Raw genomic sequence first — 288,358 nt, forward strand, 5'->3', positions numbered from 1 at the left:
TCTGCACGTAAATCTAAACATACCACAGCATGTTTAAATTTCCTTTCTTGAGGTTGATGCAAGGTCTGACCCCAGTAATGACAGTGATGTATGTTTTTCTTTAAAGATATTCAGGAAAAAATGACTCTCTTTTTGAGTCTGTTGCCCTCACCACATCCTTTTCCCTCTCTTCTGCCAGAGAAACATTCAATTAAATTGTATACTTTTGAAAAGCTTAATTTGATTGCCTCCTATAAAGTGAATGCTGCAGTCAACAGTAATTTCTAGATTTTCAAAAGACGGTTAATTCTCTCCAGCACTTTTATGCACAACCTCTTTATGTTCAGTCTCATTCCCAGACTGATACATTTTTGTTCTGCCATCTAAAATTATGATTCCTTTCAATATAATTGTATAGGCATATATCTATTTTATCTCTAGGTTGTTGGTTAAGTGTTAGAATGAATGAAAGACAATAATCATGAAAGATTCATCATGCCTGGCTGTGTGGTCAGTTGTACCACTATGAAAAAAAAATAAAAATAATTAAAATGCATGGAGAACACAATTTAAGCTATTTAGATATTAATATATCAGCTACATATCAATACAATTTAGTGAAAAAAGATTTGAGCCAGTTCCAATAATCAACTAATAACACTAAGAGTTTTGTCTCTTTTAGCCTCAGATGTGTGTTAGCAAAATTTAGCATGCACATGCAATATAGCTATACTCCAAAAATTCACCAGAGTTGCATGTGTTGATTATGCATTTTTATACACTATCTTTTTATGTTCCACTCTCATTTCCAAATCCCCATTCCAGAAAGAGCCAAAAAGCGAGAATGCCAAAACTCATTTTAATAAAATAACCAGATTAGTATTCCTGAGGGTTAGTGTAAGCTTTGCCCTGAAGCGATCATAACTCATAAAGCCATTTTCAGGAGGCCACTTAGTCCGCAGATCCTCCTTTGACTCTGTGCTTCTGAAAGAGACCCTCTGCTGTGCTCTATATATCATTAAAGCCATACAGGTCTGTGAAATCAAGTCTAAATGTTCTGAAAGCATGCTTGCACTGAAACTAAATGATAGACGGAAACAAACTAATTAACATAACCCGGCTTATAATGATGCAACTCCACAAATCATGCAACAAAAATAATCAAATAAGCAAATCACAGAAAGTGGTTAAAGTATTTCTAATTCACATTCTCTTGTATACTTGTAATTTTCATTTGTAAATCTCTTAAAGTGACAAATTGCCCAATGAAAATGCTGTAATCATTTACTCATTCTCATATCACTTCAAATGCCTGTCTTCTTTCCTTGAAATAAATTTTTTAAAAATCTCTCCATAAAGTGAACGCCAGTGTGTTGTTTTGGACCCCATTGCCTTTCATAAACTGGACAAAAACAGTTCTTCAAAACATCTTCTTTTGTATTCTACAGAAGAAAGTCAACACATAAGGGTGAGTAAATAATGAAAGAACTTTCATTTGTGGGTTAACTATTCTTTTGTTTCTTATATCATCATAGCAATGTATGAACTTGGTTTTCAGTAAAATTTTTGGTTCCTAACAGGATTTAAATATTTACTAGAATATTAATATAAGACATACTGTGGTTATTTATCTCTGAAATGCAGTACTCACACTTGAGTTGCACATGTAGATGATAAACAATGTATAGAGACACTTTTACAAGACCTATGTACTACACCTAAAAAATTTTCAATTTAAAAAAAAAAAACACTAAATATTTGAAGTTCCTACATCAGCTTTCACTTTGTTACAACACACGTTATTCATCTCTGGGCCATGTTTCCCTTCTCCTTTCTCTGACAGAGTGAGAGAGATTTTGGGGAAACTCAAGCAGTAAGAGCCTTATCTCAAGGCGCCATGCATAAAAACGAACCATCTCTCACCAAGCAAGAGCACTACATCATGAAAAAAGCTGCTCGGTAGTTCGCACACGACCACAGCCTGGGGTTCGAGCCAGCTGGCTACAACAGGCGGCATTAGCAATGCTCGGTTTAGTTATTCAGTGCCTAGCGCTGATGATTAAAGAGACCCAGGCAATGGGCAAGACCTACTCTGTGTGCGAGCATTAAAGAGAGCAAGTAAGAAAGGAGGCTGAGGGAAAAAATAAAAAAGCAAGTTAGAATATAAGAGAAAATAAAGCGCTCACTAGAAACTTCCTCCTTTAGGATTGTCTGGTACAAGCTGTATCGCTGTAGAAATGCTTTTGAAGTTTCTTATTTTCTCCTCTCTGAGATCGCGGAGCCAGAGCTGTGCTAGTGCCGCTGCGAGCAAGGCTTTCTTAGACCAACTAAAGCAGCTGCACGTCTGCCGTCTCGCTGATACATATTCATACCCTCATGAGAGAATGGGCTTTTGAACCCGTGTCTCACTGATCTGCTCTCAAGTTTCAGACAACCTGAAACTATGACGCTACAAAACTTCCAGGGAAAAAAGAGAAAGTCTAGAAAAATGGCTGACTATCTTCATATCTCAGTAGAAATGAAGATGCTGCGAGGAAGGGGAAGATCAGTAATCTCACTGGCAGATGATCATAGTGGGTCGAAAGCTGTGGGGAGATGTTTTCACTAATCAAATTGAATGAGCGGTTCTGACGGTGAAGCTCTGACAGCCTCTCTCTCAAAAACACCATTCGTCTCTTCCTGCGATGGAAAGACTGAGGAATAAGATTCAGGGCCGTCTGTGATGGGAGGGAAATAAGGAACATTGAAAATTAATTAAAGTTTGAAAATTACCCATAGTTAATTGGGTGTCAGTCTTGCCCAGGCATGACTTTATTATTAGTAATACCAAGTTAATATTAAAATGTAAAGGTGTGTAAATTTGTGCTGTCAAGTTCTGCAGGGATGATTTGTTGGCCAAAACAGAAACCAATCAGCATTTTAGCACTTCAGGGGCCTCATTTATAAAATGTTGTGCAGAAACCATCCTAAATTTGAGCTTACAATCATCTCTCAAATATGCGTACGTATGATTCGTAAAATGAACGTACGCACAGAAAACGCACGTATCAGATATGAAATCTATAAATTGCAAATGATTTTGAATTTGCACACAACTGAATGGTGTGTAAACGACTCCTAATTAATGTCATTAACATGTAAAAGATCACCGGTCATCGTCCAAATCCTTTAATTTAAAACAGCGAGCTGCAAGAACATTTTCTTACATTTTCAAAAACCTGTAGTTCTCCAACAAGAAAAAGTACGTACTTCTGCTCAGACCCCGATGTGACGCTAAGCACTTTTCCACGTCAAAGGCAGTTTTTACAAAACTGAGCGTTGGCGTGGATTTAAGAGTACTCACACCATAAGATTAAATCTGAGCGTACGCACGCTTTATACGTAAATGAGGCCCCTGGATCCATCGTTCTTTGGTCAAAATTTTCACACTTTATTCTATGACATAAAATGCATGAAATGCAATTAAAGCGTTTATTTGTCTTGAAAAAGGCAGTAAATGGGACTTCAAAGATTGGTGAGGATGTTAAATGTCATCACAGAACAGGTTAACTGTCACTAGTCCACCTTCACAGCCTTGTTGTTTTTAGAATTGTGCTCTTGCAAACTATTCAAACTTTCAGGGAAATGTATTTTGAATAAAGACTAAATATGTGTACGGAAGCTTACTAAAGACATGCGCCCATGGTGTAATTGTTTACAGCCTATGTTTAGCTTTTTACTTGAAATTTGGGGTATTATCCTGCTTAATCCAGTGTAAACTTTGGTTTTACACTCTTAAAAATATTCTTTATTGGCATTGGTGGTTCTTTGGAAAATCTTTAACATCCATGGAAACTTTCCATTGCCAAAAAAAGGTTCTTTGTAGTGGAAAAAATGTTCCTCAAATTAAAAAAATGTATAAGAATTGTTATTTTTAGAATTGTTCACTAAACTTTTTTTAAAGAGTGTAGCTAAAATGGAATCCCAGCTGTGTCAAGCTAATTTTCAGTGCCCAAAACCCCTCTAAAACCAGACAGCACACCTGTCTGACCAGATTTAGAGACCAGCAAAATACATGTAAAAAAAAAAAACAGATGCTTCTGCTAGGGCTAATTTTTGAATGAACGAATATCTTTATTGTCATTGTACAAGTACAACGAAATTGAATGCAATCCTTTGGGTGCATAGTGTAACGAAAAAATAAATAAATAAATGAATCAATAATCTAATAAATAGTACAGGATATGTGACACACCATTACACAGAGAAGACGTCTCACATTCAACAGAGTTGCACGACTCATTCAATATTGCACATAATGATCAGATTAAGTTAATGCAGCATTTAAAACAAATATGGCTTGGCATGTAAACTATTAATCTTACAAAGATGAACACAAATTATGTTTAGTTTTCTAGCATATAGACAACACCAAAACTAAAAAACATCGCCTAAAATTTCAATTAAGTTTACAGGCATTAAAACAAAACAAAAATGACACACTCCACCTTTAAAACTTGAAAGGAAAAACATTTCACGGTCACCCAACATTGTTACTTAACACACACTCTTCCTTTCCCACAGTACTTAATCTTAACTGACCTCTGAATGCTGCTGTCAGATGAAAATTTTGATTGGTTTGAACCACCAATCAAAGGTAGGCGATTCACTGGGTTATGTATGAGAAAAGGGCTGTAAGCGAGTGTTGGTCTCTGTGTGTGTGAATGTGTGTGTGTATGTGCACGCGCGCATCCACCTCTGATTAGAGTCTGATGGAGACCCCGGGGAGCTAATCAAAATGAAAGAGAAACTGAATGAGGGAGAGTGCGAGAGAGAGAGAGAGAATGCTGTAATCAGAGTTTTTATTTGGGTTGATGGTGTGTGTAAATCATGCCCTGGCCTGGCTCTCGGAGCATCAGTGGAAGTCCTGGTGATCAGAGCAGTGAATGAATGCCTTTAGTGGGTGTTTTCGCCGAGGGGGAGTCCTGCGTCGCGCCGGTTATGGAACATTAGGCACAGCGCCTGAACAAACAACGCCCGCGGTCTCCTGAGGTTTGTGCTCCCCTGCATTCATGGGCACCTGCTTCAGAACAAACACAGCCCAAAGTCCTGGCTCTTAAAGATTCTTACACAACAAAACAAAAGGCTTGCTTTCTGCTTTCCCAAGAATATAAAAGTTAGTGGTCTTAGCTTTTTTATTATAGTTTTGTGGGCCTGTTATCAGAAAATAACATGCTAGCATATTGAACTTGACCCACATATCATGGGTGGATAGTGTTTTTAGAACTGTTTTGTGAACAGTATTTTTCGAGCAGCTTATTGTGGGGAAAATATGTGTACACTGGAAGATGTAACATACAGTGCCTTGCGAATGTATTCATACCCCTTCATTTTTTCACATTTTGTTATGTTTCTGCCTTATGTTAAACTGCTTTAAATTACTTTTTTCCCCCACATCAATCTACACTCCATACACCATATTGACAAAGCAAAAACAGAATTGTCATAATTTCGTAAATTTATAAAAAAATTCAAATAAGTACATTGCATAAGTATTCAAGTATAACTAAATATTTAGCTGAAGTACCTTTACAGCCTCAAGTGTTTTTTGTTTAATGCAACAATCTGCTCATCAACATTTGGCAATTATCTGCCATTTGTCTCTTCACCTCTTCACCTCTCAAGCTCTTTCAGGTTGGATGGGGGCAGACGCACATTTTCAGGTTTCTCCAGAAATATTTGATTGGGTTCAAGTCCAGGCTGTGGCACTCAAAGACATTCACAAACTTGACCCCAATTAGTTAGTTACAGACCGATCTCGAATCTCGCATTTCTGTCAAAGATACTAGAAAAGGTAGTATCCTCACAATTATATTCCTTCTTAGAGAAAAGTGATATCTGTGAGGATTTCCAGTCAGGATTTAGACCATCTCATAGTACTGAGACTGCTCTCATTACAGTTACAAATGACCTGCTCTTATCATCTGATCGTGGTTGTATCTCTCGATTAGTGCTACTGGATCTTAGTGCTGCGTTCGACACTATCGATCACAACATTCTTTTGAATAGACTAGAAAACTTTGTTGGCATTAGTGGAAGTGTATTCGCATGGTTCAAATCTTATTTATCTGACCGCCATCAATTTGTAGCAGTGAATGAAGAGGTATCATATCAATCACAAGTGCAGTATGGAGTACCTCAAGGCTCAGTACTAGGGCCGTTACTTTTCACGGTTTACATGTTACCCTTGGGAAATATCATCACGAAACACAGGGTTAGCTTTCACTGTTATGGTGATGATACTCGGCTCTATATTTCTTTGCGGCCTGGTGAAACGCACCAAATTGAGAAACTTATGGAATGCATAGTCGATATAAAAAACTAGATGACGAGTAATTTCTTACTGCTAAATTCTGAAAAAGCAGAGGTGTTAATTATCAGACCTAAAACCCCCACAAGTAATAACCTAGAACACTATCTAACAATAGACGGCTGCTCTGTCGATTCTTCGTCATCAGTCAGGAACCAAGGTGTGCTATTTGATAGCAATCTCTCCTTTGACAGCCACGTTTCTAGCATTTGTAAAACTGCATTTTTTCATCTTAAAAATATATCTAAACTGAGACCTGTGCTCTCAATGCCAAATGCAGAAATGTTAATTCAGGCGTTTATGACCTCAAGGTTAAATTATTGTAATGCTTTATTTAGGGTGGTTGTTCTGCACGCAAAATAAAATAACTACAAATGGTAAAAGCGGAAGTTTAAAATCAGCTCGTAAGTGCATTTACTTGTCTCAGTGTTTAGCACATTTGCCGTTGCTAGGAAACGCTTATTTTTGTTTACGGTGTTGAGCGGTGCTGAAATCGCGTTTGGTCTCGTACTGTATCGAGTATCTTGTCAGTGTGTGCACTTGCTTGGCCATTTTTAGTTGATAAACAGGAAAGTGGGTCCAGCTGAATTGAAATGGTGATTTGTTGGATTGGTACAAAAAAGGTTATTATACCGCGGCAGCGGTCGCGGCAGTCATCGTATGAAGCCCTCTTAGTGTGAAGACCGAAGAGTGTAAAGACCATCAACTCTACCGTGTGACTCCACCGGGCAGGGACATCGGCAAGGGATAGAAGTATCGCTTTTTATTTTAGTTTTTTAATTTATATGTTTATTATTGAAATGTTGTTTATTGCATGTGTCAATTTTATTTTATTTATTTTCTTAAATATGTGGCTATATAGTATTTATAGAGTTGTAACTTTTAGTTTTAGTTACTTTTTCTTATTTGTAAGTCGCTTTGGACAAAAGCGTCTGCTAAATGACAAAAGTAAAGTAAAAGTAAAGTAAAAGTAAAAAATGCAGCAGCTAGAGTTCTTACTAGAACCAGGAAGTATGACCACATTAGCCCGGTTCTGTCAACACTGCACTGGCTCCCTATTAAACATCGTATACAATTTAAAATCTTGTTAACTACTTATAAAGCCCTGAATGGTTTAACTCCTCAGTACTTGAGCAAGCTCTTATCGCATTATAGTCCTCCACATCTGCTGCGTTCTCAAAACTCTGGCCATTTGATAATACCTAGAATATCAAAATCAACTGTGGGCAGCAGATCCTTTTTCTATTTAGCACCCAAACTCTAGAACAATCTACCTAATACTGTTTGTGAGGCAGACACACTCTGTCAGTTTAAATCTATATTAAAGACACATCTCTTTAACCTGGCTTACACATAATACACTAATACGCTTCTAATATTCAAATCCGTTAAAGGATTGTTAGGCTGCATTAATTAGGTCAACCGGAACCGGGAACACTTCCCATAATACACAATGTACTTGTTACATCGAAAGACGATTGACATCTACACTAATATTAGTCTGTTTCTTTCTTATTCCGAGGTCACCGTAGCCACCCGATCCAGTCCGTATCCAGCCCAGATGGTCACTGCAGTCACCAGATCCAGTCCGTATCCAGATCAGATGGTGGATCAGCACCTACAGACCACCTCTACAGCCCTGAACGTCAGCGGAGACAAGGACACCTAGATGAGCCCCAGAGACGGATCCCCAGTGAGCACCCCGTCACCTAGACAGCCATCGGTTAAAGACCACTGGAACTAATTGAGCCCTTACAATCTGGCTTTGCTGCAGTTGGAACAAACTGCTAGCTCATCTGGCCAGAGGAGAACTGGCCCCTCGACTGAGCCTGGTTTCTCCCAAGGTTTTCTTTCTCCATTCTGTCACCGATGGAGTTTTGGTTCCTTGCGGCTGTCGCCTCTGGCTTGCTTAGTTGAGGACACTTCATTTCCAGGATATTGTCGACCTGATTGCACAGATACTATTTAACCCTTTCAGTGGTGAGTTTAAAATATTCTAGTGGTCCCCCCAGAGTAAGTTTTTTTTAAGGCGACCGTTATTTTATAAGTTTGCCCTGACTGTTTCCATGGCGACGCATCATGATTGTCACATGACACACCGCGGCCACAATAACACTGTATGACAGATGGATCACTTTTATTTTGTTTTTCCTTTTTTATTTACTATATTCACAAACTTGCTTGCCATGTCATGGACAATCTGATATTCCGATTCACAAATATGTGTAAATGAGTATGTTTTGTTGTTTAAACGCCTTTATAAATTGAGCGTCAGCGTCAGTTCTGGCAGGCCAGGTAGTCAAGACGCTGCTAATTCTATTGCTTCAACACTGTCCCTCCAGCTGATCTGCTTCAGCTGAGCTGCATTAGCTGGGTAACTCCCCTCGCTGCTCAATGGCCAAGCTCAAACAAGGCGCCCTATTTAAAGTGTTATACATGCTTGCTCATACATGCTTGCTGCTCGCTACTGCTGCCCGCCACCTCCCCAGCTCCTCCTTATGCATAACGTGACATTTTGCTTTGTCATGTTGCCTGCTCTGTTCACAGGGGGGATATTTTAGCTCTCACAGTCCTAAACTGATTGAACGTTCCCTAATGCTGCTGCTGTCCTCTGACTCTCTGCTATTTCATTGTGCTCATGAAAGGTCAGAGGACTCCCTGAACAGAGCCATACCGCCAAATTTCAATTCAGGAACATCAACCTGTTTGCAATCTATTCAATAAAAATTCTTTATTTTTATTGTCTGTGTGTTCTTGACTTAATGGACCTGACAGAAATGATCTTGATCGTGAGATGGGCGCCGCCATGTTTGTTCGTCCTGTCAGTCGGATTTACAGCACCTGAATTCATCAATTTCTCCCGAAAAACATGCAAGTAAGTGGCCCGTGAACTGGGTGAAGAATAGAGTAAACTTTATAGTTGCTTACACTATGTGTATCTGATATGAATAAAACTGTAGCTGTCGTCAGAGGCAACTCTTATATATTTCAGTTCATAATGCACTTTACAGTTAAGGTCAATAAATAGCTCAAATGTTCAGAGTAATCATTAGAATAAATAAGTAATTACTTTTTTTTTTTTTGTAAATACATGTCAATTCATTTCATATTAATCAACTAAAACCATAGGAAAAATGGGGGAACCTATTTCTCTTTTGTTTAGCTTGGGAATTATTTAATTGTTGCTTTCCGGATCACTACAAGTAGTATAGCGGCCCTCACGAGGCGCTGTACTAGTAACATGTTGTAAGAGTTACACCTGTAACAAGTGCTAAGAAGTTATATTGGTTTTTTTGTTTAAGAAGAAGAAACTGTAACCCTCCAAGTTTATTCCTCTTGAGTTAGAGAGGCCAATGAGGTATGTGTTTTATCGTGTTAATTGCTTTGCCTTATGTGAAAGTGACCGTGTGTTAATGTATAATTAGCCAATTAAGTGTATTTTCTTATGTTTTGAATGTGCACTTCATTTATTTGTTTTGCATGTATTTTTCGTTTGTTATTATGTGTAAACACCACTTTTAGAGGGTTAATTTAAGTTTTATGTATTTCCTTTCGTAGTTCTGACGGCATTGTTGGGACATACAAGGGATGCAAGAGTAGAATGTACAAGACATACTCCAGACTCGTGTCCGAATAAATGTCTGTTAAAACCAAGAACGACCTGAGACTTTGATTCAACTCGCGGGGAGTAACAAAAACACATCTGAAAATTAAATGTGAATGGATTGTTATTGTTGCTTCCATAGACATCTGTGTGTATTTTACAAGCTCTAAATATATTTGTTTACTAGTACGTATGTGTATTTAAATGTCTGAAGTAAAATATGTATTATGCGGTTAAGAGCACGGCATATTTGTGATAATATGACAATCTCAGTGCACCTCTCTCTCTGGCTCAGCGCCAGCGAATGCGCAAAACCACAGTTTGAATTTGGCAGTTATGCACGTCACCGAACGTTCTAAATCCCATTTGTGGGACCGTAGCTACTTTCGCAAGGCACTGTTTAACTCTTTTAGGTTGCGTCCTCCAATGTACACCTATTTTTTCCCACAATAAGCTGATATTTATTCTCAATAAGAGCCAGCACGGAAATAAAAATCCCATATGTGGAACCGTACCGCTCAAAAGGTTAAACTGAACTGAGCTGGACGATGCCATCACTGAATTCAATAATGAAATGCCTTTAACTGAAAATTGAGTGTTTAATCTTGTCATTTTACATTATTGACACACTATTTTCCTATTTTGATATTGTGCAGTTGCTTTGACACAATTTGTATTGTTAAAAGCGCTATATAAAGGTGACAGCGTTGTGTATATGCCACTCTTGCTGTGTGCTTAGGGTCACTGTCCTGTTGGAAGGTAAACCTTCTGCCCAGTCTGAGGTTCTGAATGCTCTGGACTGGGTTTTCATTAAGGCTATCTCAATATTTTAGTGCATTGAGCTTTTCTTCTATTCTGATGAGTCCCTCAGTCCCTACTGCTGAAAAACAGCCCCATAGCAGGAGGCTGCTACTTTTGGGATGGTACTCTACAGGTGATGAGATGAGCTGGTTCACTTCAAACATGATGATTAGAATTGAGGTTCATCAGACCAGAGAATCTAGTTTCTCAGAGTCTGAGGGTCCTTTAGGTGCTTTTTTGTAAATTCCAAGTGTGTTTTCTTTTGTCTTCACTGAGGAGAGGATTGAGTTTGGCCACACCGCCATAAAGCCCAGATCGGTGGAGTGTTGCAGTGATGTTTGTCCTTCTGTAGATTTCTCCTATCTCCACATATGATCATGGAGCTCAACGAGAGTGACCATCTGGTTCTTCGACACCACTTTAATCAAAGCCCTTCTCCATCAATTGTTCAGTTTGGCCAGGAGTCCAGCTCTAAGAACAATCCTGGTTGTTTCAAACTTCTTCCATTAAGGGTAAACGGAGACTACATACTTCTGTGACCCTTCAATGAAGCAAAACATTTTTCTGAACTCTTCCCCAGATGTGTGGCTTTACACAAACCTGTTTCTGAGCTCTACAGACTGTTCTTTTGAGCCCAGGGCTTGGTTTTTGCTCTGATAGGCATTATCAGCTGTTGGACCTTTTATAAGACGTGTGTGCCTTTCCAAATCATACCCATTCAATTGAATTTGCCACAGGTTACCTTCACTCAAAGTCTAATAACACCTACAAGCAATATGAATGCTCCTGAGCTAAATTCCAACTGTCCCAGATAAGGTTATGAGTACTTATGCAATGGAATCATGTAAGTTTTTATTTTTAATAAATTTCCAAAGATTTTTTTGGCTTTACAATTATAGTGCATGGAGTGTAGATTGATGTGGAAAAAAAGTCATTTAAAGCAGTTAAACATAAGGCAGCAAAATAAAAAAACATGAAAAGAAATTAAGGGGTATGAATACTTTCGCAAGGCACTGTAACTCTTTTAGGTTGCGTCCTCCAATGTACACATATTTTTTCCCACAATAAGCTGCTATTTATTCTCAATAAGAGCCGGCAGGCAGATCAGTGGGTAAAAGCTCTGTAAAGCTTTGGAAATCTACATTTGTACTGACAAACAAAACAGGGAATCAATTCTGAGAATAACGTGTTTGACAGTACTTAGTTAAAAGCGAAAGAAAAGTTATCAAAGTTTTCCTCCTCAAGCGTTTTTGAGAAATGAAAGTCTAATCAATATCCATACCGCTCTGCTGTGTGTCAAGGACTATAGTGCTAGCTTTGTACCTCTGAGAGCTGCAGGACTGCATTTGTGAGGTCCTTTGTGTGCTGCTGTGATAGAGGTAATGGCTCAGCTTTACTTTATTGCTTGACAGGAATGTGCTGCTATATCCACAGAATTCTATTAGGAATTCCACAATCACTACATTGGCCTTTTCACCCTCTCTCTCCTTTTCTCATTAGATCCCATGTTTCTTGTTGTCTGTCTCTCTTCTAACACTCTCATTTGCTTCTTAATTCGCTAACACGCGCACACACACTAATGTTACTATACACTTTGCACCCGTCCCTCCTGCTGATATCCCTCCCTTGTCAGATTAGCTCCTTTTGTTTATGTGTCATTTCCTCTGTAAAGTCGTTGGGTTCAGATCCATTTGTGGCATCGCGAATTGTTTTCTTAATGCAATTTAGATCTGACAAACAAAATCATGCAAATTCAACCATTTTTCAGCGCGGGTGATAAGAAATAGAGAAAAAAAGAGAGAAATCTCTTCAGTCTAAACCTTTCTCGCACGTACCCAACTTTCAGTTCTGCATCATTAAACCTCAGAACCAATTTACTGCTGAAAGTGCCTAATCACAAGGATAGGTCTTTCACTGCTACATAAATCACATGTCAGGATGTCCTTTTCATTTTTTATCATTGCGACTTTCTTTTTCTCCTTCTCTTGCTCATTTGCTCAAACCCTCCCTCCCAACATCCCTGCCCTTGTATTTTTCCTCTTCACACAAAATACATGGCTTGTAATTTATTTTTAGTCCTGTGAGTTCAATTATACGGAGTAGTGAGAAAAACCCAACTACATCTTATCATAGTTAATTTTTCACATTTTCCTCACCAAAATGTGTCAATTAAGCAACAGTAAACCTAAACATTTGTTTCAGCTACAATGTACTTGCATATTTATTAGAGACAAGTTAGATAAAAGTTGAACTGATAATGCTTTTATATCACACATAAGCACTGTATGAGAAAAAATAACTTGCTCCTTAGGAGGACTGCTAATAGAGTGATAGTGACATAAAACATCACAATTTAACACTAAATAGGTAACACTAACTAGAATGGTTAACACAACTGTAAACCTTAACTACCACCAACCGCTGTATATTTTCCATAAACCTTCATTTTATACTAAATTTAATTTAACACCTATATAATTAAATATTCAGGACCAAGAGTCCATCAAACAGTGATGTATATATAAAAATAAATTGTAATTGTAATAAAAATGAATTTTTAAAACATAACATTAATTTTACCTTACTTTTCATTGTCTCTCCCTCCTGTCTCCCACTTGTCCCTTTCACCCACGTCTTGTCTGCCTAATCTTCTTCATTCTCTCCCCTCTCTTCTCCTGCCTGCTCTGATCTTTTTAAAGTCTTTCTTCCTGCTCTTCTCTCTGCTTTTACATCTACCTGTATTCTTTCATTACAAGGATTTTTATTTTCTAAACATTCAGTCTCCAGAGTTTTTGTTTGTCTCCTTTTCCTTATATTAAGTTTTTATCTTCTGCAACTCTCAAACAGTTTATGCTTTGAACACAATGAAGCAAGTTTGTCACACAACAATGATCCACCTGTGACTGTGGCTAAACGAAACGTGGATGAAACACTAAACCAGATTTTATCTCGAAAAACATCTCAACATAATTTTCCTTCCTGTTTGAGGGTAAACAAAGAGAGATGTCTCTCCACTGTAAACAGTCTCACTTTTTTAATCTTTCACTTATGTGCACAAGCTTTTATTATTATTTAAAAATATATATTTTCCCAAGTTAATTCCTTTATCATTTTTTTCTTACATTAATATGTTATTGACATCAAAAGTTTTACATCCAATCAATCCAATCAATAATATTTTAGTTCAAATTCAACTGTAACTTAGTAGAAGCAGCAAAATTAGGGAGATATGGTTTTGTGCAGTGAAATTGTCATTTCAATTAATGAATTAATAAATAGTCAATTTATTTTTCTTGTCATTACAATATCTTGTTGACTAAATGACAAACTGTCATCTGGAATAATGCTTAAACACCTAAAATGGGGCACAATCCATTTCAGTTGTAATACTTTTAAACGTTTTAATAGGTAAAAAACTATTCTGAAACACTTTATTTTAGCTTCCTCTAGATAAAAAGCATTTTAAATGAGTTAGGTTTGTAAAATTTAAAAAGCTATTAGTACTTTTCCAAGGCAATTTTCAGCTTTCCCTTTGCTCAGTCGTCTTCTCACATCTCCTTCACTTCACTCACTCTTGTGTTTTTATTCCCACTAAAGAAACGAGCTGATAGGTAGAGGTGAGGATAGGAGACGCAGAACAAGGGGTGTGCAAACGAGGGCGAGAAGGGGCAAAGTGATGGAGGAGAAAGGGGGACAGGCGAAGGAGTGAAGAAAGAAAGGAAGGAGAGATAAATCACATTGTCACAGAGTTTCCTGCTGTCTGCAGATGACTGATTAAGTCATTCTCAGAACCACAGCATTGGGGCCCTCAGCATGAGCACCATCTTTCCCCTGCATTCTTATTATCCTCTCCATAATTTACTGCTTATGCGCATGTGTGTTTTCTGCACCACACCAATTGATTGCTTCGCCCTTGCCAAGCAGAGGGAAATAAAATATTATTTCTGAAATCATATTTGCACAGTTTACCTGGTCGCTGATCAGCTTCTATGCTGGAGGAGAATTTTGAAGGCTGTAGTCCTGGGAGAATGCCTAAAAAAATTATTTCCACATGCAAAGGTGAAGCTTTGAGGTTGAGCCTTGGCATACTGCCCTTTCTGCACTGGCCTGGTTTTAAACTGAATTGGCAATATAATTCAACCAGCACTAAAAGCTCCACTCTCCTTAACACCTTTCAGTGGAGTCATTGGTCAGAGCAGACAGCACTAGTCCTTTGGCCAGCAAAGACATGTTTATAACAGCCCGACTAAATGCATCGTTACAAAGAAACAAAGCCTTTCCTGGTGAGAGATGATACTTCAAATACAGAACTGGAGAATTAGATTACTGTAGTGTCAATGTGAATAAAAACTGTGCAACTAATATTACTTTCACTTTAATAAATGTATTCATGAGCTTTGAGTCAGTTCTGTCAGTTAGACATTTACAGTCATTTCTAACAAGAAAGAAAAACAACTTTTTAAAAACAGTCACTGTTATGATAAATGTGTTAGAATGCACAAATAGTAAAAGTCAAATTAAATGTAGCATAAAAGCAAAGAAACAAACCACAACAAATGAACTTAAATAAATGTCTAAATAGCTCTTTCACATTGCAAATTATTCCAAAGCAACTGTACAAACAATAGTGCATTACAATCAACAGTAGCAAGCCAAAAGCAATAGTGGAGGGAAAAAACTCCTTAAGATGTATATAGGAAGAGGTCTCAGATGGGACTCATTCTGACACTTTTAGACAAATTTAGACAAAAATACAGTAATTTATAGAAAACACGTTTGTTGTCACAATGGGAGCCTGCTTTTACACTGCATATCTTAAGCTATTTTATGGCTAAATTTATACTTAATTTAAACAGCATGTATTTAACATGAGGATATGTCATTTTAATTTTAATGATAGCATTTATAAACAATAATTAGACAGTTTTGAACTAGATGTTTGAAACCAATATCAAAACTACTGGCATAAGCCAAATGTTGTTTCAAATGAACCATCATTTTGGTGATGTATGTGTCTACAATCTTTCATCTGGGAACATGAACACTGACACACACAGACAGACACACAATGCCTTTCAAACTTCAGCCGCTGTGTGTGGCCTGATTGTCTGCCATTCGACTCGCTACTATATGCTTCTTTTCAAAGCCAAATCATTTTCATCTCTCCCATTCACTCATTCTCCATTTCTCTCTTTCTTTCTCATCCATTTCTTTTTCCTTCTATTCAAAAGACTCAAAGATATAATTTCACAGAGATTTGGCTGACCCTGGCAGCCTTTAGGGAGGCGAGAGCCAATGTTCTATGGCGGATATTGAATTTAGACGTGTGGAGCTCCACAGACTGTGAGGGGGAAAATAGCTCCCCACATCTCATTAGGCACCGCGATCCAGATCCCAACATGAGCTGATAGAGCCAGTGAACGCATCAGCACCCTATCACCATGCAACGAAAGGTTTCCTTGATACCCATACGCTTTTTACATTCAGGTATCAGGATCATCTCACAGGCAAAATGTGAGAACAGAAAAACACTTACATTTTCAAAAATACCAGAACCGAATGACGTTCTTCACTGCACTAAAATATTCTGACAGAATATACACTATACACGGAAATTGTGAGTAAATTAAGCACAGAGTTCAAATTTGAAACGTCACACAACAGGACACAGCAATATAGATACTATCCACCTTCACGAAAAAAGTATTTCAAGCTTCTTTAACTCATTACAGAAATGTTTAATATACTGTACTATAATAATTTACGAGCTAAATGATAAAATAATATAATGTTAATTTAATTTTGGGACAAATTCTCACTATTAACTAGTTGCTAATTAGCATGCATATTACTTGCATATTGGCTGTTTATTAGTACTTATAGAGCACAGATTAATACCTAAACTTAATAACTACATTACTAACTGTTAATAAGCAGTAAATTATGAGTTGGTTTAGGGAAAACTCATTTCTTAGTGAACATGTTTTCTCTTGTGTCACCAATATAATTAGTTGTGATCAATATCAACATGACAAAGAGTTTACTACTACCAAGGTTTAATTTCCTGAAACACTTATTAAACCGTGTCGCAACACCACTGTAAAATCTACCACGAAATATAAGTGAAATCTGGTTACAGAGCAAGTGATTCTTATGAGCTGTTTGATTTGTTTGATTAATGTTGTTTAAAATATTACTGAGGCCAGTTTTGGATTGCATATAAAAGACTCAAAACAATGTCTATACAGACAAATTGTTTTAAATCTATCTATTATTGAAATCATCTCATCATTTGGTAATGTAATTGCACTTTTTCTCCAAATAGTCCCATTTATTCCTTAAAAGCACAACAATGTTAATGGCACTAAAATTGGAATTCAGTTCCCATCTGTAGTTCTGACTACAGAACTCTGTTTATCCTCACAAGCCTGGGACACTGCACACATAAGCAGTTCGAATTATTACAAACTTGACTGTTGTGAAATCTAATTCATTGTCACATTTACATTTCAAATTGTAATTAATCTAGATTATACAACTAAAACCCAAAGTGTATGTTTAAATCGTCTTGATTCAGACAGATTGCTTTGTGTTTGTGCGCCTGTCACTAAAGATTGAAGTTGCATCAAGTCAGACTTCTTTTTTTTTTTTTCAAACAGTACATGAGTATTTCATGCTATTATGTTGTTTTCATAAAAGCCTATATTGCAAACGATTGCGTTGATAAATAGATTTATTGTAAATTTTCAGCATGTTTTCTGCTGAGTTTAGCACACTATCCGGCACAAATAGGCTCTTGGGCAGACAGTATGAACACTGTAACCTGTAATATGTGTTGCTTTTGAGTGTGATGTGAAACAGTGTAGGACAGTTCAGTCCACTTACACACACGGCTGTGACTTCAAATGACATGGTTTAATACATTAGCCTCTTTGAAGCTGCTAATGTGTCATTTTGACATGATAATAGCTGGCAGATATGACATAGCATGAGCAGCTATGTTTCATTGTGCCGCAGGTATTTGTGTCTAATAACTGTAGTTTATTTGTGGCGCACTGTTTGAATGCGTTTTTTGTCCTAACCTATCCATGCAATCATCTCCCTGTCAGCCGTTCCTATGCACACTTGTGATTTAAATACCATTTCCCTGCCAGTCGAATTGAATTGAATGGAAAATCACATTAAGCTTGGTGTCTAGCGTCACACATACACAATCTTTTGAATGTCAGTTTCTTTTCTGGTCAATACTCACACTGCCACCATCACATCTCACTTACTCCATACTACAATACATCATGGCAGTTGTCAGGTTAAAAAAAAAAAATGCTTCTCTTTTTCCACTCTGCTAGCCAGCGACATTTACAAAACAACCAGGCCGAATGGCCCATTCAATAGCATTATTTATTGAAATCAATCAAGCTCATTTAAGCTTCACTCAGAGCCACAAAACTCATTTAACTTTCCTTTGGTTCCCTGAATGTCAAAGTGAACAACAACCCTGCCCCCCTCTCTGCCACTTTGCTCATGGTCTAAAAGACTTAGAAAAGTGTTTAAGGGATTAGACGTCTTGGCATTCAGACAGTGCCGATGAAGAACATCAAACACGCTTTGAAAAAAATCACAGATCATATTTATATTCTTCAATCTCTTGATGAAACGCCCCCATAAATGCGCATCGACAGACCCATATTTGTTTTCAGTGGTAATGAATTTTGTCGGTAATTTACGAAGAGAGGAATCGTAAATTTTTGCATCTGCCATTGTTTATTGTTCTAATTAAGTAATGATTCAGGCTCGTTTTATCCATTTGACTTTTCTGATTTGACTTGCTAGCAAACTTCTTCAAAGCCTGTCACTTATTTTTCTTTGAAAGTAACAGTGCGCTAAAGTGCTTTCTTCTAAGACTGCAAAACAAAGGCAGCTGAAGCATTTTAGTCCGGTAGAATTAATTAATTTGCAAATGGTATTTTCCCCTAATTAAATACTTTATCTCCTCTTTCTGCCCCTGACACACACATGTCCTTCTTCTAGAATTCCAGATGGAAGAAGAAAGGCAAGATGTTGACAGCCTTGAGGAGGGAATAGCTTTCATTTTTTAAGATACGCTCAGAACGCTCATTCTGAAAGTATTCAGCTTGCCCATTAACTGATGAAGAGATACAAAAAGGCTATGGCAGCTTTTGAATATTTAATATTAGCGTCAACACAAAGGCTGCATCCATATATGCATAACTCCCTGTATATACATACGTAAAATATATTTATTTACTCTGCAAATGTCACTTTGACAAATGTGACCAGCAATAACACTTTTGGCATTGAAAAAAAGTAATTTTACTGTGGTTTGTTTGCTTGTTTTAGTAATAATATATTAAATATATATATATATATATATATATATATATATATATATATATGTGTGTATATATATATATATATATATATATATATATATATATATATATGTGTGTGTGTATATATATGTATTTGTATGTATATATATATATATATATATATATATATAGCAATTTCATTTTTGTTTATTTATAAAGCAAACATTTAAAAACAACCCAAGGTTGACCAAAGTGCTGTACAGATCAGTAAGCTCAAATAAAAAACAGGATCTATAACAATCTATAAGGCAGCATACATGAAATTAGAATAATACATTAAAAACCCACAATCAGAAGATGTTTTAAGTTTAGATTTAAAAGAGGAGAGTGATGACGCCATTCGGATTGATACCGGGAGACTATTCCAGAGTTTAGGGCCCGCTATCCCAAAAGCACGGTCTCCACGATGTTTTAACCTCGATCGACGAACAGAAAGCACTCCAAGGTTGCCGGATCTAAGTGCCCTGGACGGATTATGACAACGTAAAAGATCTGATAAATAAATTGGAGCAAGGCCGCGTAATGCTTTAAAAACAAAAACTAAAATTTAATTCTATTCTCTGTTTGACTGGTAGCCAGTGCAGAGAAGTTAAAATGGGAGAAATACGATCGAATTTGCGACTACCAGTCAGCAGCCTGGCTGCAGCATTTTGAACCATTTGAAGGAGTCCAATCGAAGATTGGTTAGCTCCATAATAGAGTGAATTGCAGTAGTTAAGGTGTGAAGTAAAAAATGCATGGATATTTCAAAATTCTTCAGAGAAAGAAAAGGTTTAACTTTTGAGACGTCATAAATGATAAAACATAACAACAGAATTAATCTGTTTATCAAACTTGAGACCTGAATCAAACAACACACCTAGCTTTTTCACACATGGGGAGACATAAGAACTTAAAGTCGTCAAGGTCACCTAAATCATAGAAATCACTTGGACCAAACTTGGTTTTATTCTCAGTTAAGGCCAAAACTTTTTGTGTAAGCCATAATTTCACTTCCTGTAAACAAGCCAGCAGGACCTCTATGGAGCTTGAATCATTATGTTTAAAGGGCAGGTACAAATGGGTGTTATCAGCGTGTAAGTGAAAAGATACGCCATATTTTAAAAAGATGGAGCTCAATGGCAGCAGGTATAAAGAGAACAATGTTAGAGCAAGAATAGATCCCTGCGGAACACCACAGGAGAGATGTGCTGCTGAGGAAGTGTTTTCTCCAATGCTTACAGAAAACTTCCTGTTATTGAAACCATTTTAAAACTGTGTCCTGCATGCCTACAAGATTTTCCAGTCGGGAAATAAGAATTGTATGATCAACCATATCGAAAGATGAGCTGAGATCTAAAAGGACCAGAGCAACAGCACTCCCATTATCTGTAGCCAGCATAATGTCATTAGTAACTTTCATTAGAGCAGATTCAGTACTGCGAAGTTTTCTGAATCCTGACTGAAAAGTCTCATATAGTGAATTAGATTCCAGAAAATAATATAGTTGAGTAAATACAACCTTTTCCAAAATTTTTGAAATGAAAGGCAGATTCGAAATTGGTCTGAAATTTCCTAAATCAGACACATCCAGATTTTGTTTCTTCAAAAGAGGAGTGACTGAAGCATGTTTTAGGCAGTCAGGGACCGTACCAGTACTCAAACACGTTAATAAAAAACAGGAGATCAGGCCCTATGGTATCAACAATTTGCTTAAAAAGTGTGATGGAATACTATCATAAGGACAAAAAGTTGGTTTCAGAAGATCAATAATATCTTTGCAGGTCTGAAGGCAAATTAAATTAAACAAGCTCCAAATAGAAGATCACCTTATTGTTTCAGGAAGAGCAGGAGAAGTCACAAGTGATTGTGGTCTTAACCTTGTCGTCTTCTCAACAAAAAACGACAGAAAGTTTTCACATAGGAGATCAGACACATCAGGGAAAACATCAACAGCAGGATTTAAAACATCGACAATTTCAGAAAGAAATTTAAATTTAGCAGACTTTGCTTTCTGGAAAACAGAGAGAGACTCCCTTAAAATGTCATAGGACACATGCAACCTGTCCTTATGCCATTTGCGTTCTGCTTGTCTACAATCCCGTCGAAGTGAACGAAGAGATTCATTATACCAAGGAGCTGATTTTTTAGTAGAACGCTTCATCTTCAAAGGGGCAATGTTGTTAACGATGCTTAGGCAGGTGTTACTAAAAAAACTTAAAAAATGCATCAGCGTCAAAGCTTTCGAAAACCGGTTTTCGACTGACAATTCATCAGTTGCCTTGTAGGCAGTAGCAAAGTCCTCGCAGGCTGTAGGAGAAAAGTAGCGAACCCAGCGGGCCTGAGCAGATGTAGTGACGTTACTTGATCGACGAGGAAAAGCAGTAGTAAAAGTCACAGAATTGTGATCAGAGAAACCAGTGTTTCAAATCTCCATGTCCATAATGGGAAAACCAGGTCCAAAATATGACCATGAATGTGCGTAGAACTATGCACCCATTGAGAAAAACTAAAGAAATCCATAAGATTACAAAAATCCTTAGATAGTGGCTTACCAGGAAAACAGATGTGGATATTAAAATCACTAAGCAATAAAATTTGATCATATATAGTTACTACATTCCCCATAAAGTCTGTAAATTCACTCACAAAAGCATTATTAAACTGTGGGGGTCGGTAAACAACAGCACACAAAACTGGATTAACCATATCAGTTAGAGACGGTTGAACCTCAAAACTCTTATAAGCATCAGTCGAAATAATGCGGCCACAGAAAGAGTTTTTAAAAACAACGGCCAGACCTCCACCACGACCAGAGGATCGCGAAGAGTTAAAAAATAAGCAGTTTTCAGGAACTAGTTCGGAAAAAGGACTCAAGTCCCCATCTTTAGTCCATGTTTCCATCATGAACAGAAAATCCAGTTTCCGCGAAATAAAAGTCATGTAAAATGAAAGTCTTATTTACCAAAGACCGTACGTTAAGTAATGCCATCCGGAGCGGCGGTGGATCGCTCTCTGTTGGAGGTCACCTGTTTAGCGAGCGAAGAAACTGAGGGTGCACTCCACCCCGGCGATTCCGTGGAAGCAGACACACCGTAGGGACATCAAGGGAGCCAGGTACAACAGGCCGAATCCCAACGGCGGCAAAAAGGTACATCCGCTGCACGTCGAGCAGAGCAGCAAACAAAGATATCCATTCCAGCTTTCAGTCTGATAGCAGTACCCCCACGTTTGCCACGTCTTCTGCGGCGTTTCTTGCGAATAGTGGCAATAGGCCGCCGACACAGGTGCTCCGGGTTATTCATCCAGAATGAAGAGTAGTGCGAATGAGAACCACTCCTTATAGCATAGCCGATGTTAGTAACTGAAGTCCCAATATCTAGCAACGTTTGTCGATCATAGACGAAGGTTGTCGGCCACATCTCATTCAAGAGGCAGAAAATACTGAAAAGAATCCATAATAGAGAGAGTGACAGACGGCTGGCCAAAAACAACGGCGCCATCTAGATCTCATCAAAAATTGTGGATTTAAATTTAAACTTACACTGAATGTGATTTTATATAGCACAATTATGATATCTATTTTTTAAACTAAACCATTATTTATTTCATATTGTAGCCTATGCTTTAGACCAACTTTTCCCAATTTAGTCTAGCAAGAAGTCATATACTCATTTAGTTGCCATGAAAGCTCACTCTGTTTAGCTGTATATTGTTAGATTGATGCGCTGCCTCAGAAGCCTGTCTGAAATCACTTTTGAGAGGTACTGTCAACTGGCTAAGCTTTCGGATGCACCTAACATATGCTGGTGTCTGGCAGGCTTTGTTTCACCAGTTAATGTACATCATTTTGCACATTTTTGTGTTCAAAATACCTTGGAGGCTCCTCTTTGAGGAATCAATTCAGCTGCAATCAGGCACAGGCACAATCTTTTCAGCGCCAAAGGTGAGAGACAGCCCCTGAACATTGCTGCAGACAGGTGCAAAAGAGGATGACAAATATGTCCTTGTTCATGCCCTCATAGAGTCCAGAATGCCAAATCCCCACACTAATTACGTGTCAAACCGTAAGACTGACAACTCTATTAGCCAGTTTCTGTATAGCCAGAGTGTATGCGGTTGTATTGTACAGATGAATAGGCTGATTATAAATGCTTGTCACATATATATATATATGCATGATTCAAGCCTTATGCTTACTTCGAAATGCAGGGACACACGAGAAAGAAAAAATGCATTTTTAAAAATCATCTTTCCATGTATTTTCACAGTGACCATGGGAATCAATGATGGTTACTCATAGCATGTCCTTATGGTTTTTTTTTGTTAGTTTTTTTTGCAGAGTTAACAGCTGGGACAAATAAGTTACAGGGTGCATATTGCATTACTGTATGTAACATTTTACTTATGTTTTCAGAGGCATTGCCAATACCTTAGAGCAAAGAGCCAGACGGTTACTACACAGAGCACAATCAACAGTTTAAACAGGGTTTTAATTAGGCTTCTCTTTATTCAACCTCTTCATTCCAATAATAGTCCTTGAGGGATACCATTAAATTGACTTTTAATGTGTGTGTTTAAAAGAGCAACGCTAAGTAAGTCTTTTATGAAAAGCTCTGCACTGGTCTGCCTGAGAATGAGATAGTGACAGATATTGAGTAAAACAGATATTTTAAACGTTCAGCTGTGAAACAGATTCATTACCCTATTTCACATCACATATTATAATCATAGTTATTAGTATTACTTAGAGGCTTTTATAACTGCTGGCTTCATCTAATGTGTAGAAATAGTGGCATCTGAAATAAGAACGAATCCTAAGAGCTTTCATTTGGCCTGAGGACACCGAGGACATTGAAATCTATCAGCCTCTCAAGAAACCAATCAGCGTCCATGAAGACAGTTCAAACCATAGTGATAACCAAGCACATTAAAATTTAACAAAGTAATTGAAAGAGGAAAAGCAACAACATAACCGCAGAATCGGATGTTTGACGCTGCAATACAATCTAATACAGACTCAAAGGCATTGACATTAAAAACTAAGACTTTTCATTGTCCTTATTAGTCAAAATATTCTCTATTGTTTGAAGGTGACTAAATAATATACACTTGACTTCACAGAAAATAATTACTTTTGCAGTTCAGACCCTTTTGTTTAGAAGGAATTTAACAAAATAATTAATGAAACACTTCCACTTATGTAAAAAAACAACAACAAAAAAACATCATGCCTTTGTTAATGAAAAATGCCCCATAAAATATTTTCCAAAATATTTCTGGCAATGTTACTTAAGAAGGGTCTGTAGTAATTATAAAACATATTTTCATTTACCATCGGAGAACAATTTTGCTTCAAGAAAATGGTCATTGACATAAAAAATGATAAATGAGGGTACAACATACCACAAAAATGGTATAGCAATAATACAAGGTTTAGGCAAGGACATTGTACAAAAAATGACTGACACTGTCACTCCTGCAGGACCAACTCATTTCCTTGTTTTTCAGCCCTGCTGGCAGTAATTGATATTTACTGTGAGGTGATGAGTGACCATTAGTGTTACATTGATTAGAGGCAGAAAGGGGATACACATGTGAAGATCTGATAATGAGACAGCCAGACAGAAAAAAAATACTGTTTATGACAGAATAACACTGGAAATATGTAAGCATTCAGACACACAGTAGACTGTAAGTCACATAATCCTGCATATTAACGTTTCAAGTTAATAATTAAACAAAAAAGGAAGAGTTTTCACTTCACTTTTCATTTAGCAGGTATTGGATTTTAATTTTAAGGAAGATTTACGATTAGGTTTTCTAATCCTTTTGGGAGCTGAAATGATTAGCTTGGTAATTAACTCTTTGATGCAGTTTCTGCCTTGAGATAGCACTACTGCCTGTCTAATGCACTTTGTCGATTTAGTTATCCAGTTGTTGTGATGACACACGCGTCGTAATCCTTTAATCCTTAAAATATTAATTCTACTCCCAGTTCTAATTAAACACTAATATTTGGATTAATAGGAGGTTGTGTGGGTCTCTGCGGAGATAAAAAAAAAAAAAAATGGAGCTGTGTGGGGCCTGAAGCTTAATATGTGTGGACGGATATTTCAGCGGCAACAAAAATGATTAAATTGCAGGTTCTACGAACTGTGATGTGCTCGCTGGTGACTCTATTCCCAGAAGGATCGGTCATTGTCCTGTAACGCACTCATGGTTATTGGTTGAATGGTAAATAACACATTACATAAAGAATATGGAGTTTACTGGAGAGAAAATATTAGAGTGAAGTCTTTTCATATTCTGTCAAAGAGATACAGACATACAATTTCATGCTGTCACAAAATGTGAAAGGTGAGAGATGTTTATTGTATCTGTCAATTTCAACTTGCCATTGGATTCCGATTTCCGTCAAATATGCATTGGCTTGGAATGAGAGCATAAAACAAATATGACACATTCTACATTCATGAGAAGAGCCACTGTCATTGTCTGACAGAGCAGAATATACAATTTACAGTAAAACATTCATCTGTGTATATTCCTCATATTTTCATTGAAGCGTGTGTGTTAAGTGTGAACACCTTGTCTAGGCTGAATATACCACTTGTTCCTGATGTCATTTAAAAGGCTGTTACATCCAAACAAATGGAAAATACACTGAGGATTGTGGTGTTTGTCTTGTAAAGAGAGAGACAGATGGCCACAATGTTCCCTGTCTGTAAACACAAATCTCCAACAAGCAGAAAACATTACAGTTGTAACAATGCCACGCTCTGTCTTTGGATTGAAATGGTGCTGGGTTGTGCATGTGTCTGCATTTTAAACTATGATAAGTTGCATTGTAATTTGACATCCAACACATAGCGAGAGATGGGCCCATTTTGTCTATATCGAGCTTGGCTTGTGATGGATGGCTGGTTGATATAATTGGTTTCAAAACTCCACTGACCATTCACACGCATGAAAGAGTCAGTGGGGGTATTTTTCTGTTTTTGTCGAGGTGTATCTGTGACAGAGATTCTCTAGGGGGCTGGAGTCAAACCAAAGACTTGTCAGTAAAGTTCTTGGAGCAACAGCTCTCCTGCACTCCTCACCTGCTGCTGCTGGTTACTTAGAAGAGCTTTCCTGCGGAGAGGAGAGACGGAACAAATCCTCCTGTCAGAGCTTCGATGTTTGACACAGTTTCGTTTCAGAGAGCAACACAGAGCACAAACAATCTTGTACATTGGGAGAAGGGGAAACTTTTGAGGTTTTGCTCATTTACCCAAAAATTGAAATTTGGCCTCAACCCTCTTGCACATGTCAGTAGATGATACTTACAGTATGTCTGTTAAAAGTATCCTATAATTAAAGTCAGATACAATTAAACTATAAGTACAGAACATAATTCACTTGACATACTGTATATAAGATTATGAAGGATGCACATTAATAGATAAAACTATATACCAAGCATAAATTGATATGGAAAATAGCTTAGCTTTAAAATAGTTTTAACTTTAAACTGCTCAAATTTGATTGGAAAGCAGGTGGCGACAAGTCACTGGCTACATCCCAAGATGCATACTTCCCTACTATACAGGCAGAACGCTTGTTTTGTTTACTGTGTGGAGACGTGCTGAAATCGCGTTTGGTCTCGTACTGTATCGCGTACCTTGTCAGTGTCATGCGCTTGCTTGGCCAGTTGTTGTGATAAAAAGGAAAGCGTGTCCAGCTGAATTCAATTAGTACTGTATTTTGTTTTAAAAAAAGCTTAGTTTACCGCGGCAGCTATCGTGTGAAGACCTCCTCGTGTGAAGACCGAAGAGTGTAAAGACCATCGACTGTACCGAGCGACTCCACTGGGCAGGGACAAAGGATAAAGGGCAAAGGATATAAGTATGGCTTTTTATTTCTCCTCTTTCCTACTACTGGTTTCAGTTTTTATCATCATTTCTTACTATGTGTAAGTAAATTGAGCCAAACACACATTAAAAAAACAGGATTTTTCAGGATTACTGATAAACTAATGTAGTTTGATTTTTATTTATCCATTTTAATTTTAGTTAAAGTTGGAGTAATGTTTGTCATTTTATTAGTTTTTTTTATTATGTCTGTATAGGTTTTTTTTTATCAAGTTTTAGTTTTTATTTAATTTGAGTTATTTTAGTCTTCAACAATCTACATGGAAATGAAAGAATATTGAATTTATAAGTGTGTGTGGTTGTACACACACATATGTAGTTGTTTTTTGGTGTTTGACTTAGTGTTGTTAGAGTTATTATTTTACTCTTATACCTTTTGTTCTTTAATATTTTGAATTGTTTTTAGCTTCATTTTTTGTTTTCATTTAAATGTTAAGTTTTGATATTTTGTTGTGTCATTTTTATTTAATTTCTTTATTTGTATTTTTTTAAATTTGTATAAATAGTATTTATAACGTTTTAGCTTTTAGTTTTGGATCTGTTTTAATACTACAATTGATTGCTTCTGTTGTCCTCATTTGTAAGTCGCTTTGGATAAAAGCATCTGCCACATGACTAAATAAAAAAAATAAAAAAATAAATCGGTATGTGAAAAAAGTAGTATGACTGAATTCATAATGTCTGTCAAATTCAGTATATCAGTATTCATTAAACATTAAGCAAAAATAAGTGACTTAACACCTGAGATGAGATTCTGAAGTTAGCATCCAACAGACATTTTACTATCCCATGAGGCCATGGGAGAGGATTTGTGAATGGCAATGAAGACACAACTGACAATAGTAGGTCACATGACAATGACTTGACAAATGTATGTTTGACCTACATTAATACCACCCATATTCATACTATTTTAATGGACAAAGTAATTGTTCAAAGAACTCGCTCAGGCAATATGCAATTTCGGACGTAGTGTCTGTATCATTCACTCAACCGATTTGTTTAAACACTGATTCATTCAGGAACAAAACAAGTCTTTCTGAGTGAGTCATTTAATCATTTACTCAACCAATTTGTTTAAAATGCTGACTCATTCAGAATTAACACATTTTGATTTGTTTTTGGTTGTAAATGTTACCATGCTTGCAGTTTTTAAATAGTACTGATTGTAACTGAAAATGTGTAAAGTTGATAATGAGTTACATTTGAATTAGAATATATGATGAGTTACATTAGTTATTTCCTCCCTTTCCCATAGTTACCATGTAGAACAGATATACACTTGTCCTCATATGCCAATGTACAACTAAACATTTTTTTCCCTCTGTGTCACTAGTTTCTTTTATTCATTTAGCTTTCTGTGCTGCCATTTTCAAGGAGAGACAAGAAAACTCTTGGTTCAAACCCCACTAAACGTCCTTAATACCAGCATCATGACTAATGCTAAAAATCTCTTATTTCTTTGTGTTTCTCAGCTCTCCTCCCATTTCCTTCCGCCAGGTGCCTCCGTTTAAGAGCAACTTTGAGGGGAAGTCTTTACAGGATTAGTGTTCTCTGTTCGAGCAGCCTGACACTTGCTGGGCAATTTCCTGAATCTTTGTGTTGAAAATGTTCTAGAAAGTTCACAGTGCTGACTACAGGATTACGCAGAGACTTTTTCCAGCCAGGAGCCAAGCAACAGGTAAGCCATTCAAGATCAGCACTGCACTGACAGTGGAAATGTCACCGGAAAACAGGTGCAATATTTTTAGCACCATGAATGTTTTAAAACACATACAAAAGATGCAAAACAAAAGGTTTGTCAAGCATTATAGCTGTGCTTTGTATCTGTAGAAATTATTTAATTCTGTTCGCAATGAAAAAAAGACAATGGCAACTTTGATTTCAGCAACACTTCCGAAAACTGAAGTAACTGCCTAATGCACATATTTAGCACAATAATAACTATTATAAATTGCTTTAATGCAAATGAACCTATAGTAAGGGAATAGTACTCCCTCTACTGAGTGAAATGACCCATGTAGCAATTATTTTCATTTTAACGGCAAGGTCAAACCATTGTGAATATTTAAAACTGTCATTACATAACACAAATTACATCACTCAGTTCTCCCCTCATTTTTCAGAAACGTATGGCTCATTTTCAAAAGATGAATGGCAGAACAACCTCTTTTTTTCGTAAGACTGTCATAACATATCCCCCCTAACCATCAATACAAGCAAATGTATATTCAAAAGGGATGAATAGCATATCTGATTTTTTAAAAGAAGGCTACAGTACCTCATTTTAAGAGGCTATTTTTTAAAAAGGCCTTGGTGATTGGAGCACCAGCCATTCTTGTCATTCACACAAGCAATAACTTAGCCACATTTATTATGCTGACAAGTCTCCTTTGCACAATTGCGTCTCCGATACAGAAACACAATGTTCTGAATAAGTACATGAGTATTGCAATGCACATGAGGCAACCCAGACATGTTTTTCTCTGTTGAACATGACTCCAGTGCATCAATTAATGTCTTGTGAAGAGAAAAGCTTTGTGTTTGTAAGAAACAAATCCATCAAGGTGTTTTGACTTTGCTTCCGGTCAAATTACCAGTCCATAATCTATACAAAATTCTTCCTCCAATGAAAAAGTCCATCTCCTGTTGTCCTCTTACATCAAAACCCAGTGACATATTTGTTTAGAACCGTTTAGGCTGTGTTTGAAGTTAAAAATGTCTTCATGATAGATTTGTTTATTACAAACACGCAGCTTTTTCCTTCACTAAATGTTAATCGATGGACTCAAGTCCATTGTTTTATCAGCTCTTTGGACTCTCATGACGGCACCCATTCACTGCAGAGGATCCATTAGTGAGCAAGTGATGTAATGCCAAATTTCTCCAAATCTGAAATAAACCCATCTACACCTTGAATGCCCTGAGGGTGAGTACATTTTCAGCAAATTGTCATTTTTGGGTGAACTATTCCTTTAACGGACTAAAAATCAAGAATTAAGATCTGTTTGTTTTTTTATTTTAAGATGGCACATTTCAACAGATATAGACACAATGTGTTTCATTTACATTCAGAGCAGATGCCCTTGTTATGCTGGAATATGTTAAGCATATTTGCAATTCATTGACATGACACAAAGTGAATATTGAGTAAATAGTTAAGCACAATAATATGAAAAATTATTAGCATGGAATAGGCAGAATATGAATACTGACAATTATAAAAATGCATAAACAGCCAGAGAAGTGTGATCTACCAGCCACACATCAATCCAGCAATGGGCCAAATATTATCCAGTGACAGATGAATATACACTAAAGTACTAGACTGGAAGACCATGCCAAGCTTTTGACAGAAATAATAATAATAATTTTAAAAGATTTCATGACCACTTAGTGCTGATTTACATGATAAACATGCTCTGCCCTCTCACGTCTTTCCCGTCTTAAACAATCCCTCCCTAATTCCAGTCCCCTGTAAAAGAAGCCTCAATTAATTATACAGACTTAGTTGGCCTAAGTAAAGTTGAAAACATGAATTATTCATGTGTAATTTCTTGAAACACTGTCTGTCTGTCTCTCTGTGTGTGTGTGTGTGTGTGTGTGTGTGTGTGTGTGAGAGAGAATGGATACAGTTTGAAGGGCCAACTCAGTGTTGCAAGACCAACTCTTGTCATCTGTCGAGGCTTCATTCAGTCCGATTCTGTAACCTCGCTTTGTTCCCCTTTCACAACTTTCATCCTCTTCTTTGACATTTCTCAGCTTTGCCCTTTTCACTTTCTTCATTTTTTAAACTTTTCCTTGCCATTGTTTGTTACCTCTTTTCATCCTTTAACATGAGACACTATCTATAACCTGTCCTTCTTGCTTTCTTGTCCTTCTTAAAAAATGCTTATTGTTCTTGGTGTGAATTAAAGGGAATGACATTTCTGGCATTATTTATTTACCCTTATTGGCCACAGTACACTGTTTTAAGAGTGAGTGCCATATTATGGCAGCTTATATTGAGCCAAAAAAAAGGCCTATAATACTTTTGTAACATTCTAAAGCCATACTGTCACAGAGAGGCTCTTGGAACTGTGAACATACACCCGTTTTCCTATCTGTTTCGCGCAAACTGAACATCAGTTAACACAGATATGTTAGTCATTGATCATGTGGTATGTAATGTTGTTCATGTCCTCAAGTCATTCCTTTCAAAGTTTGGTATTTAATGAGTCATAAATTTCAGGTTGGTTTATGTATTTTGTGTTGAGTAAAGAAGTAAAGTGAGACCGGTGATCTAGTTAAATGTTTATTATATAAAAATTCAGTAAACCAAAAGTCTCTTTAAACGTTCAAATTGTGAAAACTTTAAATACAAAAGCAAATAAGTGCATTAAAAAAAAACACAGAAACCAACATCTGCTGAATAGCAATCAAATAATAGTGTATTATTCAATTCAATGGCTAAACAACAGTATAAAGTATGTGAAGGTCCAGAAAAGAAGAAAGGATTGGCCCTTTAACAGATAGTCCAATGATGATTGATTGAGTTGTTCGTGGATGAATCGTCACGATCCTTGAGCAAAAAAAAAATACCCCAGTGAAAATAGCCACATTGAAAAGTTCAGATGACAGAAGGCAACAACTCACAGTGACTATGTACATGTGAATATGAGTGAAAGGCAAACATCCTCCAAACGGTGAATGATGAACAGGAGTATCAAAGCCGTTGTCTGAAACCTGCCTCATCTAATGACATTCACTTCATCTACCAGAAACAAGACTCTTACAGTCACTATAGTGTCATTGTTAGCAACAGTAACTTGCATTAGCATTACTTCCTCTTGCTGTTCTTCCCCTTGGATGTTTTTTGTCATTTATTTATTTGTTTGGTTGTTTGTTTTTGTTTATTTTTCCCTGGAAATATTGTGTTGTGGCATCTTATTTGCATATTTCTCCTGAATGTGTGCCACTTTGCCCACAGCTATGTGTTGTGCAAATGTATCAAATTTTAATATTCTTGTCGCTAAAGGGTCTGTGCATTATGAGAGTAAAGATATGGCAGCGAATTTCTAGAGGAATACATTTCCACAGACAGTTACACATTTCTACATTTTAAAAATAGTGCCTAGTGCCCTCTACATACATACATACATACATACATACATACATACATACATACATACATACATACATATATATATATATATATATATATATATATATATATATATATATATAATATTAAATGTTACACAAACACACATATATGTGACCCTGGGTCATAAGGGTCAATATTTCGATTGAGATTTATACATCATCTGACAGCTGTATAAATAAGCTTTCCATTGATGTATGGTTTGTTAGGATCTGACAATATTTGGCCGAGATACAACTATTTGAAAATCTGGAATCTGAGGGTGCAAAAAAATAAAAAATATTGAGAAAATCGCCTTTAAAGTTGTCCAAATTAAGTTCTTAACAATGCATATTACAAATCAAAAATTAAGTTATATATTTACAGTAGGAAATTTACTAAATATCTTTATGGAACATGATTTTTGGCATAAAAGAAAAATCTATAATTTTGACCCATACAATGTATTGTTGGCTATTGCTACAAATATACCCCAGCGACTTAAGACTGGTTTTATGGTCCAGGGTCACATATATATATACACTTTAGTTAATAACAATAATAATTGTATCTTGTTTTAAGGATGTTTAGATATTTCTACTTGAAAACAAAACAAAAGCACTGATTATAAAAATGATTTCCAGAACTTTTCGCCTCATACAGCTGTTGTCCATTTCCATGCTCTCGACTACCAAATGATTTCACCATCATCAAATACATCATCGGGTTCATCTTCCTGTCTTTGTCCCTGCATCTTCAGTCTTGTGTTTGCTCTGTCTTCCTCCACCTTCCTCCCCTCTGTCACCTCCCGCAGCACCCGCACGTCCTTGTCATTGCACACGCTGTTAGCCGCAATCATCTCCTGTATCTTTTCCAGCAGCTCTGTGACCTGATGGCTCTCACCCTTGGCCTTATTATTAAAAACATGAAACCTGTTTCCACATCTGTCAACAAGCCACTGCAGAGCTTCTCCCTCACATTCAATGTGCTGCTCAATGGCTCTGTCTCCGAGCAAGTCCCCAAATGTGAACAGAATTATACTGTCATCCCAAACCGTGGAGCCCAAAAGCCTCAAATGATCCTCCATCGTCTTCCGCTCTTGCTCTTTAAAGGAACAGTCGGCACGAAGGACCAAAATGTAAGCGACCGGTCCAGAAGCAGATAGAGATGCACTCTGTGTGATTTCGTCTTTTAGTTCAGGGGTTTGTTCTGTGGGCTGATGCTTCCACCAGCCGGGGGTGTCTATGATGCTGACCTGCTGTCCTCCCACCTCTCCATGTCTCTGAACGCACCGGGCTGTTCTTCTTGACCCAAACACCTGTCTGCCAAGGATGGTGTTTCCTGCTGAACTCTTCCCAGATTCTCCATAACCCAGCAGCACAAGACAAAATTCAGAGAAATGCTTTCCAACATCTAAAAACATGAAAAAAATTATAAAAGCCAGCACCAATAGAACAGGACTGACAAGCATTACTTCTGTCAAGTTGATATGTGTTCGAACTTGATCTGCAATGTTTATCAATCACGTTCCTCCTTGTGCTCTCCAATAATTTCACTTCACGTCTCTCCAATACAAGAGTCAAACGTAAATAAAGGGATTGTTAGGAAAAAGCTATGAAAGCTAATGGAAACCTGTTTTTGCCTCAGAAAAAAAGAGGTTTTTGAGTTACAATTCTAACTTTTCCTCGCAATTTGAATGAATTTATCTCTCACAATTAGATTTTTTTTTCTTGCAATTCTGAGTTCAAATTTAGAATCGCAAGATATACACTTTTTCTTTGCAATTGTGAGTTACAAACTCACCATTGTGAGTTAACATCTGTTATAATAATAAATATTTTGAAAGTCCTCGATTTGTGGAAGCCTGTTTCTGTCATGAACAAACAAATAAATAAATAAAAAGGGTAACTGCGATATATTATCTCACAATTCATTTTTTTTCACTATTCTGATCCATAATTTATTTTATGGATCCATAATTTATTTGCACAGTTTTTTCTCAGTGAACACGCTTCCATAGAAATCATAATTCAAGAAATGTATTTAATTTAATTTTGATAACAAATGTTGAATTGAGGAATATATGTATGTGAAATATTTAGTAAAATGAGCTTTTACCCAACAGGTTTTGACCAATATAAACAAAACTATACATTACTTAAAGCTCATTATCAAATATCACATTCCCAAAACCTCAGACTGAACTCATAATAAATAATGCAGCTTGAATGACACAGCGTTTCTGTGATGCACACTGAAGTCTTAGCAGACACGGTGACGCCAAAACTTTCTCATCAAAATGGTTTTTCAAAGACAAACTGAGACTATAAAAAGCCACAAAAGAATAAACTCAATTTGCAATTTGAACTCTGTATCCCTCCATCTCCACAATATTGTATGTATTGAAATACTTTCAACAAGAGTAGCTCTTATCTTCCTCGGCATCACTCCTTTGTCTTTTTTTTTTACTGACGTGTTCTTTGACTGACTTTGTACAGTTACACAGTCAGGCATGTGCTGGATGCACTAAAAGGTGTATGTAGATTTGAAGTGAAAACATAATTTCAACTTGTTTATGCAGTAAACGTGTATAGCTGTAAATGTGTTTTTTAACCTACATTTTACTTTTCTCTTTTATTTTTAAATAAATGTGCTACTGTGTATAATAAACTTTGACTAGATGCATTCAGTAAAATCAATTCATCAAAATAAAAATTAAAAGAACGTCCCCCTTTGTTAACAAGTAGATAATGCGGAATGCTGAATAATAAATACAGTATAAAATAGAATTTTAAAAATCAGAAGTAAATTCTTACTGCACATTCTTGAAGTTATTGTGAGTGATTAATCTCTGCATTCTCATTGGATATCATGTTTTACTCAGAAACGTCACATTATGGAATTAAATTGTTTCAAACTTGTGTAAAACCAGTATCTTACCCTTCATTGTGCTGTCCGTCTTCCTCATCTGTCTTTGTTTCTTAGCTCTTGCCTTTGCTTTCCTCTCCACTGCTTTCCTTTTCTGCTTCACCTCCTTCAGTGTCTTAAGGTCAATTTCATAATAATGCCCCCTATTTTGTGCCACCATCTTCTCTATTTTCTCCAGCAGGTTTGTGACCTGACTGCCATCATTCCAGTTCTCATTGTCGAGGACATGATATCTGTTCCCACATTTCTCAACTAGCCACTGTAGAGCCTCCCCTTCACTCTCAATGAACTCTTCGACAGTCACATCCCCCAGACAGTCTCCATGGGTGAACAGCACTATGGTATGAGCCCACACTCTCTCACCAAGAAGCTCCATGTGCTCCTCCACTGATGTCTTCTCTGCTGCTGTGAATGACATGTCTACACGCAGGGTCAGCAGAAGCACATGTGGTCCTGGTGGACAGAGAGACATGCTGAGTAAAATCTCTTCTTTATCCAGTTCAGGAGTGTCAGCCACTGGGAGAGACTTCCACCAGCCTGGAGTGTCCACTATAGTCACATGTCTCCCATCCACCTCGCCTTGTCTTCTCACACACGTGGAGGTTCTCTTCGAGATGAATGTCGCCATACTCAAAATGGTGTTTCCAGATGAACTCTTCCCAGACCTTCGAAAACCTAATATTATCATCCTCATCTTAGGAATGTGGACATGTTTGAGACCTGGTAAAAACAAGATGAATTTAAATCAAATATTTTTTGTCTAAACTGGGATTAAAAGGACAGTTCACACCCAAAATAACAATTATGTCATTCATTCACCCTCAAGTCAATCCAAACTGTTTCATTCTTTCGTGGAGCAAAAAAATTATGAAGATGTCAATAATATTTTGTCACTAAGAGAAGTGAGAACAAAAGGTAATGGGTATCTACATTTCTTTTTTTGTAGTCCATTATATTTCAATCGAAAGTTACAGCAGAGAGAACAACTGATTGGTTTATTATAAGTTTGGCTAATTTGAATCATTTGACTTCATAAGGTGTACAAATCAGGATTATTTTAAATGTTTTTTTTGTCATTTTGGAGTTCAGTAGCACACCTGATCTCATTCACTTTCATTAAATTGGAAAAAGTAGCCATAATACTCTTCAGAATGTCTCCTTTTGTGTTGCATGGGGACAGCATGAGGGAAATAATAATGAGAGAAAATTACGAGAGAATTACAGTTTTTGAGTGAACTATCCCTTTAAAAATGGTTATCTGGGGCCAAATTCACAAAACATTAAGAAAAAATTATTCTTGATATTTACTTTCTTCTTGACAATGAAGTTAAGAATATTTTGCATTCCCAAAAACATTTTTAAATTCCTGAAAAGAATGTTCTTAAAAATCTTTGTGAATAATTTCTTAAAGTTTGGATAACCTCCAACTTACATTTCTCTCATTAGGAAATAAAAAAAGTATTTTTCAGAAATTGCCCTTAGAAACATTCGTAGTTCCATCCTACATTCTCATAAATAAAGGTACAAAAGCTGTCACTGGGCGGTACCTTTTCAAAAGGTACATATTAGTACTTAAAGGCCCAGTTTCACAGACAGGGCTTAGACTAAGCCAGGATTAGGCCATAGTTCAATTACGACTTTAAGTAATTTTTATAAACATGCTTAGAAAAAAAACATTGCTGGTGTGCATCTTGAGACAAAACAAAGGCACTGATATATTTTAAGATCAGTCAGTGCAAGTTTCTTTCAACTGAAACAGCTAAGACTTACATTTTAGTCTAGGACTAGGTTTAAGCCTTGTCTGTGAAACCGGGAGTATGTGTACATATTTGAACCTAATAGGTACAAAAGTGTACCTTTTGAAAAGGTACCACCCCAGTGACAGCTTTTGTGCCTTTATTTCTGAGAGTGTAGGTGTAAATGACTTTCTTCTATTATACAAATACAATTGGAGTTATATTAAAAAAATGTCCCGTCTCTTCCTAGCTTTACAATGCAGCAAAATAAAGTGCATAAATCCATCATAAAAAGTACTCCACATGGTTAATAAAGGCCTTCTGAAGCGAATCAATGTTTTTAAGAAAAATATCCATATTTAGAACTTTATAACTTTATAAACCATAATCTCTAGCTTCCGCCAACTGTCCTACACGCGTTCACTAGAGCGCCATTCCAGCAGATAACGTAGAACGTAGGCTGAATATTTTTTAATATAGCTCTGATTGTTTTCATCTGAAAGAATAAAATCATAAACACCCAGGATGGCTTGAGGGGGAGTAAATCATGGGGTAATTTTCATTTTTGGGTGAACAATCCACTTAAGAACTTTTCAGAATTTAACCTTCTTGAAGATCTTCATGAATCTGGCCCCTGGTTCTTACCTTGTCGTACAAGTGGAGTCTCCCATTGTTCTTGTACCATCTTCCTCCTCTGGTTTGCTCTCATGTATCTCTTTGTCATCATTCCTTCCACCGTATGGATCCATTTTCTGTCCATTTCAAAATGACAGCCACCGTTTCCCATGACCATTGCGTCTATTTTCTCCATTAACCCCGTCAGCTGCGTACCGGTGGCTCTCTCAGTATTAAGAACATGGTATCTGTGTCCACATTTCTCCACTAGCCAGAGCAGAAGAGACTCTCCTTCACTTCCAATGTACTTTCCTAAAGTTTGCTCCTGTAGCTGGTCTCTATATGTGAACACGACTATAGTGTGATTCCAGACTCTCTCGCTCAGAAGTTCCAGGTGTTCCTGCACTGACCTCCTGTGTTTTTCTTTGAATAAAGCATCGACACGTATGATCTGCAGAACCGCATGGGGCCCAGGAGGACAATGAGCTACGCTAAGCACAATCTCTTGTTTTTGAAATTCAGGGGTTTCTTTGACAAGGTAGTTCTTCCACCAGCCCGGCGTATCAACTACAGTGACCTGCCTTCCGGCAAAATCTCCATGCATCTTCACACACTGGGCCGTTCTCCTTAGATGAGGCTCTGCATGACCTGTTATTAGGTTTGCCAAAAAGGTTTTCCCTGCTGCTCTGTTTCCCAATAACACAATCCTCAAATCAAAGAGAAATTGGATTCCTGCAAATAAGAGACAATGCATATCAAAAACATGATTTCTTGTTCTCTGCTGTATATACATCAGATGTATTGTGCTTAGATTTAAGCTTTTCTTAAACAAAATCAGAAATGGTAGACACAAAGAATTTAAATGTCTTAATCTGGGAACTTACCAAATTCACTTGCTTCACGTGTAGCCATCGCTGCACTCTCTTATTCATAACCCTGCTTAAAATATTTAGAAATGATGTCACTTTTGGTCTGAATTAGTTACCGCACCATTTAAATGATAGGAGAAGGTTAATAAAATGACTGCCATCTTCAAATTTGTATTAATGTGTTTTTGTGGCACCAAGATCAAGCTAATGGATGATGCTTTTAAAAATGATAAGATTACCACCCCTTACATTTACAGCGCTTTTCAACAAGCTTTTAGAAGCCATTAGCTATCTGTGAAAGAATGAATAAGTGAGGTGAAAAAGGAAAAAATGTTTTACCTTTGTTCTCATCACAGCAGAAGCGCTGACAGTGAAATGAAGAATATTATTCTTGTGTGCACAACAAATATGAGCAAAACTGGTTAGTCAGGCTGAACAAGCGACTCAAGACTTTTATGGAGTCTTATAAGAAGGGGCTCTGTTTCCATTACATTGACCAATTTAAATGGATACATCCATTAAGAGCCCCTTGTACATATCCATCCTGTACATATCCATGGATATTGCAATGAATTAGTGATTATAATGACCATAATAGCTGTATGTATGAGTGAACTATTTTGATTATTTGATTAGTGATCTGGAAATAGTCACTAATTTGAGTGTGACTTAGATTACAAGAAAATCAAAATGCGTTGAAAAAAAATGCATAGTTAAAAAAAAAAAACTAGTTACTTTAAAGAAACTTTAGTAATATATGTCACATCATTTACATCATTTATTAAAAGCCCATAAATGTAGCTTACATTTTACATTATAAAGTTTGTTTTCAACATGCTGTAATGTTAAATTTCTCCAAAAATTCTCTCTCTATATATATTCTATCTTTAAATATGGTGATGTTCATATTGCAGGGAATGTTTGCACAGCTACAAATGTCGCCGGCGCTCAAACAAATGTCTTCAAATGAAAAAGGAGTTTGACACTTTCCCTTGACATAGATCACAAAAGATGAATATATATGTTAGACAGAAAAGAGAATAGGAGAAATGGACAGAGAGGTTGTGCGAGCGATGACTCATGGACAGTGTCAGCGAGTGCTTGTCTTGTTTTTATGTACAACACACAGACGCTTGAGATCGGTCAGGGACTGATATGGCCATATCAGATTTCACAGAACTAGAGGGGGAATGCAGAAATTGCTTATAACCTTGAAGAGACAGACCTTGAATGAAAGAAAAAAGAGGGAGAGAGAGAGAATTATGTGGAAAGGAATCGCAGAGTGAATCCTTTGACGGCACTCTGGATAAAAAATGGCTTTAAAAAGCTTTGTGTTGATTCACAACAGTATCATTGCAGACTTCGCTAGTGGTTTTTCTGTTTTGGAATTTTTTTTATGTAAATATGATGCTTGTGTGAGTCTTATCACATTTTCTATCAAATTATAGATGATTCATTTGGTCTCAGAGGTCCCCTTCCGTCTATAAACCTAATTAGCGCTTCTGCACCCTCAGCCACACAGGACCGACGTTTAGTTTGAAACAGAAGATCTGAGCCTTTGTTTTTCAGTCAGTACAAACCATTAAAGTTGCATTTAGCTCGTACATCATTATCACTGTTATCGGCATCTCTCAGTGGAGGATTACTGCTAGTAAAACATGAAAAGTGAAGGTTAAGAACACAATAACAGAGATTAGAATCTGTCTTTATCTCTAAGGAACTTGCCGGCTTAAACAGAGCTAACTCTCTGTTTATATGCCCGTGTATCAGGTAATTGGAAAGTTCTGCTCGGCTGGAACCTGCGCCGCCTCCAGTGATGTTGGTCACACTTGTTCCTCTCTCATTCTGTAAGGAAATAAAGCCTCCATGGGTGCGCAGCCTGAGCCCCGATAAGGAGAATGTGAGGAGGGCTCATGACGATACTCAGATTATACTTCCATAATCCCTCTATCTAGATTTATCTGAGGACAAACTGCCTTGAAAACCTTTCCAAAACGTGGCTTCTCTTCTATTCGTGTGTTTAGGATTGCAATATGCCAGAGGCCAATCTGTGCCAGGATCTTTCTGCTCCGAGATTATTTTCCCACACGGATTAATGTGAATTCTTCAAAGAGATGAGGCAGATTATTCAGGACGCAGACTGGTTGACATGCACTTGAAATTCAGCTGTGTTTAATCTGTATCCACTTACTTAGTTGCTTTAGTTTGAAGAGGTTGTGGCAAGCCGTGAACCCCAAAATCACTTATTTGACTTCTTAGAGAAGTCTTCGGCTTGGTAAATTGAATTGAAGAAGAACTGATCTAAATTTACCCTCAATATTTTGACTTCTAGCTAAAAACAAAAGCCTGTTCTCTTGAAAACAAAAGCAGTTTTAAATTAAAAACTTGAGGCAATGAATAAACAACAGCAGCATAATTTGATTGTGGATTCTGAAGAGAGATTATCTGTTTGTAACAAAACAAAGAATCTTTCTGAACAATTTCTGCTTAATAAGAGTACTTTCATTTGACTGAATTAGATTTTTGCTTTCTCTTTTCAATCCCATTCTCATGCCTTCCAGGAGTTTAGCTGAAGCTATTGCTGTTTTTGATAGAGCACGTCTGCAATTAAAACTGATGGCAACATCGGCTGCTTTAACTTAACATAGAAGACATCACTAAGAATAAAATATTTAAGGTCCATACAGAAGCTCTGTTCCTCTTAGCAAAAACATTAATTACAGGTACAGTATATAATTGAGTTTTAGAGGAGCTTTATAAAGTACTTTTGTACTTTAATGCAGTTCTGCTTTTAACAAATGAGCTGCATGTTCATTTAGTTCCAGGGAAAAAAACGATAATTAGCGTATTAAGCTGTGCAGCCAGTAAACCCTGTACAGTATGCCATAGAGGAGTTTCTGACACAAAACCAAAAATATCTCCTATTCCATCCGAGCTCTCATTAGTCATTGGAGTTGTTATTAATGTGCTTCAGCCTTTCTACACCCGCGGCTGTACAGTGATGGTGAAGAGTTACAGGGAAAACCACAAATGGCACTTTTCACGAATATGATACAAAATAGGGCCTGATTTTTATTTAATTTTTTTCAACATATGGTGCTAAAAGGGATAGTTCAGCCAAAAATGTTTTTTTTTTTCATCCTGAAATTGTTCCAAAACTCTACGAGACCTTCTTTCTTCTGTGGAACATAAGATAATTTTCTTTAAAAGTCTGTTTTTTTTGGTCAACAAAAATGGTTTGGTTACCAACATTCTTTAAAATATATGTTATGTTATTTTATTTAGTTTATTTGTTTATTAATTGATTGATTGTCATATAGGTTTAAAACAAAAGGATGATTTTTTTTATTTTTTTTATTAGTTGAACCATCCCTTCGTAAACCTTAAGAAAATCATGACTGTCAACCTAAATTATATAAAACAAAATATATTTTTTATTCCTTCATGCTAAATGCAGATTTATACAATCTCGTTACCAAAATTTGGGATTTGTGAACCCTAATATGTGAAAACTAGACTAGAATGGGTATTAACACAGTTGCAAATTAAGCCTAAATAAAGCCTAAACCAGGGGTCGGCAACCTACTGCACGTGTGCCAACAGTGGGAGCAATAGGGAAAAATGCATACTCAGGGGCGTAAATTTCATCTAACAGTAGGGGGGGACAATAGAGCTTGGCAAACTACGTCACGCCGCGTCAGATTCCGCCATGTTTTATGTAACGCTCAGGAGCACACCGTGTAAACGCATGCAAATCACCACAGAAAAAAGCCGACTGTTTACTATTAATATTTTTTGAAAACCATCTTACATACTCTTAGAATAAAACTGACTAATAAGTAAATCTCTTAAAATAAAAAAATGGCTCTGTGGTTTGTCTGAGAGGCTGCATATATTCATTATTCAGTCTCCTTCACTGCAGTGGTACTGATATAGACTAACTGCTAAAACACTTTGGTTAGAGCAGCAAAACCATGCCTATTCTTTAAAGGGGATAATACATAGCTAGATCTTAAACAGTGGATCATTTAGCATTGTTATATATCACAATATTGCCCAGTAAGTCTGCTCAGTGTAAAGAATTAAGCCATTATAGAGGTAACAGAACTTACTATAAGCTGCTTTGAATCGATGTGTATTGTGGATGCTGTGCAAATAAATAATGAACCAAGTTGAAGATTCATTATTATTAGAGATGCCGAACAATGATAAACGATCAAATAAATGAATGAATGAAACTTAATCCTTACAAACAAGTGGCCTGGGATCAAAGAGCTGCCATAGATAATATTTCCATATATGTTTTTCTTTTATTTGTAGTGTGAGGGCGAACAGTTTAATGCAAATCACTGTATGTTAAATCTACAGAGATCATAAGCCATATCTTATTTGAGGTGTTACCGAGTTTCAGTTTAACTTTCATCCGAGTTCAGTAGTGAATGTAGACATTATATAGGCTATTATTTTATGCTTATGTGATTCAACTTAAGATCGCGTTGAATGATTAACGCTTACTGTATCAACAGCGTTAATCAAAAGCAGAGGTATTTCATGCAGACACTGATAAGAGCTAACTTATGGCATCTATTAATGTCTGCAGGAAATACCTCTGCTTTTTCAGCTTTCTAAGGCCGAAAAAAGCACGTTTTTCACACCGGCTGTGCAAAGGGCTATGGCAAATGATGTAAAGTGAGCCTTAACCACTCCAACGCGATCTTAAGTAGAATAATAGAAACATTAAATAATATCAACGTCTATATTCACTACATTATCCAGTCTCCGCGGTAGCTTCCGTTACCTAAATTCCCAGAATGCATTGCCGCTGTGACGACACATTCCGCATCTCTGTAGTGGATAAACATAAGATATAATTTGTTTTGGGTAAATATAACAGGTAATCTTTGGTCTATCGTACAGCTCTGGGTATCCACTAGGGATGTAACGATTACCGGTTTGACGATAAATCATGATAAAATTCCCCGCGGTTAGTATTACCGTTTCATATTTTAATTATCATTAAAACCGTATTCGATTACCGTGATTTAAACAACTCGCGATAAATAAATACTGTCCGGCATCAAGCAGAGTTTTCAGTAACAGTCTCATGAGCGCACAGCAGCACAATAGTTTCGTTCTGAGTGAAAATAGGGCGGAAAAGCTGGGAGGTTTTAAAAGAGTGCTAAGGGAATTATACAAATTAATATATCAATGAATTAATCATATGAATGTACCTCTGAAGGATCTGACTGTCTTCAGAAACAATTCGATGGCATTTTGTTCTCATCTTCGCTCCATGTAATACCTAAAGGAAGTGTTCGCGGAGTTCACAGGAATCAGCTGTAATTCAGCTTTTCCATCTAAAGCGCCACCTGCTGCCAGAGAGTGGATTTACAGACACTTATTTACTTTCAGTCTGTGTGCAGTTTCTGTCTGGCCAAAAAATTGACCAAATTTGCATGACCTGCTGTAAATTTTAACCGGTTGATGAAAAACAAACTTATGTACATTTAAACAATTCAGATATGCTATATAGGATTATTTATGGAGCCGATAAAATACATATAATCATTTATTAATTATCATTTTAATTAAACCCTTTTCTTTAAAGGCTGAAATGTGTGGTCTACCTTTTATGTTAAACTTTTTCAAAGCTTTATTTGAACATTTACATTATTTATTTGAACATGCTATTAAACTGGTGTCAGTCAAATTGTAATTTAAAATCCAGACCTCATTGGTAATGTTATTGTTTTAGTGATTATGCAAACAAAAAGTCATTTTATTTGCTTTTTGTTGATTTTTAAGTATGAAACTTGGTGAAGTGATTTATGTTTCGGTACTTTTTGAACATCTCCAGCACATTTTAACAATACCGTGATAATACTGATAACCGTGATAATTTTGGTCACTATAATCGTGATTAGAAATTTTCATACCGTTACATCCCTAGTATCCACATACAGCGACGATGATTTTGTCCTCTATTATTGTTTCAGATTTCTGCCTCCGCTCGTAATCATATAACGTTACAGTGATGCAACCTACTTGATTTTGTTTCCCTCAAATATGGCCATTTTGAGAGTGAGATGTGAGAATTGTCTGCATCTGTGTGTCTCTACAAACAATGAACAACCGTAAAGGCACAGTGGTTTACTGGAAAAATAAAAAATGGCACGTCTTGCCGAAAAGGTTGCCGACCCCTGGCCTAAACCATTCAGTTGTAGCAAAATTTTGGTTTATAACTAGTGATGTTATATTGGTTTAAATTGTTTGAGATAGTCAAGTCAAATTCTATGATACAGAAGAGGCCAAAACTTCTTTTTTTTTATGGTGTCTAAAACTAGCTACTTTTCATGCTAAGCAAATTTTACGTTAGATAACACATTATATCTATATAACAGATCAAAGAATAAAAGCATGGTGTTTGTGTTTCTACTGCTTTTATAAAAGTCATAGGCCACCAAAGTATAGCGCATCTGTGGAAGAAGCCACATTACAGTACACTGTCCTCAGAATGAGCCTAACAGATATTAAACCTGAGCATAGATGAAAGATTTTAATAGTAGTCTTGCCCTTGACACTTTTACTCTACAGCTCTATTTCATAATGCATTTTAACATGTTCTCAATGTTCTTCCTCACGCTGCTCTCCCCGGTGGAAAGCGTGTTGCCATCTTAAGTGCCTTTCCATTATTCTAAAAGCCCAAGTGTAAAATCGACCCTTCGATGGATGAGGGGACGAGTCAACAAAACAAGTGAACTCAGGTGAACATATTACCCATAAGGCATAGCATGCCATCACATTTCTCTCCAAAAAACATAAAATTGACAGGAAAGCTGCTGGAAAGTGAAAATGAATGTGTTTAGTGATGACAACCAAATATTAAGGTGTAAACGGCAGCTGGTTTTGTCTGATTCAAGTATGTTAGATTTCTCATGATCAAAAAGTGAGAAGTCTTTTGACATTTAAGCTTTGTATTGCCATATCTCGAGGGTAAATGGATGGCAAGCCTTTATATTTGAAATCAGACCAGTACAAGGCGTAATCTTGACTCTCAGGAGGAATGTATCGAGACTGACCTGACAGGTGCATACACTGTGACTTCTGCTGTGAGTTAGACCTGCTATTCAGGTGACCAATTTATCATCGATCTTCCCGTTTGGCTGTTGTTTTCTGGTGATTTTCTGTAAGGGAGCTTCCCATAAAGGCCTTCACTGTGTAAGAAAAAAACAAAGGAGGTTTCATCTATTTTGCAGCCAACACACTCATTCGTCTTTCAGGAATTATTAAACATCACTAAATTATCAGTACACATATGATATCTTAACCTTGACATGCTTTAGCATAAATGTTTCTCATTCATACAGTTGTGCTCTGCTTTCTGTCATTTCCCTGCTTGTCGCTGTTTCAAGTGAATTAATAAAACATGCTCTGTCTGTCTAAAATGTCCATCAAAGTCCTTGTGTTAAAACTAATTAAGGTGTTCACAATCCCAATGGCCCTGCAAGACTGTAAAGCAACCGCACAAAGTGCAATATACAGAACATACTGTTTTAATGTCTCTAGACATATTGTAATCACACAATTTTCATTTTTGTAATAAACTACTATATACTGTTTTTTATACTGTTTGGAGTCCATTTTTAAATACTTTTATTCAATAAGAATGTCTTAAAATAATTATAACAAAATAAAATGCATTTCAATAAAATCTGTAACTGTTTTCAACTTTGATAGTAATAATAATAAATGTTTCATGAGCAGCAAATTAGTATATTATAATGATTTCTGAAGGATCATGTGACACTGAAGACTGGAGTAATGGTTGCTGAAAATTCAGCTTTGATCACAGGAATAAAGTACATTTTAAAATAGATTCAAATAGATTTTTTTTTTAACTGTAATATTATTTCACAATATTACTGTTTTTACTGTTCTCTTGATTATCTTTCAAAAAAAAAAAAAAAATCCATACTGACCCAAAACGTTTGAATCGTAGTAAAATGGGTTATAAAATGGGTTATATTTGTTTTATGGGCACATGAAACTTTGTTGCAAAAAAAGAAGAAAAAAAGATGGTTTAGTCAAAATATGACTATATTTCATCCAGACTCTCCATCTCTGAGAAGCTAAAAGTCCATAAGCTTAATTAAAAAGAGAATCTTTATTAGGGCTGGGAACCGGCAGGCCTCCAGTGATCGGATTATGAGATTTGCTAAGGATTCACAAAATGAAACCGAATGTCTCGTTTGAACTCAGGAGGCTTGTTCTAGTGTCTCTGAAATATTTGATGGGAAAAACTGAAGCAGTTCATAAAAATGGTTCTCTGTGAAAACTGGAAGACAGACAGAGACCATCGGAAAATACAAAACAAACAAACATCAAGGCTCATTATAATAATGTATTGTAATAGTGGCATTATAACGCCACATGTCTGGGGTCTGCATCAAGATAAACAAAACTATTTTTGCACATCCATAATCAAAATGGTCCTTAAGTTCACCATTAAGGGAATGACATTAGCAAACACTCAAGTATGTTAAGAGATAAAATGGCTTCCAGCTAGAGGGCTCATTGTGTAGATTCTGGATTATGACATTATAGTCACACGAGCTAAAGTCAGAATGAGAAAATTCTTTCAAACCATCATCATCATCATCATCATCATTTCAAGGAAACAAACGTGTATTGCCATTTAGCTGTTTATTTTTAAAATACTTCAGTTCCTCAATGCATTTCTCGTTCCATATAACATACGTTAAAACAAAGCAAAAATATCTATATATAAAAAAGAAAAAAAAAATGCTATTTGGATATATACTGTATTGTAATGGAATTAGAAATGCCTTTATTTTGAATTGTTTTATTAAGATACTGTTAGCGCTTTGTAACATTTATAAAACAGTAAAAATGTTATTATGAAACACTATCTTGATCAGTGTCCAGATCAGTGTGACAGATGTCCTGATGGTTCATAGTCTCAGCATGCAAAAAACAAGGCAAACAGAAAATACATCCCAGCTTTAGTCAGACATATCAAACGGGAATAGAAGGGGAGAGAAAAGTAACTGGTAGAGAGACAGAAGATGGAGGAAACTATGAAGATGCAGCCATCTGCTTTCAGTTTAATATTCTGATTGGATGAGTCCATGGATGACAATTAGAATAAAACATGTGAAAAACGTTGAGTCAGTGATCCATGGCATCATCATCTTCATCACTGCTTTGAATAAAATCATCCTCAATGTTGTCTACAGATGGTCCAGCTTCATCATCATCATCAGCCCCGTGCTCTTCACCACCCAGCTCTGCTAACAGCTGCTCCGTATGCTCAAACATGGGTGCGTCCTCACAGCGCAGCTTCACATAGAGCTACAGATTAGAGAAAGAGAGTGAGAAAAAAAGAGATTTTATGATTATTATCAGAGGAATAGTGGCAGTGTTTGTTCGCAGAGTAAAGCGAAATCTCAGCTTTGACTCCAGGCTTGGCATGTTTTGCAGTGTGAACAAGTTGCCACTAAATCACAACTCTCTTCTCCTATATATTTCTCTTTTATCTAACTCCTCTTTTCTCCATCTTTCAAGGACTATCTCTCTTTCTCTCCCTCCGTCTTTCTTCGAGAAGGTCCAGTGCCAGCGAAGTCAGCTGGCAAATTCCACAAATTAGTGACTCTTTTCCAAGCACAAACGAAGCGAGTTCTGCATCAGTGGGAAATTGTTCAGCAAGTGACGGAGTGCTTGCCAGGAAGAGAATTCAATCCCCCCGCTGTCTCAACTCTTATCACTGTAAAATATACCCTGAAAGAACATGATAAAAAAAAGCAATTCTCGATGTGACTGCAAAACAATATATCGCCCCACACTTTCTCCCTTTGCTTAATATAAGAACGCTGGCTGGGGATTTCATCCTGTTTCAGCAGGGAAATCAGTACAATTAATGTCAGGATGTTTTAAAGTTTCAGTGCAACTGTCAAATGTGAATAAAGGGATGTACATGATTAATTAATGATCAATGAATTGTCATTTTAATCAATTAAGCTTAAAAAGTCAGTTAATTTCAACACAAATACATTCGGATGCAAGCTGATGTAAAAATGAAGCAGGCTCAATATAACTAGAGCAGGGGAAAATGTTCTACAAATAACGACTGCACTACCTGCAAACAAAGTGATAATGTATTAAATAATAACATGTCAACAAGAAACATTAAATTAGACCATAATTAATGTAGCACTATGTTATGCGCATCGTGTGTTATTTAACTTAAGTGTTTTAGTGCAAATCACGACCAGTACAAGGTACAGAGAGATAAAGATAAATAATAATAAATAAACAAACAAAAAGTTCTAAAATTAAAAACTTATCTATGCACACAAATCATCCACATGCATTTATAGATAGTAACAATTATCAACTGATATTTAATTTGAATAAAAAACATGAAAATTCCTAAAATTACTAATAAATATGATAAAGATTTAACAGTATGCACATTTTGTATTATTATTAGACAAACTCAGTTTTCACCTTCCTTAAAAACAGTATATTAATAAAAAAAACTATTTTCTATAGAATGCATGTGATTACATTGATACTAGTACAGAAAAAAATAAAGTTATCAAATAAAAAAAAACTAAAGTAATTTAAAAGTAATCTGCATGTCACTGTATTAATAGTAACAATTGTCAGTTGAGAGATAATTGTAATGAAAAACAATTATGAAAATCCCTACTTGAGTACTGATTGAACTGTATGCACGTTGTGTATTATTATTTGACAAACTCAAAATTAAAAGAATTTTCAAATTTCACCTTCCACAAAAACAGCATATTAATGAAAAAAAACTATATTTTCTATAGAATGCATGTGATTGCTAGTAGTACAGAAAGATAAATAATCATAATAAATATAAAGTTATACAATTTAAAAAGTAATCTGCATGTTACTATCAATAGTAGCAATTTAACCAATTAAAAGGTAATTTTAATGAAAAACAGTTATGTTCATGTGATTTAAATGCTGTTAATGATGGGAAAGCTAAAAAGAGCACAGACGTCAGACAGACTTGCACCCCGTCAAAAAGCCACGCTGAGAGTATACAAACTTCCTCAACTTTCAGAAAGCGTCATGTGAGAATGACTAATGCACACTTTTTTCTTCTAAAGGTCACTCCTTATGAGGCATTAGCAGTGTGTTTGGGGTACAGCCCTCTCTTCAGTGAACTGTAATCATACAGACGCTACTCTAACAGCCAGACTTTAAGAAAGCAGTCAAAGCACATTCCTTATTAATACTTGAAAGAGCAGTCATTTAAAAAGCTGGAGAAAGTGACCCCACAACTTATCAACCTCTCCTTCGCTGTTCTTTCCTTGCTTTCCTTCTTTTTATTTAATGAATTTTAGCACCACATAACCTTATTTAACTCCCTCAGGAGCGAAACCACAGAGTCCTTCACACTCACAGACTAACCAGGTCATCTCACACACACATACTGTCAGTGGGCAGCCCGTTGCTCCCTTATATCACCCTCAGAGCCGTGGGAACAGTCGCTAAGCAACAGCGAGTGGCGACAGGGCTCTCTGGGCCTCGTGGGATCTCATTTACGGACCGATCATAAGACCTCAGGAGAGTCTGAAACTCCTACCTGCTCTACAGACCTGACCTTCACTCACACTCACACACACACACACACACACACACACACACACACACGAACATTAAAACCACTGGCCACACAGGTTTAGTTAGACCCATGAGGGCATTTTAACACAATGTTGATGTGTGTGTCCATGTACTGTAAGGCCTTTTCGCTGCAGGATATCAAGGTTAATTGTGATGATAAAGCAATGCTAAAACATTAAACTCACAGGCTCACAGGACTGGAACATTTTAATGTCTTTTGAATGATTTGTTATATACTGGTTAATGCAGAACTGGATTGGATAGCTACATCGGATGGTCATTGCGAACATTACTGTACATTTAATTCCAGGTTCAGCATTCAAATTAATAGACCAATTAGCACCAAAAGGACCAAGATTTCTAGGTAAATGTAACATGCCTGGTTTGGAGAATAAAAACACACTGTACAGATCATCTCTTGTATAAAGTATTTTAATAAAGAAGAACATTTTAAATGGTTTTTTGTTAAGAGTATTCATTAGCTCACTTGCATTAGTGACCTAAAAAGTAACTAAAAGGTGTGAGTGCTTCAATGATGGGGTTTAGAGGAGAAAGAGAAAGAAAGAGACAGAAATCAGAACTAATTATTTATAAAAAAAATAACTGCAGTGCATTTAATTGTTGTATATAATCCTAAATGCAATGCAAATACACACAGTATTTATATGTGTATGTATATAAAATATATAAATTTGTGATGGATGAAAGAATAGATAGACAGACAGACAGGCAGATAGATAGATGGATGTAAAGTGGTGAAGAATTTCAAGCACATTCAGTCACTGGACGGAATGATAGCTAGAATGACACGATGGATGGATGGATGGATGGAGCAATAGATTGATAGCTAGTAAAATAGAACAATGATGGTTGAATGGATGGAACGATAGACAGACAGATGTTGTGGAAAATGCAACAAAGAATTTAATAAACAGCCCTCAATCAAGATATTTGGACAGAATTTCATTAAGTAAGGTGACATACAGCATCTGCAAACATGGGAAAACCTGTCTCCTCTGATAGGAAAATTATTAAAATGACTTAAAATTCAATTATTTGCCATATTTTGTGGAAATATATCTCTAAACTTAACACATAATCCTCCAGGAGCAATAAACCGAGATGATTTTCCGCAGGGATAGAAAAAGCACTGCATAAAGAGAATGACCCTGTACCACTCCACCCACCCCTTCTACAAATAAATGAATTGAGAAACACTTGTGCCACAGCTCCTGTGATTTGGATTCACAGATCTGAGTTGTGTTTATTTAATCAGTCTAGAGGAGGACGGCGCTCCAGCTAATGTGTTACCTCAGCAACAGCCACCATCTGGAGTTCCACCGTGTAATTACTGAGACCTGATCTCCAGTCCCGATAAGAGTTACACTCCATCAGCCACTGATGCACACACAGTGTCAAAAACACCTTACACAAACCCACAGTTCACCCATCACCCACTCAATCTCATCATCTTTACATCCTCTAATAAGCTCTCAAACATGTACACAGCGGAAATGTTCCTCCTGGAGGAAGCTACTGCTGAATACTATCTTCCACATTTTGCAAGCAATCCCTCCCTTATCCAAGACATCTACCTTCTCCACTGATGTATTTGTATGTTTTGAAATTGCAGATTTGCAGAGGAGCTCTGTCTGGGGGAAGAAGGTCTTTTCTGAAGAAAATTGGCTGGAGGTGGTGACGTGTGTGTGTGTGTGTGTGTGTGTGTGTGTGTGTGTGTAAAAGAGCAGAAAAGAGTCTGCGATCTTCTGCTATGGCCATCTTACTCACTTGGGAACAAGAAAAAAAAAAGAATTTCGCACACGCTTGTGCGACTGAAGACAAACCACATACACATACACAAACACATCTGTTTCTCTCTCATGTTGTGGATATTAAACTAAGCTAATGATTTTTCGAGACCCTAATCCTAAACCAAACCTGCACACAAACATTTTTGCATTTTTAGATTTAAATAGATGCTTAGTGCGTTTATTAAGGATGTTATTTTCACAATTCAGAAAAAAACTGAAACACATTTAATTAATCTACATAAGGTTCAGTTTTATAAATAAATCTATAAATCATTTCATATACAGTATATATACACACACACATGAATGTGTACACGCATTGACAGGTCCTCAGAATTCAGACTAAAAAGGGCATTATTATTATCATATATATTTCTATATACTGTATGTTATTAAAATAGAAATATTAGCATCTTTCACTTGGATTTAGAATTAACAACAAGTATGTGTGCATATATACACAATATTTTTTTGTATACATCCATCTATTTTAAACTTGGGTAAGACTGCAGAGATGTTTATTTACAATATTTAAATTTGTATTTTATAAAAATTAGGATATTTTTTTCTTTATTTAGATAAAAAAATTATCCCAGGATAACACAAACTCATACAATCAGACTTAAGTATCTAAGTGTGACTTCTCTACTTCCAAATACAAAGCAGAAGTTTCCTGGTCCCAGAGTGTGTGTCAGGAATAGGCATTTGTGTTGAAAGCAATGAATGTGATTGTGTTCGTGCCTGTCCTTCCCTCTTTCTCTGCCTTCTTTCATCATTCAGATTACCATGAAGGACTCCTCCTACTGTCCTTAAATCACTCTCTTCAGGCCGTATCTCTCACTCTTGTTCTGTGCCTCTCTTTTCTGATGAACTGCTGGGCTAGACCGACTTCTGGTCGACAACTGACCTTACTGTCCAGCTGACAGATAGTCATTTATATCTGCACAAGTTACACACACACACACACACACGTACACATTCTTTCCTTTCCTCTTTCCTTCCTGCATTGCTAAAATACAGTGTGATGGCAAAATAAATTTTACCTGAGTTGTAACTTTGCAGAATTTTATTTTGTTTTGTATTCACATTAATCATCTGACCAAACCAATTCACTAGAATGAGTCATTTCAAACAGCATTCGAGTATGGGCTGTGAAGGACTTTCATTTCTTGGTTCTACCTCTAACAAGACATCTTCTTGATGAATGAACATTGAACTGAATCATGAGTAAATGATTCAACGATTCATTCCTTAAACACAAAGAGACACACATACATACCTAATGTCAAAAAAGGTCAGCTTTCAAACACTTCTGTGCATCAAAGCAAGAAAACGCGAGTGCCATAAGAGGTATCATGGCAGAGTGATACCAAAGGACATAGTTTTAGTGTGATTCTACAGACGAATAAGTGACTCCAATCCAGTGTGCTCGTGTCTACCAGAAGTGATTTCTCTAAGAGCACAGTGATAGCACCTTCCTATATCTCAAGAGATGAGAATGGCTCTTAATACATCAAACTACAGACCTGAGCTAAAAGAACAGCCAAACATAATGCACTCAACAAAAGATGCTCTGCAGCTCTCACTCAACTGGGAGCGCACAGATACAGGCAAACAGACCGGAAGGGTTCTCTAGAGTACATTTATAAAGCATCAGTCTACTCAAAGTCTCTGTGAATTCAAATATTGCACACCATATAAGAAAGATTTTTGAAACTACATGAGATAAAAGTAAAAAACAAAACAAACAATGCAATACATCATACTAGATAGATTTATTATTTTTGTGCACTTTTTCCATTTATAATTACACTTAAAACAGGAAGTGATAAGAGAGAATGGGATTTGTAAATGTTGCAAGCCAGATTTGAACCCTGATTAGTACCCTACATGATCACCATAACTCAATACGTCTAAGCACATGGGCTCTGATGATTACACAATGTTTAAACCTGAGGAAAAGAAAACTGGTAACAACAACTGTCTACAATTGCTATGCTAAAAAACACAGTAAATCAATACAGACTATAAATAAAGACGATTTGCACATCTTTTCTCAGCTGTTGTTTGCGGACCCTTTTTTGCTAGCGGTTTAAAATTCCACCTGCTTTCTAAACCTCGACAGATAAGAGACCAAATTGGACTGGAGGGTTTTTGAAAATGATCTTGAACCTAGTGAATGGAAGAGGTCCAGACTGCTGCAGAAAAACACACTGACAATTACAGTGACTAGATTGAGGGACGTTACTGATATTCTTGTTTGATCTACTAAGTTTTTCTACTGCTGGATGTTATATGCATAAATATTATCAGTCAATATCAGAGATTTTTGCAATTATTGGTATCAGACAATGTGATATATTGGTCTTGTTGAATTGTTGTGTTTAGATGACCACTGCCTTTATTTAATATTTATTTAAAATCAATCTTTTGAAACAAGGATTTAATACCACTATTAAATGGAATATTTTGTCATTCTTAAAATTAATATCCATTTTATTAAACCATACATTCCTTACTGAAAATTCATTTAAAACACCTGATTTCAGTTTTTAATTTTTTTAGTTTGGGTATTATATTTTTTATTCAGACAAAATAGTGTGTGTGTGTGTGTGTGTGTGTGTGTGTGTGTATGTGTGTGTGTATGTATATATATATGACTAAATATCAGCAATTTATCGGTTATCACGCAAAAACCCGCTCATCGGTACAGTTAATTTTTAATATAGTCAATTTGCTCACACTTTATTTTAAGGTTGAGTTCTCATTATTAACCAAGCCCTAATTACTGCTCATAGTTAGTAAGGTAGTCACTATGGGTAGGATTAAAGATATAGAATATAGCAGTGGTCGGCATCAGGCCAAAAGTGGCCCGCCAGCAATAATATCTGGCCCGCGCCCATAGCCAGATTATTTTGATAGCGGCTGGTTCTGAAATAGATCTTTCATGACAGCAACAGTTACTCACAATCAGAGTATGTGAGCGGAGTGGAAAGGTGTGATTTTGAATGGAGCGAGGAGCGGATTTTTTAAAAGTCGGAGCGTCGTGGTTTTCACTCACTCCGCTCCATCACCGCTCCATCAAGAGTACAATTCATGCCAACGACCCGTAATATAACTGCATATTTAGCAAGAATTCACGTTAAACATATTTAGCTAGCTAGATAGAAAAGGATCACTCAAATCAGAAAGAATGTGAAGGCCATGACTGCAGTGGACTTGAGCAGGAAGTTATATTTCTCAAGGAATTTATTTGTTCCTTCTGAATATTTTCAGCTGACAGTTGACTTTTTTTTTTCTTAGAATTGCGTGATATAAACTCGCAATTGTGAGAATATACGAGTCTTTTTTCCCCCCCCTTAAAACTGGACTTTAACTCCAGCTTTAAGATTATATCTCACAATTGCGAGTTTATATCACAATTCTGTGAAAAAAAGTCAGAATTGTGAGATAAAAAGTCACAATAACCTTTTTTTTTTTTTTTATTCAGTGGCGGAAAGGGGCTTCCATAGAACTGTGATATTTCAAACATACTGAAATACTTTAGACGCAGAGCGGTGTTTCTGATATCAGTAGCCAGGTTTCCATCCAAAGCTGCGAATTTAACTCATGCGCAAAATTGGAATATCGCATAAAATATTTGCGAACGAGCACAGTTTCCATCCAACGAGTCAAAGAGAACAAAATCGTCACTTCCTGGTAAACTGGCACTAAATAGCCTATAGAAAACTAGGATAAGCTACTGAATATAATAATTTTCATATATGAAAAATTAATTGCGCCTCAGAGAGAGCAGACGAAACACAATAAATGCTTTCATTGCTTTCGGAGGTGAATGTTGCTGTTTGGGAACACAGTCGTGTAAGACAATTATACAGAAATACTTTGATGACAGACTTATAACATTTCGACCATAACATTTCAGATGCTGTGGAACAAGATCAGTCCGCTGCTAATCAAGTTATCCTGTCTCATAGCGCAAAGCCACATGACTTTTTTGATGCGCTTGGAGGAAGTTATTCGCAAAATGCGTTTCCATCTCCCTTTATTCGCATTAACCCTTTTTCGCACAAGTCAAAACCACCTCAAGCGAGCGTAAAAACTGTTTTACGAATTAAGGGATTTGTATTCGAAATCTGGCGTTTCCATCACGCATTTCTCATGCGATACTTCAAAATGCGCATTAAAACAGAGTGATAGAAACTAGTGAGCTCGGAGTGGAGTGGGAGCGAAGGGATTATTAAATGCTCGGAACGCGGAGGGGAAATTGTTGATGCTCCACTCCGCTCACATACTCTGTTCGGACACCGCCACACAAATGTGGCTTTTTGTTAATGACTGTCGCAGAATTTTACACAGAGTAACAGTTTACTACCAGTTACAAAATACACTGTAACAGTCAGTCACAGGCAATTCTGGTTGCATTTTTCATCAATTAATATCTTAAATTATCCTTTGACTATGTTCTGGCCCACTATCTAGTGGTGAAATTATTTTTTTTTTTGGCCCGATGCCAAACTTAGTTGCTGACCCCTGGAATATGGCAATGCTTTACAAGTACTAATAAACAGCCAATATGCTAGTTATATGCATGCTAATAAGTAACTAGTTAATAGTGAGAATTGGTCCCTATACTAAAATTTTACCATCAAATCCTTACTGAAAATGAATGTCTTCAAGTGACAAATGTCTGATTATTCGTCCTGATGTTTTGCCCACTGTGTCACACCACCACACTGACTGTTAAAAACATAGAGAGGGGCACTAATCGTGGCCCTCACTAGAATATTTTTATCCTGACATTTGACCCCTGCAGTGTAAAAGCCGTAAACAATGTGCGACACCTAATAGCTGGTTTTGAGCTAAAACATACAATCAAAAATGTATGATTCACATCGCCTGTTCTCTATCTCAATGGAGTGTGTGAAAGACAGCTGTGGGTTCAGATGTGTTCAAATCTACTGCACTCAATGAAATGACACAAAGCATCTACAGTAACACACAGCTGTCGCACATAAAAATAAAGGGTTGAGTAAAATACATGCGTAGAAATGCATACAAATATACTTAAAACTGTTAAATTACAGAGAAAGTCTGCACCGGGCAAGTCTAAAAACACTCATGCATCTCTTCCAGGAAATATTATATTCACTCAGATAAACTGGTAGAAAACAGTACACCTGAAACATAATTTGTTTAATTGGAATGTGAAAAGAGCGTGAAGACAGTTGCGCAAATTAACAAACAAATTGTTTAACTGCGCATATTACCTCCTGGAGGTCACACAAGGTGTGTGTGTTCAAGTGAATGTGCTTTTTGATTGTTTTGCCTGAGGCAATTTCTAAAGCTGCCATGGTAAGTTACAGACAGAGCAATGAGACACTCAAAACTGGTCATTTTGCACCCATGGCTGAGCGAGACGCTTCACTAACGCTGCAGTAACATTGTGACACACAAGATCTATACTGCCACACAGAACAAAAGCTGATAAAATGTTCTTCAATTTCCCCTCAAGGATCGATAAAGTGTGACAGTCTATTCACGAAGCATGAGGCTGGAGCATATATGCATCATAACATAAGCATGATAAATCATTATATGTAAGATTATTAATGGCTGAAAATATGGTCATGCACTCAAAGCTTAATCAATACTGTCCGGATCAATACAGGACAAGGGATGAAGGTAATGAAGAATAAAAAGAGATGTACTGAGGGATGAAGAGGGGAAGAATGAGCTGATGGAGATAAATAAGAGATAGTGACATTTGAAAAGGAGAAGAAAAATACTGAAGAATACAAAATATTTAAGTACTGTGAAAGAAATACACTGCAAGTGATTAGATCACAAAAAAATATTTTTTATATTTTGTATGTTTTGAATTGGACTTTTACAGTTCCATGATCCTTTTTTTTCAACTCTTCTTCTAAGGTCATGTGACTCTTGATCAATTATCTGTGAGTATAAAGGAGTGTTTGAAATACATTTTGTATAGTTTGACAAAGAACCTGTTAGCACAAAATGTTACCTTGTGTAAAGTCCAGGAATATCTCATTTAGCATTTCTTTGTCGAGCACCTATAAATGCTTTCATTGCTTTCGGAGGTGAATGTTGCTGTTTGGGAACACAGTCGTGTAAGACAATTATACAGAAATACTTTGATGACAGACTTATAACATTTCGACCATAGCATTTCAGATGCTGTGGAACAAGATCAGTCCGCTGCTAATCAAGTTATCCTGTCTCAGCGCAAAGCCACATGACTTTTTTGATGCGCTTGGAGGAAGTTATTCGCAAAATGCGTTTCCATCTCCCTTTATTCGCATTAACCCTTTTTCGCACAAGTCAAAACCACCTCAAGCGAGCAGTTTCCTCAAGAACCACTTTCTTTGTCGAGCACCTAATTTTGAGCATTTTGTGCTGTTGATATACATGCATTGGTTCCGTCTTTGCTAAATCGCATTTGTAGGTAATCAGAAACACATTACGGCCAAATATGCACTAGTTGTAACTGCTAATGTAAATCAAACCATGAAAACTGTAAAATACACACAAGTTTCGGTGGAAATTCTGATAATTCTTTTTAGGATTCTTTGATCAAGAGAAGGTTGAAAAGAACAGCTTTTTTTTTTTACTTGAACAGCACATTTATATTTGAAATATGAACATCTGTAAAAATGTAAATGCATTCTTGCCAATTTGAAGCACCTTTGCTGAATTTATTTTTTAATCTTTTAACTTTTCACAGTAGTGTACATTAATACTTAAATGTTTCATACAAATTGTTGATGCTGACAAATTTGAGAATGTTAAAAAAGAACTAATGAATGAATGAATGAATAAATAAATAAAATTCAGTAATTGTTGCTCACCTCATGTCTGGCCAAACCTACAAGTATATGACTGTTCCTTTTTACATAAAACACTAAAGTTGAATCTTTAGAGCAAAATTCTTGAGTCAGATTATTTAAATGAATTAGATGATCAAGACGACAAAATCAAAATGATTTGTTATCCTGAGATCAAATCATGATTGACTTAATGAACTGAAAAATGGAAACAATATCTAATACATTTTAGTCTGTTCCTCACAAAAAGCTAATTATGAATTCAGATGACTTCGAATATGGACCACAAATCATATGGACCACTTTTTTCATACCTTTATAGTTCTTACTTTTTAAAGCTAGATTCATTCATTGTATTAGCATTGAATTACCATCCAATGTATTATACCATCCAGTGTATTACCATGGAAAGACCACCAAAAATCATGAAGGCCTGGACCAACACGAGGGAGATGGAATTTTAAATTTTGGGTAAACTTGATCCTTTATCACCAGGTATAAGCAGCAATAAATCTCGACTGACCATTTGTGATCGAATCAGTGAGACAGATGTTAATTGCAGGTAAAAATAGGGCCACAGAGACAAAAAAGTACTGAGAAAGAGAGGAAGAAAAAAAAAGAGTTAGCCAGGAATAGAGGGAGTAAAGAGAGGTAGTGAGGAATGGCATGAGAGAAAGAATGAGAAAAGAGAGGTAGTGAGGTATGGAGAGGGAGGAGAGGTGGGTATTGAGGGATGGACGTGTAAAGAGCTGGACATTGACCAGAAGGCAGAAAATCAATGGTGAATAGCAGCTAAAGTAGAATCTGCCTGAAGTCATAGACTGTGACAGAGGAATGAGCGGAGAGTAAGGAAGCAAGAGAATGATGGGATAAAGGTAGAAAAAGGCAATATGAGCGCAGATACGGAAAACAAATCCACAGCCGGCAGAGTAGCTACAAGCTAATTAAAATCAGAGGAGCAGGGGAAATCAATCGATTCAGGACAAAAATCGAGGCTGTAATCAAGAGATTAGCTCAGAAGCCATCAATTTCAAAACAACTTGCTAATGATCACTAAAGGCATGAAATTGAAGATTTAAAAATATATGGAAATACTTTTGAAGATCCAACCCTCAGCAGCTGGGCAACAGCTAACAACGTAATTATATATTTCAAAGTCTCCATTTTAGATATTAGGACTATGTCTGTGTGTATGTATGCATGTATTAAAGCACATTTCTTGACATTTTGACTTTCTCCTATAAAACATAGAAGATAATTTTAAGATCTTTAAATGACTTTTTTCCATTCAATGTAAGTTGAAGTTCAAATCAACATTGAACCAATATTGTATGGACCAAAAATCCAGATCCATTTTTTTAAATACCTTTTTTTGTATTCTACATCAAATGGAAATACATTTCTGTTTTATAGGTTAAAAGGAATAGTTTCCTCAATAATTAAAATGTTTTCACCCTCAGGCCATCCAAGATATACTGCAGATTAGTTTGTTTCTTCTTTAGAACACATTTGGAGAAATTTAGCATTACCTCACCGGCTCACCAATGGATCCTCTGCAGTGAATGGGTGCCATCAGAATAAAAGTTCAAACAGCTGATAAAAACATCACATCATGCTTGTAATTGAACAAATAAATCATTAAGGCTAAATTTAAACCATCACTTCTGGCCAAATTTCCATAATCCATAGTCCATAATTTACAATAACACTTCTCCCAGGAAAAAAGTCCATCCCCCTGACATCATAATCCACTGACATATTGGTTAAGAACTGTTTTTGCTTATAATCTGTACTTGAACTATGCATACTGATTCAGACGCAGCAATTTTTTCACTGGAGTAAGCAATGTTTTAGATAGAGGACTTGTAATGTTATGATGGAAGCAATGGTTTAAAGTTAAAAACATCTTACTGATGGATTTGTTTCATACAAGAACAGAGCTTTTCACTTAACAGGACATTAACTGAAAGACTGGAGTCGTGTGGATTACATGTGGATTATTGTGATGTTTTATCAGCTGTTTGGACTCTCATTCTGACGGCACCCATTCACTGCAGAGGTTGCACTATTGAGCAAATGATGTAATGCTACATTTCACCAAGTTGGTTTCTGATGAAAAAACAAACTTATCTACATCTTGGATAGCCTGAGGGTGAGTAAATTTTCAGTAAATGTTCAACTATTCCCATTTACAGAGAAATGATGCAGAAAATAAGACTACTGAAATATACTCTTCTCAAAGGTAAAACAAAATGTACATGATCATCAGATTTAATAACAGTTTAGGTGATACTATTACTAAAAGTTGAAAGATCATCAGATTTAATAACAGTTTAGGTGATACTCTTACTAAAAGTTGAAAGATCATCAGATTTAATAACAGTTTAGGTGATACTCTTACTAAAAGTTGAAAGATCATCAGATTTAATAACAGTTTAGGTGATACTATTACTAAAAGTTGAAAGATCATCAGATTTAATAACAGTTTAGGTGATACTATTACTAAAAGTTGAAAGATCATCAGATTTAATAACAGTTTAGGTGATACTCTTACTAAAAGTTGAAAGATCATCAGATTTAATAACAGTTTAGGTGATACTCTTACTAAAAGTTGAAAGATCATCAGATTTAATAACAGTTTAGGTGATACTCTTACTAAAAGTTGAAAGATCATCAGATTTAATAACAGTTTAGGTGATACTATTACTAAAAGTTGAAAGGTTATCACTTTCAATACTAAGCAACAAGCTGGCAACTCATTCATAACTGGCAATATATTTCACAGTGCAGAGAGATGACCTTCTAAAAGGCTAATTAATAAATAATTATTGTTTGCTTTATTATGGCCATATTAATGACAGCTAACAAAAGCTTGGCCAAAATGGGGCACTGATTAAAGAGCAGATGAATAATTGAGACGTTAGCAAATGTAATTAAATATTCACAAGTCTGAACCAAAGCCAAAAGCGTGACTTTCAGGTCTTATTTACATATTTTGTGCTCATGAGCTAATTTTTACTCTCAGATTTAATATAAAATTATATATTAAATATTATACATATTAACTCAATCCGAGCAGCTGAGTCCTTAGCCATCTTTAAGGAACAGCTAAAAACAATCTCTTCCATCTTTATTTGACCGTCTAACTCTAGCACTCTCTATTATAATTCTATTTTATCTATCTGTCTTCTTAGTTTCTATTAGTCTTTTAAAGTCTTTTAGTTTTCATTTTATTCAAATTTAAATAACATTTCCGGAATTGGGGTTGTACTAGTTTTCTTAAAAAAACAAAATTCTATTCTAGTCTTAGCACTTGCATATTGTTGCTCTTTTGTTGGTTTTGATTGCTTCTATTGTCCTCAAGTCGCTACTTAAGTCTGCTAAATGACTAGATGTAAAAGAATATATATATATATATATATATATATATATATATATATATATATATATATATATATATATATATATATATATATATTACAATTAAATTATATTTCATCCATTGGGTCAGTAATTTTATTTATACAATTTTTTTTTCAAGTTTTCTTATCCATTTGTATATCCGTAAATGTAACTTTTACTTTTATTAGTGAGGTTAAAACAAAGACAGTTCTGGGTGCTGAGACAGGGTCAGAGTTTGTATTACGTCTCATCTGGCTGTTTTAATTTGAAGGTTTACATGTCTGAGACCTTGAAAAGCCACTAGGATCGATAAGAGTACTGAGATAGATTTCTCCTGCTTTCCTATTGGCTGGCCATAACTGCCCATCAATATTGCATTCTGCAATAACATTAAGCAATGCAAGTCTATGTTTCAGAGTCTCAAGAAGAGACATCCAGTATGGATTTACAGGCATATGTGAGACAACAGGTGTGCATCCAGGGTCTTTCCCCAAATTTAAATGACTAGAAACAAGAAGGAAACGAGAGGCTGCAAAGTGAAGCAGAGGAAATGAAGGATGAATGACAACGAAACCATCAGAGAATGAGAGAGACATAAGGGCTTTTCACACTGCGCTTAACCCCAGGTTATCGTCGTTCTAAACACCGAAACGTTTCACACCTGTAATCTGAAAGCAGTGTTAGCACCTTTTTACCCAGGGTTATGATACCCTGCTCCGGAGCAAGGTTAGCACCGCATTTGCGGTGTTAACCCCGGATTGCGGTGCTACGTTTTTTCAGTGTGAAATGGAGCGGTGTTTGCTTGTTGCTGCTGGACGCTTAGCAACAGACAGCCAATCAGAATGCTCAATGTCACATCAGTAACAGGAAACGCATGTCGTGTAAACAGCAGCCGGTGAGAGAAAAGTAAGAAATGTCAAAAGATGGAAAGCGTGTGAACAGGAGTTATGAGGGGAATGTATTATTCACTTAAAAGAAATATTCACATACTTGTTTTGCCTTTGTTTTCTTGCCTTTGTGTGTCTCATGAGGCTTAAAACGACTAAAGACCAACGCGGTGACTTTTAAAAAGCAGTGTAAACAGGTTACCTGCTGTTTGTTCAATCAGTGACGGTGACACCGCAAATATGCAAATAAGAACATTAACCCAGGGTTTAGGACTGTACAGTGTGAAACGTCTGTTAATGAATACCCAGGATTAACAGTTAACCCCAGGTATAGTATGAGCAGTGTGAAACGTGATTACAGATAACCCAGGATTCCGTTTATCCTGGGTTTAGGATGACCCAGGGTTAACAATTTAAATTGTGAAAAGCCCTATAGAGAGAGAAAAGCGACAGAAGAGGAACAAAAGAAACTACATGCAGTGACCAAAAGTTTCTTCAGAGAGAACCAAAGTCCAGTAACAGTGAAAAGCCTGAGGAAGAGATGGAAATGGGGAGGAGGAAGAGAAAGAAGAAAGGACAGGGGTTGGTTAAAAAAAAAAAAAAAAAAAGAGCTATTGTGATACCTCAACCTGCAAGCTATTCCCGCTCTCGTTTTCTTTCAAAATCGCCTTTCATTTTCCATTTCTATAGCACTCGGACACCAGCAGAGTTTGATCAATTTCACAGTAGAAAAAGAGCTGATGGCATGCTGAGAGAGCCATGACAGATGGAAAAAATGAGAAGGGACCAAGGGAGGAGTGGAGAAATCAGCCAGGTAGAAAATGTGTGTGCACTGTATGTGGGGGAGAATGAAAACTATGCCAAGATGAAATCAGATGGCCTCATCATTTCCAAAAGAACAGTGTGAGTATGTGTGTAAGCTGTACCTTTTTGGCCTTGCTAAGGTACGTCCAAGCTGATTTTCTTAAGTTCACAACGTTGTTTGTCAAGTCTTGTTTGTCCAGCTGCAAATAAATCAGCCATCCCAACAGATACCAGACCTGAAACAGGAAGAGGAGAAAATACATATACATAAATACATAAAATAAAAAACATAGACGCATAAAAATGAATTTTGTATAAATACATATGTACAAATGTGTGTGTGTGTGTGTGTTTCTTTAAACATTGCAAAAAATGCTGATTATTTCGCTAAAAAAAAATTGAATAATTATTGACAATTTCTAATAATTTTTGGTTTTATTAAACCAAATTATTGTGGGGTAAGCTGTGTCTATAGTTTTACTAACTTAACTATTTTTTATAACTATTTTTGCACTGTATACAAATTTTGGATTATTAAAACCTTTTCCTGGCTGGTTTATTAAAATGGGAATAATGTGCAACAAACAGACTTTAGAATGGGTAGTATGACAATTTATATATTTATTTATTTATATTGTCTATTCATATTTTAATTTGAAATGTAAATCATTCCCATATTCCCCACTGATTCCAAATGTGCAGTGTAGGAGTACTCCAGGATCAGGGTTTGGAAACACTGGTCTATAGGATGAATTATGTCAAATCTGGTACAGTTTACCCCGCTCTCCCCTTCAGTACATACATAAAAGAAGGCAGAGACAGTCAGTCAGCCACTTGTAATTAACAAAACAAACCTAAAGCACTTCCTGTGCACTCTGTCAGCGCTATAAATATTTGATTTCAGGCAGGATTAAAATAACCTTATTTTGCAGCAAACAGAGAGGGAGAAACAAACAATCGGGCAGCTTTGTTTGTACCCTGAAAAATGAGAAGTCAGACGCAAACGGGCTGTGGGGAAGGGTGTGTGTGCATATTTTTGTTGTGCTGTGTTGAAGTGCTCTTCACTTTATCACCTACTGTTATACTCTATACCCTCCTCTGATGTCTCAATAACACACCACAGAGAGTTCAAACATCTCTCACTCCCACTCTCTCTGTCTCTTTCTCTTTCACACTCTGATTCTCCTGAGCCGAATGTTCAGAACACTCTGTAAGCGCTCTCAATCTGTCAGATATCTATTAGAAAGAAAGAGAGAGAGAGAGTGTTTGTGTGTTTTTGTGAGGGACTAGACTCATTGCGTACACTAAGGATAGGAATCAAAGGAATTTAATGGTCCAGTTCCGATTCCGAAAATAAAGGACTTTTTAAAATAGCTAGTAGAACTGGTGATAAAAAAATCTAAATAAAATTAAATTAAATTAAATATTTTAAAATCATAAGCTTCATATTCATTTTTTAAATAATGTATTGGCTTCAGTTTTGCTAATTAATTATGCATCAACTCTCAGAATGTTGTTTGTACTGTACAAGTTATGTTTATTTTTATTTAGTCTGAAGAAAAGATCAGAATGCCCTCTAGTTTAATAATGATTTTTGTGCTTTTGATGGTTTTGAAAACCATCATTTTTGTAACATTAGGGTGCTGGAAAAAGATGTGCTATGTGCATGTGTGCTTGAATACATGGTTTATGAGGATGTGTATAATGATATTGGTATTACAATATAAACATGGTTTATGAGGATACCTCCTTCGTCCTCGCAAACCAAATGTCCAACAAAAACAAAAAAAACCTGTGCTTTTTTTAAATTAAAAAAATGCCAGTAGTTTTCTTTGAGGGGTAGGGTTAGGGTAAAGGGGATAGAAAATACAGTTTCTACAATATAAAAACCATTACATATATGGAGAGCCCCTGTAATCCACATAATACAATTGTGTGCGTGTGTGTGTGTGTGTGCTAGTCTGTCAAAATAAGATGTCCCAGTATCTCAGTTTCAGCACTGTGTAATTTCCATAGCTAATAATGTAAAGTGAAGACCAAAGCACTTTCACACAAACTACTGTTTCAGCAGGATATAGCGCTATATATTATTAATCCAGCCATCTGAGACTGTGAGCAATGCATCAAATGCTGGTGTCAAACATCCTACCAAGTAGATCTGGTAAAATAGGCCTGATAATACACAACTACAACAAAGAGAAAAAAACACCTTATATGTTATAATTAAGTCATTTATTGTCCTTCTTAACACTGAATCATCTCAATCTAGTATGATTTATTTAGATCAATCCAACAACTCTTTACAACTGGCTAACTTGTAAAATGAATAAAAGCACTTCTATACTGTGGCTGAGAGAGCTCAACGTTCTGCAACTTCAGAAAACACACGCAAATAGAAAAAGCACCAGCAAATCAAGAAAACATCATCAATTTGACAGCAGGTGCTGCAAATGCTTACAACTCAAACAAATAAAGAAACGCAAAAGAAACGCACTGCAAATGCTCACAACACAACCAAATAAAGAATTTTACTTCTTTATTTGGTTGTGTTGTGAGCATTTGCAAGGGGTGTGTTGTCAAATTGATGAAGTTATTTTCTTAATTTGCAGGTGTTTCTATTTGCAGTGCATTTCTTTATTTGTTTGCGTTGTAAGCATTTGTAGCGCGTGTGTTGTAAAATTGACAAAATTGTTTTCTTAATTTGCAGGTGTTTTTTTTATTTGCAGCACGTTGAGCTCTCTCGGCCACTGTACTTCTACCATTTAAAAAAGATGATAAAAAAAGTTAACACACACCTCCACAACCTCGTCATCCTCCTCCAGAAGATCCTCCAACACCTCTGTGGCCATCTGGAAAAAGAAAACAGTTATTCATTTACTGAAATACGACATGTAACTCGAAAGTTAATTGATTTTTAAGTCCAAATAATTCCACAACTGCTCAAAAGTTATTTTTGCATAAATAGAAACTGCATTGTGACATTATTTAGATGTCATTAAGCACACCATCCTGCATGCATCTAGCATTTTCCATCATTTTTAATGGTGATTTTTATTCAATCAGCATAAATTATACATAATGGTCACATTTTGTTATACTGCCTTAAAATGAAATTTAAATAAATATATATTCTTTTGCATTATGGTAATGAGAATTGTGTCACAGAGCAAAAAATTATAATGGTCTTAAAAATAGGCTTAAAGAATGCAATTGCTTTATTTTGGGGAAATCTCGCAGTAGGTTTTTTTGCGGTTTACCAATAATCTAAATCATAGTCAAGTGTAATAACTGGATCAGTGAAGTCTGTTTATATTTGGCTTATGGTCAACAGCACTCTTTTTGCTGAACTTTAATTAAGTGTTAACTGTGCTCTGCGGTTCTCAAGGGAGAGAAAAGTGCTTATAATTTAATGATTTTTTTATTGCTTTATCACCTCAGTTCTTAAGTTAATTTGTTAAACACCATCTTTATCTCTCCTTTGAGAGCCTGAGATCTTCATTTCCCTGATCGGTGTTATTGATCTATCCGCTGTCAGCCTCTGCCTATCAGCCTAACCCATTCACCCAGAGTGTGTTTTAATTAAGCGTCATCAATACATCAGATCAAGAGCTGATAGATAAGGTCAGTTAAAGTCAAATATTGGCCAATTAAGACACTTCATCTCAAAGTCCTTGAGCTTCAAATCAAATACAGATGAGAACTGTGTTCAACTGCACATCGCTTATGAATCGTGACCATACAATGTGACCCAAGGTAATACTCAACTCTGTACTGTACATTGATTTTCTGATTCACAAGAGCAGATTTCTCCGTCACAAAAACATTCAGATCTGCTACAGAGTGCGATTTTTAGACTTCCCAACTTTTAAAACACACTAAAGCTCCTTGTAAGTTTCTCCTGATCGATATACTGAGACAGGCTCTCTTGTTATTCCCTCAGGAGGGTCACGGCTTTGGCCGGGGGCCATGGTGACCCCTAAAACCTCTTTGAACTGAAATGTCAGCCACTCTCAGCTTCCCGCTTTCCTCTCGTCCTGTCACACTCATGCCATGGAGGCACAGAGTTAAGATCAAGCTCTCGTGTATGTACGCGCTGAAAGGGAGGGGGAGAAAGAGAGAAAGAGAAAGTAAAGCAGGAGAAAAGTGAGGATGGATAGAGCACATCGCTCGATGGATATGTAATTTAAGGGACTGACCAACCAATTTACGATCCTGCAAGGCCATAAAATTCAGCCTGGACTTAATAATAGCACATTTAATGTGACACCTCTGACAATTCCAATCTAGCACAACCACACTCGCCCGCCTATCTGTATCTGCTTTTGTGTGTACGTGCGAGCGACTGTGCATGGCAAAAAGACAGACTGCGTGCAGGAGAATTTATACTCCCAGCCAGGCTGTGTGAACGCAGAATACACACATACTCGCTTTCGCACCCGAATTTTATAGTCGCACCGTTTATCAAAGGCAACATGGCTGCCACTGGGAGCTAAAAACTTCACTTATATTTAGCCTTTTGGAATGATGAGGGGCTGAGATAATTACTTTAGGGATTGATGCTCGTGTTCGCTCTCTCCTTAGCCGCATATCACTCCCCGATGCCGGCTCGAAGCTCTCAGCAACAGATAAAAGGGACGGATAAAGTCAAATGCTCGGCCTGGAGGAAAACTGCGATGGGGTACGTGGGATTCTCCATTTAAGAAGTTCAAATTGAATGCATAAATCTGCTTGAATGCTTCTTAGATACATACACGATTACGGATGGCTGACAGCAGCTGGCGGACCAGGAGTTGGTAATGCGCCCGAGCCCCTGCGGAGGTGTACAGCCGCTGGCAATGTCTACGTCAACTCGGTCTATCTGATGAAGATGCTCAAGAGAATTTTAAAAGAAAATTAATGTCTGAAGCAACTGTGGAAAAATAATACCTTTTGATTACATCTACATAATGTGCAAAGCTTTAAAGGGACTCAAAGAAAGAGATTTGCTTGCATACAGCGAAAATGAATGGAGACTAAGTACTGTCAAGCTTTAAAAGTGGCAACAAGGACTATAAAAGTGGTTCATATGACTATTGAGGTATATTCCAAATCTTCTGAACCCAAACGATAATTTTGATAACTTTTAAAAGTTTTGGGCTAGTTTTGGATTTAACATGATTCAGATCTGATTCTAACTGATTTTGCTACATGTAAGTCAACCACCAACTCTGTAACATATTATAGCTTACTGGAAGTAATGATAACTAAATGGTGATTCACAGGATTTTTCAGACTAATTCAAATGGTAAGTTCTGATTTAGTTTTGTTTGGACTTACTCAAAGGATGGGTTCAAAAGAGTCCTATATTTATAAATCAGACTAAGATGCTTCTAAAATGGAAGGATGCATCCTTGTAAGGCTGCATATCCTCATCATAAAGCTCCAATGGAGGACGTCTCAATTTGAAGTATCCTTAGCAGGCAGTCTTTGTATCCTTCGCATAATGTAAGCCACTGGGAGACCAAAGACAGTTATCTTTACCTGCATTGTATTAATAGAAAGTCAGTTAATATATATAACAAAAAACAATATAAAGTATACTTCAAATTATTGTTTTAATAGTATTTTGTGTGCCGTGACCACAGAAGTGAAAACATTTCTGATGTAGCCATGCTCACTTACTGGACCATCTCATTCTAGCGTTTAATATTGAGAAAGCCTCAGAAGGACTGGACTAGGAAGGACTCATCCTCCTCATCCTAGAATGCAGCCTCCTGTTTGAAAAGCACCCTACATTTGTTACACCACATGTTTTTGATTCATTAAAAAGACCTTGTTTAATAGGAGTGATTTTTTTGTCAATCAGATCTTGGCATTTTACAAATCAGTTTTGACATTTGAGATATACAGCAGTGGGAAAGACTTTCAGTGAATAAAATAACTTGGCCTTATCCACAAACAAAGCTGTTGTTTGGCTTCAAAAGACTTGAAATACAGCACACATTTTGTACGGACTAACACATGATGTACATCTAGTGCTTCTTATATTTGAAGTTCGATAGCCTGTGGTCACCATTCACTTGCATTGTATGAAAAAGAGCACTTTATGTCAAACATATCGGTTTTGATCTAGTGAAGAAAGTACACCATATAGGTTGAGAACGACAGGGGGGGCAGGACTTTTTTTATCCATCCTTTCACAGAGAATTATCCTAAATTCTTATAAATACCTTTTTCTCTGAACTCCCCTTTTGTTGACCTGAATATGAAAAGCTGTGAAAGGGAAATGTTGAATAACCCTATTGTATTTGTGGTGCTGTAATTGTCAGGTCAAATAAAGGCGTTGTCTGAGTGAGCCTGGAATCAGAGGAATGCAGCCATTAATATTAATGTGTTCACACTCAGGAGGCCTGTTCATTGAAAAGTGATTATTTTTTCTTTCAACCCCTGCTTATGCCTCCTCGTAACTCCTATAATTTTTTCCTTTCCTATTAGCCTGTCTCTCTTTGTGTGCTAAATTGCACATCCATTTGTGTTTAGCCACACTAGATGTGCTAATACTTTGGCATATTTATCCATTATATACACACACACTTTGCACACATACTGTATATACTTATACATATACTTATTGTATATGGATGCTCAAGCCATCTATAGTATAAGCTATATTTACTTTAAGTATAAATTGGCTTGCACACACACTGCTATTTTAAGACATACATGAACAACTTCAGGTTTATAGAGTTACTTGTGATGTTATTCAAGCATTACCAAGAGCTTAGTCATAAACCACAAATCTGTTAAATTAAGTTTTGGCAAACTTTCACCCTCATGATTCAGTATGAAGCATCCCAGGATGCACCATGAAGTTTTGCAATTCTAGAGAATATATTTAATAATCCATCACTCTCAAAGGAAAATGGTGTAACAAAATGAAAGTATCCCAGCTGTGTAAAAGATTCAATTGTGGGCATGACAATGTCTCTGAAAGATGCATTTGAAGGCAATTATATTTTGAATAAAATCTTTTGAACCCATTCACAAAAAAAAAAATTGTCCTTCAAATTCATTCAGTGACCTTTCCTGTTTGCCAAAAATGAGTTTTGAGTCTTGTTCAGTGCCGTTTGGTCAGCAAGTCACTCTAAATAAGATCCTGTGCTAACATAATCTTGTTTTGAGTCAGACCAAGTTTAAGCATCCTAAGCATTTTTCGTCCACAAAACAGATATTTGACATTTTCCTCCAATTTTCAGCTGCTGAAATTTTAACAAGCACTAGCGAAATACAACAATTACCTCAATAAATGAATGAATTGTTAGTTCATTTAAGTATTATGAGTTTTTGTGAGTTCAAGTTTTAATTATAACACTATTTTAATCCCATTGTGTCAAAAACACTGCATGTCCAATAGACTACTTTGCGAATAAAAAACAATTGGTTATTTACTCACCATCATTTCACTACCATGGAAAATTAATGTTTTGAGATGCCAAATGAATATATTCTTTCCCACAGCTGTCTGTTATTGTATAATCCATTTCCTGTAAACCTAGCCTTCGGCGCACACACACACACACACACAAACACACTCATTGTTGTAATTTCAAAATACATTATGTTTTAAGCAATTTGGTTTAAGAGGACACAGGAAGTGTCCTCATAAACAATGTTTATGTTGTAGTACCCATGTTATTATGCACATTTGTGTCCTCATAAACCATGTGTACCAGAATACACACACACACACACAAACTGCTTAGTTGCTTCATCCATCAGATTAAACTACAATGAGGACAAGACATTATGCCATATATAAAAAAGTTGGAAAATTTCAGAACTCACTTAAAAGAATTTATGTATTCTAGGCTGTTCTAAATTCCAGAACACTCACAGAACAACAGATCCGAGAAAGCTTTTATTTACACAAAAGTGAAGAGCGTTGGGATTAAACGGTGTGTAATTAAGAGTTTAATGATGTAACAGACTGCTGTTGAAAGTTGGTGGTATTGATTCTGATTTTTGAAGCCTTTACAGTAACTGCGCTATTGATCTGATTGAGGTAAACAGCTCCTGTAGAGACTAGAGACACAATGATTTACACATGGGAATAATGGCTTAATTAGGCCGCAAAATATGAGCATTACAAATTCTCAGTAACTGATGCAAGACAACATGAGTGATACTGTTCTAAGGGACATGCATGAGCTACTAAAAGGTCAAATCGCAAGAAAATACAGTGGCTTCATGTTCGAATGTGCATTCAGTGTAGGAACTAAGAGAATTAATAAAATGACAAAAATTAGAGACGATCATAAAATATAGATCTGCCACAAAAGGAGACTATATTCTAAATTGCTCACTTAAGTTTAATTTGGTCGTCTCTTTAGCGGCACACCAGGCTGACCCTGGCAATGAAAAAGCCTATTGTCTGACTCTGTTAACCGCTGGCCCACACAACCCTTCATTATGACATCATTAGCCAGAGAAGACCACAGCTCTCCTAAATGACCTTTAGAACAATGCCGGCCCATCAGTCTGCTTCAGAGCCGCAGAGGCGGCCTGTCAGGAGAAACAGCGGCAGGCTACGGGCCGCATTGTGCTCATCGTCTCGGAGAGTGTTTTAAACGAGCTCTGGATATGATGACACGCTTCGTAAGAAGGAGCGCTCTGACAGATCGCCTTGTGTGGAAAGCTCACAGAGGGAGGAGCGATGCTTTTTCTTGTCTTCTAACAGAGGTGAAATTGCTTTTTACTACACGTTTAAGAAAGTTGAAGGTGAGATTGGGCATTTTCTCTCCGTCTCGCACATACACGATAGTTCTTGGTGTGTGTCAGTGCAGCGGCAGCCGCTGCAGCAACAGCGCTATTGATTTTCAAGAAGTGATTGCGAGTGGTGAAGGTCAGGGTACAGACGTTAAATCAGACGGGGCAAGAAAAGAACCCGTAGAATTCCTCTACACACACAGGTGTAATCACACATAATCCTTATGGAATCCTATGTCTACATTCTACATATCTGACTGTGCCTTTGGGGACAATACTTAATTAAAGACAGAACGGAGGCTGCAGATATAGATGTTTGTGAAGCAAGCTCCTGCAGATGCCACACAACTGAAATGGTACAAGAGCTCTACATTCTAAAGAAAAAGACTGAAAGTGCTCTATTTTTCAAAATTTTAACAGCACAAACTCCACAACAAGTTTACTCACTCTATGCAGTCCATCTCTCTGAAGTCACACTGTACAAGGTCCCAAACAAATCGATACAAGGATTAGTATGTTAGACTGACCCAGTGCTCTCTCTGTCTGTTGACTTATCAATAAAACAGGAAGGCTTCTCCCGTGATGAAACAGTTCAGGTCTCTGTATCCATTTTTAAGTGTCAGGTTGATTCCTAATAATGTTGTGTTACATTCCTTTAAAAAGCAATACAGAACATCACTTGAAGTTAGAATTCTGAATTGGAGGCTTGCGTTGGAGATCTACAACCTTGATTTATAGAGCATGGAGGAACTGAGGGAAATATACAGTTTATGAATTTAATTTGCGTAAAAGGTTAAAACAAGAAGTGAAACAAGGAGAAAAAAAAAACTTATTGGCATAAAATGTGCAGTAATTTTGGAAAATATGTTTTTGCTCATTTTTTGATAATGAAAATGTAGAGAAAAAAAAAAAAAAGTAAAACATTCACCTTCAAAATTTGTTGCTATTTTTCCAGTATGAAAGCCCATTTCACATGAGAAAATCAAAATTATGCTTTGCTAAGTCGTCATAATTCTGACATAAAAAGTCAAGAGATAAGTAAAAAATTAAATAACAGTCTTAACAAGTGAAGTGAAGTAACATACTGCCAAGTATGGTGACCCATACTCGGAATTCGTGCTCTGCATTTAACCCATCCAACGTGCACACACACAGCAGTGAACACACACCGTGAACACACACCCGGAGCAGCAGGCAGCCATTTATGCTGCGGCACCCGGGGAGCAGTTGGGGGTTCGGTGCCTTGCTCAAGGGCACCTCAGTCGTGGTATCGAGGGTGGAGAGAGCGCTGGACATTCACTCCCCCCACCTACAAAGTCATTCTGACCACTTGTTAACCACATGAACACACACATCAAAATATACGGACAGGTTGTCAGGTAGCAGATGTGGCAGCAGGTTATTGAAGTCAGACATTACTAAACTCTCATTAGTGCTGAGAACACTCATTCATTCTCTCACTCTCACTCTCAAACACACACACTCTCTCTTTTTCCCATTCTATGAGGTCAGCAGGTGTCTCGGGCTCTGTAGGGCCTGTCTGAACGTAATTAAGATCTGCTCGTTAAGATGTTGCTCAGACCGGTAACGCTGTTGGCATAGCGACTACCCGCTGAGAAGCTGTGCTGATCGAAAACCTCTTAGTGATATCATCTCAGCATGATGTCGGTGACTGAAGATAAGTGAGTGATGTCATCACTGTGCCCCCCCGACAGATTTCCCACGGCTGATTAGTTAAATGCCTGTGTGTGTTGCTCCATTCGCAAATCTGAGGTGAGGGGGCTTGAAGGACAAGAGCGCTAAATGATACATGTTTGGCAGCCTGATGAACCTTCACTACAACTTACACTTCTCAATGTGATCTCTGTGATATAGATATATATATATATATATATATATATATATATATATATATTTAGGGGTGTAACGATACACGTATTGAACCATTCGGTACGAGGCTTTCGGTTTGGTACGCATTACAAACCGAATGATTTGTTGGACTAATCCTATTACAGCATATTATCCTATTGATTAGTGCGTGTGCGCATTTAGAGCGCTTCTTTCACTGCATGATTCAGTCTATTAAAATGCATTTAGAATGATCACAGAATTCAAGATATGGGGGCAGAAAATGTATATATTTACATCATTTCATATAGTTAGTCAATATCACAGAAGAGTGACGTTTTTTCTCTCCAAAAATTAGCACGATTACAAATGATTTTTACAACGGTACAATAAGCAAGAATTTAATTAAGAGACTTACGTTTTAGACAGCATATTGCCTGTTTTTGCTCAATTTCGCCAACAAAAATAAATCCAAACACAGCCACAGCACTGTTTTGCGTCTCTGAGCAACATGACTGCGCTTCATTCCTGAATGAATCAACCCTTTAAATGATTCGGTTCAGTCGCAATGACTCAATTATTATCAGTGACTTGCTGCCACCTGCTGGCGGTTTTAATTTCACATTTATAGTATCTTTTAATTTTTTTATTAATTTCAAACATCAGTTGTCAACGTTTTATGTTTAAAATATCAAAACATTATTTATGCATTTTTAACTGCTGGTTAAAGGGGTCATCCGATGCGATTTCAAGTTTTCCTTTCTCTTTGGAGTGTTACAAGCTGTTTGTGCATCGATAAGATCCCTGAAGTTGCAAAGACTAAAGTCTCAAAAGCAAAGAGATATTCTTTATAAAAGTTAAGACCTACAACGGCTCGCTCAAACACGCCCCCACATGTCTACGTCACGATGTGGGGAGATTTTCATAACACCGCCCAAACGTATACGCAATGAAAGAAGGTGGAACTATTATTCTCGCTGTCGTGTTGTTGCGGCGCCATGTCCTGGAGATACTGTTTCATTGTGAAAGCGAAACTACTTTGTTTGGGCTTCCAAAAGAGGACACAACTAGAAATCAGTGGTTAAGTTGTATTTACAACACTGTTCCAGAGCAGTACAACGCAAATATTAGAGTGTGTGCAACACATTTTACGAAGGACTACTTCCTGAACTTGGAAGCTACAATGCTGGCTTGCACAAAAGCTGTTTCTATAAAGTGGGGCAATTCCAACTTTGCAAGGACAGTCTGACGCTTCTGACTCATAGTCTGCAAGTACATTTCTGCCACTGATGATTCAAATGTGAGTTTTGAGCAGTGTAGAGTAGTACTTGTTGTTTGTTGTTTCTTCGATCACAAGTGCAGACATGGTAAAGTTACGCGGCTCGATTCAACGCGACGCGTAAAAAGACAGTATAAGTCATTATAATCAGTAATTATGTCCCCACTGGGTGCAACAAATGCCTCATTTGTAATGGGTTTTATTGTTTTTGTGTGGTCGCGCCGTGAAACACCATCACAATACGGTGAGGGGTGTAACATTTCCGTCACACGCTTAAGGAATTTGGCCAATCACAATGCACTGGATAGCTGGCCAATCAGAGCACACCTCGCGTTTCAGAAAGGCGGGGCTTAGAGGACCAACGATAATGTACAGTATGTGAAAAATAATGTTTTTTTTTTTACATTAAACAACAAACACATTGCATTACACCAAATACACAAAATAATGTTCTTTTTAGCAACATCATATGAGCCCTTTAAAGCATTACATGTCCCTCTGAGCGGCATTAAACAGTGTGTAAATGCATCTAAATGCCATTCAGATGCAATTTCTATGTTTCCTCTGCATTGCAAAGATGAATTGTCATCAATACCGACGTCATTTTCTTGGTAACAGCCAAAATGTCTTATTGACTGATTAAATGTAGAAAATTGGCTCAAAAGGTGATGCACACTTTTAGAAAAAAATGGCTTTATAAAAAGGTAAAAAATGCCCATAAAAAGGAAAAAAATCTATTTAAACTTATTGGAAAATTTGAATCTGCTACATGACAATAGGCTACATCAGCTGGAATACTTCAAACCGGAGCTGTTTTTGCTTTATATGCTGCTAAGAAGATACCCCAGAAGATGGGTCAAGTATAGCTCCATAATTGTTCCGCGTAAAAAAACTATTTAGTTTTAATAAATACTTTTTTTTTTTTTTTAAATCAAGGAAATTTCTCTGGCATATCTACCGAACCATGACACCAATGTATCGTATCGAACCGAACCATGAATTTTGTGAACCCCGTTACAACCGTTATTTTAGGGGTGTAACGGTTCACAAAATTCATGGTTTTATATATATATATATATATATATATATATATGCATGCACTGATACTCAAACGTACGATAAATTTAAATCATTTACATCAGCATTGATAACCTTGTGGGCATGGGCATCCCAAGTTTGAGTCCTGGCTTGTGGACCTTTCCTGATCCCTCCCCCTATATATATATATTCTAATGCTTTAGCTAGTTTTAATTCTTGTTTTTTCTTTTACCTATTTTGCTAAATGAATCACACTTTTAGTCTCTCATAACACAACTAAACAAATCGAACATAAGAATGCATTCAGGTGAAAAATTATGTATTTATTTTAACCTTTAGCCAAGGTGTTTTACAACAACTTTGTTTTGAATCATGAATGTTAATAGATCACTCACACTGCTGTATAACAGCTAAGACTGCAGCAATGATCACATCATGATTTGGGAGAATGGTGTGGAAACTAATTCATAATAAATAGGGAAAGCCCAGCAAATGTAACATTTTACAGATGAGACAGAGAGTGAGCAACAAACAGAATACAATATTCTATGACAAAGTTCTGCATCCCCCAGGATGTGATTAGATTTGCTGAGGCGCCAGACTAAATTTCTGATTTGTAAGCCTGAGCGGGCAGTATTCCTAAGAGCTGTCTGCAGGAGCGGACAGTCTGAAAGTTGTTTTTAATAATGCATATGTGAAACACAGTTCTCGGCTCCTTGTAGTGCTGAGAAGTCTGACGGATTCCTGCAAATCAATCCGTTTGAACTGTTTGTTTCAGTGAACCGCATCAAAAATCTGATTCAGTGATACAAGTCATCTTAGAGTGTTAACATGAGTCTTCTCTCTTTTCGTAAGAGTACCAGCACAGAGGGTCAGCGATGAAAGAAAATAATTAAGCTGAAAGCAGGCAAACACAAACTGAAAATTCAAAAACAAATTGAAACTAAAAAATCAGTCCTGGACGGATCTGTAGTATATGATGTAAACTCTAAAAACGCAGCCAATCATGCACACTTGTGCCGATTTGAGCAGAGATAACGTTGTAATAATCCTTTTGAGAAGAGTGTTGAATGGCACTAATGTTGCTACTTTGATCCTCTATAAACACGCTGACAGACAATTAACCTCCTCTCAATGCTATCATCAGTCAACACTGAGCAAAGACATATTCTTCCCTGTTGGCAATGCGGAGCGCACATCTGCTCGGATGTCAGGTGGCGATGACTCTTTGATAATCTCTTCTTTAGGAAAGATTACGGGTTCTTCCTGAGATTTTCTGCCTCTAATTACAGAATTTTCCAAACTGAATGAGCTGGCTCAGTTTCCCTGGTGATTAAGACTTCATTGGTGGAGTGTGATTTTTACTTCGTATAATTTGAGGCAAGTGCTGAATTCGATCCCAATCGAGAATGTAAACCACTATAAAATGCAATAATCACAAGGGATTGACTGCTATTGTTTTGTCAGTGCTGTGTTCAAGTCCCATCTGCTGCCCTAAAAAAAAAAAAAAAAAAAAAAAAAAAAAAGACTTTCAACATGAAACCCTTCTCTACTCATCTTAAGCCTGCTGAGATGCAGGTCATCAGAAGTGTTTCTGACCACACCATGCTTTTGAATGTAGCTTGGCTTTGGGGCAAAAGAGAGTGAAATCACATTAGTATAAATTAATTTATATTATCTTTTTTTCAATTTTATTCAGCACAAACCATGTTTACACGCACACACATATATAAATATATATGTATTAGAAATATATATATACAAAGAGAGAGAGAGAGATTGTAACAACAATGTAATATTACACAATATTCTGTTTCCAATCAATAATATTACAAAAGATTTTTTCAAATAAATCATTTATTTTGAATTTATGAAATTTCATCCTGAAAAAGTGTATTACCATTTCCACAAAGATATTAAGCAAATATATATATATATATACCTCTGACATATATAGCAATTGTAAGTCGCTTTGGATAAAAGCGTCAGCTAAATGAATAAATATATATATATATATATATATATATATATACACACACACACACACACACACACACACACACACACACATACTTATAAATAACAAATAAAGCATGTCAATTATTCATGTTTCCAGTCGATGTTTCAATCCATGTATCTCAATGTGGTCACTTGTTTATTTTCATTCCCTCTTCTTTCTGCTTGTTTATAAGTCACAGCCATGCTTCATGTAATAAATTGTGGCATAAACAATAATAATGTGTTATCATGCAGCACACATTCTCTGGTAGTTTTAATGCTCATAAGTGTGTGAACATGTTTCCCGGCTGCCAGTAAAAGCAGGCAAGCTTTTAGAGAGGACTGATAAGCTGAAGAGATGAATACCGTTCCTTCATTTTTATGATTTAATACTTTTCTATAAGCCATCCAGCAAACCCTGCAATGGCTTTCGAACCCTCTAGCTATAGCAGCACACATGATTGAAACCTCCACTATAAGCTTACCTTTGCAAGCTTGTGCAGTATCAACCAGGGCTCAACAATAAGCATGCCTCAACAGCCCAGGGCCAGTATGAAAGAGTTTCGGCCCAGGCCAGTTAACCGAATTGTCACTTGCCTTGCTGGGCCAGTTAAACTGCATACTTAACCTCATTGCAAAATTAATTATAACGTTGAGAATTCTGCTAATTTAAATGTCACCAAGAAAACATTAGGGACTAATTGTAAAATTATTTGTGCTTGGGTTAGATGCATTTTGCTTGCAAAAGTCGGTAATTATAAACCAAATATTCTTTTTTCCTGTAACTTTTTTTGTATAGAATAAAATACACAAAATATTGTCTTCTAGAGGGTATTAGGAAGGAAGACTTCTGCTGCGACTCTCCACAGTGACACGCAGAGAACATCTGTTATTTCCTTTAGATGGACATTTGTATACACCACTGGCTGAGACTCTCAAATATACATCTGTATCCTACAACCATGCCACTGATCAAATCAGAAATTCTAACGTTACCTTCAATTTTTCAGTAAACAAACTGACACCTTTTTGAGTGCAAGCTTGAGGACTGTAACTTGTGATGTGATATGCCATATTTTGATTAATATCAAGATCAATAGAATAAATCAGGACGTGCATCAGTCCCTTGACAGGCATGCTTGCACATCTGTGGAATGACCCTATGAGGAAACACACACCACAACAGTGGCATTGAGAAAGGATTGCACTTGTTATTCTGCAAAGTTTGCCTCTTTCCTCCTCTCTCTCCTGCTGGTTCTCCACTAACCAATCTTATCTAGGCAAATATATTAAACAAATGTCACACTAAAATAGCCTGATTGCATCTAGGCAGATTTAAAAAATAGAGAAGAAACTGTACTAGAAAATAATGTCTCTAGAGACGCGTCTATCCGTGCTTCAGTCAAATTGACATAATATGCTAGAACAAACAAACCAAAAGTGAGACGGAATTATGGAAACACGAAAACAGTTAATTATGAGTTAAGTTGATTAAGGTTTGTCCTAATTCTGTTTGATTAACTGGAACTCTGATGTGAATCGTGGCAACAAAAAGCAACAGATGGCTTTTTTTTTCACTAACAGGGTATATTACTAGTGTTACATATAAGCACAACTTCTAGTACAATAACAGTGAAAACAGGTGAAAATTAAAATGAAATTAAATTAAACATTCTTTATTTGGAATACAAAGGAAGCTATTTTGAAGAATGTTTCAACTGTTTTCATTCAAACAATGAAAGTCAATTTTGAAAGAGGTTTGAGTCATTTTTCAAAATATCTTCTTTTGTTTCCATATGCAGAAGAAAGAATGTCATAAATGTTTGGAATGGCATAAGGGTGAGTAAATGATAGAATTTTAATTACTTGGTTTTAATTATTTATGTAGGCAATGTTTAATTATACTCTGGTTTACAGTATACAAGCTGGGCAATTTACTTGACTTGATTTTTACATAGTCCACAGTCATCCCATGGTGTGGAAAAAGGTATTGTGTTACTCAAGAATGCTCGCTAATTACTGGTTCTATATCTGGAGGCTGACATTTAGATATGTAAATACCACTGATGTCAGTATTCACTCTTGAAGTGATGGATGGACAAGTATCAGCCCATTTGTGGCTTTGGTTCCCCTGCACATGCAGCATCTGTCCTAAAGGTACAGGTCAGCCAAGCACTTAGTCTTTAAATAGGCATATTATTTAAGGTTAATTAATGTAAAACAGGAGAAAAAGCCAGCATGTCCAAGCAAATGTGTTTAGTTGAGCTTTCTTATTTTGGTCAGCAAGATAGTGTGAAAGATTCTGGGACAAATTCAAACAATATTTGCACCACATTAGCATGCTGTTTCCAGCATAATTCTTATTTCATTTATTGCCCTCAGAAGTCTATTGCCAAACGATACGATCGTTTCAGATTTTAAGAGAACATATCAAAATACATTTATTATTTATTTTATTTTTTAGAAATTTGGTCTTTCCATCATTAGTTTCTGATGCGATATATTTCAAAATGCGCAAAAAACAGGGTGATGGCAACATAGCTAATGACACATAAAAAAAAATTGGTGTCAATATGCCAAGGTGTTGCAGCCTCAGAGTCTGCTTGGAAACACCCCAACAATTTCATTGATGCATTATTCAAAAACGGTTTGGTCTATCGAAAAGCTTTTTGCCGGCATGGTCTGAAGATGATCCGAGCAGATTTTGGTGAAAATCAGACCTACAGTATAGAAGGAGATCGAAAAAGTAGTTTTCAAAGAAATTTAAAATGGCGGACTGCAAGTTTGACCGAATATGGCATTATTGTGTTCTCGGAACGATCCAGGGAATCTATCAAGACCAGTTTCATTAAAATATGCAAAATCAATCAAAAGCTTGGCCCCTAACAAATAAGACATGGATACAATACATTCAAAAAGTGTTAACACAGACTTGACAATTTGGTAAACAATGGTAAATGTGAATATATATACCTTCACAGTTCTTGGTTTATTTTGAGTTGGAAACAACCAGTTTATTTGTTTGTGATTCCGACTGTATTGGGCACACTACTTATTTTTGATTCACAAAAAAGAACTGGGTCATAAGAGTCAGACTACAGTGGTTCTGGATTCTCAACCAAAGCAGACAGCACATTCAAATAAACATCATTATCAGCAAGTGCTATTTATTCTTAGTGAATAACCCCTCTGAGAGATCTTAACACTTGCACACACACATCCTCTCTCACTCCCCAACATATTTATGCATCAACACACACACGACAGGCATATTTATGACTTTTAAAGTGATAAAAAGATTAAGCATCTCTGATGAAATGTGATAACAGTGTGACAATTTCCACAAGCCACAGCCTGCAGAAATCCATTCTTAACACAAACAACACTTCTTCTGGCCGTCTAAATTTAAGACATACACATTCCCTGCCAGTGGCATGTTGTAAAGTTGATAACGTAATGCGATTAACATCTAATATAATCTCAGTTGAAATATGATTATGGAGAGCATGCTAACACTAGCCAGTGGGCTGTGCTTCTGTGCACACCGCTTCCTGACATCCTTATAAGAACGTCTTTTTTTATCCTTCAGCAAAAAGGTAAAAATTAGGTTAAAAATACACTAATGCACACATACACATGGGCCTGTGGAATAAAAACAAAACAGCAGAGTGGATCGAATCATTTTTCACTGTAACCGGACATGCACGTTGTGTGTATGTGCAACTAAATCGGCAATGTGAACAGGGTGCTCAGCCATGGATGCAAAATACAAACACACAAGCCAGAAACAACAATATTACATCTTATACCTCACCAGCACATTTTCTATGACAGGAACTGATAAAAAATATTTCCATGGTTCTGCACAGTTAAACCCAGTGAAATGGAAAACAGTGGAATATCTCTTTCAATCTAGTGCAGAGGATGTTAAGAGATTCAGAAATTCAGATCCTTCTTATTTTTAATGAGTTTCAGTTTAAATGTTAAACACTTCTCAAAGCTTCAAAGACACGAGCTGTTCATATTCAGGCATATCTGTCAATGTACTGTCAGGATACATCCTGTTTACTGATGAAGCGCTAATAAGCAATGATTAACTGTGCTGTAATTAGACAGTACTGATAACAGAAATTCCTTTGTCTACATGTTTAGACAATAGGAAGTGATTGGAGATCTATACACTCACACCACCAACCACACAGAGAAACCCAGGCTTTTTTCCTCCAACACACAGACTTAGAAAGCGGTCTTTATTCTCTGTACAAAACGCTCTGCATTGTGGGCTCATCCATAATGGATTTGGATTGTGGAAGGATGAATGAATCTTTAACCTTATGACGCAGCCCCCTCAGATCAGCTTTACCCTGTCATGTATTTTTCATGGGGCCACAAGTTGTTTTATTCATCTTTGTTTTTTAAGACGGGGTCCTGGAGGCCAGGGACACTATGGAGGTTCAGGTCACAGAGAGTAAACGCTTCAAACAGTCGCTCTCACACAAATGTTGCTCAGTAAGGTTGAAAGTTGTGAGAAGAGAGTCAACATTTAACAGAAAACCCGGGGAATGGGGATTTATTAAACGTCATGCTTTATAGACCTTCAGCCCTCCTGACGATACTTTGAGAGGGCAGGCGGGCCCTTTCAGTGTCATAGTGTGATTTATAGTCTAGTTAAAACCAACAAAAACCTGCAAACACATCAGCGCAGGTGCTCTCTATGAGGCCCTGCGTGATTATAACTTTCTACCAGTGCTAGTTATGATTGAGGAACATTATTATACAACCTGAATTCCGGAAATGTTGGGAAGTTTTTTAAATTTGAATAAAATGAAAAATAAAAGAATTTCAAATAGCATGAGCCAATATTTTATTCACAAAAGAACATAGATAAATGTTTAAACTGAGAAATTTTACAATTACAATTTACAAAAAACAATTTCTCAAGAGCAATTTTTGAAGGGGACAAATAATACAGCTAAAATTGTTCTTGAAAGGATATGAATACATAGAGGAAAGCCTTACTACTATTAGTGCAGCAGGGAGACAACTTGTCTTGAAATTAGACAACTTCAATCCGCTGTAGACATTACTATCCGTCACGGTGTTGCCAAATCTGGGGTTTTCGCATGGAATTGGGCTACTTAATCACTGTTGCCATGGGTTGTTTTTCATGTCCATGGGTTGAAGCGACCCCAATAACGTGTATTTCAGCCCCTGGAAAGTGATTTTTACTGGGGGACCCCCTCGAAACACGGTTAGTTTAAGCTAATTTTGAGTAGCAATTTGGCGGTATTTGTTGTGAAAACCTGGCAACCCTTTCTGTCAAGCAGGTAATGTTATTATTACATAGCGACTCGTCCAAAAATACATTGGCATCATCTGTATTAAAGAGAAAATAATCACTTCATACGATGTTTAAGTGAATAAAATAGCCTTGACAGCCTTACTTACTGGAGTTCCACAACTATTGGCTTTGTTCTCTCTAGTCGGACGTGTGTGTGTAGGTGATGTAAAAGAGGAAAGCAGGCATTTGGACCAAAGCACTGTGAGGCAAGGGAGGGTGAGACTCAAAATGTTTCTAAAGTTAAAATGCATTTTTGCCCTGTTTGTGTTGTTTTACCACTTACACAATTATTTAAAGTATAAAACATTGTTATTTACAATACACAGCGTGGTTTTTAATCATACTTTTAGGGGGGACAACCCTCAGTAAGGGGGGGTCCTGTCCCCCCCGACCCCCCAAGATTTCCACCTATGACCACGAGAGCGTTTCGAAAGCATGCGGAGCCATCTGCTCTCTGTAGCTCTCGCGGTGCTTTGATGTCATACAGCGATCGGTCTGTGCGGCACTGCTTCAAGTCGAATGGTCAAATACACTCCTTCGGATCTGACGATTCACATAAATTACACATTTCGATTCAATAGCGACTAGTTTGCAGGTATGAGACAGACAGACAGTCTCAGACAGACAGACAGACAGATAGATAGATAGATAGATAGATAGATAGATAGATAATTCCTCTATGACTTACTATTTTTCAATATATATATATATATATATATATATATATATATATATTGTATGTGTGCTTTGGATTCACTAGGGAAAGGAAGCTGATATGTCAAACTGAAGCATTTGTATGTAAAAACTGTTCACATAAATTATAATAAAAGGTCACCACTTCACCTCCCGCTGAATTCTGACATCCCCGGATCACCTGCTGCTGTGCTAACCAGGGATACGACTCGGGGTAAAGAAACAGAGAAGAATAGACACACGAGGGGCTCCAATTTGCATTCCCAAAACGGTGCGGCCAATCATAATGTTTATTAATCTGACATTACCTTCCCTCTCTTTTCTGCCTCTCCTCATGCTCTCTTTCTTTGTCTATCACCTGCTGGGCAGGAGAACATGTGTCACTCAGCGTGACGGCACACCAAGTGTGTGAGAGCACTCGCAGGCAAACACACACACACACACACAGTGGAAATGAAAGTTGATTCGCGCCTTCAACACAGTTATTCATTGTGCGAATTAAGGTCTATGGGTACATTTACGTGCACGTGTGTGTGCGCACTTCTCCAAGGATTTTTGAGAGGCCACTCAAATGGCGTTTATTGCTCTCTGCTCTAGAGGTGAAGTGCTTTCAATCTGCACTGAGAGAAAAGAGGCAATTATGAGAGCACAGAACACATTAGAATAACCATCATGTTATCATCAGCTCGGCTCAAACAGCAGGCGAGAGCTCTGACCCTTCTCCTCTTGCTTGCTTTCATCTCGTGCTCTCATTTGCTTGTATTCCTCTGCGTATGATAGGCGGCATGTGATGTGCTTTCTGGTAATGCTGTTGAACATCCGCTATCTTTGTTTTCAATGGAAAGTCCTAAAAAGAAATCTCAAATGGAAGTGCAGTGTCTTGCTTTATGGAAGGGTGAGACCCTGAGCTGGAGTCAGTCAATTGAGCCTCCACCAAATCTCCTACGACAAAAGCAGAGCGGCTGAACACACACAAACACTCACACGCACGCACGCATCGGCCAAATTAAAAATTGATCCTCTAAGCTTGAGGTCTATTTCATTTTTTTTGCTTGCTTCTGTCCTCGGTTACCCTTCCCTTCTCTCTTTCGGGGTGAAAGACTACTGTTGGAAATGTGGATGGATTAGATTAGTACAGAGAAAGAAATACAGCCACACACACTTCAGTGTGGGAGATTCAGGAAGTGCCAGATGAGATGATGCGCACAATGTGACATCGGGCAGATATGAAGAAGCAGGGTTGGGTGATGCATCAAAATTTCACAATATACAGGTATATCTAAAAAAAATTGAATATCGTGAAAAAGTTAATTTTTTCTTGTAACACTTCAAAAAGTGAAGCTTTCATATATTTTAGATTCATTACATGTAAAGTAAAACATTTCAAAAGTTTTTTTGTTTTAATTTTGATGATTAGAGCTTACAGCTCATGAAAGTCAAAAATCCAGTATCTCAAAATATTAGAATATTTACATTTGAGTTTCAATAAATGACCATCCCTACAGTATAAATTCCGGGTATCTCTTGTTCTTTGAAACCGCAGTGTGAAGTTTCCACAGTCGGTGATGATTTGGGCTGCCATGTCATCTGCTGGTGTTGGTCCACTGTGTTTTCTGAAGTCCACAGTCAACGCAGCCATCTACCAGGAAATTTTAGAGCACTTCATGCTTCCTTCTGCTGACAAGCTTTATGGAGATGCTGATTTCATTTTCCAGCAGGACTTGGCACCTGCCCACACTGCCAAAGGTGCCAAAAGCTGGTTCAATTACCATGATGTTACTGTGCTTGATTGGCCAGCAAACTCGCCTGACCTGAACCCTGTAGAGAATCTATGGGGTATTGTCAAGCGATGAGAGACATCAGACCCAACAATGCAGATGACCTGAAGGCCGCTATCAAAGCAACCTGGGCTTCCATACCACCTCAGCAGTGCCACAGGCTGATTGCCTCCATACCACACCGCATTAATGCGGTAATTCATGCAAATGAGGCCCAACCAAGTATTGAGTGTATAGAAATGAACATACTTTTCAGAAGCCTGACATTTCTGTTTAAAATATCCTTTATTTTTTTATTGATCTTATGTAATATTCTAATTTTCGGAGACACTGAATTTTGGGTTTTCATCATCTGTAAGCCATAATCATCGAAATTTCAAGAATTAAAGGGTTGAAATATTTCACTCTATGTGTAATGAATCTATATAATATATGGGTTTCACTTTCTGAAATGAGTGACAAAAAATATTGACCTTTTTCAGAATATTAATTTTTTTTTAGATGTACCTGTATTCGCCATGATTTTGCTTGCAATATTGAACTAAACAGCACTCGCAATGATTTGTCCATTAAGTTCCCTAAGACTATGTTATTAGACTACTATACTACCCTACAAAGGCAAAATACCTTAACTCGCTAGAGTGTGAAACTGAGAAAAATGACTTTAAAGTTTTTTACTTGTCCAGCCAAATTAATTAGAGGTAGGACACTGGAAATTTGGCAATTAGATGTTTTAGTAATGAAAATTATCTACATTAAAAAATTGTGAGCTCAAACTTGATTTGTACCCCTATTTTGAAGTTAATGTACTCTGCCTTTGCATTATCTGCAAAAAGTGAGAAGTCTCACCAAGGCAAAAAGCAGTAACTTCCACATTATCAATATTTGATTGCTGATCACCATTTACAAAATGTACCTGTATAAAATCAATTTTGTCTTTACCGTTTCAATACTTATGGAGGGGACTGTATTGTAGCATCTGCTTATGATCCTTGATGGTCAATGTGGCTTTATGTCTTAAGAGACCCCTTTTAGCCTTGGACATTGGCTAAATAATTCACAGACCTGGCCCCACATTCTACATTTATATGGGCGCTTAATTGCCAGTGGTTGTCCCCCCAATGTCAGATGCTAACCAGAATTGACTATCTGTTCTCTCCATCGGACTTAAAACACATTCCAAGAGAACTAAATGACCCTCGGTACCAGGCACTGACCAGTATACCTACAGTACAACACACACGCATAGAGATATTTCCTTTACTTAGACCATAATTATTCAGTTACAAAGGTATCTGGTATAGGCATGTGTTGTTTGTGTGTTTCCTTATTATATTAGCCTAGTGACCACTCATTATTTGTATTAGTAAGCTGTAAACACAAATTTTCAAGTGTATGAATGGATCTCTGGTTTAATATATGTTAGATGTCTCTTTCTTGATACCAAAATGATCTGCTCTTTATTTCTCAAACAATGATGTACACTATGTGAACGTGAAATACATCATAAAGATTTTTACTGTACTGTGGGAAGAATTACACTGATCGAGCAGAACAGTCATAAAACATGCAAATGAGGTGTAAGTGAGACAAAGAAACACTTTCCCGCTGAAACTATGTGCCTTGCTATTGGTCAAACCGACCAAAAGTGGGGGTTACTGGATCCAGATAAAACTTCCACTTTCACCCAAAGGGACTCTCTCTTCTCTTCACCTTCGGTGCCCTGAACAGGCACATAACTAAGAAAACCTCGCGACTCCCCTTTCGGGGGGAGTCCGAGCTTCTGGCAGTTTTGAGTTCAGTAACTTTGGCGATTTAACTTCGGACCCATCAACCCATGGCTGGAATAACGAAGCTTTCACTCCTAAAGGAATTCATCAAGAATTAAGAAACGCATTATAGATGCAGCGGGACACTTTACTCAGCATCAACAAACCAGTGCAAGTAACCGCTTGTTAACTATTTAGATGCGCTTCTAGGCTTCGACCCCTTTTGATTAAGGTGATGTAATTCTTTGATGGTTCTAACAGGTTGTGTTTAGCTGATGTGCAGATCCTCTCTCTCTCTCTCTCTCGTGTGTGAGCGCGTGCTCTCTCTCTCTCTCTCTCCATGCCTTCCTTGCGTTGGCATCTATGTTTAATGTGTGTATGTTTGTGTTTAGTTCAATGTTACATGTTCCTCTTTGTAGTGTAGTTTAATAAACATCCATATGTATTCACACTTGGTTGTCTGTGTCTGCAGCTCACAGAAACAAGGTTGTTAAGATAGCAGTAGCAGATGGAGGCCCAAAGTGACAGAGGAAGCCGTTGGTCAGGTTCAAGAATACATTTTATTCGCCACACGATGAGTCACTGTACGTGCAGCCACACGACACAAACAGCACTTCCCATCCCCATACTAAATTTCTGGAGCCTTTTTATAGGCCTAACTCCTCCCCTGGTCATACCTGGGACATACCATTTGAAAAGGTAATTATGTTTCACATAAATCACATATACATATAATAATAACAACAATAATACATATAACAACTCATATCTGCAGATACACACATAATGTACACACATATAATAATACAAATAACTCATAAAACATTTCTTTTGTACAGCTATGACTGATGGAACCCCCGGTGACGTCACACACACGGACTACCAAGATGGCGCGAACACCATGTATAAATAGACCGGATTTTTAACTGAACAGGTTTGGCAAATGACTCGTCAAATGTCGTAAGTATATTTGTATCACTCTTAACACTGTACTTAATAAACCATATAAACCAAATAATAATGGTGAGGTGATTTATTTCTGTACATAAGACAACAATCCTATCATGTTATATACACTGATGTTACAGCCACTGATTCCCCATATAACTCACGTAAACCAGGTAATACCAACATACAGGACATAATACACCTTTAAACATACAATAACATCAAATTCTACACAGGTCCGTGTATACATGATTGTCAGTGCCGGCAAACAGACCGTGTTAACATGACGCTGGTGTATGTATGAAATGTGCGTGTGTATTCAGTCTGTGCATAGTCACAGGCTTACCCTGTGACAAAGGTCACTTTAACGTTCCGGTTTTGTTACATGCTAATGAGCGATGTTTTAAGAAGGGAATTATTTTTCGTGACCAGAGAAATAATTTTCCTTAAAGTCAATAGACGATTGAAACTGTCCGTACTGCGGACAAACAAATAATATCATATATATACATACACACACACACACACACACACACACACATAGCCTACTTTTATATAAATTATACCGGTTTCACGGTATAATGCATGACCAGGTGTTAACCACATTTTCTACTGATTGAGAGAGGAAATACTACAGTAGATTGACATAGAATGCCCTATTTTATTGTCATGATGAGTGAATATTGTGGAAGTATTCCACATTAATAGTGACAAGTCACGACCCATAATACATGTAAACCAGGAGTCACTCATTTATAAATCGCGACATCGTCTGATAAAATCAATATGCATCTACACTAAAGAGTGGCTATGCAGTGGTTTTGGCTATATTACTTTGTCTCATGCAGCACACTGCAGCTTCTGAGTAACATACTAAAAAAAACAACAAATAAAAATATAGCTGCAAGCAGCAATTACCGGGGTTCAAGCACTTAAGGTGGTCTTGGCCAACCTGGATGTATGGCTGACAGTTAAACACATCCAAAATGGAGACACACAACACACATACAGACACACTGAAATTAAATGATTAAACTAGTATATTAATACTATATAAGCATATTTACACACACACACACACACATACATAGACATACATGCATACACATTTTGTTGCAGATATAGATATTTGAAACAAGTGATAGGTGACAAAACTTATTGCAAGTCTTCTGATTTTAAGAGTTTATATGTCATTTTCTGGTTTCTCTGTGATCATATGGCAAAATTGTAAAAACTGACATATCTGTATGAACAAAATGTTAAACTTTAATTAAAATGGATTTTAAATGTTATAACAGTGATTTTATAATATCTGCATAAGAAAACCTATTAACAGTACTGTTTTAGTGTTTAATAAGCCTATTAGCAGGTCTTCCGCTGCCATCTAGTGGTTATAAATTGGAATTTATCATACAACACTTGTGTTTTAAGCTTTATAACTATTAAAGTGTTATTTTTTGCCCAATCTCTCTTAAATTTTGTATGCTTGTTTAGAATGAAATTATGCATCGTTGAGAGCTTTCTTTTAGGATTTTAGTTCTTTGGGTACACTATGTAAAGAACATATTATAAAATGACCATTTTTTTTTGATAATTATTGACCTGGAGAGTCTAGAGAATAGTACTGCACTAATTTGATTTTGATTTGATTTGGGGTTAAAAAAACTAAGATTTGTTTTTAAAATAATCTCAAATATTTAAAGAACAGTTGGATTGACAGCAGTGATCCTAGAGGCAAAGTTGTTCAGAATGAGGAGATCTATCATATTATATGAAGATATAGTTTATAAATGAATATATGAACATTTTATTGCAATTGGAGGTAATTTACTAGATAAATTCTGTTTTTGAGGCCTTTTATATTTTAACTTTTATAGGGCCACCTATGGTCCGATCTCCATGAAACTTTTCATGCTTGTTAACAGTCATCTGAGACATGTTTTCACCAACTTTCATAAAGTTTCAAGTTTTTGTTTAGGTTTTATAGGCTTTTGGGTATATGTGGCCACGCCCCCTTTTTAAATGAGCCAATTATAGCTAACTAAAAGACAAAATTAATTTTTTTTTTCGATAATTATTGATCTAGAGAGTCCCGAGATTATTACTGCAGTGGTTTGATCGAGATTGAGCGAAAAACCAGGGACTAGTTCGCAAAAGTAGGTTTTTAACATATTTGTAAATAATTAATGAACGATTTGATTGACAGCAATGGTTCTAGAGGCAAAGTTGCTCATTGTGAGGAGATCTATCAAATGATGTGCATAGTGTGGATATGTTAAACACCACGTGATTACAGAGCCAAAAAACTCGTTAGCGCCAACTAGTGGCCGATTTCTTTCAAAATTCTTACAGACCTTTAGTGCCATGAGTCGAACATGCCCACCGAGTTTCGTTCCGATCAACCTCTGTTAACCTTGTTTAATAGGTGCTTAAACTTGTTTGGCCAATGACGGCCATGTTTTTTGTGATACACGAATGTCCTCATAGACACTTGTGCCCCTTCGGACGAAGACACTGCATACCAATTTTCAAGTCGATCAGACCAACGGTTGCCTATTTATAGCCATTTATATGTTTTCCATCATAAAACGGTTATACATCTTATAGCGCCCCCAGTGGCAGATCTGGGCTTTTTTTTTTATTTGACCAAAGATTGAGCTCGTTTCTGCAGTGGTTTGGTTCCGATCAGGTGAAAAACCTAGGACTAGTTTACAAAAGTAGGTTTGGGATATAGGTAAATTTTACGGGAAAACGGTGCGTCGTAGAGCAAAAAACTTGCATTATACACTTTTGTTCATGCTAACCCAAGGATCGCAACGATGTAAATTTTTTGAGTCTATGACAAACGGTTTACAAGCTATGGTCAAAAATGTCTGAAAATTTAGTTTTTTGCGCTGTAGCGTTCCCGTTAGGCCGATTGGGACGAGCCTTTGTATCTGACAAGAAGGCCGGACTACTACCATCTGACCAAGTTTCAGCTCTCTAGGCCTTACGGTTTGGGCTGCACGATCAGTTTTAGCGCGGAATTAAATTTTTTTTTAAATCATAACAAATACAATAGGATTCCAGCACTGCCTGCTTGAACCCCTAAAAAGTGCATAATATAAATTGATGAACTATGCTCATATTTATAATTCCAAACAGTCAGTATGCGACAGCTGCTTGGAAACGCTGTTTTGTACTCATTTATTGACGAGTCTGCTGTGGTACAGTCAAAAGAAAGCGATGTTTCTCTGCCACTCACTGCACAGAACAGACACAGAGAGAGGCGACACTGCGCCGGGAGAGTCAGACCTCGCAGTCGCGGGGCAGCACTGCCGACATCTTCCAACTGCTTAAGTTTATCCAAAAAAGTCGCTAGGTTTGTCAGTTTGTATATTGGAGAAAAAAAAGCTGCTAAAAGGGTCTGAAACTTTCTCAATATAGGGCTGAAGCAGGGGCGGCGTTTCTGTATGGCAAAGTATGGCAGTTGCCATACCCTGCCCAGTCAGGTGTGCCGTGAAAAATTATCCAAACTTCATATCTCTATTATAATTAGTTTATTATTATTTATACCTGTTTCATACCTGTTTACACCTGGGCAAGACCCTACATGCCAATGTGAGACATGGTCAATCAAGTTCTCTGCTTTTAGCAGCCCTCCCTCCCAGACACATACAAACAAGCCACCAGCAACCATTCACACACACACACCCCCAACCCCCCTGCAGATTGCTCAGGTAATGAACACATTTACACATGAATTGATGCTAATGATAGCCAAAAGACTAGCCAGTTAGCATCCACTTGGCTAAAGGAGGGTTACAAATCTCTGGGACTTCTAGCGTTAAGTGCACACTGATCATGACAGCAACAGTTAGCCTACTCACAACCAGAGTCGGCTATGTGAGTGGAGCGCGAGTGGAGCGTGTGATTTTGAATGGAGCAAGGAGCGGATTTTTTAAAAAGTCGGAGTGGATTTCACTCGCTCCAAGAGCGCTCCACCACCTCTCCATCACAAGTACAATTCAACGACCCGGCCGTAATAACTGCATATTTAGTAAGAATTCACAAGTTTAAAATATTTAGCTAGCTCAAATCAGAAAGAATGTGAATGACAGCAATGGATATGAGCGGGAAGTTATAATAGTTCAAGGAATTTGTTTGTTCCTTCTAGATACTGAATATTTAGAGCTGAAAGCATGATTTAAACTACTACTACAACACTTATTCACATGCAATCGCTCTCTCAATAATGCATTCAAACAAATGTAATCTTTCATCTGTATCCGATTTCAAATGAGCAGAAATCTGTAAGAAATGCATCGATCCGTAGGTAAAATAACTGACCAAAATGTACTGATATTTTCATCACAAAAATAAATAAAAAACTTGCACTGCAAAAAGCAGCAATTATGCTTTTTAATGCTGACAACCATGTAATTAGCTTGTCATGTGGTATAAAAAAAAGTTTGCAAACTAGTGTTCCAATAAGCCACATTGAAAAAATCTTATTTATTTAATTTTTTAATATAGGCCTATGAACAGAACTGTGATACTGAAATACTTTAGCCGCGGAGCGAAGGCAGAGTGTTTCTGATTTCAGTGAGCGTGGAGTGGAGCGGGAGCGGGAGCGGGAAATGGTGAGCCCGGAGCGGGAGGGAGTTGTTAAATGCCCGGAGGGGAAATTGTTGACGCTCCACTCCGCTCACATAGCCTACTCTGCGTGTCACCGCCACACAAATGTGACATTTTGTTAATGACTGTCCTACTACAGGATTTAACACCGAGTAACAGCTCACAGTTACAAAAGACACTGTAACAGTATGTCACAGGCAATTCTAGTTGCATTTTTCATCAATTAATTTCTTAAATTATCCTTTGACTATGTTCTGGCCCGCCATCTAGTGGCAAATTTTTTTTTTTTGGCCCGATGCCAAACTTACTTGCCAACCCCCTGCCCTATGGTTTTGTGAAACGCCGCCACGGTGCTGAAGTCGCGCTCGTGTGTGTGAGACGCGGGAGCTGGTGGCCGGGGGCAGTGGATATTTGTGGCAGTCGATGTGGATATTGTGGATATGTTCTTCTGTGTTATCACGTTCTACAGCTTAAGTTTCAGAACGTTCATGCTTAGTAACAGATACAGCTGTCCTCGCCACAGTGCAACAGTGAAAAGAGACCCCTCTCAAACAGTGTCGCATTCGGTATTGCAGTATATTAAAAATTCATATCATAAGAAAAATAAACACCCTACGTTATGAACCGGTATACCGCCCAGCACTAATATATATATACATACATATACACACACACACACACAGGCCACTTTATTAGGTACACCTGTTCAATTGCTTGGTAACACAAATTGCTAATCAGCCAATCACATGGCAGTAACAATGCATTTAGGCATCTAGATGTGGTGAAGACGACTTGCTGAAGTTCAAACCGAGCATCAGAATGGGGAAGAAAGAGGATTTAAGTGACTTTGAACGTGGAATGGTTGTTGGTGCCAGACGGGCTGGTCTGAGCTTTTCAAAAACAGCTGATCTACTGGGATTTTCATTGTACAACCATCTCTATAGGGTTTACAGAAAATGGTTCGAAAAAGAGAAAATATCCAGTGAGCGGCAGTTGTGTGGACGAAAATGCCTTGATGTCAGAGGTCAGAGGAGAATGGGCAGACTGGTTAGAGATGATAGAAAGGCAACAGTAACTCAAATAACCACTCGTTACAACCAAGGTATGCAGAATATCAACTCTGAACACACAACACGTCGAACCCTGAAGCAGATGGGCTACAGCAGCAGAAGACCACACCGGGTGCCGCTCCTGTCAGCTAAAAACAGGAAACGGAGGCTACAATTCACACAGACTCACCAAAATTGGACAATGGAAGATTGGAAAAACGTCTCCTGGTCTGATGAGTCTCAATTTCTGCTGCGACATTCAGATGGTAGGGTCAGAATTTGGCGTAAAGAACATGAAAGCATGGATCCACCCTGCCTTTTCTCAACAGTTCAGGCTGGTGGTGGTGGTGTAATGGAGTGGGGGATATTTTATTGGCATACTTTGGGCCCCTTAGTACAAATTGAGCATCCAACACCTTGTTGAATCTATGCCATGAAGAATTAAGGCAGTTCTGAAGGCAAAAGGGGGTCCAACCTGGTACTAGCAAGGTGTACCTAATAAAGTGGCCAGTGAGTGTATATACATATTTATACACATACACACACACACATATACATACAAACATACACATATACTCAAATGAGATTTTGAATACAATTCTGATTAAAATGTTGATTCATATATTAATATTTTACATTTAATTTTAAAATGTCAATTTACAACAGCTGCTTGGTTGCAACAATGGTTGCAATGATTAAACAAAAAAATACCTTTTAATACACTATATTGCCAAAAGTATTGGGACACCCTCATCACCAAACACCAATGACTTGTACATACACTGTGTGGACAAAGTTATTGGGACACCCCCTTCATAAGAACAGAAGGCACTTCCAAAACTGTGGTGGATGGAAACACAATTCATGAATTTAAAAATTGTATTTCTATCTCGGTTGCAACTGTTTTGTAAGTGTCTAAAATGACTGTGCCCATATGTACAAGTCATTGGTGTTTGGTGACAAGTCAAACTGTTGCTGCAAAATGAGAAGCACACAATTCCCTAGAATATCATTATATGCTTAAACATTAAGATTTGTACTTATGGAAATTACTAAAGTAGTCAAACCTGTTCATCAGAAGGGGGTGTCCCAAATACTTTTGACAATATAGTGTACCTTTTAAGGCATACATTAAACATCACCAAATGACTGAATAATAAAGATATTTATTAGTTATACTGTATCGCCAAAACCCACATGGAAATCCTGATTTAAACAGATTAAACAGACTGCAGAAACACACAGAAACATTTAAAAGTCAAAATACTAAGAAATGAATCAATAACAGAACAAACCTCTGCTCACATATGTAACCACTGCAGGAAGACTCAGTGAGATCGATGTTTTCAGATACACATGCATACAGATTATTTCAGATTCAAACATGGCAGAAAAAAGTCGAAAAGTAAAGGATATAGTGGATTATTCAAGGATGAGGCTCCAGCAGTGACAGTTTTACCATGGTGACAGGTTTTTGCCTGAGCAATAGGTTGGCGTTGTGACAGGTTCGCCACGGTGATGGTTACCTGGCGACAGGTGAGCACTCTGCGGGGATTGGTCCCTGGGGGTCGGTTCAACCAAGCCTCGTTTATCACTGACGTACACCACATGGAGTAACAGATGCCTCAATGTAGACGGCAGCGGGGAGCAAACGTGTGTATGTGTGAGAAACAGAGAGCAATGAAAGCAGTGGAAGAGTGAGAAAGCCAGGGTATGATGTGCAAACTCCATAAATTGCATATGAAGTTTGCTATATAAAGAGGAAATTGAAATTGGCCCGAAATTATTTGTGGCATATTTATTTCTTCACAAAAGCCTAGACTGTTTAGTTGGCCATTTGTGTGCTCAATGTTCTTTTAAGCCTTCTATTCATCAAAGAATCCTGAAAAAAACATTTTTTATATGTAGTTAGAATAAGAGGTTTCTTGAGCAGCAAATCAGCATTTTAGAATTATTTCTGGAAGATTATTTGACACTGAAGACTGGAGTAATTGCTGCTGAAAAATGCTTGATTTTTTTTATGTAAAAATATAATGTATTAATTTATTTAAAAAGTGCAATGAAGTAATTGCTACTTTTTAGTTTAGGCACTTTACATATATTTTATTTTGTACTAATGCTATTTTGTCATTTGTTAATATTACTTGGTTATTTGTTCTTTATTCCAAAATCTTTATTCCAACAATTTTTTATTGCATGCAACTGAAAAACAATTAAATGAGAGGGGAAATAGAGGAGAGGTGCATAACGCATGAGATGTTTGTGGTTTGAGTGCATTTTGGAGATGTTTATGAAATTTGAACTTGAGGATGTCAGAGAGAGACTTGTGCTGGATCTTGGAGTATGAGTGTGTGTGTGTCTGCATGCTTGCGCTCCTATAATTGCTCTTAGATCCCTCCACTCTTTTGTCTAATAGCAAGATCGGTCTTTCATTTAATTTCCTCCACTTCACCACAAATTTGAGTCTGCAGCAGGGCTAAGCACAAATCCTCCAAAGCCGATCGTGTATGAAAGCCAGCGAGACAGGAAGAGAGAGAATTCAGCTGTACTGCAGCATCTGATGTGAAGTGACATACTGCCAAGTAGGGCTGTATACCTTGGAGAACCTGGCGATACGATACATACCTCGATACACAGGTCACGATTCGATACGTACCTCGATACAGAGCTGTCTCGATACGATTTGATACAATGTGACACGATTCGATACGATTCAATAAAAATACATGGGCCAGAGCCAATTAGTTAATGCTGAACACATTTACTCAACAAACAGAACTCTGCATTTTTCTTCAATTTAATGAAGACAAAAGTGCATTATAACAAAGTGCATTTTGCTTAAATATTTGCAACTTTAAGTGCTCTGATTAATTGTACACAAATTGTATTAATCTGGAAATTACCACAAGTCAACATTTAACTTTCCAAGGGTACAGTCTGAGCTCACACAAGCACAAAATCTTCTTCTTATTATTCTTAACTTCTTATTAAATCTTCTTATAATTCTTTTTTGTGACACCATGTACTGCCATAACATATTTCACTATGAAATCACTTAAATGCTACATCTTGCTTTAACATTTTCCATGAGTTTTTTTGAAACTCGCGGGCGCCGCTGCGCCCCCTAATGGCTGGGCGGAGTATCGATACTAAGGGCTAGAATATCGATACTGTATCTTTTTTTATTATATCGGTATGTATCTAAGAATCGATATTTTGAGCACACCCCTACTGCCAAGTATGGTGACCCATGCTCGGAATTTGTGCTCTGCATTTAACCCATCCAACGTGCACACACACAGCAGTGAACACATACACACAGCAGTGAACACACACACACCCGGAGCAGTGGGCAGCCATTTTATGCTGCAGCGATCTCAGAAGCATTGATATGAAACAGAGCTCTGGGACACCAACAAGGTTGTCCAAATACACCAAAAGTCACTCACACTAATGAAAGTTCCTGCACCAAAACAAAGCACTTCCTCTAAGTCATCAGCACCCTTGCAGATGGAAGTTTTAATGTGTGCAAATACACTTGAAAAAAAAAAATAATAATAATAAAAAAAAAAAAAAATATATAAATATAAAATATATATATAAAAAAATATAAAAGATTCAGTCATGAAGGTTTTCAATGACATGAGGGCGAGTAAATGAACAGAATTTTTCAGTGAACTATCCCAAAAATATTTAGAATATTTAGCAACACATGAGATTTTGATTAAAATTAGATTTTTCTTCATATGAATATCAGTGTAGTCTACGTTAAAATTTTTAAGTGCTGAATCCAGTCAAAATCAGACTGCTCTTGTCTTTAAGTTCTCCTTCAGGAAATCAAGTGCTCAGACGTTAAACGTAAACAGATTAATAACTCATCTTTTTGTCGATTGCCCCAGTGTTTGGTCTCTCTCTTTTTTGGCACATAGACTGAAATTGCGGTTCATCGTAGACATAACAAAAAGTTCAAAGGTAAACAAAACTCACAGATGTTTTCTCAAAGTGTGTGTTGTTTGGGTTTTCTATTCCTCAAAGAGAAAGAGAGTGGAAGAAAGAGGATAATAAGGGACGGGTAAGAGTCAAGAAGCTAATAAGGCCAAAGGAGGATGAAACATGATGCTAACATCAAATTAACCCACTTAAGCAAGAGATGACCAAACACTCTTCAATCCAGCCTGCAGGGTTAGACAGATAGAGGGAAATTTAATTAGAAAGAAGTGTGGAGCCATGCGACAAACCAAATTCAACCAAGTAGGTTAATTAGGAGCACTTGTCTTTCTGTCCCTCTCTCACACTTTACTGCATATGTAGTACTGCATACTCTCTCAAACGCATCATGTACATGTAAACACAACTGCACAATCCAGCATCAGCAGAACATTGTTGTGCATTAAGTGTAAAATTAAAAATTAATCTCACTGAACAGACCACTAGGGTATGGAGTGTTTGCAAATAGGCAGAAGAGAAAACAATAGGTCCAATATAAGCTTAAGACAATAGAGTTTGAGTGACAACTCCATTCTAACCAATCTCTGACGAGAATACATGCTAATTACAATGAGGTTTATGAACATGGAGTAACAAAGGCAAACAGAGCAACAGGCTGATTAACCCACCCTGTCCATTATCTCCAACTCCCCAGACAGAGGCGAATGCCACATTTACTCAACTCACAGCAAGCGTGTAAGCAAAGTATTTAAAATATTTAAAGATAACACTATAAAAAACGAGTGTGATTTTAACAATAAGAGACTGTAAAAATGCTACAGTAAACCTGTTAATTGGTTAACAGTAAGTTTACATACTATATATGCTGAATTACATTTAGTATAATTGTACAATAAAATACCAATAAAATTATGGTTTTTGGAAGTGAAAAAGAACAAGTCATTGTATAATTTACGGTGAAAAAAGTAAACTGGCATGCCCACAATTCCCTGCATGACATTTGATGTTTTTTCATTGAAATAAATATTTCTTCTTAGTTTTGTACTAAGAAAGATTTTGTACATTAAGGTTGTATCTTATATCTAGTGTTGTTAAATTAATGTTTATTGCATTATTTCAGTATCGTGTGCTACCATGACGGTGTTAAGCATTTGTGTGAATGACACGGTGCACCTTCTACATATTAGTATTTCCTTCCTCAGCTTGTGGAAAAGCTGGTTGTGATGAGCTTTGATTCATCATGTGACATTCTCATCACCACCTGTTTTTGGTGTATTACAAAGGTACAAAACAGATATTAGTACTTCAGTACAGGTTGGTATATTGACATTATGTCAGTTAATGAAATATGTTTTTTTAATATGTGAATTTAAGTTAAGACTATAAAACCTAAAATGTTGCTACCATATTTTTTAGGGTAAAGTTCTGGAAACCATAGCCGCCAGTATTTTACCGTAAATGTGTTTTTTTTTTTTTTACAGTATAACTTTGAAATAATGTAGAAGATTTTTATTAGTCAAAATATGAATTAATCAAGTATAATTAATGTGAATTTAGCCATTTATGTATTAAGCTATCCTTCCATTATAATCATATGCCTGTGTGTCGGAGGCCTGCATGGATGGAATGTGCTGACCCTCGAGATAGGAAACATATGTAAAAGTACAAAGGGGGCCTCTTTCCTTACTATAAACACGTCTAGGAGCCCCTTCTCTCTAGGGAGGGAACATATGTATAAGGAATAAAGCCAAAAAAGGTAAAACGCACATGTGTGAAATGTACTGAACACGCCTAGAGGAAAAACTATTTAAAGAGGACACAGAGAACATTCTGGAGATCTTTTCTGCAGAAAACTTCTCGGCTTTATTCTCTTTTGTAATAAAGGCTATCTTCTGGCATCAAAATCCCAAGACTCTGAGAGTGATTCTTCATAGAAAAAGGCAGAAGCCACCACAAAAACCAATTTATAATTATTAAAATGATGTATATACAAATTAATTAAGATTAAACTAAATATACTTTAGTTTCTATTAATCAAAAAATCCTGAAAAAAGGACATGGTTTTAATATTAAGCTGCACAACTGTTTTCAACATTGATAATAACAAGATGGTGTAAAATCATGAACTTGAGGAGCACTAAGATTTCTTGTAAATCACTGAGCCCTACTCAAACGGGACAAATCAGGATGTTTTTTTTTCCCCCCTCATGAGGTCCACTTACAATGTTAGTCATAATCTGCCAGTGCAATTTCTCAATGTTCCCTGACCTGTGCTGTTGTGGGTCATCTTGAACCATTATAGACACAGATTTACTGCAACTTTCGTTCATGCCATCCTCCACAGATGTGATTTGAACTGAAAATGGCAGGATGTCAGTTTCTCAACATATACGGTGTGTCTCAAACATCATATCTCTCACTTACAAACAGCAAACTATGACTCTTGAGCTGTGATTGGTCATGTAGGGTCAATTTGACAGTAACACCTATGCTAGATCTTCAAGTGCTAACAGCACTTCTGAAATTTTGCACTATAAAAGGTATAGATCTGTCATCAATTACTTATTCTCATGTTGTTCCAAACCTGTTTGATTTACTTTATTCAGTGGAACACAAAATAAGATATTTTTTGAATAATGTTGGTAACTAAACAGTTTTGGTTACCTTTGACTTCCATTGTACAATGAAAAAAATAAAAATACTAATAATATGTTCCACAGAAGAAAGAATAGTTTGTAATGAGATGAGGGTGTGTAACTGAGCAAATGAAATGAGTAACAATACTTATGAGCGAATTCATCTCTGTCATTCCAATAATTATATGCAGATCTGGATGAACACGGACAAAAACATACTTGATGCAAATGTTAAATTATAAAATCTTCCGAAAGCAATAAATGAAAATGAATGACACAAATGAAAAAAGAATGAAATACTTAAATTGGGAATTTTATGGCTTTTAGTCCATATCAATTAGCTTTTATACCTCACATACTGTCAAGGTTTTCACAATTTCGACCAAACAATTTTTATGACTCTTCCCAGACCTGGATATCAACTTATACAATAATCAATATATTCCTGATATTTTTGGGTTTTCTACTCGTTAAGGCACTACTAAAAGTGTACAGAACTACACACAAATTCTGCGTATCCAAATTTTTGACTCAAAAACGCTTTTTAGAACAACATTTTCTCAAATGCATCTGTCCGCTCTCAACAGAAAAACACAGAACAACATCACCACAGAAAAATGTCAGTTTTTGTTGCAATACGAACTGCCCGGTCTTCGTTTCCCTTGAGATTCCAAAAAAAATAAATAAAAAATTAACACTGAAAAGAAAAACTGCAAGTAGCTGCTCGACCTAAAAAAAATCTGTCCAGGTTAAATTTTTTGTTTTTTTTAGAGAATTCAGCAATACAACCATTAGTTTTAGACGCATTATAAAAGTATAATCAAGATCCCTCTCTTAATCAGAATTACATGAGATGAGGTCTTTACCAAAAGCCTACAACTTTTCAAGAAATGTAAATACATGTACAGCCAAAAAGCCTTGATAAGTGAACACTGGATCACTGAATAGCAGGTACTGGAATACTGAAAATCAGAGAGATGAAATTGTGCAAAAAGCCTGCCATTCACGGCCAGCACAAAGGAACAGACAACACAAAGCTTGTTGTTGAACATGCTCTCACTCAGAATTTGAAAATGGCGCAGCCTCTTGTGACGATCAAAGTAACATGATTCAATGTCCTCTCTATTTACTTTCCTAACAAACCGTCAAAGGACGGTTCCGCACAGACAACAGAATGTATGATAAGCAGCCTATTTGCAGTATCAAAGATAGACAAAGGAGCTTTCCTGTCACAAAATCAAGTCACGTTTTCAGGAGGAAAAAAAAAAAAAAAGTCAGAAATAAAAGGACACATTGAGAGACACTTTTGTCAGAAAAGCAGTTCATGGATCTTCAACCCTCTTCAAGTTGAAGCATATATTAAATGTTTGTACATATTTGTCATGGATTCCGTGTGCATTTTTGTAATTGCAAACAAACTACTAATTATACAGAAATAAAATGGCTTCAAGCTGAATGGTCCTAGGTCGGAGCTTTGAGGGACATCATAATAAGGCAAGTGAGGACAAGCAGAGAGAGAGGAGGATGGGTGTGAAGACCAGAACAGCAGCCAAATTAGAGAAATTAAGAAGAGGAAGCCAAATGTCAGGTCAAACATAATTAGACTGGGATGAGAAAGAGAGAGAGAGAGAGAGAGAGAGAGAGAGAGAGAGAGAGAGAGAGAGAGAGAGAGAGAGAGAGAGAGTAAGAAAGATGGAGAGAAGGAGTGAGGAAAAAGGAATTAGATGCTCTGGAACACAACATGCAGAGGAGTTTTCAGCACCACAAAGTTGCAATAAACAAGTCATTCACCTCACATATGCTCTATCTCGACACCACATCACTGATTTTCAGTTTAGACAGACAAACAATAATGTAAACACTCAAAATGATACAGAAAGAAGCATCCTTAAAGTCAGAGTTAGAACAAATATTAAGATTAAGGATAAAGTAAAGTGTACAATTAGCAGTCCGGCTCACAAAGAAAGATGGAACAAGAGGAAAAAGGGAGATTAGAATGTGGAGGATATGATGTTGATTTTGGTATATCTATATTTAGGCCTATATAATAAAAAATAGTTGTAATAAATAAGCTAAAACATCTAAAAATCTAAATATTTTCTTTGAATCAGGGTTTCCACTGACTTGGCCTAGGTATAAGAGGGACTTTAAAAGTACAATTTTAATATTTGGAAAAGTTATGTAAATGAATAATATCTTTTAACTTATATCTTATATATTTTATGAATATTTAAACATATTTCTGAAACTGTGAGCAAAAAAAAAGAAAAAAAATTATAGATTTACAGAAAAGTTATAGATTTTCCATCACTGTGGTAACTGAGGGACTGTGAGACAAAGAAAGGAAATGAGACTGAAGAACAGAATTTATTATTTTCATTAGAGGGAATAATTAATTAGAGTGTGCTGATGGGGGTGTATTAGGAGGAGGCCTGATGAAATCCTTATTAAGCGAGAGAGCGCCATACAGCAGGAGAGAGCACATGCCGGGAGGCGTGGATATGGGCTGCTGTGATTGCCATCGCAAACCTCTGCCCAAGTTTCACCGCTGATTGGGCACAGCTCAAGAGAGTTTTTCCAGAGAATACCGTAACAAAACACAATAAATGACTGCAACAACTGACAGCAAGATAAACACTTTCTGAGAGAATGCACAAAATACAGATATTTGGGAAAAAGAAAAAAAATCTGTACACCATACATTGGACTTTTTAACGAACAATGAAATGCCAAGAACAGCTAACAAAAACAGCTGAGCTATAGCAACACCGTATGAGTCTGTCTGCTTCAGTATGACACATTTTACTTCTGCTTTTCTTTTATAAATGTTTTCCTTTACCTGTAAACTTATTTTAATTGTCAATTATACTGGTTTATGTATGCATGTTACTTTGCACCATTTAAAGGCCATTTCACAACAAATGTGACAAATAGCAGATCAATTCTATTTAGAACTAAAGAAGAAAGAGAAAAGAGAAAAAAGTGTGGCGAAAGAATGTGAACAGTTAGCAGCTGTAAATATGTGTGTAAACAGAAAATGGAAACGAAACGTGTCAAACAAAGACTTGTTATCCAATTAAGGCTTATATATTGGTAAGGATAAGGTGGCCATAATATCATGATGTTATAACAACAATAAATTCGGAAGTCAATGAAAATTAAAAAATATTTATACCATTTTCTTATAAATAAATTAAAATACCAAAAAAGAAAAATCTATTTTTCTAAATGCTACAAAGGAATGTAGGCATCTCAACTTGCAACACAATATGAAAAATTTATATTTATTTTGAGATTTAAAGATTGCAATTAAGAGTGTTATTTTGCATAATTACAATAATAATTAGTGTTTTTAAAGATTAACTGATGAGTGTTAGATGAAAGCAAAGGTACTCTAAAATGTAAAAAGGAAAAATGAGCAAGCACAATTAAATATTCAATATTGAACAAAATAAATAAATATAGATTTTTTTCGTTCATTCACATGGTATATTTATGGATTCCTTTTTATGAAAGAAAAAAGAGAAACAGACAGAGAGAGAAAAAAAGGACAGTTACCCAAAGCCATTGATCTTGTTAACAATGAAAGTCAAGTGTGTTGTGTGATGTATGTGAAAGAGAGAAAGACACAAACATGAAGCAATCCAGCCTTTAAACGTCTTTTAGAGAAGTGAATGTTTGATCTCTCTTGCCCTCCTCCGTTCATGGAGGTAATGATTAAAAGGGCGACAGGCCGAGAGCGACAAACATATCACAAAGCAACCCCTCTCGTTATCTGCTTTTAGGATTGTGCATGTCTCATCTTTCATGGCCTTTGCTGACAGAGGTATTGATTGAGAGAGAAAGAGAATGTAGCCCTGTCGCTCCTCCAGATGTGCTGTGAGTCTCACTGCATCTCTGTGCTGATGCAGTAACAGGTTACACACGTGTATCAGCATGTCTGTCTGTGTGTGTGAAACAGTGCCGTCTCTGTTCTCTCCTCTAATTCAGGTTGCGTTTTGCTCCTTCTGCTGCTCCTGCTGAGCTCTGACGCTTCTACATGCCCTCCCTGACCTCTGCTGGCAAGACAAATAGATTTCCCTCTACCTGCATCTAAACATACACTCATACTAACACACACACAGACCTTATTAGGATTATTATTGATGTTCTGTCAACATGGCGCCTAAAATACACTAAACCCCACAACCCTGCACACTGTTCTTAACTAAATGCATGTACAAAAGAGTGAATCAAATGTGTTGTGTGTGTGTGTGTGTGTGTGTGTGTGTGTGTGTGTGTGAGGGAGTGAAGGTAGAGAGAGAAGCAGACAATAAGAGAGAGAAAGAGAGAGAGAGAGAGAGAAAGGGTTTTTTTAGGCTGTAAAACCATAAGGAAGAAATTAAGACAATTATCAAATCAAAAACATAAGACAACCAAACAATGCAGATTTACGCCATCAATATTGTGAAGAACTTAAACAGTATAAAAGTACAATCAAAAAAGAGAGAACACATTATATCCAAATAATGTGTCCGAACAGTATATCCAAAATCAACTAAAAACTATTGAAGAATCCATAAATTCTAACAATTTCTGGGACAACTGGAATTACCTGCATAAAAGACATCATGAACAAACAGCCGTACAAAATGGAGACACCTGGAAAATTTACTTTGAACAACTTTATAGTGAAATTAAAATGAACCCAGAACAAGCTCAAAAATATGAAAAAAATGATTCATATGGAACATACAATTGGTAAATATCAAAACCTATTAGACTACCCCATTACAGAAAATTAACTGATTGATAAAATCCAGGCCCTAAAAAACAAAAAAGCCAGTGGACCAGATCCTCAACGAAATGCTCAAGAACACAGAGCACAAATTAAGATTGGCCCAACTAAAACTGTTCAACTTAGTTCTGAGTGTTGGTCATTTCCTTGGAACCGAGGATTCATAACGCCCATATTCAAGAGTGGAGACAAATCAGACCCAAACAATTACAGAGGCATCTGTGTAAGCAGTAATCTGGGGAAGCTGTTCTGCAATATCATCAACACAAGACTTGTACACTTCCTTACAGAGCGCAATGTCCTCAGTCAAATTGGATTCTTACCATATTATAGAACAACAGACCACATCTTCACCCTACACAGCCTGATCGACAAATATACTAACCAAAACAAAAACAAAATATTCGTTTGCTTTGTAGATTTCCAAAAGGCCTTTGATTCAATTTGGCATGAAGGTCTGCGGTCAAAACTTCTAGAATCAGGTATTGGGGGTAAAACATACATTATTATAAAAACAATGTATTCAAACAATCAATGCGCAATTAAAATTGGAAATAAACGAGCAGAATTTTTCACTCAAGGGCGGGGTGTGAGGCAGGGCTGCCCACTTTCACCGACCCTCTTCAATATTTACATTAATGAATTGGCAAAAGTCCTGGAACAATCAACAGCACCTGGCCTCACACTACATGACTCCAACATAAAGTTCTTGCTGATTGCAGATGAGATATAGATATATGTATATTTATTATGGCATGCCATTCAGGAAAATTTTAGTATATAGAATGGAATGAAACTTGAATATATGGAATGAAAGTCTGAATGTATGAAATGAAACTTGAATATTTTGAATGAAAGTCTGAATGTATGAAATGAAAGTGTGATTATATGGAATTAAACTTGAATATACTGAATGAAAGTCTGAATATACAGAATACAAGTTTGGATATATGGGACGAAACTTGAATTGGGTGGATGATTGGCCTTAAAGAGTTTACCGGTATTTTAAAACGAGTGAATGATATCTTACTGGTAAATAAAAAAAGGAAGACTTGCTTGTGTGAACAGCACATTTGTGTAGTTCTGTAGTAATCTACATCGATGCCAGTTTTGTCGACAAATAAAAATGAGACGAAAATGCCCATTCAAAACTGACGTCCTGTGTGATAGATGTGTACATCTGAATTGTAACGTTCTGATCTAACCGCGGGAAAACTCTGCGCTGTTGCACGTTCTACAGGCTCGAACAACAGCACTTCAACACGGAGCGGTTTGCAATAAATGAATAGCACACATTTATGCCAGGCAACTGCTTATGAACTACTGCCGATTAATTATAGCGATGTTTACTTTACAATGTTTATATGGTAATGTGTTTTAGACTGTTGTAAGAATGCATATTTTATCTCCCTCATGAACGTGAATGAACAGCCTGCAAATAAGAATCCCGGTGTATTTCGGTCTTGTCTCGGGGATTCCATTTACAGGAAGGAAAGACTAAGGACATTATTTGACAAGTTTCAAGTTTCATTCCATACATTCAGACTTTCTTTCAGTACATTCAAACTTTATATAATAAATACCATAATTTCCATAACGGCATGCCATACACTATATATATCTTAAACATTACAAAAGCGTAAAACAGAAGTGTAACTACATAAATAATTTTATGCTTAATTATGTTTATTTTACCTTTTATATCTTATTTTTATGAGTGCGATTTTAATGATGCTATAAAATGTATAATAAAAATGCTAAATTAATTAAAGAAAGATTAACATGTCAAATTGAAGTAGCAACTACATTTAAAATTTATGCTACAAATAAATATACAAACCAATATTTGAAAATATCAAATACTACCATTTGAAACAGTCACTATACACTACCAGCATATTACTTTTGTGTAAAACGATAGATAGAACAACCACTGTACATAGTATTGTTTGTTAGATGCTACTGACCTACATAAAAACATGCTGATGCGGCTGCAGGTCAGCTGCTCCGATCACATGTAGTTCATTAGTCTGTCATGGACATATAATGTCAAGAGGCGCTTATAGTCCACTCAGCTGTGCGGTTCAAAATCACAGCAGCACTTCCGCAACATAGAAGCAAGAAACGCTGCCAAAAAAAAACTTGAATGTCAGCTTTTACCCCCACGCTGTGATAAAAATAAAAGTCTCTCTTCAGCCTTTCTCAGCTTAAAGCACAAACTGCACTCGGCTCACCTGGATGTTACAGAGTTCAGCTCATGCTTCAGTGTAGTTCTCAACTATGCATTTCCTGCATCCTTTAGAACACCTTTCTGTATGCACAAATGCAAGGCATCTAAAAGACTAAAAAGACTGTTGGTCTTTAAACAGCATCATTTCGAAACAATGACCTGAATGTGTAGTTGAGTGCCTTGGAGTGCTGTGTATAATATATGTGCATTTAATGTCAATTATTAGACAGAAACACTCAAGATGGATGGGCATTAAGAGTAATTTTATAGTCAAAAAAGAGTTTAAATATCTATCAAATAATGTATACTTGAAAAAATTTTATGGAACAATTTTTTTTTTTACAGATTTTTATTTCGTAATAGAATCATATCAATCAGAGATATAAATTTCCTTCAAAATTATAAACAATATTATAAAAAATGTGAATGAATATAAAAATAAAATATGAAAACTATTTAAAAACTTGCCCATCCCGAGTGGAAAGTGACAGGGGAAAAATGGGGAATGTGGTTTGAAAATGTTGCAAGCGGAATTTAAACCTTGCCATCCATGTGAGCACCAGAGCTCAACGTGTCTTGAATATGCAAACCGACTGCTTCACAGCATGCCTTCATGTAGCTCTGTAACGAAACAAACACACTCACAGACAAACAACAACACATTCCATTCCCGCTCTCTGAGACGCATTGTCTGAGAGTTTGATTTCAACGGTGGCGGAGCTGTCAGCCGCGTGCCGCAGCTCTTGTGACGCTGGAGTAGAGCTGAGCTCTGACTGACAGTCAGGAGAGAGCAGACGCTTGCTGACAGGACTCCAAACAAAGGGAAGTGTCAGTTTGCTTGCATGACATGCCGGAGGCTTACACGTGGCAAAGAAAAGCTGAAGATGAAGCACTCGTGCCAATTTAGAAGCACTGCCAGTCCTAGGAGATTTTAATCTCATCATGAGATATCAATGAGAGGCTGTCAAAGAGATGGAAGAATATTCATCTGCGCTCTCTCTCTCTCATCCACACAAACAAACTCTGTATCACAGAGATAAGAGCATTAGCCCATTGGGAAGACACCTTTTACACAGGATTACATAAATTAACGGCACATTTCATTTGACAGATTCAACGTGGCACAGACACAGACTTCAGAAGTGTTAACAAACAACAAAGCTCCAACTCCTGTCCAAAGACAGAAGGACGACAAGTACAATGTGCTGGTGATAGCAAATTACTTCAAGTGTGACGCCTTTAAATCACATCTGAATGATAACATTTTAGACTTAACTTCACATGAAACAGCACACAACAATTTCAATTACCAACAGAACAATAGGTTTCTTTTAGCCGCAATATTCCAAGTGGCCAGTTAAATATGCAGTCAGTTTCTGCTTATGTTGTGCTGGGCAATCCCTGATTTATACTAATGGTGTAGATACAGCATCAAGCTAAAAAAATTAAATAAATCTGATGCAATTGTACAAATGCACTATGCACTGTAAGAGAGGATTAATTTATTCCAAGAATCAAGTTGGTTATGTGATCTCAAAATTGTGGCCCTCATGAGGCAACGCATAGCATGTAAAATAAAACAGCTTTTCTAAGACTACCAATACAATTATCTTTATGTCAGTGGTCCTCAAACCTGACTCCAAAACCACAATAATATTCAAAGGCCTCATGACTTTTTCATTTATTTTTTTTCATGATTTACTGGATTAAATATTAAAATATTAAATAAGATTAAATATTACATTTTCATTTCTATCCAATACATTATTTTTAGAGCTTAGCATAACTAGAAAAATGTATATTCATTATAATGCCAGAGAAGTTTTATTTATTATTTTACATGACTTTTCTAAGTCTAGACATCACACTTTTTAAATGAGGCTCTCTCATATATCCTGACTCTGAAATGAAAGAATAAAAATGTTGAGGGTTGAATTAAAATAAGAAATATGTAGATTTTTTGTGTTTTGGTTTATTTGAAATAATTTTAAGTCATCTTGGAAGTTTGCTGGGGCCCCCTGGTTGAGAATCACCACCTTATCTAATATGAGTTTGAACATTTTTCCAAAATATTTTAATGAGCAAAAAAACATTACTGAGATTCTTTTTTTAATGTGAATTTTGACAACAAAATGTTCCTTTTGCATTTTGTGTACCACTGATGAAAAACTATTACAAGCTTGCAGGAATAAACAACTCATTTAGCCTGTTTTATGAGGTGACAGGCTTGTGCGACAAAATTATACTCCCTGCACGAATATGATCAAATACAGCATCAATTAATACCCACCTAATGCACAGTCTACATTCTTTGCTCTTCATTTAGCTACATTAGCGCTAAATGCTTTCTGTCTCAAGTGAAAAATACGAAAAGGCCCAAACATGCCCATGTTGTTCCAAATAAAATCACTTTTTATTTTATACCATATCACATCTTTCAAGTTAATAAGTACAAGGACTTGTAAGCAGCATTAACCAGTGTTAGCATATTACTACAACATTCGAAAATTGCATCTTCTTAGCTCATCAAATCTTTGCATGCAAATTAGCTTGGGCAATATTAGGCTACATGCCACACACTTTCGATACGTGAACTTACAGGAATAATTTGGTGCTAAATGATCTCAAGTTCATCTAAAAGTGGATGTTGGTAAGTTTCTGCAAGCTGAATGAAGAGCCAATAGGGAATCAAAGTTCCTCCTGACACTGGAAGTTGGAGTAAACCCAACGCTGCGCTGTATTTCTAGAGCTGATCTTCTCGGCATTCACAAAGGCAAAAAAACTCATTAGAACTCTTTGAATGACTGACAGGTCTATGTGAGAGCAAATGTGTTTCCATGACAACCAGTCAGTTACTGGATGACAAGGGCATCATTGACAGAAAGATTAGAGCGAACTAGAGCCAAAGGAATACACAAAGCTAACAACAATCGATAGGGAGTTTCACACAAACCCAATAGCACAGACAAATACAAGTCATTAATTTAACAGATTAGGCCAAACATACCCAAACACAAGCTCTGAAAAATAATACTTATCATTCGCTCCTTTTCTACCACTTTCACATATTCACATTATGAGAAAAAAAAAACAACAGCAAATGCATTCTTTCACCATTCCCTCTTGTTTGGGAGTCTTTATCTGCATACAAAGAGCAGCCACACACATTCACTCCTACAGACTCACATGCATACACAACACAGGCCCTCATCAGCGGTGCTTCATTAAGCTGGGTAAACAGAACATTAATGATTCATTAGAGCCAGCGCTGTTTATTAGTACACAAACCAAGACAGACAGAGCCTGTCTTATGCCCTCCTCTCAGACATATTTTGTATAGAGACACAAACACACTCAGCACAAAGCACTTCCAGACAGACATCCCCGTAAAACAATGGAAAAGCCACTTCAGCAATAAAAGAACAACACCTGAGACCAAGTCTCACCTAACTAGACTTTTGACAATCAGCATGAAGTCTGGATCACATTACAACTTATTTTGACCTGTCGCCCACTTAAGATAGGAAAGGAACATCCGAGTGACATGTGAAGTGACTAACCACACATTTATTAAAGGGATAGTTCGCCCAAAAAATGAAAATGGTGTCATTAATTTCTCAAATGGTAGTTCCCTTGCTGTCTATGCAGGGTCAGAAAGCTCTCGGATTTCCTCAAAAATATCTTAATGTGTTCCGAAGATGAACAAAGGTCTTATGGGTTTGGAACGACATGAGGGTGAGTAATTAATGACAGAATTTCCATTTTTGGATGAACTATCCCTTTAATGTATAGTTCAGAAAATGTTTTGGTCCCACTTTATATTAGGTGGCCTTAACTACAATGTACTTACATTTAAATTAATAATTTGATACAGTGTACTTATTGTGTACATACATGTTTTTACATTGTACTTATATTTTTAAAAATACCTATATGTTGTTACATCTGTAATTAATTTCTGAAATTACATGTATAATTACACTGTTGACCCATCCCTTACACCTTAACCCACCCTTAAACCTACCCGTCCCACCAAACCTGTCCCTAACCTTACCCATATCCCACCTCAATAGCAGTAAAAGTGTTTTGCAATCCAATATTACCACAGTAAGTACATTGTACTTATTTTTGATGTAAGTACATAGTAGTTAAGGCCACCTAATATAAAGTGTGACCAATGTTTTCAGTCATTTTCACAGGACTAGAAGAAAACAAAAACAAATAGTAAACCTAGCATACATATTTTTATCTTATAGATGGTCTTTTGTCCAAATCCAGGGCCCTCATGTAGAAAACCTTTCACAGAACTCAGCCTAAAAATGTGCATATGCACAAAAAGCAGATTTCTTTCATATGCACAAAAGATTTTGAGATTTGTAAAACCATAAATAATCCAGAACCTGCACAAAATATGGATCTTATAAGGCTAGCTGCACTATGCATAACCTCATCTACATAACCATATTTCCAGCCATGTGATAAAACCATGTTTATTGATACAAGACTTAAGAATAAAATTATCCAAATAACTGTAAATCAAAATATATTTGCCAAAATTGAGAAAGCTTTCAGAGAAGAATTATTCTCATACAGTCCCACTAGCAAAATAATTTGTGTTTTAAATTTATGCAGGTTTGCATATAAAATAAAGAGTTAAGGATGTTTTGATATTTTTTTACTTTAAACTGATACTTTTTGCAGTGTGAATACAACTGTATGAGATCAATGCGTCACTGACAGAACATTTTAAAAATAATCACAATATTTATATATCGGCTCCATGGTCATTAGACTTGGATTAATTAATTTATTATTAGCTATATGGAGCCTTATAAGATGTCTATATGATAATCAGGTAAAAGTAAAACAAACATAACAGATAAATGAAATATCATTATTTTAAGGTGTACTTGTTACAGTGTAATTATACATCTAAATACTGTATAATATTAATTAACTACATGTATTTGCTGTATTTTAGGGTTAGGATTAGGGTTACTTGCATGTAATTATGCATAATTAATTGTTATTATAATAGTGATTACATGTAACCTGTGACAAGGACACAAAATAAAGTGTTACCAAATATTTTCATAGAAATTTCACAACTCACAACTGTTAAAGAGAAAGATGATAAACATTTGCATCATAACCTCTGGATATATTGGATAAGTCAAATACAGCATTATACGGAAAAAACTCATTTTTCCGCATTGACTGGAATTTAATAGTAGCCATGCATTCTGACAAAATTGATATTTTTTGCAAGCAAAACAAACTGCAGATATTTCATTATATTATAGTAGGCATTTTCCAGTGCATAAATGTGCTGGGCTCTTGAAATCATGAAAATAATGTTCTCGCAACACTGACTAGCTGAAGCTGCCACAAGAATGATACAGTCCTGAGCCCTTCACTAGCAACTTTCTGCTGATTCATGAGCCGAGAAGTGAAAGGCAGCAGACAGGGAAAAGAATAAGTCCATTTCATACCATTAAAACATCCACAAAAAATGATAATGATATTTTTGCAATTTATATCAAAGAAGGTATTCTGACAGAATGCACAGCTACTTTTAAAAAAAGAGTGTCAGTGGAAAATGATGCTTTCAATTTAGTTAAGCCATCTACCAGTGGCTAATGAACCAATACTGGACTTGTAAGCCTGACACCACAGTCTCTTGTGGGTCTCATTGGCCCATGTTGGCTCATGTCGTCCCTGCTTTTGGTCAGCTGGAAATAGAGGCCCTGGCCTGTCTATACATACCTGACCCAATGCAGTGCAAATGCGGTAATATAAAGCTGGACTGACAGCGCATAAAACGGCGCTGGGAAAGATTTAAAGCAGGCTTGCGTTCCCAGCCCAGCCCAGAGAAAATGTCCGGGAAAAGAGCTAATGGCCCATCTAAAGTCTGCTGAGAGTATATGAAAAGGTTACCACACACACCGTTAACCTCGTTCATATGACCTTATGACAAGACACATTCTTCTGATCTCCGAATATGACTTATGAGGGTGTTACACCGCGCTCATGAGCACATACGCACATTTGCATGTGTGTGCATCCATGCGAGAACACAGAGGAACACATTAATCATGAAAAGTGTCATTAGCCTAAAATGTCCCACAATGCTAAGGCCTGCAAATGTACAGGCTAATAACACTAAAATGTCCCACAATGCAGCAGGCCTGCACATTTGCAGTCTAACACACACACACACACAGTCCATTTCCTCTGTTTTGATCGCTTTATCCCAGCCTGGGCTCTAGCGGTAAAAGTAAACAAGCCTTCTTCGCCAGCAATCACTGGAGACATGGCAGAAAACGAATAATTAATGATTAGGGCCAGCTCGTTTTAGTAACGAGGCTTCGCTGGGACCGAATAGTCAAATGAGAATTTATGACTCATCAGCAGCTTCTAATTATGCCCGACCGTTGCATTATTTATCAGCTGTTTACCACAATCACTGAGAGTGTGTTTGTCTCTGGATAGGACTGTATTTTATGCATCTACCTAGTAAAATAATTGAAAATCATTAAGACAGTCAAAGTCGAAGCTTTCATATTTATATCACATGAATTTAATTAACTTCAATATTTACGTGTTATGTAATCTTACAGTGAAATGAAAGCAGATGTTTAAGTGTGGTTGTACGTACTCAAAACACATGAAAAAAATCCTGGCAGAAACCGCAACACCTTTTTTCCCACCTAAGTATATTTCATCTGAACATGAAGCTTTGATGAAACTCATTTACTCACCCACATCATTCCAAAGTTGTATGAACAATAATAATTTAAAAAGTTTATTCTGCTCTCCAAAGACGACAAAAAAGCATCATGCTCATGCACAAATTTCACTCTGTTCCTCACAGAAATGCACAGTATATAACATTTTAGAACCTAGCCCATGAGTCATGTTGCTTTTATAAATAAAAATGATTTAACCTTCATTTTGGATGAACTATTACTTTAAATACTGATGATGAGAAACATATGATTAGTTCTGTTATGTATAAAAACCTGTATGACATTGGTGTGAACCTTTTACTGCTTAGTTCAGAACCATATTGAGACACATATATGGAGCAAAAGAGAGGTTTGTTTGCATCTATGAAAAAATAGGATTCTTTCATTTTGTAGTCTATAAAACCATATAATTCAGCATTAAACTAAAATGTAAGAGATGCAAATCATACATATTAAGGACTATGAATGATTTTGCATTATATATCATGTGCACATCTATAATGCAGAAAGAACCTTATATATTTTTGGATATTAACGATTACTTACTTTATTAAGAATAGAAGACTTTAAATGGGCAAGTCAGTGTAACTCAATGACTGTATAGGCCTTGCTCTCTTCGAACATTTGATGCTCCTTAAACTGAAATTCAAAGTTAAGAGCTCCCTGCAGAAAGTTCTGATTAAAGATATATGTTGAGCAAACAGTCTCTGGCATCTTTAGGTCAAAGTGCTTGAACGCTAAATGTGTATGTGAGTTTTCACATCAAATGGTGCATCACACAAGGCTCTCAGCGCTCTCCAAAGCTTTAAAGTCATATCAAATAACTGTTTGATTTGTGCTCAATAATTCAGTGTCAGTGCCTGATGAACATTTCATTCTTTTCATCAGCTAAAAGTTCCTCTAACCGCTATTAAAAGTGTCAGCCAATCATTCCAGCTTAGAGCTGTGGAGAAGCATTAACTCAATTAGAGAGAAGCTCAGAGTGAGCTTATGAGTCCTGCGTGAAGGGATAGAAACACAACTCCAGGGTCACTGCGGAGACGCTTCAGAAATCTCTCTCTTTATAGTTCGCACTGCAGGCAGAGGTGAACAAGTTTTATACTTGGTTTCATTTAGTTTAGTTATGAGCAGATAATTAAAACACCACCACAGCACTTTTTCACAAAACACACATCTAAAAAAAAAAAAAAAAAAAAACAGAAAGTAATTACATTTTTAAAAAATCTGATGAAAGCACAGTAATTAAACCAGCCTTTTCAAACCAAGACTGATGAGACTAAAAAAAAAAATCAAACAAATATTCAAAAAAAATCTTCTCAGGAACAAGAATACTCTTTAAAAAAGTAAACCTGAATGAAACTGGATATTTAATTTCATTAAAAATTGTACTTAACCTCCAAAAATATTTTCTTATTTTATCGTTATCATCTAATTATTATTATTTTTTTTGTTCTATTATATTCTAATTCCATACTGTTATGTAAAATTTTAAAACTCAAAATATGTTTTATATGTACACTATTTTGTCTAAATATTTTTTTTGAGATTTGCTAAAATAATTTTATTAAAATTTTACTAAATTATTAGTGTTTTTAAAAATTTACTTTTCGCATTAGATGATGGGCATTATGGTAATCTAAATGTAAAAAATTACGCATGCATATTTGTTCGCACATTTTTCTTGCCAAAGAGTCACATTTATTGTGAATACTTCTGATTTTCAGCAATTTAAATGTAATTTCTTCATCTCTAGCAGTACTAAACGAAATTACTAAAATATTGATCATTTGAAACAAGTTTCCCAAACTCTCCCATCACCTGCCACTGGAAACAACAAAACAACAACCAAAACAACAATTCCACATCAAAATTATATCATGGTTGAGCCAATGTTGCTGTATTGGGCTGGTCGACAAACACAGTAAACATGTTTTGATATCATCTCAGAGAGACCTAAATCAAAACAATCTGTCTGTAATCAAACACAGATGCAATTCTATTACGCAACCTTATTAGATCATGCCAGTAATCACATCAGCAGTTTGCAAGGAGCTACAAACACTCAGATTCATCTCACACAGGACGGATAGGAATTCAAACAAGAAAAAAAGACAACTACATATAATAATAAATGAAAAATGAATATTCTCAATAAATGAAAATTCGAAAAAAAATAGTTCAACAATCTAGAAACAAAAAGTGAACACAAAGATGACCTCAGCCTTAACACATACACGGCTTCCTCGCTTCTAAAAATACTCCTCAGTCCTCTTTTTTAGCCTCCTGAGACTGATGCGAAGGTAGAGAGTATCTTCCCAAATTATCAATCTTATCAGAGCCGGTCTGAATTACTGATGACTCTCTCGCCGAGCTCCGACACACACACACACACACACACACACACACACACACACACACAAACACACAAACACACAAACAACAAAAGACCGGAATTAGAAAGAGATGGAAAAAAGACAGAACATTATTCGTACCCAGTGAAGATGTGGAAATGTGTTAAAGCCTTAAAGCCAGCTTTAAGCCAGACTGTCATATGCTCCTTCACTCAGAGGAAAATCACTATAGAAGCCACATCTATAGCTGACACAATGTTAATCCTGTTTAAAGGTGTCCTGACATTAAAAAAAACCCTAGAGTAAGAAATTCTGACAAGTACAAATCACAGAGTAGCATGGCATAGCAAACCAAACCAAAATGTTTTAAGTTCAAACCCCACAACAAAATGTTACATGAATTCTATTGTATCTAGTATTAAGTACTTTAAATCGCTTCCAAAGAGCCAGTTGGCTGACAAACTATTGGACAGTAGCATGCCCTAGAGAAGAATTGTTGAATAAAGTCATTATTTTTGTTTTCTTTACGCAAAAAAAATATTCTCGGAGCTTCATAAAATTAAGGCTGGATACTATTTTAACAATGTCCTTACTAACTTTATGGTCCTTAAATGTTGCATTGCTGTCTATGCAGGGTCAGAAAACTCTTTTGATTACATCAAAAATATCTTAATTTGTGTCCCAAAGATGAATGAAGGTCTTACTGGTTTGGAATGACATAAAGGTGAGTAACTAATTACTGACAGTATTTTATTTTTGGGTGAACCATCCCTTTAAGTAAATGGTGCCACATTTTTCATTCTTTAAACTCAAATATATATGCTTCACAAAGGGTTTGGTTAGAAAAAACACAATTTGGATCAATCTAAATGAATTCCATTCAGTTAATTCACTGCTCCGGGTGTGTGTTCACGGTGTGTGTGTGTTCACTGCTGTGTGTGTGCACGTTGGATGGGTTAAATGCAGAGCACGAATTCCGAGTATGGGTCACCATACTTGGATGAATGTCACTTCACTATCACTAAGGCCCATTCACACCAAGGACCATAACTATAATGATAATGATAAAGACATTAGCGTCCACACCAGCAGACGATATCGTCTGTTTATTCTAAGCGCACGCTTGTCTGCCGCTTTAAATTATCGAGCTTGTTATAGCAGGGTGGATTCTGATTGGGTGTCAGTGTTTTTATCATTCATCAGCTGAAAAAAAAAAGTTCTGTTTCTCTGTGCCATTATCGTTATAGCTGTGGTGTGGACTCTGCGATTCTTTAATATTGAGAACAATTTTTAAAACTATATCTTTATCACATTATCTTTATAGTTATTGTGCTTGGTGTGAACGGGCCTTTGCAAATTAAAAAAGTGAAATCTGAAAACAAATGATGTGAGAACCTTTCTTAGCCATTTTGGTGAATTAGGTTTAAACAATTTAGGTTCAACCAAAACCAACCCAAATGAAAAGAGGTATAATATTTTGTTACATAATACAATGACATTCATAAATTTAAGCGTGGCCTAAGTGTCCAGATACTTTTTAGGGTTACAAAACAAAAGTGAAAAAGTCCAGTTTTATTTGAAGTAGTGCACTGGTGTGTGGTCATTAGCTCCAAAAGGCTAATTAGGACAGGGGTCTCTGTGTGTGTGTATAACCTTGTGTGTTGGTCCCTAGGGTTTGAGTTTCTTTTAAATATCTCCCTCTTTAAAGATAATTAAGTCCTCCGTACTGACATTAAACAGTACCTTCGTTACTTTTAAAGGGCAAGACTTCCTTCTCCTCCCAACCACTGCATTTCATACAACTATATCTCTTTCCACTCTCTCCATTCCTCCCACTCGTCCTACTGCCTGTGTCTCTCATCCTCTCCTCCCTCTGTTCAGCCCACTAGCAAAGCAAGACATCAATCTTGTGCTGTCACAGAGTGTGTCAGGCTTTGACCCAGCTGGAGTGGAGCAGGAAAAGGCCTTGCTAATATTGAGTTAGCTCAAGCAGCATGCGCTGCCACTACACACAAAACACACACACATACACACTCTCCCGAGTCCTCAAAACTCATTTTGAATTGCCACTGTCTGACAGTTACATACATAGCCAACAAAACTAATATTGAATGTGTTCATGCAGGACATTACGGCACAAGGACACACACATATTCTATATATAATCTATAAAGCAAGCAAATATCTTACTCCTGTAATAAGAACAGAGCCTTTCTTCCTTCAAAGGATAACATTAAATAAAAAATAAAAAAACTCACTATTTCAAAGTATTGCAACATTTTACCTCAATATACTTTGCCAGAATATTAAAAATAATGATAATTGTGTTGAAATATTTTAGGGAAAAAATGAGTTTAATATTTTTGGGGAAAAAAAGAGATTTAGGTTAATACATACTCACACAAGATTATTTCTATTTGACCAAAGTCTGAACTCAGATCTACAAAAATAGCAGTACTACAGATGAAAGAGAAATTAGTAAATAAAATATCAATATATAAAATCACAGTAATTACTATACACTAAATATAAATACCCATAATATTATTGTGCACTGTAAAGATGCTTGCACTTTTTACAGAAAAAAAGTTACCTTACTACACAGTGAAAAACTATTAACACTTTAACATAACATATGCAAATTTAGTGTAAAATAATGTCAAAATCGTGGTTTTTGAAAGTAAAAACTGTAAAGTTTGTTTTATTTTTTATAATTTTTTTTGCATTTTTATAATTTTCTAATTTTATAAATATATTTTAGGTAGTCTACTATTATTATTATTATTATTATTGTGATGTGTACTAATGATAATGTAAAACACGACTAAAGAAATATATTACAAAAATAGATTATTTTTAAGCACTTTAGGCTTGATTTTTAATATGCTGAATATAAAAAAAAAAAAGAAAAAAAAAAAAAAAGTCAACAGTATATCTGGAGCTTGGACTGCCTTCCAGATATCTAAATTAGTCCATACTTCTCTTTCCCTCTCCCTTTCTCTCTGTTTAGAAGTACTCACCTTTCCCAGCTGTCCAATCAAAGGGCCTTGCTGCCGGGGGGCCCGGCTTCTGTCTAAACACCCGCTGTCGCAGAGTTGACCCTGCAACCTTTGGCATCATTTTGACAGACAGCCAGGTGACTGGTTTTAATATTAATATGTCCCCCGTGCTGAGAGGAGATTCTATTTGTGTTCGGCTAAGGGAGAGCAGATGCTTTTTAAAAGTCAGGCAGCAGCCCTCAGTCCTTCACTGTCTTTTCAGGATGAACCAAACAAACATAAGCAAGTGTGAAAAAGAACTAAAGAAAAGTGTGCTCCTCACAGCTGTCAATTTATCACTCTCTCTCCCTCACCTTACAGCATCTCATCCTGGTCCTGTCCTACTTCATTCTGTCTCTCGACCCCATCATTCTTCCTTTTTCCTCTTCCTATTATTTAAATTCTCTGTTCTCTCACTTTTTCCGATACCTCTCTCCGAGTGCTGGACAGGTGTCAGGCCGTTCACACACCCTGCACAAAAAGGGTCCTACTGCACACTCTCACACACACACTGCAAAGGTCACAGTAAAGTGCAAATAAAATACCAATCCTGCATTAATCAAAGGACACCTTAGTGCTGATAGAAAAAGAGAAAAGGGTTTAAAGGGAAACAAATCTATGGGCTTAGCCTTATTAACTGTGAACACTGTCTCCCTCAGAACTCCAAAAAGAGCTGTGGGACACCTCCACATCGATACAAAAGACAAAACTACTAACCAACACTGGAGGACTATACAATTCACCTCAACTTTTGAATGGTTGTGTCTCACAAACAAGTCAACTGCCTACACTACCAGTCAAAAGTTTTTGAACAGTAAGATTTTTAATGTTTTTTAAAGAATTCTCTTCTGCTCACCAAGCCTGCATTTATTTGATCCAAAATAACAAAAGCGGTAATATTGTGAAATATTTGAATATTTTAAATAACTGCTTTCAAATTAAATATATTTTAAAATGTAATGTATTCCTGTGATCAAAACTAAATTTTCAGCATCATTACGCCAGTCTTCAGTGTCACATGATCCTTCAGAAATTATTCTAATATGCTGATTGCTGTTCAAGAAACATTATTATCATCAATATTTAAGTACATTTTTTTTCAGGATTCTTTGATGAATAGAAAGATGCAAAGATCAGCATTTATCTGCAATAAAAAGCCTTTGTAACATTATACACACATATACACCATTCAAAGGCTTGGACTCAGAATAATTTCTTTTGGGGGGGGTTATAGAAATTAATACTTTTATTTAGCAAGGATGCTTTAAAATTGATCAAATGGGATGATAAAGACATTTATAATGTTACAAAATATTTCTATTTCAGATAAATGCTGTTCTTCTGAGTTTTATATTCATCAAAGAAACCTGAAAAAATTATTCTAAGCTGTTTTCAACATAATAAAGTTTTTTGAGCAGCAAATCAGAATATTAGAATGATTTCTGAAGGATCATGTGACTGGATTAATGATGTTAAAAAAAATCAGCTTTGAAATCACAGGAATAAATTACATTATAAAATAAATGCAAATAGAAAACCTTTTTTAAATAGTAAAAAATATTTCAAAATTGTACTGTTCTTGCTGTACTTCGGATCAAATAAATGCAGGCTTGGTGAGCAGAAGACACTTCTTTAAAAAAAAAACAAAAAAAATCAAACTGTTCAAAAACTTTTAACTGGTAGTGTACCTAGACGGTATCATGAAAGTGTTCGCATGCACTCAACAGAAACACATGCATTCAAATTTTGTTTCTCAAAAGCGTTCTTCAATAATAATAATAATAATAACAAAAACATGTTGTTGTTCAGATCACCAGCCTCATAACAGCCACAGAAACAGACATCTTTAGATAGTAAATAACTGTCCTGCTGACAATTATACAGTATTATAACACACTGGGTGATGGTTTACTCTACAGCTGCAGTAGAGCACACATTAAACCTTCTCATTACACACAACACTGACAGCTTTAAGTCTGTTTGTTAGACAAATAGCTAATATTAGTGTACTTGTACAAGATGTATTCTGTAGGTCTTTAAACTTGCTTGCACAGCAAGAACGGATTGTCTTGGATTAAACTGTGCTCACACTGGATAAATAAAGACTGTCTCTAGAATGGATCCAATGCACTATTATGAAAGGATTTCTAACCCGGTAGCTTGAGAACAGCTCATAAGCTGAACCGGTGTATAGCACGGCATTACTACCACCTCAAAGAATTACTGACAGGTACTTTACACTACTCTTCAACATTCACTGGCATTTCAGTTCTGCCTTGCCGTGGAGCATTGAAGTTGAACATTCTGAAACAAGAATTCTCCAAACAGATCGAAACATTTGAAATGTTCTTCTTAAAAGTGTTGATCTAGACCATCATCTTACCTCATACTCCTCGGCCTCGATCAGCAGTTTGGCTGTTGTTATTCGGGATTCATATGGCGGGATGTTGCTCTAAAACAAAAAAAACAATACAGTAAATATTGACTGAAACGTAAATTATCTAAGGATCATAAAAGTCTTGATTATGTGATTTGATAAAGAAAATTATGAAAACTTATTTTTCATAATTATAGAAAAAAAATGCTACACTTCAACAGCTAATTAACAAAAATTAATTAGAAAATAAATACACTATTCAAAAATTATAAACAATTCAAAAGATTTTTTACTGTTTTTGATTAAAGACTCTTATGCTCACCAAAATAAATATTTTTCTATTTTAATATATTTTAAAACATAATTTATTCCTGTATTGGAAAAGTGTCCTCAGTGTCACATGATCCTTCAGAAATCATTACAATATGCTGCTTTTGTGTTCAAGAAACATTTCTAATTATTACTGAAAGCAGTTTTGTTGCTTGATTATTTAATTACCGGTACTTAGAATTTATTTGAAATATAAATCTTTTGTTTGTATCCATGTATAAGTTTTTACTGTCACTTTTGATCTATTTATTGTGTCCTTGCTGAATAAAAGTAATACTTTCTTTTCTTTTTTCCTTGCACATTGTTTATCACTGAATATTGTTTCTACTGCATCTACTGGAAAATGTCTATGAATAAAATGATAAAACTGACAAATAGTTTGAAAGATTTGCACTCTTTGGACTTCAAACACTGTATTTTTGCAGAAGAATTAAAGTTGATGTCGAAGGTATTGTCAATGGTAATCATCAGTGTGCCACAAATGCTTTCGATAAACCTTGATAAATCTAATTTTTACTCACAACATTTCTTAAATTACCAAAGTAATACAGGTGTTTAATAACTATTTTAGGACAGAAAAAGCTACATAGTGTATTGTCTACATAGTGTATTGTCTACCAGATTTGCATTGACTAATGGTCCATTAAATAAAAATAAAAAAATTCTGGTTGTGACAGATTTAAGGTGTCAATGCACATTTCAATAATCCCACTTTATAAACACTATTTCCTTGGCCAATATACCATCACACCATCAAGGCCACTTCATCTCGTGTTAATTGTAGCCTATCTGTGATGTTGTATTGTATACAAACACAATCTCTCGTATCTATACTGAAAAAATGTTTTTTGTAAAAAGAGTTGATGAGCGCTGAACCCAGATTACATCATGCTTTAAACAGGCACATACTCTCCTACCTGCCAAGATTTTCCAAATGTCGCAAAGCTGCATCTACATATGACAAATTTATGTCTAGTGACAGAAAGTTTGCTGAAATTTTAACCAGCAGGAAAGTAAACAACTTTTATAAATTCCCTCAACGAGTCAGTTCAGGTGAGGCTTGTTATTCTGTTTCTTCAGCCGTGTAGAGCCCTCCTTAACAGATGAACTGCAAAAATTCATTTAGGCACATGGAAATGAAAAAATGTATTTGAATAAGCATGAAACTTGTAGCCTTAAGCAAAAAAACAATGTTTTTAAGAGTCGCAAGACTGTCAGCGGCAAAGCGTGGTCACTTGATGAAGGATCTGTGTGTGTGTGTGTGTGTGTGTGTGTGTGTGTGTGCGTGTGTGTGTGTGGCCCCAAGGCCACCCTTGCCACAGCCTTGGCCTGGTGTTGAGAGGAAAAATGAAAAGATAAAATAAGCTAGTTTGTTTCCTTTCTTCCCTTATCTTTCCCAGACTAAAAACTTTTTAAGCGCAGCACTATTCCGTTCCATGCTATCAGAAAGAGGTCAAAGGAGAGGTCATGATGCATCTTATATTTATCTCTCCATTGCCTTTGGAACACAAACACCTGTGCACACACCTTATTCTGATCTTCTTCCTCCTCCATATCATGCTCTGTGCTCGCCAAAGACTCCTCTTTCTGTAGGCTAGGTAACCATGACGACACGCTCTTCTTCAGGTACTCACGCCCCTCCTGTATAAAAACAAAGTTGAAAGAGCCTCTTCTCTAGGTATGCCGATTGTAAAAATATGCAACAGAGTAGAATGACAAGTAGTAAAGGATAAGAGGAAATAGAATATGTTGAGAGGAAATAGGTAAGAAACTAAGTCAGAATGAGGAAGTAGTACTGTATATGATGAAAAGAAGTAGGAAATTGCACAGGTAATAAAAAGTAGTAAAGGATGAGAGTAGGTAACAAAGTAGAATAACAGGTAGTGGTATGAGGAGGTAAAATACAGAGTAGGATGAAAGGAAGTAGGTCAGAATGAGAGGAAGTGATAAAGGATGAGAGGAAGTGGTACTGTATATGATGCAAAGTAGTACTGTATAAAATAGCATGAGCATTTAAGAAGTAGTATAGACAGAGGAAGTAGCAAAGCATGAAAGACAAAAGAAAGTAGGATAGGAGTGGAAGTAGTAAAGGAGAAGAGAAAATAGAATACACTGAAAGGAAGTGTGATAGGACAAAGGAAGTAAGGCAGAGTGAGAGAGGGTAATATAAAATGAGAGGAGACCTTACAGCATGACAGGAAGATCTACTGTATGTGATGAAAATGAGTAGGAAATAGCAAGTGAATAATATGTGGTATAGGATGAGAGGAAGTAGCAAAAAGCATGAATAAGATGGAGCAAGATAAGAGAAATTGGTAAAGGACAAGAGGGAACAATACATGAGATGAATGGAAGAACAGGATGAAGTGAAGGACTACTGGATGTAGAATGCGTTGAGAGGAAGTTACTATGAAGTAGGAATATATGTTGTGAAGTATGAAACTGTATGGACAAAAAGCAGTGGTTTAGGATGAGAGAAAATGGTATTGAATTAGAGGAAAGAGTAAAGCATGAGAGGAAGTAGAAAATAGCATGAATAAGATGTACAGGGTAAGAAAACGTGGTAAATGACAAGAGGAAAAAACATTGGATGAGAGGCAGTGACATAGGATGAGATGAAAAAGTACAAGCCTGAAAATGGGTTGAGGTTAGAGGACAGAAAGAGACTCAAGTTTATGATTATAGAGTCAGGTTTTGCTGTCAGCCCTCTGAAGGGAAGTGTCTTCCAAAGAGAAAACACCCACAAATATTACAACAGCTTTAAGTTGCAGACTGAAGCTCAACTCAGACATGTTGGTCTTATGTCTGTTTGCCCCCTAGTGGTTCAAAGAGGAACTGCATCACAGCGGGTGTGTTCGCACTAGCAGTAAATCTGTCCCACATTGAGTCATTTCAATAAGCTTGTTTTATTAATGGCTTGTAATTAATTAACTGTGACCTAACTCTCTCATCTGCCATCATTGCCTATCCCTCATACAAAAACAAGTGTACATGCCCAAAACCTGTCTTAGTTACTCATTCTCTCACACAATTTCTATCTGTGTATCCACAGAAATACATGACTCAGCTTTCTCAGCTGTTCTCCACCTACACTAATTATGACTGCATAATGACCCACTGCTCAGAACGCTGCAGTGAGCCAGTGAGACAGTGAGGGAACTCTGGGTAATTCACTCCGCAGTTGTCCTGTCGTACCTCAGTTTTCTCGATGCTGAACAGGTAGCTGGCCATCAACTGGAGTGCTTCAGGGTTGTGCTCGTTGTACTGTAAAGCTTTGTTGATGGCCTCTTTGCAACGGTCAGCAGCGCCCTCCTCCATGCTGTCAAACAATAAATAAAAAGAGTTTAATTTTATGTGCTAATTAAAGCACATAAAAGCCAGTCAGTGATATTAAACATGTGTTAAGTACAATATTTTTGCATTAAAACCTGTGTGCAAATATTTTCACAAAGAAATTATGATCAATTAATATCTTAATGAAAAGACAAGAGATATGGAGAAAGGATAAGAAGAGAACAGGATAATAGGTAATGATATAAATTGAGAGATATAGGATGAGAAGAAGCAATCTAGGACAAAAGGAAGCAGGTCAGAATAAGATCAAGTGCTATAAGATAAAAGGAAGAAGGGTAGGATGAGAAGTCATCATACAGATTAAGAGCATGTTGGATAAGATAAGAGAAAGCGAGGATGAATGAGAGGTAATAGGAACCAGTATATAATAAGAAGTAGGATGAGATGAGGAAGTAGGAAGAAAGCATATAAATTTCATAATTCCTGTCACCAATGTGAGATTTTCTCTCATTTGTTGTTTGATTAACATGGATGACAGACAACAGGAATATTATGGTGCTTTTCCACTACATGGTACGGCATGGCACGGTTTGGTACTGCTCACTTTTGGAGGTTTTCCACCTTGTACAGTACCTGGTACTTTTTCAGTACCACCTCGCCTGAGGTTCCAAGCGAGCGGTACTATTACAAAAATGTGACATGTAAACCCTGCTGATCACTGATTGGCCAGAGAGAATCGTCACTACCTGCGTCACTGAACTTGCAACACGAGACACCAGACCCACAATATTTAAATCAGCACAACCAGCAAAGGATCGAATGCAACTCATTTATTTTTTTGAACAAACACACCTTTTTTAACAACCAAAAAATGGCTGTTTCATGGTCTGTTGAGGAAGCACAGATGTTCCTCTTGTTGATAGCCGAGGAGTGGATCCATCGAGAGCTTGATGGGGCGACGCTGAATGAAAAAGTTTTCAGGAGGTCGCTCAGCTCTTGGCCGCAACGTGTATAATCCCGCCCAGAATAATCCCCCCCAGGAGATTTGGGGGAAGTTGTGGCCTAATGGTTAGAGAGTCGGACTATTAATCCGAAGGTTGCGGGTTCGAGTCTCCGGCCGGCAGGAATTGTAGGTGGGGGGAGTGAATGTCCAGCGCTCTCTCCACCCTCAATACCACGACTGAGGTGCCCTTGAGCAAGGCACCGAACCCCCAACTGCTCCCCGGGCGCCGCAGCATAAAATGGCTGCCCACTGCTCCGGGTGTGTGTTCACGGTGTGTGTGTTCACTGCTGTGTGTGTGTGCACGTTGGATGGGTTAAATGCAGAGCACGAATTCCTTGTATGGGTCACCATACTTGGCTGAATGTCACTTCACTTCACTCTAAAGCTGTACTAAACTGCAGTGGAAACGCAAATAAATCCAAGCAGAGTAGTACCATGCAGTCAATAACTTCAATACTCCTGTCTTCGATGAGCACCGTGTCTAATGGTATATCGCCCACCCCAAAATGGAAGTAAGGAAAGTAGTAAAGGTTGCGAGTAATATGTGTGTCTTTAATCATAAAAACCTGATAAATAAGTTTGAACTTTCTAAATTTAGAATAAATATTTAGAACCACCTGAAACCACATGTAACAAAACTTTTCAGCTTTTTTTTGCTTGTGTATATGTGTGTACACATACATATACACTCACCTAAAGGATTATTAGGAACACCATACTAATACTGTGTTTGACCCCCTTTCGCCTTCAGAACTGCCTTAATTCTACGTGGCATTGATTCAACAAGGTGCTGAAAGCATTCTTTAGAAATGTTGGCCCATATTGATAGGATAGCATCTTGCAGTTGATGGAGATTTGTGGGATGCACATCCAGGGCACGAAGCTCCCGTTCCACCACATCCCAAAGATGCTCTATTGGGTTGAGATCTGGTGACTGTGGGGGCCATTTTAGTAAAGTGAACTCATTGTCATGTTCAAGAAACCAATTTGAAATGATTCAAGCTTTGTGACATGGTGCATTACCCTGCTGGAAGTAGCCATCAGAGGATGGGTACATGATGGTCATAAAGGGATGGACATGGTCAGAAACAATGCTCAGGTAGGCCGTGGCATTTAAACGATGCCTAATTGGCACTAAGGGGCCTAAAGTGTGCCAAGAAAACATCCCCAACACCATTACACCACCACCAGCAGCCTACACAGTGGTAACAAGGCATGATGGATCCATGTTCTCATTCTGTTTACGCCAAATTCTGACTCTACCATCTGAATGTCTCAACAGAATTCGAGACTCATCAGACCAGGCAACATTTTTCCAGTCTTCAACAGTCCAATTTTGGTGAGCTCGTGCAAATTGTAGCCTGTTTTTCCTATTTGTAGTGGAGATGAGTGGTACCCGGTGGGGTCTTCTGCTGTTGTAGCCCATCAGCCTCAAGGTTGTGCGTGTTGTGGCTTCAGAAATGCTTTGCTGCATACCTCGGTTGTAACGAGTGGTTATTTCAGTCAAAGTTGCTCTTCTATCAGCTTGAATCAGTCGGCCCATTCTCCTCTGACCTCTAGCATCAACAAGGCATTTTCGCCCACAGGACTGCTGCATACTGGATGTTTTTCCCTTTTCACACCATTCTTTGTAAACCCTAGAAATGGTTGTGCGTGAAAATCCCAGTAACTGAGCAGATTGTGAAATACTCAGACCGGCCCGTCTGGCACCAACAACCATGCCACGCTCAAAATTGCTTAAATCACCTTTCTTTCCCATTCTGACATTCAGTTTGGAGTTCAGGAGATTGTCTTGACCAGGACCACACCCCTAAATGTATTGAAGCAACTGCCATGTGATTGGTTGATTAGATAATTGCATTAATGAGAAATTGAACAGGTGTTCCTAATAATCCTTTAGGTGAGTGTATATATAGACATATACATACATACGTACATATAGGGGTGGGCGATATGGGAAAAATATCATATCACGATTTTTTATAGAAATATCACGATTCACGATTTTTATCACGATTCTTTGTTAGTTTTACTATTTTGGTTTTACAAGTTGTCTGAGCATTACAGCCAAACTAGAAAGACAAAGATGCATGGCAGATATTTAGGCCAAAGTGGGTGAAGATAAAAAATCTTTGTCATTATTTAATTTTTCTTATTAAAAAATAAGAACAAAGATACACATTACAAATACACATAATATACAAATAAAACAAACAGTGCTTTATTTCCAGGTACAATAGGTGTATTTAGCAGAGCATTCAATGAAATTGAATGAACAAATATAAAAATAAAACACTAGATAGACTGATTCCTAAAGCAACTGTATTAAAGTTTTTCAGTCAAGAATAGCGAGTGATTTTTCTCTTTGCGTTTTGTTAACGTTAAATGAATAGTTCCCCCACAAATTAATATTCTGTCATCTGTCTGTCAATTCTGTCATAATGTTGTATTTTTATATCATCATTTACTCAAAAGTTGGTTTAAACCGGAATGAGTTTCTTTCTTGTGCTGAACATTTATAAATGCTATTTTGAAGAAGGTGGAAAACCAAACAGTTGCTGGTCCTCAGTGACTTCCATAGGATTTTTCTTTCCTACTATCAAAGTCAATGTAGACCAGCAACTGTTTGGTTTTCCACTGAGTAAATAATGACAGAAATTTAATTTTAGGGTGAACTATCCCTTTAATGACAGTCGACAGCACGTTTAGTGTCCTGTCCCTTTAAGAGCTGCACGCATCTAATATACAGGCACGCATCCGTTTCTCTCTTAACTATTTACTTTCATTTTAGAGATAACCAACTCAGTCTGTATGTAAACCTTGTGTGTTTTGACAGTATTAGCGCAAAATATAACTTAGTTGAGTAATCAGGCGCTGTTAGACAGGCGTTTTAGTGCGCGTGCTTCAGGTGTATGCGCTCAGAACAAGCGCACGTCAGACCAGCGCGCGAATTAAACATTTAACCAGCAAGGCTTGTATGCAAATAATGTACTTTTGCGATCGCGAATAAGTGCAGTGTCCTGTCTGAGTAACTCTACTGCTGTATGTCGTGTCGTACAGTACATAGAGACGGCGGCGCCAGAACTGTATTTGACAATGTGCGCGGTAGCGCGATACTACGATATTTCTTAAAAAGCAGATCGTGGAGACATTTTTATCGTCCACGATCAAAAATCGTCATATCGCACACCACTACGTACATACATACACACATATACACTATATTGCCAAAAGTATTGGGTCACCCCCTCCTAACGAACAGGTTTGACTACTTGAGTAATTTCCATGAGTGCAAATCTTAATGTTTAAGCATATAATGATATTCTAGGGAATTGTGTGCTTCTAATTTTATAGCAACAGTTTGGACAGGACCCTTTTCTATTCTAATCTATTCTAATTCTGACAATGCCTCTGTGTTCAAGGTTCAAAAAGAAGCAATTGATTCAGTCAGTGTGGAACAACTTGACTGGTCTGCATAAAGCAAAGTCCTAATCCCAGCTAAACACCTCTTGTGTGACTTTAAAAGCAGACCTTGAGCCAAAAACTTGTCACCAAACACCAATGACTTGTACATATGGGTACAGTCATTTTAGACACTTTCAAAACTGTTTCAACAGAGATTGAAATACAATTTTTAAATACATGAACTATGTTTTCATCTTTGTTGCTACAGTTTTCAAAGTGCCTTTTTCTGTTCTAAAGAAGGGGGTGTCACAATACTTTTGCCCATATAGTGTATGTACAAATCATTGCAGACCAGTTAAGTTGTTCCACACTGACTGAATCAATCATTTCTTTTTTTGAACCGTGTCTTATACACAGAGGCATTGTCAGGTTAGAATAGAAAAGGGTCCTGTCCAAACTGTTGCTATAAAATTAGAAGCACGCAATTCCCTAGAATATCATTATATGCTTAAACATTAAGATTTGTACTCATGGAAATTACTCAAGTAGTCAAACCTGTTAATTAAAAGGGGGTTTGGCAATATAGTGTGTGTGTGTGTATATATATATATATATATATATATATATATATATATATATATATATATATATATATATATATATATATATATATATATATATATATATATATATATATACACTGTACAGATGAGTCAAAGAAACAAACGTTTTCTGAGCAAAAATAATGACAATCATACATTTTTAACCATGATTTACAAAAGACATCCAGTAAAATGTAATTCAGTGTAACAATAGTTCATATAATACAAAAAAATCTGATCAGGCATATTTAGAACAAAAATCATTAGATGACATTAAAAGACTCTTTTTATGGATAATCACATTGCAGCCCCTCAAAACTAATCAATTGCATTTTTATTAGTTTTGCCACTATTCTTCAAACCACTAGGTTTTTTGTCAGCAAGAAGTTTTTAATCATTTAAAATATTTTTAAAAAAGTGTAATTACTTTTTCTTTTATATATTTTAATAAGTACATGTCAGACTAAGTATGTTGTTTCATTTTTACATACATATATCTGTTACACTGAATGATTATGGAGAACTTTATTTTTACAAAAATTATCTGAAACATTAAAGTAGACACTTTACTTGCATTTAATATGCTTTTTAATTTAATGTGGACACCCTGCGTGTTTTCGCTCTGTATGGGTACAAGGTCTACACCAAAAAATTACAAGTTTGACCAATAATTGAACTAAACAAGAGTTTCCACAGCACCCAGGGGCATCAACACTAGTGAAGAAAATGTTATTTGTTAGCACACACGCTCTTTCCTGCTCTTGATTTTCCAGTTATCGCCTGCAGCAAACATCTACCACAACAACAACCCTGATACAACCATACAGTAAATCAAGAGGAAAGGCACAGAGACGTAATGTACTTTGCTAGAGGCTGCTGCTGTACCTTCATAATGTACACCGATGTGTGAAAATGGTATGGTGCTTACTTAGTCAATAAACCTGACCTTTCACTCATGCTTTGAATTTCAATCTCAGGGTTTGAATGAAGTCACGTCGTGCCAAGATCCTCGGCAATCAACACTCAGCGCATCTCTAATCCAAATCTACTTTTCATCTCTCTCCTACCATACCATTACTCCAATCCTGAATTCTCAACCCTCTACCAACCAGTCTGTGATTAGATCTTTTCAGCAGGCCTCAGAGCAGATGGGCTCCAGTCTGCAGCGTCCCAGATGTGTATGTCTGTGTGTGTGTGTGGCATATCTCATCAGGTATAGAAAGCCAAAAAGGTTGAGAAATTAAACAGGTGAGAAAGGCCAGAGCAAACAAAGAAGGGCAGAAGTTGAACAGGAGCCAGCATATATCTGTGTAAAAAAGAAAGATATTTACCAGAGATCTGTGAAGAAGATCTCAGCGATGGAACAGAAGGCCACAGAAACGTCCTTCTTTGTGACGGCACACTCAGATGGGAATGCAGCCGCTCCTATTGCACTAGCCTATAAGGGCACAGAAGCACATGTCATGTGACAATGAGATAAAATAATAATAATAATTCACCATTAATGGCTCACCTTATGTTATTCCAAAACGGTCTAATGTTATTTTTTTTTACGTGGAATTTAAAAATGAATTGTTCATCCCAGTGGCTTTCAAATTCCAAAAAGGACAAAAATCACCATAGTTATTATCATGCGCTATATTCCAACATGATAGCTGTGAGTAATGAACAGACCAAATTTAAGTTATTATTCACTGCTCCACAGAGACTCTCAAAATAAATATTTCACCTGTTCTTATGGCTTCAGAAGACTTTTATCTTTTTATTGATTTTATGTTTCTTTAACCTTTCATAGCACACATAGCACAAACATTTTTATGATTTTTTTATGTTGAATTATAATAATTTATAATAACATAACATTTTATAAATCCCATAATATTGTTTTTAATGTTTTTTTATTAATTAATCACAATAATATTTTTAACACACATTCAAGATGTTTAGTATATATTCACAGTTAGTTATGATACATGAAATTTGTTAGCAGTGATTCTCCAGCGACCTCATGGTTGCAGGATGACTTTTTTAAGAAATATTTAAATTAATATATTGTTATTAACAGTATTAATATTATAATATATTAAAATAATCTAACTCAATTTAAATTATAAAACATGCAAAAAATATTATAATACTTTTTTATACTGTTATTTTCAGCATACAGTTCTTGATTTACATATCCATACATACATACATATATATATATATATATACACACTGTATATTGTGGTTAATTCATATGTAAACATTCCTAGTTTTTGTAAATAAAAAAAACAAAAGAAAAACAATTCAAATGAAAGAAAAAAAAGCTATAAATGAAAACTGGTGGGCCTTTGAATTCTGTGTTGGAAAGTGGTAGCCCTTCAAGACAAAAAGTTTGAGGGCCGCTGCTATACAGGACTTTATTTTCTGCTTATGTTTTATTGCCCTCTAGTGCTGAAAGATTCAACTGCATATTTAGCACAGAATAAATCCTACAGCTAACTCCTCTTTGTTCAAACTAATACAACTATCCCTCAAGACAAGTCATTTAGACCACTAATGCTCAGAGCATTATTCATAGCATCTGAATTCAATACTCAGTAACGTATGCAAGGCCTGTGTGGTCACTGCAATTGATTACAGTTTGCTTTGATGCAAAACAGTTTGCTTTGATGAAAACAGCTGGTTTTCAATAACTCTCTACCTACAGAAACAAGACACATCTGTCCTTCTGTCTTTTCCATTTACCTGCCCTGTGTAGACAGACGCAAACAGCGCACACAGGCATACTATGAGACCAGCTCAGCATAACTAAATGCCTCCTGCTATTATGTCAGTGCTAATTCTGTGCGTTCCAGAAAGCATTACTCTGATTCAGCAGCTAACTTAGTAATCAATGCAAAGAAAGTGCTGTCCACTGGGAAAATGCACCCCAATGATGGAATGCATCCATTATTCATTAGCCAAAGCTCTCAGGGTTCTAAACAAAATGACCATTCCTTTCCTTTGTATCTTAGGGAGTGAAATTCTGTTTACATCTGGTCACAGATAGTCTCTCTCATTTTCAGGGTTCTGTCAGACTAAAAACACAGTCACTGGGTCACATCATATTTTACAGTGTTAACCTGCTACAACTGTACACATACAGTGTTGTGGTTTTTATATTTACTAAACTACAACTATGTGCAACTTCAGACCAGCAATTGAGGTTCAACCTCAGCTCTTCTCTTGTAGTATTAGCTTAGCTACCTGCTTTACTGTCATCACAAATTCCACAACATAGTGTACATTGGGGCTAGTTGTCACACAGTTTAATCAGAGTAAATGGGGGTTTGGCAGCATTAAGGCAGCGTTCGGAATAATTTTTTTTTTTTTTTTTTGGGGGGGGCTAAATCTTCTGTGACAACATTTCCCAATATGGCCATTTGGACTTAAGCTAATCTAATTTCAGAGGGTTTCGACCAAGTATGGGGGTTCGGAACAAGGGTCTCACCTCAGTCATGGTATTGAGGGTGGAGAGAGCGCTGGACATTCACTCCCCCCCACCTACAATCCCTGCTGGGCCTGAGACTCGAACCCACGACCTTTGGGTTACAAGTCCAACTCTCTATCCATTAGGCCACGACTGCCCCTTAGGTGCATTCTTCATCTGTTTCTGTATAGGCAGCATTCGGAATGTTTTTTTGGGGGGGGGTATATAACTTGTATAAATGGAAATCTCAGAATATTTATTTACCTACATTTAAGCCTGGCTTTAACTTCACTATGTGAAAATATCTCTGGTCTCAGTTACATTTTACCTGGATTTGCAAGTTCCTCTGATAAGAAAACATCTGCCAATAACATGTAGACTACCATTCAAAAGTTTGCGGTTGGTAAGATTTTTTTAAACGGGATTTGATAGAAGCCTCTTATGTTGAACAAAGCTGTATTAATTTTATCAAAACTACAGTACAACATTAATTTTGCAACATATATTTACACTTTAAAACAACTATTTTGTATTTTGAAAATGTAATATATTCCTGTTATGGCAAAAATGAATAATCAAGAGCCATTACTTCAGTCTTCTGTGTCACATGATTCTTCATAAATCATTCTAATGTGACATTTCTTATTATCACTGTTGAAAACAATTGTACTGCTTAATAGTTTTGTGAAAGCAATGATACATATTTTTCAGAATTCTTTAAAGAATAGAAAGTTCAAAAGAACAGCATTTACTTGACTTTTGTTTCTTTTTTTTTTAGAACAATGTAAGTCTCAATTTAACTAATTTTTGTCTTTGGAGAATAAAATTTCTTTCAAAAATTCCAAATCCCAAACATTTGAATGGTAGTGTATACAAATGTGTAAACAAAATAATTAATTAAATTATTAATTAAAAATCTATTTAAAATGCTTGCATCAGCAGTGTCTTGCCTCATTGGCGTGTTTGTCCATGGCGTTGAGCATGACCTCAGTTCCTTTACTGAAGTACTGTACAGCTTCTATGCCTGTGTGAATCTGCCCCAGGTACATGTACTTACTGTGGCCCTCCTCTGGACTGAGCTCCACAGCCTTCAGATACACGTACACCACTGTTAAGGACCGCAACACTCAAATACAAGCATACTCTCTTCAACAAAAGGAAAACCAAGACTAGAAGCTTCATGAGTACAGTCACAGTACAAGATAAATATATTCAAGTGATTTCTATATCAAAGACAATTTTACTGTGGTAGTACAGTATGTGTAAAGGATATCTGTTTAGCTTTCTCTACATCTCCTAGCTCAGTGCAGATGATCCCCATGGTGTCCAGGAGGGTCAGGTTAGTGGCTTCAACATCCAGCGCTCGCTGACAGTACAGCCTGGCCATGTCAAAGTCAAAGTTGTCTATACACTCTTCAGTCTGAGAAGGAAAGAGAGGTACAATAGTACAGTCTGAAAACAAGCACTAATATTTCATGTCTTTAAGATGTCATTATAAGAAATATATTACCTTTTCAATTAGTTGATCAATCGTGTATTTTTCTGCGGTTTTCTTTTTGGCTCTTTCCTGCATCTTGGCTTTCATTCTCTCCTGTGGTGACATCAAGGCACCTGAACATCAAGAACAGATTTTCACAAACCACTCACATAAGCAAACTTTCCTGCACAAGATTCAGCTACAAAATCTGTTTAATGTGAATACGTCTAGGTTAAGCACAGCTATGACAGGTTTGACATCCCTTCTTCAATAAACTCTACATAGCATTAATCAGATTCAGATCACATGAATATTAAAATGTCATGTTTACAATAAACCGTTAGTGTCAAAGCAAACAGTGGTGACTTCTAGTGTGCAGTCTATAGTAAGAAACGTTTAATTTTGTGGCATTTTTAAAAACGTGTTTTAAACCATTCTTTTCGTGAAATAAACGCAATATGACCAGATAGTTTAACTATAGATTCTTAAAAAAAGACATACCTCCAGTTGGTTTAGTGTCTTTTCTTTTAGCTTTGTTTTTCTTTTTAGCTTTTGCTTGTCCGCCCATTGTTGTTAGATTAAATCTGTGAAATTATGTCACTTTTTATAAAGGGCAAAATACTTCACTACAGGTACGTTCACTTGCCAACGTGAAAATACGCATGGGCTACAACGTGAATCAGACTGACTTCCTGTTAAGTCACATCTTTCACAAAATAAAAGTCTCCAAGGGTTTTTTATTTATTTATTTATTTTTTTGTGCATCTGTCTTTGAAACGCATATAACTGCTTCTCTTCTTAATGCATTTCTCAGTGCAAGATATGTTGCTTGAATGCAACTTTGTATAAACAATGGAAAGGAATTAATTAAATACAGTTTATTTTATTCATTGAAATATTTGTAGTCAAAATAAGTGACTATACGTGCTAAAATTTAAATAAATAAAAACGGCAAAAAGAAATGTTGTCTAATTAATTATATAAGTTTTTAATTAAGTTTTAATTAAGTTTATTCAGTCATTTTTCATTATTAACAATTTCATTGCCGATTTAAACAAATCATGTGCTCGCAAAACTTCCTTGTTACCCGAAGGTACCTTGGTGCATGGTGCAGCGCAAATATGCAATGTTCATCTATTTACAATGTTTATGTGGTAATATATCCAGACGAAAATTCATTATTTTCTGACCATCTATTCACTGTACACTTTCTTAGATTACATTATCGGTAAGACATCACTATAGCCTCTGTGGGCGCGCCTGCTTTATTGGTATTTTTAAGAATTTATGGCTGTCTAATGTCTTTCTTATATAACACTGCTTAGCCAAGCTTTCTGTATATTCAAGCTCAGCCTCAGTATTGTAGGCGGGCACAACACGCGACGTTGCCGTGTGATTGATGGGGGGAATAACCAATCAGACCTCTCCCTCGTTCGACGTCACCAGAACCTTCTCGATTTGAACCAATCTCTCACGAAGTCGAACTTGAGGCACGTAGTAAATAAACGGAATGGACCATGGAGCACTCTGTAGTTACCTCAGCGAGCATTTTCATTGAATTTCTCTGGATATTGTCGAGCGGAGTTGACAGTCGTTGACTAACTTACTATTAAAACGGGCTGTCGGAGGAACGAGCTTAACGTTTGTTTTGGACGTTTAATAACGCAACAAGCCACAGACCGTATGGTGAGTGAGTTAATGTTACTTCAGTGAGGACATACCAGGCCTGTCCAGTTAAACAGACAGAACAGAAACCTCAAATTAAGGAACTGAATACAACAGAAGACGTAAGATAACATTAATTTCACACACAAAGCGCACCTGTAGGTTAATAGAGCTGTTGTTGCAGGCTGCGCGTTCAAAAGCTAACGTTCTTTAACGTTTTTGGCGCGAGCGTTCGATCTCTCATCGCTTGTGGGACAGTTTATGGATCAATAGTGCATCTGTGGCCAATGCCACCTGCTCACCAAAGCCAAATCTTTAAGATTGAGCGGAATACAAAAGCAGGCCAGGACGAGTTCTCTAGCCACGTCGCGTGCACTACAGCGGTTAACTGTCACAAGGATTTCCATTGGTCTCGATGCATAGATTGAGTAAATATTGACGAAAATCAAGAACAGAAATGTCAGATACTAATAAAGAAGTAGTGGATCTGGTGTGGGGCAGGCCCGGTGGCGGAGGAGTGCCTGCATCCCTCTTCCGAAGGTGGTCACAAGGTAAGCGGTCTCGATAGTTCTCGATGCTTTAATTGTTATTAAAAGAAGTCTTACTAATGCTGACTCAGATTTTCAAGGTTGAAACTCTCAGTTTAAAGGATATACAGCCATTACTTGTATTTTAAAATCTGCAGTGGTCAGCAAAGAAGACCAATGCCAAGACCATGTTACTTTACCCTGACTGCTTGCCCAGTTATAAATTGTGATGAATTGCTAAGCTGAGACTTACTTACTTACTTTTTACTTTTGTCATTTAGCAGACGCTTTTGTCCAAAGCGACTTACAAATAAGAAAAAGTAACTAAAACTAAAAAGTTACAACTCTATAAATACTATCTACCCACATATTTAAGAAAATAAAGAAATTAAATAAAATTAACACATGCATATAACAACAACATTTCAATAATAAACATATCAATGAAAAAATTTAATAAAAAGCTACTACTATCCCTTGCCGGTGTCCCTGCCCGGTGGAGTCGCACGGTAGAGTCGATGGTCTTTACACTCTTTACTTTTTTACTTTTGTCATTTAGCAGACGCTTTTGTCCAAAGCGACTTACAAATAAGAAAAAGTAACTAAAACTAAAAAGTTACAACTCTATAAATACTATCTACCCACATATTTAAGAAAATAAAGAAATTAAATAAAATTAACACATGCATATAACAACAACATTTCAATAATAAACATATCAATGAAAAAATTTAATAAAAAGCTACTACTATCCCTTGCCGGTGTCCCTGCCCGGTGGAGTCGCACGGTAGAGTCGATGGTCTTTACACTCTTTACTTTTTTACTTTTGTCATTTAGCAGACGCTTTTGTCCAAAGCGACTTACAAATAAGAAAAAGTAACTAAAACTAAAAAGTTACAACTCTATAAATACTATCTACCCACATATTTAAGAAAATAAAGAAATTAAATAAAATTAACACATGCATATAACAACAACATTTCAATAATAAACATATCAATGAAAAAATTTAATAAAAAGCTACTACTATCCCTTGCCGGTGTCCCTGCCCGGTGGAGTCGCACGGTAGAGTCGATGGTCTTTACACTCTTTGGTCTTCACACTAAGAGGGCTTCACACGACGACTGCCGCGACCGCTGCCGCGGTATAATAACCTTTATTATACCAATCCAACAAATGATCATTTCAATTCAGCTGGACCCACTTTCCTGTTTATCAACTACAAATGGCCAAGCAAGTGCACACACTGACAAGATACACGATACAGTACGAGACCAAACGCGATTTCAGCAACTCTCATCCTAGTAAACAAAATAAGCGTTTCCTAGCAACGGCAAATGCGCTAAACACTGAGACAAGTAAATACACTTACGAGCTGATTTTAAACTTCCGCTGATAGACTGCTTCTCTTAAAGACCACTTCATTACACTGCCTTCTGCTGGCGCTTGAACCCACTTTCCTGTTTATCAACTACAAATGGCCAAGCAAGTGCACACACTGACAAGATACACGATACAGTACGAGACCAAACGCGATTTCAGCAACTCTCATCCTAGTAAACAAAATAAGCGTTTCCTAGCAACGGCAAATGCGCTAAACACTGAGACAAGTAAATACACTTACGAGCTGATTTTAAACTTCCGCTGATAGACTGCTTCTCTTAAAGACCACTTCATTACACTGCCTTCTGCTGGCGCTTGAACCCACTTTCCTGTTTATCAACTACAAATGGCCAAGCAAGTGCACACACTGACAAGATACACGATACAGTACGAGACCAAACGCGATTTCAGCAACTCTCATCCTAGTAAACAAAATAAGCGTTTCCTAGCAACGGCAAATGCGCTAAACACTGAGACAAGTAAATACACTTACGAGCTGATTTTAAACTTCCGCTGATAGACTGCTTCTCTTAAAGACCACTTCATTACACTGCCTTCTGCTGGCGCTTGAACCCACTTTCCTGTTTATCAACTACAAATGGCCAAGCAAGTGCACACACTGACAAGATACACGTTACATAAGATAGACTTGTGACATTGACTGTGGTTTGTGTTCACTGTTTCTTTCCACAGGCTTTGTGTTCAGTGAGGCTGAACGCTCTGCATTGGAGCAGTTTGAAGGTGGACCGTGTGCTGTCATTGCACCTGTGCAGGTATTCGCCTAATTTTTTCTCTTCATATGTTATTATGTTTAGTCAGTAATGAAGTGTGCGTACATCCACGCCTTTGTAAAGTCCAAAATATAAAAGCTGCAGTGCAGTGATGTAATATACAGGTTAGTGACAAATTAAAGGAAAATCCAGAGAAACCGGAACCATGCCGGCATAATTTTTTGAATAAAAAAATTCCTGTCAATGGTCCCATCCATAGGGCACATGGGGTCACTGATTGGTTTGATGGGTAATTTTTGACAGCAGTGAAAACAAGGCTGTTAGGGACAGAAGTGTATTCAATGGTTTGTACTATTTAAGAAATGATGAAATTTCTCTCCAAGAACACTTGTGACTTTTCTACAGTGTATGACATTGGGAAGACACCTTTATCAAGAGCATTAACTATATCAGCGTCCAGACCAAATCATGACAATATTCAGTTTATTATAAGCACAAACTAGCTTTAAATGTTGGAGGGTTTTTTAATCATCTGCTACAAAAAAAAAACTCCTTGGTAAAGGGATTCCAACAATTCTGTTGTTCTGTGCCATTAGCGTTATCATTGTGGTGTGGACTATACTTTTTTTTTTTTTTTTTACATTTAGAACAATTTTTAAATTGTCTTTATCGTTCTCATCCTTGGTGTGTACCTATGGGGACAATTTTTGACCAACGTCTTAGCTTCCTCAACAACCATTGTCAAAACACCTTTATAAGAAGGATATTTAATCCCACCAAGAGAGATCCAGAGACTTATCAAATCAAAGCCAGGGTTCATTGTAGCTGTTGTGTTGACACTTTTTCGCCCAACACTCTGCCAAGACACCAAGTTTTCCTTTAATTTGTCACCTGTCTTTATAGCAGTCTGCAGATTTTGAACAATCGGAGTTGACAAATTTCATAAATCTTGGATTGTCTAATGGGCACAGATTCTGATCTTTTTTTTCCCCGTCAGACTAAGGATTCAGTCTAGTTGAGGGGACATCACATGCTTTTAATATTTTCCCCCTATTTTAGAACATATTGTTTTCATTTGTCATGCATCTCCTAGCATATTTCTGCGTGAGTTTGTGTTCAGAAAATACCTGAAACTCTGCTAGTGTGTGATCCTCAGTTGCTTAGTGTTCTTTGTAACCACTTACAAAGTTGGCAAGTGTTTGATGCCTGCTGTTTTAGGTCATTTTTTTTGTATTCCAGCCACTTGTCTATCACAAATGCTGCTTGATCTGTGTATTCACAGGATGTCCTACCCTTTTCTAAAACTCTGTTTCTGTAACACTGTAGTGCAGTTGCTATCTGAACTGATATATACACGTATTTAGATGTGTTTTTTTGTCAGATTGTTCCTTTTGCCTGGTTAAGTGGAGCCCTAATGATTTGTATGTTTTGTTTGTCATTTCTCAGGCTTTCCTGTTGAAGAACATTTTGTTTAACACTGAAGGCTCAAACTGGAAAGATATCTCAGGTTTGTTGTGCATTATTTTAAAAGTGAATTCCACCTTGTTTCCATTTTAGTGCACTCAATAAAACTCAGAACAGGCATGTAGGAGCATCTCAAATTCATCATAAGTGGCATAATAAGCATAAACATAATGTAAATTGTGATTAAGATTATAAAGACTACACAGACACATAATTTATGAACTTGATATTTAGGTGGTGTCAATGCGTAAATTTAGCATTGTTATGATGTAATCAAAATAATACACCCCCCCCCCCCCAATCATATTTCTGAAATTAAAGACATCATTATCAATCTTATTATAGTTACATATCTGTATAGTAGTGTTACTGTGTGCTTAAAATTGGAGAAAGTGGTCATTCAATATGGGCCAGATTTACTAACAGCTTGCACCAAAGCAAACCCTCTTTTGGTGTTAAATCTACTGTTAGGATTTACTAAAAACATGCTGTGAAAAGATGTGGACAGTGTCATTTTGTGACTGACCTCGCTGCATATGCATTTGTTGGAGTTTTCCTTTCAGATGCAAAATTTATGAGAGGAAAGTATTTAAATGAATCACGCAACATGATTTACTTAGGTTTGCGCTAGTCAATTTCCTGGTGTTTGTGCCATTATTTACCACCCAAAAAAGCATGACTTAACCAATTTGTGCCTGTGTTAGTAGATTATACGTACCTTATTATCATGCACCTTATTATAGCTCTGCTTGTTTGCACTGCTCTTGGTAGATTGCATTGGTCATTATGGAAATGCGTCGGTTGCTTCGGTGTGCTTTATTTTGCGCATTGTCAGTAAATCACCTGCAGAATTTTCCACTCCCATCTACACTTTTATGGGATTGTGTGCTCCCGCTAATTTGCCCTGTTTAGTAAATAAATATATTTGGTTGATACCAATTAAAGTTAATGGCATGGAACTATACTGGCGGACAGTTTATAGAGCAAAGGATCCAACACGTTGCGGCAAAGCTGATCGACTTGAATCTTTAAAGCAGCACAGAAATAAGATGCATGGCTTGACATATGTGCTGTGTATCCTTACAGAGGAAGAGCAGAGGACAGTCCTGTGCTCCACCCTCAGTGAGATCCTGGAGTCTGCCTGCCTCAATAAGACACAGGCCTTTCACCTGGCCACCTTGCCTCGTGCTAAAACCACAGACAGCAGTGACATCACTGACAGCCACTCAGAGCCTGAGTCAAGCCAACCTACTGACACACAGAGTAAGAAAATTAGCAACAGACATTCTTGATGTTGTACAGATACTGAACAGGGCCAAGTTTTTTAATAATACCTAACACTGATCCATAATATTTGGTATGTCTTAACTCTTGTTTCATAGTGAATGAATACATTTACAGTAGATGATCCAACACAGCATGCTAGTATAAACTTGCTGAGATGTGTATTCTCATTAACCATGAACTTACAAATAATTTTCTCTGAACTGTTCTGTCTTGTTAAATGTGTTTTTGCATGGTGTGTGTGTGTGTGTGTAGCTGCTTTGTCTGCTGAGGAGTTTGGCTTTGAGAGGTTTCACAGCATCGTACAGTAAGTGCACAAACTCTTTCCTCACCGCGTCACTTGTTTCTCTTTCCTTATGCCTTCACTGACTTACCCTTTCCTTCTCCTTGTGTTACAAATATGCAAATTCCTGGCAGAAATCTTCAGTAGTGCACAAGCAACTAATTTCACAATGAAATAAAGGGTGCAGCTTAAAAAAAATGTCTGGATAAATTTGTAAGTCAGTAAGGATCTTTCCCAATTGATAGTCACATTGTGGTTACTCCTTCCTCAGGAAGAGGACTCTCAGGACTGATGCGGAATTGAGAGAGGTGGTGTTGTCACTGTACGACACTTGGAAGAACAAATTCGGGGTTCTGCTATTTCTGTACTCTGTCATACTTACAAAGGTATAACTTCACGTTTCCTGCCCATGAAAAGTCTTTTAGCCAATTTGTTTTTGAAAATTCCTTTTATAAACATGAGAATAATGAGCTTGCATGTAACAACCTCTCATCTACTCTACTGTTCAAAAGTCTGGGATAAGACTTTTTTGTTTGTTTTTGAAAGAAGTCTCCTATGCTCACCATAAAAATACAGTTAAAACTGCAATATTGTTTAATATTAATTTGTGCTGTCAAACGATTAATCGCATCCAGAATTAAAGTTTTTGTTTACATGTTTGTTTACTGTGTGTATTTATGTATAGATAAATACACACACACATACAGTATATATTTGGAAAATATTTACATGTGTATATATTTTTATATTCTTATATTTTATAATATATAAATATATTTAATATATAAACAACACATATTTTTCTTAAATATACATGTATTTGTGTTATACATAATAAATATACACAGTATAAACGCGTATATTATGTGAATAAAAAATATTTTGAATGCGATTTAATATTAGTGTTGTCAAACAATTAATACAATTTAAAAGTTTTATATTTTAATACATTTTAAAATTAATTAATTATTTTGGCAAAGCGGAATTTTAAGCAGCCAAAAGAAAAAAGATCTTACTGACCTAAACTAAAATGACTGAAGCATATTTTATTGCATTGTTCGGTTTTAAGGTTAATAGACAACGGTAGGTAAAACAATAGGTTTTATTCAGAGGTGTGTTTAACTGATTTATTTAAAAATGTCACCTGAATGTATTTTAGAATTTTTGTCCAGTATAGATCTGAAATGTCTTTTATAACTTTGTTAATTGTATACCTTGTGTAATTTATTCTGAGATCGCCATGAAAATAGCCTTGATGGCATGGCGTTAAAAAGTGAATAAATAAATAACTGACCCCAAACTTTTGAACGATAGTGTACATGGCAAATTATGCCCCTTTTAGCATATGTCATTTGCCCGCCAGGCTCATTCATGTGTGTGTGTGTGTGTGTGTGTGTGTGTGTGTATTTATGGTCTGACTTAAAATTATAGGGAATTGAGAACATAAAGAATGAAATTGAAGACACCTCTGAACCTCTGATTGATCCTGTGTATGGCCACGGCAGGTAAAATGCATGATAGGTGTTCAAATTCTTAGCATTATATTTGATTGTGTGACTTTTAGGCAGCTGTTCTAATTATTGGATTGTATTATCTTATGTTGTGTAATGCTGTTTTATAGCACTGTTTATCATAACGCATTTAAAAATATATATTAAGCTGAAATGTATATTTATAGTGAGTGAGTGCTGACTGTTTTGTTAATTTTCTTTACATCCTTCTTAGCCAGAGTCTAATCAACCTTCTGGTGACGGGTCATGCTGTGTCTAACGTGTGGGACGGTGATAGAGAATGTTCTGGAATGAGTATGCTTCATGTTTTTACTGAATATTAATGTGTTGACATGCTTTTTGTTTGAAATAACGAGTCATAGTATGTCACAGTTGTCCTGCTGTTGCAGACCACTTGGTGGCAGCATTAGCTAATGTTTTGCTCAAGCTTTAACACACTTAAAAAATGCCTGCTGAGAGAATGCTACGGTCATTAGGTTTCAAAGAGTGTTTCTTGTTAGACTGTTTATTTTTTTTATACAGTTTACAGAGAAATTGAATTATTCTTTTATTTTTGTTTGCTCTAGAGCTTCGTGGTATCCATCAGCAGGCCTCTGTTGGCTTCCTCACACTAATGGAGTCGCTGCGCTATTGCAAGGTGGGTGTCTACTCATAAGCACCCTCACAGTAGCTTACAATACTGCAGTTAGATTTATAATTCATGTGGTATAGATGGTGTCCTCACTGTCTACAGCGTAGATAAATCTGGAAACTAATTTTGGCAAGTGTTCTGTGAAAGATGCAGTGTCTCTAGATGCCTAAGCTCACAGTTTCTTTGTGGTTTTGCTGTTTTCCAGCCGTACATCTCGCAGGGAATTTGTGAAATTTAATTGCAACATAACCTACTGAAATACCGACTGCATTGAACAGACTCATGTCACAGTCATCACTCTGTTGGGCTGGGGGGGGGGTTAGTTTTTGAAGAATTTTTATGATGAGGAACAGACATTCTCTAGGTTTGTTCTCACACACACAAAACAGTTATAGGAATTTAGCTTAAAACAAGGGAAATCCTTTTGTGTTTTTCTTTTTGTTCATGTCCTTCCTTTTTATGTCTTGTTTACCATTTCTTATTTTATCCTCTTCCCTTTTTTTATTTCTCTCTCTTTTACTTTTAGTTAGTAGTACTTTTTTCAGAATGCTTCTCTGCTCCCTAACCAATGTGTTGCCCTCTAAAGGGTAAACAACAGAGATCTGGCACTTAGCGCATGCATCCTGTATGATTTATGAGCCTGGGCAGGAAAGGCTCTATTGTTTTAACCTGTTGGGAAAGTAATTAAGAAGCTGCTTTATTTTGAATGGCACTGTGCTAAGCAGAGCTTCAGGATATGTGCAGTGAGCTGTGTTTGGACTAGAGTAATGCAGGAATCTATCGCCTCATATTTAGAACCATCCGATCCTCCATCACAATATTCATGATCATTTTAATCCACACACCCCTGGAACACCTTCCCGCCCAAATCCACTGCTGATACTCACCTGTTGAGTGATGTGAGCTGAGTGTGAGGGCTTTCAGTGTTTGGATGCACTGCTGGAGATCGAGCTATAGGTAGAGTGTGCATAGCTACACTTTGAACTCTGTGTTCTTGAATAATTCTGCAGTCTTGAGTTAAACTGCTGACTCTCATCTCATTCCGTTTTAATTTGGTTTGGATTGGTGGATGTGGTTTTCTGTGCGTGCAGCGTTTGTAATGTGGATTAGGGGTGGGATATATCATGTGTGTGTATGTAATGAATGAGCTCAGATGGACAAGCTCGACACGTGCAGTACCATCTTAACATTAATCTCACACCTGCACTGTTGTACACAGACTGTCTATGCACAGCCCAATTTTTGTCTGCAGACAATCCCCATACAACAGCGGACACTTCTGATGGCAAAATTGCGTAGTGCAGACTGTCGTGGGATGTTCAGTCGAAGTAAAAAAAATAACTTTCATTTGATGCATTGGCTGAAAATCCATTCACTTCTATTTTCTTGGCAGTAGTATGGCCCTTTGAATTCCTTGTATTTTCCCAAATTCTGTTTTATTATTTTCTAAATTTTTTCCGTTTTAATTTTTCTGGACTCTTTTTTTTAATGGTCAACATTAATTTATTAAAAGTGTAACAAAAATGACATGTTTAGGGCCGTATGAAATTTAATTTTTTTCTCACCTTATGTTTTATTTTTACCAAAATCTGTGTTTTAGCATGTCTAATTATTTGAATGCATACAAACTATTCTATTTTTATTTATTCTTACAGTAACCTTATGAAATGTTTTTTCCCCCTCAGAAATTCTGTGTGTAATTAAATTTTACTGGTTATGAGATGAAGACATAAAACATTGATTTTAATTAATGAAAATTTACATTTTTGTCAAATAAAGGGGATTTACAATTAAAATTAAAATAGTTTTTAAATAATGTTTTATTATTTTTCAACATTAGTAGTAGTATTACATACATTCTACTAAATAATAGTAAAGTAGCCCATTTCCTGCACAGTGTCTTTAAGTTAAACCAAACTTTTATTTTGACAGGTTGCCGTGAATACCTTTTAAAGTTCTGTGTGTGTATGATATGACGCTTGTTTTACTCAAATGAAATGGTAAAATGCTCATGAAGTGACTCTCAGATCAGTTTTGGAGATATTGTTCATGTATTTATGTCCTCATTGAGACGGCAGACGCTGAAATCACCGCGAGCGCCAGGCTCACTGTGTATGTAGTAAACAAAACCGCGCGTCTGCTCCATTCATACAGAGACGCGCAGAACATGCAGGATTCATATTTAAATTGACTTTTGCAGCTTAATATTTACAGATACTAGTCCATTTTGTTATATGATTTAGGTGTAATGACCTACTTTTGATTAATTCATCCAAGCTTTGACAAATTTCGTGACATTCCGCGTTAAACTGTAAATTCCATTTTTATGACTGGATTCCGTCCGCATTTTCTGCATCGCGGAAATCATAGGGCCATACAGTAGTCATTTTAAATTGTGGAATGAAATTAAGGCTACATTTCTTGTGATGATGCATTAGAAAAAATAAACAATAAATTTGTTTTAAAAAAAATAGCAATATTTCATATTTTGACAGTTATTTTAAATGATCTTTTTTGTTCTAGTAAATAAAATCAAGGCTATTTTTACAAGTTTTTTTTTTTTTTTTTTTTTTTTGGAAGTTACATTTTTAAAAGGCCTTGCAAGACTGTTTAAATGGTCTTTGGGAGTTGATGACCACCCCTGATATAGAACATGTTTCAGTGCTCATATAACACAATCAACCGTTCATAATCAGTTCTAGTGAACATTCTAGTGTTTTAAGTGTAAATTGGCGTCCTATCATTTTCATAAGTTCGATGATTGAATAGTTGGCAGTTATAAGTATTACCAATCAACTTATCGCAGTGAATCAACCTGTTTGTGATGGTTCTGGAATATGGCTGGCCAGGTAGTCATGGCATCGGTATGGAGATTGGCGCTCAACTGCTGTTTCTTTTTTTCTGCTTTTAAAGGTTGGCGCATTTCTCAAATCTCCAAAGTTCCCTATTTGGATCCTTGGCAGTGAGACTCATCTCTCAGTATTCTTCACTAAGGTGAGTTAAGAAAATAAGCTCCTTTCTTCCTTCCTTCCCTCACACTTCTACTCTCTCTCTTTCTTATCTGAAACAGTCTGGCAGTTTACTTTTCGTTATTGAGTGACGGCTCAAAAACACAAGAATGTGCTAGCTAATAGATTTAGTGCTTTAGACGTCTTCTGAAAGAGAAAAGAAGAAAAAGTGGGGAGTATGGGCTGGATGATGAGAGGCAGAAAGAGGTTTTTGGACTTATAAGGCATCCAGTGTGATGTGTCCTGGCTTTAGCCCATGCGGCATGTGGTCAGATTTGGCTCTCCGACATGCTCACAAAGAGGGTTGGCTAATGTGAGGTGTATCTCGGTTCGGAGTGGAAATGTCAGTTCATGTAACTGTGGTACTTGGTGTTAAAGCACGTCCTTATGATGGATGTGAGAACTGTATTGATTCCACAGACTTCCAGAGTGTTGCCATTAGAGCTGAGCAGTAAACGATATCATTTTAAGATCATGAAATTTGTTTTTAACAATAAGTTATTTTTACTCTGTATGGATTAATCTGTCAGCCTGTCATACAGCAGAAATAAAACAGCCAGTTAGTGCATGTCGCTAATAAGTCTGCAAGTTCTGTGTGTCTCTGTGTGAAGGATTGGTGCACGCAGAAAACACAGAATTTAGGGAAAAATTCCCTAAATTAAAATGAAGCTTTCTCTGTGGAGTTTAATCAATATCATATGACATGGGGAAAGTATTGTAATAATATTTTTGGCCATATCGCCCAACCCTTGCTCAACTAGCCAAAAGAACCCACTCCAGGTCTCTGTGATATCGTTGTCCCAAGATATGGCCTGGGTCCGTCTTTCCGTGTATTTAGTTTTTTTTATTTCAGCCATTTTATTGTTGCCCTGTTGAAAGCCCTCGTCCCATTGCTTGGAAAAGTAATAGCACACCTCAAGCTGCTCTATTTGAGAGATCATTCATGTTCACAGCAGAAATGGTATGGGACATGTTATGCCCTGAGGTTTAGTACTTTGGGATAGGGGTATGTTCCATCTTCAGACTGGAAGTATAAACAATGGAAATGGTGACACTTGTGTTTTTTTATCATATTGTTGTTGTCGCCATTTGGTAAAGTCACAATAATGCATGACTTCTCATGGCTTAAAGATTTATTCAACTACAGGAGAGCAAGACTTTTTAAAACCTACTGGATTATAGTGTTTACAGAGTTTTGTGTGAGTACCCATGTGTTTTATCCCTTTACTCAACAGAGGAAATGCTTGTTTCTCATAAAGGTTTCCACCTGGAGGCAAATGAGATTGACAGCGAGCATTAATCATGGTCTTACACTTAAGGCCATTTACTGTCAGTACATTATCCTCATCCGGCGTTTGTGCGTGTGCCGAGAGAGGGTGCGCACTAGAGACTCTTTTTGTCCATGATTTGTTTCCTTCCTGTTCAGGAAATTTTCTGACAGTGGAGTACTCTTATCATTAGTATTAATTATATTTTTAACTTTAAATTAGCCACTTTTTTTAATGCAGATCCAGCATAACAAATTATTATTATTTTTTTTATTCTTTGAAATGCAGTGCATGTTTCCTTTTAAATGTTAAAATATTAGAGCCAAAGTTATACAGTTACAAAATAACCAATGTTACCATGTTGCTGTACTGTAGGCAGCACTAACATAAAGTATTTAGAATGTAGTTATGTATTATTTAGAAATAGACAGGTCTCTGAACAGGGTTGGTTGATTTACTGTTAAAGCATAATGGGCTTGAAGCAGCAGTGCTTTAATGTATTTGACTGAGTCTTTCATCATTGATGTCTCTCATCCTGATTAGACCTGCAGGATCAAAATCCTCAGGACTAACAAAGGCTCATCTCATACTTCTGCCCATGAATCACCTGATTTTGTTCCTGTGTGTAGGCAGGTAGTACTGTGTGTTCTAGTCTGTTAGTATAGTAACTATATAGTCTGTGTAGAGATTTTCTACATAAGAGCTCTGAAAGTAAAATTTATGGTACGTATCCATCTCATCTAAGTCATTACACACTGATAGTTTCCCCATCCTTTGCTTCTGCTTTTCCAGGCTTCTTAGTTACTTCCTAAGTTTCTTAGACCAAATCTTAGCTTGAGTACAGTATAATCTGTTAGCCCCAGTGTAGTCAGATGCTGTGTTGGGAAGTAACTAAAAGCAGCTGTGCTTCTAACATAATTGCATTCTTCAGTAATGTGACGGTAGTTCAGCTGCTATCAAGTAGCATCTTTTGTCTGATTTGGCAAATTGGTTTATTCAAGTCACAGATTCATTGATTCATGCAGTTCCCCAATGTTCACAGAATTCTTTGTGCTGTATTTTGCCATCCAATTTACGAAAAATTATCTAATAGGGCTGGGTAAAAAAAAAAAAAAATAGATTAATCGTTCATTTTTTTAAATGAAGTCTATTCGATATCAATTCTCAAAAGTTGCGAATCGATCTTTTCCGGTATTTATTTCAGCAAATATTTAACACAAAATCTGATTAATATGAATCTTATCATTAGTCTTCTCCACTAGATGCCACCCTCTTATTTACCTTGCACAATGCTACAACAGAAAGCCTGTCATTCATTCAGTGCTGATCATGGCGGAGATGGTGTTAACAAGAACAAAGCAATATGCGTGCTATGTAATGCTCAGGCAAAATTCTATAGTAATACTACAAATCTGCGGAAGTATTTGACATCACACATAAGGCGCCATGATTTCCGCAATGAATGAATGGCGGATGGCGGATGACGCTCGCGGTGTTTTCAGTCTCTGCCGTCTCACTATATGACGATAAAACACACGAGCAGCTGCTTGAGAGTCACTTCATTAGCATTTTACTGTTTAATTTGAGAAAACTACCGTCATATCAGTAGGGCTGTAATCAACCAAAGAAAATCTTGGTCGACTGAAGTCCTGAAACTTTCGACTAAAAATCGACTAAAAATGACGTTGTGGAGAAAAAAAAAACGTACGTTACATTAATTAGATACGCACTGTGCTCAGTACTTGGTAGCCTTGTTGTCTGCCTAAATTAATTATAAATAAACATAAAAAACTAATAGGCTATTTGCAGTATATTAAATCGTTTTTGACCTAATTATTTTGCACTGAAATGAGTCTGACACACGAGTCTGTCGTCTCTGACAGCGGTGCATCACGTGCACCTGCGCAATATCATAGCCTGTGATTTCTGAAAACAGTACTATGTTGTCAACTAGTGATATCACAAGAACTTTTGAGGAATGTGCAACATAATTTAGAAAATTATTTTTGTCATATGTTATAAGTATAACTGTCAGACACTATCATTTCAGCCGCTCTGCGCAGCTCGAGAGCGAGGCTGAACATAAGAGCTCAGCTTCGCGGCTGAGACACGAATAGACTTAAAGCTTTTACTCTTAATAAACACAAAAGGCGCGTCCACTTTAATAAAAAAAGAATATTTATTAAACAAACAAGAGCAGAAACCAAATAAAGTGCATAACTGAAAAATAAAGCATCTTAGGCTCAAAACTAACACAAACAGTGGGCACAGCGCAATTGAGCAATATTGTGAGAACTGAGAACTGATCGCGCGCTGTGTGAGAACTGAGAAAGTGGAGCACTTCTATCAGACTGATTCCGCCTGTCGCGCCTTCACTAACTTTAAGTTAATCAACAACGAATTGTGACTCCTGGGAAAAACGGGATGTCTGGTCACCCTATCCCTATAACCATTCAGTTGCTGAGGCCATTGTTTCAGATCGCTAGTTTGCGTTTTGGTAGCGTATCCGCCCACTGCGGCTGCCATACTGTGAGATATACAAACGCCCCTCGTCTGATTGCGATCCAGTGACAGGGACGCACATTTTAAAAGACAAGACAGTCAACTTAGCCTATAGGATGTATTTTGAATGTCCGGTAGTCCTCAAATAACATTTTAGTCCCGTCTCGTCTCGTTAACGAAGACGCGCATACATTTCGTCATAGTTTTTATCATCAGATATTAATTTTATCTCGTCAACTTCTCGTCTTAGTCACAGAAAAAAGGTTCGTTAACGAATATTTTTCGTCGTCCTCTTCGTTAACGAAATTAACACTGGTTCTTTGGAAGGAGACAGCTTCTTGTTTTTACACTAGCTTATTATTAAATAAATAATATTCAGCATCAAACCTTCTAAAGCCTACTTATCTGTCTCTCTTCTCCAGTGGGTTGGGCTAATCCAAAAAAAGTGAAAACAATGGGGGTGTTCTGAAAACAGGCTGTTACCTGTGAAACAGGGGTGCTCTGAAAACACCCCCATTAGCAATTAGTGCTTTCCACCTGATGAAATGAGCGCGGCCAAACTGATGAAATGAGCGCGGCAAAAAATCGACCAATCAGATTTTTGGTCGAACCAGACCATATCGACCAATTAATCGACTAATCGACTGGGACGTTACAGCCCTACATATCAGTGACATCATATCACATACACAGCAGCTGGAAGTTCAGCTGCAACCAGAAATATATAATGTATATTAATATATAAATGTATATTATTATTTAGCAGTCTTAAAGGGGTCATTGGCTGCCCATTTTACACAAGTTGATACGATTCTTTAGGGTCTTAATGAAAAGTCTTTGGTTAAAATTTCTCAATGATAGTGTAAAAAAACACCTTCTTTACCCTATAAAAATCAGCTCTGTTTTCAGCACGCTGTTATAGTCAATGTTTCTTTAAATCCTAGTGAGCTCTGCTGACTCCGCCCCTCTCTTCCATGGAGTGATGGTCAGACCATAGATATGTGTTATGTAGATTCCCTATTCGACCGCTCCAGATACGTTGACGTGGCAGCCATCTCGCATTCACCATAATAATCAATGAATATTCAAAGATATACAAGCGTATAACTTGCTGTTGTAGACTCGCACAATGCACTCAAAGATTTATGTCGGCGCATTCTCTTCAAAATGAAAGTAACGTTAATCCTCTGCCTTCAGTGGCTCAGATGTTGGGAGTAAACGACGACTGCTATATTCATACTACATCCAACAACTAAACACTTCAGTCGCTTAATCGGAGACATCTTGTCTTCTCCTGCACCGGAGGCGGACAGCTCTGTTCACTCAGGGCAGGTATAAGGTAAGACGCTAGTGTCAATCAACTATCATGGGAGTGGCCTGTACAGAACTACGTCATTCTGACAGGACTCTTAGATCGGCCTGATTTGAGAGAGGGTATTTTAAAATAGGGATTTAAAAAAAAAAACACTGGGTGGATTTTTATCATTAGAGGATGGATGTGCACACACACTTCCAACACACATTTATGTTCAAAGAACTTAAAGTGAATTTTGCATCCGATGACCCCTTTAAGACTCAATATAATAGCAATGCTGCTGCTACTACTACTTTTTAATTTTAACAGTAAACATCTATTGTGCAGCACTTTGTTTGCCAAAAAATAAAAAGGGTTTAATTTTCATTTGATTAGTATAAATTAAATTGATGTTTTATGCCTTCATCTGATTACCAGAAAAATTAAGAATTTTTTATAGTTTTATAATATTATTGTTTAAAAAGGACCCAATACAAAACAAAAAGAGAGAGGAAAAAAAAAATAGGTTAAAAATACAGGCCTGTGGCTCTTAATTTCTTTTTATTAATTCACCATTTGCAAACTGATGTTTACTGTTAATTTTTTAGAAATATAGCATTTGTAGTTATTAAAACTATATTAACTGAATGTAATCAAAGAATCGAATCGAGAGCTTGCAAATCGAAATCGAATCGAATCGGGACATCTGATACCCAGCCCTATTGTCTAGTAAAATACTGTTTTGGTTATCACGATTTATTTCACAACTCTCTGGAATACTTCATTTTAATTGGTCAGTCGGGGCGTTCTATGGTCAAATGTTTTTATATGATGACTGCTACACTGGATAATTGTAACCATTGTCCCAGGCAACCAATTGTCTTCATGCTACTTCAATGTTTCTCATATCACTCTGGTCTTTCTTCTCACATAATACAATGATTACATTCAAAACATTTCATGTTTCTTTATTTATTCATGAAATACTTCAATATGAGAGAAAGCTGTGCTTTTAATTTGTGAGCCTCTTGAAGAATCAGTTTCAAAGACGTTTCTCCAACACTGCACAGATATGTCGTTTCTCACTAGCTTTTTCATATAGGTCTTTATTCAATCATATTGAAGATGAAGCGTCTTGGTGGAGAGCTGAACCTCCAGCAGATTTTACACATTCTCACACTCAGAGCTGCTCCATTCCCATGAGCTTTAGAAGATCTTAATGATTTAAGGGCCTGTTACTCTCTGCTTTCTTATACAAACAACAGCCCCGTTCAGTACACACACATACACAATCAATTTAACCCTTGTGCTCTCAGGGCACCCACTTCTCTCTATCCACCTTCTCTCTGGGGCTGGTTAGTGGAGCATAGCCTCAGGTGAGTAATGCCACGATTTCCGGTAGGAAAGCCGATCCTTTCCCCCCTAGAGCTCTCTGTGTGTCCATCTGGTTTAGTTTTCCCGCTGGAATCACCAGTGGAGTCAGCCACTCTGCCAGGCCCTCAGAGAGGGAAAAAACTCTCAGGCGACAACTCAAAGAGCAGCTGTTAACAGGATGTGCACTAAAGCCTTCGGACTAATAGGGTTGAGCTAGTTAGTTAGCTAGCTTCATGATATAATTTTTTTTTATTTGACCTTTTGATTATCCTGAAACAACCTGTTTGTTGTTGTTTTAATCATTAGGAGTGCACAATTTCTTGATAACCATGTCTGTGTTGTCTAACATTATTGTGTTTGGTTCATTATTATTTAGGAAAGGCAGATCAAATTAAATATCCAATATTGGTTGATAAATATGTAATTTCTGTTAATTTAGACTAGTAATAAGGTATCGGTATGTTATTATATTTGACAGCTGTTCATTTGGTGTGGAGAATTTGAGATGGTTTTGTGACTGTGCTGGTCTAATTTTTGGTGACTGTTCTGGCAGTTTGTCAGTGGCTTCCTAAAAGTTTATTTTAGACTTCTCTCCAATGGGATTTGTCTGTTAACGTAGTTTGTTTTGTAATGTGTCATGGAAGGTTTTTTTCCCCTCTCTCTGTGTGTGCGCATAAGATAGTGTCTCTAATGACAAGTTTTAAGCCCGTCTCCCAACGGATCCATACTCCCGTTACCGTCTTTGTTTGTCTCTGTGTCTCTGCTTTTAGCTTCTAATAGGGTTTGTGTTCCACTCTTATCTGATTTATGTGCACACAAAGCAGCAGACACTATACAAATGACCTTTCACAGAGGTCCTGAGAGGGCCACGGACACACACAGACACAGCAGTGGTCACTAAAGGAATGATCTTATGTCCCAGTGGATGAACAGCCACACACACCCTGAGGACAGTGAGTAATGGAATAGCAGCTTTTAGCACAGTGCACTGGTAACTATAACCGTGTATAATGCAGAGAAATACGATCTGTGACTACTGAACCACAGTCCCCTTGTTTATACCAAATCTGATGCTTCTCTTGCTCACACACACGCAGTCACAAGGTGATTAAAGGGTCTACTGACACTGTGGACCGTGTTGGACACAGATGATGGTTTCCGTCTTCGACTGCTTTCACTTTTTTACCTCTCATAGAGGCTTTCAAGCTCTGCTTTTATTTGAGGTGATGAGCTTCACATCCCTTATTTCCTTCCATCCTGCTCTGTCTCTCTGGAGGCCCTTTGTCTGTATCTAAGTATGGGATGTTAACCTTCTTCTTATCCCTCGCTTCCTCGTTCCACTCATCAGACCAAGTTCTGTCTCAGTTCTGATGAGGTTAACATCCTCATCTCTTTACGGATCCCTTGGTCCTCTTCTCCTTCCTGTCCACCCTTCAGGGGCCTGATCCCTTCTTATACCCACAAACAACTGCAGCCGGCCCTTAGCTCACAAAGCTGTTTTCATCCAGTTTCCAATTCAGCCCCCTACTTGGTGCAAAATACTTTGTAATTGATGGCGGTACAAAAATGAGCGATGTTATTTAATGGCTCTGTTCCAAAACACAGTGAGCCACCTATGGAGAACGTATTCTGGGATATCGTAGGTATACTTTTTGACATGAAGGCTCATTTTTCTTTTGAGAAGGCAATCTATAATTACATTTAGTCATTTAGCAGACGCTTTTATCCAAAGCGATTTACAAATGAGTACAATGGAAGCAATCAAAATCAACAAAAGAGCAATGATATGCAAGTGCTATTACAAGTTTCATTTAGCTTAAAGCAGCACACGTAGCAAGGTTTTTTATTATATATATATATATGAAAACAGATATTTTTGATTTTGTTAATTGTAAATAAAAAGAAAACAAATACAATAAAAGATTAGAAAAGCTAGTGTTAGTTTTTTTTTGTTTTTGTTTTTTTTTTTTTTTAAGAAAAGAATTGGAATAGAGTGCTAAAGTTAGAGGGTCAAATAAAGAGATTCTAACAATACAATCAAATTCATTAGTAAAAGAAAGTGTTCAGTAAAAGAAATTAAGGTGGTTGGAGGAAGCAAGAAAAATGTTGATCACAAATATTTTGCAAATATTTCCTTAAACTTATTTAAGTTTTGATTTTTCCAAGCATTAATATTCATGATGATTTTTTCATGTTTGTTTTGTTTTGGAAAAATTTGCTTTGTACAAAAAAAAAAGAAAAGGAACAGATTTGCAATGCATTGAGAAACAATGTTTTTAAATCAATTATAAATATTATACAATATTATTATTATTATATACATATAATTAATTAACACTACTTAGTTTAAAAACATTGTTGTATCAGTCAGATTAAAAAAACTGAAAACAATGAATAGTAAGCCTTTTCCCATCACTAGACATATAAATAAAATCTGAAAGATTATTTTGCTGTGCTGGCAGTCTAAGGCTGAATATGAACATTTCATAATAAACTATTGATAAATGTAGTGATATAAACTGTAGTTAATCGTATTTAATCTTATTTATAAGTATTTATTTATTTAGTTTAATAACATCCTAGCATCAAACTATTAACCCTCTGGGTTCTGGAGAAGTTTTGACATGCCCTGACATTTGTGCTTTTTTTCAGTTGCTTATAAATATATAAATGGCTAAAGTCTAATAACACTGTAAACAGCACCAACTGGGCTACAATAATATGTTAGCAGCATTTATGTACTTGATTTTGTTTTTGAGAGAAACAAAAAAGTGAAAAACAAAAATTTTGAAGTCACTGAAATAAGGCCATAAAAAACATACAGAACATTTGTTCACAAGACTTCTGAGAACTGGATCTTGTAGCCTAGAATTTTTGCTTCAAAATAATGTGAAAATCATCTTGTTTATTTGCTCACAGAAAACAAATATATTGATTTAAAATTTTTACAATTTAAAAGTCACTGAGTAAAAAGGGTCTATGCAAGAAGGCGTCAACCTTCACATTCACACTTGAAAGGCCTGCATAATGTGCTTCATAATCTTCATAGGAAGTCGTGGCCTAAAGGCCATTGCATACTGAGTCCGAATTTTTCGTCCGAAATTTTCGCACGTTGAAAAATAAATACGATCTCACGTTTTGTCAATCACGTTTGCACACTGCCTCCGAAATTTTCGTCCGTCAAAAAAAAATTCGGATCGGGTTCGATTTTTTGCGTTTTTCGCATCCGTATAAAGCATTTTGAGATGCTTTGAGAAGGTGTTTTGACCATTCAGAGCCACCGTACAAGCGAAAGCCAAAATCCAAAATAGTGTCAGACAAATGAATACACTTCGTCTTGCAGCACAGAGCACTTTATGACAAACACATTGCGGAATACAGAATATAAAGAACTGCTGTAGCCTATTTTTTATGCCTGGCGCGCACCTTTCCGATTCCGCAGTTCGGTGTGTGTGTGTGTGTGTCCATACCTCAGACAGTCTCTGTTCAGGATAAATTGGTTCACGGAAATTGGTGGTCTTCTTTTTATTATGTGGATTCAGTATCGCTAGCAAAGTATCAAACTGAGGCATTGACATCCTGAAATAAACTTTGAATCTCTCGAGATAATCCCGCAGCTCTTTGATAAGGAGGTGGAACCTTCCTCTCTGCGCAATCTAAGGATTGGATGGACCCAATATTTTATTTTTCTTTTTTTAAAAAGAGAGAGGACAACAAAATCATCCTCACTACTTAAAGACATTTTGTATAGCTTTGCGAATTTTTTCGCAACGGATTAATTAAAACGCATCGGACTCAGTGTGCAAGGTCTCTGTGCGTGACGAATTTTTAAGATTGCGAATGCAAAAAAACGCATGCGAAAATTTCGGACTCCGTGTGCAGAGACCTTAATGGTTAGAGAGTCGGACTCGTAATCCAAAGGTTGTGGGTTTGAGTCTCGGGCCGGCAGGGATTGTAGGTGGGGGGAGTGAATGTCCAGCGCTCTCTCCACCCTCAATACCACGACTGAGGTGCCCTTGAGCAAGGCACCGAACCCCCAACTGCTCCCCGGGCGCCGCAGCATAAATGGCTGCCCACTGCTCTGGGTGTGTGTTCACGGTGTGTGTGTGTTCACTGCTGTGTGTGTGCACTATGGATGGGTTAAATGCAGAGCACGAATTCCGAGTATGGGTCACCATACTTGGCAGTATGTCACTTCACTTCACTTCACTACGTATAATGAGCCATTTAGTCAAGTATGCGACTCGGAGGAAAGAGTTACAAAGAATATGAGGACAAAATAAAAAAAAAAAAACATTTGTTTGTAGTTTATAAAGAACATATTTAGCTATCACACAAAATAACTTGAGATTCACTTTTGAAATTCTGGGTTATTTCTCTCAGCAGATCTTCTTCCAGAAACAGAAAGTAGCCGAGATGAACTTGTTTGTTTACGTGGAGGTGATGTGGGCTTTTACATTCGCGTGCGCCTCACGTGGATGTTTGAATGTGAAAGGCGCGATCGGCGCGTGGGCGTGACCACATTAGATATGAGTTGAAACTGCACATCGCGTTGGTTTCATACAGATTATTTTAACATGGAATATTTGTTTTGGACGTGACTTACTTCATTTAAAAGTAGACATTTCAAGCTTTCTATACATATATTTCTCATGTATTTGAGGCGAGTATTCACGGAGATTCATGTTTTTATTTACGTGTCTGTGAAGAGAGGTGACAGAGACAGAGCCGGCAGTGAACGCACCCTGTTTATTTTCTCTATTTTTTAAAAGCACATTTGTTGTTATTATGACTATACACAAATAAAAGTAGTCCCTTTGCAGTTTCAAATGATACCTTACTCTTATCTGTACGATCAAAACTCGTGGAGTATTTTTAGCTTGTTTCGCGTCATAAAGAAAAAACGAGACAGCCCGCACCGGTGCTGGCTTCGACCCCAGGGGTTTAAAGTCAATGTGTAGCATTTAAAGTTGGCCACTTATAAGGTTCTGTAATGGCTAGGATGTTGCCTTAGAACGCAACTGCCTGTGTAGGTAATTGTCAGCAAGTCAGCTCACTAGGTTTTTGAACAGAGCTCTTTGAGAGGAAAAAGAAGCCACGATGCTGGTAAAGTCGTCTGGTGCACCCCAGGGTTCTGTCATCCTCTGCTAATTTACTGACTCCATGCCCCCAAACACAAACACGTGCCTTACTTTTGTGAGTCCCACAAGAGCTCACCTCACTGCAGCAGTCGTGCTTCTGTTGAGCCCTGCTCTGCTACCGTGAGGAGCCCTCGATCTTTTGTATTTCCACATATAGGACCACCGTGTTCTCACAGCGATAGTGCAACAGCGAATGTGACCCAAAACCAACACGGGTTCTGATTTCTGTCAGCTTGAAAGACTTCAATCATGACGTTCTTATGTCTTCCATGAAAGGATGGCACAGTGGGATATACACTAACACATGTAAAAGAACAGAATAGGAAGGAAGGAAAATAATATCGCTTAATAGATTCCAGTCTCATCACACACTGTGTGTTTCGAATTTCATCAGACAGTTGTCTCTTAGAGGCATTGTGCTGTCTGACACATCATTAATCATTCCTTTAGTGGGATCTGATCTATTATACACGCTTCAGCTTTGTAGTGCCGCACTTCCGCACCTTTATGAAACCACAACCTCTTAAAGCCTGTTCACACCATCTACTCTAGGGGTGGGCGATACAACCAAAATCGTATCACAATATGAGTAATTTTATTTCACGGTAACAATACATATCACAATATAGTTATTTTGCTTTAAATAAGGTCTTCATGATATCAGAACTTTTGATACCATAGAAATTTCATAATTCTTGTCACCAGCATCAATATCACAAAACTTATCCTAATTTTTAAACAAAAAAACTCATTGAAGATTAGTAAACAGTCAGCGATTTAAATAAGAAACTAATTAAAATTATAATTTTCTCTTTGTCGTTTGCTTTAACATGAATGACAGACAGCAGGATTATTAGACTGCTGTCACTTTAAGAGCTGCCTAGATCCAATATACTGTTACGCATGTTTTCTTTTTCCGATGTTTGCTTTGACTTGAGACCTAAATTACTGTGTTTACAAGATGGGCATTTTGACACAAAAGTGTATTTAACCATTCGAGGCTAAAAAGTGGCAAAAATAACTCTGAGCACCGTCTTCATGTGCACATGCGCCTCTCTGACAGCGCTCAAACACAGTCTCTCAGACAGCGCTTGCATATAGCAAAATGAGTTCTGTTTTGCTTCTAATTACATTTCAATGACTTAAAAATCACTTGTTTTTAAACTGCAATGCTTAATGTGTGCAAACGATAACTTTTCATAACCACATAGCACAGCAGCGTCACGTGAGCATGTAACCGCGATTAGAAATTACCAAAATATCTACCAGTTGACAAATTTCTACCGGTATATCACCCACCCCTAATGCACACCACACATTTTTATTGCTCATCAATCATACAATCGGACATGTCCCATCATCAGCCCTGCCTTGAATTTCATCTCTGTCAAGGCTCTACGTGGCTGTATGGACAAACACATACACGCACTACTTGATACCCATGGGGCTCGTAATACATGCAGGGCCTCACATCCTCTCTTAACCCACAACAATGACCTCTTCAGCAGCCTCTCACTAATACTGACGCCTGTATAGGGAATACTTCACCAACAAAAGACGTAGACACAAAGAGAAAACGACAAGGAGATGGGGAGATAGTGTTAAATGTAGAAACAGACAGACCTCGACTTTAAGAGCGAGACGCCAGAGGGAGTAAAGAGTGGATGTGATAGTCTAGTCAGTGACCCAGCCAGCTCTGATGTATCAGGTGTCTAAACCACTGCTGTCTGATGCTGGTGACATTTTCTCTGTCGTGGAGAACTTCAGAGGAGCAGATCTACCTGTAGTTTGAGTTACAGTGGTCTGGTTGCTGTAATTGGTAATGTGGCTAATGTGACTGTGTAATTGTGGCTGCTGCTTTGATGTTAGTTAAACACTGTGCTTGTTGTTCAGAGCTTGACTGCTGAGAGGACCTCCAAGAATGGGTTTTTACCTCAGAACCCATGAACCTCTGCACCTGAACCAGACTCTCTCAGAGATACCAATCTTTCCTGCAAGACTAATCGCATTTGTTTGAAAGTTTCAGTGACAAAAGGTGGTCTTTTACAAAGCATTGTCAGTTCAGAAGTAGGATTGTTTTGTCTGAAACCATTTAAATTGCAGCAGGTTGATAAGTGTCTCTACTGTTGGTTGCTATTAGGTGTTCCTGCTTACAGTATCCAGTAGGGGTGTAACGATACACCAGTGGCTCGGTTTGGTTCACGGTTTTGGAGCCACGGTTCAGTCTGGTTTGGTTTGCTGTGGGGGTAGGGTTCATGTCATCTTACCAGCAATGCTAAGGAGCAGTAGATTCACTTAACTCAATAATAACAATAACTTGACTTAACTTTTTCTTTATTAACTTTGGCTTCACATTTTTAGTGCAGTCAGCATACCCGAGTAAACAAAAATGAAATAAATACCTCCAATGTAGACTAGTCAGAATAAAACATTTCTCTCTTTAGTGCAGCCAGCTTACTTGAAGTAAACTAAAATGAAATAAATAAACTCCAATGTACACTAGTCAAAAATAAACACTGGCTTGTCCACTCTAAGAAATAAATAAATATATATATATATATACACTCACCTAAAGGATTATTAGGAACACCATACTAATACTGTGTTTGACCCCCCTTTCACCTTCAGAACTGCCTTAATTCTACGTGGCATTGATTCAACAAGGTGCTGAAAGCATTCTTTAGAAATGTTGGCCCATATTGATAGGATAGCATCTTGCAGTTGATGGAGATTTGTGGGATGCACATCCAGGGCACGAAGGACCCGTTCCACCACATCCCAAAGATGCTCTATTGGGTTGAGATCTGGTGACTGTGGGGGCCATTTTACTACAGTGAACTCATTGTCATGTTCAAGAAACCAATTTGAAATTATTCGAGCTTTGTGACATGGTGCATTATCCTGCTGGAAGTAGCCATCAGAGGATGGGTACATGGTGGTCATAAAGGGATGGACATGGTCAGAAACAATGCTCAGGTAGGCCGTGGCATTTAAACGATGCCCAATTGGCACTAAGGGGCCTAAAGTGTGCCAAGAAAACATCCCTCACACCATTACACCACCACCACCAGCCTGCACAGTGGTAACAAGGCATGATGGATCCATGTTCTCATTCTGTTTACGCCAAATTCTGACTCTACCATCTGAATGTCTGGTACCCGGTGGGGTCTTCTGCTGTTGTAGCCCATCCGCCTCAAAGTTGTGCGTGTTGTGGCTTCACAAATGCTTTGCTGCATACCTCAGTTGTAAAGAGTGGTTATTTCAGTCAAAGTTGCTCTTCTATCAGCTTGAATCAGTCGGCCCATTCTCCTCTGACCTCTAGCATCAACAAGGCATTTTCGCCCACAGGACTGCCGCATACTGGATGTTTTTCCCTTTTCACACCATTCTTTGTAAACCCTAGAAATGGTTGTGCGTGAAAATCCCAGTAACTGAGCAGATTGTGAAATACTCAGACCGGCCCGTCTGGCACCAACAACCATGCCACGCTCAAAATTGCTTAAATCACCTTTCTTTCCCATTCTGACATTCAGTTTGGAGTTCAGGAGATTGTCTTGACCAGGACCACACCCCTAAATGCATTGAAGCAACTGCCATGTGATTGGTTGATTAGATAATTGCATTAATGAGAAATTGAACAGGTGTTCCTAATAATCCTTTAGGTGAGTGTATGTATGTGTATACATATATACATACACTCCTTTTGTTCAATTTCTCATTAATTGCAATTATCACACTTTAATATTTAAATTAGTTTGATCTGAAACATTAATCAAAGATAACACAAGTAAACACAACATGCAGTTTTTAAATGAAGGGTTTTTTTATGAAGGGAAAACAAAATCCAAACCCACATGGCCCTGTGTGAAAAAGTGCTTGCCCCTGGTGGTGGTAGTGTGATGGTCTGGGGCTGTTTTGCTGCTTCAGGACCTGGAAGACTTTCTGTGATAAATTGAACCATGAATTCAGCTTTCTACCAAAAAATCCTGAAGGACAATGTCCGGCCATCTGTTCGTGACCTCAAGCTGAAGCGAACTTGGGTTCTGCAGCAGGACAGTGATCCATAACACACCAGCAAATCCACCTCTGAATGGCTGAAGAAAAACAAAATAGAGACTTTGGAGTGGCCTAGTCAAAGTCCTGACCTGAATCCTATTGAGATGCTGTGGCATGACCTTAAAAAGGCAGTTCATGCTTGAAAACCCTCCAATGTGGCTGAATTACAACAATTCTGCTAAGATGAGTGGGCCAAAATTCCTACACAGCGCTGTAATAGACTCATTGCAAGTTATCCCAAACGCTTGATTGCAGTTGTTGCTGCTAAGGGTGGTCCAACCAGTTATTAGGTTTAGGGGGCAAGCACTTTTTCACACAGGGCCATGTGGGTTTGGATTTTGTTTTCCCTTCATAATAAACTTCATTCAAAAACTGCCTGTTGAGTTTACTTGTGTTATATTTTAATTAGTTTGATCCGAAACATTAAATTGTGACAAACATGCAAAAAAATCAGGAAGGGGGCCACTTTTTCACACCACTGTATGTATGTATATGTGTGTGTGTGTTTGCAAAAACATAACATGATTTTTGAAAATGTAAAAAAAATGGTTTTTGCGAATGAACTCTTCATATGTATGTATTACATTTTATATGATGTATTTCTATAATAAAAATACATATCTGATATGACTTAATATATAATTATCATCAAACAAACAATAATTCATATTCTCAAGGATTAAAGATTAAAAAGAGGGAAAAAAAAGAAAAATGATTGCACAACCATCAATTAGGTGGCGATATGCACAAAGCATGTTAACGACCATTGAACAAAAGAAGAAAGAAACAGCATGGCTCGCTTTTTCTTAGTGTCCGTTTCCATAGTGATCCGTCGTACTGTTGAGAATGTTTTGAGTCTTAACCAGGAAAATACTCTGAGTTGAATTAACTTACTCCTGGACGCGTTTTTGGAATCACATACCTAGAGTAAGTAAGGTTTGGGGTTTATCAACCGGAATTTCAGGGTTTATCTGATGGTAAGTTAACCGTGCTGTCTGGAATACACCCCAGGTCACCTAAAACTGACAACAAAATGATCAGTGTCCACATGAACACCCCTTCTTTTTTATTCTACTACAGTTAAGTTGTGAAATGGGGATAGGGCAAGATAAGAAGCTTAATTCTGGTCTGGATTTCACCTTATGATTTTTACCATTTTTACCATTTATCAGGCTGGCCTGGGTTTTGTGTGGATGACAGGAGTGTAAAAAACGCATGTTTAGTCTAATATACGATCTCACATCACCTTTTAAGGTTTTTATTCTAAGCTTTCTAAAAACGGAGTCAAGCACACTCTTTTCTTCTCATCTGTCATCTGCATATGACTCTCCTTATTACAGATTTGATATTTTGTTTAATCATATGGCTTTCTTAGAGGTGAGGATAAGGTCTCTCTCTTTGTCTTTCTCTTTTCTTTCTTTTTCTGACATTACTTATACAAGCCAGCAAGCCGGAGTAAAATAAAGTACTTTATCAGCATTTACAGGCAATGATTTCTTTGCAAATGAAAGATAAAGTAATTCTGTGTTCATGACATTTGTGTCCAGTCTCATGGATATTTTTGTAGCTCAATCATCAGCATCTATTGGCTTTTCTCGCTCCTGTCTGTGAGCCGGCTCTCTGATCTCCATCTATGGCCTCCAACAGTTGCCTTCTACGGCGCGAGTGTGTGCGCGCATGTATTTGGGTCTCAAGAAACTAATGAAAGCCAGATTCAGGTTTCTTAACAGATCTCTGCTTTACAGATATGTTGGAAAAATTATGCTCACTGAGCCTGTTGATAAACAGGCATATATGATATCATCGTATCGAAGTGCATTGGGAATATTACCGTTGCCCTGACAGAAATGCTCAAGGGACTTGGCTAAAAACACCTGTATGATTTGACCGTGCCCTTTTACTATGTGTAATTTAAGGCCATTTTAGACCATGTTCAGAGCTCTAGACTGCGACAATTTTTTGAGAATGTGCGAGTTAAAATTTGACGTGGTCGCATTTGCACGAGTGCATGGTCTGCACTGCTCCATACAGGGAGCGTTGAAGAGCCGCGGCACATACAGTATAACAGGAATCAGATTTCACTGACTATATGAAGAGAGTGACAGAGGTGCGTTCAGTGCGAGCGCTTCAGGTGTAGAGCCTGGTTTATAGGCTGCTCGCAGCGTCAACTAGAATATAACGAGAAAATTGAGGAAACAATGGCTGACAAAGGATTTGGTTTCCACACTAAAGTAAAATAAAAGATCGCTTCTTAAACCAGAGAAGATGAACATGTTGGTATTCTTGTGGGGGGGGGAAAAAAACATGCAAGTCCTGTCACTGACAGCAAGTTTAGTTTTACTTTTCTTTTTGTTTTAGTTTAAAAAAGCTTTTTACCTCACGATACGCTATGGAGGCTTTCTTTAAAAAAAAAAAAAATTATTTAATTTCTCAGTGTTTGCTAACATTCTGTAATTTATTAGTCGGTATATAATACAGCATGTGGTGTATGCCATGCCTAGTCTTATTCGTTTTTGTTAATAAAGGTTATGTAAGCTAGTTTGTCATTATAGCTTTGTTTTATTATTGTTGCGCTTTATAATTAAGAATACAATGAATCCCTCTCTTTTTTTTTTTGTCTCAAAAAGTGAAAGGTGTACAGATAAGCAAAACAGACAATTAACTTTTCTTGTAAAACGTGACACCAAGATCGCGAATTTGAAAGTGAAAGCACACGAAGCTCGGCTTATAACACAGCAAAAGAAGAATTCCTGTTCACAAAATTTAAATCACAAATACACTCGTTACCTAGCTAAAAAAAATAAAGCAATTATGTGCTTCTGCGACCAACTGACAATGTTAGTCACAAAAGAGCGACCAGTGGGAAGAATGAGTCTAGAGCCCTGATGTTGCTTTTTTTGGTCAATAAATGAGGCTTTACTTTGTTTTTGTCCCTGAAACCCAAAACCATCCAGGATATCAGGTCTGTGTGGAGAATCTGACTTCAGTGTGGCTCCAAGGGTCCGTCTCGGTCATATCACTCATCGTTCAGAACCATCCCGCCTCGAGCTGAAGTCTTTACCCGACACACTGCTCTGAAATTCCCCTCTATTAGAGTGAGTGTGTGTGAGAGCAACAGAGAAACGCTGACTCAGCAGGGTTGATTACAGGACTGGTTGTGTTGTTGTGAAGCCACAGTGTTAACCTCAGCGGAACAGCATGTTGTTTTTGTCACCAGGGGACAGACTTTATAACAAGACATGCACTCATTTGCTATTAGCATGGAGCCACAGTGCATGTTTGTGTGTGAGGAAGGTAATGTGGAGGGTTTATGTGCACAAACATGTCATGACTGATATACTTGATGTCAGTGCACACTTACAAAAAAGGATGATGTTTGCAAGCATGTTGTGATTTCTAACCAACAAAACATTGTGCTTCATTGACATTCTCCACAATGACTGGCCTTTGTCTATATCTTCACTATGCAATGAAAAGGCAGTTTGTTCAACCTCATGTCAAACCGGTCTGAATTTCTATGTTCAGTGAAACATGAAAAAAAAATTAATAATTTTTGAAGAACAGTGCTTCTGAGCTGTTGCATACAATGAAATGTGCATAAAGTGAGCAGTTATTGAATCAGCCTCAAGTTATTATTAGTTTTAATGATTAAAAAAAATACATTTAAATATGTATAAGAACAGTTGTAAACAAGAAATGCTGTTTACTTCAGTTGATATTCACAAAGCAATGTTTGGTTGGTTGTCAATTAATTTTAGCAAATAGAATTGAACTGCATAGATGATTGTTCGTTTTTATTTTTATATTTTCTTTATTTGTAATGTACAGTATATGAAGGTAAAAGGTTCCCTGTATAATTTACAATATTAATTTGCAGCAAGAATGCATTACTCTGAAAAAAGTCTTTACTGTTGCTTTTGATTAAATTTAATGTAATAGACATCTTTAATAATTCGTTGCATTTATGTAGCGCTTTTCTAGACACTCAAAACGCTTTACAATGTGAGGGGGTATCTCCTTGTGCACCCTTATGGACATTTTTGTCCATTTTAGTTTTGTTTTTGTTTTTTGATAATTTTGCCTGTTAATGCTAACTGCATAAATTTAGGCTCAGATGTGTATTTTTATTGGAATTTTAATATTCCACCCTCATTTCCTTTAATAAATCTATTTTACACTAGGTACACAAAATGGTTACACTCAGAACCTTTTGGACAAAAATGTCCCAATTGAAACCCATTAAAACTGCTATTTTTTCTCAGTGCCGTTTAACTGTAAAATTATGTAATTTTTGTTAATAGGCTTTCATTCTGTTGGCAAGGCTTCAAATTAAAAAAAATTACCAGATTGCCATTTTTTCAGGTTTGTTCTATAAAGCAAATACTTGCTTTATTCCTGTTTTCTGCTTCTGCGTATTATAGAGCCAATTGGATAAATAATGCAGCTATAATTGTGTAGGTGTGTTGGTATAAATGTCAGAGTGTGGTTTGTATGTGTCATAAAAGTGTGTGTGCTTGTAATATTTGAGAAAGAAAAACTCTACTGTAAATCACAAATTTGGTACTGCGCCCAAACAAAATTTTACTGAAAGCTAATTTTTTGAGATATCAACCTCAAATTTGGAACACAACTTGTTTAGATTTATGGCTTTGATTTTTCTAGCAGGTTTAGAGTTCAACATGTTTCATATAGAAAATATTCATAAAATAAAATATAAAATATTGTTCATAAATCATTTTCATAAACTTAAACCTGTATAACTTGTGTTTTTTTGGTTTCACATTTTAAACTTTTAAACACTTAAGTCTCTGCTCCCAAGCTTCCAATTTTTATGACCGTTTTTTTGACATGGACATTTTTGTCCACTATGGACCTAATTGTAACACTTTTTTTTATTGATGCACAGTTCTGCTACTCTACAATGAAAACATACATTGACTTCAGAGCTGCAGATAAATAAATAAAATAAAATCAATAAACACCAAGTTGATTTGGGGTACTAAATATTTTTTTTTTTTTCCTTGTCCTTTGTGTTTCACAGAAGAAAATCAAATGGGTTTTAAAATGATGCAATACTATAAAGTCTGTCAGATTGTTTGGCCCATGTTTATGAAGCAGATGTCTTACCTATTGAAACTTCTCACTTGTATAATTAAGCACTCGTCCATTTTTCTCTCAGTCTCACCACTGCTGAGCTTTGAGCTACTGCTATACGTTAAAACTAGCAAATCTTTTTCATTACTTCAGGAATGAGGGTTTATAACTCCACATGGCCTCAGGCAAGAGCTCTGAAAGTTTAATTTGGTTTTGACTACCTGCTTTTGACTGTGGAAAGATGTCCGGTTTGACTGTGTGGAGTTCTAGCACAGATTGTTGTATTAAGACAAACAGTATGCAGCTGCAACTTCTCTTTGTCATCTACTTTCTCATTCCTTTGTATCTCTTTTTTTTTTTTTCTTTCTCATTGTATCTCCTCTGTTGCTCTGTCCCTCTTTCTTGGTGTGACTGTGAGCTGTATATTTAATCTTTGAAATAAGAGGAGATATTTGTGAGTGTTACACTGAAACCATGCTGTCAAAGTACACAGCCTGTGTTTATGTTCACTCTTCCATGACCGTGTTTGTATGTTCATTGCTAATGTTTGTTCTTTTCGATTGCAGTAAAACACTTCATATTTGACTGGACTTTTAGATTTTCTGAAGAAAACGTGAGTGGTGGTTGCCAGGGTGTGCCAAGGTATCCTGGGTCCAATAAACAAAGATTTTATTTCTGATTATTTCAAGAATAGCTCATCTCTCAACAAGCCATATGAAATGAGGAATCTTTCATGTACTTTGCACCGAATTGTTGGGCCGAGTTACATACTGAAGTTTAAACCCTATGAAAACACACAGAACATTTAGGTTTCATATTTAAACAGCAGTCTTTTGTGACGGTAATGTATATCACCATTTAAATTTGATTAATTCTGCAGCCCTACTTTACACTACAAAATTTGCCAAATTCTGAGATTTTAGTGTATTTTTTTTAAACACATTATTTTGTGTATCTTCTGCTTCAAAAAAATTGAATATTAGAGCGCAGTTTATTGGCCATCATTTGAGAACAGTGTCATTTAAACAGAATAGAGCTCTTTCAAACACTCATCTAGCTCTCATTATGCTTCTCATTTGAAGAGTATTGATTAATTCCCATGTAGAGTTATAACAACCTTGTTCTTGCCATCAGTCACCATGAGAACTAGTTAACCCCTTAATCCACTGCCTTCCTTTCTAATAATGTGAATCAGAGCTTGTGTGAGTGAAACAGATGGTGAGAATGAGATTTTAAAGTGAATGGGTTCAAAAAAGGGGGCAGGTCTGAAGTTTGGATCACTCAAAGTCTGTTCCAGAAAACATCCTAAGCAACATCTTAACTGAAATGGGACAGATTTGAAACTCACTGATCACTTTAATGGTTAACAAAATGTTGATTGAAATATTGAATTTTGTTGATGCTTTGGAGTCATGTTGCCCATTTCTTTTGTCTTGTACACCTTTTATTGAATATTGGAAAACGCTGAACTGTTTTTAGCTGTACGTGATTCATCTGTGCATGCTGACTCTGCATATTTTCCAGCTTGAGTCGTTTTTACACACATACAGATGTGTTTTGTTGTCTCAAGTCCCTCCGGCAACACATTGATGGGGCAGTGATCCCGCTGTAACTCAAACATGAACAAACACACGTGGATCTTGGTTTGTTTTCTATTAATCAGCAAAGTTCGCAGCCTGTTTGTGAGTTTTGCACGTGTGAGAGAGAGAGAGATTGTTTTCATTAAAAGATCTCTGAGATTGCTTGATGGAAGGGCAGTTTTGACATTTATGAATTTCTCTTGATCCGTTATGCACACATACGTACACACACCCAAACCTAATCTCACACACTCAGTCCTTTTGCAAACACACACAAACAAATTGACACAAGTACAGTTCATATAAACATTTTCTGTTTTTTATCATATATTTCAGCAAGGGCTCTTAAAGCAAATTCCATCATCGGTTAGTGCCTTCTCAGTACTCAAAGAGATTGTGTGAATGGTCAGCTCTCCCTCGTCCTCAGAAAAAAACAAATTAACGCATGAATGACTTATCTCTATATCTCTAAACTTGAAATATAAATATTTTGGCATCTCAAAAATGGTCTGGCCCATGCCGTAACTTCTATTTCTATTTCATATTTCCTTCTCTTTCTAGGAGATGGCTTTGGTGGCCCCCGAGTCTCCTTCAGAGCAGGCTAGAAGAGTCTTCCAGACCTTTGACCCGGAAGGTAAGATTTAAAAAAGGAGGAATTTCATGATTTCACATGTTTGTGAACCTGAAAAAGAGACTGAAGAAACTCAATGTCAGCTCAACCCCAGCAGCTGAGTCAACTTGTCCTTCACTGAGAGGAAGAAATCCAGAGCTGCTTATCAGGCAGTGCAAAGATCCTATCCTTACTGTGTTTGTTTATACTTTACTGTAACTGAGGAGCGAGGAAATGAGAAAGAAAACACTACATTTGATCCGATATGAAGGCGTTATTTCAGTGGGGTATTAGAACGGTAACTTTCTTCTACGTGAAATTCTACAAGTGTGTGTGTGTGTGTGTGTGTGTCTGTGTATATGTGTGGATCAGTTATGTAGTTCGGTGGCTACATTTTTAGGTCTAAGGTTAAGCCCTCCATTCGTTTTGATGACTCTCCCACAGTATATCTTTACACAGCCAGATAGCAGTCCTAAAGACCAGACTACACACTCACACACTCCCTCACATCCACCAACATACAATTTCACTGCCACTGTTTAAACATTCTTCAGCTGACAAGCCAAACCTGAACATATGAAGTGCAGGATCTTTGACAGAGATCCTGATATATTAACCACAATTCACAAAGTACACACGTGGTCGTGTGTTGAATTGTTCGTACCCTTGGTAAATATGATCAAAGAAGGCTGTGAAAATTATTCTGCATTGTTAATCCATTTGATCTTTTATTTAAAAAATTCACAAAAATCTAAGCTTTCATTGGAGAATTACAATTTAAAATGGGGGGGAAATATCATTATGAAATAAACGTTTTTCTCTAATACACATTGGCCACAATTAACGGTACCCTTTTATTCAATACTTTTTGAAACCTCCATTTGCCAGTTTAACAGCTCTAAATTTTCTCCTATAATGCCTGATGAGGTTGTAAAACACCTTAGAAGAGATCAGAGACCATTTTTTTCATCCAGAATCACTCCAGACCCTTTAGATTCCCAGCTAATTATTGCCCTGATGGTGAAAATGGGAATTTTCACTGCTCTTGCTCTTTTCTTAAAGCCACTTCACTAATTTGTGAAGCTCAATTATCTTTTGCTGCACATCAGAAATATATTCTTTGGTTTTTCTCATTGTGATGGATGATTACGTTAATTTGGACTTTGTTTTCCCTACTATTTATTTATGTGAAACAGGAAGCCATGGCTGGATAATTTCATGTTAACCCTGGAGTGCTAAAAACTGTAAATATGAATGGGTATATACGTCCAAGATATTTTACTCATAAGAATTTCTAGGGGTATCAATAATTGTGTCCAACGTGTATTTGAGAAAAACATTTATTTCATAATGAGATTTTACCCCGTTTTCAATTCAATGAAAGGTTACACAGGGTGTCTGCGGGGTCTTAAAAAATCTTAAATTGTACAAGAAAGTCTTAATTATGATTTCAAGAGGTCTTAAATTTGGAGACGGAAAGACAAGAATAGCGATATGGCTGAATGTGACGATTAAACTTCAAAAGGCTATGATTTCATTTAATAAACATGAGCGCTGCACGTTCAAAGTCCGGTGCTGCGCTGCTTTGTGTACCGTCTTTACCGGGAAAACAGTTATATTTCAGCCAAACGCGACACCTGCTGGCAGAGAATGAATCAGTTAACAGAGATTAAACTAGTGCGCGTACGAGTTTCACTGCACGATTCAGTCTATTAAAATATATTTAGAATGATCACATAATTTAAGATATGGGGGCAGAAAATGTATAGCTTTATATTTACGGTATATCATTTCATATAGTTAATAATCACGGTAAGAGTGCCATCTTTTCTCCAAAAGTCAGCATGATTACAAATGTGATATTGATATTATGCAACAGTTCTATAAACAAGAAGTTAATATTAAGAGACTTACGTTTTAGACACCATATTTCCTGCTTTTGCTCTATTTTTACAACAAAAATAATTCCAAACACAGTCACAGCACTGTTTTGTGTCTCTGAGCAACATGACTGTGTTTCGTTCCTGAATGAATCAATCGTTTAAATGATTAGGTTCAGTCGTTATGACTCTCTTATTAACACGGCCTTACTGCCACCTATTGGCCGTTTTAATTTCACATTTAAAGTATCTTCATTTTTTAAAATAATTTCAAACATCAGTTTTCAACGTTTTATGTTTCAAATATCAAAACATAATTTATGCATTTGTAACTGTAGGTATGTCCCTCTGAGCTGCATTAAACGGTGTGTAAATGCTAAATGCCACTTCAGATGCATTGTAAAGATAAATTTTGTTGATACTGATTTCATCTGCTTGGTAATAGCCCAAATGAAAGAATTTGACTCAAAAAGATGGTGCACACTTTTAATGGTGCACACATAAAAATGGTTTAAAGGTAAAAATGCCCATAAAACTTGTTGTAAAAAATAAATTTCTATCACTGCTGTGAACGGACCACACAGAATATGAAGAATATCAAAAAAATTCAGGAGTCAGCTGTCCACGATTAATCTTTAAGATACCAGCACAATAACACACTCAGCAAAATATTTTCTAATTATTGTTATCGATAAAATCTCAGAAAACATTTTTTTGGCCAATTTCGCACACCCCTAATTCATGTTATTTAATTTATATGATTTATTGATGATAATTGCTAAAAATCAATATAATTAATACTTTTGACTTATCCATTTTCTTAAAAATGGTTTAAAGGCTGAAATGTAAAGTTGATCATTTCATAAAACTTTTAGTTTTTGTGAAAACTAAACTTGTATCTGAATTTCAAATTATGCTTTTGACAATCATTTTACAGTTTAATATGGTAATCTAGACATAGCCCTACCCCGCTCATATGGTATTAATTGTATTTGTGCAGGTCTTATAAAAGGTCTTAAAGTCTTAAATTTAAGTTTAAAAATCCTGCAGAAAAAGAAAAAATTTATCATGAGGCAGAAACCCTTTATTTTTTGGTTTATGTACTACCCTTCAAAAATTTGGGGTCCAATGTTGATATTTTAGTGAATATAAGTATTAAATTAAAAACTCCAAACTTTTGAATGTTATATAGACTCCACATTTCTGTAGTTTTTTCCAATATTTGTAACAAACTGATTACTTTCTCTATAGTAATGTTTTCCAACTGAATGTCCTATATATGATTAACAGCCAACAGTGTTTTATTTGTGAGCAGTTCTACTGAGGATTTGTGGGGAGGAAAGTCTCACGTGATGATTTATCATTTAAGATAGTCAGCAATGTAGCTTTATGAACAGACCACTGATGCTCATTTAGTCATATACTGCACTGCATATCTTTTCCTGTATATCCTGTTTGGTTTTTTTTTTTTTTTTTTTTCAGTGTCTGTTGCATGGTTATATTTTCCTTCCCTACTTTTTCCTCTAATATTTATTGCTTTTGATTTAAATCTAAGACTCCTGATGATAATATAGATAATAGGTAGAGAGGGCGTTTAATGCAAGAAATAAGAACCTGGAGCTCTCATATCTGTCAGGAAGAGGTTTGTGTGTGTATATATCACTAAATGTGTCAGTGAGAACGTAAGTGATCTTCCAAAGTTTTGATTTAAAGTGTCTAATTTATAGCACACACTCAAATTGTCATCGAGAACAAGATTAGATGTTCTTGCTTGGCATCTTTTTGCCTTTTAACGTCGTAAACAACATTCCTGTTCCTCGCGTTAATAAAAACAATACTCCCTCTGTGTGTGTGTGTGTGTGTGTGTGTGTGTGCGTGCGCGTGCCTGAGAGTCTGTGTATTTTAGTTCAATTTCAGTTACCAGCACTTCGAATGCATTTATATCGACTCCAAACACAGACAGTTTAGGCATTAAATTAGATCTTTCACATACATTTCATTTGTCCAAAGGAGAAAGAAAAACTTACAGTCTGGTTATGTAGATAAAATACTAAAACGACATGAAATCAAAATTTACCGTTTACTTTCCAAATAAATGCCCTTGTGTTAATATTAATTAGCGCATTATTTTAAAGATAAATTTTTTCATACATAAATTCATCCACCAAGGTTGTGCAGTTATGAAAAAAATATATATTAGGCAATAAATTAAGCTGACAATAATGATCCAATTAAACCCTGATGGATGGTGCCACCCCACATTATTTTTCACTGAATATAGTTTCACTCAGAAATGTATCACATTGCAGAAGTAATATTTTGTGTATACCTATTTATGTCAGTATTATAGAAGCTATTTTAGTCAAAGTTTCTTATGCATTATTCAAAACGCCCGAGTGTATCTGGTTTCATGCTGTGGTACAGATATTTATTGTTCTTAATCCAGTCACTGCAGGAAAGTTTAAGCAGAGAGTTCATTTTATAGCGAACGGAAAGGAGTTAGCATACCAGCTGCTCTGCAAACATCCTGTCTGACACTTGGAGTCCAGACCATCCATTTATCAGCCATTGTCTTAGCGTGTTTGTGCGCATATGTGTGCGTGGTCGGCACAATGGCTTCAATTAGTGTGATGAAACTCGTGTTTTATATTGGGCATAAGACAGCAGTGGTGTGGGTGCTGATCACGATTCTCAGAAGCTCTAACCATCTGCCTCTCTTCTTTTCTCCTCATCTTCAGATAATGGGTTCATTCCAGACACACTGCTTGAAGATGTTATGAAAGCGTTGGATCTCGTCTCCGAGCCAGACTAGTAAGTTTGTGTGTGTTACAGTAATGTTTTAATGTTAATATTATTTTGATAGTACAGTTAGTATTTTTATTATTATTCCTTAATAAATATTTACTGTACATAAACATTTCATAAGTTCAAAAGTTTTCTTTTTTTCATTTTTTTAGTCTGAAAGTAATACCTATCTGTAAGGATGCATTAAATTGTCAGAAGTGACAGTAAATATGTTTCTAAAAGATTTTGGTTTCTAATAAATGCTAAAAAAAAAATTAACTTTCTATTCCTCAAAGAATCCTGAAAAAAGCATCTATTTTCTGCAAAGATATTTAGCAGCACAACAGTTTTCATTGACAGTAATAAGCGTAAGAAACAGGTTTCAAAAACATAAAAAAAAATCTTACCAACCCCAAACTCTTTAATGCTATTGTGTATAATATTTACAATATACTCTATTATTTTTATTCATGTACAGCAAACATTATATCTCTTTATTTCTAACACAGAATAGGTTTGTGCAGCTATGCGCCCTCTGTTTGAACAATTTGGGTTCACATGCCATTCAAACAGACTCATTACTCTTGTAGAGCAAAGAAGAGGAATTGCAAGTAAAGTCCCAACCTTCCATGTAAATCCTGTTTAAAGCCACTCACCATAGTCCCTTTGAAACCTTCTCCTCTTAAACCGTTTCCCACTGAAATCTGAGCAATTTTAAACCACCTGCTTTCTTACATCAACCTTTGACAGCTTGAAAGACAACGTCAGCCTTTTAAAGGGTTTGTTATATGAAAGTTAATTTGACAGAATAAAGTTTAGGTCATGTATTTGTTTTTACACTGCACCCTTTTCTGTCAAAAGCAGTTTAGTCAAGTGTCAATGAAGTCTGAACCCTCCTTTGGCCTCTTCTGAAACTACATACAACATAATCAGCGTTTTGGCAATTGGCATTTTTTATGTGTATGTTAAAGTGACCTGTGATCACATAACGCATTTATCATCCTCTGATTACTGAGTTTGTGTGGGAGAGAGTTAGTAATGTTATCAGTCTCGCTGTATGACTTTAAAAGGAAAAGTCTGCCCCGTTTTAACATCACTGAGGTTGTTTTTAAAACAATATTAGTCAGATTCCAAGCATTACTCACTGTTATGTTTAGTATCTGATCATAATTCATGATTATAGCTCGTTTTGACGACTGCCTTAGACAACACACTTCACTGCTGAAGGATGCCAATGAGCAATACATGCAGAAAACATGCAACATGCGCACACACAACAAGCTACACCTTTCATGGTCCCCCATCGTTCTCTCTCTCTCTCTCTCTCTCTCTCTCTCTCTCTCTCTCTCTCTCTCTCTCTCTCTCTCTCTTTCTCTCTCAGTGTGAATCTGATGAAGAGTAAGCTGGATCCAGAGGGGTTGGGTATTATTCTGTTAGGCCTGTTTCTGCAGGAGTTCTTCCCTGACCAGGTAATACATATATCATGTATCTCTCTTTCAAGTTGATTAAACATGTTTACCAAGATTAAAATGCTGTGTGAGTGGACCGCTCACTAGGCTTTGATACAATCAAAAAGTGTCTCCCTCTGTCTCTGTATATGTGGAAAAAAAGCTGCCATTGTATGTATCCTTGTTGGTGACTGTAATCCCAGAATAAATGTCTCTAAATGAAAAAAAAAAGATTGCAAGAGAAATGTAAATTATGAATTATATTAAAATTATTTTTTTAATATTTAAAACAAATAATCTTTGTCTTTTTCTCCACTTCCTGCTTTTCTTGATAATTATAATTGGTTTATGTGATGATTGTTAGCATTAACCATCAAAGGGTTATGAGATCGAGCATGTTTCTGTAATTGTTGATAATAAATTAGGCAGAAGGCAGTTTCAGTCTATTAAATGTTAAAGGAGTCATCGGATGCCCATTTTACACAAGCTGATATGATTCTTTAGGGTTTTAATGAAAAGTCTGTAACTTAAGCCCCTTTCACACAGCGATTCCGGAAAATACACGGGTAATATGTTCCGGCAATTGTTCCCGGATCGTTAGATTTTGGTTCATTCACGCTGCCAGTGATTTTCTGGAATCTGTGCGTGCGTTCACACACAACCCGTAAAGATCCCGTAAAGACATGTGACATTTCATGTGACGTGTATAATGCGCCGCGCACCATTTCACTAAACTGGTGAACAAAAAAAATAAACTGGCGAACGATTTCAGCTTCAGCGCGGATAGTGTGGAGCTCCGATCGCTGCTTCATTCCAGTTTACACATTTTTCGTTGTGTGAACTTTGATCTGCCTTCAAAACACCCGGTAAAAGTCGCATGATAACGCGCGTCATCAGCCTTTACGGCATTGATCCGGCATTGTTCACACAGCGCTCGTGCCGGGACTGAACCCGGCAATGTTACTAGGTCCCCAACCCGGGACGTGGTTGCGTTCATACAGAAGGCACCGGCAATTTTCGTGCAGTGTGAAAGGGGCTATACTTTGGTTAAAAATTCTCAATGGTAGTGAAAAAAATCAAAATCAGCTCTGTTTTCAGCACGCTGATCTAGTCCATGTTTCTTTAAATCCTAGTGAGCTCTGCTGACTCCGCCCTTCTCTTCTGTGGAGTGACGAGCAGACCATAGATGTGTTATGTAGATCCCCTATTCGACCACTCCAAATACATTGACAGCATCTCGCATTCACCATAATAATGAATATTCAAAGATATACAAGCGTATAACTTGCTGTTGCACACAGTCAATGCGCTCAAAGATTCACAGACCATTACAAAAATGGCGGATGGCTTGCGTATCGCAGCCCATAGAAACAGTCCATAATGATGCATCTAGGTATATATATCTATGGAGCATACTAAACTTCAGCCACGAAACTGGCTTACTAGCACATTAGGAAAGGCGATTTGCAAAGATTCATAAACCCGTAATACTCACTTCTTCTGTAGATAAACCTGGATCACGAAAGATTCGGACGAACATAGACTCATTTATGTAGATCGGGGATCGGCGCAACACTTCAAAGCGAAAGTAACATTAATCCTCTGCCTTCAGCGGCTCAGATGTCAGGAGTAAATGATGACTGCTATATTCATTATTACATCCAACAACTAAACACTTCAATCGCTTAACCGGAGACATCTTGTCTTCCCCTGCACCGGAGTTGACACAATGGTGGACAGCTCTCAGCTCACTTAGGGCGGGGCTAAGGTAAGATTTTCTTGTCAGTCTACTATCGTGGGGGGGGGCCTGTACAGAACTACGTCATTCTGACAGGGCTCTCAGAACAGCCTGATTTGAGAGAGGGGATTTTAAAATAGGGATTTAAGAAAAAAAAAAAAAACACTGGGTGGATTTTTATCATTATAGGATGGATGTGTGCAGGGGCGCCTGCAGGATTTCTTCCGAGGGTACGCACAGTTTTTTGTTTTGTTTATTGGGAGGACCAAATGATCAGTGAGAGCAGAACAAATGTGTCCCGTTTTAAACTCAACAAAATGGTAAAGAGCATGCTCACAGATGAAAACAACAGAAAACAAAGCAGCGTTGGATGAAGTGGACTAGAGCCCTGCACGGGCCTCAAATAGGCTATAGGCCCTAGCCCGGCCCTTGTCCGACAGCTTATCAGAATTCTCGGCCCGAGTCTGTCTGGAGACCGCCTTTTTTTCCCCTTCTCCCAAAACAGCTTGTAGGCTACTGTTTCAGCTATTAAAATAGTTCAGTTTTGGAATGGAAAAGTGATTATATTTAGTTTCATTTTAAAAAAAAGTTAATTTAGAAAAATGTTTGGAGCATTTTTTGTTCATTAAATGTAAGTAAATGTTTTTTGTTGTTGTTTGTTTGTTTTTTTTTAAGTAACGATCAAGCGGCCAGCGGCAGACAGTGAGTTGATCGTATCCTATGTTTGATCAATTTAGCCTTCTCAAATCATCACAACTTGCCTAAAATAAAATCTATACATGTAAAACAGTTCAAGCATATCACAATGTTAGTTTAAATGTTTAACCTTAATGCGCGCTGTAACACATATATCCAATCGTTTGTGTGGAGAGTGGAAGGCAGCTGAAGCACGCTTTGCAGGACATGGAGGCGCTAGTGCCATCACTTGCATTTTTTTCTAACAGTGGAAACAACTCAAAATAGCCTACGCCATCATTTTTGTTCATAAATGTAAGAGTAATGCATCATTCGGAACTGTAAAGAGTTTACTTTTATTTGTGTGCACTCACAATATCAACAAAACGTTGTGCTTTTATAAAATAAATAGGAAAACAGAGGATGCGCTTTCTGCCGTCTCGGTCTAGGAGCGCTTCACAATGATGAACTGAAACTCAGCGAATAGCCTTACAGACATGATAAAAAAATATTTATCTATAGAAAGCTTTAAATTACTACTATAAAACGAAATAACTCCAAATCGAAAATAGAAACTCTTTCATTACGTAATCAGTAAAGATGCATTTCTCTCTAAAGGCATGCACGTCCAATGAGGAGATGGCGAGTAATATTTTTCTTTATCAATATAATATAATATAATTGATGGATCTCTAAAATATAAAAATAAACAAAAGCCTAAAACAGGCCCGATTATAATTTGCATTTTATTTTATAATTCTATACAATTAAAAAATAAAACAAATTATAATGGCATAGGCTATGTAAAACGTTGTCCTATAATTGTATAGCTGCTTATATGATATATCTCTGTTCTGAATACCTTAAAATTTAAAGGATTAGCTGCAACGCTATTTTGTCTGTGAATTATTTATTAGGTCTATAGCCTATTTTTTTTTTATCCATGCAGCAAACACTTTAAAAACAGCTTTTAAAAAAATACTCTATTGCATTCCAGATGCTTTTAAAGAACTTTTCACTATAAATTTTACGGGTAGCTGGAATGTAAAACATTGTCATGAATTCATTGTATTCCCATTTGTAAAATGGTGAAGGTGCATATGTGTATAGCAGGATTTTAGTTATATGCAGAAATTGACTTTGGCGTGCAAAAGACTGATAAATTCATAATAATTGTCATGTCGCCATGTAATTCAGTCGACAGAAATACAGGACACACATAGCTACTAACTGCTGAAATGTTTGCAAGGCAAATCTCAAGTCAGTCTGGGCGCTCTTATATGCAGTGCGTACAGCCGTACACCTGCAGGTGCCACTGGATGTGTACACACACTTCCAACACGCATTTATGTTCAAACAACTTGAAAAGTGAATTTTGCATCTGATGACCCTTTTAAAATAATGTTTTTGAAATCAGTTGTCTATATGTACTCTTTTTCCCTCAAAGATTGAAAATAGTCAATTTAGAAGTTTATAGAGGCTTAAAATAAATTAATAGAGGTGTCTTATTGGATAACAATGAGCTTGGCCTTCATAGTACTTCGTAAAATCATGTTAAGCAAATGTTATTTAAGATGTATTTTCTTTTATATTGTTTCTATATTAGTTTGGGAATTAAATGTTTAATTACAAGTTTTAATGTTAGAGTTCAGTTTGTTTGTTTTTTGCATTGATTCACAGCCCCAGTGTATACCTACCCAATTTCTGTATGTGCTATATATTTTTATTTTTTAGACCTTATTAGAGTATCATTCCATTAGTAAACATGCTAACATCAAACTACTGAATATCTATATCAGCTGTGAGTTGAGTATTTGTGTGATGCACAGAGGGGATGCCTATGTAGAGAGTTTAAAATCAGTCCCTTATGAGTTACATTGGTTAGCATGCTGCCTATGAAGACAGTTAGGCAGCTCACTAAAATAGCTACCTCTCCTATCATGGCTATCCTGCTGTCTTTTTTTGCTCTCACTTGATTCTTGCTCTTGCTCAACATTGTTTGCTTTTTCTTACTGTTTTTTTCATTAAGTTCAAATAAACCTACAATCAGCCCCAGATTAAATCTATGAACATGTAGCCCCTCAGAGAGAGAGAGAGGTGGAGGGAGAAGCTGACGGTTATAGTTGGCATGGACTTGCAGCTCCACTGCTCTGTGTTAAATAGATTAGGGCTTTAGGGATACATGCAAAAAGGCCTCAGTTTACCATCAAATCAAATACTCTAACCCTATTTCAGGCCCACTCAAAGACATGCACACACGGTCCGCTGTTGTAGTTTTGCCAGCGAGACAGGCATGCGGTATGGGGGCTAGACAGAGGTATTTGGCTCCTGTCAAGACTCTGTGCTTGGGTTTTGCTGCTGGTTTGAGTTGGTCTACAAAGTTCTGGCACTGGTTTGCAATCAGGTCTTTTCAGCAGCTGCATAGGGGGGTGAATGTGATTGATTTAGACTTAAAGCAATGTATTCCAGTGTGCTGTCAGTCTTGAGCATGTCATTACATATAAAACCATTCACTGAACCGTTGTTTTAGGCTCTCTTGTCCAAGTTTATGGAGTGTGTTTTGATGTGTTTGAGCTGGAATTGGATGTTTTGGTTAAGTTGTCTTAACTCACGGAAATGTTTTTCTGGCATTCTATGGATGGAGTCAGATATAGGCAGTATATGTCACAGTGAATAAGGACACAGAGCTGTTAACTGATGTTCCACAGACCCAATGATGTACATGTCCGCACTGACACGTGTCGTCTCGCTTTTCCAGGATTCTGTGATCCCAGACTCATTTCCTGTGTATCACTATAATGGCCTGAAGCAGTCCAACCACAATGAGAAGGTAAGGCACACTCATGCTCATTTTGTAATGCCCAAGCACACTTTAATAGCACATATTGGCCCTGCTGGCATGAAAGCCCTGGTGGGTCAGTCTTATCCTGTCTGATCCCTTGGATGTGGAGTCTGCGAGCCACCCCGTCCTACGGCCCACACCACTATGATCGCTAAGACAAGCCTTCCATTCCTGTGAGTGTCGACAGCTTTTGAGACTGGGCAGAGTATATTGAAGCCACAAAAATCTGAAACCGTTTCACTGGACTAATGTCTCAGGCTCTCGGTTCTCTCTTTATTTTGTTTATACAGTCTCAAACTGGGCAAGATGATTTGCATCATTTAAAAGACACATGGTCAAATGCATTTTAGTGTAATATTATTTTCAATTTTACTTTAAATTTCAGTTTAGCTTCTTCTGTGGTTTTGTTAGTCATCGTTCAGTTTTATTTTATGGTCTCATTTTAATATATTTGAGTTTTGGCAATTATAGCAACAGGAGTAATTAAGTTGTCATCATTTACTCACCATTATGTCGTTCCAAACCAAAAAGAGATTTTCTTTCTTTCTGTGGAACACAAAAGGAAATATTAAGAAGGATCTCTGTTGGTTCTCACTTGTCTCCAATATTAATTTGTATCCAATAATAATAAAATATTAAACCTGATTGAACTTTTATATGTTCTTTAAAGAGCAAGATGACGTAACTGAATATTTGAGTTTAATATTTTTATTAATGTTCTCCACATTGCCACTGGTAGTTAAGTGATTTTTCTGACCATTGTGAACCATTACCCATATTCCATACACATCCCCATAAAGAGTGCTAATGACATTTACACATGCCATCCTTAAGCACTATAGAAAGCACCCCTGACTGCCTTGTATGTTCATTGATCACAGTGTGTGTGTGACCCTATACTTCTTAACGGAAGTGCATGTGTGTGAGAAGGAGATAGAAGCTTAGGGATAATGGGTAGGAGCTGCCACATCAGGCCCCTGAGGAGACACAGGTTACTCTTCATTACTCTGGCAAACGCATTAGCAGCAGCAGTAAAGTGTGCAGGCTTTGTTGTTGAGGTTTCCTCTGTGCCACTCGTATATTCACAGGGGCCCTTTCTCAGGAACCATACACCTTGCAAAATGTAAAGAGCTCCTCTGGCTCTAACACAGACCATACTGGCACTTGGAAGCCAAAGCCCAGACTGCCTTTCTGTTCAAGTCATATAATCATCCGAAGGGATCTGCTCTCATTCCGTCTTCCTCCAGCACTCCTGCTTCATGTCACTTGTGCATTCTGGACCACTTTTTTTCGCCCTGGCCCCGTTTTTATAGCATCAAATTACTAGCTAAAATCAAACTTATCACAAAAACGAACCATTGAACATATATCAGCGTGAACTACCTCAAATGACCAAAACCATATTTCGGAAAATTGTATTGGAAGTGTAAATGTTTTTATTTTGACTCAAGTCCCATTCATTTACATGGAGAGGGCGGGGTTTATGACCCGTACTGCAGCCACCCACCAGGGGGGATCAAAGAGCCCACAGCTTCACTTTTAAGGACATGTGAGGCACACCCGATCACAACCTGCAAGTATGATAAATAGATGCTTATTTCCATTGAGCGTTCAAAATACAGAACTATGGCAATGGGCCTATCGTTTCCGACGCGCTGTACGCGGTAGACCAATCACAATAGACTGGACCATCTGACCAATCAGAGCAGAATAGGCTCACGGAAAGTAGGGGTTTAGAGAGACTGAATCTTAGAACTGCTTCGAACAAATCGTTTGAGAATCGCTGGAAAATGAGGTGATATTAAATGCACATTTTGAGAAAACAAAAGGATTTTTTACCTTGAATGCATGTAAACCTATTGTAGGAGGCTCCCAAAACAATATTATTAGCCTTAAAAATGGCATAATAGGTGTGTTTTAAATTTGTTACTGCTGGCTGTAATTCAGTACATATAAGGTGTTTGCTAGTCTAAATATGCAGGTTTTCACAGGATTTGAACAATATTGCTCGTTTCTTGTTAAATATTTCAGTTAATTTGATTGATTTCAGCTACATTTAGGGGTGTAGTACTCTTAAAGGAAAGGTTCACCCAAAAATTAATTTCTGTAATTTACTCACCCTTAAAAGTAAAAAAAATAAAAAGTAATAGTAATTCACTAAAAGTTCATTAAAAGTAATTAACAATTCAGTACAATGACAGTGAACTTTAACATATTTTAGTAAATATTGTGTAAATGTAATTTAATTGCCGAAGTTATGCATGTTATTTACTCTTTAATTTAAATAGTGTGATGTTACATAGCTCTATATCAGCTTTATATTGGATCAGTCAGTTCTTGATGTGGTACTTGTTCAATCACTGCCTTTAATGAGTCCGTGCGTACAGTCAGACCGACATTCTCTGACTGATTATGAGCACACATGCATTTGTTTTGGTCTGAATATAAAGTAATGTTTATTTTAAACGTAGACTTCAAGCTGAACGCAAGCCCAGCTAACCAACAGCAGACTGTTATCTTCAGCCAAACAGGCCAAAAACCTTCAGAACATGATATCTGGCTGACCAGTGAAAATATTTGGATTATTTCAAATAAACATGCATAGTGTTGACAAGTTTTATAAAAGATATGTTCTGACTAAAACGGAGAACCCACTGGTTCACGCAACCAGAGTTGACTGATGAATGTTTGCCTTCTAGTTCTAACAAGATGTAGAGCTTTATTTTGACTTGAAATGGCTGATAATGGTTCACAGTCTAGTCAGCTGGAGGATGTCGTGCTTCCTTCCATTGCATTCTACTGCCAAGGGCTAATGCACAGCTGTAAAATGGGGATTGATGGGGTTTGGTAAAATAGGCAGTTTGAGAAATATGGAAGTAATTGTAGTAGTACAGCCAGCTGAGCCGAGGTGGTTTGCAGATCATGAAAGTTCAGATTGGAAAGCTTACAGTTCAAGAGATCATCTCAACATCCTTTTCTTCACCTGCCTATTGGCTGCCAAAGGCTTGCAGTCTTAAATCAATCTGACATCTTTCCGTTGTCAAAGAGAGCATCAACGCATGTTTGTTTTCATGGATGGTTCTCAACTCTGGGAAAGCCAATGAACACTTCATGGTTGATGACAAAAGCAACTTTTTTGCTGAAACACAAGGTTGAGCAGAGGTTAGTTGGCTACTTAGAAGAAAAATTACAAGTGGAGACTTGCAAGTGTGTGATCTGCTTCCCAATGGTTTGGACAGAGTGATTTGCGCTGTTAGCATGTCTGAGCCTCACTGCATAATGAGCTGGTGATGTTGGTGTAGAGATGTTTGTGGCTGCCACCAGAGGGAGCGCCATGGAGCTTTATGGCTTTTCCTCAAGACTGGGTTGAATTAGGCAATGCCTAAAGGAAGTTGATTGGCCAATTGGTCTCCAATCACATTCAATATTGGCACCAACAAAACCTGTTAAACACATGTATATAAATGAATGTATTTTCAGGTTTTACTTGTATAACACAATGTACAACAGCAACAAAGAAATGAGGGTGCATGTTTATCATGACACTTTGTCAAGGGCAGATTCCTTCCTGGCAATATGACGCCCTCCATATGGAAGCCATCGACTGTCTCATGTCTGATGATGTCATAGCAAGAGGCCAGGTCTGTAATGAGACACATACTTAGAGAGACACACTGGCATTCCCAGAAACAAGGGCCATGGTTTTATTTAGAGGAAAAGGAAGTGATTGTACGTACACATATGTTGCATGTTCACCCGTTGTGTTTCTCTCTGCCAGGTGAGTTACGTTGAGGGCACTGCTTTGGTCATGGGTTTTGAGGATCCCATGGTACGTACAGACGACACCCCAGTCAAGCGCTGTCTACAGACCAAATGGTCCTACATCGAGCTCCTGTGGACCACAGAAAGGTCACCCTCCCTCAATTAACCCTCATCTCTCACCTTTTACCCACCAACCTCAGGCTACAAAGCCCGCTGACTTCAGGAACGCTCCTAGAACGCCTCGCTCTCTCTGCACTACATTTAGAAGGCCAACACGAGGCCTGAAGTTCAAACGAGAGACAATGCTCTTTGCCTGGCACTCACAAAAAGCCTTTTGTTTGCTTTTTACACATCTCAACTGGCTTGATTATTTGGGCTAATTTTGTGTTTAAAGCCCAGTTGGACCAAAAGGGGCGGGGGGTCTTCTAAATTGTTACTTTCTGTTGCCATTTCTTGTGAATACCAATTTTTTATTTTATTTGTATTTGCTTTGCAGGTGTTCATATTTTATTTTTGTTAAATTTCTACATGATTTTGTTTACTGGTCTGAAATGATAAATCTTTGAATTAGCACACCAACTGTGATGATCTTATGAGTAATTTATGGAATTGTTAATATATATCCATTTTTGTTTTGTTTTTTTTTTTTAAACTTGATTGTTAGTAGTTGTAAATATTTAAGGGATCATTTGACCAAAGGCTCTGGTTGGACATAAAGTATTTGTGTTTGTCAGTGGTCAGCTGAGGAGCCACTATGTTCTGCAGCACTCGGCCCTGAGAGGAAGTCTGTTTAGACAGGTTTACAAAAGAATACACTACAACCCCCCCATGCTGGGCACCAAACGACAGTTGGAGAATAGGGCAATTTTAGTATTTAAATTTTGAAGTAACAACCCTCCAGGAGGGAATCTGGAATGACAGGAGGGATTCTCTGCATGAGAGAGAAGAATAACACTGACAAACGCTCACTCTTTATTTATTCTGATCTTAATGGTTCACTAAAATAAACACTTTTGTTCTTCACGTCTGGACTGTAGTGTGTTTGTCTTGTGTAAGATGAAATGGTCCTGACTGAAATATAACTGAAAAAAAAGTTCTAGCATTTTTATTTTTTGAAATCACTGAAAAACTAACTTGTCAATCAGAATGTCTTTCATGTTTCTTATGCTGTCAGTAGGGGAAGCTTTAGCAGTTCTTGACAGAGCGACAGCATTAGGAAGGAATTTTAGGCTACACCTGCAGATGGGATGGCAATAGTGTTATGGTACCAAAAAAATTAATATATATATATATTACATTGATTGGCTTCATCACTCTGTCTCCTCTCCACCAGTAAGCTGGTGTGTGGTGGGTGTTCTGGCACACTATGGCTGCCGTCGCATCATCCAGGTGGATGCTGCACACTGGTGGACGAGAAGACACCACCCCTCACAATGTAGAGCGCTTTGAGTGCTTAGAAAAGCAGAAAAGCGCTATATAAATGTAATGAATTATTATTATTATTATTATTATTATTATATTAGTCATGGCCAAAAATATTGACACCCTTGGTAAATATGATCAAAGAAGGCTGAAAATGTATCTGCATTAATCCTTTTGATCTTTTATTAAAAATATTAACAAAAATCGAACCTTTCATTGGATAATAAAAAATTAAAATGGAGGGAAATATCATTATGAAATAAATGTTTTTCTCTAATACACATTGGCCACAATTAACGGCACCCTTTTATTCAATACTTTTTGAAACCTCCATTTGCCAGTTTAACAGCTCTAAATTTTCTCCTATAATGCCTGATGAGGTTAGAGAACACCTGACAAGAGATCAGAGACACTTCCTTCATCCAGAATCACTCCAGACCCTTTAGATTCCCAGCTCCATGTTGGTGGTGCTTCTCTTCAGTTCACCTCACTCATTTTCTATAGGGTTCAGGTCAGAGGACTGGAATGGCCATAGCAGAAGCTTGGTTTTGTGCTCAGTGACCCATTTTTGTGTTGTTTTTGAGGTTTGTGTTTGGATTATTGTACGGTTGGAATATCCAAACATGGCCCATTATAAGATTTCTAACAGAGTCAGTCACTTATTGTTTTTTTTCTGTTGGTATTTGATATAGTCCATGATGCCATGTGTCTAAACAAGATGTCCAGGACCTCCAGCAGAAATATAGGCCCACAACATCAAAAATACAGCAGTATATTTCATTATACACATGGGGTACTTTTTATCCCTGTGTTGACCCCGAGACTCAACTATTTTCTGCAATTCTCCAGCTGTGGTCCTTGGAGAGTCTTTAGCCACTCAAACTCTCCTCCTCGGCATGCTTTAGGACAATATAGACACACGTCCTCTTCCAGGCAGTTTCGTAACATTTTCTGTTGATTGGAAATTCTTAATTATTGCCCTGATGGTGGAAATGGGAATTTTCACTGCTCTAGCTCTTTTCTTAAAGCCACTTCACTAATTTGTGAAGCTCAATTATCTTTTGCTGCACATCTGCACATTTTTTTTTCATTGTGATGGATGATTAAGTTAATTTGGACTTTGTTTTCCCTCCTATTTATATTTCTGTGAAACAGGAAGCCATGGCTGGATAATTTCATGTTCATAATCACCCTGGAGTGCTCAAAATTGTGAATATGAATGGGAATATACTTCAGAGATATTTTACTCGCAAGAATTTCTAGGGGTGCCAATAATTGTGTCCAACGTGTATTTGAGAAAAACATTTATTTCATAATGAGATTTTCCCCCATTTTCAATTGTTCTAATTCAATGATAACAACCTAACAAATAAATCAGGGCTAAAGCGGTTATAAACGCAGTGTAAGTTCACAAATATATCCATTTGGCTGTCAGGAGTAGGCTTACGCGAGTTGACAGCGCTGCTGCACGCATGCGCGTTAAAATAGGAGCGCAATAATTCTGAGTCAAATATGCATTTTATGATAGCAGTAACTGTAAAGGGACTATTGTAATGGGTAAATAAAATGTAAGCTAATACAGTCCTAATTACTAAGCTCAGATGAGTTGATGTGTTTCTTATAGCAGTTAAAATGTTGTTTTAATTGTTATTTTAACTTAGTTTAGTGATTAATGCTTTAAAGAGCAATGTTAGATTGTAATGTTCTAATGCTATCTGTTCTAACTATAAAAGATACAGCTGTTATAAAACCAGAGAGAAAGACTGCATGGCTATGATAGTATGTGAGGGAGTCAGTGGTAATATCATTGCTTTCCTATTGGTCAGTGAGCTCAGCTTAGCCTGACGGTTTGCCTGCCCTGAACCAGGTTAGCTTTCCAGCATAAGTAGCCACAGTGACTGAGGTTGATCTTTGTTAAGATTAAAGTATCTTTGCTTTATGGAACCAAATCATTTGACAGTGAGTCAGACTAACTAAAATTAGCCTGGCCTATTTGGTAAACTTGTTTTATGAAACAGGCCTCGAGGCGTTAGAAGTCAGAAGACACATAAATTAATTTATGATTTGCCGTCTGTCTGAACCAAAGAAATAAAAGTGATCATATTTTTTCCATTGCAGCGAATCGTATTTTGTCGAATCACACAGCATCGTAATGGGGGTGAATCGTATCGCATCGCTAGCTGCTTCATATGTATCTTCAATGTATCGTATCGTTGGCTATGCATCGAGATGCGTATCTTATCGGCCTCGTTATGGAGATGCACATCCCTTGTGTGTGTGTGTGTGTGTGTTTTATTTTTTGTTTTTTTTGTACGTGACTTGACCTCACCACTTCCTGACAGTAATTGTCCAGTACAGGAAAATTGTTACTTTGCTGGTACTACATAACAGATTAGGTAAGTAAAATAGGCAAATAATAGTTTAGACTGTGGATTCTATTCTTTTAATGGAATTTGTGTTGCTATTTTTTGTTATAATAAAATATTAATGATTTTGTTTTTTTTATTTTGTTTTTTATTTTGCATAAATATTTATTTATGAATCCTTCTGTTTACATTTAAATTTTTGATCCATATTTGAATAAATGTATTTACTTGAATATGAATATTTATGAAAATATGTGTGCTTGTGTAAAAAAAAATATTTTTACATGCAGTTTTGCAAATTTCATTAAAAGTATAGTTGTATGGTCTAACATAGTACCATACCCGTATTTTCTTTTCTTTATATATATTCATGCATATAATCATTTATTTGAGTATGGATAACTTTTTTTCCCCACATTTTCCAACACTCTAGCTCTTCAATGACTTGCATTAAGTGATTGAAAGCATTTCATCATCCTCTATATCAGTGGTTCTCAACCAGGGCGCCATAAGATGACTTAATGATTTAAGTTAATTTATGTAAAAATAATCTAATTATAATAATTGAAATACCTAAAAAAATCCAATTATTTATGTATATATTATCAGCTACTTTTTTATTATAGAATATACAATTGACACTTCTAGTCTGAAATCACAAAAATAAATGTGGTTAATTTGAAAACTAGCACATTTGTCATAATTACAACAGAAAATGCCGGAATAAATATAGTTTATATAAGAGCCCTTTGAATATTTTGTTGAACCGTGTGGGGCCCTCAAGTCAGAAAGGTTGAGAATCACTCCTTTATATTGTTCCTTAGTGATTTTTGCGTTTCTTGGCTACAACGGTTGTCAGATGTTTGGTTTACTTTCAGTCTTTTGAGCCACCCCGTCCTAAGCCGTTGAAAGGGAGATATTAATACTCCAGGCAGCTGGCAAATTGAAATGCTTTATTTTCAGGCTTTTGTTTTTTCTTTGACTTAGCAGTTCAATTTTGTGTCTAATGGTTATTATCAATATTTGTTTTGACTTGTTACTGAAGTCTAAATCAAAGTTGGGCTTAAGACCTTGCCATCCAATGAATGTGATGTCTCAAGATGTGATCGTTGTGGCCGTATGATCCTCAAGGTCACAGATCAAGCTGCTCTGGTTTCCTCTGTAAAGGTCAGACCAACAGATAATTAAAAACGTTCCCACTAAGGGTGTATGTGACATATGGAACACATCTTTCATGGGCCAAGTGACTTGCCCAAATTCCACATTATTACAGAAAGAAATAAAAGTGACATTTAGTGGAACCAAATTTTTCATTAAGCTTCTAGCGAAATGACTTGGCGCCACATCAAACGAGCAATATTCAATGGCAGAGAAAATAAATTCAAAACAAGATGCAGGATACAGGATACAGGGCATTTATATGCAGAGCGTGCCTATTGAGGTCTTTTATGTCTGTGTAGAATTTAATAGAAACTTTTAACAGTATTATTTGGGACTGGGTCAGCTGGGAGTAATCAGACGTTTGTTGCATCATCATAAACAATCTTAGCTAAAATTCTGTAAATGTTGATGACGCTGTGGTCATCTCCCTCTAAACATTGCAAAGTGCACAGTGTAAAAGATTCTGTTATGGCTCACCGTGATCATATATCACTCCAGCCAATCCGGGACTCAAGTGTATATATATTATAATGACTTATTATAAACAATCTGCTGTGTGACAGGTGCTTCTATTCTCAGATGATGTTAATATTAATGTCTGTCTGGAGTATGAAAACATGGAGGATTTTATGTCATAGCCAGAGTTTATCAGTTCTTGGCAGAGCAAAAGTTCAAAAAAACTTTAGAAATGAACAGAGGAAGGAGTATTTTGGGATGGTTTATTACAAACATCACTGGAATAAAAATAGAAAGCGACATCCGTAGAATAGAAACTATTTGGACCCTTAACCATTTTTTAAGTTCTCTGTGATCCTTTTTTATTGAATCTCAGGCAATTGTCTTCTTGCTGATGGTTATTCAGTTTGAATAATAAGCTAAAGGTTGGCTGTGAAAATGATGTGAATGTTAGCAAAGAAGCCAGAGTAAAACAAATACATCAATTCTGAAAACAGTATGTGAGATATGTGATTTAAGCTCAATTATCAGGAAGAGGAGGCTATATTCAACTACTCAGATGATTGTAGAAAAGATTGTCCCTCAAACTCGCTAATATGATCCTCGGGGGTTAAAAAAAGAAGAGAATGGTTGTTTTGAAGGGCTTTAGTAGCTGAGAGTGCACCGGTTTATAAAGTGCTCCATAGAACACTGGCCTGTATGAGAGGATAGAACCAAAGAAGCTGTTACTCAAGAACCAAATGAAGCACATCTGGAGTTTGCCAATAATGCATGATAGTAAACCAGAAAGAAAGGAGTTTGTAGTCAGATGGGACCAAGATAAAGCTTTTAATCAAACTTCAAAGCAAGATGTGTGGTGCAAATTAAATACTGTCGACTTACAAACTAACTTTCAGGAAAAGGTTCATTTTCACAGCAAGAGTTATCACACAGGCTGAATTAAAGAAATATTCTGGTTTTAAAAGAAGCTGAGTTCAATGGAATTTCATAATACTGATTACTGCAAACCGTTATTTTGATTTGTTCCTCATTTTGTTCATAATATTAACTATAAAAATTGCTAAAAACAGAGGTTATGGTGAGGCACATAAAATGGAAGTGATTGGGGACATTTCTGAGGGTTGAAAAACACACATTTCAATGTTATAAGTTTTATAAAAGAATTTACATTCATTCTTCTGTTAAAGCTCGTGTATTATTTGGCCAGGAAATTGTTCTTTCTGTCATTTTTACAGTCATTTCTGCTAGTAAGTTGTCATAGTGACAAAATTGTGAAAAAATAAATGTTTCTGTATTTGTAAAAAAAAAAAAAACCACCGAGAACAAAATTACAATGTAAGATTTGGAATCTGTCTATAGTTTCTGTGAGCCCACATACTTGCAATTTCTGTCATTAAAATCCAACTCATATTTAATGAACATCCATTCTGTATAAGCAAGTACAAAGTTATTGATGCTTTGACACTACAACAGAATTTGCTTTGTATTTAACAGGACACTGGGCGATGTGTCCATTTTTTGCAAATATTTTTCATGATTTAGCTTGTGAGACTTGTTTGCCTCCCAGAGCCTTAGAGGGGAATTCAGAGAATGTTCTCCAGCTCTCTCATTCCTCCTGGAATGAAAGCACAATACATGGACCATGCCTAATCCATTATTTTTTGTGTCTGTTAGATATGAGCTCTTCTTGTTGTTTACAAAAAGTCTTCAGAGGCAGCTGAGCCAAATATGTCATTTCTGAGAAGAGAAGCGGGTATCCATTCACTACTGTGAATGTGTGTTTTATTAGACCAGACAGTGTGATGACAACTATCACTGGAGATCCAATACTGAACCCATTATCGTCTATGGAATCGAGTCATCATGCTTTTAGTGCTAGTTTGCAAAGACAACACTATATCTAAGATTGTCGCCAACGGTCTTCACCTGGACACAAAAATGGACAGCAGAGTTGAACTACTGATGTTACATGGACTATTTTACCAATGTCCTTACTACATTTCTGGGTCTGGAAACATCTGTTGCGTTGCTGTCTATGCAGAGTCAGAAAGCTCTCGGATTTCATCAAAAAATATATCAATTTGTGTTGCAAAGATGAACGAAGGTCTTAAGGGTTTGGAACGACATGAGGGTAACAACAGAATTTTCATTTTTGGATGAACTATCCCTTTTTATGTATTCACGTGCTATTATTAATACTATACTGAACAAAATTATAAACGCAACACTTGTTTTTGCCCCCATTTTTCATGAGCTGAACTCAAAGATCTAAGACTTTTTCTATCATTTTGTTCAGTGTAGTTTGTGAAATGTATGTAAACTCTGTTTTCAGACATGCAGCCTCCGATGAGACTCAAGGGATTGATTCAAGGCCTGACTTTTGAAAGTCTCCAGTTCATGTGTAAATAATGTTTTTGTGTTAATGTTTTCAGAACATTACTAAAGACCAGATAACTTGGAAGAACATTCTATAACATTACTAGAAGAGAGAACCTTGCCAGAATGTTCTGAAAATGTTCCTGTTAGATAGGCGGTCCCTATTCGCTATGAACTGGAGCACTTGATTCTCTTTTTATTTTATTATTATTTTTATGTATTTATTTTATGTACAAAAGCTGGTGTGTATAACATAAGGAAGGTCCCCATTTCATTATATGACATCCACATCTTAGCCTTTTAAAATGTGTTTTTGAGTAGTTTTCTAAAAAGTGTGAGATTGTTTACAGTTGGATCCCAGACTGTTTGGTGATCACAGGATAGGCGGTGAAGGGAATGACTTTATTTAGACAAGATTAAAACTCTGACAGCCAGATGGAGCGCACACAGCCTGCGTCTTGCGCTCAGATGTGAACACTGCGCCTAAATTTAGGTTTGCTTCAATGAAACAGGTCAAGCAGGACGTGCGATTGTAGGTTCTCTTTAAAACATCCGCACCGTTTATTTTTCAAACGTTATACTTATCGCGTGCGCTTCATACCAAAGTTTAACTTTGGACGTCTCACGAGGATAATTACCGTTCATTATTCGCAGCCGGTGTGAAAATTGCGTAATTAAAAGCATCGGCTTTAAGGTTGACAGATTGAAACAACTTGATCTGAGCAATATGGCGGTCTTAATATTAATGTAACTTTGATATAGGCCTAGGCCTATTATCTAATTATAAAATCAAAGTTTTTATTTAGTCTGAATATAACAATATTTCGATAGGCTATATCAAATCATATAAATTTATATATTTTATATAATTTGATAATTTAATTTTGTATAAATTAATATTTTTTTTTAATAATCTGTTATTTTTTCGATTATATTTAAAGTTAATAACTATCACTACTAATAATACCTAGTAGTAGCAATGTAATAAAGGTCTTTTCATTTCTTAATTGTCTAATTTGGTGTGCATATTGTGTTTGAGTTTCCATAAAAGGAGTTGGCCGGATGCTGTGTGATGTGGTGCAGGAGTCCTGTCTCGTGCGCAGCTCATTATAATGTTTAGTACGCAGAGAAAGGCGCGCAGCTTGCAAAAAGGCAGCAGCAGACACATGGAGCGCGCGCTCAATTTCTGACAGCTGAACACGGACATACCTTACATTCTGTCTGCACATCTTTAATCAGAACATTTGGAGACACCTGGCTGACGCCATGCACCCTTGTTTTTTCCGCGTGTGTTTTCTTGGGTTTTTGCTCATATTTTCAATTTTACGCGAAGCTGCTGCTTTCAACCTGGATTTGGAAAAGCCAACGGTTTACAATGGACCAGAGGGAAGTTATTTTGGATACTCACTGGACTTTTACCACCCAACACAGGATAGAAACGTGTAAGTGAGATACAAATAACTTTTTCTGGTGTTATTTTTGTTGTTTTTATAAAATTGACAAGCTCCCAAAGAGAGGAATCTTGCAGTAGGCTCTATTTCGTAATAACCACTTTCTTTCTCAGAAATAAACTCAGTTTGAATATGCCTACAATGTTCAAGACTTTTGACGCAGCTTCTTATTCAAAAAGCTTTTCAGCACCACCAATATAAGGACCAGTGAACTCAGACGCCTGAGCTTAATATGTAATTGGAAAGAGGGTATAGAATAGGCTAAGTCACATTTAAATGACTTTGCTGGGGGTTCATTTTGTCACTTAAAAGTGTATTACTTTGATCCAGTAGGATGCAGTTGTGTAGATGTATGCCTTTCTCTCTCCAGCATGTCGGTACTGGTTGGGGCTCCTAAAGCGAACACCTCTCAGCCAGGGATTGTGGAGGGTGGAGCGGTGTACTACTGCCCCTGGCCGGCATCAGACCCAGACTCCTGCCGCCAGATCCCCTTTGATAAAGCAAGTAGGTACCCTCATGATTTAGAACCTGTCAGCTTATACAGAATGTTCAGAACAGTTTCTACTGAAACGATTAGCCCCTTTCAGATATAACGATGTCTTCTTAAGTGCATTGTTATGCATTTCTTTAATTTACTGTATTGAATTTAAACTCTTACATTTAAAATAATGCACAAATACTTTAGAAACATATGCTACGTTGTTTCTTTATCTTATTTACTAACACACATGTCACAGCAACATCTTTAGAGCTGGTTTCACAAATTCTTGTTCCTCTAATAAAAAGATAAAAAACCACATCCAAGAAAGAGTTAATTTCACCGCATATGGTTTGGTTTAAAATTTCAGGAGCGGAGTAATTACCAGGAAAGGCGCATAACTTTACATCGGTGCGTAATCTGCCGTAATTTAGACGTCCATTACGCGCGTCTATTATTTAGGTCAACTCAACATTTTATCTTTATATTTAAATGTATTTGTTCTCAATTTCTACTGTCTTTGTCGTCTAATTCATTTAGTGAGGGAAAAGGTGTTCATGATGTCTCTAGGAGGTTATTGCGGAATCAAACTTGAAGTACCAGAAAAAGAAAAAGTTGCTATGAGTCACAAAACATCACATTTAAATCGATTTTGTCATCTAGAACGGAGATTGCAGGGGTGTTTATGATATTACTGGACTATTTTGAGGAGCCGTGGCTTGCCGGGAAATGCAGTGGTCGGTTTTGGACTCAGAAACGCGGCGTGGACTGGAGACAGACTTGGATGCAGAGGAATTTTAGCGCTGATGTTTCGTCAGTGAGTCTCGTGGTGTTATTCATAGCATTCTCTAGAGGGAGCTTTGATCGCAGTGTTTATGTGCTGTTCCTGTTTCTAATGTAGGCTCTTATCAGAAAAGGCTATTACATGACCTTCTAAATAGAGAACCATGCGGCCAGCACACTCTGATTCTCGAACGAATGACTCGTACGAGCCGATTCTTTATACATACAGGGCGAAAAATGTAGTATGATTCTGAAACAAGCGACACGAATGAACCGGTTATTTTTAGTGAATCAAAAACAATTAAGGCGAACAGTGTGATCCATTCCCGAATTAATGACATTAAAATGTAGGCCTACTGATTTATTTTAGGATTTACATTTAATCAGTCTATAAAATAAAAAAATATATTAATATTAAAAAGTCATTGTTTATTATTGTCTTTTTTTTTTTTTACAATTATTTCATTATTGCTTTGTTGTTTTTTCAATTTGAGGAAGAAGCTGAACCTTTTTTCATCATCATATTCAGCCGTTTGTAGGTGAGCCAGTGAAAATCACCATTTGCAGATGAAGTACTGAAGTGTGCGTGAGGAATTGACATTGAAACGGATTGTCTTTTGGAGATGAAAGCAGTGGTGCTCTGGTTCAAGACGGTTGGTTTTAAAAGGAGCCTGATGGTGATGAGGTGAGAGAGGCAGAGAGAGATTATAGGTACATCTCAAAAAATCGTTTCTTGTAACTTATTTCAAAAAGTGAAACTTTCATATATTTTAGATTCATTACATGTAAAGTAAAACATTTCAAAAGTTTTTTGTTTTAATTTTGATGATTAGAGCTTACAGCTCATGAAAGTCAAAAAATCAGTATCTCAAAATATTACAGTATTTACATTTGAGTTTCAATTCAATTTCAAGTATAAATTCCGGGTATCTCTTGTTCTTTGAAACCACAATAATGGGGAAGACTGCTTACTTGGCAATGATCCAGAAGACGAATATTGACGCCCTCCACAAAGAGGGTAAGTCATAGAGGGTCATTACTGAAAGGTGTGGCTGTTTACAGAGTGCTGTATCAAAGCATATTAAATGCAAAGTTGACTGGAAGGAAGAATTTGGGTAGGAGAAGGTGCACAAGCAACAGGGATGACTGCAAGTTTGAGAATGCTGTCAAGCAAAGCTGATTCAAACACTTGGGAAAGCTTCACAAGGAGTGGACTGTAGCTGGAGTCAGTGCATCAAGAGTCTCCACGCTCAGACGTCTTCAGGAAAAAGGCTACCAAGCCACTTCTGAACCAGAGACAACGTCAGAAGCATCTTACCTGGGCTGTGGAGAAAAAGAACTGCACTGTTGCTCAGTGGTCCAAAGTCCTCTTTTCAGATGAGAGTAAATTTTGCATTTCATTTGGAAATCAAGGTCCCAGAGTCTGGAGGAAGAGTGGAGAGGCACAGAATCCATGTTGCTTGAAGTCCAGTGTGAAGTTTCCACAGTCAGTGATGATTTGGGCTGCCATGTCATCTGCTGGTGTTGGTCCACTGTGTTTTCTGTCCACAGTCAACACAGCCATCTACCAGGAAATTTTAGAGCACTTCATGCTTCCTTCTGCTGACAAGCTTTATGGAGATGCTGATTTCATTTTTCATCAGGACTTGGCACCTGCCCACACTGCCAAAGGTGCCAAAAGCTGGTTCAGTGACCATGGTGTTACTGTGTTTGATTGGCCAGCAAACTCGCCTGACCTGAACCCCGTAGAGAATCTATGGGGTATTGTCAAGAGGAAGATGAGAGACACCAGACCCAACAATGCAGATGACCTGAAGGCCGCTATCAAAGCAACCTGGGCTTCCATACCACCTGAGCAGTGCCACAGGCTGATTGCCGCCATGCCTCACCACATTGATGCAGTAATTCATGCAAAAGGAGGCCCAACCAAGTATTGAGTGTATAGAAATGAACATACTCTTCAGAAGCCAGACATTTCTGTTTAAAATATCCTTTTTTTATTGATCTTATGTAATATTCTAATTTTCTGAGACACTGAATTTTGGGTTTTCATTATCTGTAAGCCATAATCATCAAAATTTCAAGAAATAAAGGCTTGAAATATTTCACTCTGTGTAATGAATCTATATAATATATGGGTTTCACTTTCTGAAGTGAGTGACAAAAAATATTGACCTTTTTCATAATATTCTAATTTTTTTAGATGTACCTATATGTGAGAGAGAGAGTTAAAAGAGCTGTGAACACAAGGGGAATAAGGAAAGAGACCAAACCCTGATGAGGGAGGACAGAAGCGCTGTCTGTTCTTTGTTAGTGTCTGAGAAAACGTGTCATGCGTTTCCAGCATCTACTCAGCAAGAAGGTCCACGCTGAACACACACGTTTCCAGATTCATTAGTCACGTTGTTTTTAACACACTTGACCTTTGATCCCGTGTGCTCGTCCCACTGTGGCCCTCAGAGCTCTCCATGGGGGGCATGGCACGTGTGTGTGTGACTGACGTTTCTGATGACAGCCTGTGTGTGTGACTAATGCAGTCCTGACTGAGAAGAGTAAATTCATTAGATACACCAGATAGGGTCACGTACCAGTGGACCTTGCCTTGCAAGTTTTCACACAATTCTCTCTCACACAGTTTCATTGTTACATGCCCAGATATTATAGAGACCTTACAGCAGAGACATTCCACAGATTTGAGGTAAATATGTAATTTTATTATATACTATCAGAAATAATTTGTATATTCAGAGATGATTGAATGTGTAAGTCAAGACTGTCTGTTTAGCAACACAGGTAATTTTCATTTACAAAAAGATCACAGTTGTTGATATTATAGGAGCTTTCATTCATAACAGGAGGAATCATTTACAACAAATTTATATCTATGCAAAAAATGAAAAGAAAAATGACAAGCATGTGTTTTTGAACCCAAAAATGAAACGGATGTTTTAAAGCACCAAATGATGCCCTGCTGTGTTTTTATATTGTGAGTCTGGCCTTGCATTTTAGCGCAGTCTGTGACACCAGAACATGTTCATTTAAGCAGAATGTCCTGAATTTTTGGCCTGTTTCATGCTTTTCTGTTTTTTACAGTGTCATTATTTTTATAAATTGAAAATAGTACTGCACAAGTATGTTTGTGCATGTTTGTGTCCGTTTAGTGTTAATAAGTGTTCATCCATTCTGCAGACCTCACTCAGCAACAGCAACTTCCTTCAATGCAATGGTAATATCACTTATAGGCTTGCAAAACAATATAAGCACACTCAAATTGTAGCCAAACTTTCATATAAGAAAAAAAATGTTTTTGCATGAGGCCCTTTGGATACAAATTTTTTGTGCATTCTTGTGCAAAAGTCACCACTATGATCCTTAAGTGTTGACTTGTGGTTGCTAGGGTGTGATGGGTGGAGTCTCAGGTCCCTCTTTCATAGCAAGTCTACAGAATTTTATCGCCAGGTGAATATCATAAATCAAATGCTTTAGAAAAGGAGTAGCAGACTCTTTTCAACAAGCTGCATAGTTTAAGGTATACATATTCATATCACAGACAGCGAGAAACAGGCTATGTCCTTGGTCCCAAACGTTAATATTTGGTCACATTAGCGAAATTTTCTGCAAAAATTTGCTGGCAAAAAAAGTCAGTTGTCCATTGTCAGTAGTGTAGGAAATAGTGAAGTGAAGTGAAGTGAAGTGAAGTGACATACTGCCAAGTATGGTGACCCATACTCGGAATTCGTGCTCTGCATTTAACCCATCCAACGTGCACACACACAGCAGTGAACACACACACACCGTGAACACACACCCGGAGCAGTGGGCAGCCATTTATGCTGCGGCGCCCGGGGAGCAGTTGGGGGTTCGGTGCCTTGCTCAAGGGCACCTCAGTCGTGGTACTGAGGGTGGAGAGAGTGCTGGACATTCACTCCCCCCACCTACAATCCCTGCCGGCCCGAGACTCGAACCCGCAACCTTTGGATTACGAGTCCGACTCTCTAACCATTAGGCCACGAAATAGTGTAGCCATGCAGCTTTCTTTTAGTCAACCCAGCAAATTTTGTGTGACCAAATTGAAATTATACAATTTTAACTAGGAAAAGTCACTGAATAACAGTAAATGTGACCGTTAGAGTTTTTATTTTTATTTTTTTTTGTGAAATTGATCACTTATCTTCACAGTATTAATGGTGATGCTTGCCTTAGTGGTGAGTCTTTAAGAAAGTTATATATAAAAAGAAAATTACTTAAAAATACTGTGAAATCTTATTATGCAAGCCAAAGTATTAGACTTGCATAGCTAGAAAAAGGCCCATAGTAAAGGCCTGAGAGATGGAGAGAAGAAAGCAGAGAAGGATTAGAGTTGATGTGTTTTTATGAGGTGCAGACCGTACCTTATGGAGCTCTAAACAGGCCCAGCTGTAGCCAGATCTTTCCTGGATCACACAGAACCCCTGTAGACACAGATGCGCAGAATCATGTAGCTGTGTGTACACACTCTGAGAGTAAAACGACCCCCTGTAGATGTGCCTTCACATAAACAAACACATTCAGACTCGTTTGAAAACTAATTTGCTGTTTCATGGCTCATGTTGTTCCAAAATGAGTATATTGGCACAATGTGTTACATTTCTCACTGCCTGATGTTTTCTGTTTATTATGTAATGAAGTCCCACTCTGTTTTTCTGTAACTTTCATTCTTCCCCTCTCTTGTCCAGATAACCGAATGATTAAAGTGAACGGGACACGGGAGCCTCTAGAATTTAAATCCCATCAGTGGTTTGGAGCCACAGTCAGGACCCACAAAGGCAAAGTGGTGGTAAGTGATGCTCAGAAACATAATCCAGTTAAAGACCATTTGCAGTCCTCCTCATGCTGGACGCATGCTTCCGTGCATTCATGGATGCGGTGGGAAACTCTACTCTTTATCAGTAAGTAGCTGCCCATCAATGGGTTTAATACTGTTTAATAGCATTAGTGTTTCATTCATGAATGCATGGGAGTGTTTTGAAGAAATGTTGTGATAGGAAATGTGGCTCTGTCCCGTTACTGAGGGGGTTTTGGAAAATGTTGATTTGAGGTTGACCATGCGAGGTGGAGAACTGCTGATGTTTGAAAGAAAAAGCCCAGAGTTATTACATGAGGGAAGGCATGGTTCCCAAATGTGACTGTTCTCCAAATAATCAAATACGGAAACATTTTGCTCTTTCAAATACTTTTATTCAGAAAATGACAGAAGACTGGATGTTTTTTTCATCTCCAGCTCTGTCCTAAGTAGTCTCTTTATGATCTATGCCTGCTGTTATTTACAGTAACATGGTGTTTGTGTGGTTCTGTAGGCTTGTGCGCCCCTCTATCACTGGAGGACAGTGAAGGTCAGCAGTGAGATGGATCCAGTGGGAACTTGTTATGTGGCTGTGCAGAACTTCAGTGCCTATGCTGAGTATTCTCCGTGTCGAACCAGTGAGTATTTCACACACACACACACACACACACACACACAGACATTCCATAGATGTAGTGTTTTTTTTTATACTAGACACACTGTATTTTCTATCCCCTTACCCTAACCCTAACCCTCACACAAAACTTTCTGCTATTTTAGATTTTCAAACTTCATTCTGTATGATTTATGAGCTGTTTTCCTCATTGGGACCAAAAAAAATTTGAAAATATACTGCTTTTACTAATTTATGCTTAAATTTAAAAGCACGTTTTTAAGCTTTACTAAAGTTAGCATATCTCAGGTTGTTTTGAATGAATTAATAAATTGTTCACATTTGTGTTACATTCAAAAGTTCAGAAGTTTGGGGTCCATAAGATTTATTTATTTATATATGAAGAGTTCAGATGCAAAAGCCATCAAAGTGCCATCTAAAATTTTCACCTAAAATGAGCATTTTTTATCAGGCTCCTATGTTTAGGTTCAGTAATTTTACTCTAATTGCAATGTTATAGGTCCTTTTCTATGCAATTAAAGTGAAATAACTGAACATCAATATAGGAGCCTGATGAAAATGCTGATTTTAGAAGAAAATTTCAAACAGCACTTAGAGGCTTTTGCATCTGAACTCTTCATATATGTATATATATTTATTATTTATTTATTTTTACTAAAATTCAGAATGCTTTTATCAAAGATGCATTCAGTTGATCAAAAGTGATAGTAAAGACTTTTATATTGGTACAAAAAAATATTTTTTAAATAAATGTTCTTTTGAACTTTATAATTGATTAAAAAAAAAAAAAAATCCTGAAATTGTTTTTTTTGATTTCCACAAAACTATTAAGCAACACAACTGTTCTTGCTATTAATGTTGAAAAATGTTTCTTGAGCAGCAAATCAGCATATAAGAATGATTTCTGATGGCTCATGTGACACTGAAGACTGGAGTAATGATGCTGACAATTCAGCTTTGTCATCAAAGGAATAAATTACATTTTAAATACATTCAAATAGAAAAGGTTTTGATGAATTGTAGTGATATTTTGCAATATTACTGTTTTTACTGTATTTTTGGTCAAATAAATGCAACCTTGGTGAGCAAAAGAAGAATCTTTCAAAGATATTTAAAAAATCGCTCTAATAGCGTACGTTTGAACGGTAGTATAGCTGCATGACAGTTTTAAATAGAAAACTGTAATGGCCAATTATATTTCAAATTTTCAAATTTTATTTTCAAATTCAAATTTTTATTTGAAAGTATTCTGAAATATTGCTCAGAAAATAGTTAAAATAGCATGAACTCAGGGCACTTTATGCTCACAATGTAAGTTATAAGTGTATCTAAGATGGTCTGGGTTCATTTAGTGTGTTCACCTACAAGCCAAAATTCTTGCATACCTCCCTGAAATGAATAAAGTTCTGCCCAAAGGCTGACAGAACCTATAAGCCAGTGGAACATGACCGGTTTTGGCACTGTTTGTTACAATGCAAACAGCATAAATCTGTGTAATGAAGTATGTATGCATGCTTTCATTTTTCATCTGCATCATCCTCAGCTGCACACTGACACACTCACAGACTCTTCGTCAGCGCATTGCTGGATGATGCAAAAAACAGCACCAAGAATACTGTTACTTCTTGAAGTTTTTTTTTTTTTTTTGGATGACTAGCCGACTAGTAAAAATGGGTAGCCATGCCAGCTCTGCTTTTCACACACAATCACAGATGTGTCCACTGCTTCTCAGGCTGCCCAATTGTGCCAGTTGCCAAAGATCAAAGGGGAAACTCAAATGTTTATTTTAAAGTAATTTCCTGCTTATTTCCTGTACTTTAAAGTCTCATTCACAGTAGTGGTAGTTGACAAATATACTCTAATTTCTTGTCATATCAGATACACATTCTCTTAAATTTACACAGCGCACACATACACGTGTATGGAATGGATTAACAGTTAGTGTAGAGTGAAGTGGTATATTAATAATGATAATTGTGCCTAATGTGTTCTGAGGGAAAATTATTATATGAGACATGAGGCCATAATGACTGTGAATTACTTTCCTCATTCTGTGTCAAACAATTTCAAGTACCAGCTGTCTCTCTGGCAGGTCAGCTAGGAGTCCCTGCCAAGACTCAGGACAGAGATTCTCTGTGTTGATAAAATCCAGCTTGTTTTTGCTCTGCTATGGACACTCTCATGCATGCGTGTATACACACATTTGCAAAGACAGCAGTATTGAGAAAATGTGAGAAATGAAATACTAAGTGAAGTCTGCCAGAGCAGTGAAAGAAGAGAAACGGATGGAATAAGAGAGAGAGTGTTTATTGTATTTTTAGGGAACAGGGGTTGGAATTTGGAAGTGATGTTCCACCTCATTTACCCTCCCCACCTACTGTACGATACATTATAGCAACACACACAGGACATAACTTACTGTACATCATACAGCCTTGTTGGTCCTGGAACAACATTCCTATACTCCAATCAGATTTTAAGGTTAGATTTTGGCCTGGACGTTGCGTTTAAACATCATTCAGTCAGTCATCTTCTCATGATTTAGAGGTTGGTTATGGTTGGGGTTGGGATTAAGCATAAAATCTGCAGACAGTTTGGAGGATTTCCACAGATTTGTGATGTCACGAAATGGCAGTGGCTTTGCTCATGAATATGAATTGTGTTATAGGCTACTTAAAGCTGCAGTCCATAAGTTTTGCCTCATTTATGTTTGAAAACTTGGAATTGCAGCCTCTTGCGGAATTATCTTCCGTACGCGGGGTTGTGATCCGGTGTTCCAGCACGGCTCCAGCGCGGATGAATCTAATGTTTTGAGGTGAATGTGTGGCAGTCAATCACCGCACCGGTGTGGATACTGTACTCGGGAATCACAGATTCAGTGAAGTGAAGTGAAGTGACATACCCATACTCGGAATTCGTGCTCTGCATTTAACCCATCCAACGTGCACATACACAGCAGTGAACACACACACACCGTGAACACACACCCGGAGCAGTGAGCAGCCATTTATGCTGCGGCGCCCGGGGAGCAGTTGGGGGTTCGGTGCATTGCTCAAGGGCACCTCAGTCCCCCCACCTACAATCCCTGCCAGCCCGAAACTCGAACCCGCAACCTTTGGATTACGAGTCTGACCTACGTCTTGAAATATATTACCCAAATAAGAATTTTCACCGTACATTGCCATCTGAACAAGTAACAGGTCTGCCATGTTTGTTCTATCCAACTGAGGAAAAAAGAATGACAATAAATCGCGCTACCAATGGTAATTAACTTAAATCTAACGATCGGTTAGCTCAGATCACATCTAACCGTGCAAATTATTATTATTGTTATACTATATTCTAGGGCTGTCGCGATTCGTCGCGACTAGTCGATTATTAAAAATCGTCGACTTAATTTTGCTCGCGTCGACTAAATGTCAAAATACGGGAAGTGGCGCATTTCACAGAGGAGAATCCATAAAACACATTATTAGACTATTTTCCAAGGCTGCATGATATATTAAACCCATTTAGAAATCATACTTAAGCATAATTGTGAATTCACAAATGCTATGATTTAATTAAATAATTATATGCGATGCAGTTCTAACACAGTATATGCGCTTTAATTATTTCCATGAGTGTAGGTTAAGCACGTGCGTCTCACAGTAGCTCCACAGAAACTGTTATCATTTACTTGTGGAGCACTCAAACTCATCTCTGACTGTTGTTGTGAGTTTGGGTTTATTATAACGTTCATCTGGCAACGCAACGCGCGCCATTTCATCAGATTTGTGAGGTAAATCATTTATAAATCTACATAAACACAGGAGAACATCGCGATTTCAAAATAAAAGCTCAAACCCTCACTCGGAGTTTACACGGTTTGATGTCCACATATCCATGTAATTACAGCGGCTATAGCATTTCTGTTATAAAGAAATGGCCAAATATTAAAGATTAAGTGTACGTTTGAATTAAATGGTGCTTGGTCAATATTAAACAGTAATGTGTAAAAACAATCATCAGGCAGCTGGCACCCCCTGCAGGCCTTTGTTGTAACGCGTAATCTACATTAGCTCTATTGTTTATAATACATTATGTATTTTAACAGTTTTGTTCAATAAAACCATATGATTTCTTCCTTTTGATACTTTATTTGAACTAATTATTATCGCATCATTGCTATTATATATGTACTTTAAGTCATTTTAAAAGCTATTGTTCACTTAAATCCATTTTTATTACCACAATAAATATATATATATATATATATATATATATATATGTAATTATAGGACCCTATGAAATCCATTTTATTTCCAAATTCAGTTTTGTTAAATTTTAATCTAATTAATTTTAGTCTAATTAATTGTGTTTTACAGTTTTATCTTCACCAAATTCTGTTTTCCATTATTTTATGGATTCCATTTTAATTGTTCCATTAAATTTTAATAATAAAAAGCAATAACTTATTATTATTATTATTATTATTATTAGATATTTAATCTAAAAAATAAATGATTCTAGGGTTTTTTTTATTGCCGTGACCATACGAGTGGGCAGGGGATATATAATAGGGGGTATATTGGATATTTGTTGATTAATTTTTCAGCTTCAATGTAAGAATGATTATAATTACTGTTACAACTCAATAAATGACATTATTCCATTCCAGGTGTTATTAATGAACAGTATATTGTTAATATACTTTTTATTGTTAATATATATTATTTTACTATTATAATATTTCACTGTCTGATGTATGATCATTCCAGTATATTCAGTAATTAGGTCATTTTAAGGAGGAATTTTTAAGTTTAAAGAGGAGTTTTTAGATCATATGAATTTAGATCATCATATTTACATTTAATCTCATTTAACAATACTGTGAAGTGTGAACTTGTGAACTTTACATTTCATTGCATCACATCCTCCATTCACATATATATTTTACAGATTTGTCTTCGAAGTGCTGAAACTTTCTGTACTTAGTCATAACCTAATTACTTGCATTACTGAAGATGTTCTGATCTTTGTAGATAACCCGGACCCCGAGGGCCAGGGCTTCTGCCAGGCGGGCTTCAGCGTTGATTTCACTAAGGTAACAAATCTCCCTCCTCAACCCTGTTTGTGTATTTCATCTTTATAATTACACACTCCTCTGTGACATATCCTGCTTTTTGTTAAAAATCTCACAGCAGTCATTTACCGTTTTAAATGGAGATGCTTTTATGTATCACTTTGACCCTTCATTCAGGCAGGATGAGGGCTCATTCCTTATTATTTATTTTATCTCTACTTATACTCTTTTATCTCTACTTATACAGTTGCTTGTAAGTCTTTCTCCATAATCCTGCTTAAAATGCACAAGTAAACACACAGAAATAAACACAAACACATTTTTGAAGCCTGTGTCCTTATTTCTACCTTCTCTCCTATTTCCTCACTTGTTTTTTTCTCCATCTCTCAGGAAGGGACTCTGGTTGTGGGAGGGCCAGGGAGTTTCTACTGGCAAGGTAACACACTTCTCCTCATTATTTTGTCTTTTCCATCATTCCATCCTTTTACAGAGTTTGCCAGAGTGAGATTGGCAGACACAAGTCTCTCATATCCCAGACTCACAGTCTCACAGGACCCCAAGAATCTCAGTTCCGTCCAACAAACTGACCAGGCTGACCCTTCCTCCACCTTCAGAGCAGAATAACAGACGCTCAGAACGATGACACATCACCTCCCATGAGTCCTGTTACCAAAATAATCAGGGATTATCTCAGTGTGTTAGCGCTACCATTTCTGAGTCTGTTCAGCCAATCAGTGAAGTGTTCTGCCGCAGTTCACTCATCACAGATGGGTCAGTGATAGCGGTAATATAGTGGTCGTGATAATAGAAGACAGAGAGGTCAATGAGCTGCTCTTTCTGGTCAGTGGCTTTAATGTTGGCTCACCGTTAGAGCGGTAATCATTGCTTTTAAACTCCAGTGAACGCAGGTTAATCGATGCCTGCACTTCTTCACTTTTAGACTGAATTATACGTTCTGCACAATTGGCGATGTACTGCATTTACAGAGAATGCAGAAATCTGTACACCTGCATATGTTTAGCTGTGTTTATGTTAGGGATAAATAAATAAATCAGCAAGTGTTGGGCCATTTAGAGACTGCCAGCATCAACTCATTTGGCTGATTAACAAAACTGGCAGGTCCACTTTGAGTTGAGTTGAAAATCTACTAAAAATCAGAGAATTAAAAAAAAAAAAAATCTTAAGTTTTTAAGGCTTCATTTCTTTTCTTTTTTTTATTAAATGTTTTAGTTTCATAAAAATTAATGTTCCGCTCTAATATATTTAATTAGCCATAAACTGCCTTTTGGAAGTGCAGTGTCTTTAACATTTATAGTAAATTATCATTTTATCAATGATTTTTATATTAGTTTATATTATATTAGTGTTTATCCCATAATCATGAATGCTGAAGAAGTGATAGAAAAGTATGAGCCAAATCTAAAAGGTGTAAGAAAGCTTCAAGAATACATCTAACTGTATTTCTTGTAGTGAAGTGCTCCTCTTAAAAATCTTTATAAAATGCATGGAATGGATGTTTGGCCCTGACCAAATGAGGCACAGCTAAATATTTTGTGGCCGGATGTATATGTAATTGTTTATGTGTCTGGATTTGGATCAAAATGCTAGATGTTGATTGTTGTGTAATTGCAGTCATATGTTAAGACATGAAAACAGATTTGTTCAATTTTCAGACCCCCCATAGCCTGAACTCAGAGTCACGGCCCTTAATAAATACTAATAATACTGGGTTCCACGTCATGTCTCACATGTGTTATTGGTTTTTGTTTGTAATGGAGAGACAGATGACACAAAAATGTAATGTCAGACAAAGGGTCTCTCTTTTTCTCTCATATACTTTATGCTGCGGACAAATACAGATGCATTAGAAGTTATGACCTGCCACTCGCTTTCTCTCCTCTCCTCTCCTCTTTTCCCATGCTCAGTCCATCTTAACCTTTGCATTTCATCATTTTTTGGGGGGAAAGACAACAGATTTCTGTGAGGAGAAAAAGTACCACATGTTGTGTCGTGTGTGTCCAACAAAATAAATGCATATTAATAGAGACGCATGTACACACAGACACACAGCTAAACACACACATTAGGAGAGATTAATGGTTGGGGTTCAGGTCAGGCTGTAGCCTTGTAGTAAAAGAGAGAAATGTGTTTATTGAACATTCCTCTCACTCTTACATCTTAGTCTGAGAACTTGCATCTGTGTTGTTTTCCTCAGTGCTTGTTTAATGTAGATAGTTTCAGAATGACAAATCTGAATGTTGTGGAAGTAATACAGGGAGGTTTTAAGAGAAGTTGTGTCCCCTTAAAATGTTTCTGCCTGTTGAGAATTAAGCTTCAATCCTTGGATCAAATCATTAATGGACCATTCTCCAATCGCAGTGGTATTTCCACCAAAAAACATTTCAATTTTAGAACTTATCAATCCTATATTAAATCTATGCAACACATTGTTTTTCTTAAATTAATTCAAGGTCACAATAATTCATCTTAGAATTAGAAAGATATTAGAAATTAGAGATATATTACAAAAAATATATCATTGATTTTAATATAATTTTATTACTATTGTAGATAAATATGGTTATTTAACTATAATTTTTTAAATATATATATAAAAAAACTGTTATGCTGTTTTTATTCCTGTTGTTTTAGTGCATATGAGTTCTACAGGAATTTTTGTACTTTACAGTTTGTTTTGCCATCCAACAATAAGTAACAACATCTGCCACCACAATTGTACACTGTCTGTGATGCACATCAACACACACTGACAAAAAATCAGTAGGCCTGTTTGGAAACTAATGTGTATTTGTGTGTGTTTAGGTCAAGTGATCACTGCAGGTGTTGCAGAAATATTGAACGGCTATTCCCTAAAAACTATTCTGCGCAAAGTTCAGGGAGAGAAGCAGACTGTGGCAGCATCAGACGCATATGATGACAGTTACCTAGGTAAGAGACGTGTTTGGGTGTGTTTGAAAGGTAAAGATGCTTTATGGAACACTAGCGATTTGCATTGGTGCCCTGTTTATGGGCCCTGTCAATTTAATAAACACACGCGCACATGAATACACACAAGCTTTTTTTGGTGGATGTTGAGGTAACCTTGACCCTCTGTCCCATAGCTCAATTCGGTGCTAAGTTTGTGCTTACTGATAACATTTCCATCTGGAACTACAGACCTAAAAACACTCATACACACACACACACACACACATTCTTTAAATACACACTTGAAAATCGTATATGAACATTTTCCATGTACTGTAAGTAATCATCATCACAGCTGGACTGTCACGATAATAATGCAATTGATAATAAAATGATGAGATAAATCCAACATGAGTAAACATCGTTTTTAAACTGACCCACTTTTATTAGCAGCATCAACTGTTCCTCTCACTGTAGTCACTCTGGTTTTGATATGGTCTCTTTCTGTGTCTGGTAGGTTACTCTGTAGCGGTTGGAGAGTTCACAGGTGATTCTGAACAAGGTGAGAACTTTTCAACATTTTATATACACAAATGATACAGATTAAAGGGATTAAAATTATAATTATAATTCTATAATTATTTATTCCATCATGTTGTCCTGTATGATTTACTTTTTTCTGTGGAGCACAAAAGACTCCATGTGTAGACAGAACATTCTTTAAAATATCTTCTTTACTTGTCACATGTTGTAATGTTCGGGTTGAGTACCAGACCTCTATCTCAGACACATAAACAAACCTCTGCATTTTTTGTAGAGTTTGTGTATTAATGTGAGTGCATGAGAGAGATCTCTGTCTCTGTGTGTGGTTGTTGTGTGGATTTGTTGCTTACTGAGTTACTTTGTTGCTTACTTGTTGCTTTGATCGGACCCTTCAGCCTCAGACCATAATTACAGAGCACTCCCAGGATTCTGTCCCTGACATACCACCCAGTGACAAACAGCCCATCTGCAGTCTGTCATCCCTCTCTAACACACACACACACGTGTGTGCGCTCATGCTGTCTCATAAGCAATCATTAGCCTACCTATCCATCAGACAGTACCATTCTGCAAAACCCTGCCATTTATTTACCAACCACCCACAATCCAGCTTGAACAGACTAAAATCTGGTATAAAATAATCTTGTGTGAATTATTATGCTATTTAATAGTGCACGTCTAATTGAAAAGTACACATTTTAAATTTTCTACACTGGAAAAAAAAACCCTGCAGCTGTGGTTGCCTGAAGTTCACTGTAAAATACTGTGACAGTGTTTCTAATATTGATATAAGATATTATAAACATTAACATCGTGATTTTCTGCAGAGCTGCTTTAAAATTGTGTGTATTGTGTTATTGAAGTAAATTTGACTTGAATAATAGAAATTGTAACAAAACATGAAATATGAAGAAACAAAACAGTTTGACATGATATAATCATGTGATTTGTCCCACAGGGACTTTTGTCCATTTATTGTTTTTCACCGTAAATTGTATGGTACTGTACTGTCAAATTTTACTTCCAAACGTAATTTTACTGTACAATTACATATAATGTCATCTTAATACATTCACAATTTTTCCCTGTATATGTGACCCTAGACCACAAAACCAGTCATAAGGGTCTTTTTTTTTTAATTGAGATTTATGCATCATCTGAAAGCTGAATAAAATAACCTTTCTCCATTCATGTATGGTTTGTTACAATATTTGGCTGAGATGCAACTATTTGAAAATCTGGAATCTGAGGGTGCAAAAAAAAAAAAATCTAAATATTAAGAAAATCACCTTTAAAGTTGTCCAAATGAAGTTCTTAGCAATGCATATTACTAAACAAAAATTAAGTTTTGATATATTTACGGTAGGAAACTTAGAAACTATCTTCATGTAACATGATTTTTACTTAATATCCTAATGATTTTTGGCATAAATCAATAATTCTGACCCATAAAATGTATTGGCTATTGCTACATATATACCTGTGCTACTTATGACTGGTTTTGTGGTCCAGGGTCACATATTGTAATGTATTAACAGGTTTTTATTAAGCGGTCTTTTTCTGTTAAAATGACAAACAATTTATAGTGTATTGATCACGGCCGCAGTAATTCATCAGGTGATGATTATGAAGTATGGCAGATTGCAATACCACTCAAAACTGACCTGCAAAACAAAAAATGGTGACAAAATTGTGTTCAGCACCATTTTGGGGGGGGGGGGGGGGGGGGGGGTATATGTGCTCTGTTACTTGATTTGTGCAATTCCTTTAGCGAATCAGACGTTAAAACAATGCAGACAGCATGCAAATAATCAGCGCTATCGGCAGTTTCAGTTCATTCTTCCCAGAATTCCCTCTCTGTCTTTTCAGACATATGTTCTATCTGGTCTGGATTAGTGGTGAATCCAGAGAGGAGAGACATGCTGATCTCTTTTTGTCAGAGTTTCATACATGGCCTTTGCTGTGGCACACTTTGCGGTCAAAGAAGGCGGGAAATTTTATCTAGCTGGGGGGGGGGGGGGGGGGGGGGGGGGTCGAGGACAAGCGGGGCTGCGATGGGTCCCTGTGAGTCTGAGAGATTTCGAGTTAGAAATGGGGCAGACTTTTGAACAGTCCCTCTCCGATCTCAGTGGGTGGGACAGATCCGACAGACAGCCGCAAACCCTCCCACCACATCACTATCTCCAAGATCATCCATCAGGCCTCAGACAGCCTCTGTCTCCTCCACTATGTGTCTTTCTCCTCTCTGTCTCTCTCTTCTAAATATTTATAATAAATGAGTGACTGAGATGGTGTTGACAGACGAGATTAACAACACTCACACATCTCACCTCACTGTTTAGCCTGAGATACACTAGATAAGTGGTTGTGAGTGTGGAAACGTTCACTCTTGCACACTCTTCTCAAAACAAGAAAAGTGTATGTTTTATTATTGTTGAGTACTGAAGCACATCATTTGTTTCTTCAAACTCTGCAAGTCTAAAATATATAAACCTGCCGATGCATATGTAAATAGCTCAGGTATGTTTACTGTATGCTTTTCTTATGTCGTCTATGCAGAACTGGTAGCAGGGGTACCTCGAGGGGCGCACAACTTTGGTTATGTAAGTATACAGTCCTAAACAGACTTTGTTTCCTGTGTTTCTGTCATGGTAAGATATGGAATCAAAGGTCAGAGGGAAAGGTCAAGGGGGGAGGAAGAATGTGAGAACTGTTCAAGAGGTTAGTCACTACCTTTGTACTAAAATTGAAACATTTGTTTATTCAAATAAACAAACAAAAAAAGAAGTATTTTTGCAAAGACTGGTATTCCGGTAAAACCTTGTCACTTATGTAAGTGCTTGTAAGTTTCTCATCTGGATGTGATTTGAAGTCTTAAGAAGGAATTCCCAATTAGGGCTGTAGCATCTAGGACGTAGGGGGTGTCCCCTTTGGCCCTCAATTAAACAGAATCATATTCAGCTGGATGGGTGGTTTGTGAGGCAGACAGTGAATTTGGGTCTTTTTTTTACTGCATGTTATATTCTTGGGTATTAGCCATATGTGGCTTTGTTTGATTTAGGATCTCAGTCATATGTGCCCCAAAAAACATCCACTAAGATCAATCTGGATGTAATTATTAGAGTGCTAAACGCCTAACATGAGGAAAATCACTCTAGTTTGGAATGGAGGACAGACATGTGGTCAAATACACAAGTCCTGCAGTACATCAGAATCATGACGATCTGTCATGAATGGAAATAGTGTTTTATTAGCACTAATACAATCTGACTTCTCTTATTATAGGTGGCTGTGATCAATGCAACAAACCTGACTTTTATTCAGAATTTTACTGGGGAGCAGGTGAGTGATTTTGTTTTTTTATTTCTTGTTTTTAAAATTTTAGTTTGATCTTTTTGTTCGTTAACATGCTATTTGTTTACTATGAATTATTTGCAGGAGTTGTGGGTCAGTTCTAATTTCTAAGATATGGAGAATACAGCAGCCACATTTTGACATACTTTACGAAAATTGCATATTGCTCCTGCATTGTAAGCCAGAGAGCTAAAATGACACTTTTAGATAGTGAAAGTGTGTAGTGTGACTGTACTGCATACCTTGTTATGTGCTCTTTGTCATTTGATGAATTTAATGCTGTCATCAATAGAAATTGCACAGAAACATCTCTTTTAAATGACTATTGTTGTTCTTTTATATGACTTGACTTGACTTTGAGTTTTGCTTTCCACAGCCAATGGAAGCCAAAGCACAATGTTATTTAATATATTTATGTCTGGCTAAATTGGACCAAAGAAAGTTTTTGAATGAGACACAGACCTTTTATTTGCATTCTCTCCATCTCACATTTCTATTTCATATGCAACTTTTTCTGGCAGATGGCCTCTTATTTTGGATACACCGTTGCAGTGACTGATCTAAATGGAGATGGGTAAGTCAACATGGAAATTAATGTTTAATGAAATGTAAGGTCATAAAACAGTTGTTCTATGCAAGAGGTGGTGGTAAATGAGTAAGTCTGTCTACATTAAAGTCCTCCTTATGAAATCTATGTGTATCCCCATGTGAGGCAACTCAGAAGAGCACATTCTGTAGTTGTCGTACTTAAGTGTTCCTCACGGTCTGTCTGCATTGAAACAAGGCTTTCTTATCTCTCCGTATTATTTGTTTTGAGCTAATTTAATTTACCAGCTCACGCTGTATTTAGTTACAAGGTGTATTCAGAACTAAAAAGAACTTGGACCATATAAATCATATAAATTGGACCATGAGGTTTTATATGGGCTTTGGCTTATTTAGACTCATGCATTAAGCTCTGTTTTACTTGACCCTTGTTTAAATGCTCACATCGTCCAAGAGGGAATTTGATATGTATAAAATTTGTTTCTAATTTGGTCTTATGAGGATTCAAAACTTTGCTGACACATCAGCGCCAAAGTTCCTTCTCTTATGTCTGAAATGCTGACATATGTTTATGCCATTAACTGAAAGGCTTCCTTACCAGTGGTACATAGTTGAATACACAGTAAAACAGCAGTATACACAAAGAAAGAGCAGTTAAATTATACACCAGCAATGACCAATGCACAGAGCGAATTATAGCTCATTACACTTATAGCTGTTGAAATGGCTCATTTGCTGGAAACAGGGCCAATCAGTTTTTAGTGTTGAAATCAGTGTATCATTTTTGTTATTTTTTGGCCACTAAATGCTGAAACGTATAAATCACAGTGATTTATTTTTAGATATTAAATAACATAACTTGGTTATATCTGTTGTCTTAGAACTAAGAAGTCTGAGAAGTACAAATGTGAATTTTTCTACAGCATTCCATTCCATTTTATCATTGGAATTCTGCCACCATCTTTGTTGGTTTTAGTCCAGGTTATTCTCAGAATGCCCTGTTCCGAACTGTAGGAACATTTTGGTATTCCTCCATCGGTCCTCACACAGTCCAAAACACACTCCTAAATTCATATTTCTAAGCAAAATGTCTCTGTTTTATATTCTCAGCATTTATAAAATGTATGCTTTATCCCCCGACATGATACTGTCATGCGCTGGCTCGTCTTCTCTGATGGCTCATATTTTACAATGGTTCAGTGGTGCACTTCCTTGTATATATTGCTGCTTTGTAACCTCAAGGGCGACGTCTTGTATGATACTTTGACTTCAAACATGCACTTTAAATCTGCAGGTCTTTATTCAGTTGTTAACCATCCATTCAGTTTCCATGTAAAGCATCTTCAAAATACATATACAATTTATGTTACTTATGGGCCTCCAAAAATTCAAAACCTAGAGGTGTTTGTCAAATTTGTGAATTTATGTACACGCACAGGCTAGATGACGTGCTAGTTGGAGCTCCACTCTACATGGACCGTGAGTTTGAGAGTAAACCTCGTGAGGTGGGCCGTGTGTACTTGTATTTGCAAGAGGACGTGCTTTTCTTCTCCCCTCCAATCACACTCACTGGAACGCACCTGTTCGGCCGGTATGGAAGTGCCATCGCCCCTCTCGGAGATATCAACCAGGATGGCTACCTTGGTAAGTATTTGTATTAATATAGTTTCAGAGTTGTCTTGCATGTTTCAGGAGTTTTTCCAAGGCCAGTGAGACAGAGGTTACATATACACCCATTTCCTACTTGACTTTTTTTGAGTAGGATATCCTGTCTCTCTTTCACATGCTTATAATGTACAGTTCTAGCTAGTCAGGAAAGGTAAAATTATTTGGTGCCCTTGTCTGCATTTTCCTGTGAAGAGCTGGGTGTGAACCACTCTGTTGTATGTGTGTTTTGAGTTTTTGAATGGAGGTCACATGGTTTATATTCCTGTTGATATTCAACCGCTAGTATCGCAAAATAAATAAATAAATAATGGTCAACAAAAAATGTATATGACTGAAAAATCTACAATAATTTAATCATTTAGAAATGTATATTAAACACTGTCATAAATGTAACAATAAATAAGGTTTATAAATTTTTAATTATAAATGTAAATTCACCCTCAAAAAATTATGAATTAAAGCTGAAATTGAAAATTTGGAGTATTTGAAATTTTGGTCAGAGCATTGTTAACCTGTCTGGGCACACAGAAAAGCCCTGTCTCTCTGTCCTGATCATCGCTAATTATGTTGTCATGGCAGCATTTCTCTGTTTATTATGATTTTTCAGAGATCTTTCTGCATCTGAAAGAAACCAGGTGTTCATGGGTGGAGTTTAGACCAGACTAATCAGCCACAGATCACCTCCATCACTACAGACAGATTGAGTTGAATTGTAGACAGAGGTTTTCTGTTGTGCTGGTCCCTGTGTGTGTGTGTGTGTGTGTGTGTGTGTGTGTGTGTGTGTGTGTGTGTGTGTGTGCATATGTGCAGTCTATGAATCAGCTCCATATGTTACTGTAACACAATCTGATATTTCAGTGTAATTTTAAAATGACACTTGATGTGGATGAAAGTAAGATGAGGAGATTATATCCATACATGAGATGCAAGCCACCTGATTCTCTGATTTCCAAAAGCATGTTGTCATAAAAGACTTACAACTTGTATGAAATGCCAGTGTGCCTAGAGACTCAAGTATTGTATATAATGTGTCTGTGAGTTCAATGGGAACAAAACACACTTTGATTTATGCAGGGGTTCATTTTGTGGATTACTTATAGGTCTTGACTCATTTTTTCTGGCAATGTAAAAGTATCACATTATGAGATGATGCTGCCTTGGAGTTTTGGAGAATAATGACTTAATCAATAACTGATATGGTCATAATGAATCTGATATCACACACTGTATCTCTGTTACACCAGCCATATGGCTGCACTGGTGTGATGAAGTGTTTCTGTGTGCTTTTGTACTCTTGCTGTTTGAATTATTCTGTCTTATTGCTATTTGCTTGGCGTCTTTGATCTGAGCTTTGTTTGTTCAGTTTTGTTGCTCTGTTTCCCCCTGGATGGATTTGCTTTTGAGAGAATCTAATGAGAGGCATCGCTTATGTGTGTTGCTAAACAGTCTGCAGTGTCCTGGTGTTTAGTGTTGGTTGTAGGCAGGCCCAGACAGAATCTGTACAGTTTTTTTCTCTCTCTCTCTCTCTCTGAATTTGGGAGAAAATCTGTTAAAATGTATCATTTATCATAGTACATTTAACAAAGTACAAATAAGAGCTTATAATTGTAATTCCATTAGGGTCAGAAAATGAGATTAGGCCCTTGAGCATGACTTTACAATACATGTGTGTTATTTTTGGACTCAGTGGTTTCTTATGTCTATAAAATGTCTGTTTCTCTCCACTGTAGCATGTAGTATATGTATGCAGTCCATTAAGGCCAAGCCACACAATTAAGTATCTTGTAAAGTGTCATAATGAATTCGGTCTCATATATATTATGCTGTTCTCTTTTGTCGACTGTCTGACTGTTAATGTTGGGGGTCTTTGGGCACTGTGCCAGCTAATGTGCCCACTGCTAGAAAACAGGAAAAGGAAATGATCAAGAATCACCAACAACACACAGCGGATATTTATAGAGAGGAACTCGCCCAAGAGAAACAGTGAAACAGAGCATTATTACATACGCTGACGCACGTGTGCACACACTTCCCACACATACACACGGTGGTCCAGTGAACGGAAATGAGTGCTTTCTTGTGGTGATGATTTTATTTTTATAAGTCTAATTAAACTTTTCGTTCCTGTCTACCTCAGAAGGGTTTGCTTAGCTCAGAAGATTTCCATGAGCACACATTCCTCTCAGATCTGTCATTAGTCATGGGCTCTCTCTCTTTCCCTGTTCTGTATCCTTTTATCCCTTTGTTTTTGTCAATTCTTTGGTGTTTGTCAGTTATTTTCATTACAGGACATAGATTGGGGATACTCAAAGCCTGGCCTATGGGCGAAATTCAGCTCCCCGTGAGGTTATCAGCAAACATAACTATTAGAGATGCACCGATTGCAATTTTCTTGGCCGATTCCGTTTTTTGGAAGTGTGACCTGCTGATACCAATTTTTGCAGATTCCGATTTTCTTTGTAAGAACTATAATTGACAGCATATACAAACAAAAATCTATGCAAATTTCAATTTACATAATAAAATTAATTATTAAACATTACAATTCCCCCAGTCTGGACTAAGTTACAGATTTTCTCTCACTTAAACAACTCTCAAAATAAAGTGCTCTGTGACTGAAAAGAGTTACACACACACAGTGGCGTGACATGTAGCCAAGTATAGTAACCCATACTCGGAATTAGTGCTGTGCATTTATCCCATCCAAAGTGCACACACACAGCAGTGAACACACACACACCGTGAACGTGTGTGAGAAAGAGGAAGAAATAGCTAACTTAAAATGAGTAGCTGTATGTAACAAAGATGTCATTTCCCACAGTTTATAAATGGTCATTTTTTTCCTCCTAACCTTATTAAATGTGTCATCTTTCACATCAATTTCTTTGTTTCAATTAATTCAGTAGAGTTGTTACTATTCAAATGAAATTAGTATTAACAAACTCTATCTTTCCACTGCTGAGGAAACAGAAGCTGCATCTGAAGTGGCATTAGATGCATTTACACAGACAATTTGATGAAGCTGAGGTGCCATAAATGCACTTACACTGCAGAATTTCAAATGCATAAATCATTTTATAAGATTGATTCATTCAGAAACGAGGCAAGTGACTGTCCTTATGGGCCACTGAATCATTGACTCACTTGATTTGTTCAAAAACGTGGATTCATTCAGTTACGAAACACCGCTGTGTGTTGCTCGGAGACACACAACAGTTCTGCTGTGGCTTTGATCGGAACTATTTTCGTCAGCGAAATTGAGCAAAAACAGTCAATATTTTGTCTAAGTTAATTTTAACTTCTTGTTTATTTAAATACTGTTGTATAAAATCAGTGTCACATTGCAATCGTGTTGATATTGATATTCGGGAAAACATCATGGCCGTATAATATTGCTTATCTAAATCTACCGCAGTATGCATCTAAATTTCTGTGAGTTACTTTGTGTGTGCTGTCTCTCTCACACGCTCACTCTGGCTGTGCAAGCCTCATCTGGCAGGACAAATACATTATCAGTCGCCGTTTACACTAAATGCAATTAAAATTATGCTCATGGATCAATCTGACTAATTCTAATGCTAAATTTGCCATTTTGTACAACTAATAAACTCAACAGGAAAGTTAGTCGATTAAAATTGGTGGATTTGAACTTGAAAACTGGTGTGTATTGACGTCTTTCCATGGTTAAAACGACAAACTTTCGGATGTTCATTCATGTTTATTTTCATACTATAACTTAGTAGTAAGAAATTATCTGTCCATGTAATGCTTGAACTGAGGCACTACAGCGATCTGTCAGGAAACATTAAAGCAGTGGTTCTCAATTCCAGTGATCTCAATCAGGTGTGTTAAGTCAGGGAGACGTGAAAAATGTGCAGAGCAGGGGGCCCCCAGGACTGGAATTGAGAACCACTGCATTAAAGAGCCACAAAATGGTGTTTATTGTTTGAATATCTAAAAAAAATTGAAAGCTGAGATTTTGTTTCATACTAGAAGTAACCTGCTCTGTCTTGTAACCTGCTCTGCAATGTCAGTGTCCTCTTTATGCTTCAATATATTTTTCACTATTAGTGCATATATACACTGTATTTCTATGGGAGGATCTGAAGTTAGCATACTGGATGCATTTATGAATTCTATGAATGAATTTGTGTAAATAAGATGTCATGATTAAATTCTCATGGTCTACGCTGAGTGCAAAGGATCTTTTAAAGATGTTCCAGCACTGTTTTGATAAATATATGAGGCTGATATGCAGTAAGCCACACTTTTAAACCAAATGAAAGCCATACATCATTACTATTACCAGATAATTCAGTGGCCCTTGATCATTTTGTAACAGCAGCCCTAAAGCAAAGAAATGTGAATATCCCTGACATAGATCTTTATAGAGTTTATTTCCTCAACATCCCCTCAGTCACTCTGTTCTTCTGCCTTTCTGCCCCTCAGTGGGCATCTCTGTCTGGGTCAGCATTTCTCTGTTTCTTTAGTTTTCCCCTCGCGTGCGTGTACTGCTGCCCAAATGTAGGTTAATGACTTGAGCAGCGCTGCTGGAAGGAGGAACACTTATACAGATAAACCTACCCTGGAGATTTATTGGCCATGCAGTAGTGCACTTGGACTTGTGCTTTTGCATGAGTCTGTTATTGTTCTGTAATAGTCCCTCAGTGCCGAAGAGAAAAGAGCGGTCGCTCCCTGCGGAGCTTTGTGTAAATCATCTGTATTCTTTTCAGCAGCATCCTCTGTTCTTCCACATGAAAGCATCTGTCTGTTACTCTCCAACATATCAAACACTGAAATAATAATAAATTGACAAAATGGAGCAGATCCAAACTTAATTGCAATTATATTTATCAGAATTGAAACTTTATATCTTACTATTTAGACATTATTCCCTTATAATTGTGAATTTATAACACAGTTGCAACTTTAAATCTCACAACTGATACTTTGTATCTCACAATATGATGACTCGCATTTGCAATTTTATTTTTCCTAATTGTGACCTATTTCTAATTTAACTTTCTCTCGCAATTTTTATTTTATAACTCTGATGAAGAAACGGGCTTCCGTAGGCAGGCTGTGAGTGGAAACAAATAGGATACACATCTTGTATATGCTGTTATTGATAAAATAATGTTTCTCCATCTTTTTCTTACTCAGATGTGGCAATAGGGGCTCCATTCGCAGGAGAAGATCGTCGTGGCAGGGTCTTCATCTATAACGGGCAAAAATCTGGGCTGATGTTACAGGCATCTCAAGTGCTAAAAGGCGACTGGGCTTCATATGCTGTCCCAGCAGGCTTTGGATTCACCCTGCGTGGAGATTCTGACCTCGATAACAACCAGTACCCTGGTGAGTAAAGAAAAACTTTCAGTCTCTTCCTCTCTCTGTTTACACAAGTTTCTGTTAAGACAATCATGCTTAGGAACTCATGTAAGCCAAGGAGATCAGATGTAGGAGGAATGAAAGACTGGACAAAGAAGAAAAAGACTGGACTGAGACATCCAGGTTGAGTTGCATTGTTGGTCAGTCCATGGGTTTTCTACAACTGTTTGCAAGTGTTTCCACTCATTCTTCTTAATTTCTTGTTTTTTTGTTTGTCTTTCTATGTCTTCTTTTATGGAGGGTTATTGTTTCTGCATATTTTTCTCATTGCTATGTTTATCGTGGTTTATTTATCATGTTTTTATTGAAAACAATCTTTCGCAGAGTGTGATGAAATCCATGTGATTTCTGACACTCTCTGCTGTCTGAGCCACATCAAATCACGCATTTATAAATGTTTCAGCTTATTTTTATTGAGTACAGTGATTTTGGAGTTTACCTGAGAAGGTCAGATCTTATTGAACATTTAGATACTTCAAAGTCAATCATTTTGAAACTATGGAGATAAATATTTGCAGGTGACTGAACAAGTTATTTATAGCTTGTGTATGTGTGTGTGTGTGTGTGTGTGAGTGACAGATTGTCATGTGGCAGATGTTAACTGGGCTCCAGATGAAGTTTCAAGGGTTCAAGATTAATAATTGCTTTGTGGCTGAAATCAAACTTTTAAAGTGTTTGCAAACAGTTATGTTATATTATGTGATGTATTATGTAACTGTGCCCATACAAAAGCCGTTTATCGAGAATATGTCCTGAACTGACGTGCATTCAGGCAAAAGAGCCTCTGATTTCCCTGTTGAGGTCTAGCAGTGTTGAAAAATGAATTCACTGTGACTCTATCATGAGGTTATTAGTTTGGGCATCCCAACATGGTGTTTGTGGATTAGTTTATATTGATTTGAACTGCCAGAGTGAATATCCAGAGCTTTCTGAAGAATATGTTCTCACAATCCAACACCGCTGCGTCATAATCTTGTTTTGACTAACATAAATATGAATTAATTGTTTCATTGAAACTGCAAAAACATCCAGTGTGTTTCTAAAGCTAAACTCTGCTATAACGCCTCAAGTATGCTTCAGCAAAAACAGAGCAGTGTGTTCATACGTTCTGTCCTTTAATCTCCTCTTTCATTTTTTAATGGCATTGTACAAAATCATCAAAGCAGATGCTGTCACATGCTTTCTTTAAAGAGACGGGAAGTCAGATGGGTTGGCAGCTTATATGCACATGTGTGTGTTGAGCGAGTGTGTTGGTGTTTGTTCTTTCATGGCGACAGGATTGTCATCTTAAATATGCACTTATAAATGCAGATCTCTTCCATACATGAAAAGCTTCAATGGATGGCAAATACATGCAATCACACAATGATGTTGAACAGACCCAGAAAGCAAAACGAAAGACATTTATTCTCAAAATGGATAAATTGCGACTTTTTAGAGATGTGATCTCAGTAATCTTTGATCAGTGTGAATCTTGTAATCGGCCTCTCAGCATATCATTGAAGTATGTGCATGTAAATGTTTACATGGTTTATCACTTTCTTCAGTTCGTTTAGATTAAAATCACTTTGTTTTATTCCTCGTTTGTAAGGCGCTTTGGATAAAGCCGTGTGCTAGTGATTAAACATAAATGGGATGTGTGTGGAATTTTTTATTATATTCTTTGAAGTCTGTCGATAAATTTGGTTATGGTTTCTTGCATCAGAAATAGACATAATTTAATTTTACATGACTGACATGATTTTGACATGTAATCATGTTAGTTATGTTGATCGTTCTAACATATTCAGAAAAATTATTTTACAGCTAAGTTCCCATAAATGGTCTTGGTTGAAAGGGGAAGTAGCTTTGTGCCCTGAAACAAGTTACAGAACTTTTGTATCTTGCTTGATCTCTATTTATCTGTCATTCTACCAGGTAGCCACTATGACATCTCATTGGCCCAATATCACACTCTTCATATTTGTACATTAAAGAGATCACCAAAAAAAAAAAAAATTGTCATTTACGCACCCTCATGTTATTCCATAGCAGTATGACTTACTTTCTTCTGCGGAACATAGAAAAGAAAAAAAGCACAGTGTTTTTTGTCCATACAGTGGAAGTCAATGGTTACCAAAACTTTTTAATTACGAACATTCTACAGAATATCTTAAAAGTCATTCAGGTGAGGGATAGAACAACATGAGGGTGATGGACAAAATTGTCATTTTTGTGTGAATTATCCCTTCAATATCTTCTGATTGGCTGTGGTTTTGTCTTATTGTGCAGCAATTTCATGTTCACCATGTACAGTGAAAATGTAATAGGTTTCAGATTACTCTATTTAAAATGTAATAAGTTGTATAACTATTTCAATTACTGTATTAAAGTAATGTAACTAATTACATTTGATTACTTTTTGAATACTTTTCTAAATTTCTAACGAATGTTTTCAGCTGTTAATTATTTTGAAAAATGAAACCAGGCAGGACTTAAGACCTCTTTTTACTTTGAGATTGTTCTGAGGTTATATACAGGTTTAAAATCATAAGATATAGTTTAATAGCTATAGCACTGTTTTGAAATCACTGGCATCTAACAATGTTTTAGAAAAAATCTTAAAAAAATAAAGCATATACATAAATCCAAATAGGAAATAAAACGGTTATCAAGTAAGTGTCCTATACTGTGTCCTAAACTCCTGAAACATTGGTGTCTCATATTTTAGAGCAGTCAACGTAATTTGGGAAAGAAATCAATCAAATCTGTTTGTGTGTGAAAATATTCAGTTGTAACCCCTATTGCAATCGTTAACATTTTCATAAGTAACTGTAATTTAATTACACATTGTTCTCAATAACTGTAGATTACAGTTGCATTTATTTAGTAATTAAATTATGTAAATCTGTTACATGTAACTAGTTACTCCCCATCACTGAGTATGACAAACTATTGCTTGTTGCTAGAAACTTGGTGAACACCATGTTTGAGTATGACGACATAGATTATAAAAACTATTTTGTTTCCAAAAAGGCCTGTTATTTATTATGTTATAAATCAGCACCCATGGTTACCTTTCCTGTTTTTCCTGTATTTTCATTTATGTGTGTGGTTTGGCGTTAATGTGAGGGTTAGCATGAACTGTGTGGTTAAACACAGGGTTTAAGTCAAAGGTGAAGGGTCATTCATCATGACCTGCTTAAACAGCAGTGGAGATTTTGTATTTTGTATTTCCTGTCTGCCGCTTCAGGCGTTGTTCTCAGACACATTCACTTAGAACACATGCACATTTAGAAACAATTACTTTATTAATTTGAGAGAAAAACACAGTTAAAATTACAAATGGTAACACAGAGATTCAGAATCTGTCATTCTGATGGTAAAAAAAATACAAATGGTGGAAAGATTTGTGATCAGAATTTCCCTTTGCACTATATTTCTACATTATATTACTTCCAAAAACATATGTTGTTTGTGTGTGAAACTGATGTTACAATCAGGACCCATTAGAAATGTTTTAGGAACTTGGGTGGGCACCTTGTATCCATTTAGTAAGCCCTCCAAACTGTACATTTACTCCCAATCCGATCAAGAACATTTCCATCCAGACATCTACAGGGAGGAGTTAGTTTTTTATTTTTATTTTTTGGAGGGGAAGAGATGGATGTGTGATTGTGTGTCAGGTGAAATGAGAGAGAAATTCCTAGCTGGAGGTAAAAGAGGGTATTGCATTAGTTGGCTGTGGTCCGGCATTTCATTGGCTAGAGGATGAAGATGACTTTAACAGACTCTATCCTAATTAAGTTTAAGTGCTTGAGCTTCTTCCATCCCCTCCCTCCATCATTCCACCTCCTATTAACCTATTCATGCAGTTAAGACCCTTGTGTTGTGGTGGCCAGAGGGTTTGACCTGAATATTTTGAGGTTGACTCTTGTAGCACACACACACATTTACACCTCACTGCCGTTCTGAGGAAGTCACTCAAAGAGTGCGCTAATGGACTTTCCAGATGTGAGAATGTAATAGATTGAATTATTCTGTCATCATCTGTGCATCACAGATACAAGGTGAGAGCTCAGACCTTCAGGGTGTGCGTATATCTGTCACTCGGATTTAGTGTGTGTGTTTCTGTCCATTGTTTTCGAGGTGTGTTTTCTGTCACAATACCAAAAGCTGCTGGTTTACAATGGGATCTTTGCCATGGGTCTCTCGTTCCTGAAGGCAGGACCTGATGGAAAGCGAAGCCAGTGATCAACCTCAGTGAAACAAGAATCAAAGCCGCAGTCTCTGAGCAGTCATTAGGGTGCTGGAGCTGTTCTGGAACATTCCTGCATACGAGTCTCTGAGTTTGCCTGACTGAAAGCATCCCTCCAGGACCAATTTGTACTCTTCCTTCGTATTAATGCTTCGTACAATTCATAAACTGAGGATAGAGAGTGTTCTCTCGCTCAAGTTTAATGAAAGCCCAAATGAAACCGACCTTGTGTGAACGTTAAAGTTTAATGTTTCATTTTTAGAAATTCTTCACCACCAAAGAAATCAAATGTCTAATATTGTAATATTGTCTGAGCAGGTGTCAGAATCTGCTTTTTTGCTTTCGTTTATGTTGGTTCAGTTATACATACCAGTTTAATGAGATGTCAGAGATGTATGAATGGTTATAACTTTAGCAAAGGCCACAGAGGAAGCAACGGACCACAAACACACATGCACACACTGCCAATCATTTCCACAGTTTCATCTCGGGTACAGGAGGTGTGGTTTGTGCACACAGACCTGAATATTTGATGATACGTGACCATGTTTTGTTTGGTCTGATAATTAAAAAAGTAATTTTTAGTACAAATTTTGCTTTTGTTATGCTAAATTACTTAAATATTTATATGTATGTGTCTGTTTTATTACCATACATTGAGGAAGAGAGAAAAATGGGATCAGGAGGCACATTTGTTATACAGTTATACAGTACATTTTATAAAAAAATGAGTATAGATATTTTGGCATTAGTTGATTTGTCTTCGCAATAGATTTACAAATTTGTGATGTGGATCACGTTGTTTTTATTAAACCTAATTGCATAATTTTTGTGAAGGCCCTGGTTTATTTAAACTACATTACAACACTTCCACTGCATCACATTAAAATCTCATATGGTTTGAGACTCAGGTTTATCATGCCCACTGAGAGAAGAGTCTAAGAGAAGAGGGAAACTATTCAGTGTGCCATATTTACCTTCCCCTTAATCAGATGTGGCTCTGTGCATGTCTGAGTAGAATGAGATTAAAGCCTCACACGTTCTCCGCGGCTCTCTAGGGTTTCTCTATGGCTCTGTTCAGGGACGGCAGGTGATGTAAGATGCAAGACTGGTAGAATGAGAAACGGGTCGACGAATCTTTGATGGAGTCTGCTGGAGGCCCAAATCACTTCCAGCTGCAGTGTGCTTTGAAGCTTTATGATCCAGCCACTCGTTCTCTTTCTTCCTTTTTCTCTTGCAACACACATTTTTCTGTATCATATTGTGTCCGTCCTGCAGCTCTAAGTATATTTCACTCTTTTTACAGATTTGCTGGTTGGTGCATTTGGAGTGAGTAAAGTTGTGGCCTACAGGTGAGAAATTGTACACTTTACATACACCATATTAATACAACAATGTCAAAATGTCTTTAAATGAGTACTCATTTGTGACATGCATCATAAAGATGGAATCATTTTTGATCAAATGATGCCAGTGATGTCTTGAATAGCAAGTGTTAGCAGTGTTATCTTGAATTTAAATCTAAACCTATGTATGTATGTGTGTGTGTGTGTATATATATATATATATATTAGGGCTGTCAATAGATTAATCACACAATTATCATGAAATTAAGCATATACCATTTATCTTGCTTAATATGTTAATTGTTTCACTATTTACTATATCCAGCAAAGTAAACCAAAAGATTGAAGGGTGATTCTCACAAAACTGTATTTTCTGCAAGCTTATTTCAAGATAAATTTATATATATATATATATATATATTAAAAAAAAGGACACTTGGGAGACTCCAAAAGGACACCAAAGAAGTTCATATAATTGATACATTTGTGCACACTGACTAAACACAACAACATACACAAGACAAATCAAAACATTATCCTAAATATGTGTGGAAACAACGTGAATGTAATGAAATATCTGTGCATGAATACAACATATGATCTGTGCGTCAAGAGCGCTCAAACACGGTGTATCAGACTACGCCTGCTTACGACTCCTGTACGTCACTGCAATCGTCTTTACCTTGATTGCAATCCTCAACCATGAAAATTAAAACATCAAAAGAAGCTGGTTTGCTTCATCTTGCCGAGAAAACGTAGTTTGCATATCATACAGTGGTGGAATGTTTTGACGTTACGTTCAGTCTGTATTTCACACTGCGCGATGCGTGAGTGAGCTCTCGTGCTCTTCAGAACAACAAGATTAAAATCTTTCCGTGCAACCGGCAGCTGCCACTCGACATGTCACTGTGATACGTGCATGGAACTCGACCTGCCTCTCGATCTGTCACCGTTTAGAGGCAGCTGCCACCGGACTCAACGCGACTATACGCATCTGCCACTGGACTCCTTACGGTTAATCACGCTCACCTTGCAACCCGTCACAGCTGTATAAGCTGGTCACGGGACTCATTACGTCTATATATAAATGCTCTTAATAATAAATGTTCTGTTTTGTGTATGGCTGTGCCTGGTCGAGTGCCATGCGCATATAACGGTGACCGGTCGAGTGCAGGTCAAAAAGATTTTACTCCCTCTCCAACAAGAAGAGCTTGTGTTTTAAAGCAAAACACACTGGAATTAATAATTCACTGAAAACGCTACGTGAGTATCTATTCTCTCTGCAATCTCTTATGTAATCAGCCTGGTTTTGGACTTTCCTGGAGTTTAGCGGCAATCAAACCATTGCACAAACACTGGCAATAGCAAGTACAACTCCTGAGGAAGAAAGAAACCACTGATGTACTAAGTAACACACCTCAAACGGGTAGATCAAGGAAAACATCTGCAGTTGATGACAGAAACATTGTGACAGCTGTAAAGAAAGACCCTAAAACAACTGTTAGTGACATCAGCAACAACCTCCAGAGGACATGAGTGAAGGTATTACAATCTACTGTTCGCAGAAGACTTCATGAACAAAAGTACAGAGGCTACACCAGAAGATGCAAACCACTCATTAGCAAGAAGAATAGGAAACGAGCCCCAAAAATTCTGGGACAAGGTTTCATGGACTGATTTTATGGACCAAAGTGATGGAAATGCTAAAGTTTGGAGAAAGAAAGGATCTGCTCATGATCCACAAACATACATGCTTATCTGAAACACAGTGTACACAGGAGTACATTATAGTACACATTACACAAGTAATGTAATGGCTTGGGCTTTCATCGCTTCTTCTGGGACAGGCTCATTAATCTTCATTAATGATGTAACACATGATGGCAGCAGCAAAATTAACTCAAGTCTAGAGAAATATTTTGTCTGACAATTTACAGAAAGATGCAACCAAACTGATTGAGAGATCCTTCATCATGCAGCAAGATAATGACCCAAAACATAGTGCCAAAACAACAAAGGAGTTCATCAGGGGCAAGAAGTGGAAGGTTTTAGACTGGCCAAGTCAATCTCCACACTTAAACCATGTAGAGTATGCATTTTACCTGCTAAAGAAGAGACTGAAGGGAGTAACCCCCAAAACTGAAAGAGGCTGCGGTGAAAGCCTGGAAAAGCATCACAAAAGAAGAATGCAAAAGTTTGGTGATGTCAATGGGTCACAGGCTTGATGCAGTTATTGAAAGCAAAGGATTTGCAACTAACAAACAACTAAACTTTGTCTACAGCAAAAATAAAGGCATTGGCCTTAACTGTTACAATACTTTTGGAGGGCACTGTATGTGTGTGTGCGTGTGTGTGTGTGTGTGTGTGTTGTATGTAATAGGTGTATAAATATATACAGTATAATAGTGTGTTTGTGTGTAGCATCACATTTTTTCTGGCCTAAACTCTCCACACATGCTTTCCTCATTAGAGTGAACGGCACAGAAAACACCTGTGTTTGAGGTTTAGCTGGAAGGAAACCTGATACATATGACGTTGTTTTTCTCTGTTCTATGATACGATTGTAACACATTTTCAATTTGCATAACAGAAAATATTGAAATGTCTGGCTTCATAATGCGTTCATAAAGAATTCCTTAGCTGTAGATTATCTATAGACTTGTGGCATGTCTAGTCTGAGTAGCCAAGACTTCGATTGAGTGTTTCAGATCAGGTTTCCCTTAGAAATGTTTCAAAACAGTCCATTTTTCCTGCCTCAAAGCCACCAAAACACACAGACACATTAACATGTCCCAGCACACACTCTCACACACTAGCAGTGTCTTGGTGTCAGTGTTAAAGTGATTAGCTGTAGTGGGCTCTGGTGTATTTGTGTAAGATAACATTTCCACTGTTAATCCAGTTTGAGTGCTAGTCTCAACAGGCTGAAAGTGAGGCCCGAGCAGAACAGAGACTGACCTCATGTTAAGTTCTCATTTACTCAGCCTGTCTGATGTTCTATTAGAATAGGACTCTGAATGTTTAGTTTATGTTAGTTAAATGTTCTGTACGTGATTCTTTACGTAATGCAGTGCGTTGAATGTTCATTCTGTATGACAGATAGATATATCAGATATCACTGAAATAGGTGTCCTGAGAAATGACTTCAGTTAGCTTTTTTTTATCTAATTGGAAATTGTTCTTTTCAGTCATTTTGATATTCAGGTTTGAAAACAAAATGTATATTTATATTTACTTTAAAAATGTGTGTTCCTGGTCTTATTGTGAACAATTCATTGGTACAAGTTTTTTATTATCATTTTTTATCATTTTATTTTTTTTTTCAAATTATCCTTTGAAACAACTTTGAGCTATTGCATATTGTTAAACAACAACCAAAAATCTATACATTTTATTTTAGTGAACTAATATTCACATTTAAAACAAATAATATAGAGATTAATGAAAATGGCATAAAAGTCTCACCCCACAGTGTTTACATTGAATATCCTGTTTCACATTTACATCACCTTACACATGTAAAATTTGTTATGAACTGAAATCTACATTGACATTAGGTCTTGTCATTTCTTTTGACGTTAAACAGTCTAATTTAGTGGGTTTCTAATGTTTATTTGCAGCTCTGAATTCAGCTTCCTATTCAAACTCATTACTGCAATAAAATCATATGAATTATATTAGTTATTTATATTTGTAATATTATCCCCGTTATATTGTCTCTCAACAATACTAGGGCAAGGCCAGTGGTCACGGTGGACGCTCAGCTGATTTTGACACCCAGAATTCTCAACCCTGAGGACAAGTCCTGCCGCATGCCCAATTCTGATGACATGGTAAACTGGTAAGTGTCAGCTACAATTTTCCAGTGCTAGTTACTGAAGTTTACTCTTAGCTTCTGCTGCAAAGAGTGACTCGTATGTACTACAAAAAAAAAAATACACACACATTTGAAAGTTCGTATTTTGATTTATCTCTTCTAGATGAAGTGTTCATCTGATGGGACAGATATATTGACCTTTAGTTCTGGTTAAGGGTAAACTAAAGCAGTCTGGGCCAAAGAGCTATGGCTGACTGGGAGGTTTTAAAACCATGTGGTCTATAGTACCACATTACAGCAGTTTTTTTCCTTCTCTGTGGTAAAACTAAGTGTTTCTGGAAGTCTCAGTGCATTTTTCCAAACCACACAAACATGCACACAACCCTGCATTCTTACCCTTTATGTGGATGGACATTGCGTCCCACAAGCAGTTTTTGGGCCCCGTGACTGTAAACATACCAGATCTGTTTGGCTGCTTGGGGTGCATGTGCCTGTGTGTTAGGGTTTGGTGTGGGGAAGAAAGAACTGAAGGTTTTGGAGAGACAAACGAAAGTACTAAAGTGTGGAATTCTGCAATAACTAAAGAGTAGCTTAGTAAAATAAATGTACGAACTGTGGTTGGAAATAGAGAGAGACAGAGAGAAACTTTGAATCACACAGATGAACATAGAGAGACAAAACAAGATAGAGAAGACAGCGTAAAGAGATCCAGAGGATGAAAAAAACACCAAAGTTAAGGATTACTTCACTTCCAGAATAAAAATTTACTGATAATTTACTCACCCCCTGTCACGGTGCACACACGAGGGCGGAACCAGGAACACGCAGACGAGGATATAAACTCAAATAACACTTTACTGAACATCAAGACATGGCAGGGCAGGACAAGGCAAGGCAGACAAGGACATCACACACCGGGATTAACGAGTAGACCAGACCACACGAAACTGAACAGACAGAACTATAAATACACACGCAAATCATAGATAATGAGACGAACATGGCTGGACAAGAATTAACTGATGATTACATTTAACAAGGACAGGAAACAAACCAAATATGGGCACAAGAGGCAGGAACACATGACACACACACACAACAGTTCCCTTACATTACTCCCCCCTCCCGAAAGGCTCGTCCCGAGCCTTAACAGTTCCATCAGGGAGGGGGGGTGGGCGCTCTGGAGGCCCCTCAGGACAGACATCCACAGAAACACAGGACGGGGACCTCCAGAGCAGAACAGACGGAGGCCCCGGCGGAGCTGGGAGCTCAGGAAGCCATGGCGGGTGGTCTTCGTGGCCGTGGCCTCCTACGGCCCGCCCACTCCACCCAGAGCTCTACTACCCCCCCCCCCAAAATTTCCATGGGGAATCCAGGGGGTATCAGGAGCCCTCCGGGGCTAGACAAACAAGACAGTACATGACACGACAGGAAACCCTCCAGGGTCAGACAAACACGACAGGACATCCCACAGGAACCAGAAGCCCTCCTGGGCTGGCTAGGAAGCTGAGTCTTCCTCTGGGCATGACGAGGAGTCAGGGGCCCTCACAGGGTCCCTCAGCGACCTCCTCCACTTCTGCGACAGGGGGGGCAAGCGGCTGCGACTGGCCTCCATGGCCACAACTCAAGGAGCCGCCTGCCCCAGACGAGTCTCCATGGACAAGACATGACACGACAAGGTAAGTTTAAAATGTTCCTGTGGGCACAACGAACACAAACACGGCTCTCCTGGCCGTGACATGTGGACTTGATCCACGGAGTGGGTATCGGCGACCGGCAGGCTTGAGTCAGCGGCAATCCGGTGGGCTTGAGTCAGCGGCAATCCGGTGGGCTTGAGTCAGCGGCGGATCGGCGGGCATTGAGTCAGAGGCGGACCGGCGGGCATTGAGTCAGAGGCGGACCGGCGGCGTGCACAGGGGAGCCGCGGACGGCGGCGTGAACAGGGGGAGCCGCCGACGGCGGGTTGGCTTTCCCCGCGGACGGCAGCGTTGATCTCCCGCGAACGGCGGGCACGGTGAAGCCGCCGACGGTGGGTTGGCTTTCCCCACGGACGGCGGACTTGGGTGAACCGCAGGTGGCGGCGTGAACTCCCGCGAACGGCGGGCTCGGTGTGCCGCGGACGGCGGCGTGAACTCCCGCGAACGGCGGGCTCGGTGTGCCGCGGACGGCGGCGTGAACTCCCGCGAACGGCGGGCATTGTGTGAGCGGCGAGGTTGGGAGCCGCGGACAGCGGCGGATATCTCCCGCGATCGGCGGGCTTGACTCAGCGGCGATCCCGCGGGCTTGACTTCAGGGCTCGCGGCCAGCGGACTCGCGGCACTCGCGGCAATCCTGCCGAACTCCCACGCCGACATGTCGTGGGCTAGGGCAGAAGGACGAGTGGCGACTTCCATGCCGCGAGGGACAAACAAAACAGGAACAAACAAAAAACTTTTCAAAAACGGAAAACAAAACAAGGTGAAGGGGCGCCGCTTACTGTTTTGGGTCTGGTCTTCTGTCACGGTGCACACACGAGGGCGGAACCAGGAACACGCAGACGAGGATATAAACTCAAATAACACTTTACTGAACATCAAGACATGGCAGGGCAGGACAAGGCAAGGCAGACAAGGACATCACACACCGGGATTAACGAGTAGACCAGACCACACGAAACTGAACAGACAGAACTATAAATACACACGCAAATCATAGATAATGAGACGAACATGGCTGGACAAGAATTAACTGATGATTACATTTAACAAGGACAGGAAACAAACCAAATATGGGCACAAGAGGCAGGAACACATGACACACACACACAACAGTTCCCTTACACCCCCATGTCATCCAAGATGTTCATGTCTGTCTTTCTTTAGTGTAAAAGAAATTAAGGTTTTTGAAGAAACTTTTTTTCTCCATATATTGGACTTCAACAAGGACCAACGAGGTTGAAGGTCCAAATTGCAGTTTCAATGCAGCTTCAAAGGACTCTACACAATCCCAGCCGAGGAATAAGGATCTTATGTAGCAAAATGTCATTTTTCTGTCTGTCATTTTCAAAAAAATCTGTCATTTTCTAAAAATATTAATTTATATATTTTTTAACCACAAATGCTCGTCTTGCACTGCTTCTGAAGTGAAGTGAAGTGAAGTGACATACTGCCAAGTATGGTGACCCATACTCGGAATTCTTGCTCTGCATTTAACCCATCCAACGTGCACACACAGCAGTGAACACACACACACCGTGAACACACGCCATTTATGCTGCGACGCCCGGGGAGCAGTTGGGGGTTCGGTGCCTTGCTCAAGGGCACCACAGTCGTGGTATTGATGGTGGAGAGAGCGCTGGACATTCACTCCCCCCACCTACAATTCCTGCCGGCCGGAGACTCGAACCTGCAACCTTCGGTTTGCAAGTCCGACTCTCTAACCATTAGGCCACGACTTCCCCACTTCTGTGTCCATGACTTCACGCATTACAAAGTCATGTTGGAAAGGTTACGTGCGACATAGGGGGGAAGTACTGACCCAGTGTTTACAAAGTGAACGTGCAAAGACTAAATCAAATTTTGTACAAATTGTACAAATTTTTGGACAATTTTGTAGTTGGAAGAGAAAATGAGATGGAGTTCGGAACTACTTCTGCCTATGTCACGCGTGACCTTTCCAAGGCCTTTTGATTAATTTAATGCGTGAAGTCGTGGACGCACATTGCAGAGCTAGTGCAAGATGAGCATTTGTGGTCAAAAAGTAGATACTTTTTTTTTTAAAAAAAACTTTTTTTTTTTTTAAGAAAATTACAATTGTTTCGCTAGATAAGACCCTTATTCCTCTGCTGGGATCGTGTAGAGCTCTTTGAAACTACAATTTGGACCTTCTTGTTGAAGTACACAATGGAGAAAAATCCTGGAATGTTTTCCTCAAAAACCTTAATTTCTTTTAGAATGAAGACAGACAGACATGCATATCTTGGATGACATGGGGGTGAGAAAATTATCAGTAGTTTTTTATTCTGGAAGTGAACTAATCCTTTAAGACTCTAAACATTGCCTCTTTAGAGTTTAATTTAATTTTTATATTCTTCTGTATCCTTTCAACAGCAATGAAGCAAATTGTTTAAAAAATTTTAAATGAAAAACAGGCGTAAATTTAAACCAGAGAGTAAAAGTGTGTTAAATGACTCATGTCAAACCACACACACACAAGGGTGCCATTAATACTCTGAGGAGTGGGCAGTAATTACAAATGGCAGATGGGCGGCCGAGTCAGAAAAGTTGCAGTGGGGTCAGAGTAGGGGTCAGGGGGGGTCAACCTCTGGGCACTGGAGTGTTTGTATGTGCGTGATTATGCGCTTACCCTTGCCAGGGGGGAGGAGAACTAACAAGGCATCATTAAATTATGTATAGCGGGGCCACTTCTTCCCTTAAATATGCATACTCCTCTCTCCTTTCTCTCTCACTGTACAGCTAACACATGACTTCAGCTGTGTATTTTAAAATGCACCGCTACCTGGAGGGGTCATGGCAGGGTTTGCGTGGTTAGAGCACAATGCTGGATTCCATCAGGCACAGCCTCGTAGGTATTCCGTGTTGTTCATGAGGCACAGCATCCAGCTTGTTTATCGCTAATTTAAACTCAGACACGCTCAATGCTGTGTAAGTGTGTGTAGGGGGGTTAATGGGGTGTTTCTGATTAGACATATTTGGGTTGTATGGAATGCTATGCATCGGATTGGCCCTTTGGGCCATTAAGACTGCAGTTGTGAGTCCCTGAGCACAGATATCATTACACGTTTAACATAACGGAAATACAGCTATTGAGCACCAGCTGGAGAGGTGTAAGCGTGTTTTTATGCGCTCTCACCTTACAGCATGTTTCTGGTGGAGTACCATGTTTTAAATCCTCCGTCCTGGTTCTATTTGTGTTTCTTTGCAAATGAAGGGCTAGTTTTACACAGATTCCTGTAAATTAATTAAACATCAACAGGAAGTCGCTCTTGGGCCGATCTAATTGCTGGCCTCTATTACTAGACTATTAAAGAGAGGGAGGGATAAAGAGATGAAGCAAGGAAAGGACAGATGGAAGAGAAAAAAAGAGGCAAATTCGATTAAGTAATTAAATATTGAGGAGCACAGGCTCCCTCAGCGTCCCATGTCTCCATTCAGCTCCATCTATAAACACTCCACCCATATTAACAATCCTCTTCCTATGTTTTTTCAACATCACTTAAATGTTTTCATTGCTTTTTGGCCAAGTTATGCTGTACTAAATGTCTCTTTCTCTCTTTATTTCTTTCTCTCAGTCTGTCAGTAAATGTGTGTGCAAAGATCTCTGGGATTGGTATTCCTGATTATGTAGGTAAGTGCATTCATTTTTCTGTTAATTAAATGCATTTCGTTTCAGTAAATGGATATAGTCTTATCAACAAATGTCTTGAAGAATTACAGAAGTGAGTACACTCCTCACATTTTTGTAAACATTTTGTTATATCTTTTCATGTGACAACACTGAAGAAATTACACTTTGCTACAATATAAAGTAGTGAGTGTACAGCTTGTATAACAGTGTAAATTTGCTGTCCCCTCAAAATAACTCAACACAGCCATTAATGTCTAAACCGCTCGCCACAAAAGTGAGTATACCCCTAAGTGAAAATGTCCAAATTGGGCCCAAAGTGTCATTATTTTGTGTGGCCAGCATTACTTTCCAGCACTACCTTAACCCTCTTGGGCATGGAGTTCACCAGAGCTTCACAGGTTGCCACTGGAGTCCTCTTCCACTCCTCCATGACGACATCGTGGAGGTTAGAGACCTTGCGCTCCTCCACCTTCCGTTTGAGGATGCCCCACAGATGCTCAATAGGGTTTAGGTCTGGAGACATGCTTGGCCAGTCCATCACCTTTACCCTCAGCTTCTTTAGCAAGGCAGTGGTCGTCTTGGCGTTGTGTTTGGGGTCATTATCATGTTGGAATACTGCCCTGCGGCCCAGTCTCTGCTTCAGTATTTCACAGTACATGTTGGCATTAATGGTTCCCTCAATGAACTGTAGCTCCCCAGTGCCGACAGCACTCATGCAGCCCCAGACCATGACACTCCCACCACCATGCTTGACTGTAGGCAAGACACACTTGTCTTTGTACTCCTCACCTGGTTGCCACCACACACGCTTGACTCCATCTGAACCAAATAAATTTATCTTGGTCCATTATGTCTTTCTTCTTACTTAAAGGGAGTGGACTTTTACAGTTGTCTTTTGTTTACATGGTAACAGCGACATTTCTGATTGGTCAGTGTTGCTTCATACTTGTACTTGGCAAATACACATGGTTTTTGTGCCTTCTACATTTCAGAGCTCATAGTATATTTTGATTATTGTTTATAAGTCAATTGCTCTATGGAAAAATGAATGAGACTTCTAGAACTCTAATGTTGCACTCTGGCTAATAATAAAACCAAATGATTTCATCATCCAGTACACATTTGCAGTGTCCAAATGTGCCTACTACTACACCCTAAAAGTAGGTACTCTTTTGGTGAAGAAAAAGTACACACTTTAGAGTGTGTAGTAGAAGAGTAGGCAAGCTTTGGGACATACTAACACATCACACAACTGCGTCTTTACCGGAGCGCTCTGTCGCATCTCTTACACGCACCCTGTCACTGTAAACTGGCCTGTCAATCATCTTGTCACAGTTAACATACTCCTCATTTCATTTAACTTCCTAACGTATTGGAGAGAAAATAATAGCTCTTTGATCTGCCAGTCGTGGGTCTTCATGCAGAGAACTCTGCTCATATTTTCTACATAATGATGCATTTAAAAGTTAACGACCAAATGGATGTTTATAACAGTTCACATTGCTGTTGCAGATGAAATATAACATGTATAACAATAAATAAATATTTTTACCAGGTTAAATGTTGATTATTAGTAACTCAAACCCCTTTTTGCAAACCTCTCTACCTAACCATCGATCACGTGCATCCGCCACATTTGTTTTTTCTAACGCGTTTTATTCGTGGTTGTAGTTCTGGACCGAATCCTTCGCCAATGCGCAATGGAGTGTGGGCAATTACTAGCCAGTAGAGTGCACGGATCCACACTTCAAAAATCGACCTGAAATAGTAGACCATCTGGGGACTTTTGGCGTACTCTTTTCAACATACTATGCTTTGGGACACACTCATTATGATCTCACATACTATTTAGGATGGATAGTATGAACATTGGGACGCAGGGATAGTCTCATGGTGCTTGCTGACAGAGATATTTTATCATTTTCACTTATATGTGTTGTGCTCAGTGTGAGTTTGTGTGTCTCAGCACTTGTTGAACATCTGTATGTAAGTGGCTTTAGTAATGGCCAAAATGGAGAAGGTGCCAAACTCAGTTAAATCAACAGGCAATAAAAGCCTCTTTCCCAGTACTTCTGAACGCAGGCCTGTTAAAAATCAGTGCATATGGTTTTGGAGATGACAAAGAACAGGTGTGGCTGTGTGTGTGAGGTGCACGTTTGTTGGTAGCACTATTTGATAGTTGTTCAGAAGCCCTGGTCATTAACCTTAGGAACGTGCAATTTTTATGGTCCAAAACCTGTTTGGTCTGAGCAGAAATTGCAGGAATTAGAGTCTGTAAAGGTGGAGCTAACAATAGCATGCCCGTCTTTTTCTCTCTCTCTCAGCTCTGAGAATGGACCTGCAGCTGGACTGGCTGAAGCAGCGTGGAGCAGTTAAGCGGATCTTGTTTATGGACTCTCACCAGCATCAGAGAACCCAGCAGTTGGTTCTGGGTCAAGGGGACCACCAACATTGCCACAACTACTCTGTTTACCTGCGGGTGAGCCTTATAGTCCACACGCAGCACAGAACATTGCTGAACTGGCCTCGTTCCTCGTGATAAATTCTTGTTTTATCTTCACTACAACTGAACCCATGGGAAAGTTAATTGTGAGCCAAACCAAGCTCCTAGTGCAACACGGCTCATCTGGATGGAATAAGCAATGTGAGAACGCCTCCGTGAGAGTGTGTCTCAAAAATGAGACCAAAAATTCTGCTGGGCCAAGGTGACACAGGAATTGAACTCAATTTGACTGATAAAATCTCAGGCAACATGACCTGTCACTACGATATATTGCAGATGTAAAGCACAAACATCCAACAACATAAGAACAGAAATTAGAAACAGAAAATTATTTAATAAAAATAATAAAATGGATTATTATTTTAGATATACTGATATATAATAATAATTATTATTATTATTATTATTAAATAAAAAGTTATAATTTTTTTAAATATTGTTCTATTTTCTCAAATATCAGCAACATTTATTATTATTATTATAGTGTGTGTGTGTGTGTGTGTGTGTGTGTGTGTGTGTATATACACACACACACACACACACAGTGCCGTTAAAAGGTTTTTGCCCCTTTCCTGTTTTTTTTTTTTTGTTTTTGTTTTTTTGCATATTTGTCACCCTTAAAAGATTCAGATCATCAAACTAATTTTAATAGTACACAAAGATAATGCAAGTAAATACAAAATGCAGTTTTTAAATGATGATTTCATTTATTAAGGTTTCATTGAAAAAAGCTGTCCAAACCTACCTGGCCCTACGTGAAAAACGTATTGCCCCCTCCTGTTAAATCATGAAAGAACTGTGATTAACCACATTATTTTAGAAAGCTGAGTTAAATTTCACTAGCCAAACCCAAGCCTGATTACTGCCAGACCTGTTGAATCAAGAAATCACTTAAACAGAACCTGTCTGACAAAGTGAAACATGCTTAAAGAGCAACACATCATGCCGTGATATAAAGAAATTGAAGAACAGATGAGTAACAAAAGCTTCATGCAGCTTCAGGACCTGGAAGACTTGATATAATTGATGGAATCATGAATTCTGCACTCTATCAGAAAATCCTGAAGGAGAATGTCCAGCCATCAGTTTGTGACCTCAAGCTCAAGCGCACTTGGGTTATGCAGCAGGACAATGATCCCAAACACACCAGCAAGTCCACCTCTGAATGGCTCAAGAAAAACAAAATTAAGGTTTTGAAGTGGCCAAATCAAAGTCCGGACTTAAATTCAATTAAGATGCTGTGGCATGACCTTAAACAGTACATTCATGCTCGAAAACCCTCCAATGTGGCTGAATTAAAACAATTCTGCAAAGAGTGGGCCAAAATTCCTCCACAGCGATGTGAAAGACTCAATGCCAGTTATAGCAAACACTTGATTGCAGTTGTTGCTGCAAAAGGGTGGCACAACTAGTTTTTAGATTTAGGGGGCAATTACTTTTTCACGTAAGGTCAGGCAGGTTTGGACAGCTTTTTTTCCCTTAATAAATTAAATCATTATTTCAAAACTGCATTTTGTATTTACTTGGGATAAAATTAGTTTGATCTGAATCATTCAAGTGTGACACACATGCAAAAAAAATAAAAATAAAAATCTTCAGAAACATAAACATACTTTCTCATTTTCTCAGATCCTCGTAACTTATTAAATAATTGTATTTATTGCCCTTGGCTCTCTGAGGCAAGCATGCTCATACAGCAGCTGTGATTTTTCTCTGACATGTAAAGGAAACAGATTGATGTCAAAGGATGAAGATAATCAAAAGACTAGAAAAAGTGAAACTAAGATGAGAGGAAGAGTAATTCAGGTCTGTTTGCAATCCGCTTTTTCTTTGTCTCATCTTTCTCTGTCTGCATTAGGATGAGGGAGAGTTCAGAGATAAACTGAGTCCTATCAGTGTGACACTGAACTACAGTCTGGACCAGAACTCTCCTCCCCCTGGCCTACAGCTGCGGCCCATTTTGGACCACTACAGCAAGACCTTCCACCATGAGCAGGTTTGCATGCAACATGAATGTTTTCGCATTGTTTGTGAAATGCTGCATTTGTGCATTCATGTGTACTTTAATAATTCACTTAGGACAACATGACATGCAGGATTTAAAATAAGTTTCTTTTTTATGATTAAAAACAAGACAACATCTTGTTGTCTGATATAAACAGAGTTAAGTAGAGAGAAAGTAAAACATAAGTTCAATTCAGTGAACAAACAAACAAACCAAAAAACAGATTTTTTTTTTCACTCTCCCTTAGGCAAACATCCTGTTGGACTGTGGAGAAGACAACATGTGCATCCCAGATCTCAAACTGTCTGCTAAAATGTGAGTCAATGGGTTTGATGCAGTACGTCATTACAGTACATGTGTGTGCCACTGAGCAATTGTTTGTGTTTTTGTTTTATGTGCAGTGTTCTATCATGTATCAGTTGTTTATGTTTTATAGTAAGTCATTCTTTGATTTTGGCCTCATATAAGAAGTGGTTTTAAATGCAGGTTTGATTATTTATTTTTATAGGGACCGGACTGAACTTATAATCGGTGATGACAACTTGCTTATGTTGACCGTTAATGCAGCCAATGAGGGCGAGGGGGCGTACGAGGCGGAGCTTCATGTGATCCTCCCGCCAGAGGCAGACTATAATGGTGTGGAGCGCAGACGTGAGGTAAACAACATTACCCACTATCCTTTTTTACTGTACATATACTGTATGTGCACATGCACTGGTAAACTGGTGGTGTTGTGAGATGTTTGTCCCAGGGAGGCATGTTAAGGGTGGGTTTATAGTAGCACTGCAGGACTAGTGGCCTAACAGTGGAAACAGCTTGATTTTGGCCTTGTAGCTCAAAGTTGCAGACTATTGGCTCTGCCTGGCCTGTCGTTAACCCTGGCTTTCATTGACTCAATAGTGGAAAAGTGATTAATGTGTGTGTGTTTATGTGGGTCTGGGTGGGCGATTGGATGTAGAAGTTAATTAATACTGCATTTAGTAAAAGTCCTTTGTATGATGTCTTTTATTTATAGTTGCTCTGATTATAGAAGGTTTATTTTAGTCTCAGACTCTCATTGCTGTGTTTAGATTATGACTCACCCACTGTATTCTCATGAGTTTATTTTGCTTATAGTGTATAAATAATTTACATTTAATATGAATATTAGATGCAATATAGGTTATCTGTCTGTCTGTCTATCTATTTATCGTTCTCTCTATATTTCTATCTATCATTCTGTATTGTTCAAGACTAAGATGACATTTTATCGCTTTGCACCTGGTCATGACACAGAATAATGTGAGCTCAGGTCTTGTGAAATATCACATACTAAATAGCTTTAAGTTCATCGTGGTAAAATGCTAAATCGGTAATCCATTCTGACTCCGAGTTAAAAACACAAACATGAGCGCTGCAGTGTCTTTGATGTTGTAATGAGGCAGGAATGCAGTGAATGTTGATCTAATTATGGGTATGGTTTCTTATTAACCGTAGTCTAAAACATGCCTCATGTCTAGGTGTTCTCAGTTATACATTGCTGAGATCTAACTGACTGTTTATCTCATTTCATTCAATCCTGTATTCACTTATCTTCATTCATATCTTTGGCTGTCATTCCATCATCCCGTTCATGCATCACTGTGTCTTCCCGCATGAGACACTGGCGCTCTGTGGCACTGACCGCAAAAGATCTGATCTCTCTCTGTCTGTCAGTTATGAGTTTAACAGATGCAGTGTATAGCTGGTAATTGCAGCACGTGTTTGAGAGTGGCTCTTAATGCAATTTGCACAAGTACATTAGCTGCTCTTCGGGGAACAGACTAGTTACGGTTTGACTCTGTTTTGGTGAGAGGAAGTGGTTGCCAGAGGAGGGAGATGGAAGAAAAGAGAGACTGATGTAGGGGGTTGACGAGATGACAGGGGGAGTGCCTCAGTGATGTATGATGTGAATTACTATCAGGGAATTCATCTTGTACTTTCTCTCTCTCTTGTTTCCTTTCCTCCGTCCCTCTCTTGACCCTCCAGAGACCTGTTTTCATGGGCTTATGTTAGTTATTGACTGGGTTTATTATTGCCCGGTTTTGTTTTCAGTGATGTCATGCACATTTTATTTTATTCAGTTTATTCATGGTTTATTTATTTATTTAATATTTTAAATATATTTTAAATTTTTTGTTCTGAAGTTACATTCTGTTTGTGTTCCTTAGACATGCAGCATGTAGTTCAAAAAAGCCGCTATCATACATTAAATAATGAAGAGCTGAAATCTTTTTTTCTCTCTGTCTCAGGATCTTCAGCGGCTGAACTGTGAGCACAGGACAGAGAATGATACCAGAGTTGTGGTTTGTGACCTGGGAAACCCAATGGTGGCTGACACAAACGTAAGAGCCATCAACTCTGTTGATATGATATAATGTCTGAGTGAAACATACAGTACTCTGTAGTAGTACGATAACGTGAATGCTTGGCCAATGCTTTGCAAGTGTGCAGTACATACTTACGTCATAGACATATGGTGTATAATGTGCTTTCTTGCATTAGTGATGCTAACAAACCTCAGTACTCAAGGGAGCGATAGGGTTTCCTTCAAATGTCTGTCATTAAACCAGATATGTTATCATTCAGGTAGCAAACTATAAACTTGTCAACATTCTAACTACCAGTCTAAACTTAACTAACTTGCTCAGCAATCTTCATTTCAAACAATTACCCTTATACAGCCACCATGACATAAATTGACAAAAAAATAAAAATAAATTTGCGGCAGCGCTGAGAATTCAATGCAAACTTGAGTTGCATTATAAATCGGATTTTGATGCATTTGTCAACACATAAAATTGGCCTTATGTTCATATGTTTGTGCAGAGTTTTTATTCTTGCATACTTGCATATGTTTTGGGCCTTGAATCCTTCAGCGCATTAACATAAATGAGCAGGACAGAGGAAGGAGGATTTTAGAGTGGTGAGAAAAGGGTATCAGTTTGCCTTTTAATAGCCAGGTATTTAGCAGCACTGTCAGTTTGCTGAGATATCAGGTCCTGTATGAGACACCTGCCGATGCATCACACACACACCTCCTGATCCTGTTCAACCAAAACAGGGTGCTAAAACTGAAGGAGATTAAATTGAATCAGTTTTTTTCAGTAATGAAACCAGAGATGAGTGCATAAACATGTTCAAAAATTTTTATTTTTTTTATTTTAATTAATGCAATTAATCATTTTATTCAGCAAGGAAATAGATCAAAAGCTGAAAAATTGTATTTTCACTGTAGAAAACAATTGGAAATGTTTATTGAACATCAAATCAGAATTAGATTTCAGAAACATCATGTGACACTAAAGACTGGAGTAACGGCTGCTGAAAATTGAGCTTTCCAATCACAATAATAACACAAAAATCACACAATAAATAAATTACATTTTAAAATATATTACAATAGAAAAGTCATTTTTAAATTTTACATATTATATTATCAATCATGTAATAATTTTTCACAGTATTGCTGTTTTTAATAAATAAATGAAACTGATAAAGTATATTTTTATTTGCAAAACAATTATCTAAAACAATTTTTGTAAATTATTTTGTTTTGGCTTTTTTTTGCATTTTAAACAAACCTATATTTTGTTAGATTTGTGCTCAAAACAGCAAATTGTTACTTGTATTTTGTTATTTGTGGACTATATACGGTTAATTACAAAAATATTAAGAAACTTATTTTTTGCTGTGGATCACTTAATCCTTCCAGAAGTATGTCTTCACTCACCGAGATATTTTTTAAGACTGCTTGCCTACTGGCCCGTGGACCCTCAAGAATGTAGCTGTTATACAGATGTGTTCATTCATGTGCCATTAAGGACAAATATACATCTCCCTGATGATATGAGCTTGTGTGTTGACTAAAGAGAAAACACAAATCCCTTACGTGGTCTTTTTCTTGTTAATAGCTCGATCATTTTCTTCTCCTTCTCTCCTCTCTCTTTCTTCCCCGTTTGTCTGTCAGGTTGATGTTGAACATTGTTAATGAGAGTTTGGAAAACAAAACAGCGGGTAGAGAGAAAAAGTGGAATGATGGAGTGTGTGTGTGAAGGGCGGGTGTAAACAGATTGGGACAAAGTTTGAGGTTCAGTCTAAACACTCTCCATCTATTTACTAGTCACCATGGCAACCCGTCTCCAGCCATCCCAAATATCTCAGCCTGGGGTGCAGTTATAACAGTTACAAAACACACTCTTGACCTGTCACACATACTCAACACACACTCCCAACACAACATCCTGCATCTCATACACACACAAACAAACACACACATAAAGCTGTATTCAGAATAATTATTATTATTCTGAATTACAAATTCATGTATGGTGTTATGTTGTTGTTTGCTATTTCTACTAGTATTTTTCTATGTCATTTGTGAACAGCTTAATAACATTTATAAAAGCACTCTGTGTCTGTCTCTCTCCCTCTCTCTTTCTCTCTCTATCGGTTTCCCATTTCCTCAAAGCCCTCAGGGTAAACTGCTCATTAGGCTCAGTCCGCTTCATCCATATTGTACATTTCTCTTTCATTAAAAGTATGGAAGATTACATTGTATCATTATTCTAAATTGATGTATGCAGCTGTAAGTTTTTAGTTTTTTTTCAGTTGTTGGAGAAATTTTGTGACTTGAACACATTTCAAGACATGATATATTTTGGAACATATTATGAACAAAACCAAGGTTTCTCCAACTAAAAAAGTGGCTAGTTACATCTAAAGTTTTTAGTTGGCTGGATATAAATTCTGTAAAATAATAAATCTGAGTTACAGTAACAATGGTCAGTTTTATGGAGAGGTTTACTGTTTTTGTGAATCTAAATGTAGTGTTTAATTCATCTTGCACATGGAAATTGGTTTCAACATGTCTACTGTTGCGCAACAAATATAGATTTTTGTGTGGTTAGATATAATGAACTGAATATAATATGTAAAGTACCAAAATTACCAAAATAAAGGTTTCACCTTTTGTGCAATGAAAAATTTCCATGGATGTTAAAGTTTCTTCATGGAACCATAGATACCAATAAATTTTTATTTATATATATATATATATATATATATATATATATATATATATATATATATATATATATATATATATATATATATATATATATATTAGTGCTGTCAAATTCATTTTAACGGCACAAATTTTTTTTAACGAGCGATTAACGCAGCGCATAGTTTCGGTTTGACCCGTGGCCTAACCCGTAGTTGGAGAAATGGGGATACACAGTGTTGCCAACTTAGTTTCTGAGAATCGCCGGTACTGCCGCGCGAGCGCAAGGTCTTGCTCTCCCAGCGTGCGCACAGTACAGCTATTATCATTATCTTATGTGTATTTTTAATTTCATCAGACGACGGTGCGATTATCATGATTTTTTTGTGCAGATTAACATCTTGGAAGTGAAAGCTGGTTATGTTGTCTTAATGGATCGCGTTTCAGTCACTATTTCATATTCATTCCATTGTCTGACAACAGAAACAGTAAAATATACCAATGAAAACAGTTTTATTGAGAATTTAGCTTCATCAAAATACAGTATGTGGGCACAGAGAGGGAAACAAATGTAATAATAAATAATATATGTACATTTTGCATGTTCAGAAGAAGAGCTGCCCTGTCCTGCAAAAATGTTAGCAGGTTAGTGTAAATTGCTCAGTGCAAAGAAAGAGAAGTAATGGGAACCTGGTATTTCTTTTTTCATGTGTCTAATAGACATGAACAAGTTCTTTGAAGAACATCTATGACCTTTGAAACATGTCTAGTCTTCATGCTCTATGTTGACTGTGGTTTCAATAATAATAAACATACATTTGCATAAAGCATCCATATTTGTCCTTGCCCATGTTGATTAGAGTATTAAAAACTTGAAAAGTATTAATTTAAGGTACATTTAGAACAAATAAAAATATGCGATTAAGTTGTGATTAAATTTTTTTAATCGATTGACAGCCCTAATATATATATATATATATATATATATATATATATATATATATATATATATATATATATATATATATATATATATATATATATATAGTGCCCTCCGTAAGTATTGGTACAGTAAAGACAATATTGCTTTGTTGGCTGTGGAGTCAAGACATTTGCAAAAATGATTAAAAGATGAATATGAGACAAAACTACAGAATGTCACATTTTATTATTAGCCGTTTCAACAAATACATGTTTTACCAAATAAAAAGAACTGCACTTTTAGAGTTCATCCCACTCATTGATGTGAGCATAAGTATTGGGACAGTTGAACATAAGGCAGATATAAAAGATTAAAAGCTATTATTTAGTTGCAGATCCCTTGCTCACAATCACAGCAGTGAGTCTGTGACCCATAGACATCACCAGACTCTTGGTCTCATCCTTTGAAATGCTTTTCCCAGCCTTTAATGCAGCCAATTCCAATTGTTGCTTGTTTTGGGGAGTTTCTGCCTTTACTCTCCTCTTCATCTGGTGACATTCGTTTCCAATCGGATGTAAATCTGGAGATTGATTTGGGCAATCTAAGACTTTCCATTTCTTTTCCCTTATAAATGCCTTGACCGAACTGATGTTTTGGGTCATTGTCTTGATGCAATATGAAGCACTTCCCAGTGAATCTGGTGGTATTTTCTTGAATATTGGTAGGCAAGATGGTTTTGTACCCTTCCAAATGAATTCTGCTACTGTCATCATACATTAAGTCATCAGTAAAGTTGAGAGGGCCTGTTTCAGAGGCAGCCATGCATGCCCATGCCACGACATCACCTCCACCTTGCTTTACAGATGAGGCTGTATGCTTGGGATAATTTGCAGTTCCTTTTTTTTCTCCACATTTTTCCTTTGCCTTCACTTAGATAAAGGTTCATCTTTGTCTCATCGGTCCATAAAAACAGTTCCAAAACTCTTCTGGCTCACCTTTGTGCTTTTCTGCAAACTCTAATGTTCCCTTTCTATTTTTGGTGCTGATCAGAGGTCTGCATCTTGCTGTGTAGCATCTGTAATTCTGTGTCAAAGTCTCCTGAGGACAGTAAATTGTCAGAGCATCACCCCAGCTTTCTGGAAGTTGTTGGTGATTTTACAGACACGTCTTTCAGGATTCATTTTCACAGCTTTTATGATTTGTCTGTCATCAACTACTGTTGTTTCCTCAGTCGATCAGGTTGTTGTTCGTTGCTGGTGGTTTCCAAACTCTTGATTTCTCCATGCCCTTTGTTTTTGCTAGAGCTCTAACTGACTTCCTCTTGTCTTTTAGCATCCAAATTGCTTGCTTTTCTCTCAAAGTCAGCTCCCTCGTCTTCATCCTGGTTTGTGTGTGTCATCATCGAATGCAAGATTCAGAATGCAGAAGTAATGGATATAACTGATATGACACATTCCCTTCTTTTAATATCTGAAGAATTAATGCAACAGGACACAGCTGATCACTTAGAAAGACCTGTGAGGCAACTGTTCCAGTACTTATGCTCACATCAGATAGAGGGATGAATCTTAAAAGTGCTGTTCTTTTTATTTGGTAAAACATCTATGTGTTGAATCATCCAATAATAAAATATGACATTCTGTAGTTTTGTCTCATATTTTAATCATATTTGTAAATGTCTTGACTCCACAGCCAACAGAGCAATTTTGTCTTTACTGTACCAATACTTATGGAGGGCACTGTATATCAGTATTTCACCTGCCATTATCTTAGCGGGGCGGCCCGCCCCCCAACGGCACCCCCCACCCCCCTTGAAGGTCAAGTTAATTTTATTTAATTTTATTTTCTCTATAGCGCCAGACCACAACAGAAGTCATTTAAAGTTACCTTTCCTATAGAACAGGTCTATACCTTGTTCTTTTATTAAAAAAAAAAAAAAAATAGCCTTACGTTATTTGTCTTATTTACACGATGGCATGTTATTTCTGTCTCTACACTACATTTGCACTCTCTGTATCGCACACAGTGGAGTTCTACCCCGATGCACGCACGCACACACACACACACACAAACGTATGCGCACATACAAGTGAGCCCACTCCCACTAGTATTTGTAAATATTAAGCCGCAAAATTACTATTTAAATATGACTTCTGCCTGTCTCTGTGTTAATGTATGGTGCAGATGCGTGGTTTTGTTTACTACTCATACAGAAGCGCGCGTGAGGCTTGCGGTGATATTAACGTCTGCTGCCTCACTAAATGAGGACATAAATACATGAACAACATCTCCAGAACTGTTCTGAGGGTCACTTCATGAGCATTTGACCGTTTCATTTGAGTAAAACTATCCTCATATCATATACACACAGAAATGTAAAGGTATTCACGTCAACCCATCAAAATAAAAGTTCAATTGTAGACTTTGCGGCAGAAATATATTCCTATTGTTCAGTAGAATGTATGTAATAGCCTACTAAAATGATTAAAACCTTATTTTTAAGGAATAATCATAAAATAGGTCTTCAATGTTTTAATTGTAATATTAAATCCCCTTTATTTTCCAAAAAAAATAAGATTTGTTTAATTTTCATTAATTAAAAGATAAATTAAATGAATCTTTTTATGTCGGATAATTTTGTATGCCCCCCCCCCCCCCCCCCCCAAAAAAAAAAAAATTTGCCATAAACCTAGGCGAAACATTGTATATATAGTGTATATAAACAACGCTGCAAAAAATACAACTTTTGAAAAGTTCTACTAACCAATGTAAAAAAAGTAGCCTGAACAAAGAATTTAATTTTTTTTTTGCGAAAATACTCTAAACATGTCGCTTGCAAAAGTTGTTTTGTTTACCTTACTTAGATACTGAAGTATTTGTTCACAACATATCCAAATATTCTCCCAACTTTTCAAATTGAGTCATCTGAACAAACAAATTTACATTGAAAAATATTGCACAAGTTTCCTGCATTGCAGCTTGAAAACATTTTATGTTAATTAATATTAAAATATAATCCTTGTTTTAAATTTGACTTGCTTAATTTATGCTGCTGCTGTTGTCATCGTCACTTAGCTGTCATGTGGATCAGAGTTCATATTTTTACTGATTTAAAATTTGTTGATCCTCACCATGTGTGAGAATCGTGTGCTGAGGTACTGTATATGTGCATCTCATTGCAACTTGTTTAATAAATTTGTCTGTCAGCATAAATATTATGTAGGCTTTGAAAATAAACATAAATCTAAAAGAAAGAGGATTGTTCAAAAAGATTAGCATTGCTAAATGCTAAAAAAACAAATCTTTGGTTGCTCTGACAGATTATTTAACACTCAAATATTTTACATTTACTGTTGCTAGTTGAGTTAATTATAATATTTACTATATTATTTACTTATGTTTCTGAACATTCATTTTTACTGTGTATCTGACACGCATACCTGCATCTTTATTAGCCAGTTTATTCCTCTCCTCTTCTGTTTGTTTTGATTGAAGTGCTTGTTAAAGCAATTGAAACGTAATTCGTCTGTAATTTGATGCATAGCTGGTAAATGCTTTGGCTCAAGCAGTGCCAGCTCGCTGAGAGTGGAGGCAGGGCAGAGAGGTTTATGACTGCGTTTACTGCAGCAGGTCAAAAGATTATGTTGCTCATAAAATATAAATCAGAACATCACAACTGAATAGGCAAAATATTACCTGTGAATGGGCGTGCAATATGAACCTGTGGTTTTAAAACAGTATTAGTCGGTGTGTGTAGACAGTTGGCTGGATACTCAGAGGTCTATGTTTAATTATTACATTTTAAGAGTTTAATTACTCTTAATTATTACCCTGATGGTGGAAATGGGGATTTTCAATGCTTTAACTCTTTTCTTACAGCCACTTTCTATTTTGTGAAGCTCAACAATCTTGTTCTGTACATCAGAAATATATTCTTTGGTTTTACTCCTTGTGATGTTTAAGGGAATTTGGCCTTTGTGTTCCTCATATTTATAATCCTGTGGAACAGGAAGTCATGGCTGGACAATTTCATGCTCCTAGTCACTCTGGTGTGCTAAAAAAATGTGAATATGAATGGGAATGCACTTCAGAGATATTTTACTCATAAGAATTTCTAGGGGTGCCAATAATTGTGGCCAACATTCATTGGAGAAAAACACTGCCGTCTTTACTCATATTTATCAAGGGTGACAATATTAGTAGAGGACACTGTATAATATTATAGTATTTAATAATATTTAAATTTCTTACTTTCATTTTAATGTCAGTTTTAGTCATTTTTTTCTTTTGACGTTTTTGTATTTCTGTATAGCTGCAATTTATTGTATTTCAGTTTAGTAAACATTTAGGCAGCACTTCTAATTTTAATTTATTTTTTGAAAGATTTCAATAATATTTTATTTCAGCTTTATTTAAGTTACAGAAAACAGTTTTCAATTTTATTTGAATATAGTTTTAGTTAATCATAATAAGACATGACTTGCCACATGGCACCCTATTTATGTTTTTTTTCTGTGTAACTTGACTAGTTATCATATAATATGTTCTTTAATATACATGAAGAGCAGGATTTTGTATTTTCCAAACTGTCCTCTCATAGCCTATAAAATGGAAGTCATGACCATGTGGTGCAGCTCATTCATCACAAATAGGGCATCGCCAATGTGCACAAAACATGTTAGACACACCATAAATATTAGGGGGGTGAAACAATTTTATAGAGACATCAGTAGTATTGGTATCATTGATACTGGCCTTCAGTCATAAAAAAAGATGCCATTAAACAAATATTAAAAATATAGTATAGTAATATAGTCTTTGTTGTTTTTACATTAATTTGAGGATTGAATGTGAAATTATTGCAATATAAAAGTATATTTATAATTAGTTTTTTTTTTTTTATCGATTGACAGCACTATAGATGCTGTTCTTTTCAATTCTTTTCTCAGAGAATCCTAAAAAAAATGTCAAAAATATTAATCAGAACAAGTTATTCAACATTGATAATAGTGAGAAATGTTTCTTGAGCACCCAATCAGCATATTAGAATGATTTCTGAAGGATCAGGTGACACCGAGACGGGTCTCGCATCATCACAACATGCATACGTTGTGGGGCCAATGCAGAGAATAAATTGTGGAATAAAGTCGTTATTTTTGTTTTATTTTGTTTTGCTTTTTGGACATTAAAAGCATTTCTGTCGCCTCCCAAAATTAGGGTTAAACCACTGGAGTCACATGGACTACTTCAATGATGTCTTTAATACTTTTCTGGGCCTTGAAAGTGATAGTTGCATAGGCTGTCAGTGGAGGGACAGAAACCTCTCAGATGTCATTACAAATATCTTCATTAGTGCTTAGAAGATGAACGACAGTCATACAGGTTTAGAACAACATGTGGGTGAGTAAATTATGACAGAATTTTCTATTTTGGGTGAACTGTCCCTCTCAGTAAAGACAGGAAGTCATCAGAAGTGCTGTCCATAAGGCATTGGCTCTTTTCACTCCTGATTTTAATAAACCAAACAAACCATCTCCGTCTAACTACTGTGAATCTTATTTTCTATGCACTGGTAGTTTTAAAATAACTGTGTAAATGTCTTTTGTGAGCCATAATTCATACAAATCGGACATGACTCACCCCATCTATTGCTCTCACTGTGGTATTTAATGAAGAAAGGAGTTTCATGGTCTGTAAAATGAAACGCACTGAATGAGTTTATTGTTTCACCGACTCCTACCCATTTCAGCTAATGTCACATTAAGGTGATGTAGAATCACAGAATTTGGCAACAGTTAATGGCTTCAGTCTCTCCGGCCATTTTCATGCTTTCTGGATGCACTCTATCCAGCTTTACTTTGTCAATCTGTAATCCATCTGAAAAAATACCATTGCACATATGTTTTCAAACACATTGCTTTTGATGGGAATGTTTGTGCTGTTTCGAATGGAAACTGCATCTAACATTTGATTCCTATGTTGTGAAATGCATTTAATCAAACACACTTGAGGAACTTGTACATTTTTCCCATGTTATACACTAGGATCTGTTCTCAGTTTCATTAAAACTTTCGATTAAGAGTTATTGTCTCATTAGTGTAATTAGATGATTACTGTTGCCACAGAAACATATGAACCAGGCCTTGTTAACTCAGATTGAGATGAAGTCTCATTTCTCAACACATGCATGAAGTTGCAGAGACGTGATCTTCATTTGATTTACCAACTCTGTGTTTTAAAAAAGGACGCGAGACCACAAAAAGAGGCTCCGTCGCCAGTTCCTCTTTAAAGTTTAACAGCACTTGTTACTCTCACACGTCTGTTATGAGGGGCTTTGTAGTAAGGAAGGTTTCCGCCTGGGGAAGCTCATTTATGGGGCTCCAGAGTTAGCACATAGCCTTTAGCTAAAGGACTGGCCTTCATTATCCATCCCAGCAGCCATTATCAGACTACTTCTAATGAACTACACCATATGGACACAGTTACAGCCAACGAGAAAGAGAGATGATTAGTGAAATTTTACTATTTGTTTGCGAATGAAGATTCCAGTGTTTAGACTTTGTTCAGCAGAGCAGAAAGACAACAAAAGATATAAATCAGAGAAAATGGCTTTATAAAGACGTGTTTTTAAGAGCTGGCATACTTTTGACAGTTTTTTTTGGGGGGGGGCTGATGTTCTCAGAATTGCGAGTTTATATCTCACAATTATGACTTTTTAACTCGCAATTGCGAGTTTATATCACGCAATTCTGAGGACAAAAATGTCAGCTGTCTGCTGAAAATATTCAGAAGGAACAAATAAATTCCTTGAGAAATATAACTTCCCGCTCAAGTCCACAGCAGTCATAGCCTTCACATTCTTTCTAATTTGAGTGATCCTTTTCTATCTAGCTAGTTAAATATGTTTAACATGTCAATTCTTGCTAAACATGCAGTTATATTATGGGACGTTGGCATGAATTGTACTCGTGATGGAGCGGTGATGGAGCGCTCTTGGAGCGAGTGAAAACCACGACGCTCCAACTTTGAAAAAAAATTTGCTCCTCACTCTATTCAAAATCACACCGCTCCACTCCTCGCTCCGCTCACATACTCTTAATTGTGAGAAACTGTTGCTGTCAAATGACCCCAAGGAACACACAACACTTGCATTGATTTGAGCATTAAGTCTATATCTGTTCATAAAACATCACAGATTACAGCATGCAGGCTATCTCCAATTTTTTTCCTGTTCTACGACTCTGGATTTATAATACATAACCAGACACAGTTCAGAGCTATAACTAGCTTTGAGTTCTAAACTTGTCGTTTTATTTCACACTGTTACCATTTGAACTGAATTAAAGTAATTGAGATTGAGGCGAACGAGATCATTTAAGTATGTTACTTCAGACTTCGTTGTTCCCTTGCGTTCTGTCATCTCACAATATAAAAAAAAGAAGAAAAAACAACAACTTTGCATGACATAGTTCACACAGGACTGGTGGAAAATGTGCATTGATACACCTTTATTATATACGTTACATGGTTTATTTTGAGAGGTGAACTGTCTAACGTTAACTATTAGAGAAAGTCTTTTCTGCTTGCCACAATAAATCGCTATTTTTCTGCACTAAACAGGTACATTTTGCAAAGACATTTGCAGAGATAATCGACAAGATGTTATAGAATAATAATTTAATGAAAACCAAATTTTGACAAAAAATTGACATTCAACCTATTTTTTTTAATTTCCTAAAAACGTCCCAGTGTGACATCCGATAGGTTTTCCTAGATCGCATCACATTTGTTGGCGGTATGAAAGTGAGACTGTCCAGACAGAACCCACACTCCTCCCCCCAGCATGTAAGATGGCACAGTGTTAATTGTGCTGGGTTTTTCCTGTTTGAGACACTGGGGGTAGAGCTCTATTCTGTTTTACTGAGCACTTACAGATGTCCCTTAAGCTTTTGATGTCTTCATGTTTTTCCCTTTCTTCTTTCTCTCTCTCTCTCTCTCTCTCTGGCTCTAGTTGTCGGTTGGTTTACGGTTTTCTGTACAGCGGCTGGAAGATGCCCCTCCTACCATTCGCTTTGAGCTTCAGATACACAGGTACAGTAAATATTACCCTTCATTTCACCCAAATGCCAGTTACAGATCTACAATTAGTTTCTTTGGTCTTCAAGTAAGCATAATGTATTCTCACAATGATTATCTTTGACTCAAACACACACAATCATTCACATTTTTGGCCAAATCATTGTCAACACCGAAGTTCTTACATTCCCACTGGTCATAAAGTTATAAAATTAATAGGTGTGTATGTCTGAGAAGCTGAACACATTGCTGGCTAACATTTCTGGTACCTTAACTTGTAATTTAATTTAAAGACCTCTCGCACTACTCAGTTGTGTGTGTGTGTGTGTGTGTGCGTGTGTGTGAACATGATAAATGGTGTGTGTCACTTTGATGTATGTTTTAAGGGGTCATTTTGTAAGCAAGGGCCCCAAATGCTAGTCGTTATAGAGTCAGGGCTTCAGAACAGGAAGCTGAGTGTTGATAAGATGCCCTTGGATGGGTCACAGAAAATGGATAGCATACCTGAAGAGACTGTTTGTCTGTGTGTGGGTGCATGTAGAGAAAATATTGGGGAGGAAAGTAGGTTCTCTGCTTTTTTGGTCATCTGTTTTGCCTTTATTAGAGATGGGTCCTAATGGTCTAATCATCAAATGCTAATTGTTTAATGAGTTTGTCTATTTTATATAAGAGCAAAAGTGTTGTGAAGGTTACTTTGGAAATGTAAGAGGTTACGGATTACAAGTTATCCTATTTAAAATGTAGTAATTAGTGTAACTATTTTCAATTACTTTATTAAAGTAATGTAACTGATTACATTTGATTACTTTTCTAAATGTATGATGAATGTTTTCAACTGTCAATCATTTTGAAACAAATACCACCACAAAATCTGACTTTAGCACCTCTTTTTACTTTGAGATCGTTCTGAGGTTAAATACAGATTTAAAATCATAAGATATAGTTTAATAGCAGTGTTGGGGAGTAGTTAACTACAAGTAGCGACGCTACTAACTTAACTACATTTTTCAGTAGCTTGGCAGTAGCTCAGTTGCTTTTTAAACAGTGTAGCTTTTCCAGTAGCTAACTACTTTTTGCAGCAAGTAGCGGTGTAGCGCGAGCACAAGCTACATTGCGTTTTGTCGAGCCTGCGCGAATCAGCGCGAAGCAAGCATATTCTTCTTGTTTGATTACAAACTCATTTTTTGCCATTACCGCCACCTGTTGTTTAATCACGCATCTTGCGGCTAACAGTTCACTGACGTACAGAAGTGGGTTGACACACCCATATTATCCATGATGGAGCAAGACGTGGCGGCAGATTTGGAGGATGGAGAAACAACTAACGTTAATTACCCATGGCCTTCTTTGTCCAAGTTCATGTCTCTCAAAGAAACGACAAGTAATAATTACACTTTTTGGAACAGTCTGAGATATTTGAGTGTTGTGTGTAATAAAACAATACTCTTTGAAATCATAATTGTATTGCATTGTTTTAAACACTAAATATTTTACTTAAAACATTCCTCAGACACTTATTCAGTTATTTATAATATACGTTGTTCAAAAAAATCAAAAGTAGTTTCAATGTAGCTAGCTACTTTTTGATAATAACTTGTAGTGTAGCTAACTACTTTTCCAAAAGGGTAGCTTGACTGTAGTTTAACTACTTTAACTTACGAGTAGCTTGTAGCTTGTCAAACTACAGTTTCAGAGTAGCTTCCCCAACACTGTTTAATAGCTATGATACAGTTTTTGAAGTCAAATCTTTGCATAGCTACACTGTAAAAAAAAAAAAAGTTGGACAAACTTAAAAGTTTAAGGCAACTGTGGTTGTACTTTGTTTTAAGATGCCCTTGTTACAGTGTAATTATACATTTAAGTACAAAGTAATATTAATTAACTACATGTACTAACTATACAGGGTTAGGATTAGGGTTTGTCTTAGGGCTACTTGTAGGTAATTATACATAATTTATTGTCATTATAATAGTAGTACATGTAACGTGTCATCATTAATTTAATTACACAATTTTTCTCAGTAACTGTAACAGATTATAGTTACATTGTTTTGTAATTAAATAACGTAATTCCGTAAGATGTTACTCCCCAGAACTGATGAGCAATATCACTCAAGTAGCCGTGTTATATCACTCTATATCAACATGGCTGTGATTCAGCTATAGACACGAGGCAGCATATATTTTTTAATATAAATTATAAAAATCTTTCTTAAGAACATGTAACCTGTCTTGTCGATTTTTAAGTTTTGCATATCATTACATTGTGTATTTAGCAGAATTCCCCTCTTGGTTTGTATGTCCTTGGCCATGTTCTGTTAAGCTCAGGGGTGAAGTGTATTTGTTATAATAACACTCCTCACTGTGATGTTACTCACACATATGCACAGGGAGGTTTAATGTGCACATGTTAGTTTTGGGGTGTTGAGATGACTGCCAGGCTGCTCTCAGAGGAGGGATATTTCCCTAAGGGTTTAATCACTGAACCCTAAAGTCTCTCCATAACTCAGAGCAAGGTTAGGTCAAACAGAAGGGCGAGTCCGAGGGTGTGTATGTGTGTTTTCCTGCACAAATGAGTGTGCACATGTTTACATGTAATATGTTTGCACTTAAGTGTGTGTGCAGTATGAATACATTTGTGGTGTGTGTCTTATCTGTTTCGGTATGCTTGTCTCTGGAGGATAGAAAAGTTTTCTGGTGACTAATGTTAGCCACATGTTCCTCTGCCCACTCTGATTTTTCACCTTGAGACAGAATAAGAGTGAAAGACAGAGAAGGAGAGAAAACTACAGATGCAGAGAGATGAAAGCCAGGTGTCATGCAGCAAGAAAGATTTTGTCTTTCAAGTCTTTTCAAGCTGTGGCTCTGATGGTTGGTAGTAATGGCTTTTTATTTTTTACTTTTAAAGGGATTTATGTAATAATTATTTGAAGAAGTCTCTTATACTCACCAAGGTTGTTTATAAATAAATGTAAAAAAAAAATAATAATATTAATAATATTGTTAAATATAATTACAAATTTAAAATAACTATTTTCTATTTTAATACATTTTGAAATGTCAGATTCCAGATTTTCAAATAGTTGTATTTCAGCCAAATATTGTCCTATCCTAACAAGCCAGACATCAATGGAAAGCTTATTTATTGATGATGTTGTATAAATCTCAATTTTGAACAAATTGACCCCTGTGGTCCAGGGTCACAAATAATTTGGAGTTTATTTTATATTGCTTGGATTCTGATTCTCTCAGGATGGAAATGTAGGTGCTGGAATCAAGGTATCACATTTCCTCACTCAAGATTTAGGATTTAATAAGACTTTTAGACCTGAATGAACGAAACTAAATCTTACAAGACTTCAAAGATTCTGCGGTCTCATTGTTCCTTTCAGTCACACAGTGAGGTTTATGGCATATAGTAAATATATCGTTTTTTGTGAGCCCCGGTTATTCCACAAGATCAATGTTACAATTGTCAGACCTTTATGGGGGTTTTTTTTTGTGTGTATACCTCCTCTACTTCCACTTCCTAGATTTCTGAGAATTATATTTTTTACTTTTACTTATATGTTTTTAACAGCTGCACAGTTATTAAAGTGACATATAATAAGTTGAGTCAATGGCAGATATATTAGGACAGAATCTGAAATGGCATGACCAAAAAGAGGTCCATGAGTACATCAAATACAGTACAGTGTTTAATTATGTTATAGTTATATTACTTTTTCATTTCACATGTTGGAAAATTGGTAAACATACTTCCAATTTGAGGACTTTAGAAAGGACTTTCTATTTGTGTATTGACACAAATGGAAGTGTGACAACACGCTTAAAATCCATCAGTTTTGTTCGTCCACAATCCCCGGGCGGAAGTTCACTTGTATAATATTTGCATTCATTGTGGTGACATACTGTATCAAATGAGGGTTGTCTGATGTTCTGATGTATGTGTGTGGCTGGTGGGGTTTTCTCTCTGGTTTTCACTTCACAATGACTGACCAGACAGTTGACTCGGGGAACTCTAGGACAACGACACACTCTGATGAAAACAGCATTGTTCCCTGTTCCTCCTCTCATCTTCACATTCAGACACGTTCACAGAACACAGATGCTCCCAGCCTGAGGCTCACACATGGAACTGTTCAATAGTCTGAAACACTGTGGCCCAGTTCACTGTGGCCTACTACAGAGCCTTACTGTCTCATAGTTAACACTACATAACTTTATTTTAGTGACACTTTATTTTAAATCAGAATGTTACCTTGATAATGTAGCATTAAAATAATGTTTATAGTAATAAAGATTTTTATTGCAAATGAACAATATATTGTTTGATTCTCTGTACAGCTCTAATAAGGACAACTCGAGAAGTGTTCCAGTGAATTTGACTCTGAGCATTGCAGCGAGAGCACAGGTGGAGATCAGAGGGTGGGTATCTCCCTTTATCTGTCTCTCTCTGTCTCACTGAGTGGAAAATGAGCAGTCTCAGTCCAATTTTAATAAAAGAACACAGTTTGCCTGTTCAGAGGGATCTGTCGAGGTTATTCACTGGACTATTAAAACTACTGATTACCAAACACTGTTCATGTAAAATATTGTATTGGCAGAAGGTCAAAGTGCATGATAAAAAAGGAAATGATAGAAAATCAAATTAACTTGTGTTTTTATGAGTATATAGATAATGTATTAGCCAATAATCAGTCTTATCTCTTACTTTTACTCAGCCAAATGTTTTTTTTTTCTCTCATTCAATATACTCTTTCACTTGGAAACCTGTCACATTATAAAATTAAAATGTGAATTGTGTTTATTGGCAAATATGTAAGACTCTGTATGCTAAATGTTTATATCTTACAGTACCTGCTTTTAAAGAAAATTGTCTTCTTTTTTCCTTAGTGTGTCTCATCCAGCTCAGGTTGTTTTGCCTTTCCCTCGATGGGAACCCAAAGAGAAACCTGTGAGAGAGGATGACGTCGGCCCTCAGGTTCAACACATATATGAGGTACGGAATAAACAGACACAAAACAAAACCTTTTTGGTAAACATTGAGTGCTTAAAACACAGGAATAGAAGAAGAAATGGTAACACTTTATTTTAGGGTCTCTTAACTAGTTGCTTATTAGCATGCATATTACTAGAATATTAGTCATTTATTGGTAGTAATTAAGCACATATTATTAATATTAATAACTTATTCTACATGACCTTTTTCTACATCCCCAATCCTAATCCTACCCAATACCTAAATTTAACAACTACCTTACTAACTATTAATAAGCAGCAAATTAGGAGTTTATTGAGGGAAAAGTCGTAGTTAATGGTGAATAAGTGTTCCCTATTCTAAAGTGTTACCGAAGAAATAGGGTATAAAAGTACTGGAACTAACATGCTCTGTTAAATGGCCAGAAAACAAAATTGCAAAACTGTGGTGTAACCAAAGGGATCCACTAGCATATACACACACACACACACACACACACACACACACACAAATTACATAAACATACAAGTCATGCCAGTCAGAAGAGAGAATGACAAGTTGATTTTTCTTATCAGAATTGTGAGATATAATCTCGGAATTGCGAGAATAAAGTCAGAATGCTGCTGCTGCCACTGCCAGACAAAAAACCGACGACAGCTTTGGTTAAATGAGATAAAACGAGCAGACTGGACAGAAACTATCATCAAAAATGCTCGCGTTTGAAATAATGTCTGTGTGCATGTGTGTAAAACAACAAACAGACGATTTATATGTTTAATCATATGTATTGTATATACATTGTTATGAGTAATTGTGGCTGGAATAATAATGTAAGTTAGCTGTAAAAATAGTTGCCAGCTGAAATTTATATATATACATCTTCATGACTAGGTAGTCACGGTGAGATTGTCTTAACTGTACACTTTAGATGTGAGTCACTCAACCGGAGGTAATTCTATCAGATCGCCCATTCTTTGAATAAAAGCGTGTGTGGGTCGGCCAAACAGGTTTCGTCCATTAAATTAAACTTTTCAAATAACAATCACGATACCGGACAGTGAGTGACCTTACATATGCAGGTAAAATCGGAATTTCGCTAGCGTTAGTGAAGCGGTCAGGGGAAGCTTTCTGCCACCACATCAGCTCCGCCCACAGAAAAACGTCACAATGTTTACTAACAGGAAAAGGATCTATTGATTTCTTTTTATCTGAAAGACAGTATAATTTTATGACTCAATATTATTTTTAACAACAACTCAATTATCTCTCCAACAGTAAAATCGAACACTAATCTGCTATAAGAAATCTACGCTTACCACAATAAACTTTCCCAATGGGGAGTAGTGCATTCAGCTAGCAAAAACCAACTTCTGGAAAGCTATTTATTTTTTTGTTTGTTTTTGTGGATACTCTTGACCTCTTTTTGCTGCGAGAGGGCATCACTAAACGCCATCTGTCCTGTGGCTATTAATTTTATAATTGGCTGAAATGTTGGCCAGACGCTGTACAGATGGTTTATGTTAGAAGCAGCTTCAGCTCATGTTCAATCCAACCGCTAATGCTAGCACAGAATGTTTGATAAAGTTTCAGTTTTTGTACATTCTTCCATAGTAAGTATAATAAAATCTGATGATTCATATTAATTGATTTGACATCAGCAGCACTTCTTATGAAAATGTATATGGTTTTATTTAGCAAATATTTTTTCTTTTATTTAATACACAGCATGGTATGAATATTAATAGCCATTTATCAGTAGTTACCAATATTTACCATATTGGCTATAATATGAAAACATTTATCAGCCTGTTGGTATAACTTGAATAATTTTTTAATAGATTTAAATGAATTCATCTCTTTTGTATTTCTCCCTCTTCACAGTTACACAATAAGGGTCCGAGTTCAATAAGCAGGACTGTGTTGGAGGTGGGTTGGCCCAGTCGGTACCATGAGGAACACCTCCTTTATGCCCTTCAGATTATCACTGACGGTCCTGTTCACTGCAGTGTCAACGGCTCCCTAAACCCACTGAAGTTAGAGGTAGCACATGCACACAAACTCTTTTCTTTCTATTCTGTGTTTTTCTCTCCTTGAGAGTGTCCTCCTTGAAGCGATCCAATGCTAGAAGAAAGTGTCCACATTCAGTTTTTTTAACAATGCTTCAGTGAAGTTGAGCCCCTGACCAGATCTTTCCTCATACACAGAGCAAGTTATTTGAATTAGTGTTTCTTTCTCCATCTGCGTCACATCTTTCTCTCTTGTCTGTGTTCCTTGCTGTCATAAATCTCAGGTTTCTGTGCTTTTACTAATGAGCCTCAAATAAATGTAAAACTATGACTGCTGAGTCCTGCTTGTTTTTGATCAGAGAGTGTTGGACTAATTCTGACCTCTCTTGACTGGACTTTATTATCGCTGTTCAGATTTCATGTGCAGTCATTATGAAGCGTCACAACGTCCTCATGAAGTCTCTGTGCCTTGTAACTGATCTGCGTTCACGCTGAGTTCAGAATTTTAACCACCTGGACTGATATTAGAGCTCTTTTCCTGTGAACTTTAGAGGAGAGTGTTTTGGACCAGCGTTTTGGCCAAGAATTTTGTCTGCCTCCCTGGCCACATTCACACAGTGACAAACACTAGAAAAAAATGGAAAAACTGATTGAAATAAGAAATATTTATTAAGTACTAATTTTTCCTTCCTTGTGACATACATATATATATATATATATTCCTTGCGTATATATATATATATATATATATATATATATATATATATATATATATATATATATATATATATATATATATCACAAGGAAGTGAACTATTAAAATGATTAACTATTAAAGAATTGATCATCGAATAACATAAAATATAGAAAATTAGAAGTACTGCCTTAGAAACTAACTGAAATAAGAAAGTTTAAGTACTAAAATTTCTACTACTATAAATATTTTTACAAGCTAAAGCACATAGCACATTGCATACATTTTTTAATTCCTCTCCTATCTCTGTCCTTTTCCTGCACATTTAGACCTCTACTCTTCAGGACACTCCAGAATTACTGGGCTTTCTGAGGAACAGCAGCGGTCCGACTCGCCACAGACGATCTGTTTCTACAGCCCAGAGTTACAACAGCAAGATACTGGTACACACACCACACACCAATACCACAAACACTCACACAAACCACCTGAAGCGCATGGCTGCACACCCTGTGGGAACAGCCTCATATATGTGACAGATAGACTCTTATGTTGAACTTGACGTGTTATTGGGACCTGCGTTGACCTTAAAGGCTGAGTTCACCTGTAAATCTCATAACAGGTCATTCATATTATGCTTATTGTCTTGCTTTCTCAAAGTGTCTCTTTAGGGGGTTTGTGTGTGTGTGGATGGACCAGCTGGTTTCGATAATCATAGTGCATCACACCTCAGGCATCGAGATAAGACAGGGCAGAGGTCATGTCCTATGCACATACACAAACAGTTGACATAGATATTTCATACATACACACCATCACTCATATCTTTAAATGTGACCACAGCAAAACAGTCAAAATCAAGTGTGAGGCTTTCAAGGCACACAGCACATCTACAGAGTTCAACAAGGTGAAAAGGCTTAGATTTTACACTTTCTAATTAAGCACTTTGTTATTATTACAAACAGTGTTATCACCAAAACATCTGAAATGACAGTTGAAATGAAAAAATCTTAATTTTATGACTTTATTAGCTCCAAAACTTTCTAGGTTTTACTTAGATGTTCAACCCCAGATTTTTAATGTAGAAATATGAGACGCAAACAGATCTCAGGCTTGTTCTTCACTTTTTCCCTCATTGTGTGTGTTTGTGATAGAACTGCTCAAATATCAACTGCCTGATGGTGGAGTGTGTTGTGGATCGCTTGGATCGAGGGCAAAGCGCAGTGATCAAGTTCAGATCTCGATTCTGGGCTCACACCTTCTTACAGGTACTTTTATCACACAAATATCCTTGCATTTCTTGCTAATTGTCCAAGGAAGTTTTGTTGGTTATCCTTGTTAAAGGGATAGTTCACTAAAAAAGAAAACTCATTTACTCATCATCATGTCATTCAAATAATTGTAATAAATAAAATAATAATAATAAATAAAAAAGAAAACTGTATAACTTTGTGTATAACAAATATATGTATAAATAATATCCCAAAGCTCATCAAAATATATTTTGTGTTCCACAAAAGAAAAAAAATACATACAAGTTTTTCATTGTTTGAAAAAAGTCAAACAATGAGTCATTGGGTCCAAAATAACAAAAAAAGAAGAGAAAAAGAAAACGGAACGCCAAAACATTCTTCAAAATGTTATTTTCCATTCCAAAGAAAGAAAATCATACAGTTCGCAATAACGAGTGAGTAAATTTTCATTTTTGGGTGAACTGTTCATCTGGGAAACCTGGGAAAAGCAGCATCCAAAGCACAGCATCTGCTGGATACAGTGTGTGTAATTACAGAGAAGGATGCAGCATGAAATCTACTGTAATGTATAAACATTCACAAACTGTCTGTGTTTTTAGATGTTATCTTCACGATATCCCTGTAAAGTCCAGCTGGTGATTTTCACTTCTTGAATCTCACTGTATGATCAAAGGCTTTTATTAAGCTGCGTTTACACTGACTGATTTGCAGCAACAAACTGACCAGCAGTAATTTATTTTCAATGAGGGTTGGCTATTTGAGGTGAAATGAGCGACTGTGGCTGAGTTCAGCTTTATGCAAATGCACAACAACATAATTTGGAAACTTCCAATGGGAGTGCAGACAGCGAAGTGTAGGAACTCATGTCTTAAATGTCTTTAAAAAATAAATGGGTTTCAGTGTTCCTTTGGCCCCCACTGACTTTCATTGATGGGCAAAAAACGTTCTTCAGAGTATGTTTGGAACAACATGTGGGTGAGTAATTGACTTGAAATTAATATGTAAATTTTTTTGTCAAAACATGGTGTTTATGGCCACCTTTCCTTCTTTCTGAACACAATAAAAATTTTGTCACCCTACGATGTTAGGTTAGTGTCACAGGAGATGACATCACCAGTCTAGTTAGACATCTTAAACACCTCAGTCAAGTGACGTCATAAACCCTGACATCATCAGAACAAAATGCCTTTCATCTCAAGTCCAGAGGAACGTCCACAGAAACCAGACACATGTATGAGAGCACGTACGCTAGTGTGTCTGCAGGACTGTAGTGATCTATGCATGTGTGTGTGTGTGTGAGTGATCCTAATGTGCAGGAAGTACTTTAAGTTTTTGTTTTGCTGCTCTTTTGACCACTGCTTCTCGCTAAGCCTCATCCATACTGAAGCCATTACAACTCAGCGCCCTCTCAGACACCCGCCATGTGCGTTCTGTTAATGTTAATCTGACATTTTCCTCTTCTGCAAGGGTCCGGCCTCTATCCCGCTCGCACCGAGATGTTTCCATGTGTGTTGTATTTACACTAATCCATTGCTTTCCTCTGGCAGAGACGGAATGACCACTATACGCTAAACTCCAGCGTGTCCTTTCAAGTGATGGCCATGCCTTATCGGATCAAAGCTGATTCACTCCCACACCAGAGCAAATCAGTGAGTAATCTAGTGTGTTTGTGTGGGTGCAGATTGAGGAAAGTGGAAAACAACAAAGGAAAAGGGAACATGTGGAATAGAACAAGAGAAAAAAATATTCTCAACTGAGTGTTAAGATAGACTAAACACAGATGAGTTCAGTCTGTTTAGCTTCGATAAGGAAGGTAAAGGGAGATTATGGATTAGTTTGGAAGCATGGAAGTTTCGAACATTCCTATTTTTTGCCGTCTGGCAGTTTTTCCTATTTAGAAGAGAGTGGAGATTATAGAAAATCATCAGGAGCAAAATCAGGAAATGTTGTGAATCAGATTTGAACTCTGTTTCCACAAGAGCACCAAGATTCAATGTTTTGGAATATACACTGCAGTTAAAAAGTTGGAATCAGTTTTTTTTTTTAATTCAGAAAAACAATAAAAAAATCAATAAATTTTAATTTAGCAAGTGCACATTAAATTGATTAAAAGTGACAGTAAAGACATTTATACTGTTACAAAAGATTTGTTGCAAGATTTGTTGCTGTTCTTTTGAACTTTCTACTCATCAAAGAATACCAAAAATATATTAGAATGATTTCTGAAGGATAAAGACTAGAGGAATGGCTGCTGAAGTTTCCGATTTACCATCACAGGAATAAATCACATTTTTAAATTGGACATATTACCATAGTACTTCCGTGTTGTTTTGGACATGTACCATGTTATTCTTAGAAATACATTGGAGTACCGTTTAACCTTTTAATTTCCGTGCCCCTGGGAGAACGGTCCCACAAATGGGTTTCATAACGTTCGGTGACGTCGCATAACTGCCAAATTCAAACTGGTTTCGCGCGTTCGCTGGAGAGGTGCACTAAGATTGTCATATTATCACAAATATGCCGTGTTCTTAACCGCATAATGCATATTTTAGGTTTCAGACATTTAAATACACAAGTACTAGTAAAACAATACATTTAGAGCTTGTAAAATACACACAGATGTCTATGGAAGCAACAATAACCATCCATTCAAATTTAATTTCCCGGTGTTTTATTCATATCAGATACACATAGTGTAAGTAATTATAAAGTTTACTCTATTCTTCACCCAGTTCACGGGCCACTTACTTGCATGTTTTTCGGGAGAAATTGATGAATTCACATGCTGTAAATCCGACTGACAGGACTCTGAACTGCAGCGCGAACAAACATGGCGGCACCCATCTCACGTTACAGATCACGATCAAGATCATTTATATAGGGGCTTAAAGGACAAAACACTCTCATTTACACACATTTGTGAATCAGAATATCAGATTGTTCATGACATGGCAAGCAAGTTTGTGAATATATTAAATAAAAAAGGAAAAACGAAATAAAAAGCTGTGTGTCACGTGACAATCATGACGCGTCGCCATGGAAACAGTCAGGGCAAACGTTCTAAAATAACGGTCGCCTTAAAAAGAAAACTCACTCTGGGGGGACCGCTACAATATTTTAAACTCGCCACTGAAAGGGTTAAATACAATGATATGATTACTGTATGTACTTTTTTGTAAGGCTCTTTGTGCATTAAAAGCATTAGGGCTTCTAAGCTGAGTGCTATAAGCAAAACATAATACCCACACTTTCTTCTCTGTGTGTGTGTGTGTGAACTGAAACTGACAGAAAAGAAAGGAAATTAAATAATAATAATAAACAAAGCTCTCTGAAGGAGCTTCTGTTGCATTTAGTTGTAAATTGAGACAAAAATATGAGAGGCGATAAGGGAAAGTAAGCTATCAAAATGATTTATGCATGCTAATATCATAGCTACATCAGTGCTTGTAAAAAATTAATGACCTCTGTGTTTGTTTGCGCTTGTGTTTTTAAGATTGGCACATTTGTGGTGTGGGCCATTCCCGACGTTTCTTTTGCAATTCCCCTGTGGGTAATAATTCTGGCTATACTGCTGGGACTGCTGGTGCTGGCTATGCTTAGCCTAGCAATGTGGAAGGTAGGTTGACTTAATACACACACACACACACACACACACACACAGTCTCACACTGACCTCCATCGGCTCTAAACGTGATGCTGTTTTGAATACAGTAATCATCAGTCACAAAACTGATCATTATGAATTTTAAAAGTTCCCTTTTAAATTTGAAGGTCTTGTCTTTTTCTCCTACAGATGACTTGCAGGACCCTGTTCGTTATTGTACTAAATTAGTTTTCATTGTTTAACCACCACAGCGTCTTGTCTCCATTGGCAACGCACACGATTCGTGTCGAATGCAAGTGAGGTCGCAGGGTGCGGAAAGTGCAAGCGGCGATTGCAAGTGATAAAAAATAATCAATAAATCGAACAAAATAAAGACGGCAAATGACATTACTCGCGGAAGCACAAGTGTCTGAGAGTGCAAGTGCAAGTCTGCAGCCAGACCCTTCTCGTATATGTTGGCATTAGTCTTCAAGAACAGCTGTGCTTCAGTGAAATAACAAAACAAAGGAACTTCAGGGGGTAGAGAAAGAGATGGCTGTTAGAGATAGCGTAAGAGTAGGAGATGGTGGAGGAAGTAGAAAAGGGGGTCGGAGGAAGTGAAGTGAAAAGAGGTATGGGGAAAATTGAAGAACTTGATGAAAATTGGCAAATCAGATTAACAGATAAAGGAAAGGGAGAGAGGGAGTGCTGTTGCAGTTGGGCATTAATGAGCCATTTGTGATGTTATCAGTGTTTTGTCTGCAGGGCTGTTCTCAGGCTCTTGATTGGGTCCCTATGGAGGAGACATGCCCTAATTGGCTAGCGTTTACAAACACACACATATGCACTAAACACACTGAAGAGTGATGGGTGTGCGTGGGTGCACAAAAGGAAAATATCAATCAGATGCTGTGAGGGGGATTTTAGAGCAGCTGTGGCTCTAGATTTTAGTTTGACACAGGCCATTATATTTTTTATTGATGGTGTCATAAAATGGATTAGAAAAGAGGAAACCATGCATGCGTCCTACTGAGTGAGAATACAATGTAATGGCCCCCTCTTGTGGTGAAATGGGTTGTTGACAACGTGTTAATAAACTTTTTTTCATGAACATCGAATTTGATTGTGTTATGAGTTATAATGTTATGATTAATGATACTACTATGATATAATATATATACATATATTATGAAATCATAAATAATTAGGTGCATTCACTTATGTCATCTGCTTGTATAGAAACCAAAGGAAGTTCTTATTACGATTACTGCCCTGCTGCTTATCACAAAATATTAAAATTTTAAAGGATTATTATATCTGTATAATCAGCATATCCATAAATATATCTGATTGCAGTCCTCAGAGTGAATCTCAGGTCTTAAATGGGCCATTGTTTTCAGCCTCTGAGAGCACATCTGTGCAAGTGTTTTAGAAGACAAAACATTGGAAGAAATGAATAATGTCTGTTATCCCTGGGATCATATTCTCATCATCTGTTCTTTGTTTTTTTTCCTCACCCGTCTCGTCCCACCTGCTCTCCTTCTTCAGTGCGGCTTCTTCGATCGAGCGCGGCCACCCAAAGATGACGACGTGTCGGACCGCGAGCAGCTGACTGCAGAAAAATCCACAGATGCGTGAGAGCAGAACAGATGACAAGTATGAATTCAGAGGTCATGGGATGATGAATCACCATGACGAGAGTGGAGGAGCTGTGGCCGAAGGTTTCAGTATCTTTGTAGAAGTCTACAGATCCAAGCCTGTAAATAAACTACAGCTCTCACACTGGACTGCGGTCTGTGAGCTGGGCCACAGTACCACTCAAAAACGTTTCTAAAGCTTTATTTAAAATGACAGAAGAGCAAGAACTCTGTACTTTGCACTCTGTAGAGCTGCAATATCCACAGGATCCAAAGACCCACGTGCCAGAACAAGACTACAGGCTACAATCCCAAAGATTAAGATCTCACTGTCTGATCAATTCCATCAACTTACATTGAAGCAAAGTGATGATTTCTGACTCTATATTGTTTAACATTATCAGCGGAACTTCCTATCATCTCAGTCACCAGCTCAGCACAAGATCTGGATCATTCCACATTATGCTTCACATTGGCCACGTACACACTGCAGCTAAATATGGATTCATTCTTCAAGACATTTCTGATATTTCTTTAGTTTCATATTTAAATATCAAACACCAAAAAGGGTAAACTTTTCCATATTTCATGTTTGCAGTAGAGAGATTATTATTGTATTATGATGATTATTACTGTGCTGTTTAGGTGATTCACACCCACACTTGTATATAGTAGTCACTCCCAAACCTTTCCAGCGTGTAAATGGCCATTTTTCACAGAACAGAAAAAAGCTGTGTGCAAATAATTGATGTCACCTACAGTGCGTACTGTACTTTATGTATTGTCATAAAAGTATTGATAATGATGGTGTGGTAAATTCTGTGATCTGACTAGAATCTTACAAAGCTGGTTTCACAGCATTGTCTCATTTCACATGTCTTGTTAATGATTGTACTGATTAAATATTGAAGCTTGTAAAAGAATTGCTCACTAAGTAGACAGATGGGGATGGGGGGTTATGAACAGATATAAATTATATGTGCAATAATGGGACATTTTTGAGTTGATAATTTGTGTGTACACTGGCTCCAAAATGTTTAAAACCTGAGGTTCAGGTTGTTTTGTATATAAAGTTAAAATACTTATTTGTCAGGCTGATGTGCTGACATGAATATTTCATTTCCAAACTAAAGGGAACAACAATATTTTGTCTTTGTGTTCTAAATATATTGACCGATAATGTTAGATGACATGGGCACATTTATTTCGTCTGTTGGGAATTTGTTTTTTAGACTGCTGCTCTAACATGTTGCATTCAGAGCATGTTAATGACATTTTTTCTGGTTTCATATGGATTTTTACCTCAGTCAGTGTCCACCAATACACGTCTTCAATAAATATGGACTGAGAATACAAGAACTGGTTTAAAATAACGTTAGTCATAACAAAACCACATCTTGTCATATTTTCTCCTCTGGAAGGACATGATCAATGTTTGTTCATGATTGATGTATTATGCACCCCTGTCTATTTTTAGTTTACACATCTGAAATTAAAATGGAATTTGAATCTATTCTTTATGTACTACTTTATATTTGAATTGTTGCATTGTTCTACCTTTGAACAAAGTGAGGCAGAAATTTCAGATGCATTTGGAAGAAAGGTGGAAATACAGTATAACAACTGGAGAAAGAGCAAATTGACTGTTCTCAGTTTTATTCATATATATAGACACACACGCTTTTTGTTTTTATATTCATTGCACAAGCAATGGTTTGCACATGTGCACGGCACGAGCCACAAATGTGCTACGGTTATGTGGCGTAGCGCTGCACCCCTGCTAAGCCACCCCCAACAGTGCAGAGCAACAAGGTGTTTTGTTTCTTGAATGAATCTGTTTTTGAACGAATCGTGTGAGCCAGATTCAACGGTCCAGGCATTCAGATGGACTCGCTTGTACACTTGAACGAGTTGTGTTCAACCAAGTCTCTGTCTTTCTCACACAGAACAACCTCCTGGACGGTAACCAATTTGATTTCAGAAGTGGACATTCGAACAAAACTGCCTTGCTTTCTGTTGTTGAAGCCCTAAGACTTGCAAGAGCGGTCTGCTGCTTTTAATACGGTCAACCATCAGATCCTCTTGTCAACCCTATTGAGAAAGGGCATCTCAGGAACCGCACTCCAGTAGTTTGAGTCTTACCTCTCTGATAGGTCCTTCAAAGTATCTTAGAGAGGTGAGGTATCCAAGTCGCAACATCTAGCTACTGGGGTGCCTCAGGGCTCAGTTCTTGGACCACTTCTCTTTTCTGTCAACATGGCATCACTAGATTCTGTCATTCAGAAACATGGCTTTTCATATCACTGCTATGCTGATGACACTCAACTCTACCTCTCATTCCATCCTGATGATCCGACAATAGCTGCTCGCATCTCAGCGTGTCTAACAGACATTTCTTGCTGGATGATGGACCATCACCTTCAGCTCAACCTAGCTAAGACAGAACAGCTTGTAGTTTCAGCTAATCCATCGCTTCATCACAATCTCACCTTCCAATTAGGCTCATCTACCATAACTCCTTCAAAAACAGCCAGAACCCTTGGAGTTGTGATTGATGATAAGCTGAATTTCTCAGACCACATTGCAAAAACTGCCTGTTCCTGAAGATTTGCATTATACAATATTAAGAAGATCAGGCCCTTTCTCTCAGAACATGCAACACAACTCCTTGTTCAGGCTCTTGTTCTGTCCAGACTTGACTATTGCAATGCTCTCTTGGCAGGTCTTCCAGCCAATTCTATTAAACCTCTACAATTAATCCAAAATGCCGCTGCAAGATTAATCTTTAATGAGCCGAAAAGAACACACGTCACGCCTTTGTTCATCAATTTGCACTGGCTACCAATAGCTGATCGCATTAAATTCAAGGCATTAATGTTTGCCTACAGAACCACCACTGGCTCTGCACCCCTTTATCTAAATTCATTACTTCAGCCTTATGTGCCCTCTAGAAGCTTGCGTTCTTCAAGTGAACGGCGCATTATTGTGCCATCCCAAAGACGCACAAAAACACTTTCACAGACTTTTTCATTAACTGTTCCCATCTGGTGGAATGACTTGCCCAATTCAATCCGTGTAGCCGAATCCTTACCCATCTGCAAGAAACGGCTAAAAACTCATCTGTTCCATCTTTACTTGACCCTCTAACTCTAGCACTCTCTATTCTAATTTTATTTTATCTATGTCTTTTTTTATTTAAAAAAAAAAGATTATCTGTACTGCGTTAGGCTAACCAAAACTTGTAATAGCACTTGCACGTTGTTGCTCTTTTGTTGGTTTTGATTGCTTCTTATGTCCTCATTTGTAAGTCGCTTTGGAGAAAAACATCTGCTAAATGACTAAATAAATAAATATTCAAGTGATGTCATCAGCGTGATTTTTATTTAAAAATAACAGATTTTTGTTAAATGGTAACACCAGTGACAACTCCAGGGGACACTTTTTTCATCATATATTTTATCATATTTATTCAGCATTTTGTTTTATTCTGACATTTACATCACATATTTGGTAGTTATGAATACATTAATGTATTTTAAATGGTAGAAAAACTTGTTTTGGACCTCAAAATAAAGCACTTTCCTGCTGTACATGGCTGTGGGGACAAGCAGTTCTGTGGTGCTTGGAATTCTTTCTAATTAATTAAAAAAACAAACGTTGCCACATTGACAGCTCAAGAAGGTGTAATTGTTCAAATAACATATTGTTTCATTTAAAAATATAAAGAAATTGTAACCCTAAAGTGAAATTTCTGTAAAGGGGAGGGACGGAAAAATTTACCTTTTTGAGCAAAAGAAACAACATTTATGATACAGTTGTTGTCAGATTTCTTTGGTGATTTCAATTATGAAATTTAATCGTAAACATAGTGAACAGTTTGGGAGAATTTGATGTTTCCCCATACAAAGAGAGATAGGAGCTGCACTTGCCTGCCGAGAGGAGTTTCAAAGACACTCCTCTCGGCAATACACACTCCTTTCTCCAAAACACAGGAGAAATGGTTAAGTGATGCGCTCCCATCACATTTCAGTCCTGTGGCATCACTGCTCCTTCAACACAGTACTTCTATAGTTGCTAAGACGTTTAAGAATAAAATACAGTAATAATGTACAGGTTTACTGTGATTACCTCTATAAAATAGTAGTGGTATATAATACATTTTTGGAAATTTGGTCTAGCATAATTCTGAAATGAAAACTTTTTAAACTTTTCATTCTCACTTAGGTCCATCAGCATCCTTTGCAATAAATCCAAGTCTATTCAATTACTCCCCACCAGCAAAAATCACGTTTAAAAGCCTTAATTACACAAGGATGTATGAAACTGCATGTAGAGAATGAATAACATCTCGTAAATATACTAATTAAGTGAGGAATAATCTAATAATGATCCGTTTTAATGCACAAGGCGATTTGATTAGCTGTGCTGATAATATAAAAAATTGTTTCTATAAATGTCTTACCTTTTAAAAGTATGACGCTGATAGATAGTATGAGCGCTAACTTCCGGGAACTATTGAGCGACTCCACGATCCGCCATTGCTGTAAAAAAAAAACCGGTCCTTTGAAGTCAACGGAGTTGTCGCAACTCTCTCTCTCTCTCTCTCTCTCTCTCTCTCTCTCTCTCTCTCTCTCTATGTATTTTTATTTTGTATTAAATGTCAGTCATATTACAGCCAATGAACATAACAGCAGTCATTCCAACATACTGTATAGAAAAATATTATACAGACTACAATATGTAACATACGAGAACATACAAGAAATAAAATAATTAACAATTTCTCTCTCTATATATGGCTCTGGCTGTAACATAAAAATATCGGATACCAAACGAGATACACGCATGAAATGATTAACGCCAAAAAAAACAAACAAACAAAAAAAAAAACCTAACATTTTATTTCGAAAGTGTCTTTTTATTTATATAACTGCATTTATTTCTTTCGCTTTTGATAAAAGTGAATTAGCGTTTGTCTTAGAGCACTAATGTCAAATGACTGACACATCAAACTCTCGAAGCGAATATCATTATACTTTCAAATGAAACTGTACAGTCCATCTGAAACTAGTCACACTCGAGAAGAAAACGAAAGCGAAAGTTAGTTACAAATTGTAGGCGATTTTTGTGACTTTATAACGAATCAGCTGTATTTGCTGGCGCAAGCGCTTTGATCTAGCCAGCGGGTGATTGATTGAACAGGAAGAAATGGCGTCCAAACGTCCCTTTTCTGAAGAGGATTTTGCGTGTCCTGTTTGCTGTGACATTTTCAGTGATCCCGTGTTGCTTCAGTGTGGCCACAGTGTGTGTAGAGGCTGTATCCAGCAGTACTGGACGACCAAAGGTTCAAGAGAATGTCCGCTGTGCCGAAAAAGATCCAACAAGAACCCTCCGGTAAACTTAGCTCTGAAAAACTTGAGTCTCGCTTTCCTGAATTACCGGGGCCCTTCAGAGGAGCTGTGCGAGGTTCACCGGGAGAGACTGAGTCTGTTCTGTCTGCATGATGAAGAGCTCATGTGTGTGGTTTGCAGAGAGTCGCACAAACACACAAATCACGCGTGCCGTCCTGTCAGTGAGATCGCCGAGGAACGGAAGGTACCTACTGGTGATGTTTACTGTCCTTAATCAGTTTTGGAATATTTAATATTCTAACTCACTCATGTTTTCTTCATTTTAGAGAGTTTTTAGCAGTGAGCTTGATCTCTTGACTAGAAAAATGAAGATTATACAGCATGACAAATTTGAATGCAATCACCAGGCTGAGCACATATGTGTGAGGAGGATGAGTTTGATTAATGAGTTATTATTTTTTATTATTCCTGAGAATGACGTTAGATAACACCTGTGTTACACTATATAATTATATTTTTATGTGTATTTGGTGTATAGCGCCAGGTCTGGCACACAGAGAATGTCATCAAGAAGGACTTTAAACATCTTCACCAGCTTCTGTATGATGAAGAAAAAGCCATGCTTGTGGCATTGAACGAGGAAAAGACCCAGAAAACACAGCTCCTGAAAGACAAAATTGAGAAGATGACTGAAGAAATATTATCTCTATCAAGAACTATCAGAGAACTGAGAGCTAAATTTGATAGTGGGGATGTCCAGTTTCTTCAGGTTAGCCTGTTTGTCTTTTCTTTCTTTAACTCTATGTAACTTTAAAAGGTACAGCAAGACAACTACCTGTGATAAATAGTAAAAGTATGAAAATAATCTACATATACCAATTATATTGGTCATTTTATCTACAAAAAAACTAAATGATTTAGGCCATGCTGTTCAGTCTTTATTAATTTTTCATATTTCCTACATTTTCAATAGAGCTTCAAGGACATATTGGAGAGGTGAGCAAGATTACTCCCTTTCCTCTTTTTCCCCTCAGTATTGATCAGTATTTATTGTTAAGCAGCAGTGCTGACCTCTGAATGTACTTCCAGAGCCCAGAACATGAATCAAGAACCAGAAACAGTTCAAGGAGGGCTTATTGATATTGCACAATACCTGGGCAATTTGAAGTTCACAGTGTGGTCGAAAATCAGACAGTCTATCAGTTACAGTGAGTTGATTTATGAAATTTTCATGCACAATATAAAGCTTTTCTTTATTGAAGCTGATAAGCAATTAACAAACAAAAGGAGAAGTCTTAAAAATTCTTCTTAAAAGTTCCTAGAAATGTACTCTTAGTATTCATGTTGGTTTCATGATTTTGAAAAATGTTTATATAATTTTAAGGAAACGTTTCAATTTAATGGTTTGTCATGTGGTGTGATCATCCTCTTTTCTTTACACATTGAATATGTGTGGACCTCAATCATTATTTTCACAAATCATTTTTTTGTTGTTTTTTTAAATAGAATAGTTGGCCCAAAAATTAAAATTTGCTGAAAATGTACTCACCCTCAGGCCATGGAAGAGGAAACAAATTTGTTGAAATTTAGCATTACATCGCTTTCTCACCAATAGATCCTCTGCAGTGAATGGGTGCCGTCAGAATGAGAGTTCAAATAGCTCACAAAAGCATCACAAAAATCCACAAGTAATCTACACGACTCAGGTCCATTAATTAAGGTCTTGTGAGATGAAAAGCATGTCTGTAATAAATGCATCAACGTTTTTAACTTCAAACAGTTGCTCTCAGCTAAAATATGAAGGTGTCTTATTTGATTCATCTCTATCTTTTGCCTCACACATTTCTTCTGTTGTTAAAACCTCTTTTTTCCATCTTCGTAATATTGCACGTCTTCGATCTTCTCTGACTCTATCTGATGCTGAAATCTTAATTCATGCATTAATCACATCACGTCTGGATTATTGCAATGCTCTATTTCTTGGTCTGCCTAAAAAACTTATTGCAAGTTTACAGTATGTTCAAAACTCAGCAGCACGACTTCTTACCTCCACCAGGCGTTCTGCTCATATTACTCCTCTACTGCATGATCTTCACTGGCATCTCGTATACATTTTAAGATATTACTTCTAACATTTAAGGCATTAAATGGTCTTGCACCTCCATATCTGTCTGACCTGCTGTACTCCTGCTCTCCACTCTGGTCCCTCAGATCATCTGAGCTTGGTCTTTTGTCCATTCCTCGTTATCGGCTGTCCACTGTAGGTGGTAGGTCATTCAGTGTCAACGCTCCAAAATGATGGAATTCGCTACCCCTTACACTTTGTAAATTATCTTCTTTGTCTACCTTCAAGACTCCGCTAAAAACGTATCTGTTTAATTTGCATTTTGGATAATGTGGCTTTATTTGGCCTATTTGTTTGTATTGTCTTTTGGGTATGTAAATGTTTTGCATAGCACTATGTAAAGTGACCTTGAGCAATGGAAAGGCGCTATATAAATAAAACTACTTCTTCTTTGTCTAAATCAGGAGAGAATTGTTCACAGATCAAGCACCATTTATAAGCTAAAACATTCCAGAACAGTTGTAAACAAATATGTTGGTGAATTTTGATGTGAGAAGACAACAGGGGATGGACTTTTTCACTGAAGGAAGCATTATTATGAATTATGGAGTTGTGTTTTGGTAGCGACCGTTTAAAGTTAAAAATACTTTGATGAATTTGATTACAAACTGGCAGATTTTCACTTCACAATCCGCTTGTTAAGTCTGACGTCACGTCACTGCTTCCAGCTCCAATCGCTCTATCAAATTCCACAAGAAAACAACAAGCAATGCTAATATACACTCACAATGTGATTGTTGTTTTGACATACATCATCTGATGCTACATGGACACGTTTTTATCAGCACCTATTCACTGCAGAGGATCCTTTGGTTAGCGTGCATTGATGTTGTACTGCTAAATTTCTCCAAATCTGTTCCAATGAAAAAAACTTGTTCACATCCTGGATGGTACATTTTCAGCACATTTTCATTTTTGGGTGAACTATTCCTTTAAAATAAATTTTCAAGGTAAAAGCAGTTTTTTTTTCTGAATTCCCATTATTAATTAATAAATATTATTAAGTATGGGGGGAGTCACACCTCCATTTTACAGCCTAAACTAACCTGACATGGTCATAGAAAGGTCAAATCATCACAGTTATGAGGTTCTAAAGAGGTCCTCTCTGATATTTCCAATTTTCTTTTCTTTTTTCTTTTGGACCACATGATTATGATTTGGCAGTTTTTCAAAGTAGTAAAGCAATTTAATTAAAATGCTTGTTTCTAAGCATCGATTGATTACATTTATAATGCAACGTCTTAGTAATGTTCTCTGTTTTCAGCTCCTGTGGTGCTCGACCCAAACACCGCTAACGCTCAACTTATACTGTCTGAAGATCTGACATGTGTGAGGGACCGAGATGAGCAAGAGGAGGAAGACGTAGATGGTGTGCAGCTTCCCGATAACCCCGAGAGGTTTGATAGGTGTCCCTGTGTTCTGGGCTCCGTGGGCTATTCTTCAGGGACACACATTTGGGATGTGGATGTGGGAGACAGCACTTTCTGGATGCTGGGTGTCACTACAGAGTCTGTCAAGAGGAAAGGAACCAAAAGCTTGCCCAGCGAGGTCTGGTGCATCGGCTATGACAGCGACACGCTCAGTTTGAAGGCTCCTCAGGAGTCATGCATCCCTTTCCTTGGATGTGAGAAACCAAAGCGAGTGAGAGTGAAACTCGATTTAGATGAAGGACAGCTTTCATTCGCAGATCCTCTCAGCAAAACACTCTATCACACATTCACAACCAGTTACACGGAGAAGGTCTTTCCGTTCTTCTGCAGTCTGTGCAGCGTCTCTCCTCTGAGGATTCTGCCTGTGATCAAGCTGCTTAATTAAAAGATATATAAAGTCTGTTTAAAAGTTTTTTTTAGCTTTGGCATGATGTCCTTCTGAAAATTTGTAAGGTAATAGAAAAACAGTGCAAATTGACTGGTGATTTAACTTCTTTAACTTTGATTCAGTCTTCTTGAAGTTTTTTTCAGGTTATTAAGTAAGTAAATTCAAGAAAAACATATTCAGTTTCCAAAAGTTAATTTGGTTTACATTGGAAAAACTGGTACATTTTATACAAATAAAGTGTGTCATTACTATAAAGTTCACCATGATAAATCTTTATCATTTTTGAATGCGCATTGTCTCTCTTGTTTGCATGTTAGTGAGATGAGATAAATAGTTATAGCATTAGAATAGTTATAAAAGAAGTGGCAATAATATCTGATGAAAACAGAAACAGAGACCATACACTTGATGTCATAGTAAAAGGAACAATTATTAACAGCAATGATTTGAAAAGAAACTAGTCATAAGTCAACAGCTGATATCTGCACCACAAATCCCCATAGAATTCAAAATCAAAAAATTGTAGCAATGAAATAGTTACTTGAAAATATTGGGATACTGATTGGTGACAAAGGATTCAATACTACTATTATGAATTAAAGTACATCATGCATTCTCCAAAACACGTCCTCTGTAGGGTAAAGGGGATGCTAGAGCTTATCCCAGTACCTCAGACTGCAGGCTATCTATCTATATATATATATATATATATATATATAATTTTTTTAGTTATATGTATTATATGAATATTATATTCAGAAGAACATTATAAAAAAATTATATCTATTCTGCCAAAAATCATGACATTTGTAATGTTTACTCAATATTTAGAAAATATAAATAAAAATGTATATATACAGGTGCATCTCAATAAATTAGAATGTCATGGAAAAGTTCATTTATTTCAGTAATTCAACTCAAATTGTGAAACTCGGTGTATTAAATAAATTCAATACACACAGACTGAAGTAGTTTAAGTCTTTGGTTCTTTTAATTGTGATGATTTAGGCTCACATTTAACAAAAACCCACCAATTCACTATCTCAAATTAGAATACTTCGTAAGACCAATAAAAAGATAAAAAAAAATTTTTAGTGAATTGTTGGCCCTCTGGAAAGTATGTTCATTTACTGTATATGTACTCGATACTTGGTAGGGGCTCCTTTTGCTTTAATTACTGCCTCAATTCGGCGTGGCATTGAGGTGATCAGTTTGTGGCACTGCTCAGGTGGTATGGAAGCCCAGGTTGCTTTGATAGCGGCCTTCAGGTCATCTGCATTGTTGGGTCTGGTGTCTCTCATCTTCCTCTTGACAATACCCTATAGATTCTCTATGGGGTTCAGGCCAGGCGAGTTTGCTGGCCAATCAAGCACAGTAACACCATGGTCACTGAACCAGCTTCTGGTGCTTTTGGCAGTGTGGGCAGGTGCCAAGTCCTGCTGGAAAATGAAATCAGCATCTCCATAAAGCTTGTCAGCAGAAGGAAGCATGAAGTGCTCTAAAATTTCCTGGTAGATGGCTGCGTTGACTGTGGACTTCGGAAAACACAGTGGACCAACACCAGCAGATGACATGGCAGCCCAAATCATCACTGACTGTGGAAACTTCACACTGGACTTCAAGCAACATGGATTCTGTGCCTCTCCACTCTTCCTCCAGACTCTGGGACCTTAATTTCCAAATGAAATGCAAAATTGACTTTCATCTGAAAAGAGGACTTTGGACCACTGAGCAACAGTCCAGTTCTTTTTCTCCACAGCCCAGGTAAGACGCTTCTGACGTTGTCTCTAGTTCAGAAGTGGCTTGGTAGCCCTTTTCCTGAAGACTTCTGAGCGTGATGACTCTTGATGCATTGACTCCAGCTTCAATTCACTCCTTGTGAAGCTCTCACAAGTGTTTGAATCAGCTTTGCTTGACAGTATTCTCAAACTTGCGGTCATCCCTGTTGCTTGTGCACCTTTTCCTACCCAAATTCTTCCTTCCAGTCAACTTTGCATTTAATATGCTTTGATACAGCACTCTGTGAACAGCTTCACCTTTCAGTAATGACCCTCTATGACTTACCCTCTTTGTGGAGGGCGTCAATGTTCGTCTTCTGGATCATTGCCAAGTCAGCAGTCTTCTCCATTATTGTGGTTTCAAGGAACAAGAGATACCCTGAATTTATACTGTAGGGATGGTCATTAATTGAAACTCAAATGTAAATATTCTAATATTTTGAAATGTTTTACTTTACATGCAATGAATCTAAAATATATGAAAGTTTCACTTTTTGAAATAACAAGAAAAAATGAACTTTTTCACGACATTCAAATTTATTGAGATGCACTTGTGTATATATATATATATATATATATACAGATATATTTTACATCTTGTTGCATTTACCAAATATATACAGAATAATATAAAAATTAATTAATTTTAAGATTAATTACTAAATAAAAAATAATCACTATATTCAAATATATAGCCTATTATTGCAGTTTTTGAAAATATGAGTAATTGAAAAAATGTATTGTGGTTAATTAATATTTTCTGTGAATGGAAAGTTTGTAAAACAAGCTTTGTCATAATTACAGCAGAAATAACAGAGGATTGTGTTGGACAATGAAAGGCCTTCAAATCCAAAAGGTTAACAGCCGTTGTTGTGAGGTAATTGACAGTACTGGACAAGAGATGGCGGTCTAATCCTTCTTTCTGTAGGACAGACCAGCGCCATATGTTACTGGCACTGAAATGGTTAAACTGTTGGAGTTGACGCGCTTTCTGTCGCTGTTTCGAGTCGAGTTAAGGGAAAACAGCGGCAACACGGAGATGCTGAGTGGAGGGGTTTTCTAGTCGCCCATCGGTGTTCAATGACATGAGCAGATTTGCTAAAACACCAGGTTATGGCAGGGAACCTCAGCTGCAACGAGTCTCAAGATACTCCCGCCGCCGCATAGAAAAGCTGCATTGTTGAGCAAGATCCGTGAGCAGCAATAATGCGAGGCGCGGACAGCAGCAGCAGGTCTGCCGTGATTGTGCTCTGTCTGCTGGGATGCGATTTATGGACGGCGGCCGCTAAAACGCTGCAGGAGAACAGCGATGCCAAAGGTACGAGACACCCACGAATACATCGCTCCTGTGTAGGTTTATAACGATCTTAATAGAGATTTGGAGGCTTTGCTTTGACTTTTTGGATGGCATTCCCTGTGCTAACTGTTAGCAACCTTAGCATATAATAACGCAAAGTGTGTAACGGCCATAACGCGAAGACATGTCTCATCAATTAAATAGTTTTTAATGTAATATTATTTTAACAACGCAAAATTTGTTAAATGTTCTTAGTTCGACTGATCTGGTGTTTTGTAACTCAAGCCATCTGTTTGCAATCGGATCTCATTTTTGTGATGCCTGTCGTCGCAACAAGCATCACTGCAGCTTCACATGAACCGAGAGGCGCGTATATCATTTTCTGGAGGTGAGACCAAGTTTTTCTCAATGTTTTTGAGGCTCGTTTGTTTCCAACTTTGATAGAACATTCCCATATTTATCTGATGCATCTTACAGTAGTTGAGGAATCTACTACGTTTTTATAAACTGTAAAAATGAATGTTAAATATAAATACAAAGAAATGCTGCTGTCACAACCGGCCCCATTATTTTCATTTTGTGCATGAATTGATTAAAAACAAAATAGAATATATATCATTTTTATTCTAATAATATATGTCCATGTATTCAAGAGCTACTCTCCTCTGGTCATTCGTGATTTTTATTCTTTTTTTTTTTCTTTCTTTTTTTTTTTACATGCAAATCGTTTATATAATGTTTATCATAGTAGAACTTGCTGCTTTAGATGATAACATTTCTGTAATTTAGCACCCAATTAACATGTTATTAGACGTATACTTTCTTACCTCAAAATTTTCTTTTTCTTTCTCTAAGTCCTTTATATATTTTTAAAAGGCTTAGAAACTGAGAAGCTTAAAGAAATGAAGCTTTTGTTTATTTCTAAGATCTTTCTGAAATCTTAATGGATTTTGTTTATTTATGTCGTGCCCCGTGATGGTTTTATTATGAGATTATTTCAGGCTTCTGACTATTTCTGTCTGTTTTAGTCTAAATGAGCTCGCTAATGCAATATTAAGTGTCTGTGCATTAAGACGTCAATGTGCCGGCGAGGAAGGAAATTGAAAAGTCGTTTTCATATCACTAATTTACATTTGACATTTACATAATCCCGATATCGCGTTGAATAATTTTCGGTGAAGCACGGGTGTCAGGTTGTAAGAACCTGCTTAAATTATATGGTTGGCAAAGCTCACCTTGACAGCAGATTGATTTAGCAGCTCATAGACTGCCAGTTTGGTGAAATCCTCCCTGTCTGAGTTTATAATGTGAGGAATCCCCTTAAACCCCCTCCTCTCTCCTGATGGAGTGTCCTCCTCCCCCTCCGTCTCCTGCTGATGAGCAGCGGCAGCACAGATGGGTCTGCTGCTGTCTCTTCTTTAGGACAGTAGACTGGCACATTGAATGCTTTGAGCATGCAAAATAGGGCTTTCCTGCCTTTTGTCCGGGCTGTGCCACTTCCTCACCTCTGGGATCTGAAAAAGGAATGCTGTGTGTGAGGCCTTGTATAGTCAGGCCTGGAGTGAGTTTGCCAAGCAGCTTTTAATCTGATAGGCTGTATTTTTTTTTTTCTGTTCACTTCATTGGAATGTAGTTTATGCAAAGCTTTGGATTTAGTTGCTATAAATGAGTTCTATTTTTAGGCTCAAGTTATGTTTAAATAAGTTATACCTTTGTCAGATGATTGTTGTTTATATTAATAATAATGCTGCGTAATATTGGGAATCTCGGATGACTTGAAGAGTGATAAGTGCCTGGTTTTTCTAATAAAACCAAATTTAATGTAATCTCTATTTGCTTTTTATATGCAAGTCTTTGTTTTTATGGGCTAATCTTTATTATTTGTTGCTGCCATTTAACAGGTTCTTATTTTGAAAGAAAGGGAATGATCTATCTTTATAAACAAGTTTAGAGTCATTTGGAGTTTTTGAACTTTATATATTATTTAACTTCATATTTTATTTCATTTTTACTGACAGACATCAGTAATATACTGTTTAACAAAGTGGTGCAATATACTGTACATAATATACACACTACTGTTCAAAAGTTTAAAGTTGGTAAGATTTGTTTTTTTCTATAAATGCTTCTATTCAGCAGATATGAAATAAATTGATCAAAGGTAATAGTAAAGATATTTATAATGTTACAAACAATTTCAGTTTCAAATATATGCTGTAAGTTCTTTTGAACTTACTATTCAACATTGGTAATGATAAGAAATGTTTCTTGAACACCAAAAAGCATTAAAATGATTTCTGAAGGATCATGTGACACTGAAGACTGGAGTAATGATGCTGAAAATTCAGCTTTGCCATCACAGGAATAAATTACATTTTAAAATATGTTCAAAAAGAAAACTGTTTTTAAATAATAATAATATTTCACAATATTACAGTTTACTGTATTTTTGATCAAATAAATGCAGCCTTGGTGAGCATAGGAGATTCTCTTTTTTTACATTTGAAAATCTTACAAGCAATACAAGCATCTTTGTTACCACCCAAAGCTAGTCAGTATGCCTTGTGCTTCTTAATAATGATTTTTGCTGAGGTTATGCATAACATTGTTTAACACGATGCAATGCGTCTAGCGAAGGAAAGAGTCCAGGATAAGAGCTTTAATTGAAAACAAACTGCATAGCTGGAAATGAGTTTGCTTTGCAGTGATGTTTAAAGCGTTCACTCAGATAATAATATTCTCGCTGCTTATACAAATAACAAGTACATACTGCAAACAACATTTTTTTTTATTGTAATGACCTCCATATTGTCTCATGTTGCTTATGCCAACAGTCAGATATTTACTGTAAGCAGTTGCTTGTTGTCGCACACACACCCAAAAACAGAGACTAAATGGACTCCTTAATAGTTTCCTGCTATAATGCACAGGGGCTTAGAACAATGGGTCTTAAGAAATCAGCTATGCTTTAGAGCTTGAGAGACTCAAAGGCCGATAAAGAGAATAAGTCTGGTGTTTCCCACTTGTTAATTATCAGTTTTCTGTGGGATAGTCTCTGGATTTTGGATGTTGCTTGTTACAGTGCAGAAATGGAAGGATGTATCTGCTTGTTTGCCAGCTAGCATTTCAAAGCATTTTAAGCACACGGGAGAACCCTGTTGTGCTTAATTTTTTATGTGGTCATGTTTTCACCGAACACTCTGACATTTTCTCATCTCTGATTACCAAAACCAGACTGTCTCCCATGGGCAAGCCGGTCAGGCAACTCTTTCTCTTAACTCAAAAGCATTACCTTACAAACAGAGATAGTGGACTCTTATATCACTCCAAATGTGCCTTGTTAATCGCTATCTTAAAGAGGCTTGGAGAGTTTTACATCTCATATCTCTCATAAATGCAAAGACTAAAAGTACTGAAATAGCGGCTTGATTTAGGTGTGCTTGTGTTAATAGCACCAGGCCTGTTTTCTGAACCGTGTGTCTTTATTTGAGAAAGTTGTGAGTTGAGTAGGGTTATGCTTGATTAGTAACACCTTCGTAAGTCATTAAACAGCCCTCAAAGCAAACTTTCTTGTCCACTGTTGACGTAAGCGTGTGTTTATAACAGTTTCAATAGCATTGTTTTAGCTGTGAAGGTGTTTGAAGGAAAGGTAAAAGAAAAAAAATAATCTGAAGGAAATGCTTTTAGATCTGATTAGAATTTTATGGGCTGAATGGTCTGTTTTTGTGCCTGTGAAACATGATAATCCTCCAGACAACAGCAGTCTTTTAACTTTAAGCAGAGCCTGGATGTACTGAATGAGCGTGGAACTGTCTCATTCACACACACATGGCCTGTGTGTCTCCTTTTAGAGGGAGAGAGAGAGACAGCCAGTCTGCTGCACATCTGGAGAAGTCATTTTCCACAAAACTGAAGACAAGCTTGTTTTATGTTTTAGAATGTGTAAAACTAAATATGAAATGTATTAGTTTTGCTTTTAGACATGTGAAATAATCATTAAGAAGCATTCAAGAAGAGTAAGATTACATTAATATTTAAATAACGTTCTTTGGAGCTGTTCTTTGCCAATATAGAACAAGTTGTTCTTTAGTGGGATGGTCCCTGTAATGGGAAACAAATTTCTCAATGGAGAAGCCATGTTCATAAGCTCTAGATAATCAAGCTTTCTTTGTTGTGACAGAGGAAATTGCTACTTACTCTTGTTAACGTAAAAAGGTTGAAAATGAGTTTTATTGCATTAGATGAATGACTTTATCATACAAATACTGAGCCCACAGTTTTGATTAATTACTAGTGCTAAAAAAAATGACTGATGGTCTTATGGAACTAAAATGTTTTGAAAATAAGACCCTCTCTGAGGATTGTGGTTAGGGTTTGGTTATTTGACTTTCTTTCTAATGTTACGTTTCTTTCTCAATATTATTGTCAGTTGACTGTAATTTTGAAAAGGCAGTAGGTACCTGTTAGCCTGACCAAATTGTGGCCTATGAAGGTACCAAATGAGAGTTTGGTTGAATTTGGTGCGAAAGGTTTCCATAAGATAACTCTTTTTAAACATACGTTATAATTATGCTTTTGCACTCAACCCCCAACATACAGTTTTGAATGAGAGCTTTCCACAAGCTTTTGTAGATAGTTTCATCATTTGAGAGTATATTGGCAAATATATTGAATATATTATTTTTTTAAGTGAGCAGTGTTATCGTTTTAAACTGTTTTGCTTCTTATTTTGTTTAAACTTGCTTATTTTAATCATTTTTATCAATAAAAACGCTCAACATCAATTCATCATCATAGGTTTCAATGCTCTGCCCAATATTTATATTATGGATGTGCATGTATTTGTGCTAAATAAATGCAGTGTTGTTTTTAGAATACATAATCTCATAAATAATATACAAGAAATTGAAAAAGGTCTGAAATATCCTTCTTGACTATGTCTCCCTTTCTCTGTCTCTCTCCCACATAAACCAACTCTTGCACACTTTAACCCTGTATAACCTTGACAGTACTGTTCTTTGTTTTTTCTCAGATTAATCAATAATATGGTTTCCTGAGGCGTTCTTAAGGTTTAGAATCCAGCGTATTGACTGATTGCTCTCTTCATTACTGCTCGCTGACTCTGCTCTTGGGGTTAATGATGCCTATTGTCTATGGCATATAGACATGGGTTTGGTATTAAATGTCTTTTTGATGTCTAGTCATGGTTTATGTCTCTACACTAACATTTTTATGTTGAGTAAATTAAAGTCATAGTTTTAGACCATTTATTTAGACTATTAGAGTAGGAGCTATGCCTACATTCCCTCTCTTTGCCTCTGCCTCTTTCTGTCCTCCACTGCAATGCAGCATCCTGAATGGCGTGTATGCACACACACTCTTACATAAACACATCCATACTTATCATGGCCAGAAAAGCTATATCATCCCTTATTATTCACGGCTGTAGTTACATGCATGCATATCCTGTAGACTTTTGTTCTATGTTATGTTGGCCGAGTTTATGATGTTCTGTTCCTTCAGGAGATCCTTGACACAGAAATATAACAGTAATAAAGCCTATTGGATTAGACCTATAAGCTTATGCTTTAAGTCTGCAGACAATGGGCAATTGTACCACTGGGTTCATATCATATGACTTTTGCCAGGGAGAGAAAACACAAGTAGAATCTTAATGTCAAAATGCAATTTGGAATTACTGCATAAAGTTAGCTTGAAGTGTTTAAAGAATCATAAATTTAATCTGAATTCGTGCGGTAGCTTTGTGTGAGGAGCAAACCAAAGATTAAGTTATTTACTGACTGCATTAAAGGGATAGTTAAAAAAAAGAAAAATGTTGTCATTAATTACTCACCCTCATGTTATTCCAAACCCGCAAAAGCTTCATTTGCCTTCAGAACATAAATTAAGATATTTTTGATGAAATCTGAGAGCTGTCTGACCCTGCATAGACAGCAACGCAACTGAGACGTTCAAGGCCCAGAAAGGTAGTAAGGACATCGTTAAACTAGTCCATGTGGCATCAGTGGTTCAACCGCAATGTTATGAAACTACGAGAAAACTTTTTGTAGAAAAAAAACAAA

General features: G+C 37.0%; 6 protein-coding genes across 8 annotated transcripts in view; 4 read left to right on the forward strand and 2 right to left on the reverse strand.

Annotated features, from left to right (window-relative positions):
• Positions 1-32,828: 32,828 nt before the first annotated feature.
• LOC306878549 (GTPase IMAP family member 8-like) lies at positions 32,829-38,331 on the reverse strand (the record flags this gene model as incomplete). Its single annotated transcript, XM_079430982.1, has 4 exons — positions 32,829-33,553; positions 35,081-35,788; positions 37,450-38,151; positions 38,304-38,331. 4 exons carry the CDS (start codon positions 38,329-38,331, stop codon positions 32,829-32,831), a joined length of 2,163 nt encoding a protein of 720 aa, XP_079287108.1.
• Positions 38,332-46,439: 8,108 nt separating this feature from the next.
• LOC306877980 (uncharacterized protein) lies at positions 46,440-137,212 on the reverse strand. The gene is made up of 11 exons (XM_079430050.1): positions 137,001-137,212; positions 136,533-136,633; positions 136,296-136,442; positions 135,973-136,122; positions 132,897-133,003; positions 126,457-126,580; positions 124,789-124,902; positions 122,938-123,006; positions 66,518-66,571; positions 63,845-63,958; positions 46,440-47,660 (listed from the first exon to the last, which is right to left on the reverse strand). The coding sequence occupies exons 1-11, from the start codon at positions 137,065-137,067 to the stop codon at positions 47,478-47,480; spliced, it is 1,230 nt and encodes a 409-aa protein (XP_079286176.1). The 5' UTR covers positions 137,068-137,212; the 3' UTR covers positions 46,440-47,477.
• Positions 137,213-137,954: 742 nt separating this feature from the next.
• On the forward strand, positions 137,955-188,643 carry LOC306878102 (ubiquitin carboxyl-terminal hydrolase MINDY-3-like). Its single transcript, XM_079430225.1, has 15 exons — positions 137,955-138,715; positions 140,768-140,847; positions 142,252-142,312; positions 143,356-143,532; positions 143,809-143,860; positions 144,108-144,222; positions 145,268-145,341; positions 145,562-145,641; positions 145,914-145,984; positions 148,892-148,972; positions 171,857-171,929; positions 176,524-176,596; positions 177,951-178,038; positions 183,189-183,260; positions 187,051-188,643. The coding sequence occupies exons 1-15, from the start codon at positions 138,622-138,624 to the stop codon at positions 187,198-187,200; spliced, it is 1,341 nt and encodes a 446-aa protein (XP_079286351.1). The 5' UTR covers positions 137,955-138,621; the 3' UTR covers positions 187,201-188,643.
• Positions 188,644-195,924: 7,281 nt separating this feature from the next.
• LOC306877608 (integrin alpha-8-like) lies at positions 195,925-271,420 on the forward strand. Its single transcript, XM_079429465.1, has 30 exons — positions 195,925-196,257; positions 196,637-196,770; positions 202,243-202,343; positions 202,864-202,987; positions 208,008-208,069; positions 208,439-208,484; positions 210,872-210,997; positions 211,494-211,538; positions 214,079-214,122; positions 214,805-214,861; positions 215,395-215,447; positions 216,858-217,063; positions 222,251-222,442; positions 228,019-228,064; positions 231,792-231,899; positions 237,166-237,221; positions 239,546-239,700; positions 241,583-241,720; positions 241,977-242,044; positions 242,238-242,385; positions 244,000-244,092; positions 255,686-255,765; positions 260,097-260,177; positions 260,646-260,751; positions 262,612-262,770; positions 263,760-263,873; positions 264,585-264,698; positions 266,231-266,332; positions 268,180-268,302; positions 269,818-271,420. Exons 1-30 carry the CDS (start codon positions 196,082-196,084, stop codon positions 269,905-269,907), a joined length of 3,147 nt encoding a protein of 1,048 aa, XP_079285591.1. The 5' UTR covers positions 195,925-196,081; the 3' UTR covers positions 269,908-271,420.
• A 3,559-nt stretch (positions 271,421-274,979) lies between these two features.
• LOC306878056 (zinc-binding protein A33-like) lies at positions 274,980-279,484 on the forward strand. 2 transcript variants are annotated; one of them, XM_079430152.1, is made up of 6 exons: positions 274,980-275,501; positions 275,584-275,679; positions 275,796-276,026; positions 276,231-276,253; positions 276,347-276,465; positions 278,647-279,484. In XM_079430152.1, the coding sequence occupies exons 1-6, from the start codon at positions 275,115-275,117 to the stop codon at positions 279,195-279,197; spliced, it is 1,407 nt and encodes a 468-aa protein (XP_079286278.1). In that variant the 5' UTR covers positions 274,980-275,114; the 3' UTR covers positions 279,198-279,484. The 2 variants fall into 2 exon arrangements, with proteins under 2 accessions (XP_079286278.1, XP_079286279.1); XM_079430153.1 differs by lacking the exon at positions 275,584-275,679 and having other exon boundaries at positions 274,986-275,501; positions 278,647-279,467.
• A 2,446-nt stretch (positions 279,485-281,930) lies between these two features.
• The window catches only part of LOC306878445 (protein FAM171A1-like), a 25,798-nt gene continuing 19,370 nt past the window's right edge, over positions 281,931-288,358 (forward strand). Inside the window, exons 1-2 of one of the 2 annotated variants that reach the window (XM_079430802.1) lie at positions 281,975-282,296; positions 282,531-282,663. In XM_079430802.1, coding sequence (XP_079286928.1) covers positions 282,630-282,663 — 34 coding nt within the window. In that variant the 5' untranslated portion in view covers positions 281,975-282,296; positions 282,531-282,629. Of the gene's footprint in view, positions 282,297-282,530; positions 282,664-288,358 lie in introns of both variants that reach the window. The other variant, XM_079430801.1, reaches the window with a different exon arrangement.

This window comes from Barbus barbus, assembly GCF_936440315.1.
Source record: "Barbus barbus genome assembly, chromosome: 12".
Taxonomy (NCBI): domain Eukaryota; kingdom Metazoa; phylum Chordata; class Actinopteri; order Cypriniformes; family Cyprinidae; genus Barbus; species Barbus barbus.

Excerpts from the sequence above, each read along its gene's own strand:
- LOC306877980 (XM_079430050.1), bottom strand. The coding sequence starts at position 137,067 with ATGGGCGGACAAGCAAAAGCTAAAAAGAAAAACAAAGCTAAAAGAAAA. Across the intron at positions 136,634-137,000 it reads AGACACTAAACCAACTGGAG|GTGCCTTGATGTCACCACAG; the intron begins GTATGTCTTTTT and ends CTTGATGTTCAG. Across the intron at positions 126,581-132,896 it reads ATCTTCTTCACAGATCTCTG|CATGGAGGAGGGCGCTGCTG; the intron begins GTAAATATCTTT and ends ATTGTTTGACAG.
- LOC306878102 (XM_079430225.1), top strand. The coding sequence starts at position 138,622 with ATGTCAGATACTAATAAAGAAGTAGTGGATCTGGTGTGGGGCAGGCCC. Across the intron at positions 143,533-143,808 it reads CCAACCTACTGACACACAGA|CTGCTTTGTCTGCTGAGGAG; the intron begins GTAAGAAAATTA and ends GTGTGTGTGTAG. Across the intron at positions 144,223-145,267 it reads ACTCTGTCATACTTACAAAG|GGAATTGAGAACATAAAGAA; the intron begins GTATAACTTCAC and ends TTAAAATTATAG.
- LOC306877608 (XM_079429465.1), top strand. The coding sequence starts at position 196,082 with ATGCACCCTTGTTTTTTCCGCGTGTGTTTTCTTGGGTTTTTGCTCATA. Across the intron at positions 231,900-237,165 it reads TCTGATGACATGGTAAACTG|TCTGTCAGTAAATGTGTGTG; the intron begins GTAAGTGTCAGC and ends TCTTTCTCTCAG. Across the intron at positions 244,093-255,685 it reads CAATGGTGGCTGACACAAAC|TTGTCGGTTGGTTTACGGTT; the intron begins GTAAGAGCCATC and ends CTCTGGCTCTAG.
- LOC306878056 (XM_079430152.1), top strand. The coding sequence starts at position 275,115 with ATGGCGTCCAAACGTCCCTTTTCTGAAGAGGATTTTGCGTGTCCTGTT. Across the intron at positions 276,254-276,346 it reads TTCAAGGACATATTGGAGAG|AGCCCAGAACATGAATCAAG; the intron begins GTGAGCAAGATT and ends ATGTACTTCCAG. Across the intron at positions 276,466-278,646 it reads CAGACAGTCTATCAGTTACA|CTCCTGTGGTGCTCGACCCA; the intron begins GTGAGTTGATTT and ends CTCTGTTTTCAG.